This window comes from Peromyscus californicus, unplaced genomic scaffold (assembly GCF_007827085.1).
Source record: "Peromyscus californicus insignis strain IS unplaced genomic scaffold, ASM782708v3 Scaffold_8__1_contigs__length_139910024, whole genome shotgun sequence".
In the NCBI taxonomy this organism is placed as follows: Eukaryota; Metazoa; Chordata; class Mammalia; order Rodentia; family Cricetidae; genus Peromyscus; species Peromyscus californicus.
Window position 1 is genome coordinate 94,018,749 of NW_026294606.1, and position 288,358 is coordinate 94,307,106.

At 43.9% G+C, this 288,358-nt stretch overlaps 2 protein-coding genes across 2 annotated transcripts; one reads left to right on the forward strand and one right to left on the reverse strand.

Moving 5' to 3' along the window:
* Nucleotides 1-26,174: 26,174 nt before the first annotated feature.
* Nucleotides 26,175-223,200, forward strand: Cdyl2 (chromodomain Y like 2). The gene is made up of 7 exons (XM_052727883.1): nucleotides 26,175-26,599; nucleotides 162,334-162,925; nucleotides 196,214-196,431; nucleotides 201,605-201,777; nucleotides 209,528-209,738; nucleotides 213,486-213,629; nucleotides 216,667-223,200. Exons 1-7 carry the CDS (start codon nucleotides 26,576-26,578, stop codon nucleotides 216,823-216,825), a joined length of 1,521 nt encoding a protein of 506 aa, XP_052583843.1. The 5' UTR covers nucleotides 26,175-26,575; the 3' UTR covers nucleotides 216,826-223,200.
* Nucleotides 223,201-274,255: 51,055 nt separating this feature from the next.
* Nucleotides 274,256-285,710, reverse strand: Dynlrb2 (dynein light chain roadblock-type 2). Its single transcript, XM_052728114.1, has 4 exons — nucleotides 285,403-285,710; nucleotides 283,240-283,315; nucleotides 275,615-275,782; nucleotides 274,256-274,498 (listed from the first exon to the last, which is right to left on the reverse strand). The coding sequence occupies exons 1-4, from the start codon at nucleotides 285,403-285,405 to the stop codon at nucleotides 274,455-274,457; spliced, it is 291 nt and encodes a 96-aa protein (XP_052584074.1). The 5' UTR covers nucleotides 285,406-285,710; the 3' UTR covers nucleotides 274,256-274,454.
* Between the last annotated feature and the right edge of the window lie 2,648 nt (nucleotides 285,711-288,358).

Here is a 288,358-nt window from a genome sequence, read left to right on the forward strand (position 1 = left end):
ATAATGTCTCTTCACAGTAATAGAAACTCTAACAAAGACAGCAGTTTCCACCCCAAATGTCCTACCACCAACTACAAAGTTACAAGGATTAACAAAACTTTCTCAGTAAAATCCTAGATGTAAATGGTCTTTACTTTCCAAAATTAAAGACACAAATTTACTAATTAGTAAATCTAAGTGTTTTTTTTTGTCTCTAAGAAACATGCCTCACTGACAAAGGCATTCATAAACAGAGAGTGACAGGATATAAGTCAGTCAATTTATGAAGCAAATAGAAGCCAAATATTAGTTAGTAGAGATAACCTGATAAAGTGACTTCAAACCAAAATTAGAAGAGATAAAGAATGCTGCTACATATTAATGGATTACTACAACCCATCAAGAATATGTAACATGTATTTGCATGCACTGAACACTGAGGCTCCCAACTTCATGAAACTAATTGAAAAAAAAGGACAGCTAGGTCATGAAATAATAATAACAAGTGGCTTTAATACCTCACTTTTATAGGCCATTCAGACTAAAAGATCAATAATGAAAGTTCTAAATAAAATCTTCTCCACAGATCAAGTGAAATTTTTATATAAATCTATAGAATTTTGTATTATTTTGTTCAATTGATGCAGACTACACATTCTTCCCAACAAACTATGGAATCTTTTGCTGAAATAAGTCCCATTTTGGGCATGAAATAAATCTTAAAAACAAAAGAAGTGTAATAATTTCTTGTACCTTATAAGCTTGCAGTGGAATAAAACCAGAACAACATAGACTCCAAACCACAGAAATGATACAAGTGCTTGGAGATTGGACAGTGTACTCTTGAATGACTTTCAGGCATTGAATGAATCAGGAGAAGGAACTTTGAAAACTTACAGATACAAATGAAAATGAACATGCAACTTTTCAGATCCTTTGGGATACACTAGAGACCATGGGATTGAAGTAGTAATTGAATCTTAAAAAAAATAAAGCCAAGAGTAACTGCTGAATTCTACCAAACCTTTAAAGATGAGCTGACATCAATATTCTTCCAACTCTTTCATAAACTAGGAAGAGGAGGACAGGTACCAAACTCATTCTAAAAAACCAGTATCACCTGAGAGCAAACCCTGATAAGAACACAAGAAAAGCAAGCCATACATCACTTTCCTTGCATGAGCATACACACAAACATTTTCAGTAAAATATACTTGCAAACAAGATACAAGAGCACACTAAGATCATACACCATGATCAAGTTGGCTTTCTGCCAGGGATGTAAGGATGGTTTAACATATACAAATCAATACATGCAATACAGCAAAATAAATTGATTTGAGGAGAGAAATTACATGATAAAGTTCAACATCACTTCATGATGAAAGCTCTGAAGAAACTAGGAGCAGAAAAAACTTATTATATTATACCATGAAAACACTTTCTCTAAATTAGTAATGAGACAGAGGTGCCTGTTCAATAGATGCAGACTATACTCTCTGTTCAATATAATGGCTTGAAATCATAACTACAGCAAAAAACAACACAAAAAACAAGAGAAAGAAATAAAAAAAGATACAATCAGGAACTCAAATTATCCATATTTATAGACATCATGGTCCTATATTGAAAGGGAGTTGGGGGGTAGAAATGATGTAAATGCAGTACTCATGTGTGTTCAATGGCCCTCTCCTCTGCATTGACCTTGAAGACTGATTTTAGAGGGAGGGGTTCAAAGGGAGGAACAAGAGAGGGTGCTAATGCAAAGGAGACAAAATGTCATGTTTATGTGGATTGTAGTTTTAAGCACCCACATCCACATTCACACATTGTCTATGGTATTTATGTCTTATATATGATATGAAAGAAAAGGGGACTATTTGGGAGAGAAAGAGCATCAGGGAGATATGGGAAGGAGGGTGGGGGAAAGTAATGAGGAAGAGGATGTGAGCAAAGAACAATGCTTTATCTGTCTATCTATCTATCTATCTATCTATCTATCTATCAATCATCTATCTATCTATCTATCTATCTATCTATCTATCTATCTATGCATTCATTTATCCACACACATGAAAATGCCATAATGAAGCCCGTTGTTTACCATGCCAACTAACATCAATTAAAAAGTCATGCCTGTTCTCATAGATAAATATGGTTGTATAGTCATCCTTAATGGCTGTGTAGTACTCAACAATATAACTATATAATACAACAATATAACTATCTTTGGATATTTTGTTCAACTTGCTTTGATGAAGCATTAAAATGAATATATTTCACACATATGTACAATGCATTTGATTACATTCATCTCATGTTTAAACACGACAAAGGCCTGAGGATGGTAGCATTTGCCTGAGATCCCAGCACACAGGAATCAGAGGCAAGGGTACTGCAAGTTCAAGGCCAGCCTGAGCTAATCAACAAACCAAACCAATTCCTGCAACAAAGATAGGCACTCTCGAAGTTGGCTTGAAAACTTGTACTGATTCTCCAAAGGGAGCTCTGCTGAGATGTGCATTCTGATTACACCACACCCACCTGCTCATTCAGAGGAGAACTGATTCATCTTCATCCATGAACATAGTATGTCATGCCACTTGCTCGGGAATATTTAATTTTCTGTTTAGTTTTTCAAATTTTGAAACGTGGTTTTGAAATTTGTTGTTTCAGAGACTATAGTTTTTTGATACTTTTGTGTAATTATTTCTTCCTATGACACATATATGTTTAATTTTTTAAATTATTATTACCATGTGTGCATATGAGGTGTGTGTGTGTGTGTGTGTGTGTGTGTGTGTGTGTGTGTGTGCATTTACACATGTCACAGGACTTGTGTGGAGCTCAGAGGACTATTTCAAAGTATTGAATTTCTTTTTCAGCTTTTATGTGGGATTTGGAGATTGAACTCAGGTCTCGAGGTTTGCCTGGCAAGCACCGTTACCTACTGAGCCATCTCGTTGAGCTTCCTAAGATATTTTATAAGTGGTTGTGTCTGGTATGTGGGAAAGCTGTTATCTGGTTCCTCGTTGTTTGTTGGCTACATTTCTGAGCTAGCTTACCTATGTTAAGTTTGGTTGATTCCACTTTGTTGATGAAATCAGGGAGTTACACAAGTCATTTGACTTTGCTGATTACTATTTTCTCAATGTATTGTATTGACCACAAATCCCAAGACTGTGGTGATATTGTGTTCCCCAAAATATTGTGTACCCTAATAAACTTATCTGGGGTCAGAGAACAGAACAGCCACTAGATATAGAGGTCAGAAAATGGTGGCACACACGCCTTTAATCCTAGCATTCCAGAGGCAGAAATTCGTCTGAATCTCTGTGAGTTTAAAGCCACACTGGAAACAGCCAGGCATGGTGACTCATGCCTTTAATCCCAGGAAGTGAGGGCAGAAAGCAGAAAGGTATATAAGGTGTGAAAACCATGAACTAGGCTGGTTAAGTTTTTAGGCTTTTGAGCAGCATAGTTCAGCTGAGATCCATTTGGATAAGGACTCAGAAGCTTCCAGTCTGAGGAAACAGGATCAGCTGAGGAATTGGCAAGGTGAGGTGGCTGTGGCTTGTTCTGCTTCTCTGATCTTCCAGCATTCACCCCAATAACTGGCCTCAGGTTTGATCTTATTAATAAGACCTGTTAAGATTCATGCTACACAAGACAAAACTGAAAAAAACCACTGGTGATCTTATGTGTCCTTTCTCCTGATTTTAGAAGAAGAGGGAGCCTCACTGGTGCCCATGAACTTCCTTCCAAGTACAGTGGGATTGTGCAGTCAGGAATGCTTTTGAGTCTCCTTTCCATCTTTCAGGAGAGTGTCCTCGCCTCATTGACCTATCACTTGATCATATGAATGACTTTAGAGCATTAAATTACCTTTTCACATCCGAAAGTAGCTCAGATGCCCAATGTGATGTTTTTATTGAAGTTAGAATTCTAGAAATATTCTTGTCAAATCATTTTTTTTGGTATATATGTGTAGTATACATGTCTGCATATATTTGTGTGTGTGTGTGTGTGTGTGTGTGTGTGTGTGTGTGTGTGTGTGTGTGTGTAGGGCAGAGGTCAGTGTGAGAGCCTTCCTCTAACAGTTTCCACTTTATTATTATTTTTTAAAATTTTGTTTAGTTTTTGTTTTTTTCTAGACAGGTTTTCTCTGTGTAGCCCTGGCTGTTCTGGAACTCGCTCCATAGACCAGGCTGGCCTTGAACTCAGAGATCTGCCTGCCTCTGCCTCCTGAGTGCTGGGATTAAAGGCCTTCATCACCAGACCCAGCTTCTACCTTATTTTTTTTTGAAATAGGGTCTCTCACTGAATCAGTTTGACGAGACTAGCTGGCTATGGACCTCCAAATCTTTCCCTCTCCAGCAGTGGGATTGCAGGTGTGCGCCATTGTGCCCTTTTCTTGTAGGGTCTGGGGTAGCAACTCAGGTCCTCAATGTGTGCATGGCAGTCACCTTTTCCCCTGGGGCCTCTTCTTATCCCATGCCAGTCTGTAAATGTTAGCATTTGTACCAGTTTTATGAAATTAATTTTGAGAATCTCTTTTTCTACCTTCTGGAGAAGTATTAAGATACATTTAAAAAATTTCACTCAGAGTCCTGTCTAGCCCTAAAAAAAAATTTGAGCAACTTAAAGCAAACAACAAACAAAACACTTCTTGTCACCTCCTTGTGTTTCTGACTTTTCTACCTCTTCTTGAGTCAGTTCTAAACTATTTTAAATTTCCAGCATAGTTTAAAATATTTCAGAAGCTGTAAAATTTAAAACAACCGTGAAGTTTCATTTTGTAAATGTTTAATCTGAAAAAAAGCCGGAGTAAAGATGTCAACTCAGCCTGCGGCCAACAGGTGGCGATAGCGGTCACCTTATGCTATTTTACTATTTTTCCCCCTATGCTCAATTGTTTTACTTTTTTCTCTTTTTCCCTTTATCTAAAATCTATTTTTTTCCTCACATAAAACATCCTGATTATGGTTTTCCCCTCCCTCTACTACTTTCAACTCCTCCCCACCTGCCCTCCCAGCCGAATCCACCCCCTTTCTGTCTCTCATCAGAAAACAAACTTCTATGGGATGATAATAAAATAAAATAAGATAAAACAAAAACTAACACATAGGGATTGGACAAAACAAAGAAACAGAAGGAAAAGAGCCTAAGATAAGGCACAGGATACAGAGACCCACTCATTCAAAAACAAATGGTCATGGGTTGGGGATGCTGCTCAGGGCTAAAGCTCCTGAGAGAGCTTGGATGTGGTTCCCAGTGCTTCAAATAAGTAAACATGTAAGTAAGGAAGGGCAGGAACAGAAGGATAGATCCAGATCTTTTCAGAACAAAACCTTTCATCTTTCCTAATGTTATCCCTCCTTCTTCCTTTCTCCTCTCTATGGATTTCCTTTCTCTTATTTTTCCTCTCTTCCCTTGTCTTCTCCCTCTCTCCTACTCCCCTCCCCCCTCCCTCCCTCTCTTTTTTTCTTTTCCTTTTTTATCTTCCCTGATTGGAATGTGTTGGGACTTTTCAAAGAATCAGAGCTTGAATTTATTTTCTTGACCGATACTTCTATCTTATTAATTCTTACCTTAAATTTTTCGTGTCCTTTTCCAGTTTTCGGATGAAAGTGAAGAGATTCTTTCAACATCAAGGCTGAGACCTTTTCATCCTATAAGCTCACCATTCATTAGCATCTTGACTGTACTCCATGAATTTTCATTGTGATTAACCTCCAGATGATCTGTCATTGCTGTTTCCCCGTCTCCTCATGTGTGCTCATGTAGGACAGATTTGTTTTTTTCCATCTCTCAGAGGGGCACTCTTCAGTGTCTGACTCTCGAGAGCAGTGAAGTTTGGAGTGTGGCGGAGTTCTTCTGAAAGTACAAAATGTTCCCTGATATAACCATTTATGAAGTGCCTCTTTTTTAAATGTAGTATCTTTAGTCAGTCTTGGAGAGTTCCACACAGTGTATTTCGATCATATTCACTCCCAGTCCTCTCCCAACCTCCTCCAGGATCTACTCCTACCTTCCCACCCCACCCCAATTTTCATGTGTGATTGAGTCTACTTAGTGCTGCTCACGTACTCCCGCGTGGTGTGGCCATCCACCGGAGTGCTGTTGACCTCCTAGCAGCTACACCCTTAAAGAAAACTGGCTCTCTTTTCCTGAAGCCATAAACTGTCAATAGCTGGAGGCGAGGAGGGAGCTCATGAGCTCCCCCCATGCTAGACTACTGACTGGCTTGATCTTGTGCATGTTTTTGTGTGGGTTACCACACTCTCTGTGAGTTCATAAGAGTAGTGGTCCTACCACATCCAGAAGACATGGTTCTGTGGTGATCCTTCAAAACCTCTGACTCTTACTTACAATCCTGTTCGCTTTTCCTTGATGGTCTATGAGTCAGTCTCTCTCTCTCTCTCTCTCTCTCTCCTCTCTCTCTCTCTCTCTCTCTCTCTCTCTCTCTCTCTCCCCTCTTCCTCTCCCTCTCCCTCCCTCCCTCCCTCTCTCTCTGTCTCTTTCTCTCTGTCTCTCTCTCTGTCTCTCTCTCTGTCTCTCTCTGTCTCTGTCTCTGTCTCTCTCTCTCTCTCTCTCTCTCTCTCTCTCTCTCTCTCCTCTCTCTCTCCTCTCTCTCTCTCTCATAGATGTCCCATTTGTGGCTGAGCACTCCTCAGATCTCTTATTTTCTACATTTTTTGACCATTTCTGAGTTTCTGCATTAGCTACCACCCCACTGCACTAAGAAACTTCTCTGATAAGGTCTGAGAGCTGAATTAATCTACAGGTAGAGAGATGGGGAATTTAGAGTACAGTTTGATAGTCTGTCCATTGAGCAGAATAATGATAGTAGGCTATGGCATTGGAGAGATGTCTCAGTGGTTAAGAACATTTGTTTTTGCAGAGGATCCAGGTTCAGTTTCCAGCAGCACCTATATGGTGACTCATAAATATCGCATAACTCAAGTTCTAGGACCCCCCACTTCCACCTCTGTGGGGGCATATATAGACATATATGCAGGCAAAAAACCACTCATACATATAAAATAAATTAAAATTTAAAAAGTAGTAGAACATGAAATGGGTTTTATCTTAAAGATCCTACCTCCTTCTGTTTCTCCAAGATCTCTTGATGTAGCCTTGGCTGTCCTGGACCTTGCTGTGTAGACCAAGGTGTCCTGGGACTCAGAGAGTTCCTTCACTTGCCTCTGCCTCCTGAGTGCTGGGATTAAAGGAATGAGTCACAACACCCACCCAGCAAGATCTTTTTATTGACAAAACCAGGGTCCATTCCAGTCTCTCAGGGTCAAAGTCCTTTGCCTAGTAACTTCTAGCTGATAATCCTGTATTTCTCTGGAACCACATTAGGTTTGGTTAAAAGGAAAATCCTATGGGAGTCTATGAAGTTGATGAGTCAGAAGCCACTTGGTATTTTTTTGGATTATTTTGACAAATGAGAACCTGGAGGAATGCACCCTAGCCTGCAAAGATCTATAGGAAGATACAGGAGAGCTGCTAAGAACTATGTCAAGAGAAAGTCCTGGGAGGAACCTCTGGGATATGACAAAGGCTTTAGAGTAAAAATAGAAAGATGCTTTTATTCAAACATGAAGGGGGCTGTATTGTGTAACCCCAAATTTTGTCAGAACAAGGTTTGCCGGAAATTAATATTGTCTTTTAATTTAATTAAACATGCAATAAACAGACTTCCTTTGATAATTTTTCATTTCACTCTTTGAGATGAAGTTGTATTCCAACAAGGGGACTGAGCTTAAGTGGCTTATTCTGGGATCCATCTTCCTCAGGAAAAGGCTCTTACTAATTTACACCATTGCATTTGTGCTCACACGTTTTCCATAATCACCAGGGGGGGGAAATGTTCAGTCTACTCCTCCATTTCAAAAACTAAAATTTAAAAGGTTTATGGTCCATATCCCTTATAGCTTTATTTTTTGTCTAATCAATCTATTCTGAACAATAATGGTTTGCTTATATTTCTCAAAATTATAGCAGTTATGGCAACTGTTTGTATTGCTAGCATTTAAAACTTTTAGATCTCTGTGTGTATAACGTATGTTTGAGTATGTATTCATGCATGTGATTGTGGGCATGCAGGTGCCATGACATGTGCAGAGGTCAGAGGACGACCTTGGGTGTCAGTCCACACTTCTACCTCCCTTGAGACCCAGGGTCTCCTGTTGTTCACTGCTGCATTTGCAGACTGTCCGGCCCACAAGCTTCTGGGGATTTTCCGTCTTCCTATCCCATTTCTCCAAAGATTACAGATAGTTGCTATTGCTCTCCCAGCTTTAAGTAGGTTCTGGGGATCCAAACTCAGGCCCTACACTTTCACAGGTTCAGCAGATACTTTATCTACCCAACCATCTCCCCATTCCAAGCCTTTAAAATATGTGTTTAAATATGGTGAGGAACAGAACAACTCAAAAAAGTTATCCACCTTACTCCTGGGCGGTGGTGGCGCACGCCTTTAATCCCAGCACTCGGGAGGCAGAGGCAGGCAGATCTCTGTGAGTTCAAGGCTAGCCTGATCTACAGAGTGAGATCCAGGACAGGCACCAAAACTACACAGAGAAACCCTGTCTCGAAAAACCAATACAAACAAACAAACAAAAAAGTTATACACCCTACTTTAAATTTTAGTAATAGTTATGAAGAAAATATCCTAATGATTTCCCCTCTAAGCCATAAGCACTAATCAATGTTTGCTGGATAATGTGGCTCATTATTTTGTTCTATGTTCTTTATTACTGCAAAAGCTCCTATTTCTCCCATTCTTGTTTTTTGTTAAGATTTCCTCTTTATCTGATACTCATTTGTCCAGCTCTCTTAGATCCTTTCGTTGTTAGTTTGGTTTGGTTTGGTTTTGGTTTTTCAAGACAGAGTCTCATGTGACCTAGGTTGGCTTTGGCCTGACTCTGTAACAGAGGACACCCTTGGACTTCCAATCCTTCTGCCTCCACATCTTCCAACGACCAGATTACAGGTGTACACCAGTTTACCTAGCTTTTCACACACCTCTTTTTAAACATGCTTATGTCGCTTTGGGACCTGGCATAGTTTGAGGGCCATTTAAGAGTCTTTGCCTTTCTGTGGTCACTTAGTCCCCATGATAGGTCTTCCTGTCATGGCAGCCCAGGTTTCTCTTTGCACTCCATTTCCTGACTGATGCCATATGTGTTCATGTGTTACAGGCTCATATAACACTAATAAAGATTCTGTAATGAGGACTGTTGGTGTTTTATGTTCATTCCCTAGTTTTCTTCTTTCTCTAATTGTAGAGCCAGCAGAAAAGCAGTTTGGGGGAGTGCCTAAGCTGTCCTCCGTCTGAGGAAAAGTCTTAGTGTGATTTGCTTCCCTCTTGCTACAAGTTTTGGTACCAGCTTGTTTCTATGGTGACTGTTACTTTTACTGTCCCTTTCAGCAAAACTAGATTTCAAACAGTATTTTAGACTTCAGTGTTTTGACCAGTTTTAGGGTTTATTGCTGTTTCATTCCTGATTTAAATCTTGATTGGAGTATATAATTGAGTTTTTTTTTTCAAGAAAGGCACATGAGAAGTCCATTTCTGAGTTGTTGTTATTATGAGAATTTGCTTGACACAGTGTTTGGTTCATCACTGTTTTCTTCCACTACATCTTTCTGTTTTACTTCTGTTCCTGTTGGAGGTTCTTCCTTGGAGCTACTTAAACCACGTCTTCAGTGTCCATGCTCCCTCTTCTGTGGTTACCATATCTTCTTTCCTCATGGAATTGTCTTTGTCCTTCCATTCTAAATTGCAGGGGATATTTTTTTTGTCCATATTACACACTGCAATTTCTGTCTACCGTGTGCATTTTAATTTTGCCACATTTTCTGATTAAGAAGAAATCTTTGTGTCACTCATCAGTCTTTCTTTATTTCCCTCTGTTTTTCATTTTAAAAGCCTAGGAACTTTTGCTTTTTTTTTTGAGAACCCTAACTTGGTTTTGTTTTAAGCTTTTTAAATATCACACATATTTATCTGTGTGTGTGTGTGTGTGTGTGTGTGTGTGTGTGTGTGTTTGCACATGCATGCACGTACCTATGCACTTGCCACAATGTATGTGGAGGTCAGAGGACATTTGTGTAAGTCATTTCTGTCCTTCCACCACGTGGGGTTCAGGAATTGAACACAGGTCCTTAGGCTTGGAGGTGGGTGTCTTTATCCATGGAGCCATCTTGCTAGTCCCCATAAGTAGGTTTTAAAATGTTTCTTGTAGATTTTGGATTGGCTTATCTTAATGCAAGCTCTTTATTTTTCCTCTTCCTGTGTCTCACGTTCTTCAGTCTGTCTGTCTTCTTAGATAAATTCATATCTTCCCGCTTGTGAAAAAGAATACTGAAATCAAAGCCTTGTAAATATCTATATACTCAGAAAAACCTAGCAGTTGACTCATAAAGAAGAAAGAGTACTCTTTCTCAATGTGTATTCTTCCTCCAGGAATCACTCTGCATTTAATGGCCTCTTCCCTGTCTTGGAGGGAAAAAAATCATGAAAATGCTTTTGCTGCATTTTGGTATACAATCTTGCTTTCAAAGGAAATGAACTATATTTCTGAGAATGCTTTAAAATTTGATGATAGATTGAGCAGGGCTCGGTGGTGCATGGCTTTAATTCCAGCACTTAGGAGCAAAGGCAGGTAGATCTCTATGAGTTTGAGGCCAGCCTGGTCCACACAGCAAATTCCAGTACAGACAGGGCTACACAGTGACGACTGTCTCAAAATTTACTGACAAATTTCAAAAACAACATAGAGGTATCCCATGGACTCCCCTCCCCTTAGTGCTAGCTCACATGAGTGTGGCACACTTGATGCTCTATCATTGACTAATGCCCAGACTTCATTCATGCCGTCTTAACTCTGCCCCTATCACTTCCCTTCCTCCAGGATCCCATCCAAGACTCCACATTCCACCCATTCACCAAGCCTCCCAATGCTCCCTTAGTGGTGACCGTTTCTCAGACTTTATTTTCTTTTGATGACATCGATGGTTTGAAGAGTACTGTTGGGTTTTTTTGATGCTGTTGTTGAGACTTTGCCGATGGAGTCTCACATAGCCCAGGCAGGCCTCCAGCCTGCTGAGTATTATCTTTGAAATCCTGGTCCTCAGGCCTCCTCCTTTCAAGATCTGGGATTGCCGATGTGCACTGTCACCTTGGCTCCCGACTGGATGCTTTGTAGAATGTAGACTGCTGCTTCCCTTATGATTTTATTTGGGTTGTGGGTTTTGTGGAGGAAGACCACCGTTTTAATCCTGTCATGCCAAGGGCGCATGCTGTCATCAAGACTTGACATCAAGACTTGTCACTGTCACCAATGCTGACCACCCAGGTGTGGTAATGAGGGTCAGGTTTCTCTTGTGTGAAGTTCCTCTTCACCTGCCTTTCCTCACTGTACCCTTGAGAAGGAAGTGACCACTGGCAGATTTATGCTGTATCTTTGAGGTTCGATGATTTATTCTAATTATTTGGAATTCTTCTGCATAGTATAATATTGTCTTTTTACCTGTTTATTCACTCAGCCATTCTTTGATATAGCATTAGTAACTCATGAATATTTATTTTGTGCTTTGAATATATTCCATACCACTTGATTTGTTTTGGTTTTGGCCAATGAGAACTTTATAAGTTGGCTGTGCTGACACACTCCATCCCTGTGGATTGATTGTTGAGTACGTTCTTATTTTCTGGCACCATGAGATATTCCAGAATCATCTTGCTGATTTCCTAGCCTAGTCCTAGAATTAGCCATTGTTCTAATTATCCTTGGTTCTGTTTATTGGAGAATGGTGTTAGAAGTCAAGATCTAGGTACTCGGTGTGCTACTGGAGTGCTTATCATTGTTGTTATTATTATTAAAACTCTTAGCTGGCAGACAAAGGAAACACATGAGCATGGGTTCATGTGTGAGTTCACATATCTACAACCATTATGACACATAACTATCTGTATCCATGTTTAACTAGCTATGGTCATTCTAATGTTTTCTCTCTAACGTACAGACATGCACATCGTTGCAGTTCTCTCCCCTTGCCTCTCTGTAGATTCCCACTTCAGAAATTTGCTTCTGAAAAACATTTTCTTGAAAATAAATACTTCTAGATCAGGGTGGTGGTACAACCTGTAAATCCAGCACTTTGGAGAAAAAGGCAGAAGGATCAGGAGTTCAAGGTCATCTTTCACTACATAGAAAGTTTAAGACCAGACTGGGCTGTGTGAGACCCTATCTCAAAGAAATAGACAAAGAAACAAATGAATACTTGCTAACATTTCCCAATTCTGCAGATGTGTCCATGATTATTCACTCTATGTTTGTGGCAAAACATCTGGAAAATCTGATGATGTCTATGGAATAAACCAACACATTCTAGATTCAATAATGTTTTTTGAGATGGGACTTCAGTATGTAGCTCAGGTTGACCTTGAACTTCCTGTTTCACCTAGGTAACCTTGAACTGTCAGTCTTCTTGCCTTAGCCTTTGTGGTGCTGGATTACAGGCATGTGCCTGATTTTTAATAACTTCACACACACACACACACACACACACACACACACACACACACACACACACTTTTACAAATAAAACTGTGACCCCACTAAATTGTGTGTAGTCTGCATTTCCTTCTCAGTGATCTATAACAAGCTGTCTCCACATTATTAACTATTCTTTTTAAAGGTCATGATTTTAATTTCCTGAAGAATCTTCATCTCTAATTATGGAAATTAAATATTAGTAATTTTTGGTTTTATAAATAACTATAGCACATACTTCTAAGCATAAGACATCATGGATACATGTGATCCTTTCATTTAGACTATTTTGAGGAAGCTAAATTGCCAGGCCCTAAGTCACAAATATTTTGAGTCATATGGCAAGCAATGTCAAACTTCTAGAAAAGGTATGAATTAAGTTTCTACCCAAATTATCTATGAGCTAATTTCTGTATGTTATCAGGAATACTGAGTATTAGAATAAAAATTTTAAACAATCCATTGGTTAATTAAAATGACATCTCCCAGTTGTCTCATTGTATTTTTTTATTATAAGAGCATTTGCATAGCTTATTTTCTAAGTTAATTGTCTGTTACTATTTCATTATTTCCATATTGCCTGGTAGTGCCTTTCCTAATTTTTTCTGAGTTGAGTGGTTTTTATTTTTTCCAAGTAATAGTCTCATTTCAAAACAAATACATACTCAATATAGAAAACTAAGAAATACCAAAAATGCAAATAAATAATTACTCATGACCTTATACCTATTCTTCGACTGTTGTTCTCATTTTTTGTCATGATAGATGCTGTGATCTGAATGCTTGATCCCCCTAAAATGAATGTATTGGAATAGGAAAATGGTTTCTTCATGAGGGTGAGACCCTTGTGAATGGATTAGTGGCCTTCTACCACACAGGGACACAGTGACAAGGCACCATGCATGGACCAGGAAGCCAACAGTTCCCTCCAACTCAATGTGCATCTCCCAGAACTGGGAGAAATAAAGTGTTTCTTGTTTATCATTGACCTAGACTATGCTGTTTTGTCATACGAGCCCACAGGAACAAAGACAGCGAGTCTTTTCACACAGTAAATATTATTTATACATGGTTAATTAGAAAAATGGCCCATTGTATTGCTTGTTTTAGAGCTTGCTTATGATTTGTTTAATGTTACACTGGCACTGTCTCCTAAGCATCTATATAATGGACTTATCTGGGTTTAAAGGAAAGGCTTCTTGGGAAGGTGTCTAGGCATCTTTGGGGAGGTTTCTGCTCATTAGGAAGTCTGACTCCACTCTACCAGACCCCAGTCTAATGACCTGTAGTTCCACAGCACCATTCTCCATGCCTCAGCATCCCCACCTCCTGGAAGTGTAGTTGGTTATGGCCACTCTCTTAGCAAGGGGTCATGGGTAGAAGGCATGGGTACTCAGCGTTATTACCACATCCTGTCTGCATACACAGTCTGTCTTTAAAATTTCAACAGTATAGTGGAAGCAATGCTGGAGCCTGTATAAAGATCTTGAGCTAGAACCAGAGAAACTGGTTGCAGAGAAAGTGCATTCACTTGCCCAGTGACTGGGTTAATCTCTAGGTCCACAGATCCAGGTTCCTGTACCCAGGTCTCTCTAGTTAGAACTGGAGGCTGGAGCTACTTCCTAGACAGGGTGGCTCCTGGAGAGATCCTTGCCAGTGGCTTTTTACTCTTTTTTTTCTGGTTTTCTTTTTATTGCTGTGATAAAATACTCCCAGCACCTGGGAAATAGAGGCTGGAGTATTAGGAGATCAGGGCTACCCTCTGCTACACTGTGAGTTTGGGTCTAACCTGTACTACATGACACCCTTAAAAACAACCAAGAGAAATTAGTGTTAAATAGGTGTGGTGGAGGAGTTATTGCTACATTTAAGAAAATGATTCTGGCATACTTTCATGAGATGATGTGATATCTTGGGCTTGCTTCAAAAGAGCCTAGGGATGGTATGGGACAATAGAGATGAAATCAGTGTTGTTGACCTGGGACTTCTCTCCTGTGTAGTGGTTACAGATAGAGTCACTGTGGTGTCCTATTTACTTTTGCATGGCTTTAGAATTTTTCACTGTTAAAAAAGCAAACAAGAAAGAAAAAAGAAAGAAGAAGAAAAAGAAGAGATTGGGAACAAGAAAGAAAAAAGAATAGGAAGGAAAAGCCCTTTGTAGTGCTTCCCCAATGCTTGCTGCTCAGGGTTCAGCCAACAGCTCACGATGAATGCTGCTCTCATGTCCCTCCTGAGCGGAGGCTCCCAGGGCCAAGAATAGGAATGCTCACCTTCTACGACTTGGAACAAAGCAGCCTGAGTCTGCTAAGAAAATAAACATTTTCCTATCCCCTCCAAAGATGCAACCACACCCTCCACATAGACAGCCTTCAAGATTCTGTTGACTGTAGTTCATTGAGAGTGGTCCAGGCATCCTTGGGGCCCTGGAATTCTCCCAAGAATCCCTGTATGTTCCTAACAGTTCTGCTGTGCTCTGGCGTTTCACTCCTGAGGTCCCAGTAATGAACAGAGGGGTTTTCTAGAAGCATGTGGCTCTAGAGAACAATTTTGCTCTGATAATTAATGGTGTGTGTTCCTCTCCCCCTTATCTCTCCTCAATTCTGATTCCAATACATTAAATATCAATGTATACGACGCGCCATAGCAACAGCTCTTTGGAGTTCACAATCATAAGTGGAACTTTTGAGGAACCCAGATGCAGGTGGCATTCATTCTAGCTACTTAGGGAACAGTCCAGTTTCACAATGATGCAGCTGATGCAATGTGTACCCACAGAAATTACATTTTGATCTTTCTAGACACAGGGACATTGAGTTTGCACACTTAACCCCAGGTTCCTTCTAACCACACACATACACACACACACACACACACACACACACACACACACACACACACACAACTAAGAATTTGATATTCTTGGCTTCCACATTCACCCACCTCCCGTCCTAAGGTTTCAAGGCCACAGGGCCAATTCTTAGTCAAGGAGCCAAACATTGGGTTTTTTTTCTCTCCAGCTGCCTTTGCCAGGGGGATGTTTTCCATAAGAATAGAGCAATAGAGAGTCTGGACTGTGTGTGTGTGTGTGTGTGTGTGTGCTGGTTTCTCTGTGTGTGGCGATGGTGGGATGAGGGTGGGGGTGGTGTGATGTGTAGTGTGGTGTACATGTGTGAGTGCAAATGCACTCATGTGTGCATATGTATGTGGATACCAGAGGTTCACATAGTGTGTCTTCCTTTAGAGTTCTCTACCTTATTTTTAAAGATGGTCTATCACCAGAACTAGAGTTGACCATTTCATTCAGACTAATTGGTCTATAGGCACAAGATCATTGTCTCTTCCTGTTTCAGCCCTGGAGTGTTAGGACTATACTACCACACCCAACATTTATATGGGTTTAGAGATCCAAACTCAGGTTCTCGGGATTGTGCAGCAAGCACTTTACCCAGGAGCTGCCGCCCTGTCCTACTTGGACCTTCTTAAGGCACTGGAAGTCCACCTATCTCTTCCACAGCATGTCCTAGCTTTCCTTCTTGCATTTGTAACACAGGACCCACAGGAAATGGTGCAGCAACGCAACATGCCTAAACCTTTGAGTCCCGCCTAAGATGCTCACAAGGAATGACCAGTTCACCTCATGACTGAAAATCTCTGGAGTCCAGAGTTAAGGTGGAAGACTGTCTTGACTGATTTTCTGTCAGGCCCTAACTTTTTGTTCTTCTTCCCTTCATTCTCAGCCCATCTACTACTCCCAAAGTCCATGGTGGTTTCTACCTCCATCTTCACCCCACACCATCTTCTATCTTCAAGGTCTTTAAGGCCCTAAAGGTTAACCTTGTGTGGGGTAGCAGGGGTCGTTCCAGTGAGAGCATGAGGGAGAGAAGCAGGAAAGGCGAGGGAAGCAGAAGAGTGTCACACATAGATGACATGCAGCTGCTGATGAGCAGCAGGTGTCGTGACTGATGGAAGGGGAGGACCATTTCAGGCATCCCACTCCAACCATCCTTTCATGCTTCTTCTACCTCTGGCATGGCGTCCCCCAATCACATTTCTTGTTATCTAACTTAGCTTCTCTCAGTTATCATCACTTCATACCTATGCTCAACTCTCCCATGATCCTCTCCTTGTATGAAACCCCTACTGCAAATCCTAGCCTTGGTTGAACCCAACATCACCACCTTGTCCAGGCTGCCCCTGCGCCACAGAATCTGGCTGGGAAAGTTACAAGCATGATTACTGCTTGAAATGCTCAGACTTTGGACTTACAATTGCAAGTATCCAGTGGGCCCTCAGCTCCTCCCAGCCATGCTCTTACGCTTTCCTAGCCAACCTGCTCTTCTCTTAGAGTTGACTTTCCACGTCCTTTAGTTTGTCCTCAGATAGACAGCACTGGAAAAGCCACTTATTTATAAGTTGTCTAAATCTGGACGCCTTTGGGAGTGAAGAGCATCACTATTGAGGTTTTATGGGGGAGCACAGCAGACTAAGTCAGTGTCGTTCCAGGCAAATTGCGTCTGCTTTCCTCTTCTTCTTTCTCCCTTCCATCAGATGATTTTATGCCTTATTTCGTGGAGAATATCGAAATAATAAGAGACAGTGCTAACCTATCAGCCGACTTTCTCTGCAGCCTGCCGCAGACCTCCTTTGCCCCCCCTCCCCCCGGGTGATGGTGTGCTAGCTGCCTATGGCAGCAATAACAAATGGCCACAAATGTGATGGCTGAAGCCACTAAATGCTTATTCTTTGAGTTCTGGAGACCAGGAGGCTGAAATCAAGGTGGTGGGCCATACTCTATCCCATAGCTTTGGGGAAGAGCTCTTCTTTGCCTCTGCCGAGCATCTGGTGGCTGCTGGCATTCCTTGCTTGCAGATGTATCACTTCAATCTCTGCCTCTGTTGCCACATATCTTCTGTTTATGTGTCTCTATATAGGACATAAGATACCTGTGTTTTCTTATCAGAAGGCTGTTATGAAGGATAGCAAGACAGCTCAGTGGATAAAGGTATTTGTTGCCAAACCTGACAACCTGAGTTCAAGACCCAACATCCATACGGTGTAAGAAAAAAAAAAAAAAAACGACAACAAACCAACTTCTAGAAGCTGTCCTCTGACATCCACACATACTCTATGGCACAGGTACATCCTGCTCCCAACAAATAAATATAATAAATATAATAATAATAATGATAATAATAATAATAAAACACTAATTATTGGGTTAGTTACCATCCTAAGCCTTACGACCCATCTGTCTTAGTCACTGATCATTGCTGTGAAACGACACCATGACCAAGTCAACTCTTACGAAAGAAAACATTTAATTGGGGCCTGCTTATAGTTTCAGAGGTTTAGTCCATTATCATTATAGCAGGGAGCATGGCAGCATGCAGGTACGTGCTGGATCAGTAGCTGAGAGCGACATCCTGATCCATAGGCAGAGAGAGGAGGTGTGGGAGGGAGCACCTAGGCCTGGCATTGGATTTTGAACCATTAAAGCCCACCCCCAGTGACATGCTTCCTCCAATAAGGTCATACCTCCTAATCCTTCTAATCCTTTCAAAGAGTTTTACTCCCTGGTGACTAAGCAAGCATTCAAATATATGAGCCTGTGGGAGCCATACTTACTCAAATCACCACACTCTACTCCCTGGCCCCATAGGCTTATAGCCGCATCATGATGTAGAGATGCATTTAATCCAACTTCAGAAGTTCCCGTAGTTTCCAGTCTCACCACTGTTTAAAAGTCCAAATTTCAAAGTCTCTTCTGAGACTCTTGGAATTCTCTTAACTATAACCCCTTGTAAAATCAGAATCAGAAGGCAGATTACATACTTCTGGTACACAATGACACAGGTTATACATTACCACTCCAAAAAGGAGGAAAGGGACATAGTGAAGAAACACTAGACTAAAGTCAGACTGAAAACCATCAGAGCAAACTCCAAATTGTGTATCTCCATGTCCGATGTTGAAGTACGCTTCAGCTCTCCAACTCCTCTTAGCTTTTTTGACTGCAACACACTTCTCTCTTTTGGGCTGGTTCTGTTAGCAGCTCTCCTCAGCAGGCATCCCACGACCCTGGCATCTCCAACATCTTGGGGTCTCCAACCTTCACCTCCATAGCTTCACCTCCATAGCTTCACATAATGGCCTCTCCAGGCCTCCATGCAGGAACATCCATAACATATTCCTGACCTTGATGACTTTCCTTAGGTGTGGAGGGATATTCCACACCCCCTTCTTGTATTCTTGATTCTGAAACTGCCAAGCTCGGCTGCTTGCTGAGACTGGAACATGGACCCCTTATTCAATTACATTCACCTCAGCTTTGTGTTGTTGGTGGTTTCCTTCAATGCTTAAGCTGTTCTTTAATTCTGTTTCACAAGTTGGAAGCTTAGCTGGGTGGAGCATTGCCCTAAGGCCACCACTCTCTTTATTCCATTTAACATCAGGCTTTTCTTTAAACATTTTTTTTTTCTCCTTGAGCACTGAACTTAGCTCCATTCCACTTCCTAGTGCTCATTTTCTCCTCAAACTCTACATTTTGTATTTTTCCTTGCTCAGCTTACTCCTTTTCATTATAGATCTGCACAAGACTAGCCACTAATAACTACAAGACACAGTCAATACTAAACTATCTTGAAATCTCTGCTAACATCATTAGTCAAAACTCTTTAATTTAGCCTCAGGTAGATTTTCAGGAAAAGCACAAAAAGCAGCCATTTTTTTTTTTTTTTTTTTGCCAAAATATCATAAGAATGGTCTCTAGGCCACTTACTAACATTCTTGAGCCAGGCTGTCATAATTTACATTACTCTCAGGACCACTGTCTTCTGTGTTCCTACTGGTATGGCCCATTAAGCCCCATTTAAAGCCTTAACTTCTTTCCTAATCCAAAGTCCCAAAGTCCACATTCTACCAACAAGCAGCATGGCCAGGCCTGTCACAGCAATACCCTGCTCCCTGGTGCCAACTTCCGTCTTAGTCACTGTTCTATCGCTGTGAAGAGACACTATGATCAAGGCAGCTATTACGAAGAAAACATTTAATTGGGGCTGGCTTACAGTTTCAGAGGTTTCATACATTATCATCATGGCAGGGAGCACGGTTGCGTACAGGCAGGTGTGTGCTGGAGCAGTAGCTGAGAGCTACATTCTGATCTGTAGGTGGAGAGAGAGAGAGAGAGAGAGAGAGAGAGAGAGAGAGAGAGAGAGAGAGAGACTAGACCTGGCATGGACTTTTGAAACCTCAAAGCCCACCCCCAGTGATGCATTTCCTTCAACAAGGCCCTCCTTCCTCATCCTTACAATCCTTTCAGAGTTTCACTTCCTGGTGACCAAGCATTCAAATATAGGAGCCTGTGGGAGCCATTCTTTTCCAAACCACCACACTCTCTTAACTGATTTTATCTGACAACAAGGTTGTGCTCTGAGGTTCTAGGTGGATGTGAATTCTTGTAGGACATAGTTCAACCCCATGCAGATGGACTGTGGGCTCCTCAGTCTGCCCATATCGGCCTTCTGAGCCTGATCTTGATTGAAAAATTCAAAAACCTTGTTCCTGTATTTCTCCCTTCTATTGTGTGATCATTTCCTCACACTTGTTACGTCATTTGCACTGTTGTACAAACAGCCTGTGATAACTTCTGTGTTAAGCACCTTCCCCACATTCAATGCACCCACCACCTGCTGACCCACTTCCCTGCTTGTTGTCACTAAAGGACTTGAACGACTCACCTATGCTCACCACCTGCATGTCCTCATTGCCAAGGCTTTCTTTCTCAACCCATTCCACTCTAGCTTCCAACTTACCCATGCTGTGTTGTCAGGTCCCACGGACTTCTTACACAACCTCTCACCAACATGTCGCCATTAGCCCTACTCTCTCTCTCTCTCTCTCTCTCTCTCTCTCTCTGTGTCTCTGTCTCTGTCTCTCCCTCTCACTTGGATCAGAGATAAGCAGTCCATTGGTGAGCTGCTCCCTCTGTCATTCCTTCTTAGGTCCCGTTATTGCCTCCTCTTTCTCTTCCTGTCATCTAATGCTCAAGAGATTGGGGATTCATCCCAGGCCCCATTCTCCTCCAGGCCCATGCTCAATTTCTCAGTTATGGAGCTGTCTGCTCTCCTCACATCCTTACTACTCCCACAGACGTTCCCACACATATCAGATGCTTTCTCCTCCTCCCTGCTCAGAAGTCTACTGCTCCTCTCCACACTGCTGAGGCAGAGAGGTGTTGCTTCCTTCCAACCTGGTCCTATCGCCACCTACAAATGATGTCCCAGGTTTCCTCATCTCAGTAAACACCACTTCTATTTACCCAGGGGCTCAGATCAAAGTTTTAGGACTTCCCTCCTTTCTTCAGGCACGGCGTCCACCATATTTCTTCATTGTTGACAGCGTCTTCCACGGTTCCCATCCGTAGGACCTCACACATGTCCAGCATCACTCTTGTTATTTGGAGCCAACAGACCAGGTCATGTGACTTTGTTTGCTCACCTCCCGCCATCGCTCTCCTCCCCCATGACATTTCTTGTCCTTCTATTTGATCTGTTTCCTCTCTCCACATGGTTTGGCTTTCTGCTCACATGCCAGCATATTAGTGAGGTCTTATCTGTGCACCTTATGAAAATTGGTGACATCTTGTCCCTGCACACCCATCTTGGCTCCTCTCTTCCTCTTTACCCGGTTTCATTGGTCTCCTAGTTCTCATCCCTACTTGAAGCAAGAGCGCATTAGCTGCATTTTTGGCTTATTGTATTTTAATTGGTTTGTTATTGCCTGTTGTTTTCATTGTTTGCTAAGTACCACAAGGGCAGGGCATTTTGTTTAGCATTAATAATGCCTAGCACAGTGTAGCTATGGAATAAGACTGAATTCACTTCAACTATCATTATCATTGTGGAGATAAAACCTTTTAAAGTTAATACTGAAAATCAAGTTTAATTAGTAGTAAGGACTTCTTCATGTCTTGAAAACAATATTCATTTTGAAGGTCTTATTGGATTTACTACCCCCTTTTTAGAAATCTTGAACCTTTAAGGACATTACTTAGACATATCTCAAGCTTGAAATTAGTTAATAGTAGTTGTCACAGTAATATAACAGGCACTGTTAGTCAGCCCTTATTAGTGGCAGGTACTTTGTTAATACTAGCACATTTAATTCACAAAACACATCACTGGGCCGTCAACTTCAGATGGGTGTGACAATTTTAAAATCTGGAAGTTTTTTTTGATAGTTCCCCTTTAAAAGAACTAGCTTGCTCTCGTTCTCTTGTGTTTGACTTGACTTGGGGACTACGTTCCAAAGAGCATGATACAGTGGAAGTGGATGTGTTTGGTGATCATGGTGAGGTCTTCAGAGCTTTGGATCACCCTCCCTGTACTCCAGCATCGGCCAGCAGGACTCTTAGTTTCCTCATCTTTGAGGTAGAAACTGGCCATGTCTCTGACGATGTGTCCAGTTGCTCAGTCAGCCCATGCCAGTCATTTCAGTGGCAACATCAGGCAGGCTTGCTAGCACTGAGTGGCAGGGGATGTTGGATGGGTCACTGTCCCCATGCTCTGAATGTTGTGCGGAATTTTGGACTTTGTTTCTTTTCTGGTTGCTGTGATAAAATAGTCTAGCTACATCAGGTTAAGGGGGAGGAAAGGTTTCGTTTCATCTCCTAGTTCAAGGAACAGTCCATCATGGAAGGGGAAGTTAAGGCAACAGGAGCTTGAAGCAGATGATTTATTATATTCCTAGTCAGAATAGACAAATGGATGTGTGAATGTTAGTGCTTAGCTCACTCTCTGCATTTTATACATTCCAGGATCCCTTGCCCAGGGAATGGGCCTGTCCACAATTAAAATGGGTCTTTCCGTATTAGTGAACATAGTCAAGACTATTCCCATAGACATACCCAGAGGCCCATCCTTCAGGTGGTTCTAGATTGTGGTCAAGTTGACAACTGACACTAATTCTCATGGGGACAAAGATGAGAATGATGTCAGGGCAGTCAGACAGGGAGGGACTCCTGATCCAAAAGGCCTCAGCGTCCTGCCAGCAGCCATGTGGGGGAGCATCTTGGAGGCAGGTGCTCCAGCCCCAGTCAAGCATTCATGATGCAGAACTACTGAACGTTTTGACTGGCCATCTCCTAGATCTGAGCAAGAACCACCAATTCATGCCACAAAACTATGAATTCACAAATGGCATCTTGTGTTGAACCATTAGAGTTGGGGATTATTTAGTACGTTGGAATACATTTACATACAGGGTACATCTAGATATGGAAGGACCCAGAGGGTGATGAGCTTGCATCAGAAACCTAGTAGATAGTGATGATAGAAGAGTCAAAAAGCCAGTGTGCAGAAGAGTCCCCATGCTCAACCCATAGACAGGCATCAGAGGGCAACAGGATGTTTCACACTAGAAAGACAGTGTTGCTTCTGTCAGGGCAGGGGGGCTAATCTGTCCTTGACTAGTAAACTGGCTGATTTTGCTTTATTGTAAGGTCATGCTGGGCAGCTACCTCCTTCCCTTTCATCTTCCCATTTTGTCCCAGATTTGTTCCAGCATAGACTGAGCATCACTCTCTCCATCCATCTTCCCCTTGTATCTCTGCCATTTCTTTGCACTCATCCCCACTTTCAATCATGTAATTTTGATTAAACTGCCAATCATCATATCCCTCTACCTCCCAGACGGTCTTGTGACTTATGTCTGGCCAATCATAGTGTGCTGTCAGTGACTGACTACAGTGATTGGGCCAAACAAAGTGTGAATGGAGTTATGGGCCAATCAGAGACATTCCTTGGGATTTATAAATATACCCTGTGAGGTGAGGGGAGCTGCCAGGTGGCAAGCAGAAAGCTTATTTTCAACAGGTGAAACAGCAGCCTGCAGAAAGTAGCGGAGAGTGGTAGAAGCCACCTCCTATCCCTTGAGACCTTAATACCAGCCAGTCTTGAAAGTGATTCCATCCTTTCTGAATCTGCACGGGTCAAGTCACGAGGCTCTTCCTGTAGGTGGGTTTCACTGAGTTTTCTGTCCCTTGTCCTTGAGCAGTGTACGGTTAGTTGGAAGGGTCTAACCTAGTTTATGTGAGATGGTGGCACCCTCTCCCTTTCCATGTTGTCATCTGAAGAATTTGGAACGGCACTGTCCAAAGGGTGAAGACCCTTCCCTCTTTCAGCCTCAGGAAGCATCTCTCTTTCCTGGAAGCCAGCGTGGGCTGGGGAAATAAACTTGAAATAAAATAGTATAGTGATGGGTGGGTGGTTCACCCACAGTTCCAAACCTTAGTCATCTGTGTATCCTTTCTTTCCCTAGTTGCTCGCCCCTCCCCCAGTCCTTGACTTGCACACATCCTGTTAGTCACCAGGTCCTGTTGATCTGGATCGAATGCTTGGTGGAAGTAGGTGGAGCAGCCATAATGCAAGTTAGATGACTTCTTTCTTGGGGTCATCTGGCAAGTCCAGTTTTACATCCTTATTTTATTGCTGCCGGGGAGGACCACCACAGCTGGTCTCCCTGTCTCTCACCCCAATCACATGGTGGATCTTTCATATTTCTTGTAGACTTTCCTCTCCTTGCCACATGCTTTGACTGATGCAACTTTCTCTTGGCTCACCGTCCTGTTACATGGCAGACTTCTTGGCTTAGGGTTCAAGACCCTCCATGAGCTAACCTGGCATCCACCATCCAAGGTCACTTTGGAATCTTGCATTTCTCCTACTGCAGAACAGCCTGCCATCTCCTTCCCTCCTCCCCAAGCAGAAGCCCAGTCCTTCCTCTGTGAGTTCTCAAGATTCTTGTCCTTATCTTAATGAAATATCCCGAGCATGCTGCTCCTCAGTGAGAACTCACTTCCTGAAACCCTGAAAACCAGTCTAAACTAGCGATCTTCAAATCTCGTTCCCAGGGAGAATTTGAGCATAATAGTCAAGTTTTGGGTATGTGTTCCCCCACCCCAAAGTACTGATTATGTTTTTGAATCTGACTTAGTATATTATGTCAAATTCAGTTTCTTTCTTGCTATCATCCCCTTTCCAAATGACATTCTCAGATGATGGCGGCATACCAATTTTTACCCAACAGTTGAGACTCATTCAGGTTTCTTTTGCTACCTATTGACTGAGAGGTAGTTATTATTAATTATATTATTTAAAACGGTGGCCCCTGGGGAGATACCATTTAAGAAGAGGGAATGAACCTAAGGTGATGCCAATTCCCGCAGTTTCTAACCAAATGTACGTTTGTATTTATTCCCCACCTTCACCATTTCCTCCTCTCTACTTCAATACTGAGTTTTCACTTGAAATTGGAACACAGTTTGCTATTTTGACATACTCTGCGACAAGCATTGGTTCTGGATCACTCTCCACCAGCAATTGTGATCCAAGTTTGTGATACTCGACAAGCTCTTGTCCTGCCCCTCTTCAGGAGGAGAGGCTAGGGTTCAGATTAAGACATAAGTCAGCTTTCCTGAGTTCCCTGGGGGGATGGACAGGCCATAACACCACAGGTACATGGATCTTCCATGGTGTTTGTCCACCAGCACCCATTTAGAAAGGGCAACAGGTGATTTCACCACCGTGCGGCAAACAGCAAATGACTGAAGGAGCATATAGCTTATATCCATCATATATTTGGATCAGAAAAAGACAAGGTGGACATTGGAGCTTATGTGAAGCTCTTGTGTCCCCGTCCAATTTCAGAACACTCTGTCCAGGTTCCGAGACAGCCATGTTAGTACACAAGGAGAAGCCTTTCAGCACAAGGGTGACCATATATATGTAAAGGATGTTTTTTAGAAAGAGATAACTTCCCGTATCCCTCCCTCTGCCTCCCTCTGCAGCCTGGCAGTAGTTGCAGCTCCCGTTGAGACACACAAGGAACCCTTCTTCCCTTCCCTGAGCTGCCTCTTCTCTTCCCTCTGGCATTCAAAGTCCATTGTGGGCAGGGTCTCACTGGTGGCCGCAGACACTTGTGGTCGGGTGGACTTTGGGAAATGTTTGCTGATTAACTGATGAGTGACTGGATAGTGGGGCGGGAGGGCTGCCGAGGGAAGGCCACACCTGGCCCTAAACTCTTCGCAGGGTTTAGTGGAAATGAATGGCCACTATGTCCTGGCTCTCCATGGAGCCTGTGGATGGACCACTTCATCTTTTTCTCTTCTTGAAAACCCATCCTGGAAGCAAGGGCCCCTTTAGCTCCCAGGGGCCAGGTCTCCAAAGACTGTGCCCAGTTCCTTCCCCGGGAAGGAGAAGAGTGGGGTACCCCTGAAGCAAGAAGCAGGACTGAAGAGGGGCTCCCTTCCATGTGAACTGCAGGTAGAGACCTGCCTCCAAGCTTCCCTTTCGCAGCCCAAGCAGGTCATGCGGGGTGGGCACCTGGCCGGGCACTTTGGGGGCCCTCGTGGCTGCGCGCGCGCGGTCGGGCTCGGGAACGGTCCCCGGGCTCGGCCCGCGGTGGCCGCCGCCCCCTCCGCCCCGGGGGCCGGGCTGGGCTCCCGGGAGGCGGGGACTCGCCCAGTGGTAGCAGCGTCCGGGCGGGCGGCGGGCGCGGGGCGGCTTCCTGCAGGCGGCGCCGGGGCGAGCCGAGCGCTGCAGTCACCGGCCTTGGGACGCGGGGGGCCCGGGAGCTCGGGGGGCCGCGTCCGAGGCTTGGGGCGCGCTGCGCAGCCGTCGGTCGCCGCTGCCCGCGCTCGTGTGTCGCTGCAATCGCCGCGGCCGCCGCCGGTTACGCCAGCCCCGCCGCCGCCCGCTCCGATTCTGCGCACAGGCGGCCCCCAAGCCTGTCATTCTGCAAAAACACAGTTTACTCAACACGCCGCACACACTCGCGCGCGCTCACACACACACATACACACACACACATACACACACACTCGCGCGCGCGCGCACACACACATACACACACGCACGCATACACGCGCTCACGCGCGCGCGCAGCCCGGGCCCCCCGCGCGCACACGCACGGGAGCGCGCGAGCGAGCAAGACGCGCACACCCGGCGAGCCAAGTTCCGCAGCCTGGCATGGCTTCTGGGGACCTTTACGAGGTACGGGGACGCCGGGGCGCGGGCGGCGCCGGGGAACCGGGCCGGGCCGAACCGGGTGCGAGCGGAGTCCTGAGCCCTCGGGTGGCGGCGCCGGGGATCAGAGGGCGGCGGGGGGACCCGAGGGTGTCGGCGGACCCGAGGGTGGCGGCGGGGACCGGAGGGTGGCGGGGGCCCGGCGCGCCTCCCGCCGCCGCCTCCCGCGGCGCCCGCTCCCTCTTTCTCTTTCTCTCGCGCACACACTCTCTTACTCCATCTACTTTGCGGCCTTGGAGAGGGGAAGGAGGAAGCCGGGCGGAGCCGGGGCGGAGGGAGGGAAGGTAGCGGTCCCGGGGAGGTGCTTGCTCAGCCTCGACGAGCCGCCCCAAGTGTGCAGAAAAGTACAGGTAAAAAAAAAGAAAAAAGAAAAAAAAGTCGCCGCCGGACGTGCGAGGGAATGCAGGGGGCCACGCTGCGGACTGTCCAATTTAGGGGTGCCGAGCCCCCGGGGGTGCTCGAGTCTGGACTGGGAGGGGAGGTGAAGGTGGGTGATTGTGTGGAGCCAGGCTCTGGGGAGGGGGAATGCAAAGGAGACGAGTGCTGGGGCGGAGGGGGGTGCTCAGAGGACACCTCCCTTGCCGTTCCACAGGGGCCACTGAGTGCCTGCCCCCTCCCCCCACCTGCTGCCTAGTTCCCCCCTTCTCTGGGCTCTGAAGCTCTCCTTGCAGGGTCTTGGGGGCGGTCTCTGCTGGTGTCATGCCTCTCAGGGTGAAAGGGGAACTGCAGAGGGACCCCCTAGGTGGACCGTGGAAGTTGTGTGTGGGTGGTCAGACTTGTCAGGAGGCATGGGTGTGAATCCTGTCCCCAGAACTCTCTAGCACATTCAGGGGCTAATTCTTGTCTCCAAGGCCACACAGGTAGTAGTGGGCACTGGATATTTTGAAATCGGTCCAAAATGTTGAAAGAAGACATCCATCTGTCATCTTTTGAACAATAGAGAAATACCTATGGTCTCTGGGGGGAAAGGGCTTAGCCACAACCGTTCTTGCGTGGGATTTGGACCATTGGACAAACAAGAAGCCACCACCAACCCCAGGGGAGGGTGCCCTCAGAGGTGTTCCTTCTCAAGAGGAGGTTCTGAATAAAGAAGCCAAAGGGACTGGCCACCCTCTACCAGCAGGCCTGCAGATCCTGAAAGGAACCAGTGTCAAGGGTCACTTTGGGCTTCCTACCCCCACCCTCCAGTTCGAATCAGTCACAATAGCTGTCATTCTTAAGGTGTGTCTAAATTTCCATGCAGGTTGAGTTAACCTTTTGGGTAAGAGACTGACTGCAGTGTCAATCCGCTGCAAGCTTGTTCCCTGGGCCCTCCTGGAACCCCAAGCTTCCCCGGTGGTAGATTTGTTGACTGGTGTGAGAGGAGAATGGAAGGCAGGCCAGTAGGCATCTTGGCTTCCTGTGTATCCAGAGCCTTTGGGATGATTCTGGGCTTGGTGAGGTTCAGCGATGGATTACTAGCCATTCGGCTCAGGTGGGACCCATGTAAAAAAATAAGTTGGCCTCTCCTCTACCCCATGGCCTTTCTTGTGCTTGTGCTGATAGAGAAGCCAAGGTTGGATAGAAACCTGATGAGAAACTGACAGATGTAGCCAGTGAGCCACCCAAATTCATCGATCCTTTTCAAGATGGTAGGGCAGTTCCTGAAACCAAAAGTCAAACCCACCGAAATGAAAGCATTTGACCAAGCTCCCCGAAGTGTGACCAGTCCTACCAGAACACTGGCAGAAAGCGGATGCCATTTAGGGACAAAACTGACCTTGTGGGGGTCATGGAATTTTCTCATGGATGGTGAGTTGTCTCAGAGCTGCTGACTTTGCCTGGGTGACAGGTGGCCTTGTGAAGACAGGAAGTGGACGTCATAGGAGACATCGGTGCTTCCCATTTAAAGTCTGAAGCTTACAAACCTTCTGGGGATAATTTCTTGCTTAATGTTCATCTGAAACTGCCATTCTTAACCTTGCTAATTATAGTCATCAGATGAGTCTGTGAAGATGGGAGTTTCCACAATGGCCTTGAACTGTCTCAGCAACTCAAGGGTGCTTATTGTAGTTCAATAAGCAGGACAATAATAACAATTACTTCTGTGGTGGTAGGTAATTGTATGAGATATAAAATGGTTTTCCTGTGGCTGATTATTTGCACAGCCATTACTAGAAGGGCTAAATTGCATTATGAGACGATAACCAATGTCAACGTTTTTATAGCCTGTGCCTCCATTACATAATATGGACTGAGGGATTTAATTGGTTGTTCAAATTTAACTTAAAAATAAGAAGTGCCAAGTATACTTCAGTACGTATATTTCTAGCTGTAAAATTGTTGTGAGCCTTAAAAATAGTCTGTTGAATAAGAAAAATAATCTGGGCATATTCAGTGCAGTTACTGACCTTAATGGAAATAAAAAAGACATCTCATTCTATATGATGGTATTTCCTTAATTAAATATTATACTTGAGTGTATGCAAAATGGCTTATCATAACCTTTAACCAATAAACCATATTTTGAATGGTCTAGGAGTGATGAACTTTGTAACATATATTCCACCTGTGTGTCTGCTGATGTTGTTACCTTTGACCCTTTATGGTGAGGATGATGTTCAGATAGCAGAGATTCACCTTCTCTTTGGTGATTTTAGACACCTTGGTTATAAAGAGCAAGCCTTCCCCAGAGAGCTCTGTTAGGGACTTGGGTGCTGATTTTAAAGACACCAGAAAAATGAGTTTTGTTTATATGATGATGCTCTTCAGTCTTGGTGAGGAAACCTGGAGCAGCAGAAGGTTCTGAAATTTGGATTTTAGATGGATTGCTCTGTTTTATTTCTCTGATACCAGAGCTCTCACCCTCTTCTGATACATTCTAGCTATCATGTATAGGAAGGTTATTTCAAATATTGATTGATGTCTTGGAGTAGTGGTTCTCAACTTTCCTAATGCTCTGACCCTTTAATACAGTTCCTCATGGTGTGGTGACCCCCAACCATAAAATTATTTTCGTTGCTGCTTCATAACTGTAATTTTGCTACTGTTATGAATCATAATGTAAATATCTGTGTTTTCTGATGGTCTTAGGTGACCCCTGGGAAAGGATTGTTTGACTCCCAAAGGGGTTGTGACCCACAGGTTAAAAACTACTGTCTTAGAGCCAGATATGGCTGGATATAAAATGTAATTCCCCCCAGATGTGCTAGTAAACATATGAGATATCAGAAATAGTCTGTGAGACAGTTCTAGGCTCTGTGTGTGTGTGTGTGTGTGTGTGTGTGTGTGTGTGTGTGTGTGTGCGTGCCTTGCCTCATTGCTAGATATGAAAAGTATCATTGAATACCTTCAGATGGAGCAGAAGATTTTTAGTTTGTCATTTTCCACAATGCCTCTTATACAAAAGCACTCATTTCCCCCCATGTTTATTCTATAAACCTGGATCTAGAAGACATTAGAGTTTTCCATCCCTGGAGTAGTTAATCATTTGCCAAGATGGTTGGGTATCAAGAACTCATCATCTGTGGCACAAGAAAACCAATTATCTTGTCTTTTTTCTTGTTCCCTAACTCCTCACACATTCACATACTCATACTCATGACTCTTATCAGTGAACAGAAAACTGGGTTCAGTAACCAGAGAGCACATTGAACGACCTTTGACATTCTTATGTTGAGAGTTACCTACTTTTCTTCCCCAGCTCATGATCTCTTGGTAGTGGTAATACCGTGTCCTAGTTATGTTTCTGTGCTGAGATAAATCCACTGACCAAATCAGCTTGAGTGAGGAAAGATACACTTCCATATTACACAGTCCATCATCATGAGAAAAGTCAGTGTAGGATCTCAAAGCAGGAACCGCAAGGCAGGAACTGAAGCAGGGACATGGAGGAATGCTGCTTACTGGCTTGCTCCCTATGGCTTGATCAGCATTAGCTTTCTTTATTTTTTAGTACAGTTACTGACTGTAAAAGAAATGAAAAAGACATCTCTTCGTACATGATAGTGTTTCCTTAATTAAATATTATAATCGAGTATACATAAAATGGCTTATCATAACCTTTAACCAATAAACCCTATTTCGTGTGGGTTAGGCATGATGACCTGCTTTCTTATACAACCCAAGACTATGATCTGTCCAGGGGTGGAACAACCCACACTGGGCTGGGCCCTTCCACATCAATAAAATGCCTCACAGACATGCCCACAAGCCAGTCTGAGGTAGGCAATCCCTCAATTGAGATTGCCTTTTCCCAGGTGACTTTAGTTTGTGTTGAGGCTGACGGAATCTACACAGCACACACCATGAATAGGGTGGCTCAGTTCTTTCTCTAGAAAGGTGTCTTCCTTTAGAGAAGCTGGCTATCTTCCCTTGGAAGGGGGGATTGCATTTAAACCTCCACCATGTGGCTTTCCTTGCTGTTCCGTGGTGTCTCACATCCTTTGCCCTTGATTAGTTGACATGAAGGACAAGGTACTTGCCTTTCTGGCAAAAACGTTCAAAGAGGATGCTTTCTGTGTGTGTAGAGTGACTGACGATTACTGAGTTGGACCTGATGGCATCTCTGTGCCAGCCTCTGTTTGTTGATGCTTCCTGAATCTCTATCTCCAAAAAAAAAATGGCTGTATCTTTTTTTGGGGTGTGTGTCACATACATCTCTCCCTCCTTATGTTCAGAGCTATATATGTGCAATTTTCTGTGTGTTTGCACAGTTATATAATGTCCTTTATTACAAATAAAAATAACAGAATACTTTCCCTTTGTTAAAAGACATTGACTTTAGTTGCAAATGAACCCTACAGTAATGAACACAGGTCTCTCTCTACCTGTGGCAGGGCGTGTGCAACCTGTGTTCTACAGAGTCGCCCATTACAAGTAGTAGAGCTTGCGGAGGGAGACGGCTCTGAAGCAGGTCATGAAAAATGTATGCAACCTTGTGCCCACAACATTGACTAAGCTCCAAACAAATCTAGTAGAAGTACATCGACTGGTGGGTCCCTCATTAAGTCCAGTGGTCCTTTACAGTGTTCTGGTAGAGCTGACAATTCCTTGTTTCTCTGTAGATTGCCCAGAGCACTCACTTCTAATAAACATGTTTTCTGACAAAGTTAAGTCTGGTCCATTACTTTATTCATTCACTCACATGGAGAGCAATGTTGTCGGACCCTTTCATGTGTTCTTTTGGCTTCACTCTGCAGCTCAACATGGTGGTGGTGCCACTGTATTAGCTACCACTCATTTTCAAGATGGTGACTGAGAACATTTTCAGCTTTGCTTGTGCTAATGTTTCTATTCATTGTTGAGAGTCTTTCCTTGTGAGAGTGCTTGCCTATAACTGCTGCAAGTATTAATATTAACAAGTTGAAGAAATGGCATCTCAACCTACATGACTTTCTTGTGATGCTGATGTCATTTGCCTAATTAATCAACCACATCTAAGGACCTTTCTGTCAAAGACATGACTTCTTAAATCTCTGCACACATGTCTTTCAAGGACGATATACCAGTTGAGTTGGAATCTTGGGATCATAGTACTATCTAAGGAATAGGACTAGGTATTTGATTCTCCAGTGAAGATCCATTGGCTTATTTTTAAGCTGTTCTTTATTGTATAAGGTGATTTCTTCAAGGCCTAAAGCTATCCTTGAAGGGAGATAAAAAAGGGCTCTTGTAACCTGACCAATTTTTAAGAACAGTTCAGGCTGGGTGATTATAGACAGTCTTAGTATCAGAGACATGCAATTATATTTAACACCTCTATTGGACAGTGAAAGGTGGTCTAGGCTGGCTGAGTTTGTAGCACCATCATTCATTTATTTTTTTGTATTTACAGACCAGTAAATACATGCCTCCAACCAGGGAAATGATGGTGGTGTCCCCTAAAAGCCTGTGGTCTATTGGGAGATAATGTAAGAGAACAAAAGTTCATAGTCAGTGGGGAAAGTATTCGATGGAGAGGATGAGGCATTCAGGAGGATGCTGAGGGAGGGATGCATGCTATCCAGGCTGGGGAAGTGAGAGAAGGCTTCCAAGAGGAGACTCAGCTAGGAAATGAATGTGGCCAGATCTGCAGGACCTCAGCTAGTACCCTGTCAGGACTTTTAATGAAAGGCCAATTTTCTCCTGAATGTATTTGCTTTTTTGATAACCAGTCCCTGTTATTGAGCATCTAGATTTGTAAGCCATTATGTACTGGTGTTATGACCATCCAGAAACATCATTTTGATGACATATTGAACTGTTTTTCCCAGATTAGATTCTAAGAAGTAATAGTTTGAAGAATGTGGATATTTTTACTACTCTTGATTCATGTGTTGGTTTGAAAGAAAATTGCCCCTAAAGGGAGTGGCACTATTAGGAGGTGTGGCCCTGTGGAATAGGTGCAGTCTTGTTGCAGGAAGTGTGCCACTGTGGAGGCAGGCTTTGAGGTCTCTTATATGCTCAAGATACCACCCAGTGAGACAGTTCACTTCCTGTTGCCTGCAAGATGTAGAACTCTCAGCTACCACTCCAACACTATGTCTGCTTGCAAGTTTACATGCCCCACCATGATGATAATGGACTGAACCTCTGAACTGTAAGCTGCCCCAACTAAATGTTTTCCTTTATAAAAATTGCTGTGGTCATGGTGTCTCTTTGTAGCAATAGAAAAACTAAGACAGAAGTTGGTACCAGGGACTGGGATATTGCTGTGATAGGCTTGACCATGTTTCTGTTTGGAGGAATTTGGACTTTGGTACTTTGGGTTAGGAAAGCAGTGGGGTATTTTAAACACTGCTTAATTGGCCATACTGGTAGGAACATGGAAAAACAGTGGTGCTGTATGAATTGAACTCTGGGGGCCTGGCTTAAGAGGTTTCACAGAAGAATGTGTGGCCTAGAGATGGATCTTGTGATATTTTGGTGAAAGATGTGGCTCCTTTTTGCCCTTATCTGAAGAGTCTGCCCGAGGCTAAAGTGAAGAGTTTTGGATTCTGTTGGCAGAAGAAATCTCAAAACAGCCTAGTATAGACTCTGTCACGTGGTTACTAGTGGTAACTCTAATGAAAATTTATAATGAAAAGGAGCAAGAAAATGTAAAATTTGATGAGAAGAGGAATGGAGTTAAGTGGAATGGAATTAAGTCCTGTGCTCAAGGAAATAAACATATTAGATGGAATAAAGGGAGTGGTGATCTCAGGGCAAGATCCCACCCAGCTAAGTTTCCAACTTGTGAAAAGGAATTAAAGAAAAGCTTAGAGCCGAGTGTGGTGGTGCACACCTTTAATCACAGCATTGAGAAGGCAGAGGCTGGCAGGTCTCTGAGTTTGAGGCCAGCCTGGTCTAAAGAACAAGTTCCAGAATGGTCAAGCTTAGGCACTGAAGGTAACCATCAAATACAAAAAACTGGTAAAGATGTAACTGAACAAGGGGGCCATGTTCCAGCCCAGCAAGCAGCCAAACTTGGCAGCTTTGGCCAGATGGTTCTGGTTTTAGAGTCAAAGATAGAAGAAAAGCATTATGGAACCTTCCTTTGTGACTAAGGAAAAACCATTGAGGGCAGGCATGTGTCAGGGTTGTCCCTGAATGGAGGCCCAGAGAGGCCATTGTGTGAAGCTGTGAAGGAGAAGCCTGGATTGCTTTGGAGACCCAAAGATGTTAGAGATGCCAGAGTCATGAGATACATGCCTGGGAGTGCTGCTAATGGAATGGAACCAGCCCAAGAAAAAGTGTTTTGCAGTCAACAAAGCTGAAAGGAGTTGGAGATCTGACGAGCACTTTGACATCAGACATGGAGATGCAGAGTTTGGAGTTTGCCCAGCTAGTTTTCAGTCTTGCTTTGGTCCAGTATTTCCTCACTATGCTCCATTCCCTACATTTTGGAATGGTAATGTATATCCTGTGCCATTGTGTGTTGGAAGTATGTGATCTGCTTTTTGATTTTGTGTAGGTTGAGTTTTCCTGCCTGGCCCACAGTCAGGACAAATCTCTGACACCCGCCAGTCCCACAGTCATTCAGACCCAACCAAATAAACACAGAGACTTATATTGGTTACAAAGTGTATGGCCGTGGCAGGCTTCTTGCTAACTGTTCTTACAGCTTAAAATAATCCGTTTCTATTAATCTATACCTTGCTACGTGGCTTGTGGCTTACCGGTACTTTACATCTTCCTTGTCCTGATGGCGGCTGGCAGTGTCTCTCTCACCCAGCTTCCTGTTCTCTCAATTCTCCTCTCTGTTAGTCCTGCCTATACTTCCTGCCTGGCCACTGACCAATCAGTGATTTATTCATTGACCAATCAGTAACACATTTGACATACAGACCATCCCACAGCAATTTTGATTTTACAGGCGATTACCATTAAGAGATTGCATGAATCTCAAAAGAGACTTTAAACTTTAGACTTTTAAATAAGTTTGGGACTGTCATAGACTATGGGGACTTTTGAAGTTGAACTGAATGCATTTTTCGTTATGATATGATTATAAGCCCCTGGGGGCCAGGTAGTGGAATGTAGTAGTTTGAAAGAAAATGGGCCACAAAGGGAGTGGAACTATAAGGAAGTATGACCTTGTGGAATAGGTGTGATCTGAGGAGGTGGACTTTGAGGTCTCACATATGCTCAAGATACTGCCCAGTGAGACAGTTCACTTTATGTTGCCTGAAAGATGTAGAATTCTCAGCTGCCTCTCCAGCACCATATCTGCCTGCAAGTTGCCATGTCCCAGCATGATGATAATGGACTGAACCTCTGAACTGTAAGCAAGCCACCCCAATGAAATGTTTTCCTTTGTAAGAGTTGCTGTGGTCATGGTGTTTCTTCACAGCAATAGAAGCCTTAAGTAAGACAGTTCATAACATGAGATTTCACTTCCAAAATGGACAGTTGATTAAATTAGAGGAAGAATGGGAGCAGGTTGACCTGCCAACAGTGCTGCGTGCTCTTTTAGTAACTGGAAGGAGAGACGATGAATGGGAGTGGTGTTGGGGATGGAGAGAAATGGGCAAGTTTGGAAGATTTAAAAGGGATCAGCACAGTTTGGTTTATCAGGATTATATGTAGCAGGTGTAATATACAATATACAATGACAACCTACCTTTAACACGATGCATTCTTTTATGTGAAGGGAAGCTTGGATTGGAATTCAGGTTTGGTATGCCACTCTGCCAAGTGCTCAAGGTGTCAGGTTCTTTTTACCTCTACCCCGTTATCCTCAGTTGTGGCTTCTGTCCTCAAGGTCATTTTCATGTTCCAACTTAGCCTTAGAACTCTAACCATCTTTTTCAGAAGAGAAAAAAAAATGGAAGGCTGAATGGAATCGCCTTTCCATGACCAATTGTGATTCTGCTGTCATCTCATTGGCCTGAACATCTAGCTGCAAAGGAAGCTGTGTAGGAAGCATGGTTTTCAGTGGTAGTCTCCCTTGACCTGACAAAATAAAACTGCTTACCAGTGCATAGGAAGAAAGGAAAGCAGGAGTTGGGGGGTAATCCCTACGTTTCTGTTAGCCCATTGGGCTCATGTTGGAACCTGGGGAGAAGTTTTGTTTGAAGGAGGTATGGAGGCAGTGGAAAGGGCAGTGAGTCAGGGACCATGAAACACCCAAGTATAGGTTCCCATAGCAACAGGTACTCAAACTCAGAGCTCAGGAGTAGTATCTAATATGGAGACAGGTTGAGTATTAGTGTATGTACACAGATTGAGTGCTCTTAGTACACAGATTATAGTTAAAAACCAAAGAACAGTGTGTAAGCCTGAGTAGTAGCTCCTTGATGGGGAAAGTGGACATTTTAGAGGGATGAAAAGGAGAGTGGCTTTATAAGCAGGAGAAGTAAGTGAAGGGAAAACAAGGGGCTTTGCTGTGGTGGAAGTCAATGGAAAATTGAATTTTGAGAGAGAGAGAGAGAGAGAGAGAGAGAGAGAGAGAGAGAGAGAGAGAGAGACAGAGAGAGAGACAGAGAGAGAGACAGAGAGAGAGACAGAGAGAGAGAGAGAGAAACTAGTAGTGTCCATGGACTGAGCAATCAATAGGTTATTGCAACTGTGGGATGTAGCTGTCCCATTGAGTGTGCTGGGGCTGAGGAGGGCTTGATTGCAGCTTGATGTTGTTGTGGGTAATGTCGATGTAGAGATCTTTCACAGGCAGTTCTTTAGAGAATCTGGTGCAATGTGGAGGACAGAGTGATACCTGTGTGAAATGGGAGGAAGGACCAGCCATCTCCATCTCTCTAGTTCTACATCTGCTTGAATGATTTGCTTACCAAATGGTTGTGTTTTTAACTTCTTTGATCCCTTGCATTCTTAGACATGACTTTCCATAAGTCTTATGAGCCCCTTGATATTGTATCTGATGTCTTCAGTAATTAAAAAAATATGTATGTGTGTGTATGTGTGCACAAGTGTGCATGTGCATGCAATTGCACACATGAATACAGGTGCCCACAGAGGGCAGAAGAGTGCATTAGAGTCCCTGGAGTTGGAGTTACAGGCATTTGTGAGCTTCCTGATGTAGGTGCTGGGAACCAAACTCAGGTCCCCCGAAAGAAAAGCAAGTGCTCCTAACCACTGAGAAATCTTTCCAGTCTCATCTTCAGTAATTTTAATAGGAGAAAAAGTAGAATATGTATAATATCGTCACAAAGAACCTTTCCAATAAGTAAAATTGGCTCAAGGAAAAGGTTCAAGTCGAGGATTTGGAGATGAAACTCTTCAGTGAGGGCTTTACTGCAACAGCATTTGTCTGAGAAGTAAGGGACAGAACAGCCCATACTGCTGGCAGATTGGCCTGATGCTCTGTTATGGGATAATCTTTTTGTTCACTGTGAAGATGTGTCTTTGCCAAGGTGCCTTCTGATTGGTTTAATAAAGAGCTGAATGGTCAATAGCTAGGCAGGAAGAGGTTGGGTGGGACTTCTGGGCAGAGAGAGAAGGAGAGGAGATGAATCTTGGTGTGGGAGAGACCCCAGAGGACACAGAGAGGAAACAGAAGGTGCAAGATGGAAGATAAAAAGCCACGAGGCAAAATGTGTATTAATATAGATGGTTTAATTTAAGTTATAAGAACTAGTGGGACAAGCCTAAGCTATAGGCCAAACTTTCATAATTAATAATAAGTCTCTGTGTCGTTTTTTTGTGAGCTGGTGGCCCAAAGAAAAATCCATCTACAGTGCTTGGTTTTGGTTGCTAGCTTGCTTGGCTTAAGTTCCCAGTTTTGGGGTCAAATACCAATCTAGGTTTTGTAGTGAAGGTCTTTTGTGGATATGGTTAAAAGTTCCTAATCAGTTGACTTTAAGGGAGGTTCTTGCAGCCAAAGCTGATAGGCTTGAATCAATCAGCTGACATGCCTTAAGACTAAAACAGGCTTCTTGAAGAAGTGGAAAGCCTACCTGTGGCCATCAGTTTAGCCTGTGTCCTAGAGTTCCAGTTGCCCTTCCTGATGACCTCCTGCCCATGGATTGTTTTGTAATTGTCTCACCAGCTCCACACTGGGCAAGCCAGTTCTTTCCAATAACCCTCTTTGTGTGTGCCCAAGTAGCTCCGCTTCCTCTCACTCTGCCCCCGACAATGGTAGGCAGCTAGATGAGCCTTTTCACCTCTGATCCTTGGTGACCACCATTATAAATGGAGATAGGTCACTTATATTTTTGATAATACTCCTTCTGTTTGAGTTGATGGTTCCTCGAATGCCTTGTTCAGTGTGTGTGTGTGTGTGTGTGTGTGTGTGTGTGTGTGTGTGTGTGTGTGTAAGGGCAAGCCATGAGCCTAGGAGCTCAGGGTGGAGTGGACTTGGTAACTCTGAGAACCCCCCAGGAAGGCACTCCATACCACCACCATTGCTTGTGGTGTGTTCCACGACAGCCAGGGGAGGTACTGCACTTCAGCACAGGTAGGTCTCGGGTCTGAGGATCAGAGATGCCTCAGCCAGTCCTTGTCCTGAGAAGCTGTTGAAGGTGGAGATTGTCCACTAGTTCTTCCCACCCTTATCCACCTGTTCTTGTTTCTTGAGCTTACTGTCAGCCTCCTACATTGTCCCACTATCCTTAGCCAGTGAGTGGATGCCTGTATCTCCAGTGGTCACCACTCCAGTGAAAGGCCCATCTGTTGACTATGCCTGTGGAAAGCAATGGGCCCCTGAGAAGGGTTGTCATCTTCTAAATGGGTCCTGCTTGACTCCAGTTACCACACCTTTCCTAGAATCTCAGTTGCTTGATGAGCAACTCAGGGAACTATCAGCATGGGTACTTTAGGGGCACACCTATGGGACTGAGGCGCTGGATTACTCACTGCCGTATCAGGAATTCCCCCGACTGAGGAGCCACCGTCCCATTCTTGGAGTCTTCACCAGGGAATTCTCCTCCTTGACTTTAGTTTCCTTGTCCTTTAGCCCAGTACTTTAAAAACTGTCTCAAACCATAGAGATTATGCAAATGCTAGAGTTGGGTTTAGTTTTAAAAATAGTCATTGAGAGCTGGAGAGATGGCTCAGTGGTTAAGGGTTCTGGACGAGAACTCAGGTAGGATTCCCAGTACCCCCATGGTGCCTCACAATCAGATAGAACTCCAGTTTCAGGGGATCTGATGCCCGCTTCTGACCTTCACGGCACCGGGTATGCATGTGGCACGCAGACATGCAGGCAAAATACCCATATGCATAAAAATATAGTTACTTGTTGAATAATCAATAATAAATAGTATGTTAGTTATGTATGTGCCTATAACTATGCTGGGTACAGATTCTGTGGCCACGAGTGTATTTTAAATTCTTTTTGGGAATGTAGTAATTAAAATCCCAATGTTCAAATTAATCATTATGCATTTTTTGAGAGCTTGTATTTATTTGCATTATTTTAATATTTTAAATATGAGAAGCAACAGGTCATCACTATACAAGTCATACTTACACCGTTGGTCAAATCATTAAGAAAAAACTGTTAGCAGTTAGGAATGTTAGGAAACACAACAGACAACCCAACACCCGTATATGGTTGTGATCTGCCCTTACTCAGGAGTTTTCTATATTGAAAGATGGTGTTTCCTCTCCCTCCCTCCCTCCCTCCCTCCTCCCTCCCTCCCTCCCTCCTCCCTCCCTCCCTCCTCCTTCCCTCCCTCCTTCATTTCCTTCCTATTTTTTTCCTTTGTGAGCAGACCTCAGAATATTGTGTTTATTTTTACTGTCTTTGGGAATATATTCAAATTTTTGGTAAATGTATGTCTTAGTTTGGTTTTTTATTGCTGTGAGGAGACAGCATGACCAGAAAGCGCTTATAAAGAAAACATTTAATTGAGGGGCTCACTTACAGTTTCAGAAATTCAGTCAATTATCATCATGGCAGATAACATGGTGGCATGCCGGCAGAGGTGGTGCTGGAGCTGAGACTGCTACATCTTGCAGTCAACAGGAAATCAACTGACACACTGGGTGGTATCCTGAGTATGTGAAACCTCAAAGCCCGCCCCCACAGTGACATACTTCCTCCAACAAGGCCATACCCACTCCAACAAAGCCACACCTCCTAATAGTGCCACTCCCTATGAGATCATGGGATTAAGGGGGCCAATTACATTCAAACTAACACAATGTGCTTTCTTTTAAAAGCAACATTATAGATATGCATTGTTCTCAAAACAGTTCCTATCCATGTCTTCTCATGTGAAGTAGTACAGGGAAATACACTCTTTTTAGCACACATCTACCACTCAGATGCCACTCAAGGCTGAGGTGGTAGTGGTTGATGTATGTTCTAGTATGTAATAAGTGTGTGATAACAATTGGATATATTAAACTTTTGTTCGGTATTGTTGGGGCTTATTGATACATCTAGGTCCTCTGCCTTGATTATTTGAGAGAAGGAAGGGATGAGAACCATGGTTAGGTGTTAGAAGTCCATCCTTGAAACAGACAGACATACAAACAAATTTCCATTCTCAAAGATTTGGGGTTCAATGAAAATGAACCATACCTTGAGATTGCAAGACCACACGGTCAAAGCAACCCAAAGTAAACCTAGCCTGATACTGCTCACAGGCACTTTTAATAGAAAGTTCAAGGTCATTTTCTTATGCACCAGCAAATCAAACACAGGAGCAAGTTGATGGATCACAGACTGCTTGCAGGAAGGCAGGTGGTATTTTGAGGTTTCATGGAAAGCATTTGCTATTAAACTAGAATTTGCTGCTTGCCTCAGTTAATCTAGTCAGTTAAATTAGAAAACTAACTAGTCAGTTAAATTAGGAAAAGACATCTACACCAAAACTGCCCACATGTTCATTTTGACTGGGCAAAGTGCTCTATGGTTGAGTTCCACTGTTTCCTGCTGGACACCAGGTTCACTGACAGAGAGACTGTGTCTGGAGATCACTTGTGCTTGTAGTCCCAGGTCTTTGCTGGTGACACAGTAGCCTTAAGTCACCGCTCAGTGAAAGGAATGATTGAAAATATTGAAAGCCTATGCTTTCAGCCCACCTTATGCCAGACTTCCTTTCCCTGTGTGTGGTGTAGTTATCCCTCAGTCCTTCAGATGTTCCTGGAAATTGAAGTTATCACTTTGCCTGCCACTGGATCCTGAATAGACTTAGGTAGCAAAAGTCCCTCAAGGCAAATCAAACCCTCCAAACCACCATTCATCAGTGTGGATGACAACTAGATAGAGTGTAGCAGTCTCTATCTTCTGCATGTGACAGAGCTGCTTCACACTGAGCACACACAAAGGCCACCCAATGGCTTGCTGCCTCTGCCCTTGGTATCTCTGTCTCTACACCGTAGCCTCAGTGGATTGGTCCAATTTGATATACACCATCCATTCAAGATTTGGTTGCCTGGAGACAAACTAACTAACATAGAAACTTGTGTCTAGAGGGAATCTAGAAGACTGTTCTCAGGAGATAGGCCTGGAAGGATGTTGAGGAGGCAGGACTAGACAGATGGTGATGTACAGAAAGATGGCAGTTGAGTTCCCACTGATCTTATGAAAGTTATGGTGGCCTTTCAGAAACATCCCCAGTTAAGGCAAGGGGATGGTGCTCTTGAACCCCTGTATCAGCCATTCAGCACTGAAGGTTGCTCTGTGGGATGGGGAAAGGTACCTCCCCTGAGTGACATCTGTGAGATTTTAATAGCAGAGAGTTTCCTTGCATCTGTTGGATGTCCTTACTCATCTCCAAAGATGACCTGGACTGAGTGTCACATCTTTGTATTGACACCATCTCTTGCCATTTACTGGTGGGCAAGTCTTTCTTCTCTGGATCTCTTTGTATTCACATCTGCCACACTGATGCCTCTCTTGAAGATATCATTTGTCATTTGCTACCTTCTTGGAACTCATACCTGGTTTGGAGTACTGACATATTGGCCACATGTCAAGTTTGTGATAGGATTCCAGCTGCTCACGTGACATGAAACACAGGGAGGCATGTCACAGGGCATCACTTCTCTTGAGCATCCCACCTCATTCTTGGAGCATCTTCAACTGCCTGGTTGCCTCTGTGTCCTCATTTTCTTCTGCCTGTACCTTAAACCTGGCAGCTTACAAAATGGTAGTCTATCCCAGATTTCTTCTGACCTCTTGTACCAAACAGACTGGATTGCTGATTTTGGTGTTTCTGACACTTGCTTGGATTCTTCTTCTGAGCTCAAGAACTATCCATCTAATTCTACTTGGGCCCTTTAAACTCAATATACAAAAAGTCAAAATTAGAATCTTCCTTCTAGCCTTCATCTGTCCATTCTCAAGCCAGAAAGTGGTCTTTTTGTTTTGCTCAGACATGGTGTCTGCTCTGTTGAATCAGCAGCCTATATATTTCTGGCATCCATCTTTTGTCTTTTTTGTTCTTGTCACTGTAGCTCATGGGATACCTTTCATCATTTGAGTCATTCTAGTACCTCTCAGGTATCCATGCCAGCTTTTCTCTGGGGTGTCCTCACCAGGATCTGAAAAAACTCATGTTGTGCCATCTTCTGGTAGAGTATCTTTGGGAGGTGTGTCAGCTCTGTGTGGCTTGTCCTCCTTACCCCCTGCTGTTCCCCTGTGTGCAGGGTGTGTTCTACTCAGAGAGCTGCTTGCCACTCTTGAGTGTCCCATGATCCATGATTGATCTCCTCTAACATACTACTAGACGATGGACCAGCCTTGACTGTCAACTATGCTCCATCTTTGGGAGCATAGTTTCAACTCCTCCTGGTTTCTGCTTAGATGCCACACTTAGTAAAGCCTTGTTGCCTCAAGATTTAACAAAGGGTGCCAGAGAAGCTGAGTACTGCCTTGGCCTTGGTGAATTCTCTTAGTGATGATGAATAAGGCTAGACCTGTACTTTTGGTGACATTACAGCCCTGGACATTATATAGAAGCCTGACACCCAAGGTCTTCCTGGAATTTAAACACATGTTGAAAGTCAATCGATGTAATGGAACTTAAAGCTTTATGCCTCTTCTTTGGGATTCTACAGAATCTCATTCTTTGCATTTTAAAACTTGCTTAGATATACTATCAATGTTTCAACTTATTTTCAAAACCTCTCTTTAGATTGTGAGCTTTGAATCAGTCTAAAGTCTTCCATCTTTAACACTTGGAAAAGGACAGGACTAAAAAAATCTTTTCAAAGGAAGAATTAATATGCTCATGTCCTTCATGTGTGAGAGTTGAAGTTGTCTCAGATATCTCTATAGCCTTGTTGGCATGAGGCTGAAGAGGAACGTCCAACCTTTTGTGCTCCTTAACTCTAAGACTTCTTTTCTGCATCTTTGCTGGTCAGTTAGTGGACAATCATTTTCCTGTAAGTCAAACTCAGTGGGAGCATTGTATTTTCAATTAGACAGCACGGTCCTGTTTTCAGAAGATCACTAAGTCTTGGAGCTGACTTTGGAGTTTCAAAGTCATGCTGACTATTTCATGGACTTCTTTAGCAGGCGATAAAAAGCAAGAGCCCCTTTGACTGTTGAAGGAGGCAAATGTCTGAGATGCAACAACTGGCTGCTTGTGTTGTTGATTTCTGTGTGTGTTGCCCATGAGATAGAAGCAGTGTCTTCCTGTGTTCCTCTGGGGAGTTGCCTTGAAAATATTGATGGCATTCCTGCGTTCTTGTGCAAGACTTAATGAAGGAGTCCAGGGCAGCTTAGCATGGGCTTGGGTCCTGGTAAAGTCTCTTAGTGATGATGAGTGGATCTGAGACCTTCCCCCTCTGACTGACATCACAGGCCTTGACATTATGGAGAACCCTGATAGTTGAATTTTCCTGGAGATACCAATTCACATGTCAACTGTTGGAAGTCAGACCAAGGAATAGAATCCAAAACCCATGCTGTTATAAAGAGAAAAAGGGAGAAGGATTTGATTGTCCTGATATTTACATCATTCTATTTATTTATGTGTGTGTTGAAACCTAAAACCTTATCTGCTTTGAAGAACAAGATACACATGGAGACTGTGAAGCAGACTGTGGTTAATAGACAGTGGAAGGGAGCCATAGAGTTGTCTTTAGAGTGTGCATGGCTTTCTTTAAACAGCAGACCCAGCTTTCTGAGCAGATGTATACTTTGCTGCTGTGTGGCTCATCAGGTCAAGTTCTCATCTTCTGTATCAAACATGGCAGAGATGGAAAAGTCTGGTACCTTGAGGCATTTTTTCATTCTGTTGCCTCCCCTTTTTGTATGACTTCAACACTGACTTTTTGGGGAAGCTGGTGCAAGTCTCCTTTTAATTACTCATGATACCTCCTTTGAAGAAATCTCATCTTGGATCCTATTGACAATTGAATTTGTTTAGAGGACACTTCCTCGTGTATGAAATAGTGCAAACAGTAACAGGCATCTTCAATGAGTGTTTAATGTGTAGCCACTGCAGGAAATTATTTTTTTAATTAATTTATTTATTTTAACATAATTTCTTTATTGATTCTTTGGGAATTTTGCATCATGCACTCCAATTCCGCTCATTTCCCAGTTCCCCCATATCTGCCCTTCACCCTTGCAGCATCCCCACCAAAGAAAATTAAAAAAATTAAAACCAAACCAACCAACCAACCAATGAAACAAACAAACAAAAAAACCTCTTCACTCCTCTGTCTTTCCCACTTCTCCAACACCTCTTCGTTCTTCTTAGTGGCATTGGAGCCATGGTATGTCACACAGTGTACCCTTTGGTTCAATCAGCTTTACTTGCAAATGTTCATAGCAGTGAGTCATTGGTCTGGTTCAAGGCCTCTGGTTTCTGGTACACCATTATCACTGGGCCTTCACCGAACTCCTCTTGGATATCCCACAGCTGCCCTGAATCATGGAGATTCTGCAGGTATAGGTCCATAGGACCTGTCCCTTCACATGCTCCAGCAGATCATAGATGGGGTAGATGTTAGGATAGGCCAACCCAAGTCCTGGCTGTGGGCCTGGTTAGTAGCTGATCTGGTCAGTCTGGGCCACTGGAACTGGCCCCTCAGGCGAGGGGGAGAACCAGCTCTCCCCCCATGCCCATGGTGAGGGGTGGGACTACCTCTCCTGAGCGCAGGGTGCGGAGTGATGGTGGGGGGTGTAGCCCTCCATGAGGGTCAGAGTCAGCTCTCCCAGGGCCAGCAAAGGGTGGGGTGGGCTCAGCATGGCCCTATGATTTCATCATGCATGGTTCCTATGGCTCCCTGTGGTAACATGGGCCACAGACCCCAGCTGCAGCAGGACCATGGAACCAGACATGGCCCTCGGCAGCAGCTTGGGCCCAGATGACTGGGTGGCAGCACAGTCCACTCAGATCAGCATAACTCTGGTGACAGCACAGCCCTTGGACACCAACAAGGCTGGAAATTCTTTTTTTAATACTACTTTTTATTCTTTGAAAGTTTCATACATATATACATTGAATATTGATCATAGCCATTCACCATTGCCTCCTCCCAATCTCTCTAGTGACCTACTCCATATCCCTCCCAACTTCATGTCTTCTTTTTAAAAAAATTGTTATTAATATTCTATGAGTTCAGTGAGTGCTGCTTATATGCACATGGGTGTGTGGCCATCTACTGGGGTATGGGCAACCTACCATCAGCCATGACCCCAAAAAAAAGTCTCTCTCTCTCTCTCTCTCTCTCTCTCTGCCAGCAGTCATAAACTGTCAATAGCTCCTGGGGGGAGGTAGAGCCTCATGAACCCCTTCCCCACTCATGCTGGAACTTGATCTTGTATAGGTCTTGGGCAGATAATGCTATCTTCTGTGAGTTTATGTGTACCTTGTCATGTCCAGAAGTCAACATTTCACAGCTCCACAATGTTTCCCAAGCCTTTGAAGAGGGGCATTGATGTAGGTGACCCATTTATGCCTGAACACTCACAGTCACTTAGTCTCAGCACTTTTAACAGATGTGAGTCATTAACCTCAACCTACTGTAAAAAGAAGCCTCTTTGACCAAGATTGAGAACATCACAAATCACTTAATGCCCCATTTAAAATATATCACCCAGAATAGGGGTAGGTTTTATCAGTGAATGCCACATTTTATTATTTGGACACCAGATTCTGTCTGAATTGGTCTTAGGAGAAGACAGAAGCTGAATTTTCAGAATAAAAAACCATAAACATAAACAAAAACAAGAAAACTGAATGAACAGAAAGCAATGTGTAGGTAAAGCAGGACTCTGAGGAACATTCATAACCTTAAATGTAAGTATTGCAAACAAAAATAGTACACTGAGCATCCATCTCAAAACAAAAAGATAAACACAATAAAAGGAAACCATTAAAGCAAATGCAACTATAAAGGGATGTGTACCACTGCAGCAGGTCCATGTGGGGATCCGAACTCAGGTCCTTTGATTGTGTGCAGCAAGCGCTTTATCCACCAAGTCATCTCTCTAGCTCCACTTGGCTCACTTTCTGAATTGAATATTTTGCTTTTAGTTGCTGAGTAGTAGGAGTTCCTTTAAAAATATTTTTTGGATATTAAACCCTTATTTTGATTTGAAAACATTTTCTCCTATTTTATGTTATATTTTAAATCTCTCGAAAGTATCTTTTTTTTTTTTTTGAGACAAGGTTTCTCTGTGTGGTTTTGTGCCTTTCCTGGAACTTGCTTTGTAGACCAGGCTGGCCTTGAACTCACAGGGATCCGCCTGCCTCTGCCTCCCGAGTGCGAAAGTATCTTTTGATGCACAAAAATAATAATTTTAATGAAGCTCGATATGTTTATTTTTCCTTTCTCTACCCAGGGTTTTGGTGTCATATATAAGGCCAGAACTCCCAATACTGTGTAAGATAGAAGCAGAGGATATTGTTTTTTTTTTATCATTTTTTCATTTTTCTTTATTAAGAAATTTTCTACTCACTCTACATACCACCTACAGATCCTACCTCCTCCCTCCTCCCATTCCCCCAGCCCTCTCTCCCAAGCCACCCTACATCCCCACACCCCCCAAATCAAGGTCTCCAATGGGGAGTCAGCAGAGCCCAGCACACATTGTTTTCTTATAACTGATCATAAAAGAGAAAAGCTATCGATCTTTTAGCATCAAATATGTTAGCTGTGTGTTTTTCAGCTTTTACCATGTTGAGAGAGTTTCATTTTTTTTTTCAGTTTTCATATATATATATATATATATATATATATATATATATATTATGAAAGGGAATTGGTTTTGTCAAAAGCCCTTTTTGTGTGTGTTAGTGCTGCTTTCATTTTTAATGTGGTATGATACATCTACTGATTTTTATTAATGTTCTACCATCCTTGGGATAAATCCCTCATAGTCATGGTGTATACTGTTTGTGATATGCTGCTGAATTCAGTTTGCTAGAATTTCCTTGGGGATTTTTCTCTTTGTCATCTTTGGGATATTGTCCTCTAGGGTTTTTTTTTTCCCTCATCTTTGGTTTCAGGCCAGTGCTAGCCTCACCAAGTGAAATTATAAATATGATGCCTTTTAGTTTTGGGGTAGAGTTTAAGAGCACTGGTGTTATTCTCTGGTGGAATTCACCAGTGAAGCCACCTGGCCCTGACCTTTTCTTTGTTGGGAGGTTTTGATGACTAATTCACCTCCTTTACATGTTAGAAGTTGTGCTGGATAGTTTTATGTCAACTTAACACAAGCTAGAGTCATCCAATAGAGGATCGAGCCTCAGTTGAAGAGATGCTTCCGTAAGATCAGGCTGTCCTCAGTTGAAAAGATATCAGGCTGTATGCAAGCCTATAGGGCAATTTCACAGTTGGTGATTGATGGGGGAGGAGGGTCCAGCCCGTTGAAAGTGGGGCCATCTCTGGGCTGGTGTGCTATAAGAAAGCAGGTTGAACAAGCCATGGGGAGCAAGCAGCACTGTTTTTTGGTTGTTTTTACTCTTTGACTCTTTTGGGGGCCTTCCAACCAGCTCCCAAATAAATCACACATGGAGGCTTACTCTTTCTTATGAATGTCCAGCCTTAGCTTCGCTTGTTTCTAGCCAGTTTATCTTATCTTAAATTATCCCATCTACTTTTTTCCTCTGGGCTTTTTTTTTTTTTTAATTTATTTTAATTTATTTTGCAATACAATTCAGTTCTACATATCGGTCACAGATTCCCTTGTTCTCCCCCCCCCTCCCGTCCCCCTCACCTTCCCCCCAACGCCCCCCCCCCCCCCATTCCCATCTCCTCCAGGGCAAAGCCTTCCCCACAGACTGAGGTCAACCTGGTAGACTCAGTCCAGGTAGGTCTAGTCCCCTCCTCCCAGGCCGAGCCAAACAATCCTGCATAGGCCCCAGGTTTCAAACAGCCAACTCATGCAATGAGCACAAGATCTGGTCCCACTGCCTGGATGCCTCCCAAACAGATCAAGCCAATCAACTGTCTCACCCATTCGGAGGGCCTGATCCAGTGGGGACCCCTCAGGCATTGGTTCATAGTTCATGTGTTTCCATTCCTTTGGCTATTTGTCCCTGTGCTTTATCCAACCTTGGTCTCAACAATTCTCGCTCATATAAACCCTCCTCATTCTCGTTAATTGGACTCCCAGAGATCCACCCAGGGCCTAGTCATGGATCTCTGTATCCAGATCCCTCAGTAGTTGGATGAGGTTTCTAGCACAACAATTAGGGTGTTTGGCCATCCCATCACCAGAGTAGGTCAGTTCGGGCTGTCTCTCGACCATTGCCGGCAGTCTGTTGTGTGGGTATCTTTGTGGATTTCTGTGGGCCTCTCTAGCACTTTGCTTCTTCCTGTTCTCATGTGGTCTTCATTTACCATGGTCTCCTATTCCTTGTTCTCCCTCTCTGTTGTTGATCCAGCTGGGATCTCCCGCTCCCCCAAGCTCTCTTTCCCTCGACCCTCGCCTTTCATTACCCCCACTCATGTCCAGGCTGTTCATGTAGATCTCATTCCATTTCTCTGTCATTGGGCGATCCCTGTGTCTCAAAATGCCCAACAGTCCAATTAAGAAATGGGCTATAGAACTAAACAGAGAATTCTCAACAGAGGAAACTCAAATGGCCGAAAGACATTTAAGGAATTGCTCATCATCCCTAATCATCAGGGAAATGCAAATCAAAACAACTCTGAGATACCACCTTACGCCTGTCAGAATGGCTAAGATCAAAAACACTGAAGACACCTTATGCTGGAGAGGATGTGGAGCTAGGGGAACTCTCCTCCACTGCTGGTGGGAATGCAAGCTTGTACAACCACTTTGGAAATCAATATGGCGCTTTCTTAGAAAATTGGGAATCAATCTCCCCCAAGATCCAGCTATACCACTCTTGGGCATATACCCAAGAAATGCTCAACCACACCATAAGAGCACTTGTTCAGCTATGTTCATATCAGCATTGTTTGTAATAGCCAGAACATGGAAACAACCCAGATGCCCTTCAACTGAAGAATGGATAAACAAAATGTGGTACATATACACAATGGAATACTACTCAGCAGAGAAAAACAATGGCATCATGAGGTTTGCAGACAAATGGATGGATCTAGAAAAAATCATCCTGAGTGAGGTAACCCAGACTCAGAAAGACAAACATGGTATGTACTCACTCATAGCAGGATACTAGACATGAAACAAGGATGAATTGTCTGCTACTCACATCACCAGGGAGGCTACCCGGAAAACAGGACTCCTCTGGGCTTTTACCTGTCATCTTTTCTTTCCTTCTTATTCTGTGTCTGGCTGACTGGCCCCTGATGTCTTTCTTCTTTTCTCGTTCCTGTATCTTTTCCTCCCAGATTTCTCCTCCTCTTCATTCTCTCTGCCTGCCAGCCCCACCTATCCTTGCTCCTGCCTTACTGTTTTCCATTCAGAGCAATCAGATGTTTTGGACAGGCAAAATAACACAGCTTCACAGAGTTAAACAAATGGAACCTATCTTTGCATCATCAAACAAATGTTCTACAGCGTAAACAAATGTAACACATCTTAAAATAATATTCTATAGCATTCTCCCTATTTTTCTAAATAAAATGAAAGGTTTTAACTTTAACATAGTAAAATTATATACAACAGAAACAGTTATCAAGTAAGAATTACATTTTCAGTATTCAGTCCATTTGTATTTAGCAAATTCAGAGAAAACAATTCACCATCCATCCCATCTTAGTGACTCCAAAGTTTTATACCTAATTTACTTTTTATCATAACTAAGCAAAACTAAAACTCTAATTATTTAGTCTTTAACTCCATCAAAGACCCCAGAAGGATATAATATTATCTGAGTAAACAGGAAGTACATTGTAAACAACTTTCAAAACTCTAAATGACAGAGACATCTGACTGCCTGGACAGTCACCCAAAGTTCCTCTGCAATGTTGGGACATCAACATTGGCCTACAGGCCTAGAGTATCTGGCAGACTTTTCAGTGAAGCAGGAAATTTGAAAGACTATCCTCCCTTGTCTTGGCAAAGTTTGTCAGTCACTTTCTTTTGTGTCCTGCAGAATGTCTGGCAGACTCTTCTGTGAAGCGTGAACCCTGAAGGACCAACCCTCCTTGTTTTGGCAAAATTCAGAAGTCTTTCTGTGTGTGCTGCATGTCCAGTTTATACAGCATACTGTCAAGCAGTCAAGGCAAAAGCAGTTTCTTGCCCAAATGGCTAACTTTGCCAGATTGAAAGCAAACTCCATATGGAGTTTCTTCAATGCCCATCATCCTTTTGTGTAGTAGATTGGTGCTGCCAGGAGCAGATATGTCTCATTGTCATGAAAACATTAACAAAACATTTAAATGCCATATTCTATAGGTCTGTGAAGTGTTTGGAGACCATTTATCTATCTAAAATATATCTCTGTATGATCTTGAAAACATGCCTAACATATTTGCAAATTTGATTGTTATAAATGACTAACTACTAACGTGTTTCTTAATCATCCTAAATAGTTTATAATAACAGCTTTCAAAAACTAGAACTTTACCTTATATTTTTAAATGAACTGCATAGGCACAATGCCTTAAACAAGAGTAGAAACAGATATAGTGTAACAAAAATAACCTTAAATTTGTATCAATATACTATACTCCCCTAGATGATAAAAAAAAAACACTCATAGCCCACTAAATAACCAATAGCCATCCACCATTTATTGGAAATGTGGGAATAGTGTTCTTTAGACTGCTTCCTGTTATCTGTGGATGAAGCATCTTTAGGGGTCCCTGAGAAAATTGAGATAATGGCCAAGTCCTGGGAAGACCAGTTATAACCTTTGTTGATAGATATCACCTGTCAAGATTCAGGAGGTTTTCCCCTGTCAAACCAGTCCATACCAACCTGGAATGAATCCACAGCCTATTGTTTCCTGTGGAAACATAAACAAAACCTCTTCCCCAAAGTAACGTATTTTTTTGGCTTTAAAATTTAAGGCATTCCTAAAATATATAGGCTGGTTTAATTTAGCAGTCTAGTTCACAATCCTGTATTTGTCAGCAGCTGTTATTTGCTCATCAACATTCAAAAAATTCAAAATCAACATAATACTATACAGGATCTGGACTCCCTATGTATTTCCCATTGTTATATGGCTTTTTAATTTTATATTACTTTTATTCTCTATTTATGGACTCTATTATTTTTCAACTATTTATTTCTTTCTATGAGTGTCCATACTCTTTTTCTTTCTTTCTTAAGCCTATGCACATTGTAAAACACACTGGAACTTGTTTAGACATTTTTTTTCCATTTGGACCTCTTTTACTGTGTATCTTTTAGCCTTTTTTGACCCTGTGAGCAAACTTTAAACTGCTAAGTTACACTGGGTCCTCTGTGTGGCTCTATCATTGGGCTTTCCCCACTTGTAGGTTTGTGAGCCAAGCCTAAAGCTTGAGGCCCAGACAGAGGTTTGTTTGACTAGGAACTGCATTCAACACCCCCAGAGCTCCAGATGCCAGTGCCCTGCACTGTGGCAGGTGTTTTTTGTTTCTATTTAATGTGAAAAAGGCTGTTTAAGTGCTCTGTTGTTGGCTGAGTTTCTTAAAAGAGCTGTATCCTTTTTTTTCCAGCTTTCTCAGACCCTGCATAGAAATATGGGCCCACATTGGAATGCCAAAATGTTCTTGGTTGTTTTTACTCTTTGGTTCTTTTGGGGGCCTATCATCAGCTCCTAAATAAATCACACATGGAGGCTTATTCTTTCTTATGAATGACCGGCCTTAGTTTGGCTCATTTCTAGCCAGCTTTTTTTTTATCTTAAATTATCCCATCTACCTTTTGCCTCTGGGCTTTTACCTTTCTCTATTTCTGTATATCTTTTCTTTCTTTCTTATTTTGTGTCTGGCCCCTGATGTCTCCCTCCTTTTCTCATTCCTAGATCTTTTCTTCCCTGATTTCTCCTCCTATTTATTCTCTCTGCCTGCCATCCCTGCCTATCCTTTCTCCTGCCTTGCTGTTGGCCATTCAGCTCTTTATTAGAGCAATCAGGTATTTTAGGCAGGCAAAGTAACACAGCTTCACAGAGTGAAACAAATGCAACATGAAAGAATGCAATACATCTTTGCATCATTAAACAACTGTTCCACAGCATAAACAAATGTAACACATCTTAAAATAATATTCTACAATGCAGCAACCCTCCATGGCCTCTCCATCCAGGTTCCTTTCCCATTTGAGTTCCTGTCCTGACTTCCTTCAATGATGAACAGTGATGTGGAGGTATAAGCCAAAATTAACCCTTTCCCCTTCAAGTTGCTTTGGTCACGGTGTGTCATCACAACAACACTAACCCTAACTAGGCCAGAAATTGGTACCAGGAGTGGGGTATTGCTGTGACAGACCTGAGCATGTTTTTTGGAGAACTGTGGAAGGACTTTGGACCTTTGAGCGAGGAAAGCCATTTAGTGTTCAATACTTGGTGAGCAGTTCTGTAGGATCTTGGAAGAAGAGAATGTTGAGAGGAATGTAGATGATGGAGATCTGGTTTGAAAAGTTTCAGAAGAAAGTTTGAGAGACCCTTAATGACTCTATCGTAACTGTTTGCTATTTTGGGGTAAGACTATGTGGTTTTGGTTAGCTGAGGCAAAAGAATCAGCTGTGATTAACAAGATGCCAGAACTACTGAAGTAATGTTTTTGCTTTACTGACCAATTGATGCTGGTTAATGAGAAATCAGTGGTGTTTAAGAAGAGATCAGCATCATTGAGGTGAAATCTTCTAGGAAGTTCCTTAGAGACAGTACTTGCAAGCTGTGTTCAGAGGTGACCAAGGTTGTATCTTTTGCCTGTAGTCGAACTTGGTAGTCTAAGAGTCACCCAGGTAGTACCGGTTTTGAAGGCATGAAGGAGTCATGGAGAGCAGCTGAGACTTGGTGCTGTGTGGCAGGGCTGGAGTCCTCAAAGAGAGTCTAGGATAGGCTATTGGTGAAAGTGAAGACCGGTTGCAGTGAGAGACCCCCGTGTTTTGGAGATGCCAGTACGATAGGGTGGCCACCAAGAATAACAGCAGGTGTGTAGTTGAGCCAGCGTGAGCCTAGAAGACGATCTGTGTGTGCTGCAGAGGGAAGAGCTAGAGAAGTGACTCAAGCCCCTTGGAGGAGCCCAGAAGATCATGAGTGGATCCCAGGTACTGGACATTGAGCTAGTTATACTGTTGGAGTTTGTTTTTCTTTGTTGAGATTGTGACTGTGCCCTGGCTCTCCCCTTTTGAAGTAAGAAAATATTTATTTTTGATTTTGTAGGAACCCACAGTTGAGAGACTGAATTTTTAAAGACATTTTAGATTTAAAAAGAGGTTTTGGCTGGGCGGTGGTGGCGCACGCCTTTAATCCCAGCACTCGGGAGGCAGAGCCAGGCGGATCTCTGTGAGTTCGAGGCCAGCCTGGACTACCAAGTGAGTTCCAGGAAAGGTGCAAAGCTACACAGAGAAACCCTGTCTCGAAAAACCAAAAAAAAAAAAAAAAAAAAAGAGGTTTTGAATTTTTAAATAAACTGAATTTTAAACTGTTTGAATTTGTAAAGACCATGGGACCTTTTAAGTTTATAAAATGTTTTGTGTTGTGATATTTATATTGATGTGTGATCTTGGGGATGAATAAGAAAGGAAAGGTTGTGGTTTAACAGTAATGTATTGGTGTGTCAAGTTGTCAAGGGGTCAGATGTGCTGCCTAGTTTTATGTCAATTTAGCATAAGCTGGAGTCATCAGAGAGGAGGGAGCCTCAATTGAGAATGATTCCATAAGATAGGGCTGCAGACAAGCCTGTAGGGCACTTTCTTAATTAGTGATTGATGAGGGAGGGCCCAGTCCTGTGGTTGGCGCCACCTCTGGGATGGTGGTCCTGGGTTCTATAAGGAAACAGGTTGAGCAAGCCACAGGGAGCAAGCCAGTAAGTAACACCCCTCCATGGCCTCTGCATCAGCTCCTGCTTCCAGGTTCCTGCCCTATTTGAGTTCCTGTCCTGACTTCCTTCAGTGATGAACTATGATGTCGAAGTATAAGCCAAATAAACCCTTTACTCTTCAAGTTGCTTTGGTCATGGTGTTTCATCACAACAATAGTAACCTTAACTCGGGCAGAAGTTTAGTACAAGTTTTCTATTCTTATTCTTTTTAAAATTAGTTTTGATCACTTGTGTATTTCTAGAAATACTTCTAGTTCCTGCAGGTTGTTGGTGTACAGTTGTTCATAGTGTTTTCCTTTAAGAAGATGTATTTCATTTATTATTATCCCTTTTACTTTTGAGATTATAATATAATTACATCATTTCCCTTTACTCCTTCCAAATCCTTCCATATGCACCTCCTTGCTCTCTCAAGTTCATGGCCTCTTTGTTTTCACTAATTGTTGTTACATGCATATATGTATATGTATATACATACATCTTCTTAAATATAGCCTGCTCAGTCTGAATAATGTTACCGGTTTGTAAGTTTTCAGGGCTAACCATTTGGAATTGGATAAGAACTGGTATGTTCCTCCTTGGAGAAGACCGTTTCTCCCATTCCCAGCATTCCTTAGTTACCCATAGTTCCTTGTATAGGACCAGTGGTCTTTCCACGGTCTGCTTTGGCGTGTCTGTTGTTGTCGTAGTGAGTTCATGTTTAGACAGTAATGTCAGGGAGACTTTACAGATGTAGCTTCTGATGCTATGAGAAGAAACAGTCTCACAGCAGACTCCCTGATCCTCAGACTCTTACAGTCTTTCCTCCTTCTCTTCTGCACTGTTTCCTGAGCCTTAGGGCATGATTTGTAGATGTATGCATTGGGACTGGGCTCCAGAGCTCTGAATCTTCATTGGTTGTGGTTTTCTTTAATGGTCTCTATCTGTTGCAAAGAGAAGTTTCCTTGATGAGGGGCGAGGATTACACTTACCTGTAGGCATAAGGACTGTCTTAGTCAGTGTTCTATTGCTGTGAAGAGACACCCTGATCATGACAACTCTTATAAAAGAAAGCATTTAATTTGGGCTCGCTTATAGTTTCAGAGGTTTAGTTCATTATCATCATGGTGGGAAGCATGGCAGCACACAGGCAGACATGGTGCTGGAGAAGTAGCTTCGAGTCCTACATCTGGATCCACAGGCAGCAAGAGGAGACAGAGACACTGAGTCTGGCTTGGGCTTTTGAAACATCAAAGCTAACCCTCAGTGACATACTTCTTCCAACAAGGTTGTGCCTACTCCAAGAAGTCCATACCCCCTAGTCCTTCTCAAGTAGTGCCACTCCTTGATGACTAAGCATTCAAACCATCACAAGTACAAATGTTTAGAATCTAGTTAAGGATTATGCTGGTTTAGTAAAGTGGTGGTTGTAGGTCCTTCTCCAAGATCTGTGACTTCACTAGCCCTGGGTAGTTGGCTAAGTTTCCAGTACCAGGCATGATTTCCCTCTTTTTTGAATAGGTCTTAAGTCCAATTAGAAATCTGTTGGTTAACACCAAGATATGAATGCCTTTACTTCCACGTAAGGGTTATTGTGCCATGCTGGTCATTGTTATAGTTCATAGGTATTATATCTAGGCAGGACTGTTGGTTGCTTCCCTCTTTTAGAAGCTTTCATGGTGCTTCTGGTATCATGGAAGCTAGTCCTCAGGGAGGATACATTCAGGTGTCCCAGCTCAGGGCCCTCTGGGCCCTCTGTCTGAAGTGCATGGTGTCTTCAGCAATAGGGACTTACTATCTTCCTCTGGGGCCAACCATGGGCATATCAATAGCCTGCAATGTTTTGGGAGTCTATTGGACAACACTGACTTACAACTCAGAAGAGGGATCCTTTCGTATGGTCTTGGCATTTTTCTTAGATTGATTGTCTTTGGGTCTTGGAAGGAGCATTGCCAACCCAGATGAGAAAATTTCATTTAAACTATATGTTTATTTATACACAGACTTAGATGTTTTACAGTTTTATTTTTTAGGTAGGTAATGGTATGATTTCTTATGACGTTTTCAGACACCTTTCCTGTTATTTTACCCTCCTCTCTTCTTCTTCTGTATTTATCTCTCTCTCCACCCCTAATTAGAGCCTCATTTCCCCAACCAGATCACTTGTACCCTGCTCTTTCCCTCTCTGTTGTTCCCCCTTCTGCCTGTGCCAGCAATGGTCCATTTTCACTCTCCTGATTTCTAGTTACTCCAGGATATGTACTCATATCTGAAGATTTGAAGCTGAGCTCTTTCATTGAAAGAGAACATACAATGTTTGTCTTTCTGGGTATGGGTTACTTCACTCAGTACGACCTTTTCTAGTTCCGTTCATTTACCTGCGAAGTTCATGGTTTCTTTTTTTCCCCTTACAACTGAATAGCACTCCATATACATGTGGTACACATGTACTGCAAGTTTATTATCCATTTGTGAGTTTTTTTTTTTGAGACAGGGTTTCTCTGTGTAGTTTTGGTGCCTGTCCTGGATCTCGCTCTGTAGACCAGGTTGACCTCGAACTCACAGAGATCTGCCTCCTGAGTGCTGGGATTAAAGGGGTGCGCTACCACCACTTGGCTCTGTTTGTCAGTTTTAAGGATATTTAGGTTGCTTCCATTTCCTGGCTGTTGTAAATAGAGCAGCAATAAACATGGCTGAGCAAGATGTTGAGCCCTTTGGGTGTATGCCAGAGAGTGGTATAGTTGGGTCAGATGGTGGTTTTGTTTTAGCTTTTCTCCACACTGATTTCTGTAAGGAAGGTACCAGCTCACTGTACCACCAGCAGTGAATGAGAATTCCCCTCCCCAACCCTCTCCAGTGTTTGTTGTTGGTTGCTTTGTTGATCCCTGCTCTTCTGACTGGGGTGAGATGAAATCTCAAAGTTGTTTTTATTTGCATTTCCCTAATTTCTAGGGAAGATCTGGATTTTTTTTTTGAGATATTTCTTACTATTTTTTCTTTGTCTTGAGAATTCTTTGTTCAGGTTCCAGGCCCGTTTTTTGAATGGTTCTCTATTTTGTTTTTGAATTCTGTACTTTTTGAGTTCTTTATATATACTGGATATTAATCCTCCATCAGATGCATAGCTGGCAAAAAATTCTTTCCTGTTCTGTGGGCTTCCTCTTCATTTGGTGATTTGTTTTTAGCCGTGCAGTTTTAGTTTTATGAAGTCTCTCTTGTCAATTGTTGGCCTTAATTTTGGGGAAAATGGAGTCCTGTTTAGAAAGTCCTTTCCTACACCTCTGTCATGTAGGGTACTGACTGTGTTTTTTTCTAGCAGTTTCGGGTTTTATGGTTTAATGGCCTTTGATACATTTAGAGTTAGTTTTTTTTGTGCAAAGTGATAGACAGAGGGGTAATTTCATTCTTCTGCATGTGGACATCCAGTTTTCCCTACACTATTTGCTGAAGGTGCTTTATTTTATTTTGCTTATGTTTTTGGCATTTTTGCCAAATATTAAGTGGCTGAAGCTATGTGTACTCATGTTTGGGTCTTTGATTTTGTTCCATTGATCTATATGTCTGTCTTGTGCCCACCACATTGTTTTTATTACTACAGCTCTGGAATATAGCTTATTAAGATCTGGAATTGTGATCCCTCCAGCATTGTTCTTGGTCAGGGTTGTCTTGGCTAGCCAGGATCTTTAGTGGTTTCAAATGAATTGTAGTATAGTTTTTTTTTCTATTTCTGTAAAAAAAAATGAGATGGGGATTTTGATTGGGATTGCATTGAATCTATAGGTAGCTTTTGGCCAAGTGTTCATTTCCATAATATTAATTGTACCAATCCATGATATTGGGATGCTTTTGCATTTTCTAGTGTTCTTCTCTGTTTTTCTTCAGAGGTTTAAAGTTTTCATTGTAGAGATCCTTCACTTCCTTGGTTAGGCTTATTCCTAGATATTTTTTATTTCTTTGAGGCTATTAAGAATGGAAGAATGTCCATGATCTGTTTCTCTGTATGTTTGTTGTTGGTGTGCAGAAAAACTATTGACTCGTACAAGTTGGTTCTGTAACCTGCCACACTTCTGAACTTAGCATTTCTAGAAGTTTTCTGGTAGAATTTATGGGACCTCTAATGTCATCTGCAAATGAATTATTGTTTCCTCTTCTATTTGGAGCACAACTTTGAAAATAAGTGGGCATAGTGGACATCCCTGTCTTACTCTTTACTTTAGTGGTATTGCTTCAAGCTTTTCTTCATTTAGGATAATGTTGGCTGTGGGCTTTTCATATATAGATTTTATTATGTTGAAGTATGTTCTCTCTTCTCCTGCCATCTCTATCAGCTTTATCACAAAGGCGTGTTGGGTTTTGTAAAAGACTTTTTCTCTGTCTATTGAGATGATTGTGTCCTTTTTGCTTTTCATGTTGTTTCTTATATTTATTGACTTGAGTAGGTTAAACCATCCTTGCATTTTAGGGATAAATCCAACTTGGTCATGGTGGGTAATCTTTTCAAAATATGTGTGTATTTTGCTTGCAAGTTGTTTACTGAATATTTTTGGCTATTTTCATCAGGGATATTGGCCTATTGTTTTGTTTTTTTTGTTGTGTCTTTGCCTAGTTTTGATATAAGAGTGATACTGGGCTTTGTAGGAGAGCTTGGGAGAGCTCCTTCTGTTTCTATTTTTTTTTTTTTGGATAATTTAAGAAGGATTGAATGTAGGTCTTCTTTGAAAGTCTGGGAGAATTCTGTTGTTTTTCCATCTGGCCTTGGAATATTTTTTCTTAAGCTGGAAGGCTTTTTATTGCTGTTTCAGTTTTCTCACTTGTTATGGGTCTGTTTAGGTTTTTTACTTCTTGGTTTAATTTTGGTAATTTGTCTGAACCTAGATATTCACCTTTTACTTTAGGTTTTCTATATTAACATTGTATAGTTTTTTAAAAAATCTCTTTGGTGTCTGTTGCAATATTTCCCTGTCCATTTGTGATTCTGTTAATTCAGGTTTTGTCTTTTTTTTTTTCTTGGTTCATTGGGCCAAGGGTCTGTCAATTTTGCCTTCTTGAAGAATCAGCTCTTAGATTCATTGATTCTTTGTATTGTTTTCTTTGTTTCTATTCCATTGATTTCCATCTAATTTTATTATTTCTTGTCATTGACTGAGTTTGGATTTGGTTTGGTCTTGTTTTTCCAACTTTTTGCATTGCATCATTAGGCAATTTATTTGTGCTTTTTCTGCTTAAAAATTGTAGGCAGGTAGAGCTATAAATTTCCATCTTAGCACTGCTTTCAGTCTATCCCAGAGGTTTTGTTGTTGTATTGTATTTTCATTTTCATTTAGTTCTTGGAAACATTTAAACTTACTTTCTTGATTTCTTCTTTGACCCATTCATCATTCAGTAATGGGTTGTTTAATCTCCATGATCTTGTGTATTTACTAGTTGGCTTTTTTTTTTCTGTCAATTTTTAATTGTATTTAATCTTTTAGAATTTGTAAAGATTTGTTTTGAGTCCCAAGATGTGTCCTGTTTAGAAATGCTTCTGTGTGCTGCTGAATAGAATGTGACTTTATTGTATTTGAGTGAAGTATTTTATAGATATCTGTTAAGTCCATTTGATATATGATGTAAATTTATTCTGATATTTCTGTTTATTTTTGTTCAGATGATATGTTTATTGGAAAAAGTGGGGTATTGAAATCATCTACTATTAATGGGTTGATGTTAATCCATGTCTTTAAATCCAGTAGTGCATTTTTTGTGAAATTGGGTACACCAGAGTTTGTTGCATATATGTTTAGAGTAGTAATGTCTTCTTGGTTAACTGTTCCCTTGATTAGAATGAAGTGTCCCTCTTTATCTCTTTTGATTAGTTTTAGTTTAAAGTCTGTTTTGTCAGATATTAGGATAGTGACTCCTGCCTGCTTCCTGGTCCCATTTTTATTGGAGTACTTTTGGCTATTTTTTTAATCTACAGAGGTGCCTATCTTTAAAGCTAAGAAGTGTTTCTTTTAGACAGCACAAAGATGGATTTTATTTCTTAACACATTCAGTCAACCCATATCTTTTGATTGGAGAAGTGAGGCCATTGATGTTTAAAGTTATTATTGAAATGTGTGTGTTAATTGAAGTCCTTGTTTTGTTGATTTTTGGTATTGTGTTCTCAGTGATACTTTTTTGTAATAATTATGGCTTTGTATTTCTTTCCACAGTCTCTCTGATATGCTCATTCTTCTCTTCAGTTAAAAAATATTGGTTACTATGTTTTCTTTAGGTTTGATTTGTTGGGTATAAAATTTTTTAGGCTGATTGTGGTTGATGCAATGTCCTTTGTATGTGACTTGAATATTTTCCCTTGTAGTTCTTAATATACTTTCTTTGTTATGTATATTTAATGTTTTAGCTATAATATGCTGTGGATATTTTCTTTTCTGGTCTTGTCTATTTTCTTTTCTTTGTGTTTATTGTATATGTATTGGTGAGTCTTTCCTTAGTTTGGGGATAAAACATGGAATATTTTATGAGTTTGCATTATTTCATTTTAAAAGTAATATTGTATATATATGTCTATGTATAGACATACACCTGTGTGAGTACAGTGCCTTCAGAGTTCATAAGAGAGTGTAAGATACCTTGGAGCTGGAAGTACACACCATGATGGGCTTCCTGACATGGCTGCTAGGGCCCAAACTTGAGTCCTCTGCAAGAGCAGTATGTGCTCTTAAGAACTGAGCCATCTCTCCAGTCCCCATGGTGTTTTTTAAAGATTACTTTTATTCTTGTTCAGTCTCTAGTAATTTCCCCTTTCAGCAATTTGAATCCTTTAATATCCTCAGGTGGTTTAGCTAAAAGTCTGTTAATTTTGTTCATTTTTTCAAAGAACCAACTTTTCTATTTTTCTTTAATTTTCCCATTCTCTCCTTTATCTCCAGTCCTTATAATTTTCATGCTTCTGCAAGCTTTAGGTTTACTTTTTTTCTGATTATTTACAGTTTACAATTAGTGACTGGTTTGTGACCTTTGTTCTTTCTCAGTGTTTGTATTTATAGCTGTGACCTTTCTCTTTCAACTTGGTGTTACTAATACCATCTAGTACTGTAGTGTAGGTGGAAGTTCCTGTCCTGCCAGCAGCTCCCAAATAAACACACAGAGGCGTATATTAATAACAAATGCTTGGCCAATAGCTCAGCCTTTTTACTAGATAACTCTTACCTTTTCAATTAACCCATATTTTGATCTAAGCTTTGCTACATGGCTTGGTACCTTTTTTCAGTACAGCATGTCCATCTTGTTTTTCTCTGCATTTACTGGTGACTCCAGACTCTGCCCTTCTTCCTCCTAACATTCTTAGTTTGGCTTGCCTGCATAACCTTATCCTGTTTAGCTATTGGCCAGTCAGCTTCTTTATTAAACCAATCAGAGTAAAACATTCACAGTGTACAGAAGGATTACTCCACAGCATTTCCCCCCTTTTTGTCTAATTGAAAAGGAAGGTTTTAACCTTTGCCTATATATAACAAAACAGTTATTAAATAAGAATTACAGTTATAATATCCAGTCCATTTGTATTTGGCAAAATTAGAGAAAATACTCTATTATTTATCTTATCTTTGTGAGTCTAAAGTTTTATACCTAATTTACCTTTGATCATAACTAAGGAAAACTTTAACTATGACTGTCTAGTCTTCGACACCATCAAAGATACCAGAAGGGTGAAATGTTACCTAACAACAGGGACATCTTGCTGCCTGGACAGTCACCCAAAGTTTTCCTTTAATGTTGGGGCATCCAATTTTGACCTATAAGCATAGTATATCTGACAGACTTTTCTGTGAAGCTTGGCAGGCTTTGACAGTCACTTTCTTTTGTGTCCTATTGGTACAGTTTGAACAGTATACTGTTAGCAATTGAGGCAGGGGCAGTTTCTTTGCCCAAATGGCTAGCTTTTGCCATAAAGAAAGCAAACTCCATATGGAGGTTCTCCGATGCCCATCATCTTCTTTGAAGTGGATTGGTGCTGCCAGGAGCAGACATGTCTCACTGCCATGAAAAGCCTTAGATTATTAAACATATTAAATGATATATTCTTTAAATCTTTGAAGTGTTTAAAGGTCATCTATCTAAATATATGTGTATGACCTTGAGACCATACCTAACATGACTATAAGTTTCACTATTGTAGATGGCTATTAATCTGTATTTCTTAATTATGTATTACATTTTAAATGAGCTACATTAACATAATACCCTAAATAAGAGTAGAAATATACATACAGTATAACAAAATTAATTTTAAATTTGTATCAATAAACCAAAATCCATACCGATGTAAAATATTTTGAAATTAATAGTTGTTTTTTGGATTAAAGTAGATTCAATAATCTACCCTTTGATCTCATCATTTCTACATTATATTCCCCTTTTTCTTTTCAGAAAGAGATCCTTGAATCTAATCTTCTTTGTTCAGCTTTTTTCCCCGATCATTAGTAAACAAACCCCCCTTAAATGATAATAAATATCTATAATCCATCTTTTGGGAATGTGGATGTCATTCTTCTGACTACTTCCTGTTGTTTGGGGGTGCTGGTAATCTTTGAGAGGGAACTTTGAGAAAATCATAATTGTTAGGTCTTGGCTGGAATAGTTTGTGAGGTTGGACCATCTCGGCCAGCAGCCTTGAAACTGTTCTGGATACTGGATCACTCAGGCCATCTCTTTTCATTGGTATCTGGTCCCTTTGTTCTGAGAATATATAAACTTTTAAAGGTAACATACATATCTGCATTAATACAAGTATAGACTGTAGCTAGAGTTTTCCTGCCTGGCCCATAGTCAGGACAAATCTCTCTCACCTGTCAGTCCCACAGCCACTCAGACCCAACCAAGTAAACACAGAGACTTATATTGGTTACAAACTGTATGGCCGTGGCAGGCTTTTTGCCAACTGTTCTTACAGCTTAAATTAATCCATTTCCACAAATCTATACCCTGCCATGTGGCTCATGGCTTACCGGAGTCTTCACATGCTGCTTGTCCTGGCGGGGGCTGGCAGTGACTCCTCTGCCTTCCTGTTCTTTCTTTTCTCTTGTCTGTTAGTCCCGCCTATACTTCTTGCCTAGCCACTGGCCAATCAGTGTTTTATTTATTGACCAATCAGAGCAACACATTTGCCATACAGAACATCCCACAGCACAAGTCAGCCAAATATGATTTTTCTTTATGTGTTTGAGCAATTAAAATACACAGCATATGTCTTGTAGTTCTTTTAGATTTATTTCTTTATGTCTGTAGTCAGGATTTCAAAGGGTCTTCCTTGATCAAACCTGATCATCTTTTTTTTTTTTTTTTTTTTTTTTCGAGACAGGGTTTCTCTGTGTAGCTTTGCGCCTCTCCTGGAACTCACTTGGTAGCCCAGGCTGGCCTCGAACTCACAGAGATCCGCCTGGCTCTGCCTCCCGAGTGCTGGGATTAAAGGCGTGCGCCACCACCACCCGGCCCAAACCTGATCATCTTTAACTTTGAACGAATCCATAGCTTTTTATTTTCTGTGGAAATAAAAATTGAATCTCTTTCCCAAAGTAGCATATCTTTTGACTTCCATTTTGAAGTCAAGACATTTTAAAAAATATCTAGGTTGGTTTAATCTAGCAGCATTTACAATCAAATATCTCTTAGCAACTATTGCTCATTCCTCAGCAGTCAAAAAGTTCAAAGACAACACAATAACATACAGTATCCCGACTTTTTGTGTACTTTCCATCTTTCTGTGGCCTTTTTATTTTATATTACTTTATTTTAAGGACTTTATTTTATTATTTTAAAACTATATTTTTTAATCTAAGGCTGTGTATACTCTTTCTCTTCTCTCTCTGAAGCCTCTGTATATTTTTAAATACGCTGTAACCTGTTTAGAGGTTTTTTTTTTAACATTTTTTTTTCTGAAGCTGTCTTCACTGAATGTCCGTAATCTTTTTCTGACCCTATGAGCCTTTAAACTGGTAAGTGGTGTGGCTAGAACCTGTTTTGGTGGCTGGCTCCACCCCTCTTGGTTCCCTGAGACCTGAACTTAATGGTGGAGGGTACCATGGAGAGCCTCATTTACTGCCCCAGCTCTGGGGAGTTTTTGGGTCCATGTTGCCACTGAGTAGTGCACCACCCGCTGCTCATAAACTCCATTTAAGTGTTCGGTAGCAGGACCTCCCAAAAGAGACATGAGTATTTTTGCAGCTAGCACTGAGCCAGGAAGCCATTTCTTAAAGAAGCCATGTCTCTGCTTGTCACTAGCAGAGTCTGCTAGAGAAAAGACAGTTACCAAGAAGCTGTGCTTGACTCCATTTTTGTGTGTTTAGAAGCCCCTTTTAAGCTTTGTCAGGTCTTATGTAGAAATTCTAGCCCCACATTGGACCACCATTTGTTGGCAGAAGTTTCCTTGTCCTGATTGCCTGCAAGTAACCACTCAGAGGCTTATATTAATTACAAATGCTTGGCCAATAGCTCAGGCTTGTTACTAGCTAACTCTTACATTTTCAATTAACCCATATTTTGATCTATGCTTTGCTATGTGGCTTGGTACCTTTTCTCAGTACAGCATGTCCATCTTGTTTCTCTCTGCATCTGCTGGCACTCCAGACTCCTCCTTTCTTCCTCCCAGCATTCTCAGTTTGGCTTGCCTGTTTAACCTTATCCTGTTCAGCTATTGGCCATTAATCTTCTTTATTAAGCCAATCAGAGTAAGGACATATTCACAGTGTACAGAAGGATTATTCTACAGCACTGTAGTTTTTACTTTTCATTCATATCAAAATACTTTTGAATTTCCTTCTTTAACTCCTTGGTTATTTAAGAGAAGGCTGTTTAATTTCTCTGTATTTTTGATCTATAAGGCTCAAAATTTTTCTATCAATAACTTCTAGCTTATTTCATTATGACCAGAAAACGTGCTTTGTGTAATTTTAATTTTTTCAGTTTTAAAATATGAGTAATTTAATTTACTGTTTGAAGACATCAGATATATCTACAATGGTTTTTGGTCTTTTCTACCCCTAACTACTCTCTAGTTCCTCCCAGGACATAACAATATGTCTCCCTTTTGATGTCATATCCTTTTAAAAATCATCATTGTTATTAATAGCTCTCTGATTATAATTAATGCTGACTATGGAAGGGGTGTGGTGCCATCAATTGGGGGTATGTGCAACCTATCAGCAGGTGCATCCCCAAAGAAAAGTATCTCTTTCTCACTAGGCACCAACTGTCAATAGTTCTTCTGCAAGTGTGGTGCCTTATGAGTTCCTCTCCATCTATGCTGTCATTTTGATTGGCTTGATATTATTCGGGTCTTGTACAGGTAACCAGAGCTATTGTGAATTTATGTTTGTCTGCCATGTCATGTCCAGAAGTCAGCATTTCATAGCTTGTGTCTCCATCCCCTCTTTTGCATACTTTCTGTCTACAATATTTCCTAAGCCTTAGAAGAGGGGATATTGATATAGACGACTTACCTATTGCTGAACATTCATGGTTACTTATTCTCAGCACTTTAAACAGTTTCAAGTCATTAGCCACCATTCACGGGCAAAAAAGAAGTCAAGATCCAGAGCACCACAAGTCTATAGGTATAAATATTTATTTGTTTTTCAGTTTAAAAAATTAGTGAAGTTTAGTTTGTGGCTCAGCTTGTGGTTCATCTATCTTGGAGAACATTCCATGTACACTTGAGAAGAACATACATTCTGCATTACTGGGCAGGAGAGTATAGATTTTTTTTTTCGAGACAGGGTTTCTTTGTGTAGCTTTGCGCCTCTCCTGGAACTCACTCTGTAGCCCAGGCTGGCCTCGAACTCACAGAGATCTGCCTGCCTCTGCCTCCCAAGTGCTGGGATTAAAGGCGTGCACCACCACTGCCCGACGAGAGTGTAGATTTATGACATATATTTATGACATCTGTTGGTTTCTAATTGTTCACATCATTTTAATTTGCATATCTGTTCTGTTGCATTATTGGTTATGGGATGGTCAAGTCTCTACTGTAGAACCATTTCTCGTTTATATTTTGTCACAGTTTGCCTTGTGTATTTTGGTGGGTTCTGTTGTTCGGTACACATATATTTATGACTACTGTGTATTCTTGAAGGTTCAAACACAGTCAGCATTTTGATCCTTTGACCATGTGAATCTGGATGTCCGTGAAAGCTTCCCTGGTGATCTACAAACAGTTCCAGCAATGAGTCTTGGGCCTGCTGTGGAACAGCCTTTCCTTTTTGTTTTCTAGCCCAGATGTGTGCTGTACAATGATTCCTGCTGGGCTTCACCTTGCTACTTTTTCTAACTGTATGCTCTGCATATGATATGCTGGTATCTGATTTTTGTGGTTTGACCTAGGTAGCATGGAGGAGGATATCAGACAAGTGAGTGTTCATCATGAAATAGGAACTCAAAACAGCTCATGTTCTTAGTGAAGTTTGGTCATATTTTTTAAATTAGATAAATATATCCAAATTGCTAGCTGAGAGCCTTTGGTTAATTTGTAGGGACTCAGAAAGATTAATGCTAATGCATTTTCAGTATTCTCGTTGCTTCTATGGAGGAGAGACTGGGCAGAAGTCTTCAGTTTGCCATTCTTTCTGAGGTTACTCTTGTGTTAGTGATTCTTCACAGTCTTATTCTAAACAGTATGGAAGCATTTGTCAAGCCTTTCCCTATTATTTTTCTTATGTTCAACCCCTTAGACCAATTATTGGGGGAAATACCATCACTGTGGATGACTCGCTTCTAGTTCCATATTTTAACAGATTCCTTATTCCATACTTTCATAGAAACTGAAAATGATCTTAAAATTCATTTTAGACTAGTTTACATCTGCACCAGTAGTACCTAAGATGTCTTTGTGGGGGGTTTGCTTTGCCCAGACCCTCGTCAGAATTGCTTCCTTGATAGCTGCCTTTCTGAGAGGTGAGATGGGATCGCAACACAGTTTCAATTTGATCTCTCTGATGACTGGTGAGATTGGACTTTTTCCATATGTTTATTGGCCATTTGTATTTAATCTTTCAGAAATGCCTGTTCATCTAATTAGCCTATTTATTGATTTGGTTGTTTGATTTCTTGCTTATTTTTTTGAGTTTTTTTTTATATTCTGTATTTCTAGATATTTATCCTCCACTAGATGGATACTTTTCAAAGATTTTCTCCATTCTGTAAGCTGCATCTTCATTCAGTTGACTTTTTTTTTTTTTTTTTGCTAGGCAGAAGATTTTCATTTGTCAGTTGTTAGCATGATTTTTTGAGCAACTGGAGCTCTGCTCAGTCCTGCTTGCAGCCCTTGCCTGTGCCTGTTTCTTGACGTGTTTCTCTTACTTTTTCTTCTTACAGTTTCAGAGTTTTAGGTCTCATATGAAAGTCTTTGACCCCATTGGAGTTGACTTTTGTACGGGGTGAGATAAAGTAATCTAGTTTCGTTCTTCCCCGTATGGATGTTTAGTTTCCCTAGCACCATTTGTTGAAGAGGCTGTCTTTTCTCCAATGTTTATTTCTGTAAAAAGATCAGTTGGTTGTAGCTCCATGGGTTTATATCTGGATCTTCTATTCTGGTCCACTAATCCAGGTGCCTGTTTTTGTGCCAGCACCATGTTTTCATCGCTATGGCTCTATAGTATAACTTGAAATCAGGTATAGTGATACCTCCGACACCGTTCTTCCCGCTCAGGGTTATTTCAGCTATCCAGAATCATTGTGTCTCCATATGAATTTAGAGACCTTTTATTTTTGCCTCTCAGCGAAGAATTAGAATTCTGGTGGAAATTGAATTGACTCTGTAGATTCCTTTTGGTGGTATAGACATTTCCACAATGTTAATTCTTTCAATACCTAAGTGTGGGAAGCCTTTCTGGTATCCTCTTCAATTTCTTTCTTCCAGCCACTGTAGACATACATGTGGAAATTTCTTAAAACCAAACAAAGCAAACAAACCAACACAAACAGCATCAACAAAAAGCCAAACCCAAGATTTACCATAAGACCCAGCTGTACCACTCCTGGGTGTTTTACTGAAGTCCTCCAAGTCAGTACATCGCCAGAGTCACTCACTCATGAGCATCAATTGCAGCCCTCTTCACAAAGGCTGGGACATGGAACCCACCCAAGCATCCAAACATAGACGAGTAGATAAGGAATGGATAGTCTATATTTACATGGACTCCCCCCCCAGCCATAAATAAGAATAGAGTTAGATCATTTTCAGGAAAATGGATGCTACTGGAAATATTCACATTAAGCAAATTAATCCAATTTCAGAAAGACAAATATTAGAAATTTTCTCTCACTTTTGGCTCCTAGATTTTATGAAGATCCTTGAAATCATTTATGTTTATGAAATGTGAACTTAGAAGTATGCACTAGGGGAACAAAGGGTTCTAAGGGGGACAGGGACTATGTTTAACATGCAGCATAGATTGTATGAAAATGTCCTTGTGCAACAAGGACCACATGTAGTCTGTATACACCAAAAATTAAAAACAAAACAAAAACTATTTTAAGACTTTTATACAGCATTCACAGAAAACTCTTGATTATTAGAAATGAGAAGATAATGCCATGTCTGTCATCTTTCCCCCGGCCCCCACTGCATGCAGTTCTTATTTTCTCAAGGTTAACAAAATGACTGTCACAACCCTGCCTTTTTCCTCGTAAGCTTGTCTTCAAACATTTATAGGTGGTGCTAGGCATGGCTCTGTAGTTTTGAAATCAGCTGTGTTCATGGGAGCTCATGTCTTATCTTCTCAACTATTTTAACCAGTTCCTTCTCTCGGCTCCATGTTTTAAAAGTGAATGAAGTATTTTAGTGATTTAGATTAGAAAGCAAATATATGCTCAATATAAATTAAAAAAAATAGGGTCTGGAGAGAGGGTCAAGTGATTAATGCTCTTGGTATGCAGGTATGAGGACCTGAGTTCAGATCTCCAGAGACTTACATAAATTCTGTATGGGCAGGACGGCCCACTTGTAACTCCAGCCTCTGGTACCTATATGAGTCTCTGTGTGGTATGTGTGTATGTGTACAATGCCTGTGGAGGCCAGAAGAGGGAGTTTGATCCCCTGAAGCTGGACTTATAGGTGGTTGTGGGCCACCCAGTGTTGTTGGTGCTGGGAATTGAACTCAGATCCTCTGCAAGTGAAGTGTGTGCTCTTAACCACTGAGCCATCTCTCCAGTCCTAACAGACTTCTTAGGGGTGACCTTCCATATTTAGAAATAATCATATTTGATGATAATGCTTTTTCATTTTATTATTATGCTAAGTCTAGCCAGTTGCTCTGGTAGAATTTGGGTTTTGGCATTTTTAAATGTGATTGACCTCTGTTTTTATTTTTTTTTCCTTCCTGTGTGTGCCAACTTAGTCAAGGTTTTAATGTCAGTCATGCTGGTTTCTTGAAATTAATTGATTAGCCTTTCATTTTCTCCCTGTTTTCAAGGGTGGTTTAATATGACATGTCAGTTAGATTTTCTTAAAAACCTGCTACAGAAAGAAATTGTTTACATTTTCTGTGTCTGAGATTTTTTTTTGAGATGGCTTTGGCAATATTTGGAAATGAGTTGGTTTTCCATATTTTTATTCATTTATAACTTTTGGTGCTTTACATCAGTGAGAACACTATGTATAGTGTCTTCGTTTTAACAAGTATCCAGAGGCAGAAAGGGTCTCTTCCAACATTTTTGAAGTATCTCTTTCTTAAATTTGTTTGCTCTTTCTGCCTTTCCTAAGATGGTAGGCTTCCTCTTTTTTTTTAATTTTTATCATCACAGTTTGTCTCTTAGACTATTTTTTTAAAATAAAGTAAGTTCTCTGCTTTATTTTCCTATTTTATACACTATGTAGTTTGCAGACTTACCATCATCTACTTAATTTGTTTATTTGTTTGTATTTTAATTGTGAAGTATAATATAGAAATAAAAGTGATAGTTACATTCAATTTAATAATAAAAATGGGCATACTAAACACATAATTTAAGAACTCCTTTTAGCCCTTTGTATGACCTGTGGCAATGTGTATCCTTCCCTTGTTCAAGGAGATAATTATTCTTCTAAATTTCAGGTTAAGTGTCTCCTTGAGTTCTTTTGTGTTTTTACTCCAAATACTTAGGGATTCCTTAAAATAAAAGTCGCTTGGCTTTTTCTCCCCACCTCACCGGGTTCTGCACTTCACAGAATTGGAGTCAAACCCTATGAATTCTGTGTTTTGTTTTCTTCTCAGCATTGTGTTCTTGAGATTCACTCCTACTGACGTAGCTAATTTTTAAAGTAGTAACTTCCTTGTGAGACTACGTGAGTGCATATTCACATATGCAATATGTAAAACTGTTATGATACATAATATATAACATTAAAAAAAGAACATGATGGTTAGTTTTGTCAACATGTCATAATCTAGAATCACTTGGGAAGAGTCTCAGTGAGGGTCGTCTAGATCTAATTGGCCACATATGGAGGTCTGTGGAGAGTTATCTCCATGGATGATGTTAAATGAACTCGGAAGGCCTGCCCACTGTGGGTGGTGCCATTCCCTAGGTAGGAGGTCTGGAACTGTATAAGAGTGAGCAGAACATGCATGTATTAATTCATTGCTGTTTGTTCTTGACTGTGAATGTCATGTGACTAGCTACTTTAACTTCCTGCTGCCTTGATTTTCTCAGTCCATTGGACTGTGAGCGGAATTAGCCCTTTCTCTCTTAGGTCACTTTTGTCGGGGTATTTTTATCATAGCGACAGAGGTGAAACTAAGTTAATACTATATACTGTTACTAAAACAAAATATAGACCTGTATGGGATCTATGTATTCCACTGTCAGTAGGTATTTTAGATTATTTTGGTTTCTTGTTTTATTTTTATGCTTTGCTGGGATAAATAGCAACATTGTAAATATATTTCTGTTTACAATATTCTTCTGGCATAGTCATGCCAAACTCTTTAGTTCCTCAGTCTTAGTGTCTATTCAACTTACCAGATTGTTGTGTATTTCCCAAATAATTTCCAGAGAATTGGTTTTCATTCATCTTGATTTGTTTCTAGTCAGATTGCCTAGCAGGCAATCTGAATTGAATGTTTAACTTATTTATTTTCACATTTGATGCTTAAAAATAATAAGGAAAACACTCAGAGCCATAGGTTCTTTTCAAAGTATGGCTTTAATGATAGGGTTTTACTATATAGTCTTAAAGTATTTGCTGCATGTATGTGTGTGTGCCCCATGCATGCAGTTCCCATGGACACCAGAAGAAGGCATCAGATCCCTTGGAGCTAGAGGTGGTTGTGAGTTGCCATGTGGGTGCTGGGATCCAAACCCTGGGGTTTATAAGAACAGCCAGTGCTGGTAGCTGCTGAGCCATTTTCCAGCCCCTGTATAGTCTTCTAATTGTCATGAAAAAATAGAATGTATTTTCAGTTGCTCTTTGTCCTGTTACTGAATGATTATTTGGGAGGATGTTTATAAATTTTGATATAATCAGATTATACTACTTTTGTTTCCCTTTTTATTATTTATATTTTCAGGTTTTTCCACAGGACTAGATTTATGAATAAGAAATTTAATTCCTTTTTGCAATGTGATTAAATTCCTTTTGAGTTAATGTGAGGTGAATATTTTATTGATACTTGAGCAAAATACCCTCTTGAAATCCCAAAATTCTATACTGGTTTTATGTAAATTATGCACATTGATAACTGAGCTATTAAATAAAGCTTATTATTTGAATCAGACTAACTGCTTAGATCTTGGTAGGTTAGCCTATAACAAGACTTATTTGTAGTCCCAGGTTCTTGTAAAAGACCTGGTAAGCTTCCATATTAATGCATAAAGAAAATTATTATAAATATTGATCTATTTGAATTTTTTATAATAGTTTATAGTTTTGGTTAATCATGATTCCTTTTTCTTTTTTTCTTTCCTTGGGTCTGACTGTTTGTACAATTTCTTATTTCTGCTGGTGTTCTGAATTCAGTAGTTTTTTTTTTGTTTTTTGTTTTTTGGCTGCTAGTGTAAAAGTTTTCTCTCTTAGAACTGACTTTCGTTTCATTTCTTTATGCTTCGGGCATACATTTGCTGTCACAATATGATTTGTATGACCTTGAGGCCACAATTCTGAGTTTTATATAGATCGTGTTTTCATGTTTTTAGCCTTGCTGAGAATCAGGCATTCAAGTTTCTGTTCTGAATAGGGTATGCGTGTTTTTCCTTATAATTTTGCCAGCAATATAATTTTATATTGTTTATTTTACTATAGTTTTGCCAATGTTTACACTATGAAATTTGAGTGTGTGATATTAGGCACATACAAATTTGTAACTTGTCTTTACCCCTTAGTATACTGGTACATTTGGCATTATAAAAAGGTATTCTTTTTAATTCTTTTTAATAATGATTTTACACCTCTCTCTCTCTCTCTCTCTCTCTCTCTCTCTCTCTCTCTCTCTCTCTCTTTTCCTCTCACCTATAAATGGAGGTTTTTTTCTGTCCAACTCTGTTCTGCACTTGCTTCCTAAATTATCTCTCAGAGGCTTATATTAATTATAAATGCTTGGCTGATGGTCAGGCTTATTACTAGCTAGCCCTTATATTTAAATTAACCCATATTTCTCATCTATGCTTTGTCATGTGGTTTGTGGCTTGTTACTTCATTTTCTACATGTCTTGCTTCCTTGGAGGCTGGCTGGTATCTGATGACTCCACCCTTTTCCCAGCATTCTTAGTTTGGTTGCCCTGCCTATACTTCCTGCTTGGCTACTGGCCAATCAGTGTTTTATTAAACCAATTTGAGTGACAAATCTTTGCAGTGTACAAGAGGATTATTCCACAGCATTTCCCCCTTTTGTCTAATTAAAAGGATGGTTTTAACTTTTACACAGTAAGATTATATACAACAAAAACAGTTATTAAGTAAGAATTACAGTAACACTAATCCATTTGCATTTGGAAAAATTAGAGAAAATAATTATCTTGGTGAGTCTTAAGTTTAGTATCTAATTAACTTTTTATTATAACTAAGGAAAACTATAATTATAACTATTTAGTCTTCAACTCTATCAAAGACCCCAGAAGGGTGAAATGTTACCCAATAACAGGGACCTCAAGCTGCTTGAAAAGTCACCCAAGATTCCTCTGCAACATTGGGACATCCATCTTTGTCCTACAAGCCTAGCATATCTAACAGACTTATCTGTGAAGCAGTATTTTTGAAGGACTGTCCCACCTTGTCTTGGCAAAGTTCTGCAGTCACTTTCTTTTGTGTCCTGCTTGTCCAATTTGGACAACATACTATCATCAGTCAAGGCAAGGGCACTTTCTTTGTCCACATGGCTAGCTTTTGCCATAAAGAAAACAAACTCCATATGGAGTTTCTTAAATGCCCATCATCCTCTTTGAAGTGGGTGGTGCTGTCAGGAGCAGATGTGTCTCACTGTTAAGAATAAGTTCTTAAACATTTTAAATGTCATCTTCTGTAGATTTTTGAAGTGTTTGAAGATTGCCTATCTATCTGAAATGTATCTCTGTATGATCCTGAATACATACCTAACATGACTGTAAGTTTGCTATTACAGATGACTATTAATCTGTCTTTCTTAACTATATATTACATTTTTAAATGAGCTGCATAACATAATACTCTAAACACAAGTAAAATATACATACAGTGTAACAAAATTAACTTTAAATCTGTATCAATAAACCAAAATCCATACTAATGTAAAATATATAAGATTAATATTGTTTTTTGGATTAAAGTAGATACAGTAATCTACCATTTTTTCCTATCACCCACCCTCCCTCCCTCCCTTTCTTCCTCTATCTCTCATTTGAGACAGGGTCTTACTATGCAGTCCTGACTTGGAACTGGGAATATAGACTAGAATGGCCTTGAACTCACAAAAATCCTCCTGCTTCTGCCCCCTGAGTACTGAGATTAAAGGTGTACACCACCACACTGGGCAAAATCATGTCTATCTTTTCTGATTAGTCAAACCATATCATGCTTGCTTGATGTTCATTCCTCTCATTTTACACCTACCTTTTCTGTATCCAGATTTTTAGCTGTATTTTTGTAAATTGGGTGTAATTGGACTTTTTACATTCCTGAGAGCCTTTTTATTTTAATTGGAATATTTTGGTCATTTATGCTTAATATAATTGTGTATATATTTGGATTTAAAACAACCATTGTACTGCATACCTTTCCTTCCTTCCTTCCTTCCTTCCTTCCTTCCTTCCTTCCTTCCTTCCTTCCTTCCTTCCTTCCTTTCTTCCTTTAACTCATTCATCATTAAAAAAATACACATTTTATTAATGTAGTATCATAACATGAATAATATGCAAGTATTCTTGGCAGTTTATGCTCAAGTCATGTATTGATTACATGCTGTTTCAGTTGAGTTCCTTGTGTAGCAAGTGTAGACCAGTGAATGGAAACATGATTAATATGAACTGGTTGAGTGTCTTTGCCACTGAGAAACTTGCATTAATGCAGTAGTCTGGAACATTCTTCTGTCTCAGATCTATGCTTCTTCATAATTTTGCTTTAAATAATCTTTCCCATTTCTTATAGCATGTATTCTTTTGCATAACAATCTAGTGATTCTGTCCTAGGTACCTGGGATATTACACAAAAAAGAATCTTCTCTTCTCTTCCTTTCTTGCATTTATGTCAGAAAACTACACTTATTCTTGCTGACATTTTACCCTCTTCTAGTCAATGGAGAGACCTCAGAGCTCTTCTGTTCCTGCAGCACCTTATGTTTCTTTGATTCCCTTCTGTTTCTCATTTTGTGTGTGACTTTTTTTTTTGTTAATTCTCCATCTCCATCCTTGCACCTGAAGTTGTTTTCTGAATATCTTTTGATTTCCTTCAGCGAATTTTCCTTCATCTTGTTTATCTTAAGCGAACTTTCATTATTTATTTATGTATTGTGTGTAAATGTGTGCATATGTGTGATGGCCCAGGTGTGGAAGTCAGAGGACCACTTGCAGGAATTGGTTCCCTTTTACCATGTGGATTCCAGGCATCAGACTCAAGATTGAAGGGCTAGGTAGCAAACACCCTTCTCCACCAAACCATCTCTCCAGTCCCCAATTCATTCTTTTTAAATTTAAATTTTACCTTTTGAGATAGAGTCTCACTATGTAGCTGACCTGGAACTCACTGTGTAGACTCAGCTAGCCTGGAACTCACACAGGTTTTCTTGCCTCTGCCTCCTGAGTGCTAGAATTAAAGGCATGTACAACCATGCCTGGTGCCCACATTTGTTCTTAAAGGGTATTTTTCTTCCCATTGAGTAGAGAGTTATCAGATTGCAAGTATTTCCTTCAATGAACTGAAGATACCGCTCCAGTTTCTTCAGACCTCCATGGCATCTGCTGGTGTTTGCTGGAGTGACTGATTGATGGGACTGGAGTTTTTACGTTAACTCAGGGAGTCTTTTCTTCTTCTTCTTCTTCTTTTTTTTTTTTTTTACTGCATTTTCAAATCCAACTCTTTATACTTTGTTTATTAATTTTTCTATTTCATTCTTTTTCTATTTCACCCACCTTTCAGTTTCCAAATTGCTCAAATATTTGTGTCAATCTTAAGATTTTTCCTCTGTGCAGTTTTTTTAGTGTCTATTTTTAAAAAAATGTTCCTGTTGTCTTTTAGCTCCTTGAACATGTAAAACCTGTATCTGGCATTTCCCCACCAGGAGCCCCTGAGAGTCTCTCCTGTAAAGTATTTCTCCTGACTTTTATTAACACTGTCTTCTTTCCTCATGTGTCTGTGTATCTTTGATTGCGTTCTTGACATTTTGATTTGAAAAATAATTTTTGTATACCTAAACTGAGGGCTGGAATAAGTTTATTTTTTTCTAGATTGATTTTTCATTCTCTTTTATAAGAATCCCTTGAAATATAGGGTTATCTCAAGTCACTTATAGGGATGAGTGACAGGGGAGATTTTCTGGACCTTTCTGATGAATCTGGGGCAGCAGTGGTCTTTGGGAGGCTAGCTTCCTCACCACTTATCCTTACATGCAGTGTTGTCCTTCAGTGGCTGGGGCAGACTCCCATTAGGTTGGCTTTGTCATCGTCTTAGTTGATTCTTCTGGTCTACAAAATATATAATTCTGTATTCCCCTCCTGGCTTTCCATTTTCTGCCAAATCTTTATTGCATAAGTGTACAGTTGCTTTCCACCATGTTTTCACATGTGTGTGTGTGTGTGTGTGTGTGTGTGTGTGTGTGTGTGTGTGTGTGGTGTGCAGGTGTCATCTGAAATTGAGTGTGGGTGCAAGTGCACGCATGGAGGCCTAAGGTTAATATTGGGAATCATTCTCCAGTGATCTTCCTTCCACCTTATCTATTGAAGCAAGGCCCCTCAATCAAACCCAGAGCTTGCCGATATGGCTAGTCTCACTAGCCAGCTTGTTCTGGGGAATTCCCTACCTCTACTCTCTTCCAAGGCTAGAAACATAAGCAGGTGTGATTCCATGCCCACTCAGCATTTACTTGGGTTCTGGGGAGTCTGAACATCCAGTCTTCATGCTTGTGTGACAAGTACTCTAATCACTGACCCATCTCTACACAGCTCTGCAATTGCCTTTTGATTCTCCTGTTTCTCTGTTTTATCTTGTCAGGACTCATTGAGTTTTTTTTTTGTTTGTTTTTTCAAGACACTGTTTCTCTGTGTAGCTTTGCGCCTTTACTGGAATTCACGCTGTAGCCCAAGCTGGCCTCAAACTCACAGAGATCTGCCTGCCTCTGTCTCCCAAGTTCTGGGATTAAAGGTGTATGCCACCACCACCTGGCTAGGATTCATTGAGTTTTTAGACTGGATTGTTATATATGACTTTTGCTCTGATTTTTGTTAACACTTGTAGACTTTCTATTTTGTTACAGATTTTTCAAATAGTCTCTCTTATTTAAAAATATAATAAAATTATCTTTCATATAACCACACTGAGAAGGATTAGATATAAGATCTAAATTTTACTCCTTATCTTTGCTCATCATGAGTTATTTTATGGCATATGTGCCCCATTTCTGAATTTGTAATTTGATTCACTTTCTGTGGGTGTTATGAATTTTTATTTTTATTTATTTATTTTTGTCCAGGAAGAATACATGGGTAATACAGCTTCTGGTCTCTTGAAAATCTGAAATAGAAAAAGAAATGGTGTTTTTGCATCAATTCCCTATCTGGTTGTGATATGTGCTTTTTTCTTTGAAAAGCACAATGTGTTGGGGCTGGAGAAATGGCTCAGCTGTTAAGAGTACTTGCTGCTCTTGCAGAGGACCTGGATTTGGCTCCCAGCATTGACATGGCAGCTCACAAATCTGAAACCCCAGCTCTGGGGGATTTGATGCCTGTAGACGAATTGCTGTGACTTTTCCTGTTCTCTCATCTCTCTCAGGCTTTAACCCCAATTTCTGGCTCTGTGTTTTTTATTTAAGAAGACCATTTAGCAACAACTTCACTCATAAGCAACAGGGAACCTCTGAGAACTTTAAAGTGCTTCTAGCTAGTGTTCAGAGCTATGTATGTGCTAGATTTTGTAATTGATAGGCCAGTATTCATGACAAAAGATAGCATTTATGAATACTTATCTTGTGCCTCTTCTGCTTTTTAAGATCTTTGTATGGATCATCTTTTTAAGAACTTAAGCCTCTTTTATAGATTTGAAAACAGACCTGAGGAGTTAAAAACCCAATGAACAGCGCTGGAGAGATGGCTGAGTGGTAAAGAGCATTGGTTGCTCTTCCAGAGGACCCGGGTTCAAGTCCCATTCCACATAGTAGCTCACCACTCTCTGTAACTTCAGTTCCAGGGGCTTTGACTCCCTCACTGGCCTCTGATAACACCAGGCATGGACACACATGATGCACAGACCATACATGCAGGCAAAAAAAAAAAAAACAACCCATACATATAAAATGAAATAAAAAAAGAAACTAATGTACAGAGCCAGCAGGCAGAGGGAGGATATGAGCTCAGGTGGTCTGATGTCATGCTGTGATGCTGTCTCTGGAAGGAAGCCTTACAAGATTGTGCCACATGTGTGTGTTTGTCTCTCCAAAGCATACACACCAAAGTCTTACTGTGAAGGTGATGGATGGTACTGGGGCAGAGTATGGGCGGTGACTGAGACATAAGGTGGAACTCTCAAAAATGGAATCTTTTGCCCTTCCCAAAAAGCCGGGAGAGCTTGGGTGTTGCCTCTTCTGTCACTTGAGGACTCAACAGGAAGGCACCATATATGAACCAGAGAGTGGGCTCTCGCTAGATGTGGAAGTATGCCAGTGTCTTTTTTTAGTATCTATTTTATAATTAATTTAATTTTACGTATCAGCCACGGATTCCCCTGTCCTTCCTCCTCCCAACCCGGCTCCCCTCTTCCCCCCAATTTCCCCACCTCCTCCAAGGCAAGGTCTCCCCTGGGGATTCAGCCCAGTCTGGTAGATTCAGCTGAGGCTGGTCCAGTCCCCTCCTCCCTACACCAAGGCTGAGCAAAGTGTCCCTGCATAGGCCCCAGGCTCCAAACAGCTAGCTCGTGCACTAAGGACAGGTCCTGGTCCCACTGCCTGGGGGCCTCCCAAACAGTTCAAGCTAATCAACTGTCTCACTTATTCAGAGGGCCTGGTCCAGTTCCATGAGGGCTCCTCAGCTATTGGTTCACAATTCATGTGTTTCCACTAGTTTGGCTGTTTGTCCCTGTGCTTTTTTCAATCATGGTCTCAACAATTTTCGCTCATACAATCCCTCCCCTCTCTTGCCGATTTGACTCCCGGAGCTCCACCTGGGGCCTGGCTGTGGATCTCTGCATCCCTTCCATCAGTCACTGGATGAGCGTTCTATCATGACAGTTAGGGTGTTCGGCCATCCGATCACCAGAGTAGGTCAGCTTGGGCTTTCTCTCGACCATTGCCACTAGTCTATTGTGGAGGTATCTTTGTGAATTTCTGGGGACCTCTCTAGCACTCTGCTTCTTCCTATTCCCATGGGGTCCTCACCTATCATGGAAAGCAAAGGATAACCAGACTACAACTCACAACTCCAGGGAGACTATCTAGTAAAGAGAACCCTAAGAAAGACACATGGATTGCCCAACGACAGAGAAATGGATGAGATCTACATGAGCAAACTGGATGTGAGGGAGGAGGGTAATGGAGGGCAAGGGTCGGGGGAAAGAGAGCTTAGGGGAGCGGGAGGTCCCAGCTGTATCAGGAACAGAGTGGGAGAGCCAGTGTCTTTTTTTAATTAACATTTTTTGTCGATTCTTTGGGACTTTCATATCATGCGCTCCAATCCCACTCATTTCCCAGTCCCTCCATATCTCCCCTGCACCCTTGTAGTGTCCCCCCACAAAGGAAAACTAAAAAAGAAATAACAAAAATAAGATAAAAATAAAAAAAATAAAAAATTCAACTAAAAATGTTAATTAAAAAGACAAAAACTCAAGACAAAACAAAAACAAACAAAAAAGCAAACAAACAAACAAAAAACCCCACTTCATTCCTCTGTCTTTCCTGCCTCCCCATCACCTCTTCACATATCTTGGTGGTACTGGGAGCTACTCTGTATCCCGAAGTATACCATTTGTTCCACACAACTCTACTAGTTGTACCAGCGTCTTGATCCTGGACTTCCCATCCCTTACACCTGTTGTCTGTAATTTACGCAGTCTGGCTTATATTGTTCTAACAATCAGAACTGACTGAGACACATGGGTACAGTTTGTGCAGTAAGAAATACTTGAGGCATTCACATTGGAAGTAGTCGCAAATGGGCCAAGTTCAAGGCCTGATTAGGGGGTGGAGGGGGGTGGAGGTGAAGTGGAAATTCCAGTGATACTGTCCAAGTATCTAGCATACTTTCTATCTCTCTTTGTGGGTACACTGTGGCTGTTTGAATTGGTGGAAGGCCTGAGCTGTGGAATTCAGTCTAGGCAAGACTCAGCTCCTAAGCTCAGGAATCTATGTGGAAGAGGAGGAGCAGAGATCAGAAGAGCCAGAGGTGATGCATGGCTCCAAGAAAACAGTGTCTTCCAGACATAGCTGCATGACATACATAGGAACTCACAGACTGTGGCAGCATGCACCAAGTCTACACAGGTTCATGCCAGACTGGGTCCCGGCATTGAGAGGGGAAGTGGACACGGATCAACGCCCCTAACCAAGACGCTGTCTGCTATTGATACCTACCAACAAAGGAAAAATTAGTTTTTTCCAATGAAATCTCACTGGGCACATTAATCACACTTCAGGCTAGGCCCCATGCCCAGGAATGGTTGGCCAACACTAAACAAATTTCATATTTTTTTTGTGGATGTTTTGTTTCATTTTGTTATTTTTTTAAATCTTACTGGATTTTTTTCTTGTTTGATTTTTGTTTTTATCAATTTTATTTTTTTTTGGTTATGGTTTTGTTTTGTTTTTGTTTTTGAAAAGACATAAAGTTGGGAGGTGGGGAGGATATGGAGGAATTAGAGAAGGGGAAAACATGATAAAAATATATTGTATAGAATGTATATTTAATAATAATAGTAGTAATAGTAGTAGTAGTAATAGTAGTAATAATAATTTTAAAAAGCCCAGCCTGGTTTCCATAGTGACTTTCAGGATAGCCAGATCTGCACAGTGATACTTTTTCTCAAAAAAAAAAAAAACTTAAAAAATTCTTTCAAAGTTTTTTGGTTCATGATGGGGTGAATGGTTTTAGTGCTCTGAGTCCTGGGGTCATGTGTATTTGTTACTTTCCATTTGTTGTGACCAAATTCCTGACAAGAAAAACTTCAAGGCAGAAGGATTTATTTCCTCTCTGTCTGTGGTATCTTTGGGCATCATTTGCTGTGTTTCCTTGGCTTAGCAAGCAGAGTCAGGACAAGAATGAGGGCTGGACTGTGAACTTCCAGGCCTGCCCTGAGCCATGTATGTCCTCCAGCTAGACTCCGTCTCCCAAAGATTCCATGGTCTGCCAAACAGCAGCACTGTCTTCAGACCAGGTTAAATGTCCCCCACACATGACCCTGTGGGGAACATGTTGCATTCCAATTCCAGTACCATAGGAAGAGCAGACATGATCTAACAGGATAGACAGGAAGAGGAACTGGGTAATTGTGTGAAGTGCTTGGTACTCACAGAACCCTGAGTACCCAGAGGACTCCAGAGAAGAGAGCCACTCTTGAATAGCTGCAGTGTGAACAGAAGCCATTGACGCTCCATAGTAAACATGGGGCCAATTGTTGGTGAACCTCCATGGCAGCTCCTTTTCCTCACCATTTTTAGTTGTTGTTAATAGAATATATTTTATTTATTTTTTATTTTTTTTATTTTTTTTTTAAATTTATTTTGCAATACAATTCAGTTCTACATATCAGCCACGGATTCCCTTGTTCCCCCCCTCCCGTCCCCCTCACCTTCCCCCCAACCCCCCCCCCCCCCCATTCCCATCTCCTCCAGGGCAAAGCCTTCCCCACAGACTGAGGTCAACCTGGTAGACTCAGTCCAGGTAGGTCTAGTCCCCTCCTCCCAGGCCGAGCCAAACAATCCTGTATAGGCCCCAGGTTTCAAACAGCCAACTCATGCAATGAGCACAAGATCTGGTCCCACTGCCTGGATGCCTCCCAAACAGATCAAGCCAATCAGCTGTCTCACCCATTCAGAATTTCATGTATGTAAACATGAATCTTGATCGTATATACCCCGTGCCTACTCTACCAGGCAACCCCAACATGTCTCTCTCCCTGCTTTCATTTCCTCTGAGTCCAGTTAGCGCTGCCTGTTGGGAGTGTTGACTGGTTTGGTTGGCATGATCTTGTTCGGGTCTTGTGCAGGTAACCATAGCTTTCGTGGTGAGTTCCTGAGTGCACTGATGGTGCTATCTCCATAAAAGAGCATTCAACAGCGCTCTTCTCAACCTTAGATCTTCCATTCTTCCCACCTTCTCTTCTACATGTCCCCTGAGTCTTGGAGTGTAGAGCATTGACATAATTACCCCATTTAAAGCTGGGCACTCAATGGGCACTTAGTCTCAGCCCTTTGGCCAGTGATGATGTTCTGTACTAATGAAGCTTCCCTGGCCAGGGTTAAGGGCAGCTCTAATCTGTGGGTATAAATATAAGTATTTAGAAGGCAGATTGAAAACATGTCCGTTTAGCAAGACAACGGTAGTATGCCCCCCACCCCAGGTCCTGTGACTTCTGAAGTTACGGACTTTTGACCAGGGTTACAGTATGAGGCATGAATTAGCTCCCATGGAGCAGGCCTCAGATACAATCCAAAAGCAGATGTTTTCCTATATTTCTGAGAAAGGCTAAGGTTGTTTGGGACCTGTTTTGTGGTAGGTACTCTATGAATATTGGTGGCACGAATTCTCTGGAGCCAGCCGGCATTTCTGGCAGGTAGATTTTCTGGCATCCTGGGACTGCACAGACACAGGCTGGTGGTGCTGTGGAGGAATAGTGGGTTCTTCCACTGCCCATGCCTTCTCTATCATGACCATTGCTTTAAAGTGTTTGAGGATGCCTTGGGCACAAAAGGAAAACTAATTATGCACCAAATTATTTTCCATTAGGTGTTCATGTTTTATGGCCACCTGGTGGCCCTTCATTTTGCCAGTTCTGTTTTTCTGTTAATGAAGCTGAATGGAGAGTTGGTATGCAGTGAGAACCCCGTCCTGGGATAAATGGCTGCAGGTATTCTCAGCACTGCATTAAACACCTGTTAAAAGTCATAAATAAAATTAAGCTTTCCTTCCCCGGGACATGCGGCTTAATATAGTTAGTGTCTTCAAAGTAATGTATGCTCAGAGAATTTTTTTTTGAGAGTGATGTGCAAAATGTAGCAGACTGCTCTGTGGTGTGGTTTGATAATTAGGGAAACAGGAAAAGATTCATCAATGTACTTGCTGTGTACTTGGGTGTAAATTCTACTGTCTAGGAACTTGATTCTTTTGCTGTGTTTCTAAGGGAGAAACCATTCTCTCTCTCTCTCTCTCTCTCTCTCTCTCTCTCTCTCTCTCTCTCTCTCTCTCTCTCTCGTGTGTGTGTGTGTGTGTGTGTGTGTGTGTGTGTGTGTGTGTGTGTATGTTATGTAATGTTCATTTCCTGGGGCTGCATCAGAGAGCTCCCTAGACCACCTCTCTCATGAAGTAGCTGAGCAATGGGTGGAAAATTTTCCTTTTACTCTTCCGAGACAGGATCTTACTATGTAGCTCTGGCCGGCCTGGAACTTACTATATAGATCAGGATGGTCTTGGACGCACAGAGCTCTGTATAGTTTTTGTTTTAAAGCTTATTAGCAATCACCATGTGAATCAATAGAACATTTTCAACTTCTCCATTCTCCAGAACCTATGTACTCACTAGCTGTTGTTCTATATTCCATCATGCCCTCCCTAGCCCCTAGCAACCACAATTTGCTTTCCGTCCCTGTGAATTTGCCTATTTTGGACACTTCTTATGAATGCATTATTCATACAATATATTATCATCTATGATTAGCTCCTGCTTTAAGATTTATTTTTATTACTTTTAAACTAGGTGTGTGGATCTGTGTGTGTGTGTGTGTGTGTGTGTGTGTGTATGTGTGTATGTGTGTGTGTGTGTTGGTACATGCATGTGAGTATGGGTGCCTGCTGAATCCAGAATGGGGTGTCAGATCCCACAGAACTGGGATTATAAGTGGCTGTGAGCTGCTGGATGTAGATGCTGGAGACTAGCCTAGATCCTCTGTAGCAGTATGCACTCATAACCACTGAGCCATCTCTCCAGTCCAGCTGCTTCTTAACAATGTTTCCAAAGCAAGCCCATGCTATAGCGTGCATCTACACACCCATCCTCTTGTTGATGGGTATTGCACCTTATGTATAGACTACATTTTGCTAATCATTGATCAGCTAACAGACATTTGGATTGCTCTCAACTTTTGGCTTCTGTGAATAATGCTACCACTGACAGGTGTGTGGTGTGTGCAGACTTTTGTGTGGGTGGATATTTTCTGTTCTCCTTGATATATACCTAGAAATGGCTGAGTTACACAGTAACTCTGTGTTCCACTCTCCAAGGAACACCTAGACTCTTCCCACATGGTGGCAATTGCTTCATTACTGAAGTGTTTTTCTTATGGGCCCACTGGCTTTTTATTGTGGTGGTTTGGGATCTTGTCGGGTTTGTTGAAGACATTCAGTGTCTGCTTCCCATCACTGTTTCATGGTTTTTATGGGGTAGTGTCTGCCGCCTTTGCCTTTTGTCATTCTTCCCGTTACTTGTTAGCTTCCAAGTCTTCTGCCACCCAGAGACTGGTTAAATACTTGTCGTCAGATCTGGGCTAGCTCAGGTTTGAAGGAGTGTTGGTTGCAGACTGGAGTATAGATGAGCTTATTCAGGGACACCTGGTCTACCTCATGGAGAGCTTCTGTACCAGGGTGGGGTTCTTAACCTCAGTCCTCTGACAAGGCTTAAGTGCTACCTTATAGGAATCTATAAAAATGATGTACTAGATAGAGGCATGCAGCTGCTCACTCCCTGGCCTCCCAGTCCTCTCAGCTGGGCCAGGAACTCTCTCAGGATGGACCTGGATATTTTTGCCTTGTTCCTCTTTTTAGTTGCTTGGGGTGTGTGTGTGTGTGTGTGTGTGTGTGTGTGTGTGTGTGTGTGTGTGTGTGTGTATGTGTACGCGTGCACCACAAGTTTTGAGAAGTGGTCTTCTTCCTCCATGTGGGTCCCCAAGAGTGAACTCAGGTTCCCAGTCTTGGTGGCAAGGGCCTTATCTGCTGAGCTATCTTGCTGGCCTCTAACTTTAAAGGCTGCTCTTTCTTCTTTACAGTCAGTCAAGAGGGCTCAGCTCAGGTGCTTTATAGTACAGGAGAGTGACTGTAGCTACCAAGACTATTTTTATTGGCCTTTCTGGTATTTATAATCCTTGTTTCCTTTCTTCCCACAGTGCTTTCCCTAGGTGCCATTTCATTTCCAGCACCAACCTCTCCCCTTCTGCTGTTTACTCGATAGGCGTTTACCTCAGTTCTTTTATGTGCCGTATGTTAACTTGATACATATCTGTGCTCTCCCAGTGGAATAGACTCTCTGGGGAGGGATTGTCATCTATCCTCACCATCAGATCTGTGGAAACAGTATCTAGTGTTGGTCAGTCAGCAGTCTGGGGTCCTTGTGTTCTATCAAGATAGACATCATGGGTTGGTGAAGAACAGCTCTTCCAGTGCTGACAGTCCTGGGCTCTGGAGTGCCCAGCGGCCTTTGCTGACAGACCCAGAAGCCAATGGCTCTTGGCCCCTTGGTCAAAGGTTCAGTGCTTTAGAAGGCAGAGACCTGTGTCTTTGAACTGCCAGTGACTCTGGCACTTGGCAGTGATTAGACGCCAAAACTTCCTGGATCAGTGGGTAGTGTCAGTGACAGCAGCAGGTGGTGCCTTCTAGTTGTGTAGGCTTTAGGGCCTGGGGCCCTCAGCCTATAGCAGCAAGTGTTCTAGATCTTGGGTCTAGAGTGTATTTCAACCCAGGCGTACAGATGGTAACTAACCGAGGCCCCCTCTCCATTTCTTCCTTTTCTGTTTATGTCATCATGTATCTTGATTCTACATTGATTTTTAAAAGGATTTATTTATTTTCATTTTATACATATGAGTGTTTTGCTTACATTTGTGTACATGTACCACATGTGTGTCTCATGCTCACAGAGTCTAGAAGAGGGTGTTGGAACCTCTGAAACTGAGTTATAGATGACTGTGAGCCACCATGTATGTGCTGGGAATCAAACCTGTGTCCTCTAGCCGAGCAACCAGTGTGCTCAACCACTGAGCCCCTTCTTCATTGATTTTGAAGGCCTCATGTGCTGTTCATTGCGCTGTGACTAAGTATAAATTTGCATTCAGTCACATCCATATTCTTTGTGGCCTTCATTCTGTCCTGCACAGTTGACTTCCAGTATGAGAGAATTGTCCTTCTTCCTGAAGCATTCTCTCTACTTCTGCTGGTGGCACATGTATGCCACGGCCAGCCTCTCTCTGAACTCTTTACCTGGTGATGTTATATCGGTCACTTAAAAGCAGCCAGGATGAGGGTATTTATACACAGAGATCAGCAGATCCATTTAAACATCAAGGGTTGTTCTCTTCAGTTCAACACTGACCAGTACACCCCTGGTCATTGCCTGTCCTTGTACTGTGCACCCCAAACTACCTTTATTGTAGTCCATTTCAGAATATTTCCATAAGGACCCCATCGTGCCTTTTATTTTCTTTAAGGAATCATGCTGTCTTTCCTGGGATCTGAGCTGTTCTCTCATTGCTACCCCACTCTCCCTCGGAAGACAATGCAACTTATTCCCTCCCCCTCATCTGGCTACTTTTGAGAATTCTCTTTTATTTAATCTGCTGGAGATCTTTGTGACTTCATAGTCTATTTTTTAGAAGTCCTTGCTAATTATCACTTCATATAATGCTTCTTCATTGTTCTTTCTTTCTTCCTCTTCTGGGGCTCCATATTAGGTGTATGTTTTTTAAAAATCATGTTCCTTGTACCCCTTGCATTCTGGCCATCTGTGGTTTTTTTTTTAACCAAGGGTGCTGATCTGCTGTTACACACTTTTCATCCCATTAGACCGGATTCAGAGTTACCTGGGAAACATATCTCTCAGTGTGCCTGTGAGGGTGTTTCCTGATGAAGGAAAACTCACCCTGAACATGAGTATCACCACTCCATGGGCTGGTGACCCAGACTTCATAAAAAGGGCAAAAGGAGAAAACATGATAAACACCACTGTTCCCCCCCCACCCCCGCAACACCTGCCTGTTCTTCCTAATCCATCCAGATGTGAGTAAGCCACTCACTGCCATTCCTTGCCTGCCATGATAGACTATAGTCCCTTCCACCATGAGTCAAAATTAATCTTTCTTTATTGAAGTTGCTTTGGTTACAGAAATGAGGAATGGAGTCGATAAATTAGTTATTTTATTTAATTGCTTTACACACAAAAAATAGCTGGGTGGTTTCTGGGGTTGGGTATTTACTGTTTCTCATGGAGGAGGGCTGCACACAGTCACGTAAACATTTCAATGCCATTTTAAAGGCTGTGTTTTGTGTTCATTATTGTACAAAGTTGACTAGTACAGACAAACTGCCAGTCCTTTCCCTCATTTCTAATTATTTATATATGTGTTAACAGTTTTAAAAATCATCACCTGTCCTAGCTAAAATACCACTTGGCATTCAGTAGAGTTTGCTTATTTTTTATTCATAAGGTAGGATTTCTAGAGAAAAGATTGAGAATGAAAGTAGAAGTGATAACAAACACAGAACCACCCATCGTTATTTCCTACCCTGAACGGTTTCCACTGTTGTGTTGTCTGTATGTCACTTAGGCACAGTGAGAGCCATGCTGTACATAAGGATTTAATCTACTTTACATCTTAAGTGTCAGTGCCAGACTTGGACTGTATTCGTCTGTTTTAAGTGTTCTTTGCAGTAATATTGTACTGCACACAGAGAGAATGTACAATTCGCCCCTTGCAGGACATCCCCCTCTTTGATGGATGTGTTCATAACAAGGTGAGCTAACTTGGAGCCCTCCCTCAATCTCTTAGTTAGATACCTTTAGCACAGAGTTGAAAGAGTTGAAAGTTAGGGGACTAGGCTCCAGGGTCATTTCAAGGTCAAAGACCAAAAGTTGATATGGGGTTGGCACTCTAGCTCAATGGTAGAGTGCTAGCATGTTCAAGGCCCTGAGCTTTATGTTCAAGGCCCAACATTGCAAAGGAAAAAAAAAAATTGGAGATGAAGATCGGGACAGGTAGGAGTGCTGATAATATGCACTGAGTGATTTTCCTAATGTTATGGTCTTTACCGACCCCTCTCTTTGTACTTTATAATGCTATGTGTGATTTGCATAAACCAAGGCTTTGGAAGTTACATGCACCCAGCTCGGTGTATCTACCTGAGTGTTAAATGGTAGAACCTTTGGTACTATGTCCTACTGACTTTGCTTTATACCTGATCAGCATGCTGGAATATCCAGCTAGCATGAAGGGGCTCCTGGTGGTTGAACTTGACTTCTCTGTGAGCTACCTTCTGCATGCTGTGCTGAGGGCAGGGGTCCTGTGGCTCCCTGGGACCTGCTTTCAAAGGGCTCCTGCTGCAGTAGAGGTGAGTAAACACAGTGTTTGGGTTTGGGCATCTTGCCTAAAGACCCAGGAAAGGCTTGTGGTTCCCCTGGCTGATCAAAGCCTCCAGGTGTAAATTAGGGCTTCCAGATGGGCCAGAGTAGGAAGGTTCCAGTAATAGGGAGCCAGGGAGGCTGGATACCAGGTGTGTGTTCAGGAGGGGACACGACCTGGTAGGAGTGTGTAAGACTTCATGTCTGAGAGATGAACCCTCCTGATTCTATGTTCTGGAAGAGTCTGTGGCAATGGTACTTAGCGCTCTAACCCCTTTCTGTAGTGTGCACTTCTCTGACCTCAGATATTGGGAGGAGAACAGGAAGCAGTCCTGATGCTGGAAGGAATATTCTAGAAGACAAATGACCAAACACCACAGCCACTGCAACTTCTGATGCTGCCAGTAACAATGGCTGCAAGCACCCAGTGAGTGCTTAGTAGGCTCCAGCCGAGTGCCTAGTCTTTTCATGAGGCATGTTTTAAAATCCTTTCCCAGAATTCATGAAGTCCAGGTATTGTTATTCTCTTCTCTGAGATACAGAGAGTTAATTCCATATCTAAGGCTGTGAAACTGAGCTGTGAAGCCTAGATCTGAACCCACATCCCTCTGACACTGAATGTCTCTTTAACAACGGGTCTGGGAGGCAGGGATAGGATGCAGATAAGGAGGATTGTGGACCTCCCCCTAATTTTCTTGACCTTTTTTGTTTGACTACTTTGCTTTTGGGCACAGAGAGATTCTTCTGTGCTTTGGATGGTTTAAATAAATATGGCTCCCATATGCTCATATCTGAATGCTATGGAGTGGCATTAGGAGGTGTGACCTTGTGGGAGTAGGTGTGGTCTTATTGAAGGAAGTGTGTTACTGGGGGTGGGCTTTGAGGTTTCAAATGCCTAAGCCTGGCCTGGTGGTTCTCTCTCTTCCGCTGCCTGTGGATCCAGATGTATAACTCTTGGCTCTTTCTCTAGCACCATGTCTGCCTGTGTGGTGCCATGTCCCATCATGATGATAATGGATTAAACCTCTCAACCTGTAAGCCAGCCCCAATTAGATGTTTTTCTTTGAAAGAGTTGCCATGGTCATGGTGTCTCCTTGTAGCAATAAAAACCCTAAGACAATGCTATATGAAAATTGATAGCATGCATGGGACAGGAAGTGGCTCACAGTCGCAGATTGTAGTGGAGGCATAATGTCCTGCCAGGGCACTTTTTGACACTGCCCCATGTGGTGTACTTTCTTCCCTTGTGTGTCTGGAGGTGTCTCCTGCCTGGACTGCCTGGCCATATGTTGTTCTGTCTTGGTTAGCTTCCTGCCTTACATTCTTGGGGTTCATTTTGATCATCTTTGGTGCTTAGAACAGTTGGAGCATTCTAGAGCTCTTGAGAGTATGGGGTGAAAATTGCATAGACTCCATGCTTATAGTCTAGCTGTGAAGGAGACCAAGAGCCACTAGTGGCCCTGGTGCCACATGGAGAGACCATGGTGAAAGAAGCTGTGTTCATCCCAAACGGCCAATCTCTGTCAAGCCCAAGTGCTTGGGATTATTCAGAAGTGATTTCTCCCCAGGGCAATAAATAGGGTTGGATAATTTTGTGTCTGTTTATTGTGCTCCTGGCTCATGCTTCCACTCAGATGGTACAATGGTGTGATGACTCTTCTTGGTTGTCAACTGCATCTGGAATTCACTGAAACCCAAATGACTGGCACACCTGTGAGGGTTGTTTTTTCTTAATTAAATCATTTGAAGTGGGAAGACCTACTTCTAATCCAGATCTTTGAGGTGGGAATATACACCTTTAATCTGGACCACACCTTCTACTGGCAGCCTATATAAAGGACATGGGAGAAGGAAGCTTGCTCTCTCTTTGCCTTGCTTTCAAGCCATTCTTTCAGGCATTAGAGCCTACTTCTTTGGGATTCCAACATATACTGAAGACTAGCTGAGATATCTAGCCTTCTGGACTGAATGACTACTGGATTCTTGGAATTTCTGTTGGTAGACAGTCATGGTCAGACTAGCTGAACTACAGTCTGTAAACCATTCTAATAAGTCACTTGTCTGTCTGATATCTATCTATCTATCTATCTATCTATCTATCTATCTATCTATCTATCTATCTATCCATCCATCCATCCATCCTTTCATCCATTCATTCAATAAGTTCTGTTCCTCTAGAGAACCTGACTGATACAAATTGGATTCCAGGCTTCATTGTTTGCAGGTGGCAATGAGAATCAGTACTGTTTTTGTTACATCCGTGCAGTGGGCACTGTGGGCTGGCAGCTGTCAGGAAGTTTCACCAGGGAGCTAAGGGGAGACGGAAGGTCTTGGAAACAGATCTCGTCTTGTGAGGCTCGTGCGTTCTGCATTCTTCAACTGCTTACAGCAGGCTTGCCCATCCTTGGACACTAGGTGTGCATCAGCAGGTGATAGTTGTGTGGAACTTGTTTTGCACAGGCAAGTGGGGTCCTGTCGAGACTCCCTGCCCATCCCTCACTTCTGGGTCAGAGGGGCAGTGTGAAGTTACTCTGGTGTGAAATTCGGATCGAGGGTAAGATTGATTCAATTTCTGCTCACAGGGCGATGGCTGCTTCAGCCACGTGTTTTGTTCTGGAAAGCTAAATCTGAGGCCAAGCTCACCTCTTTTAGGTTGTTTGTGGTCCTATCTCCGTTATCCTGAATTCTAGATAGAGGTGGTTGTAGTAACAGTGGCAGCTGACATTTGCTGAGTAACTCTATGCAGACACCATTTGGGGCATTTTATAGCTCTTATCTCATCTAACCCTTATGTCAAATCTATGAAGGGGCTTCTGTTCATATCCTTCCTTTGTAAATTAGGAACTCAAGCGCAGAAAGGTGAGGTAGCTTTCCCCAAGCCACACAGCTGGCTAGCAGGCAGACTGGGTTTCTGTCTCCCCATTTTGTGTTGGGTTTCATTTGACTTCTAGTCATGGGGTCACTGGTTGCTAAAGGAAGTGGGCATTGGGTTTCCAGGTTCTTTCTCGACACAGAAGCCCTGTCTGGTATTGCAGAGGGACCATGGAGAGAATGTTGCCTAAAACCTCCCGGATCCCCACATGCTACCCATGGGAATCCCCAAAAGGGTGCCTTGGGTGCTTCATCTGGGTTACTCTGCTTAGCAGACAGGGTGTGATCTATCGGTGGGTGCCTCCTGGGGGTAACCACACAGTGCTACACTGTGAGGATGCTTGTTAGCTGGGAATTTGGGTTTTGATACAGGGCTTTTTAATATTTCCTTAGTTTCTTCCCCAAAGTCAAGGGTTTTGTATGTTTGTGGCACAAGAGAGACAACTGGGTGTCTGTTTGTGAAGGGCTTCTGCTTGGGTGGTGTGGTGGCCAGTGTCATTAATTCAGGCTACTGGGATTGTGGTTCACAGCAAGAGGGCTGAGCAGGGTGGGGCAGCCCAGTCCCTCTCCCAAGCAGGAAGAAGCATGCTGCTGTCACAAAGATAAAGCTATTATTCCCTTGGTATCTTGTCAACCTGGTAATGGGGAAGACAGCCTGCCAGAACTTGGTAGAGCCAGCCAGCCAGCCAGTCCTTTGCTGTGTTGACCCACAGATGTAATATACCTGATAATGATGTGTGCCTTCTTAGGTCAGAATTTGGAAGTAGGATTTTTGAAGGAAGTGATCATGGTAGTAAGTGTGGTCAAGGACTCAGAATATGATTGGGAGAAAGAGTAACCAACAACTTTGTAGATCCCAGCCAAGGTGGAAAAGTAAAGGCCAGAAAGAGAGGAAGAAACGCAGGTTCCATCCCATGCCTGTTCCTGCCCTGTCTGCCCAGCAGGTGCTGCTCAAGTTTAGGGTGGGTTTTCAAACTTCAAATAACCTGATCAAGAAAATCCCTCACAGGTGTGCCTGATAGCTTATCTCTTAGTTGACTCCAGACCCAGGCAAGTTGACAACTAAGATTAGCCATCACACTTTACAAAAGGGTCAAATGATGCCTAACTCCCAGGGTTTGAAAGTGTAAAATGAGTGAATGAGTCAGGGGATATCGGGGTACACTCAAATGGACTGCTCAGTTTTCCCTTTGGAGTTTCAGCAGAGGTAGTGAGGATAGTATAATCTCATTGCCACGGCAACTGCTAACTGCAATCACTTAACCTCTGACCAGGCACGGAGCCTGTGCTCAGAAACACTGTGTCTTATGGTTGCCAGGATGTGGCCTTCACTCTTAATCAGACTTTCAAAGTTAAAAAAAAGCATGGTGGTGTATGCCTGTAATCCTAGCACTTGGGAGGATTATAGTTTTAAGACCATCCTGGGATATGCGATGAGATTCTGTCTCAAAAATAACTATTTCAAACTAATGTATTATAGAAAATGATTTTACTTGGTTTAAGATGATGTCAGATAACATAGAGCTCACAATGTCAGACAATTTTGGGGTTTGGGGAATGTATGAGACCTGTGGCTAAGGGAAGTTTAGGGAACACATTTCCTGACTCATTCTGAATGTTCCATGCATCTTCTACCCTTCAATACAGGGGTACAACCTTCTATTTCAGTGAGTGCCTCATTTCTACAGTTGGCGGCCTTTTGGTATGTGGTTTCTCAATGCAGAACATACTTTGTGACTTCTTCTGGGTTCTATTTTATGAAGCAAAGAGGTTTTAAGAACCTGAGAAGATAGCAGCTTCTGGTTCAAGGAATGAACTCACAGTGCCTCCGCTTCTCACTTACGGTCCTACTTCTGGGAGGTGAATTGGGCTTTGCGGCTTGTTTCCTTCCAATTTTGTGAGGACTTAAAATAATGCCTAGAACGTGGCCCACTATAAAGTTAATATCTAGAATATGTGAGTGGAAACCAAAATGGAGGCATAATTCAAATGAATGCTTATAATTTGGGTCATTCATCCACCCATCCATTCACTCACCCATCTATATTTCAATCCAGTTACTCATCCATCCATCTATTCATCTACATGTTCAATCATCTGCCCACCCACCCATCCATCCACTCACCCACCCACCCACCTATACATCCATCCATCCACCCACCCACCCACCCATCCACCCACCCACTCACCCACCCATCATCCATCCATCCATCCATATGTCCATCCATCCTTTCACTCATCCATTTGTTCATCCATCCACCTACTAATTCTCCCATCATCCAGGCATCCATCCATCTAATCATCCATCCACCTGCTTACTCACCTATCTATCTACCCATCTATCCATCTATCCAGATTATCTGTACATCCATTCATGCATCCATATATCTGTCCATCTGCACACTCATCCATCCAATCATCTACTTGTCCTCTATTAACTTTATCATGTGCTAGGCCAAAGCTTTTGCTATTGGGATTGGTACTTCCTTAGTGGCATCTTAAAATTTAAGAGTCTAACTTGACAGATATACATCTTGTGTTTAGATACTGTCTCTACCCCATAAATAAATAGTTGTGTGACTTTGGATGATTTTCTTGACCTCTCCATGCCTCACTTTCCTTATCTGCAAAAAATCAAGATATCAGAATCTGTTTTAAAGAGCCGAGTGATATAATCCATTTGAGGCACAGAACTGGGCCAGTTGTGAGTATGTGTAATGTGGTGGTTTGGAGCATTTATGTATAGGCTGTCTTCTGGAAGTGGAATTACTGACCAAAAGATGCCACCACTTCAAAGGTTTTGTCCTGGGCTTTGCCGGATTGCCCTTCATAAATGTTGTAAATGAGCCAGGAGTTGCTATCTTCTTGCATAGATAGAGAGCCAAGCACCTGTCACTGCTGGCCACTTACCTTAATTCTCTCAGATTTGGGGAGAAGTGCTGATTCATTGTTTTAGTTTTCCATACTTTTAATACTGGTGAACTGAAATAGCTTTTGTTTGTCTATTGGTCATTTCATGTTTTGTTTTTTTCTTCCTATGCTTAATACTCCCAAATGTTTCTCTTAGTGTCTTTCTCTGTTTCTAATTGAAGTATAAATTCATTTAAATATTTAAAAGTGTATATTATTTAGGTTGCAAGGATTTTTCTCATTTTTTTTCTAAATCTAGTTTATGATACTTTTGATATCTAGAGATTTGAAATTGGATTTCATAAAAACTTTTGAACTTTTCTGTAAGTCTAAAAAACATCATTTTCTGTTGTGTAGTTTATTTGGTATGTGCATATATTTATCTTTACTTTTAATTCTTGGGTTAAACTGGGCTCATATTTGTAGATGATAACAGATCAGAGTCCCATAATTTCTTTTATTTAACTAATTGTCCACATGCTTTATTGAATATAGAATCTAAAAATGCTATCTTACTATATTTAACTATTATATATACATATGCCTACTGCATAGAATAATGATGTATCTATAGGGATGTCCTTATGCTTTTTATGTGACTCCAGTTTCTACCTGTGCTATGGTAAAGCTACTTTATGGCAGCTGTCTGTTGAAATAAATATTACTATAAGTACTAAATTGAGGGTTTTTTTTTGTTGTTTAAAAATTTTCTGGGCTATTTCTGCTTCTTATTTACTTAAAATATATTTGTCAAGTTTAAAATTTCCAGATGGGATTTTGATTAAAATTGCTTGAAGTTTGAAGTTGAATTTGAGAAAATTAACGTGTTTACAGTAATGAACTTCCTACCCACAAATATAGTAGTGTCTCCATTTAGCATAAATGCTTTTTAAAAACTTGTGTCCCTGTTTTTGATTAGATTTCTTCATTGGATCCTGCACCTTTTTTTTTGTTGTTGTTAAATTTTATTTCCAGGCATTTTATATTTTTGCTGCTTCTCTAAATAGGATAGTTTTTCCTACTATATTTCTAACCAGTTGTTGCTGGTTGTTAATTAGATCTTTATTTGGTAACCAGACAGATTTCTGAAGTTGCTTTTTTAATTTCTATCCTTTCATTTTATTCTCCTGGGCTATGAAGACATGTGATTGTATACGTAAATCCTACCTTTTTGATTCTTTCATAGACATTTGTTGCTATTCCTTTTTTTTTAATCCATTGCATTGCTTAGAAGTTCTAAGACAGTATTAAAATCGATGCCCTGCAGTTATTATGGTGGAACTTCATGCACTGTAGAACCATGTGGGGAAGTGGACCTTGTCCTTATGTATGATGCTTTCAAATGCTTCTCCATTGCCTCTCTCTGTCTGGTTGACTGTTGCTGTGTCTGCTCCTTACTCTGTACCCCTGCAGAAGGGAAAGATACGGGATGGGGATCGACCTCTGTGGGATCATGGGCCATGAGACGGGGTTGTGCAACCTCCTGGCTTTGCTACATCTTCTGGGTAGGGTCCATCTGTGGACCAAAAATAACTAGGATTTCAGCCGGGACTACTTCACTGAGCAGCTTAGCCTTGTGAATGCTGGTGCTGCCTAGTTTAGTCTGTCTTGCCTTTCCTTCCTTCCTTCCTTCCTTCCTTCCTTCCTTCCTTCCTTCCTTCCTTCCTTCCTTCCTTCCCTCCCTCCCTCCCTTCCTCCCTTCCTCCCTCCCTTTCGCCCTCACTTCCTTTCTTCTTTCCTTCTCTCTCTCTCTTTTGAGACAGTGTCTCATATATCCCAGACTGACCTTGAACTTTGAACTCATTATGTAGCCGAGGGTAAACCATGAACTTTTGATCTTCCTGCCTCCACTTCCCCACTGCTGGGATTATGGGTGTGCACCCTCATGCCTGGTTTAGGTGGTACTGGGAATGGAATCTGGGGTTTCCCAGATGCTAGGTGAGCACTCTACCAACTGAGTGATATCCTCAGTCCTAGCTTGTATTTTTTTTCTAGTTTTTCTGAGCACTTCTTGGGCCCTCTCCTCACATGTCTTCTCTACCTCCTACACCCACCACTCCTTGTAGATCCTGAGGGTCACCATGAGGTCCTTGACTGCCTGTACTGCCTTGCTGGTGAGCCTGAATCTGCATTTTTGTTAACTGTGTAGACAGAGGTCGCAGGTGTGGGGCAGGGATGAGGCAGGGCCTGTTCTCTGTCACACACAGAGCTGTGTGACTCAGTGACTCACTCTGCTCCCACCCCCTGAGTTCTGAACTAGTACTGTTTGTTTCAGGGCTGGTGTGGGTGGCGCTGTGGCTGGCAGGGTGTGGGTGAGGCCAGCACACTCCAGAAGGCAGTGATGTGCTGGGTGCTGCCATGAGCCTGCTGGGGCCAAGCTAATCCATGGACCTGTCCCGCAAGGATTTTGGCTCTTGTTCTTTTTTTCTATGAATTATTTTCCAGGTTTCCCTCCCTTTCCATTCGGTTTCTTCTTCAGCTCCTGGATCCTTCCAGTCTCTCTATTTTAACTGTGATAAAGTTCGCATGCAATTTGTCATCTTAAGCATTTTAAGAGCTTAACTAGAGGTATGAAGAGCATTCACAGTGGTGTGCAGTTCTCACCATGGCCCATCCGCATAGCTCTTTTCATGCAAAGTTAAGACCGTCTATTAAACACATGCCCCATTCTCCTCCTCCAGCCCCTGGAATCTATTGTTCCAGTCTCTGTCTAAGAAGTTCACTACTCCAGACACTTCGTGTCAGTAGAATCAGGTAGGAGTTTGGAAACTGGCTTTCTTCCCTCAGTATACTGTCCCCAAGGTTCATTCATGTCACAGCAAGCATCAGTGTTTTCTTTCTTTGAAGGCCGAGTAATCTTCCAGTGTATGCATGTTCAAATTTCATTCTGTTCCTGTGAGGAAAATGCTCTGACCACCCGGGGAGGAAAGGGTTTATTTGGCTACTCTTCTGAGTAACAGTCCATTATTGAGGAAAGTCAGGGCAGGAACTCAAGCAGAAACTAAAGCACAACCCATAGAAAAATGGTCCTCAACCTTCCTAATGCTGTGACCTCATGTCATGATGACCCCAGCCATAAAATTATTTCATTGCTACTTCATAACTGTCCTTTTGCTACTGTCATGAATTGTAAGGTAAAAATATATGCAACACCCAAAGAGATCGTGACCCACAGGTTGAGGACCACTGCCATAGAGGAATGAACACTACTTGTTGCGTTGTTCTTGGGTTTATGCTTACTTAGGTTTCTTAAATAGCCCAGGACCACCTACCCAGGGAATGGTGCTGCCCACAGTGGGCTAGGCCCTCCTGTGTGAGTTAATGATCAACACAACCCTGGACATGCCCACAGAGAGGCCAGTCTGATCTAGGCAATCCCTCAGTTGAGTCTTTCCCCTCGAATGACTCGAGGTTGTGTCAAGTTGATATTGTCAATACTACATTTTGTTTCTGTATTCACCCACTGATAGGAAATGGGGTAGATTTTGTGTTTTGGCTATTGTGAACATTTGGCTAATCTTTTAAAGCTGATACTGATAATAGTCAAAATATCTGGTAGTTTTTATGAGTTATTCTTCTAGATTTTCACAATAATTTAAAACCTGATACTGTTAATCATTTTCATTTTATAGACAAGGAAACAGTTTTAGAATAAATTGAGTAATTTATCCAAGATTGCTCTGTGTCTGTGTGTGTGTGTGTGTGTGTGTGTGTGTGTGTGTGTGTGTGTGTGTGTATGTATACATTTGTGTGTGTATGTGTGTGAGGGAGTGCAGGAGCATATACATTTGTGGGGGTGTTGTTTCCCAGGATGCTGTCTATCTTTTTTTTTTGAAGCAGGATCTCTCACTTGCACTTCTGGACTGGCTGGCTCTTCAGCCTACCAGTACTGAGCTTGAAAATGCCACAAGCTTTATTTTAAATAGTATTTTTTCGAATTTAAAATAATGTTATTTTAAATAATAAACTCAACTTTATTTGTTTTAAGTATGTTCTTGGGATTGAACTCAGGATCTCATGCTTATATGACACCCACTTTAAAAAAAAAACAGAGCTACTTCCCCAGCCTGCCAAATTTGCCTTTTGAATAAACATTATTATTATTCATAAACTTACAATCATGTATTTAAAGATACAAGCCAACATTGTTTTTCTTTTTTAAAGCATTTATTTGTTTTGTGTTTATTTATGTGTTCTGGGCAGTGAGACATATGCCAATGTGGATGTCTGATCACAGTGCTTGAGAATCTGTTATCTCCTTCTACTGTGTGTGTCCTGGGGGTTGAACTCATCACCTAGTTCTTCACTGAGTCATTTGCTGACCAATCACTTTAAAAAAAAAAACTTATGCTTAAATATGTGTAGCCATAGCCACGGTCAATTTTAGGACATTTTCCTCCATCAAAAAGAGCCCTCTGAACTCTTCAGCAATCACCGGCCTCTTCCTGCATTGCCCTACCTGGTCCCCAAGCTGTAGACAACCACTGATATATGTATTTTTTCTTGGATTTTTCTCTTCTGGCCTTTTCATTTTATAGACAAGGAAACAGTTTTGGAGAAGTTGAATAATTTATCCAAGATTGCTCTCTCTCTCTCTCTCTCTCTCTCTCTCTCTCTCTCTCTCTCTCTCTCTGTGTGTGTGTGTGTGTGTGTGTGTGTATGTGTGTGCTGCATGTGCATGCACACGCAGGAGCATATGCATGTGTGTGGAGTGTTGGTCTTATACTTCATGTGGTCATTTGTGACTGGCTGTTTCCACCTAGTCTCATGTTTTTAAGCTGCCAAGACTGTAGCACAGTCAGGCCTCATTTTCTTTTCTCACTCAAAGTTGATTTCTTATCCCATGATGTCTGAATCCAGGGTCCCAGTATTCAGTCACAAGGCTCTCTTGCCTTCCATGTCACATGCTGTATAGATGAGCTTGCTTGCTTTATCTTCTGGCCTCCTCCTCACTTCATGGAGAGTTGGAGATTAGTAGAGTGAACATGAGTGATTTGAGGAGGCTGAAGAGATTTCCCAGTGGTCAAGAGGTAGTGATGCTCATCTAGAGGACCCGACTTTGATTCCAGTCACCTATGTCAGGTATTTTCCTTAGCTCAATGCCTCTGGCCTCTGCAGGCACCTGTTCGCATGTGCACACAGCCATTCATATATATATATATACATACACATACACACACATACATACATACACATATATACATATACATAATAATTAAAAACAAATCTTTTTAAAACTTAGTAGCAATAAATTGTAGAGGAACAGGGAGAAAGCACAGTTGATGAAATGCTTGCCCTGCAACCAGGAGAACATGAGTTGTATGAAAAAAGCCTGATGTAGTAGCTTGTACTTGTAATCTTTGTGTTGGTGAGGTGGAGACAGGAGGATTCCTGAGGCTTGCTGGCCTGACAACTTAGCTTAATCAGTAAACCCCAGGTCCAGTGAGAGACACTGTTTCAAGAAACAAGTTGGAAAAGCAGGAGAGTTGACTCAGCAGTTAAGAGTACTTACTCTTCTTAGAGAGGATCCCAGTCCCATTCCAAGCACCCACATAATAGCTCACAACCATCTGTAATTCCAGTTCCAGGGGATCCAATGCCCTCTTCTGGCCTCTGAGAGCTCCAGGCATACACTTAGTGTATATACATGCATACAGACAAAATACACATACACACAACTAAAATAAATAAACCTTAAATATCCCAGAGTCGATGGCTCCTGAGGGACAACACCTGAGGCTGACCTTTGGCCTCTGCACATGTGTGTGCGCACTTGTACACCCACCTACACCCACACTTACAACCCCCCCCCCCCCCCCACACACAATTGTGGAACAGAATGCTGTTTTGAATGAGGTTTCAAACCACACTCGTGTGAGTGGTTATTTATGTCACTACTCAGTGGATGATGGTTCTGTGTCATGTTTTGTCTAGAAATAAGAATAGACAGATGAGACAGTCTTGGTGAAGGGACTTTGAAGTTCTGTGAGTTGTAAGTGTATTGAGGTGGGGTATACTGCCTTTTGCAGTTGGACTCAGGAGCTGACAAATGGATGCTCATAAGATGGAGGGCTGTACACCTGCACACCCAGGCCCAGGGCCAACAGTGCCGTCTTGTGCAGTCTCAAGGTCATTCCCCATGAAGTAAGGGGCAGGTCACTCAGGCAGAATGGGCAGAGGTGGTGTGTGGACTGTCCATTGACCCATGACCTGGGAAGTACAGGCCCTGGTCACCATGATTCTAAGGCTCTCCTTTTCCCACTTGGCATGGAGAGGCTGTCTGGCCTGGGAGTTCCCAGTGACCTACTTCTTCCGGTGAAGCTCCACCTGTTTTAGATGGAAACCTTTAGGAGCTTCACCAGAGGAAGTAGGTCCCTGGGAGCTGGCCTTAGAGTTTTATAGTCTCCCTCCACTTCCTGTCTGTTCTCGGCTTCCTGTTACACCAAGATATGAGGATATGAGAAGTCCCAGCTGTGCTTTTCCCACTGTGGAGGCGTTTGCCACCATGCCCTTCTCCATGATGGACCATCACCCCCAAAACTGTGAGCCAAAGTAGAAAAAAAGCCCAAACCCTTCCTTCCTTCCTTCCTTCCTTCCTTCCTTCCTTCCTTCCTTCCTTCCTCCCTCCCTCCCTCCCTCCCTCCCTCCCTCCCTTCCTTCCTTCCTTCCTTCAGTTGATTTTGTGCTGACAGCAAGAAAGTTAACCAATGTGTTCTTTTCTTTTTTTGAGTTGGGATTTGACTGTGTAGCCCAGGTTGTATTGGATCTCACTGTGTAGCCCCTGCTGGTTTTAAGCTTGCAATTCTGGTTCAGCTTTCACACATGCTGGGATTACATGTGTGTGCCACACACCCAGTATTTACTTCCTGTTCTTCTGAAGAATTCTTGTCCTGGGTGGTGGATACAGGTGAGTCTTAGAAAGGTCTTCTGCAGACTCTGTGGTAGACAGGGGGGAGTGGCCATATTTGTGTGTGATCTGGTCTTGTCCTGGAGTGTCTAGGACTCTATGTGTTTGGATCACTGGTTTGTGCTACCACACTCAGCTTTTATTTCTTGTTCTTCTGAAGAGTTCTTGTCCAGGATGGTGGACAGAGATGAGCAGATGGCAGGGCTGGAAGAATCAATCAGGTGTCAAGGAAGAGGTTTGAGCTAGATGGCTAATGTTAGTTTTGTGGTGGCTGGAGGCAAAGACACCTTAGTGGACTGGTATGAGAAGCAGAGGAGGAAGCCTTTGCATGGAGGGCCTCAATAATGTTGCAGTCCAGGAGGACTTCTGAGGTTGCCATTAGTTAGACCGGACTTGGTGGCAGGTCTCTCATGACCTTCCAGCTTTTCACTGAAGAAATAGTAACACCAAGTTACAAAATTGGAAACAAGCTCTCAGGGAAAGTGCGCGTGGCACTGATCTCCTCAACACTCCTATTTCTTGAAATACATTCTTAAACTGCAGGGAGGATATCTGTACTCCAGAGCCCAGCTCAGTGCCTTGTAGAGATGGGAGATTATGCAATAAACTTTGTAGAATGGATACACTTAAGACCCCTTGCCATTAACTGCCAAGTGGTCTGACTCCCTAGGAGAAGGGCTCCCTCTTATCTACCACACCAAACCTACTTCATTATTCTGTCTCTCTCTCCACTTGTTTTCTGCCTCTCTGTCCTCTGAATCTGAAGTCTGTTTATCACCCTCAATGTCTCCATCTCTGGCATTCTCTTGTCTTTGTGGGCCACGTTATAACGGAAGTCATTAGAGTCAGAGCCTGGGCCCTGGCACCCCTCACAAATCAGGCCATGTCACTGATGCTGAGGAGGCCAATGAAAGAGACAAGTTAGCGAAAGCAGCAAAAGGAAATTAGTTCAGTTTGGTCACATTGGGAAGAGGATCAAAGAGATGTAGTTGCTCCCCAAGTCCATCATTGGGGTCCAGATGTTCAGTGTAGATGGAAGGCAAGGGGTATGCATATCTAAGCAGTCCTGGGCAAGTGTGTTTCCACTAATCATCGTCTACGCTCCAGACTGTCCTGCGAGATGGCCTGACAAATTGTCAGAACTGTGTGGAATCTCTTTCGGAGAAGCAAGCTCTCCTGGCTGGGACCAGAGCCCGAACCATTTTCTTCTCCCAGTATTCCACTCCTGGGGAAATTTCAAGTCCCTGGAAACCTTTCTATCTACAGTCTGGGGGGTACAGGTGTCACTTTAGCATATCTTCTTTCTTGTCCAGAGGATTACATCCTAACTCTGCCAACCCTAGGCTCATGTAGCATGCACCTCAAAATCAGGGTGGGAAAGGTAGATGTGCTCATGACCATAAGTCCTACTCCATGCTCCATGTAGCCTGGCTGCCACAGTTCTAAGTTGAGCCCTTCTTACCCTATCTAGGCTCACGCATTGGCCAGATCAAGTCTTGAAGTCACACTGCTAAAATTCTGAGCATTGATTGATGGGATTTCCTACTACCATCTATTAGAAGGTTACCTGCTCTGAAGTGTCCTCCCAGCTGTCTAAACAGAATGCAGGGCGTTGGTGTCATTGAGTTCACTAGATAAGTTTTCCGCTATCAATGGACTCATCTCTTACTTTTGCTCCTGGCAAGAATTAGTGAGTGTATTCAGTCTTCCATTTGGAGTGATCCTGGGAAGCTGTGTGTTTTGCCTTTAGGAATAGGCTTAAACCTCTAGGGAAATCATTGCCGAGGATGGTAAATACAATCAGATTATGTCATAGAAATCTCAGCCTGGCTTCTGAGGAGAGATAAGCCTGGGGGAGGAGAATAAGCCGAAAGGTCCTTTGCCGTCACTGTGGCAGGCCTGGCAAAAGGCCATCTTTGTGTGTCATCTGATAGAAGTTTCTGAGACTCTCAGCAATTGGGGGATGCATTGCCTGGTCTTCAGAGCATCGAGGGCAGTTTCCTTTGTGGTGACAACCGCTCTCTCTCCTTGAGTTGTTGGAAAAGCACTGGGTGGTGGTGGGGGGAATGCAGCCTAGCCATTCTATTTCTTATGCATGGACCTTTCTCCATGTTGGTCCAGCATCAATGTCCCCAGACAACAGGGGTTTACGAAATGTCATTTCCTACTGGATCTGAAGTGAGGACACATATGCCTTCAAGGAGGCTGCTGTAAACCTGTCCAGGGAACCTTGGAGAATGTCCAGGCTTTTCAGCATCTATGGAATGTGGAAATAGGGCAGAGCTATTGCACAACCAGATGGCATTATGAAACTCCTTAGCATGCTGCTAGCAGAAATGGAGAACGATGCCCCCTCATTGTACTCCTTTCCATTCTCAGCCAGACCCAGGCCCATCTGAAGGTCTCAGGATGCCTTTATGCACACACCGGAGATGCTGGGCTAATGAGAAGGCCTTTGTATTAGACAACTGATTGCTTGGATCCTTCTTCTGCAGCCTCTTCCTAACCTGTTCTCTCAGGGTACCCATTTTAGAGCTCTTCCTAAAAGAGACACCAGGTACAGAGGAATCTGGAGTCGAAACGATTTTGGGGAGGCTGTTACCAGCAGCACGGTCACAACCTTCACTCTTTCCTGTGTATGCCCCCAAGTTTCCTTTGCCAATGGCTTTGTCAGCCTTTGATATACTGATCATGAAACCTGGGCACAGGTAACACAGTTCAGAAGTGTGTGTGTAATGTATGGTATATGTGTGATGTGTGAACATGTGTGTTTTTGTGTGCGTCTGTGCCTGTTTGTTTCTAGTGTCTTCCTCAATCACTGTCTAGATGACATTTTGAGAGAATGTCTCACTGAACATGGAGCTCACTGATTTGGCTGGACCCGCTGGCCAGAAAGCCCCTAGGAGCTGCCTGTCTTTGCCCTCTAGTCTAGGATTACAGATGTGCACCACTGCACCCACCATTTTTTTTTTTTTTTCGAGACAGGGTTTCTCTGTGTAGCTTTGAAGCCTGTCCTGGAACTCACTCTGTAGACCAGGCTGGCCTCAAACTCACTAGAAATCCGCCTGCCTCTACCTCCCAAGTGCTGGGATTAAAGGCATGTGCTACCATGCCCAACTGCACTCAGCTTTTTATGTGGGTTCTGGAGATCTGGGTTTGGTGTTTCCCTGACCCATGTCCCCAGTCCAATTTAGCTTTCTTTTGAGAACCACTGGGATAAAAGACGGTCTTTACCCCTCCATGGTATCCTCTGTGGTTTTGGGTCTCTGCTGACGCCTAGTCTTAGCTCTCAGTGTAAATGTTTCACTTTAGTTATTTGAAATACTTCAATTTGTGATTCATTTCTTGATAGTGAAAGCATGATCACAGTACGATACTCAGAAGGAGAAAAGGGGTAAGTAAAGGCAGTTATTTCCCCCAATGCCATCAGTTTTGTGAGGTGACCTGTGCATACTCTGGCCTTGTGTTCATCCAGGATCCTTTTCTCTCTGGGAGTCTTCAGCTTGTCTTTGCTTACCAACTCTGGACTGCAGGAAGCTCCCACCACGGTACTGATTCAAATGAGCTCCAAACTTGAGTGTAGCTTCTTGCACAAGGAACAAATATTTCACAGACACTAAGATACTGTCAATGACGGGCCACAGTAGTGGAAGCCCATGAACTGTAGACTAGTGGCTGTGGAGCCCCCATGGGACTGGACTAGGCCCTCTGGATATGGAAGATGGTTGTTTGGCTTGAACTGTTTGGGGGGCACCCAGGCAGGGGGATCGGGATCTGTCCCTGGTGCATGGGCAGGCTTTTGGGAGCCCAGTGCCTGAGATGTGACACCTTGCACAGCCTTGGTGCAGTGGGGAGAGGCTTGGACCTGCCTCGGCTCAGTGTGCTGGGCTCTGCTGACTCCCCATGGGAGACCTTGATTTGGGGGAGGTGGGGATGTGGGGTGGCTTGGGAGGGTGGGCTGGAGGGTGAGAGGAGGGAGGAGGGGGGATCTGTGGGTGGTATGTAGAGTGAGTAGAAAATTTCTTAATAAAGAAGAATGAAAAAAAAGAAAAGTGTAATTATGACACACACGTGCTATAGTTTTCAAAGTATTAGGAAACTTCTTTGTTTGGCTGTTTTACTTTATCATGAATAAATGTATTTCCTTAAGTCCAAAAAAAATTAAGATACTGTCAATGAAAAGTGGCTTTAGCCAGGCAGCGAAGACTATGCTGTCAAAGAAGGGTACTCCTCTGTTATAAAATACTTCCCGATTCCAGAGGTGTGAAAATGAGGAAAGCCCGGTGCTATCATCTGTGAAATTTGGCACGTTTGTGTTCTGATCATCCAGTTCATTCATACACTGTTGTTGCTATGGATGTCACAATACAAGTGATGGGTCTGGTGATTTGCCGTATGCCTGTCTGTTTATTCTGGAGAGTGGATATGAATGTGGAGTCTTGTATCATTCTTGGCCAAGAAAATGTCAAACCTGTGCCAATCCAGGCTGACTTTCTTCAAGGTCTAGGGCATATCTGTTCCTGCGGGATTCCTGCCTCCTACAGCTGTGCCCTGTCCAGAACACAGGGAAATGAATGCGTGCACACTGAGCACCCCACAAGATCTCTCTATTCTTATACAATCCAAGACCAAACCAGGGAATGGTGTTGCCCACAGTGGGCTGGGTCTTCCTACTAAAATCCTCACTGTCCATGTTGATCTAGTCAGTTCCTCATTGAAGTTCTCTTCTCAGGTGAGTCTAGATTGCGGCAAATTGACGGTTAAAACTAACCATTATAGGTATGTAATGTGTGTGTGTGTGTGTGTGTGTGTGTGTGTGTGTGTGTGTGTGTGTGTGAGAGAGAGAGAGAGAGAGAGAGAGAGAGAGAGAGAGAGAGAGAGAGAGAGAGAGAGAGAGAGAGAACATGTGGGCATGTGTGGAAGCTAGAATTTGACATCAGCCATCCTGGTGGCTCTCCACCTTATTTTTGACATAGGCCTCCTCCTTGAATCCAGAGCTCATAGGATTAGGCTAAACTTGATGGCTAATGAGTTCTGTGGATGCATCAGTGCTGAGGTTACGATGTGAACCCTCATGTCCAACTTTTTTTTTTATAAATATTTTTATTTTATAATTATTTTAATTTTACATATCAGCCACGGATTCCCCTGTCTTCCCTCCTCCCAACCCCAAGCTTCCCCCCGAAATCCACCCCCCATTCTCACCTCCTCCAAGGCAAAGTCTCCCCTGGGGAGTCAGCACAGCCTGGTAGATTCAGTTGAGGCAGCTCCAGTCCCCTCCTCCCTGCACCAAGGCTGAGCAAAGTGTCTCAGCATAGGCCCTAGGTTCCAAAAAGCCGGTTCATGTACCAAGGACAGGTCCTGGTCTCACTGCCTGGGGGCCTCCTAAACAGTTCAAGCTAATCAACTGTCTCACTTATCAGAGGGCCTGGTCCAGTTCCATGGGGGCTCCCCAGCTATTGGTTCACAGTTCATGTGTTTCTGCTAGTTTGGCTATGTGTCCCCATGCTTTTTCCAATCATGGTCTCAATATCTCTTGCTCATATAATCCCTCCTCTCTCTCGCCAACTGGACTCCTGGGGTTTGGCTGTGGAGCTCTGCATCTGCTTCCATCAGTCACTGGATGATAGTTCTATCATGACTCTTGGGGTGTTTGGCCATCCGATCACCAGAGTAGGCCATCTCAGGCACTCTTTCGACCATTGCCAGTAGTCTATAGTGGAGGTATCATTGTGGATTTCTGGGGACCTCTCTAGCACTCTGCTTTTTCCTATTCCCATGGGGTCTTCATTTATCATGGTATCTCTTTCCTTGTTCTCCCACTCTGTTCCTGATCCAGCTGGGACCTCCCACTCTCCTAAGCTCTCTTTCCCCTGACCCTTGCCCTCCATTACTCCCCCCTCACCCCCAGTTTGCTCATGTAGATCTCATCCATATCTCTGTCGCTGGGCGATCCCTGTGTCTTTCTTAGGGTCCTCTTTACTAGATAGCCTCCCTGGAGTTGTGAGTTGCAGTCTGGTTATCCTTTGCTTTACATCTAGTATCCACTTATGAGTGAGTACATACTATATTTGTATTTCTGAGTCTGAGTTACCTTACTCAGGATGATATTTTCTAGTTCCATCCATTTGCCTGCAAACCTCATGATGTCATTGTTTTTCTCTGCTGAGTAGTACTCCATTGTGTATATATACCACATTTTATTTATCCATTCTTCAGTTGAAGGGCATCTAGGTTGTTTACAGGTTCTGGCTATTACAAATAATGCTGCTATGAACATAGTTGAGCATGTGTCCTTGTGGTATGATTGAGCATTCCTTGGGTATATATCCATGAGTGATATAACTGGGTCTTGAGTGAGGTTGATTCCCAATTTTCTAAGAAAGTGCCATATTGATTTCCACAGTGGCTGTACAAGTTTGCATTCCCACCAACAGTGGAGGAGTGTTCCTCTTGCTCCACATCCTCTCCAGCATAAGCTGTTTTCAGTGTTTTTGATCTTAGCCATTCTGACGGGTGTAAGATGGTATTTCAGAGTCATTTTGATTTGCATTTCCCTGATGATTAAGGATGTTGAGCAATTCCTTAGATGTCTTTCAGCCATTTGAGCTTCTTCTGTTGAGAATTCTCTGTTTAGCTCTATAGCTCATTTTTTAATTGGACTGTTGGGTATTTTGATGTCTAGTTTCTTGAGTTCTTTATATATTCTGGAGATCAGCCCTCTGTCAGATGTGGGGTTAGTGAAGATCTTTTCCCATTCTGTAGGCTGGTATTTTGTCTTGTTGACCGTGTCCTTTGCCCTACAAAAGCTTCTCAGTTTCAAGAGGTCCCATTTATTAATTGTTTCTCTCAGTGTCTGTGCTACTGGTGTTATATTTAGGAAGTGATCTCCAGTTCCAATGCATTCAAGACTACTTCCTACTTTCCCTTCTATCAGGTTCAGAGTAACTGGATTTATGTTGAGGTCTTTGATCCACTTGAACTTAAGTTTTGTGCACGGTAACAGATATAAATCTATTTGCAATCTTCTGCATGTTGACATCCAGTTATGCCAGCACCATTTGTTGAAGATGCTTTCTTTTTTCCATTGTGCACTTTTGACTTCTTTGTCAAAAATTAGGTGTTCATACATGTGTGGTTTAATGTCAGGGTCTTCATTTCGGTTCCATTGGTCCACATGTCGGTTTTTTATGCCAGTACCAAGCTGTTTTTATTACTGTAGCTCTATAGTAGAGCTTGAAGTCAGGGATGGTGATGCCTCCAGAGGTTGTGTTATTGTACAGGATTCTTTTTGCTATAGTGGGTTTTTTGTTTTTCCATATGAAGTTGAGTATTGTTCTTTCCAGGTCTGTGAAGAATTGTGTTGGGATTTTGATAGGGATTGCATTGAATTTGTAGATTGCCTTTGGTAACATTGCCATTTTTACTATGTTAATCCTACCTATCCATGAGCATGGGAGATCTTTCCATTTTCTGACATCTTCAATTTCTTTCTTCAGGGACTTAAAGTTCATTCATGCCCAACTTTGACCAGGAGGCTGGTGATCCTACCTCAGGTCCTCATTTTTGTAAGGCAGGCACTTTAACAACTGAGCTGTCTCCCTAGCCCCAGTACTTGAGTTTTTGTGGTAGAAAATTTCCAGGGTTATTTGATTGATTTCTTCCCATTTAGTTTCTGTATTTTCACTTTCTTGAACTTCTGGTTTTCATACGTTATATTTCTAAATCCTCAAAATTCCTCAGTTTTTGCACATGTTCTTTCTGATTGTATTATGGTCTTATATTCCTGAAGTTCCACTTATTTCAGTCTTTTTGCTATTCTGTTGTTGCCCTACCATTTTTAATTCCTAAGAATTTTAAAAATTTGGGTCTGGAACTGTTCCATTTTTTTTTATTGCAGCCTATTCTTATGCTGCATGTGTGTTATTTTTATCTTCTCTTGTCTGTTGGGGAATATTTAACTGCTTTATTGAGGTAAAATTAACATAAATGTAATTGTACATGAAGTATAAAGTTTGACAGATTTTAGCATACGTATAACTTGTAAGACCTCACTGTTCTCAGTCTCCACCTATTCCTTCCACGTGTTTCCTTCTGCATCTTGTAATTAATCCATCCTGCCTCCTCCCCATCAGACACTGCCCTGTTTTCTGTCCATCAGCTACCGATCTGTTCCCCCACCCCCCACTATGGATTGCTTGCATTTCCACAATTTTATATAAATGAAACAGAACAGTATTGTGAGGCCACACATGTTTTTGTATTAAAAGTTCATTCACATTTATTTCTAGGTAGTGTCTTATTGCATAGGCAACTTACAATTTAATCTATCAATTTACCTCATTGCTGGTTGTGTGAATTGTTTTTACCTTGTTACTGCAAATGAAGCTACTTGGATGCACTCATACGTAAATCTTGATGGGATGGATATGATCATTTACTTGGGGCAAAAGCATAAATGTGGAGAGGGGGGATTCTGTAGTAGACATTTTTGTTGTTAAATGTGCCTACCATGACTATACCCTTTCACATTCTTACCAGTGAACAAGAACTCCAGTTTCTTTGCATCTAATATTCTGTATGGTGAAGTTACTAATTTTGACAATTTTATAGGTGCACATGACATCTCATTTGGGTTTAATTGGCATATCCTTACTGGCTCATGATGCTGAGGATCATTTTTGTTCTCTCACTCATCATTTGTATACTTTCTTTGGTCAAGTGTCTTCTTGAATCTCTTGCGAATTCAAAAGTTGGGTTGTTTTTCTATTATTGACTTTCGTGAACTCTCTATTCTAGGTAAAAGTCTTTTTATCAAATAAGTTTGACATTTTTCCTCAACCCATGGCTTATATTTTCTTCCTCTTAAACATTTATTTCGGGTAGAAGTTTTAACTTATGTAATCTAATTTATCTTTTGTTTTATTTCTATGAATGTGTTTTTTTTTTCCATAGAAAGCCTTTGTCCAACCCAAAGTCTGAAAGGTTTTCTTTTATCTTCTAGAAATTTTAAAGTTTTAGGTTTCACATCTAGGTCAGTGATCATTTTGAGTAAATGTATGAATGTGGTGTGGGTTATGGCCTGGAGTTCATTGCATGTTTCAGTACCTTTATTGAGAAGAACCATCCTCTGTACTCAACTGCTTTTCCTCTCCTGTGGGCATCAGTTGTTGATAAATATGTGGGGCTATTTCTGAATGCTTCATTTCAGTCTTTTTGTCTTTTTCTTGATTTATTATTATTTTGATTATTATACTTTATAACAAGTCTTAAATGAGGAAGGTTTATTAATATTGCTTTGCTCTGCTTTTTACCATTTCCAACAAGCCTTAACATGCACATGTCAGTTCTTATAGAAAAGTCTGCTAGGATTTTGGTTGGAATTGTATCAACCCTATGGCAGGGTTTGGAGAATTGACATAGTGATACTGAGTCTGTGACTGGTGGGGGCAGTTCTTGTTTATATAGATCTGAAACATTCTTTATTGATGCATTGTGGTTTTCAGTATATAAGCCTTTCATATTTTTTATTCATTTCCATGTATGTGATGTTTGTTGTGTATGTGTATGCATATGAATGTGTGTATGCATGTTTGCATGTGTATGCGCCCATGAGTGTCTGTGTGCACATACATACTGGGTTCACATGTACTTTTGTATATGTGCATTTGGAGGGCTGATGTTGATGTTGAGAATTTTTCTTTGTTGCTCTTCCACCATATTCACTGAAGTCTCTAAGTCCAACCTAGAGCTTGCTGACATGGCTAGTCTCACTAGCCAGCTTGTTGTGGGCAATCTCCTGTTTCTACATTCCAAGGCTGGAATTAGAGGCAGACTCTCTTGCCTACCCTGCATTTATTTGAGTTCTGTGGATTCAAACTCTGATTCTCACACTTGTGAAACAAGTTTTAATGCTTGAGCCATCTTTCCAGCCCCTCTATATATTTTATCAGGTTGATTCTTAAGAATTTTGTATGCTTTGGTGATATTATAGATGGAAATACTTGTCAAATTCATTTCAAGGGAGGGAAGGATTATTTTGGCATGGAGTTTCAGTTCACCATAGCAGGGAGGGTGTGGTAGAACAGGGCATTTATATAATGAAAGACAGGAGCAAAGTGGAGCAGAAAGGAAGGGCCCAGGGTGAGATAGTAGCTCCCAAAGACATATATACCTCTGTAGTTGTTTTTCAGTCTTTACTCTTTTAACTCTTATTCTTTGGGGACCTGAAACCCAGCTCCCAAATAAATACACAGAGGCTTGTTCTTTCTTGTGAATGCCCAGCCTTAGCTTGGCTTGTTTCTAGCCAGCTTTTCTTAACTAATTATCCCATCTACATTTTTGCTTTTTTCTTTCTCTATTCTATATACCTTTCTTTACTTCTTACTCAGTGGCTTGCTGTGTAGCTGGGTGGCTGGCCCCTGGTGTCTTTTCCTTTTCTTTTCTCTTCCATCTTCTCTCCCCAGATTTCTCCCCTTATTTATTTTCTCCACCTGCCAGACCTGCCTATCCTTTCTCCTGCCTGGCTATTAGCCATTTAGCTCTTTATTAGACCAATCAGGTATTTTAGATGGGCAAAGTAACAAAACTTCACAGAGTTAAACAAATGCAACATAAAAGAATGCAACATATCTTTGCATCACTAAACAAATGTCCCACAGCATAAACAAATGTGACCTATCTTCAACTAATATTCCACAACATACTTCCTGTGACTTACTTCCTCCAAGTAGGCTGCTCCTCTTACCCTTAGATGCTGCTCACTAACACTGTTATGGTATGAATCCATCAGAGGATTAATTTATTCATTAGGTTAGAGTCCTGGTTATTTAACTGTCTCTGGAAATGCTATCATAGATACCCCAGAGGCATGCTTTTACTACTCTCTCAGGTATTTCTTAATCCAATTAAATTGACAATCAAGACCAAGAATCAGAAATCTAACATTTGTCAACTTGACACCCAAACATATTTCCTAACCTATAACATTGCACTGTTGGTCCCCCAAAAGCTCAAGTCTATTTCATAATAAAAAACTCATTCCGTCTATTTCTGTGAGTCCCCATAGTCTTCAGAACAACATTACTCCAAAGCCCAAGTTCAAAGTCTCTTCTGAGACTTCAGGCAGTTCTTCACCATGAATGTCTGTGAAAAACAAACACAAACTCCAAACTTCCAGGACACAAAGGTGCTGAGTAAGCATTCATATTCCCAGAGGGAGAACAGAAGAAGAGAAAGAAGGACTGGACCAAAGCAAGACTGAAACCATGGAGGGCAATCATTAAACTCTGTAGCTCCAGCTACATCCATCATCTGGGGCACAAGGTCTTATCATGTGACTGCCAGTGAGTTTGGACAGCCCCACCTAGTAGCTGTGCTGTTTGCAGCCCACATGGTCCTGGGATTGCTCCACTTTTAACTGTGTCTGTCCTCGGCAGATGTTCCACGTTCCTGGTGTCTCCAATATTCAGATGTCTCCATTTCATCATCAGCTTCACCACAGCTTTAAGCATTCCTTTCTCAGGGGCTGCTGTTAGGGCTCCTTATTCTGCCACACATTGCCTCCCTCTCTGCTTTTCTTTCAAATCTGAGTGGAAGTCTAGATGACTCTGCAACTGCCATTAGCATGTCTGAAAAATCAACATCACACAGAAAACTCCAGTGTGTGCTGCAAGCTGAAGCAACAACTAGGTCTGTCTTGAACCATGGCTGTGGTGACCTCTGAATGCCTGGGCTGTTGAACCCAGGAAAACACTCTCAGGGGCACCCACAGTCTCTCTCTTTTCAAGGGAAAGTCAACTGAGTTTACAGTTTTGCACAACAGCCAGTTTCTGAGAGGCCCTTGACCCATCTCTCTTGTTCCAGTACAAAGTGTGTAGCTTCTTTGCTAAGTGGCATGAATCTATTTGACAACCACACCTTTCTTGTTTGAAACTTTCAACTTGATCTTTTCTGCACATTCTTTTTCAATCCTTCTGCTATGCTTTTTGCTCTCAGTGGTCACCGTAAATCTGGATAACTGCAGCTGGGAATAACCATGCCACAGCTTAAATTTTATCCTGTCCTGAAGTCCCCTCCAAGCAACCAGTCATTCCCAAACTCAGCATTATTTAAAGCCTCAGGACCAAGACAAAAATGTATAGATTATTTCTCAGAATATAGCATATTTGGTTTCTAGTCTAAATCCTGACAGAGTCCATGGTTCTACCTAAAATCCCATCCTGAAATTTTGAGGTCCCACCAGAATTACTGTGCTCATAGATTCATTGGTACCTTTAGCCCACATCATCAAACATTTCCAAATTCCTCCCACAAACCATTTCAAAGGCATAAGAACCACATGATCAGATTCAGTTAGGGCCACAACCCCACTCAGTACTTCAGTATTAGTTTTGTGATCACTGTGACCAAAATACCTTCCAGAAACAACTTAAATTAGGTAGAATGTAGTTTAGTCAACAGCTGCAGAAGTTTCAACCCATTCTGTAGAGGGGACTGTCACAGAGTAGAACAGTTTATATTATGGAAAACAGGGAGCAGAGCAGAGCATACAGGAAGAAACCAATGACAAAATAACAGTCTCCAGAACATGCTCCTGGAGTCTAACTTCTTTCAGTTAAGTCCTACTTTTTCCCTGTCACAAATGTCCCATAATGCCACCATGTTAAGAACCATCAAGGGATTATTAATTAATTCATTAGGCCAGAGCCTTCATTATCTAATAATCTCTGCAAATGCCCTCACAGCCACACCCTGATCCACACTTTACTAATCTCTTAAGTATTTCTCAGTCTAATCGAGTTGACAGTCCAGACCAATTACCACATCATTTTTTGAAGTTTCTGATTGTTTGTTATCATCACACGGGGATGTGATTGTTGTTTCTATAACCATAATTCTTGTAGTCTTGCTAAAGTTAATTAGCTCACAGACTTTGTAAGGGAATCAATCTGATCATCTACATTGATAAGCATATCTTCTGGGAACAAAAGCAGTTTGGGTTGCTTGTTTATAACTTGGATGCCAAGCTTTTGCTGCTGCCTGATGTTGCACAGGAGTGGCAAGAGAAGACACCCTGTATTGTTCCTAATGTAAGCGGGAAAGCATTCACATTTTCTAGAGTGAAGTGGTGATGCTAGCTATAGACTTTTTTTTCAAGATTCATTTTTTATCAAATTAAGGGAATGTCCTTCTGATTTTAATTTACTAATATTGTAAAATAAAAATGGTTGTTAGATTTTATACACATTTGAATTGTTTGTATTTTTTAAAAAATTTCTTAAAGAGCAGATTTCATTCTTTTTCTTTTGAATGCTAGAGCAGCTTTGATTCCTGGAGATAAATTCTACTTGGTCGTGAAGTATAGATAATTTCATGTGCTGTTGGATTGGGTCTGCTAATTATAGAGATTTGTATTCATATGTATGATAAACATTGGTTTGCAATTAGTTTTTATTCCTGTTAATGTCTGTATAATTTTGGTGGTAGGATATTACCATTATAGAATAATTTGGGAAATTTTACCTTTGCCCTCAGTTTGCTAGAATATTTTTTATACTTTTTGATAAATATTTATCAATGAAATTTTCTTATGGAAATATTGAAACTGCATATACAACTTATTTAATAGTTACAGGCTGTTCTTATTATCTGCTTATCAAGGCTCTTAGGTGAATTGTGTCTTTCCAAGAATGTATTAATTTCATATATGACGTAAAATTTATTGGCAAGTAAATGTGTGATATTCTCTGAGTACCATCTTGCTGTCTGTAGTATCTGTAGTGATGTCACTTTTTTCATTCTTTGGTTTCATATTTGTTTAAAAACTTCTTCAGGTCAGCCTTATTAAAAGTTTACTAATTTTGATGATTTTTGTCATTGAATCAGCCTTTGGTTAACTGATTCTTTCCCTTTAAAATAATTTTCTTTTTATTAATTTTTCTTCTGATCTTCATTATTTATTTTCTTCTATGTCTTTGGGTTTAATTTTGTTATTAGTTATTTAAGATAGATTCTAAGGTAATTGACTTTTGCTTCTTTGCTACTAGGCAGGTTTTAGTACCATCTTATAGATTTGATACATTGTATTTAATTTCATTCAAATTTGTAGGTGGGGTTTTCAATGGGACCACTGGCTCCCCAATAAACAACACAGAAACTTATTAATAATTATAAATGTTTGACTGATAGCTTAGGCTTATTACTAACTAGCTCTTACAACTTAAATTAACCCATATTTCTTATCTATGTACTACCACATGGCTTGGTTCCTGTTTTCAGCATAGCAAGTTCATCTCCTGCTTCCTCTGCATCTCCTGGTGACTCTGCCCTTCTTCTCCATGCTCTCTTTTTCCCTGTCTGCAAGTCTTGCCTAAACTCTTCCTGTTTGGCTATTGGCCATTAGCTCTTTATTAAACCAATGAGATAAAACATCTTCACAGTATACAAAAACATTATTCCATAACATTTTCTCTTTTTTGTCCAGTTGAAAAGGAAGGACTTTACTTTAAAACTATATACAACATATATACATAGTAAAACTATATACAACAAAAACAATCATCAAATAATTGTAACAAGTACAGTTATAATATTCAGTCCATTTGTATTTGGCAAATTTAGAGAAAATATTCTATTATCCATCTTATCTTTGTGAGTTTAAAGTTTTATACCTAATTTACTTTTTATCATAAGTAAGGAAAGCTATAAGCCTAACTATTTAGTCTTTAACTCCATCAAAGATCCCCAAAGGATGTAATATTACCTAATGACAGGGACATCTGGCTGCCTGGACAGTCACCCAAAGTTCCTCTCAGCATTGGGGCATCCATCTTTGGCCTACAGGCCTAGTATATATTTGATGGACTTTTCTGAGAAGCAAGGAATTTTGAAGAACTGTCCTACATTGTCTTGGCTAAGTTTGGCAGTTGCTTTCTTTTATGTCCTACTGGTCCAGTTTGGACAGCATACTGTCAGCAGTTGAAGGAAGGGTAGTTTCTTGCCCAAATGGCTAGCTTTTGCCATAAAGAAAGCAAACTCCATATGGAGGTTCTTTGGTACCCATCATCTTCTTTTGAAGTAAATTGGTGCTGCCAGGAGCACACATTTCTGTCATGAAAAGCCTCGGGTTATTAAACATCTTAAATGCCATATTCTGTAGGCCTTTAAGTGTTTGAAGACCATTTATCTATCTAAATATACCTGTTTAACCTTGAAAACATACCTAATTTGACTACAAGTTTGATTATTATAGATGACTAATTACTAACTTGTATTTCTTAACTGTACATTACATTTTAAATGAACTGCATAAGTACAATACCTCATTCAAGAGTAGAAACATAATATAGTATAATAAAGAACTTTAAATTTTTATCAGTAAACCAAATCCATACCAATGTAAAATATTTTGAGATAAATAATTGCTTTTTGGATTAAAGTAGATTCAATAATCTATGCTTTTATCTTATCATTTCTATATTATACCCCCTTTTTTCCTTTAGAAAGAGATTTTTGAATTTAACTCCTTTGTGTAGCTTTTACCCTGACCATGACCAATAACAGCTTGTAACCAACTCCCCTTGAATGATGACAAACATCCATAACCCATCTCTTGGGAATGTGGGTGTTTTCTCTAGACTGCTTCCTATTGTCTGGGAGCACTGGTATCTTTGGGAGACCCTTAGAAAATCAGGATAATCATCAAGTTCTGGCTGGAGCAGTCTGTAAGGCTGGATCATCTCAGCCAGAAGCCTTGAAGCTGTTCTGGATATAGAACTCAGAGAAAACTGCAGCAGAGAGGCACTCTGGAATGTTGGATCACCTGGGCCATTTGTTTTTATTGGTATCTGGTCCCTTTTTTTGAAAATATATAAACTTTTACAGGTAACATACATGTCTGTATTAATACAAAGTATAGATTGCATTGTAAATAAGTCAGTCAAAGATGATTTTTTTGTTTAATGTTTGAGCAGGTAAAATATACGTCAGCTGTATGTAGTTTTATTAGGTTTATTCTTTTTTTATGTCTGTAGCCAGGATTTTCAGGGTGTCTTACTTAATCAAGCCTGATCTTTTTCAATCCTGAACAAATCTACAAGCTTTTGCTTTTTGTGGGAAAAAAAAGCATAACCTCTTCCCCAAAGCAACACATCTTTTGACTTCCACTTTGAAGTCAAGATGTTTTTTAAAAATATATAGGTTGATTTAATCTGGCAACCTCCGATTTCCAATGTCTCTCAGCAGCTATTGTTCACTCATCATCAATCAAAGTATTTAAAGTCATGTATGTTGATACATGATCCAGACTCCCCATGTATTTTCCATCTATTTGTGGCCTTTTAAATAATTATTATTTTACTTTTTTTCTTCAAAGACTTTACTTTATTCTCTTTTTTTGTTTTGTTTTGAGACAGGACTTCTCTGTGAAACAGTCTTGCTATCCTGGAACTTATTCTGTAGACCAAGCTGGTCTTAAACTTACAGAGATCCCCCTGCCTCTGCCTCCCAAGTGCTGAGATTAAAGGTGTGCACCACCACTACTTGGCTACTTTATTATTTTTAAAATGTTTTTTTCTATGACTCTCTATATCCTTTCTCTTTTCTCTCCCAAGCACATGTACATTTTAAAACACACTGAAACCTGTTTAGAGCTTTCTTCTGACTGGATATGTCTTTACTGAGCACCTGAAGTATTCTCTGTTCACATGAGACAAATCTTAAACTGTTATTTCAGCTGCTGGTGTGGCCCAGCTTAGCACATGGCACAGCTATATGGTGCTGGCAGCTGGCTCCAGCCCACAGGCAATCTCTGTATGCTGAGCCTATCCAAGAGACCTCGGTCACCAGGAAGCTGCATTTGACTCTGTGTTTCAAACTTGTTTTTAAAGCTTTCTCAGGCCTTATGTGGATGTAGGTGCCAGAAGTTTTGGATGCCATTTGTAAGTGGGGTTTTTCATTGAGATAGCTGGCTCCCCTCCAAATGACACACAGACTTATTACTAGTTATAAATGCTCAGCTGATAGCTTAGACTTGTTACTAACTAGCTCTTATGACTTAAATTAACTCATGATTCTTATGTATGTACTACCACATGGCTCAGTATCTTTTTCAGCACAGCAAGTTCTTCTTCTGCGTCTCTTGGTGACTCTGCCCTCCTTCTTTCCTGTGCTCTCATTTTCTCTGTCCACAAGTCCTGCCTAACCTCTTCCTGGCTAGCTATTGACCATTAGCTCTTTATTAAACCAATGAGAACAACACATCTTCACAGTGTACAAAAAAACTATTCCATAACACAAGCTAAACAACTCTCAAATTTATTTTTTTTTTATTTTTTTTTTTTTTTTTTTTTTTTTTTTTTTTTTTGGTTTTTCGAGACAGGGTGTCTCTGTGTAGCTTTGCGCCTTTCCTGGAACTCAGTTGGTAGTCCAGGCTGGCCTCGAACTCACAGAGATCCACCTGGCTCTGCCTCCCGAGTGCTGGGATTAAAGGCGTGCGCCACCACCGCCCGGCTCAAATTTATTTTTGATCCATTCTGTGTCCTGTGGATTATTTAGAAGTACATGGCTTGATTTCCAAATGTCTAGTGATTTACCAGAGACATTTCCGGTATTTAATATTTTGTTTTGGTTTGAGAAATACTTTGTGTGACTTTGGTCCTCTTAAGCTTGTTGAGACTGGTTTTACTGTCCTGTGTATAGGTTGTATTGACTGATGTTATCTATGCATTAGAGAGGGAAGTTTATTCTGTTGCTATTGTGAGGAGTGTGTCAACTGGATTACTGTGATCAATAGTGGTTTTCAGATTTTCCTATATTCTAGATTTTTAGTACATAAAGATTTTTACCAGTATTTGTTCTCTCAAGTTTTGAGAATGGTATACTTAATGTCTTTGATAAAAATTATGGATTTTTTCTTCCTCCACTTCTTTGAGTTTTTACTCTCTGTGTTTTGCATCTGTGTTGTCAGGCACACAAATGCAATGTTTGTGACTTGCCCAGTTGCTTTTCTTTTTTCCATACTCGGAAACCAACCCAGGGCCTTGTGTGTTCTGCACAGGTGCTCATCACTGAGCCACATCCATGGCCGCATTTGTCTTTAAAAAAAAATTGATCAATTTCTCATTATTGAAAAGACCTTTCTTTTCTCTAGGAATAAACTGTGATGTGAAATCTACTTTTTCTGATATTAAAGTGACCACTCAGCTTTCTTTAAATTGGTGTTAGTGTGGCTTGTCTTTTTCCGTTTGAGTGATTTGTGTCACTTAATTTAAGTGTTTAACTATTTACTATCAATATTTTCAATCTGGGTGTTTAGACCATTTGAATTTGGTTATATTATCTATCTGCCTGGGCTTAATTCTGTGTTTATTTTCCTGTATACACTTTGTTTCTATGCCTCTTAATTTTCTGCTTTATTTCATGTTAACTGAATGTTTAAAAAACTTAAATATGATTTGGAGTATTATCTCTGTATTTTCTTCTAATTTTAGTGATTGTGCTACAACAAATATTTTCTTTTTTGCATATCTGGCAATGTCTTTATTTTGCCTTCAATTTGAGAGGTTACCTTTTAAATATATTATGTTCTTGGTCCGTTGACTTGCTGACAAGTTAGTTCAGGTGTGTATTTTGTAATTGCTTGCTTTTAGGATGAGTTGGATTTTTCTTGCTTCTTGAAGGATTTTGTCTTCATCTTTGGATTTCAACATTTCATTGTGATGTGTCTGGCTATGAATATTTTTGCATTTATTGTACTGGGAATTCTGTGAGCTTTCTGGATGTGTAAATGAGGCCTTTCTTTCTTAAAATTTGACATGTTTTCAGCCATGATTTCTTTTAAAATTTCCTCTTTCTCCTTTCTCTCTCCTCTTCTTCTGGTGCTTTCCATTATGTATGTGTTGGTGTGCTCAACCCTAAAGTCTTGTGCTTCTCAGGTTGTGTAATCACTGTTGACTTACCTCAAAGGTCACCTTTTCCTTCTGACAGTTAAAACCTATGAACCTATTGTTTTGTTCTGCTAGTAATTTTCTCATTTTGTTTATTGTACATCTCAATTCCAAGACCAAACTTAAGTCTTGTATTATATTCCTCAGTCTTCTCTCCAGGGGAGGTATCCTCTCTTATGGGACAAACTCTAATCTTTAGAGCTAGTCTCTTTCATGCAAGATGTGGGTCCAGATTCTTTACAGTGGTTCATAAAGTTCTGAAGTATTTTGTGTCCATCTCAGACACACACACACACACACACACACACACACACACATTCACATACACTAATTATACATGTGCTTTGCCTACAGTGTGTGCACACGCACACACACACACACACACACACACACATTCACATACACTAATTATACATGTGCTTTGCCTACAGTGTGGGGACTGTTTCACAAGGCTTTTGTTGTATGCATATACACACATTTTTCTACTAGACTTATGACACAAAATTTATACTTTTCAGTAGGTCATCATCCAAGAAGCTGAGAGCCACAGCAATCAGTCTATGAACTAGATCTCAAATCTACCCACTTCTCTTTATAACCACATCACAAAACCTCTCACACAGACCTCTGCTGCAGCCTCCCACATGCTCTTCCTGTTTTGTCCTGACCCCTGGCCAGTTTACTCTTCACACACTGACCAGGGGGATCTTTTAGCCTGGAGAGACGACTCTGAAAGGTCCTGTTCTCAAGTCCTTTGGAGGATTCCCATTACACTAAGAAAAATTCAGGCTCTAGATCACAGGGTATCAGCATGATCTGACCTACCCATTTGCCAGCTCCTATACCTACTACAGCCTAACTGCTTTCTCTGGATCCTAGGCCAATGTCAGCTTTTTCCCTGGTCTAAGCTTTGAAGGCATTGCCTCTTGGGTTGGAACATTCTCAACTGCCATATATACACCTATCCCCATATACATGCACATACAACACACCTTGCCTTACTAACTCCTTTAATCCTCTGTATCACAACACTATTTTCTCTTTACTACATGTATAATGAGTGGCCGATGTGGTACATGGGAGCTGCCTGCTTTTGTTCTTGACCTCAGGGCATCCATATGCAGCATACAATAGACTACATGTCTATTTGTCTATGGCCCCAGTAGATGATTAAAAATCCTTCAGTTGGGGCTAGAGATATAGCTCAGCTGTTAAGAGCACTTACTGCTCTTAGAGAGGACCTGGGTTTGGAATTTAATATCCATATGGTGGTTCACAACCATCTGTAACTAGTTCTAGGGGAGCTGACACACTCTTCTGGCCTCCAAAGGTACCACATGCAAGTAGTGCACATACATATATGTAGACAAATACACATATACCTAAAATAAATAAAATATATCTTAAAAAAAATCCCCCATGAATATCTGGATCTTCAGTTCTCAGCTGATCACCTTTCACACATTTCAAATGTCCATTTTGCATCACCCCCAGTTGTGGTTTAACCCAGATGCAGAGGCCTACCAGTCCACAGGAAATATTGGCAGGAGGTGTATAGGACTGACTTGAGAACTTAGCCCAGGTTGAAATGAAAAATATTTAGCATATTTTGCTCCTGAAATCCAGCCAAGCCTAGGGAAAGTAATGTGATTTAGTGACAAGGGCCTTGATCGTCAAGAAGAGTGGAATCCAAATTCCGTGACCCAGATGAGTGGATCCCTAGTTAAAAAAAAAAATCCTTACTTTTTCCAAACACCCTTAGTGTCATTCAACCCAAAGCTTCTTGAACACAAGTACCATGTTCCTCTCATCTTGTTAAGTAGTTGACAATAGGTCATCTTCTCTTAAGGAGACCAATTGTTAAATGTTCTTTAGAATTTATTTGAACTTTATTCATTATGTATGTTTGAGTCACAAAAGATTAGTGACATCTACTTCAAGTTCAAAACTGATTTGCTAATCTAGGGCAAAAAACAAAAAACCAAAAACCAAAAAACCACCAAAAAAAACCAAACAAAAACCAAACAAATGAACCAAAACCCTACTGGGCTTAGATGAAAGAAGATTAGTCATGAAGATAAACTGCTGACTTTACGTAATAGGTTCACAGGAGTTAGATGTAAAAATGCTCTTTGTTGGGACTGCAGAGATGCCTCAGTGCCTAAGCATATGTACTGCTCTTGCAGAGCCCTAAATTCAGTGTCTAAAGCCCTTCCCTTATCAGGTAGCTCACAACGACCTGCAACTCAAGCTCAAGGTGGGATCTGATGCCTCCTTGGGCACCTGTGCACACATGTACATACATACACACATATCCATAACTAAAAATAATAAATGAATCATTAAGGAATAAAAGATGCTTTTTGTTTGATGTTTGTGTGAAATTTTCCTTATAAAAATTGAACATTTATTTGCTTAATATTTAGTGCCTCAAATCAACATTCATCCATATATTTTTCTCAACAATAAGAATTTGCTTCTAAGATTATCAACTGAAAGGGTTTGTAAAAGGATTGAGTTTAGTGAAACAACTGTCTGATCCTAAGCAGTAACTATAACTTTTTATTAAGATAACATTAAATTATGAATGGATTCCTAACTACTGTGAGTTTTAAAAACTGAAATTCTCTTTAGAGTAAATTTTTAATTAGCTCTTTGAGAATATCATACTATTTTGATCATATTCATTTCTTCTTCCAATTCCTCCTAGATCTGTTCCCCAACTTTACCCACCTACCCAACTTTGTGTTCTCATTTTTTTCAAGCAAAATGAAATAACTAAAAAAATGACCACCCTCAAGTATGGAAGTTGGCATTCAATACTTAAGAAAGACCAGCTAGCTCTTCATTTTTCACAAGTACACTACAAGTACTTCTTAGCTCAAGTAATATGTGTGTACATGATTTTGTGTGTTTATATGTATGTATGCATATACATAATCTGTATATCTCTGTGTATATAATATACATACACACATAGCTTGAGTTTACATCTTGGTTCTACTTTCATTCTGCCATTTAAAAAAATATTGGATTCTGAAAAGCATGGCCAGTTCGACCAAGGAATCATTGAATGCACAAAACAAGCCTAAAGCCTATTATAATGCTGGAAACAAGGGAAGTTATCAGAAATACCCAGGAAGGTGGAGCTATGGCAAAGCACCACAGCCAACCTGAAAGAACTCTCAATGACCAGATCTGGAACAGTATGAGTAACAAAACAAATGATGTATTACTGGATTAAAGCCCCAAATATAAAATGAATTTCCTCAAGTCTAATTATGCAAATGATCAACTAACTAATTAAATGAGTTAGGGAGGCTTAGTCTTCCATACTAAAGAATTCTAAGTACATTCTATATCTGTCCACTACCTCCATTCAGGAGAAGGTGGAGTGGGCCTTCCCCTCAAGAGCAAAGGCTAAGGCTTGTGATCCACAGAAAAGGAACAAGGGGGAAGGTTACCGTGGAGATGCAGGACAGGCACCATCTCAGCCAGGTTATCCAGGTTGGCAACATCAGTGATGAGCCATGTCGGTAGTGCATACCCTTGATATGGTGTGATGAAGATGGATGTGACTCCTTGTTGTCTTCTTCTCCAAGCCCACAGCCAAGTCCAACCGTGAGCAGAACATCAGGCATGCCCAAATTCTCCACAGCACCTGCCCAGCCTCAACACCAGGAGACACCAGAAATGGAAGAAATCTGAAAAATTGGCATGGTGACCCAGATAAGGCTAGGGGGTCATGACAACTGGCATGTAGTGTGCTACCCTACACACTATACATAGTGGGTCTTGGGTTATATAACTGAGGCAGCCATGGCCTCTGAGCCATGGCTTCTTCACAGTGGACTGTGAAGTCCAACAGCACTAAACTAAAGTTTCAACCAAAAGGTCTACGGCTGTTAATGAGCCTGTTGCTTCACATGCTCAGTGATGCTTCACCTAACATCTGCAAGGCATAGATAAGATAAACCTTGTAATAATGAAGACTCCCTAAATTGGAACCACCTTGCTCTTACAAATTCCCTGACCCAGAGAGACTTTCCTCTCTCTCTCTCTCTCTCTCTCTCTCTCTCTCTCTCTCTCTCTCTCTCTCTCTCTCTCTCTCTGTCTGAGGAGGACATGGAATACTTCAGAACTTTATGAACCATTGTAAGCAGTCTGCACCTGCATCTTGCATGTAGCAGACTAGCTCTAAAATTTAGAGATTTGTTCCATGAGAGAGAATGCTGCTGACACAGAAAAAGGAAATACATACAAAGACTAACATGAGATAATTACTCTGGATTTTTCTGTCTTCCTTCTCCTGTCTTTTTCTTCTTCTTCTTTCTCTTCTATCCTCTTCAGCAGTAGTTGACTAGCATTTTCTGACAAAGGTCAGAGTCTATCTTTTTCTGTGTATTTTTGACTTCTTCAAGCCATTCAGTATGTCCCTGGCATTCAGTTCTATGGTATAAAGCAGATGTGATATGCACTCTGTTAATAAAAAGGTATGGCTGTGTTATCAATAAAACTTTATTCAAAGAAGCAGCTTGGGGCTGGAATTGGCTTGTAGGTTTGCTGTCCAGTTCTAAAGAGCTGAAGGGGCTAAGTGGTGGGATAAGATTTCTGTGCTCGGCAGGATCATAGCCCCAGACTGTGTTGACCCTTGGGGAAGCCTGCTACTCAGAGGGCTTGCATTTGGGGAGCATGGGATTCCACTGAGATAGACAGAGTAAAGGTCCTTAAGTGAAGTGTCCAATCTTGTAGCCTTAGATGTAACCATGGAATACAAACAGTAAATTGAATGTTTGGCTCAGTTTTTCAGTGCTGCAAGGCCAGCGCTGGACTTGGTGCTTGGCCAGGGATTAATTAATACAACTCCTCTGGGCACAGCTCCCTGCTTGAGGGACCACACACACACAGAGTGCAGCCTTTGTGCCCAAGAGGAGGAGGCAGGGGCTGGCTGGAGATAGCTTCTTGTAGAGCATTCGTCACTCTAGGAATTCCTGGGCCTACATGCACCTGCAGACATTAGGTTGGCCTAAGCAGGTGGCTGGAATGAATATGTGATACCCAGGGGCTACAGAGGAGGGACAGCACACTGGGTGTGATGGTTATGAGGTCTTCATCTTGCAACAGGATAGGCTGGTGGACCCTTGTTTCTCTGCCTGCTCTTATACACAGCTTTTGTTTCTCTGGTGTTGTATGTGGATAATCTCCCCTCCAAGGCTTCTCTTCTAGTGGATCCTCCAGTCTCTCTTGTATGTTTCTTCATCCATCTGGATGTTGGAAGCTTGTTGGGTGATAGGTGTGACCATGAGTAGTGTACTGGTGTGTCTCCTGGGTGCTTTAAAAAAATTTTTTTTTTATAACATTAGAGTGCATGGTCTGTAGTTTATCCATCCTTAGAATCTGGCTCCTCATCCAATTGGAGGGTCAGCTTGCTGTTTGGGGAGGGCACAGGTTTTAGATGTCCATTGATTATTTTTTCTGCAACCTTGAGCGAGTTTTAAACCTCAACCTCCCCGTTTGTATTAGGGGCTAACCAAACTCTCCAGGTGATGCTAATGTTGTACACATAGTTACGATTCATGATAAAAGAGAAATAGGCCCTCTGCATAAGCGAGACAGTTATGTAGCTTGGTCTGCTTAAGGGCCCCCCTGGCAGTGGGTTCAGGATCTATCCATGGTGTATGAGCTGGCTTTCTGGAGCCCATAACCTATGGTGGGACACCTTGCACAGTCTTGATGCAGAGGGAGGGGCTTGGACTTGCCTCCATTGAATGTACCAGGCTCTGCTGACTCCCCTTGGGAGGCTTTACCTTTTTGGAGGAAGGAATGAGGGGTGGGTTGGGGGAGGAAGACTGCGGGAGTGGGACAGGAGGAGGGAAGAAAGGTGGGATCTGCGGTTGGTATGTAAAATGAATAAAAAACTTCTTAATAAAAAAATAAAAAAAAAATTTCCACTATCATGGCTCAATGCTTGCTTATGCCTGGGGACCTTTAGTTCATTTGATTTCTAGAGACCTTTCTCCTTCCTCCTCCTCCTCCTCCTCCTCCTCCTCCTCTTCTTCTTCTTTTTTTTTTTTTTTTTTTTTTTTGAGACAAGGTTTCTCAGTGTAATTTTGGTCCCTGTCCTGGATCTTGCTCTGTAGACCAGTCTGGCCTTGAACTCACAGAGATCCACCTGGCTCTGCCTCCCGAGTGCTGGGATCAAAGGCATGCGCCACCACCGCCTGGTGAGACCTTTTATCTTCTAAATGGTCTCCGCACTCATTTCTTTACTGATGAGGCGTTCACAGACTCCAGAATTGGGTAACACACAGGATTTCTCCCTTTTCCTGCCTGGGGTACCACCCCTGAGTTTGCAGTACTGGTGCCTCTTGGACTCCTCAGATTCAGTGGGTAGGAGGGATGGACAGGGAAGAAGGACTGTGAGGCCTAGATGGCCCCAGCAGGAAGGAGATTTATCTGTGGCCTCTGCTCAGCTGTGATCCTGCAGGGCCACAGGAAGCCTCCCTGAGTTCATCTCTGATTGTGGAGGTGGCAGGGTGGAAACCGCAGGGGAAGAGTGGGCTATGTTGCAGGACAACCTGCACGGAGGGCTGTGGTCAGCAGAGGCTTAGTCAGGCTAGATGTGCAAGAGCTTGTGGTTACTGTCGGGGATGGGGAAGGAACCACATTTCAAGAAGCAGTCACAGCCAATGGGTCTTCAAATAGTCCTGACTTTAAGGTCATTCTCGTGGGTCACGGTAGGGGTGGTTGTCTGTGCCTCACCATTTCCCTGCCCAGCCCTACTTACTCAAACCCTGGGAAAGAGGCCACAGCCTTGAGAATTGCTTTGTGATTTTGAACCCAGACCTCAGTGTGTGTCGGCTACATGGCATTGAGCCCAAAGTTAATATTTCGGAGTCTCAGTGTTCTCCCCTGTCAGCTGGACATGATAAAAGTAGCCACCTCAGGACTCCTCTGAATCAAAGTAACTGCTTGAAGTGTACAGCTTGTTCCCAGTGCCCGGACAGCAGGCAGCTGCTCGCAGCGTTACCTTCTGAGCGCCCCTTGTCTGCTCATGTTTATTGGAATCTGCTCCCTGGTTCAGCCAGCATCCAGGGATCCCAAGAAGGAAGCCCTCAGCCTCTTGGGAAAAGGTGGCATTTTCTTGGGGTCTTAGTAGAAATGTGCTCACTGTGTTGAGGGTCCCTTCAGACGGGCACTTAATTTTCTGCTGGGAGCCATTTCCCTGAAGTGAATGGGCGTGGCCTCTCTCTGGCTATTTTAGTCTGCCCTCTTATTCAAGATGTTACCCCACTTGTGTCTCTAAAGAAAGCCTCTCAGCAGCCACACATGTTCTGTTTCTGAAGCGGCCAGGCTCTCCACATTTATTTTTAAACCAGAACCATTACAAGTGGTAGCCGGGTCCCCAGACCAGGCCGCTGAGGTCCCTGGTCGCTAATTTGATAGATGGATTATACTGATGTGAGCAGCACAGAGCAACTAGCTGCCTAGGAGGACCATCCATCCCCAGGCCCAGGAAGAAATGCCAGGGACATCATTTCCCAGCAGGAAAAGATCTTTCAAAAACCGTGTTGAAGGGTATGGGATAGATTCTCTTGGACCACACACCCTCATTTCTTTCTTTTTAAAAATTTTACTCATTCATTATTTTTCAGTTTTATTTGTGTGTGTATGGTGTCTGTGTGCTGGCTGGCATGTGCCACAGTGCCCGTGTAGAGGTCAGAGGACAACTTGTGGTGTGGGTCTTCTTCTTCCATGTTTAGACACTCTCCTTGTTGCTCACCATTGGGTTGCTGGGTAACTGGCCCCGGGGCTTCTGGAGAGTCTCCTGTCTCTGCTTCATGTCTCACTGAGCCCTTGGGCTGTAGACATGCATGGCCATATCTGGCTGTATATACGTATATATATGTATGTATGTATGTGACTGTATCTAGACCTGAGTTCTGGATACTGAACTCAGGTCTTCCCGCAGCAACTGTTTACCCACGGAGCCACCTCCCTATGCTGGTGACCTTACAACATCAAGGTGTGTGTGAGGGGTCATTGCTGGAGAAGAACATAACTATGGGGATTGTCATGATGCTCTTGAAACTCTGCTTGTGTGAGCAGGGCATGGGAGCACCGGTGCCAGAGGAGGGAGAGAGTGTGGAAGACCTCACGAATGTCTGTTTCCCTTGCTGCTGTCACCTCCACGCCAACAGATAAACTGTAAGCCAGATGCCCCCCCACCCCCAGTATGCATGAAGTTCGGTGGACATGGCCTCCTTGTATCCTGTTGCTGTGTCAGGGGTCCCAGAAGAGACGCTAACACTCAAGGGTTCCCAACTGTGATCTGGGGTGACCTTGTTTCTTCCAGATACTCTAAGGTATGGATACATGCTTGTCTGGAGTTTAAGGTATGGGTTAGTCTCCGTGTTGGAAAATAAGACCTACCCACAGAGCTAAACACAGTCTAGGGATACTCAAGACCCGGGGTCTGAAAAGGTGAAGTCTTGCTTCAAATGAAGCCCTGTTCTCACATGGCAATGCAGAATGTGAAATGAAGATCATGCACTTGTGTTTGCGTCATCTTCTCTGACGATTTTGTCTTTTCTGTGTATGTGTGGTATATACATGTATTGTGGTGTGTGTGTGTGTGTGTGTGTGTGTGTGTGTGTGCGCGCGCGCGCATGCACATTCGTGTTCATGCGGGTGTACATGTGTGTTATGACAGAACTTGGGGGCTCACAGCTTGTGGCCCAGTCAGATCTGGCCACTCATCCTTAATAAACCAATTAAAAGAGCCAAATTAAAAGTGGAAAACAGAAAAAGGAGATTTATTCGATATGGCCACATTGCGAAGAGGGACAAGGGGGTTTGGTGAAACCCTCAAGTCTGTCTTGGTGTCCTGAAGTGAGATTGATGTATAAATAGAGGGGCAAGGATGTACACATCAAAGCGGTCCTGGTCAAGATGTGGTCCTGCCCACAGCTGACTCATCACTGACTGGGCTCAGTCTCATCCTATAAGGTGGTTCGACAAGTTGTTAGAACTCTGAAATCTCTGGAGACAAGTTTCCCATATGACTGGGACCTTTTCCTTCTTTCAGCATGAGATTCCTGGGCAAATTCCCATTTCTTCGAGGTCCGTTGTTTTAATAGTCAGATTGAATGGTGTAAGTGCTTCTAGAACTTCTTCGTTTCTGCCAGGCCAGTTACTTTCCGAGGCCAGAGCGTGTTGCCAGGTATCTTTTCTGTTGCTTCTTTACTGTGTTTTTTGAGTCAGGGTCTCTCACTATACCTAGAACTCACAGATTCATCTAGGTTGACTGTCTTTGCTTCCCCACTACATGGTGTGCTGATGCACACCGCTGCACTCAGCCTTTTATGAGTGCTGTGGATTGGACCTAGGTCTCCCTCCAGCGCTTCACTGACTCAGTGAACTTTCCTTTAAGGCCTCTGTCCTGATCTTTGAGGACAGTGGCTGTGGTGCATTCCTGTTTCTATTCCCAATGATCAGTGGGGAAACTGAGGCTCTGAGAAGTAGCAGGACTGCCCTAAGGTCCAGGCAGACTTCTGCTCTCACCTCCAGGGAGTCCCAGTCTGCAGTGTGTGCTTTGCTGCAGAGGGTGGGGACAATGTCTCTCTTGCTCTGAGTGTTGTGTCTCCAAGGCCCAGTAAGAGTCAGGGTTGTTGCAGGTTCTTGGCGCACACTGACTGCACGAGCTCCATTCTCTGCATAGGGTTCCCTTGGGAACCTCAGCAGTCCTTGCCCAGTTCCCTGGGCACGTTAAGTATTCAGACTAGAACTCACTTTCCTCTTGTCAGCTTTGGTCTTTTTGCCAGGAACAGACCTGTCCAGCTTCTGGTTCTGCCTCAAGGATCTCTGCATTGTCTCCCGCCCTCAAGTCCCTGACTTCTTGGTGGCCTTGCTGTTTCTGTATACTCCAGGCCATCTCTTACTTTCCTCAGCCTTCTTAGGGACTAGAGTTCTATCTCCAACAAAGGTGAGGTTGTTGGCTCCCTCTCATCTGGGCAGACTTTTCCTATGCTGCCCTCTGGCCCGTGGTTCTGGATTCTTCCTCACATGAACTGTGTGTCTTTTGGGACATCACCTATCAATGCTGCTGTAATTGTGGGTGTCTGGTTACACCAGCCAGGTGGGACTTCAAACCTTCTGCTACATTCTTTCCCTTGTGTGGCTAGTGCTGGCTCTTGATCCCTAAGTGCCATATTCAGCAAGTCAGGGAATCTTTTGTTTGTAATGGGGATCTTCCCACCAGTACTCACCCACAGGTGCTGTTGTAGATGGAATTTTCTTTGGGTCACCAGCTCACAAATAATGACTTGGAGACTTACTAATTATGAAAGCTCAGCCTATAGCTTAGGCTTGTTCCTAACTAGCTCTTATAACTTAAATTAACCCATTTCTATTAATCTGCATTTTACCATGTAGCTTTTTACCTTTCTTTCATTCTGTGTGTCCAACTCCCTCTGTGTCTTGTTGGTGTCTTCTGTGTGCCTCAATTATCTCCTATGTCCTCTTTCTGCCCAGAAGTTCTGCCTATACCCCCTGCTTAGCTATTGGCCATTCAGCTCTTTATTAAACCAATCACATCAATATATCTTCACACAGTATACAAATATCCCATAACATTTCCCCCTTTTTGTCTAAATAAAAAGGAAAGATTTTAAGTCTAACATAGTAAAACTATATATAATTAGAACAATTATTAGGTAAGAATTACATTCACAATGTCCAGTCCATTTGTGTTTGGCAAATTCAGAGAAAGTACTTTATTGTCTATTCTATCTTGATGAATCCAATGTTTTATACCTAAACCATTTTTTACTGTAACTTTTATTATCATCTTAAAAATATCCTTTTAGACCTTAAAACATTTATTAGATAAACAACTTAAGCTTTTATGTTTTTCAACTTTATAAACTTTACATCTCTTATGTAAATTTATTTTCTGAATTTGGTAACTAGGAAAACTGTAACTATGACTATCTTGTCTTCAACTACATCAAAGAGTGGAGAAGGATATACTATTACCTGAGTAAACAAGAAGTGTAGAGCAAACAACTTCCAAAACTATAGATATGACAGAAACAGCTGGCTGCTTGGACAATCATTCAAATTTCCTCTGCAGCACTGGGACATCCATCTTTGGTCTACAGGCCTAGAATATCTGGCAGACTTATCTGTGAAGCACTGTCCTACATCGTCTTGGCAAAGTTTGGCAGTCTCTTTCTTTTGTGTCTGCTTGTCCAGTTTGGACAGCATACTGTCAGCAGTTGAGGCAAGGGGAGTTTCTTGCCCAAATGGCTAGTTTTGCCACATTGAAAGAAAACTCCATATGAAGTTTGTTGATGCTCATCTACCTTTTTTGAAGTAAATTGGTACTGCCAGGAGCAGACGTGTCTCACTGTCATGAAAAGTCTTATGTTAGTTACTAAAACATTTTAAATGCCATATTCTGTAGGTCTCTGAAATGTCTGAAGACCATTTGTCTATCTAAAATATATCTCTGCTTGACCTTGAAAGCATACCTAACATGGTCACAAATTTGATTGTTAAATGACTAACTACTAACCTGTATTTCTTAATTATCCTAAATAGTTTTCAAGGACCAAAACTTTATATTACATTTTTTTTTTTTGGTTTTTCGAGACAGGGTTTCTCTGTGTAGCTTTGCGCCTTTCCTGGAACTCACTTGGTAGTCCAGGCTGGCCTTGAACTCACAGAGATCCGCCTGGCTCTGCCTCCTGAGTGCTGGGATTAAAGGCGTGCGCCACCACCGCCCGGCCTTTATATTACATTTTTGAATGAGCTTCATAGGTACAATATCTTAAATAAAAGTAGAAACATATATACAGTATAACAAAGATAATCTCAAATTTGTGTCTATATACAAAAATCCATACCAATGCAGAATACTTGAGACTAGTGATTGTTCAAAAGTAGACTCAACAATCCACCCTTTTATCCCATCATTTCTATACTATATCCCCCCTTTTTCCCTTCATAAAGAGATCTCTGGATCTAGTCTCCTTTGCTTATCTTTTTTTCTGACCATTACCAGTAACTACTTGTAACCAACCCCCCTAAATGACTACAAACATTCATAACCCACTGGATGACCAAAACCACCTACCCACTTCTTGGGAATGTGGGTGTCATGTTCTCTTGACTGCTTCCTGTTGTCTGGAGGTGACAACATCTTTAAGGGACCCCCAGAAATTTGGGATAATGGCCAAGTCCTGGGAGAACTAGCTGTATTATTTTTTTGTTTAGTCTCTGTGTAATGGGAAAGTGCAGGGTTTATCTGAAGTCCTGGATGGAGTACTGTATGAGACTGGAACATCTCAGCTAGCAGCTTTGAAGTTGTTGTGGATGCAGAATTTTGAGGAAACTGCAACAGAGGCATTTTGAGACTGGATCACCTGGGCTATTTATTTTCATTGGTGTCTGGTCCCTTTTTTTTTGTAAAAACACATAACTTTTGAAGGTAATATATAATGTCTGCTTTAACACAAGTAAGGAATGTGTGGTGTGTACAAATCATCTAAAGATGTATTTTTTTGTGTTCTATGTTTGGGAAGGTAAAAGGCATCTGTTAATTTTATTAAGTCTGATTGGACTATATAACCAAACCATATGAAAGGATGGCATGTAATAACAACTCATGATGATTCTGTAGCCAACAAGATTTATCATGTCTCATCCAGTCTCAGGGCTGTTCCCATGTAGAGGAATCAGCATATACATTACCTGTCCTGTAGTCTTTCTTGGTTTCTTTTTTTGTGTCTGTAGCCAAGATTTTCAGGAGGTCTTCCCCAATCAAATCTGATCTTCACTAATTTTAAAGAGAACCATAACTTTTTGTTTCTCGTGGAAACAAAGACATAACCTTTCCCTCAATGCAACACATTTTCTGACTTCCATTCTGAAGCCAAGACCTCTCTAAAGTATATAGTCTGGTTTAATTTAGCAGTCCCTTTCATAATCCAATGTCTCTCAGCAGTTGCCTTTTGCTCATCAGCATTCAAAAAATTCAAAATCAACAAAGCACCATAGGGGATCCATATACCCTGTGTACTTCCCATCCTTACATGACTTATTTTTTTTATTACTTTACTCTTTCTTTAAAGACTTTATTATTACTTATTATTTTTAAACTATTTTTCCCATGACTGTCTATACCTATTTTTTTATTGTACCTGTTTAAAGGTTTTTTCAGTATGTAATGCTTTACTGCATGCCTGCAGCCTTCTCTGACTGTATGAGCCAAGCCTTAAACCTGCCACATGGCTCTGCAGAAGGCACTGGCTGGCTCAAGCCTGCAGGCAGCGGCCAGGAGCTGTATCTCTGTATGCCACAGCCTGCCTGAGAGATTGCATGACTAGGACATTGTGCTTGGCTCTGTGTTTGTGTGTTTGAAACTTTTTAAAAAAGCTTTCTCAGGTTCTGTGTGGAAATACATGCCCCATGTTGGGTGCCCTATGTAGACAGAATTTTCTTTGGGTTGCCAGCTCACAAATAATGGCACAGAGACTTATTATTAATTATGAAAGCTCTGCCTATAGTTTAGGCTTGTTCTTAACTAGCTCTTATAACTTAAATTAACCCATTTCTATTAATCTACATTTTACCGTGTGGCTTTTTACTTTTCTTTCATTCTAAATATTTGACTCCCTCTGTGTTTTGTTGGCATCTCCTGCGAGCCTCAATTATCTCTTCCTACTTCCTCTCTCTGCCAGGAAGTCCCACCTATATCTCCTGTCTAGCTATTGGCCATTCAGCTCTTTATTAAAACAGTCACAGCAATATATCTTCATACAGTGTGCAAATACCCCACAACATGCTGTGCTTTGCACACTTGTAATTAAATATCTGCCTGTTTCTGCCTTTGCCATATTCTAGCTAACAGTACTCATAAGTGTTTCTTGTCTCCTTGACAGTGAAGACCCAAAAAGGCATTTGGTTTTATTTCCAGTTTGCTACTGGGAAATTTTTTTCTCTTCATGGCTCCCAAAGAAGTAAGGAGAAGCCATAGGTACTTCCCTGGCAGGCCCTCAGTCTTTCCTAATCTCTCTTCCCTGTGGCAGTGGCTGAGGTCAGGGTATCATGTGGCTTATCTGGTTCCATGACCAAAAGGGAATCTGGTGCTTTCTGGCCTTGTTGATGTCTTTTTTGTAAGATGGTACTCACCAAAAATAGTGAGGTGAGAAAGAGAACTCATGATACTCAGAGTTGGGCTCTGGGTAGCCCCTGAAGACAAAACTGGCATAAATGGGTCTAAGGTCAGATTGTTAGAGTGGTCTAATACCTATAACATGTGACTGTTGGGCTGTCCACATCTATTGAACTATAGATTGCCTATTTATCCTCCCATTCATATTGCCTTCCTGCCTTCCTTCATTCCTTCCTTCCTGCCTTCCCTTCTTCCTTCCTTCTTTCCTTCCTTCCTCTTTCTTCCTCCCTTCCCTTTCTCTCTCCCTCTCTTTTTTCCTTCCCTCCTTTTATTCATCATCTATCATCCACTCATCTATTCAGCATACTGTGTATCAGGATCCATGTGAGTAATGACGTAAAACCAGCCAAGTGCCTTTCCCCTGTGACAAGTGGGTAAGTCATACACCATTCAACCGGTGATCTAGAATTATGGATCTAGAATTAGGAGGATGCAGTAAATGCTTTAAAAGATTTAAACTGAATGTATTATTACTGCATGTGTATGGTAGATATGTGCATGCCTTGTACACGTGTAGAAGTCAGAGAAGGGCTTTGTGGAGTCAGTTCTTTCTTTCCAACTTTACATGGGTTTCTGGGAATGAACTCATGCCGTCTTGTCAGCTCCCAGTCAGGACAAAGGCGGGAGCATTTTGTGAGGGAATCTTAGTCTAAGAGGGCACAGAGGAAGCTCTCTGGTGAAGTGACATTTGATCTGAGATAGAGCTTAAGGAACTAACAGGTCTGAGCATATTCTGTGTGTTAAGCCTGACCTGATGACTTCACCTGATTTATGTATGTTAATTCTTCTTCCGTGGTGTGACGTCATGAAAGGAGGAGTGTTATCATGCCCATTAGGAAGCAAGACATGGAGAGATCAGACCACCCAGGGTCATAACTGCAAGTGAAGGGGAAAGCTAGAATTGGAGCTCACGAAGTCTCAGGGAATCCACTTATCCCTTGTAATGGTGGCAAGAATTACTTAGAGGAAGGGAGTGGAAGAGGAAGGAGATATCAGGTGGCAGCTTGGATACCCAAATTGTCTGGGGCCCTGCAGGCCAAGTTAAGGATTTTTTGCATTTACTTTGGGGCAGGGGTAATGGGGAGCCACTGAAAAATTTAGGGAGATAGGGTAGGGACACAATTAGATTTTTAGTGACAGAGTGAGAGTGGAGGAAGTGGGCCAGGGAGTGAAGAGCTGCTTTGGGGAGGTGCTGGTGACCTTCACTGGATCTACACTGGAAGGATACTCAGGAGCTGAACTTGTAGGCCTTATATATGGGGAGGAAGGACAAAGACTGTCAAAATACCCTTTGCAGATAGACAGCTTAGCTGCAGGTACCAGGGATGTTGTGCTCTTCCACAACATGAAGTAAAGTCTCTGTTGGTGATGGTGAGATCCTAACTTTGGGTCTTACCAGGTTCCACTGCCTTCTAGCATATGGCAAGGATACAGAACCATGCTGTGTACTCTAGGGTCCTTCTTTGTTCAGAGCCTGTGCTGGAAACATTTCTTTCCTCATGATTCTCTGATCCCCACAGTCATAGTTCAGTCCTGGTTTTGTTAGTCCATCTTACTGCAGTTACACTTAGTAGGTTTCATATCAGGTGTTCTTCCAGATGAATATGATGTGCACACTCATTTTTTCATGAGTAAAACTGCACTTCCAGTACCTATGGGTGCTTCTGGTGATCCATCTCTGAGCCTGTGAAGTCAAGCATGGTTACCTCCCATTTGTGGGCTAGGCTGCATTTTATTGATCCTGGCCCATGAAGTCTATCCTTTCTGTCAAAGGACCCATGTCATGCTCATCTTCCACTGAATCTCTAAACTTGGAGCTTTTAGTCACATGTGTTGATGGCTTACTTTTGGATTACTTTGCTACATTATTGAGTAGCCCCAGGTGAGCCTTGGAATTAATTGGCTTGGGGATTGGGCAGCTGGTTAGCTTTTGTTAACTTGACATACACTAGACACACCTGGGAAGAGGGACCCTCAGTTGAGGAATTTCCTCCACCAGATTGGCCTGTGGGCATGTCTATGGGGGCATTTTCTTGATTGCTAATTGATGCAAGAGGGCCCAGCCCACTGTGGGTGTGCCATCCTCGGCCAGATGGTCCGATGTTGTATAAGAAAGCAAACTGAGCAAACTGCAAAGAATAAGTGAGTAGAAAGCAGTTTCCAGTGGCCTCTGTTTCAGTTCCTGCTTCTAGGTTCCTGCCTTGAGTTCCAGCCCTGACTTCTCTCAGTGATGGTCTGTGACCTGGGAGTTGTAAGATGAAAAAAAAAAAAAACCTTTTCCTTCCTAAGTTGCTTTTGGGGTCATGCTGTTTATTACAGCAAGAGAAAGCAAAGTAGGGCTGTGGGATACAGATATGGCATTTTATCAGAATTTCCAACTTGACCTCTCTGTGTAACACTGGCATTTGATAGACCAGGCCTGTCAGGAAAGTAAAGAGATAGCGAGGGTTCTGAGCAGGGTGGCTGATTCTACAGCTGTGCCTAGAACTTAGCATGAATCATGAGAAGCAGATCAAATGTATGAGGCATAGGAACAAATGTATAAATGGTGCGTCCCAAGCCAGGTGTATGGCACCTTCTGGGTTGATTTTATTGCTGTTTAGTATTATGACCTTATAAAGTCTTCAAGGATGCGGGGCCTATGTGTGGTTTAGGGGATAACAAAATGGTTCAAGCTAAGTGGTCTGGATTCTAGCTAATGTAGCTCTGAAACAAACCACCCAACAATACCTTGCATTGATTTTTTTTTCAATGTATATACTCAGATTTTCGCGGGTCAGGAATTTGGTAGAGTAGGAGTTCTTAGATTCATGTGTTTCTGTTTTGTGGTGTTTGGAGACTTCTGTGGAAAGACACAAAGGTTGGGCTGATGTGAAGCTTGGTGGATGGAACTGAGTTTATGTGCCTGTCTGTTGGCTGATATTGGCTGGTGGCTGGGTCATGAGCAGTTCTGACAGCTGAAATAGTACACGTGATTTCTCTGTGTGGCTTTGTTTGGGCTTCCTCACAACATGGCTTCTGGCTTCCCAGAATGAGCATCCTAGTGGAAATGAGGGCTTCCTTTTTATAATGCTGTGGAAGGCACAGAGGGTCACTTCCACAAACTGCTGTTTAGTCTGTCTTAAAGGTCTGTTTGGTTCAAGGAGAGGGGACAGAGGCACTGCCTCTTGATGTTGTCATCTAGCTGTATAAGGTAGAGATGTTATTGTGAGCACCCTTGTAAAATGCCCATACTTAGTATGTTGGCTAGTTTTATGTCAACTTGATACAACCAAGAGTCATCTGAGAGGAGGGAACCTCAACCGAGAAATTCCCTCCCTAAGATTGTGTAGTGAGAGGCTTTTCTGTGTCCTGCCCTGACCCACAACAGGCTTCCAAATAATCATTCAGAGGCTTATGTTAATTATAAATGCTTGGCCATTAGCTTAGGCTTCTTACTAACCAGCTCTTATGCTTAAATTAACCCACAATTCTTGTCTGTTTAGCCACGTGGCTTGGTACCTTTTCTCAGTCCAACATTCTCATCTTACTTCCTTTGCATCTGGCTGGTGACTCTGTCTCTGCCCTTCCTTTTCCCAGAATTCTCCTAGTCTGGTCACCCTGCCTATATTTCCTGCCTGGCTACAGGCCAATCAGTGTTTTATTAAACCAGTTTGAGTGACAAATCTTTACAGTGTACAAGGAGATTATTCCACAGCAAGATTGTGCTATAAGCAAGCTGATAGGGCAGTGATTCTCAACCTATGGGTTACAACCCCTTTGCCAAACTTTTATCTCCAAAAATATTTACATTATGATTCATAACAGTAACAAAATTACAGTTATGAAGTAGCAACAAAAATAATTTTATGGTGTGTGGGGGTCACCACAACATGAAGAACTGTATTATAGGGTCACAGCATTAGAAAGGTTGAGAATCACTCCTATAGGGCATTTTCTTAAGCAGTGATAAACATGGGAGAGCCCAGCCCATTGTGGGTGGTGTCAGCCCTGGGCTGGTAGTCCTAGGTTCTATAAGAATACAGGCTGAGCAAGGCATGAGGATCAAGCTAGTAAGCAGCACTCTTTCATGGCCTCTGCATCAGCTTCTACCTCTAGGTTCCTTCCCCGTTTGGGTTCCTACCCTGACTTCCCTTTTATGATGAACAGTGGTATGTAAGTAAGTGAAATAAGCCCTTTACTCCTGAAGTTGCTTTTGGTCATGATGTTTCACCACAGCAACAGAATCCTTAACTAAGAGACTTAGCATACAATATTTAAGACTATGACAAGGTCAACTTAACATAGGATGGTAAACACTGCCAAGGTCATGGTCTTTTCACTATGACCCAGACTCATCAAAGCTTCAGTGTCCAAATGGAACCTTCTGAATATCAGCCATGGCCATGGCTACTGGTTCAGCTGAGTGATTGTCTGATTCGGTACCATAAGATGATTTCAGCCTTCTGGAAGTTTGCCTACAAACTGCACATGGCGCTCTCATTGATCCACTGGACTCTGTTGTGCTCACAGCCCCTCACAGTTTGACTCAGAACTTTGTCCATGTATTTTTCTACCCACACATCTAGTGCCCATGCATGGTCTTCTGGGTGCCAGGCATTGCATGGAATGTTACAAGCATGCACAGATGCAGGAGAAGCCATTGAGCTCAGTACATCACAGGCCATACCCACAAAGAACATGATGTCTGAAGAGATATTTTTGTTCAGGCAGATAGGGGGCCAGCGGGTACGCTGAACCTGCCAGTAAACTCTTTTTTTTTTTTTTAAATGAAGTCATGGAGGCTGGGGAGGTAGCTGGGTTAGTAAAGACATAACAACTTGAGTTCAAGCCCCAGAGCCCATGCAGAAAACCCTGTTATCTCAGAGCTAAGGAAGAGGAGACAAGAGGATCCCTGAGGCTTGTTTGCCAGCCTTTCTAGCTGATTGGTGATCTCCACGTTCAGTGAAATATCCTGCCTAAAAGAGTAAAGTGGGGAGTAATTGAGGAAGACACATGGCATCAACCTCTGTTTGGTCTCCACGGACACACACATGTATGTGCACATGCATACACTTGCACATGAAACACATAACATGCACACACACACACACACACACACACACACACACACACACACACACACACACACACACACACACATATACACATCCTGAGTCTGGAATTCACATGGCTTTTGAGACTCACAGGGCTCTCCTGTTGCCCCTGTATTAGCAAAAATTGTTTATTTGCCAACCAGGAAGTCAGCCCTTTGTAATTGGATGCTCCTGTGTTTGTGACAACCAGTGTATAGAAAACTGAGTACCTGTCTGTACCTCTTACCTGATTTGGATGAAGGCAAACAGACATGTCAAGTCTGATGTGGTCCTTTCTGTTGACTATATTTCCCATCCACCCTTGGGCTGTGCATTGTGGCTTAAGGCTGCTGTTACCACATGTACCTTTTACAGACATTGGGGCTTTTCTTTCCTAGCTCCCTGCTCAGACCAGCAGAGTCCTTTTTCTTGCCTGCTTCCAGCCAGCCACCTCCTGTGTGGTAAAGGGAGATATGGCTGCCCAGGGCTGCTGCTGCTTCAGGAGATGGGGTCTTTTGTGCCTCTGGCATGTCTACAAACATTCAGTTTTCTGCCTTAGTGACAAGGCAGCAGAGAACCAGCAGGGGCCAACTGACATGTGCAGGAATCAGGAACCAACACTGTCCAGACACTGACAGATGAGCCAGAGGGACTTGGGAGGGTAAGAGAAGACACAAGGAAGTGACGGTTCACAGCAGTGGTCCAGGCAGTTTCCATGTGATCAAGTGATTGCTTTTGAGGATATTTCTGGATGCTGTTTTGAAACATACATTTTATTGCATTTCATGGATCACAGTGAAAAGTGCTTTGGATATTTTTTGAAAGGTAGAGTGAATGATTGTTACAACTCATTATCCCCATTACCTCCTAATCTCACCATCCTTACACTTATGAATTGGATGAAACTGGTTGTCCTTACTCACTTCTGGTTTCATCATGGCTAATTCAGGATGCTGTAGGAGTCTTTGTCCATCAATGGAATATTGAATATGGTCAGCTAGGACATGTGTCTTTTGGGGACATTTGGCAAGGGGTCCAATTTGACAATATAGGTTGTGACAATTAGTTTTAACTGTCAGCTTGGCACAACTTAGAACAACCCTGGGAAAGAAGTTAATGAGGAATGATGTAGATCGGGTTGGCCTGTGGGGGTTGTAGGAAGACCCAGGCCACTGTGGGTCGCATGATTGCCTGTGCAGAAGGTCTTGGACTGTGTTAAGAGTGGAGAAGGTTGGAGAAATGCAAGCACGTGAATCCATGTGTTTGTTCTCTCTCTGCTCTTGACTGTGGACATGATGCTTTAAGTCCCTGCTGCGACTTCTCCGCACTACCAGACTATGACCTGGAAGTGTAAGCCAAACCAACCCTTTCTCTCTAAATTGCTTTAGTCAGGTGTTTATCACCGCAACAGAGACGACACTGGAACACAGGTGTGTAGTGGCTCGGGAAACTCTCTTAAGATTAATGAATAAGTAGTTGGTTTGCTTCCCCCCTTTGAAACATATTCAATTTTCAGAATAACAATCTGGGAGGTGCTATGGCCTGTACATTCCTGAAGAGGGAAGGGAGGCCCAGAGAGGTACACAAATTTGCCAAGGCGCACATAGCAAGTAGCTTTAATGAAATGGCAGGGCCGACAGGACCCAAAGCTCAAGCCTTCCCTCCCACTCCATCCCCAGTGCTCAGAGGAGGAGAGCACTTTCACATGTGGGAAAACCCAGCGCTTTTATTAACTCGAAGTGTTAATAAAAACAGGGCTTCCAGTTAAGCACTCAAGAATGCCTTCCTTGCCGGCTCCCAGGTGTGTCTGTAGGCATGCCCGCCTACCCCCAGCCCCTGCACGGGCTGTCAATGTCTTCCTCCTCACAGGGGTGTGGAGGCAGTGTCGGGGATTCTGGCAGAATGGTTCAAGATCAGGACTTGCTGCTTCCCGTGAAGATTTCTGGCTGGTTCCTTTGAGTTTGTGTGGAAATTCCCACTTCCGGTCGGCTATCTGGCTTATTCAAGAAGTTGTCCTTTGGGTAGCTGCTCTGCCTAACAACTGCGCTCCTACTAGCTTTGTGCCCATTACCACAGGTGGTGTCCAGCTTGCCAGTTGCTTAACAGAACCATGACTTTCTGTGGCTGTGTTATGCCCTTGCGTTTGCATCTTTTTTATAAAGGGACCATGGTTTCCACATTTACAGCAACGCCGTAGTATTACAAGCGAGCCTTAGTGACAGACTGAAGGTAACCTGCTGCGTGTAGTCAGGCTTCACATTTGTACCGTGACAAAAACATGCACGCATGAGACTAAGATTCCAAATTGCTTCCCTTCATTTCTCAAAATAAAGATCATGCTGGGTATAGGATATATAGTGAGAGATTATTTCTGATTTTTAGCGAAACTGGAAATTAGCATATTCAGAGTCCTCCCTGGTGACTTAGTGCTTTGCAAACTTTGAAACATCAAGGCTGGAGAGCTGACTCAGTGGTTAGGAGTGTGCGTGGCTCTTGCAGAGGCCTGAGTTCAGTTTCCAGCACCCCACAATAGGCAGCTCACAATGGTTATTTCCTTGTTATTAGGCCCTCAGGGTCTCTTTCTAGCATTGGGTTACTTGATCCAAATGTACAGGTATAACTTGGCAGATGTTGCCACACGATAACTGGAGAGTCTATCCTGATTGATAATACTCTATATTCCCTTTATTAATCAAATAAACCATGAAGAATCCAGCAGCTACCTCTCTGTTATAATGTGACTTGGGTGCTCTGAAAACTGACCCAAGTGTCAGAATCATTGAACCAACAATTATAAGACTTAGGAGAAATGATAGGCAGGGCACAGAAAACTTTTTTTGCTAGTAACACTGGAAAAAAGGTGGCATACTTTTGCACATGGTAAACAGATAAAATTTGAAAAGGACTGCATGCTGCCCTGTAGAAGCCGGTGACCATGGCTTCAGCTCTCAGATTATTACAAGGTGGCAAAGATGAGAGGCCATAGCCAGATGTGGTAAGCTGAGGCAGCTTGTAGGTGTGATGAACATATATGAGTGTTTTGTGTGTTCCTGCATGGCTTGGTTCGGCTGCTTGGGACTTTCTACATTTACTTACTGTCTCCCAACAACCAAAGCATACACAAGCAAATGAAAAATTTTCCAGAGCACAAATTGTTCCCTAATCTGTCAATCACATTGGAACAAATTTGTGTTTCAAAACAAGTTTATGTGGTCCTGGTGTACTTTTCTGGTTGGATTTCCTCTTGTTTGGTTGGTGCCTTGCATTTCCATTCAGTTTGCAAACAGGAGCTGGGTTGCCAGAAGGTTCTTATTTTTATTTTAAAAGAGGATTGTAGACAGGTGATTGCCTTATTTTGCTTTGTAGCCAGTGAGTTTTTGTTTGCTAGAATATTTTTATGATGATGGCATCCACTTTATTTTATACTAAAGATTCCATCATTACTAGACGTCCACTCTGTCCTTGTACCATGAACCAAGAACAACTTGAACCACAAGATGAACCTCTCATTCATTCCATACATTAAAAAAGTTCATGCTTTCTATTCAGTCACTCCTTTAAAGGGAAGTCTGGCCACTAGCTAAGAGTCATTGATTGGCTGGTTGGTCCAGTGATGCATTTTGCAATCTGGATAGTTAAACTGAGTGGGATGTCATTGGCCCTCTCCCAACCCAGTAGTGGGACTGTACTAGGACAATAGTGGTGACAATCCTTTTTGTTATCATTAATGTGTGTTCACTGTGCACAGTACTGGGTTTTGTGGAAACATTTCCCATAAAGCTTGTGATAGGGGTTAACCATGTTTTCCCCTCACACTTTTCTTCCCTCTGCTCCCTGTCTTCCTCCCACTACTCCACGTCATTCCTCAAGTTGTTTTGCTTCTGTGATATCATATATGTGTGCATTAGTTATTTGTCTTGTTTGTGTGATGAAATACCCTGGCAAAAGCAACTGAATGGAGAAGGCTGATATTTTGGCTCATAGTTCGAGGGCTGAGTCCACCTTGGCAGGGAAGTTCTGGAGCTTGAGGCAGCTGGTCACATTGTAGCATGGTCAGGAAGCAGAGAGAGATGAATGCTGGTACTCAGCTCACTTCCTTCTTTTTATTCAATGCGAGACTTCAGCCCATGGGAAGGTGTCCCCCACAGTTAAAATAGGTCTTCTCCCATCAGTTATCCTAATATATGTAATCCCCCAGAGACATGCCCAGAGGCACTGTGTGTGTGTGTGTGTGTGTGTGTGTGTGTGTGTGTATGCGTGTGCGAGTGTGTGTGTGAACATTCATGTGTATGTACATGCACCTGTGTGGAGGGCAGAAGTTGACACTGGATGTCTTCCCCAGTCTTCTCCACCTTGTATTTTGAGATAGGGTCTCTCATTGAACATGGAGCTCACTGATTCAGTTAGTCTGGCAGCCAGTGAGCTCCAAGAATCCTTTCTGTCTTCCTTTTTCCAAAGCTGGACTTATAAGCACATGCTTCAGGGCCTCCCCTTTTAAACATGGATTCTGGGACATCAAACTCATGTTCTTATACTTGTATAGCAGACACTTTATAGACTGAGCTCTCTCCAAGCCCTCACCTGGTAAATATTGATAAGACATCTGTGCCCTTGTATGATAGTCCCCTGAAGTATTATTCCTCAGCCTGTGTGAGGGGCCAGAAAAACTATTACCTGAGCTTGCTGGGGCTGCCTCTCTGCCAGCTGGATTTGGCTATTTGTTTACAAATAGGTACTTTCTGTGTGTGCACACAAAAGTTCTGCTAAAAACTAGTAAGAGACTAGGATTTCAGCCTTGAGTCTGTGTACCTTGAATGACACTGTCATCATCCAGAGGTGAGTGAAGGCAACATAAGCCAGCATCCTGTGCTGGGCTATTTGATGCTGCTACCTTGCTCAGGGAATTTAAAATAATCCAACTGGAAGGAGACCTCTGGAAGGACACATGAACAAGGGTCATCTTGTCTAAGATTTTCCACACTTATTTTTATTGTCTAAAAGTGTTTTGTTCTAGCCCTGAGTGCTATTGTTAGGCAGAACCTCCAAGTTCCTACTTAGTCTGTATCAGGTGGCTCCAGGCCATGGAGTTGGTCATGAGGAATTCATTGTCTCCTGTGCACGAAGATGAGTTCCTGCTACATCTCCATCAATTCCTAGGTCTTCTCAGAACACAGCTGAGGCACCATGCTTGCATTTCAGACCTCCCTTTCATGGCTAGGAGAGAAGTCTAGGACTGATTCATCTGAGCCCCTTCGTCTGCTCCTGCTGCTTCACAGGAGGCCTCTCTTCTGCCTCGCTCCATACGACGTCTTGATTGACTGTACTTGAAAGGATGCAGCTCCTAACCCTTTTCTCCCCCACTCTGTTTTCTTGCTGTCTCTCCCATTCCAGGTACTCCCTTGCCGCACCCCCATTCTTTACGTTTTCTACACATGCTGTAGTGCTCACGAACGCTTGCTTAGTACTCATCACACCTGGGATGGTTTCCTCTCGAGCTGTCTATCGTGTCTGGGTAGGTAATGTAACTCAAGTTAAATGGTCCAGGCTCAGTTCTGAGTTCTCTCCAAGCACCGTTTCATCTGATCCCTAAATAAGCAGTAATATGGTCATTATTCCCAGGAGAACTGGGGCTCCAGGGAGGTGAAAATGGATGATCTTGATCTTTTATGTGTCGCAGAGTAGTAGAGACTGGATTCAGACCCAGGTTAATTTGTTCCAAGGCTAGAGCCGTTAATCACCTACTTTGAGAAGATAGATCCAACTTTGCCTCCTAGGTTCTGAGCTCATGAGCTTGTGGTGTGCTTTTTACAGGACATTTGATGTTCTTGGGACAGTTTGTTGATATGCTGTCATGGGAATATGCTAGTGGGAATAATTGATTTGTATTTCTTAAAATAATTTTGTGTGTGTGTGTGTGTGTGTGTGTGTGTGTGTGTGTGTGTGTGTGCATGCATGCGCGCACACGTGGAGGTCAGAATACAACTTTGTGGAGGCAGTTTCTTCTCTTCTTTTCTGTGGGTTCTGGTATGGAACTCAAGGCACCAGGCTTGTACAGCAGACATCTTCACCTGCTGAGCCATTGTGCCAGCCCCATATGCTCTCGGTAGTGTTCAGTCACTCAGTAGTTGGGGTTTATTCCTTAGGGAAAGATACACAGTAGACAAGGATGAGCACTTTCCCATTAGTCTCCCCACTGGACACTAAGTTCTGTAAGGCCAGAGACCATGCCTTGGATGTCCAGTTATCATCCCTCTGAAGTCTTAGCACACTGTCCATCATACAATAGACACTCAATACTTGCCTCACCCACAGCAAATAAATAAGATATATTGAAGGAAGATAGTTTGATGTTTATTGTTGAGAAAAATGGTAGGTTATAACAGAGGTGGCCAAGTATGGACATGGGCTGGGGTCACTGCCTGTTTTTAATGAACAAAGTTTTATTGGAACACATCTATGGCCATTTATTTGTTGCCTACTTCTGGTTGTCTCTTTGCTAAAAGGCTATAGGCAAGTGGTTGCAACAGAGACTTGTGACCCACAAAGTCTGAAATATTGCCACCTGTGCTTTTCCAGAACAGGTTTGCTGAGTTCTGGATTGCTAGACTCAGTCTGATTTAGTGGTTAATAGGGGAAACCTGGGCAGAGATATGGGGGTTGGCAGTAGGGGTCCAGACCTGAGTCTGGGGAAGTAACAAGCTCATCGTTCTCCGTATTCACTCATTCATCGTGTGTCTGTTGTTTCTGTCCTTTGTCGTAGGCATTAGGGTTATCAACTGGAGCCTAGTGTCCTGCTACAGAGGCTCCACCATCTAGTTGGGGAGATAAAACCATTTTTGATGTGCGAGGCTCTATTTGTGTGTCTCTGCGCAAAAGGACACTCTGTAAGTACAGGAGAGTAGAAAACAATTATTACTTATCCTACTCTCAGGAGATAACATTCCTGTAACACCCATGGCTTTCTGTTTTGCCCAGGGGTGTGTGTGTGTGTGTGTGTGTGTGTGTGTGTGTGTGTGTGTGATAATTTTATAAGTAAGTTTTTTTTTTTTTTTTGGTTTTTCGAGACAGGGTTTCTCTGTGTAGCTTTGCGCCTTTCCTGGATCTCGCGCCGTAGACCAGGCTGGCCTCGAACTCACAGAGATCCGCCTGCCTCTGCCTCCCGAGTGCTGGGATTAAAGGCGTGCGCCACCACCGCCCGGCTATAAGTAAGTTTTTATATTCCGGTTAATCTTTCCTTCTTATCTTTTTCTGTAGAGGATGTGTGTTTTTATATTCAACATGACCAACATAATTCTGTATTTAAATTTTATAGTATAGTGTATGGGTGATAGGTTTACTACCTGGAGACAGACAATGGCAGATGCTCGTCCCTCATGATTTGGTATGGGTTGACTGGTTTTTCTTTTGGCCTGATCTGGGCTCACTCAAGTGGGGATGGAAGGTCCAATAGCACGGCATACTGGTTGCTGACTGGGACAGATGTGTCCTCTGGTGTGCTAGAATGGCATCCTTCAATGGTGGCCTTAGGTCAGCAAATGAGGAGTTAAGAACAGAAGCTGCCACAGGGCTAGTTCTGTCCCAGCTTTTTACAGTGTGTGACAGCACTCCCACAACATTCTGTTTGTTAAGGCAAGTCACAAGAGCAGTCTGAATTCAAGGACTGGAAGATACAGTCCATCCTCTGGTGGGAACAGATGTAACGTGGAGTTACCAAGGGGTGGGGGGATCCAAAGGTGTGAAGAACAGTGTTCCATTTGATAGGTTTGCATGTGTGGTGTGAAAGAGAGAGAGATGGAGACAGAGACGTGTGTGTGTGTGTGTGTGTGTGTGTGTGTGTGTGTGTGTGTGTGTGTGTGTGTACGTGTGTGTTTAGGTATTTTGATTCTTGAAATCAGCTGGAATTTAAGTTTTAAAGCCCACACTGCTTCCTCCTTTGTGAAATGAGGGTCTTTCCCCCTACTCCCATTTACTCATCCCAGTACCGCTTACCTTCCATCTGACGGGAGGCCGGATGTTCCTCTTCTATGGATTACATCCCCTAATATTCTCAGGGATGTTCCCAGGCTTGCTTGCTTTCTCAGTTGATTTATTTTTCCTGCCCTGGTGCTACCCTCATGATGCTGGTGGCTTTTTACAATTGTGCTTGATTATGTAATTGGGGAGCTGCTTTGCCGCTATACTTTTTCAAAGACCTCTTGTCTATTTTTGTTTAAGTCTCCCAGTGGTCCCCAAGAATCGTTCTGAAGTGTTCTGGAAATGGACACATTGGGATTCTGACTGTAATTGCATTATATTTATTGATCAATTTGTTGCAAACTGGCAGCATTAATATATTAAGACACTCTACCCAGAAGCACCGTGGGATCACCCCCATTCATGTAAGCTTTGGAAAGATCACTGTGCAGAATTTTGTGGTTTACCCGCTTAGTTTCCCAATATTTCCTGTGAGAGAGGAGAATTGTGCCCCTCTTCCTGGAGGATGGGGAACCAGCCCCTTCCTGGAAGAGACGCTCTAAGGGTCTGTGCGCATCCTGCTTCTCCAGGAGCTTTCTCTGCTTCGGATAACAGTGTTCGCATGGTGACATTGACTTTTCTCTTTTCGTCTTTTAAGAATATTTTAGAATTATTACTGTGTTTGTGAGTATGCACAGTGTGTGAGTGCATGGTGTGTGTGAGAGAGAGGGTGTATGTGTGTAAGATTAGGAGGGTGTATATGTGTGAGTGTGTGAGTGCATGGTGTGTGTGTAAGAGAGTGTATATATGAGTGCATGGTATGTGTGTGAGAGTGTACATAAGGGTGTGAGTGTGTGCAAGTGCATGGTATGTGTATGTAAGAGTGTGAGAGTGTGTATATGTGTGAGTGCATGTGAGAGCATGGTGTGTGTGTGTGTGTAAGAGTGTATGTGTGTATGTGTGTGTAAGCTGGTGCACACATGGAGGGAGGGAACCAGTGTCTCCCTTTATGTGGGTGCTAGAAATCACACTCACATCTCCAGGCTGTGTGACACACTGGCTGAACCATCTCTTTGATCCTCATTTTTTTAAAAAAAAAACAAAAAAAACTTTTATTATTTGGCATTATTTTAAAAGGAATATTTTCCTTCTGTCACTTCACTTGTTCATTCTAGGCCTTTCTATAGTGGGATAGTGAATGCTTTTGGCTCTTCATGCTGTTCAGTCTCTGTCACGGCAGCCCACTTCTGTGCTTGTCGTGTGGACCACAGATATTACATATAGGAAGGGCATGGCTGTGTGCCAGTGAAACCTTATTTCCCCAAACCAGCCTTGAACCGTGTGCAGCCATACTGCCAGCTACACTGTGCTAGACTGTCTGGGGACATCTATTGTGTCTTAAGGTTGTAATGCATCACCTGTGGTCATTGTTCTTGAGAGTGTCCCAGCTCTGGTCATGGGCAGCTCCTTAGTTCACTCCTGTTTCATTCTCCCATCATTGTGGGCATAACAAGGCCCTCCAGATTCATTTGGTGCATATCCTGTCAGAGGGTTCTCTGGGGACCCTGGTTCCTTCTGGTGGAGAATCATGGATATGTTGTGTGTTTACGACTGCTGGGTGTCTCTGCTTCTAGCCAATCTCAGAGTGCAGGTGTAGGAGATGCTATGTGCATACCAATCCATGACACATGTAAGCATATTTATGTATTTATTGGTGTGTGTGTGTGTGTGTGTGTGTGTGTGTGTGTGTGTGTGAAAATAAACAAGAGTTCACGCTAATGTCTTGGACTCTGCTATCAAAGGGTTATCCTAACTTATACATGACTTCATCTCCTGTGGACAACCTGGTTCCAAAGCCTCCAGTTTATTCACTTATTTGTTCAAACTTAGTATGTGTGTACATATGTGCATGTGTGCACACACACATACACACACACATATATTATCTCCTGATTTATTTTGTGTCTGTAGGAGAAGCAGATTTACCCACTAGTGTATCTGGTATTGATGTCAAATCCAATGTGTGGCCGTTCCTGTATTTTATTCAGTTAAAATGCTTTCTTTCCCTGAATTTACATGGGCAGCTCCTTTCCCCTACCCCCTTCATTCATACTACATCACCTCTGTCTGCCACCGTGCAAGTCAGTTGTCACAGGCGTCGATCCATCCTAGGTCCCCCTAGCCTTAAGGCCGATTTGTGTGTGTGGAGGGCAGGGTTCAATGCCAGGTCTTCTCAGTCATATTTCTCCCCCTTTTTTTGGAGACAGGATCTCTCACTGAACCTAGAGCTGACTGACTTTTGGTTAGACCAGCAGGCCAGCAGGCCCTAGGGATCCCTTGTCTCCACCTTCCCAGCTCACCTGTATATGGATTTATGTGGATTCTAGGAATTCAGGGTCAGGTCCTTAAACTTCTGTGGCAAACATTTCAACTAACCTATCTTCACAGCTCACCCCCAGCTAATTTTTTTTCAAAATACACACCTTGAAGGTCACTTTGTGGTCTCTCTCTGTAGTTCTGTCGGCTTTGACACCTGTCTAGTAGTCACATGATCACGGCCACCGTCATGTAAGGCAGTTGCATGACATGAAAATTTCCCCTGGTGTCGCCCTGTGCAGTCATCCCTCCGAAGTGGCTTCTGACACTCACAGGTCTCCCCATCTCCATGGTTTTCGTCTTTTCCAGGGTGGGAACTGTGTAATAGTCAGCCTTCTGAGTCTGTCTTCTGTCACTGTGCAGAAGGAATTTCAGATTCACTCTGGGTGCTGTGCGAATCAGTGGCTTGCTGCCTTTTGTTTCTGAGTGGTAGTCAGTTCTGTGGGTTCTCTTCAGTTTGTTTATCTGCTTCCTTGCTGAAGGATTGCTGTCAATTCGTGATCGGGCAGTTACAAACAATGCCACTGTAAATACGCACACACAGGTTTGGTTGGTTTTGGTGTGTGTTATATATTTAGTCTCATTTCTCCTTTCATCTCTTAGTATTTTTATGGCTTCTATTTCTTTTTTTTATTTAAAAAAAAAGTTTTTTTTTTCATTTTACATACCAATCCCAGTTCCCCCTCCCTCCCCTTCTCCCACTCCCTATCCACTCCTCAGAGAGGGTAAGGCCTCCCTTGGGGAGTCAACAAAGTCTGGCATACTAAGTTGAGACAGGACCAAGCCTCCCCTACACTCCCACCCCACGTCAAGGCTGAGCAAGGTATCCCACCCTAGGGAATGTTCCAAAAAGCCGTTTTGGGGATCAGTCCTGGTCCCAGTGCCAGGGGCTCCTCAAACAGATCTAGCCACATAACTGTCACCTACATTCAGAGGGCCTAGTTTGGTCCCATGCATGCTCCCCAGCTGACAGGCCACAGTCCATGAGCACCCCCCCCCCAGCTTGGGTCTGCATCTCTGTGGTTTTCCCCATCCTGATCTTAATGTTACCTTGTTTTTGAGGTGGCTTTTGTACCATGGACCTTATTTCCATCTTCTCATTTGGTTTTAGATGCCCGTTTCCTCTTTCCACATCTGTGGGTCTTCACCTTCAGTAAACCTGCACATCTGAAGTTAGAGCGACTGACAGATGTCCGTCTCACCACAGTGGTTAGGTTGAAGACTTTCTACATCTCAGGAAATTGTCTGGTGGCTCTTGTCACTGTCTCCAGCATGCTGCTCCACCTGCCCCACTCTGTCCTCAATGAGACTGCTCCTGGGGCTGAGTTTTGCCTGGTGTTCAGTCTCTCAGATGTGCCTCTTGGAATCAGCATGGTGTCTGTACCCATGCTCCTAGACGCTACACTTCTCAATTTTCTGATCTTTGACTAGTGTCTCCCACGTGCATATAATACAGTTTATTCACTTTTGAAAGTATTTCCTTGTTCGGTTTTCTGTCTCTTCCAAAGAAAAATGCTGTGATTGTTCTTGTCGTTTTTGCGGATATATTTGCTTTTCCTGAAGGCAGAGGCCCCCTTTTTCAAAATATGTGCAAACATCCTTCTTAGATGGAACCCCAGGGCCTTGCACAGTCTAGGTGAGCATTCATCCACTGAGATACATTCCCAGTGTGGGGTGTGCTTCACCAGTGACAGGATACAGAAGTTGGACACTGGCTCTTCACTCTTCACGGTGTAAAACTATGTTCTTTGTGTCTATGTACATTGTGTGCAAGTGTGTGTTTGAGTGTGCTTTCATGTGTGTACACATGAGTGTATGTGCATATGTGTGTATGGATGTGTGTGTACATGTATGTGTACACACACACACATATATATGCATGTATATGCACACGGGTGTATGCATGTGTATGCATATGGCAGCTAGACATCACTGTCGGATATGTCTTCCTCAGTTACTTCCCTACCCTAGTTTTTTGAGACAGGATGTCTCAGTGAACCTGGGACATGATGTTTTGGCTAGGCTACCTGGCCTCTGAGTCCCAGGCACGCTCCTGTTTCCACCTCCCCAGGTGGATGAGAGCACAGGAGTGTGCTGCTGTGCCAGGCTTTTTAGTGGATGCTGGTGATTTGAACTCAGATCCTCATGCTTGCATTTTACTGAGAGAGCTGTGTCCCCAGCCTCTTCTAGACTGATTCCTGTGTTTGTTGTCTGACCATGGTTTTGAAATCATGTGCTGTTCTTGAGTTGTATCTGTGCACTGTTGTTGAAGCGGTCCTTTGGGGGTCGCTTTGCCTTTGCTTCTGCTCATCTCATCCTCCAGACAGAACATCTAGTAGTAGACAGAACTCTGGGTCCTCACTGAATCTTCTTTCTCACCACTCCACATATGTGTGTGCATATCTCCTGGGCTGTGTAGTTTTCCTCAGCTTGACACAAACTAGAGTCATTGGGGCAGAGGGATCCTCAGTTGAGGAAATGCCTCCATCAGATTGCCTGTTGGCAAGTGCATGGGGGCATTTCTTTTTTATTTCTTTCTCTTTTTTTTTTTTTTTTGGTTAATGATTGACCTGGATGGGTCCAGCCCACTGTGGGAAATGTCATCCCTGGGCAGGGGGTACTGTAAGCCATGGTGAGCAGCATTTCCCTATGACCTTCAGTTCCTGCCTCCAGGTTCCTGCCTTGAGTTCCTGCCCTGAAGTCCCTCACTGGACTGTGACCTGGGAGTTGTAAGATGAAATAAATACTTTCTTCCTCTAACTTGATTTTGGTCATGGTGTTTATCACAGCAACAGAGAACACAGGAGGGCATCCCCTTCCTGTGCCTTCTTGAGTTTAAATTTACAGTTATTTATTTTTGTGTGTGTGTGTGTGTGTGTGTGTGTGTGTGTGTGTGTGTGTGTGTGTGTGTGTACATGGAGATCAGAGGACAACTTGCAGCAGTCAGTTCGCCCCTTCTGCCATATGGGGTCCAGGGAGTGAACACAAGTCATATGTCTTGGTCTTGCTGCCCCTCCACCCCCATGAAGTTGTAGGGTTTAGGTTGTAAATCAGTTTTTGAAGTATAAGTGTGAGCCATGTTTTTGAAAGTGAGTCATTTACATTTTGCTCCCTAAAACATGAGATAAGATCCTCCTCCTTTGCCTCAGAAGACTACTTAACCAGTAGTTAAGAATATTATAGTTCACAGTGTTTGTCCCCCTCTGTGTACGTGTGTGTGTGTGTGTGTGTGTGTGTGTGTGTGTGTGTGTGTGTGTATGTGTATAAGTGTGTACATATGAGTATGGCTGCCAGAGATCAATGTTGGGTGTCTTTGTATAAGACTCTTCATCTTAGTTTTTGAGACATGGTCTCTCACTGAACCTGAACTTGCCGTTTTGACTAGACAGGTTGTGCTGCAAGCCCTGGGATTCCTCTGCCTCTCCCCCTTTACCTCATAGAACTGGGGTTACAGGTGTGTTCCAGAACACCTGGAAACTGGCTTTATATCAGTGCTGAAGATCCAAAGCCATATCCTTGAATTTGCACAACAAATGTTTTGTCTACTGCACTAGCTCCTGTAAACGGACTTTTTTGGACCACCAGCCCCCAAATCATGACACAGAGACAATTTATTAATTATGAAAATTCAGCCTATAACTTAGGCTTGTTTCTGACTGTCTCTTATAACTTAAATTAACCCATTTCTATTCATCTACATGCTGTCACATGGCTCGTGGCTTTTACCTCTCTTCCCACATGTCTTGCTCCCTCTCAGTCTGGGTGGCGACTCCGCCTTTCTTCTTCCCTGAGACCTCTCTGTTCCCAGAAGTCTCTCGTAACCTCTTCCTGCCTAGCTATTTGCCATTCAGCTCTTTATTAAAGCAATCACAGTGACACATCTTCACACAGTGCAAAGGAATGTTCTGCAACAATCTCCCCAGCTCAGTATTTGTTTCTTCATTGTATATTGTGTTTATCATTCCCTGAAATTGCTCTTCCGGATGGAGGAGGGTTGTCATGTGACAGGACAGGGTTTAGCTTGTTGAAATGAAGATGTTTTGTAAGGTGAGAAACAGTCTTCACATTCCTCCTCCTCCATCTTCCACCACCACCACTGAGTACACTTCTGGACTTGCAGACTCTGGACATAGAGATTTTTTCCCTCCTATGCCTTGATTAGCATTTCTGTCCCATTTTCCTCCACCAATGTTGGTTGGACCTCTGTAAGCTCTTCTGGATGCCTAGCCTTATTTTCATGGATATTTTCTTTAAAATGAGTGACTGTCCCCACTGTAATCCTGGGGAGTTGGGTGAGGCTGCCGTCGATGCCATCAGTTGGTTTACTTCCTGATTTTGGCCCTTCCTGGTTCCTGTGGGATTATCTACCTTCTCTGGCTTTTCCTCTCTCGGTTACCTGACCCCTTTCTTCATGTAAGTGATTCTTCCATCATGTCATCATGTCACTTTCCTTTTCAGTCTGTCAATTTCATTTTTATAATCTGTCCCCTTTGAGTACAGAGGTCTTTTTTTTTTTTTTTACAGTAATGGAAAACACCACCCATGCCCACTGAAAGCATATAGTGGGATGCCTCATTAATGTGGCTTTCTGGAGAGTTTTGGGTTTTGGCCATGTTCATGTTGTAGACATTTCTATGAGTCTGTGTGTTCCTGATGAAAGCCAGGCTTCTGTAGGGTAGGGTTCCCATTAGAAGATTGTGGAGACCCCTCTTGACACCTTTATCACTTGGCTGCCAGGGAACCTCCAGGTCAGATCTCACCTGGACTCAAGTTTGACTTACTTGGGTTTGGGTCAAGTGTCTTGGTCTAGCAGCCATCTTCCCAGGATGGTGTTGCTGGGTAGACCACGTTCTTCCTGCCTTTCTTTCCAACTGGGATACTCTCTAACTGACACACCAAAGTGGGCAGTTGCTTCCAGAAAGAGAAAGATGTCCTTGTGGGATCAAAGGAATGAGTTATATTTTTATTCAGGGATGGCTACTCTGGTAGACTGCCTAAGGGACATCACCCTTTATCTTTGGTTGTCCCTGTTCTTTGCTCTCAGAGGCCAAGGCCAATCCTGTGTGCAGGGAAGCAATGCCTTCAAGAGTCTGGAAAGTCTTTGGTAGGGGATCCTGAGTACTGGAGAGATTATAGTTTTCTCTTTTTCTTTCCCAGTGGGGGGAAGTGGGGGATGGGGGACGGGGTGTGTGTGTCTAGGGTTGAAGGGAAAACCTGGGATAGGGAAAGTGATCGAGGATTAGGGAGAGGGGCCCACAGGGCATGCTGGAAATCCCCAGGAGTGTCAAGACTGGGAAGCTAATCTTTATGATGTAAAGGTGCCACAGGTGTGTGGGTAACCTTGGCATGCACGGAGAGAAAAGCTCTAAGGGTGCAGACAGATGCTCTGTTGACCTTCTCAGGTTGGACCCACCACACACAATGTGGGGTATGTGTAAGGCATCCATTGAAAAGGTGGGGCCTGAAGCCAAAGTACTGTGGACAGTTCTGAGCTTTGTGATGCTTATCAGAGGTAGGGCCTGTGCATGGTCTTTAACTTCCAGGAGCCTCATTTTGTCCTCTATAAAAGAGGAAATAAAATCATCTCACTGGGTCGTTTTGAAGATGAAATGAGTTAATACGTTGGGATCATGTTTGGCAGTGGCTGGCTGAACAAATATCAGCCATTGCTCTTATTGTGTTTGCCTGGTCGTAGGAGGCTGGGAAGTACAATGGGTGGCCCCTCGTGGGTGTCACCTGGATCTAAGTTTTCTCCTTTTTTCAGCTTCTTTTAGCCCCGTCTTGCTTCTTTCTTCCCAGAAATTCATCCGAGGAAGGTTCACCTCTCTGCCTCTGTCTATGTCTGCCCTCTTAACTTCCTCCTCGGCCCTCTTTCCTCATTCCTTCTTACACATCGCCTGGCACTCACTCTCCATGCTCTGTGGTTTTCTGCTGGACAGATGTGTCTCTGTTCACAACGATCCATCCAGTGAGTCACATCTGTGAAGTGCTTGCCTTCTTCATGCCTCTCCCTGAATATCGATGGTCCACAGAGTTGATGTTTGCCCAGTAACTTCCTACTGGTTATGGAGTCCAGTGACCTTGAGTTCAAATCTTGAGTAACAACCTATTGGATATGTGACACAAAGAAGTCACCATCTTCCCTGAGCCTCAGTCTCCCCACTTGTCAAATAGCGAGAATGATAACAAGCTGAAAGAGTGGGCACAGAGATGAGATGAACACTTTATTAGTGATTAATGTAATTCCTGGGACTGCCATCATTATTATTCCTAATGGGACAGTCATCCTGGGGTCACTGGGACACAGGTAATGATTGCATCTGGACTTCCCTACCCCCCAGCTGCAGTAGCATCGTCTCAAGTTATCTGGGATCAGAGAGTGTAAATGTTAATTAACAATTTAGTTGAACCCTAAGGAATAGTTCAGCATCTCATGTTGCTCATCTCAGGAAAAAAGAAGCCTGTGGGGGTGTGAGCATGTCAGCTCTTCTAATACCATTCACATGTTTGTGAATGCATATAAGCACAAGGAGATTGCATTGACAATTCTTCTGTTTGCAAGGAATGAGCTCTAGATGATGCTGATGACCTGTACAGGTAGGTGAAGTGTTAGGAGATGGACTTGCCCAGATAAGGGTCACACCTCTGTTGTCAGAAGGTGTGAGGAGTTCGGAGACAGGACAGAGGGGGGTGGGAGGGGTTCCAGAAAAGTAAGATGTCTCAGGTAGGAAATGTAATCACAGGCAAGGTCAAGTCCAGGTGACTTGAGCCTCAGCCAGCAGAGAAAAAAGCATTAAGGTCAGTGTGAGAGTCTTCCTGGAAGAGGAGCCAACACAGGCAAATAGGGAAGGAGGGTGAGTCACCAGAGGTGACAGCGACCAAAATACAGTGAGATGCTTGGGGTCATCTTTCCCCCGAGTTCCCTGGAGGTATTTTGGTCTTTCAGAAAGAGCAATTTTTCTTCAAAACCCAAAAAGTACCTTTCTTGTTTGTTCTAAACACCAGACAAAGCCATGGAAAGCAATTGTGTCTACTGGCTTAATGCATAGGAGACCAGTCCCTTTTCATTTCCAGGTACTGTGGGCTTCTGAAGATGTTTTTGTGTATTGCAATCTTTCCACTCCTCCTCACAGTCCTATTAGTACTGAGATTGTTAAGTCTGTTTCAGATGGAGAAACTGAGGTCTAGAGTGATTGGACAAGTTTCCAGTCATAGGGATAGAGGTTGGCATTTTTTTTCCCTTTAAACAACAAGCTACTAGGGGTGATACCATTGATTCTGTTTGTAGTTGGTATTGAGGTAGTTTATGTGTCCAGTGGCTTTGTGAGTGGGACAGTGGTGGAAGCAGTGGTCTGTTGAAACCCTCAGTAACTTGAAGAGAACAGAACTAGCTCTCCCTCCAGTGTGGCATCCAGCCGTCTAGACTCTGCACCCTTCCCGACAGCAACTGGATTGTGGAGCAGCACTACTGTGTGCAGCCTCCTTCTGTACTTGAAAGGATTTATTCAAGTAGGTAGACACTCTCTTGTCTTTGGGAAGGAACTGATTGTCACTTGAGGTCATTTTGTGCAAGGTGGGGAAACATTCTGGTCATGGACACCAGCAAGTGTTGTGGTCATAGGAGGCTATACAAGATTAAGTAACTTTTATTGTGGAATGTGAAAACTTCTATTTGTATATTGTCCACAGCCACCCAGTGAAATGGGCCAGTTACTTCCTCCTTGCTCCTTGCTGTATGAGTCACCGTAGGCCCAAAGACATTTATCAATGTGCTTAGGAATACATAATAGGGTTTAATAAGGGATTTAACCAAGATGGTCTTGTTCTAAAGCCTTTGCTCTTAATATTATGCTAACTTCATTTTAATATGACTGCCATCCATCCATCTGATCATCATTTCATGAGCTCAACCCTCTGCCCATTCCTTCACCTGCCAGCTGTCTATTCATCTATCAGTCATCCTTCCATGGATTTACCCATCCATCCATCCATCCATCCATCCATCCATCCATCCATCCATTGTCAATCTACCCAACCAGCCATTGTTCAGCCAGATACTCATCCATTCATTCATCCATCCATCCATCCATCATCCATCCATCCATCCATCCATCCATCATCCATCCATCAATCTACCCAACCAGCCATCGTTCAGCCAGCTACTCATTCATCCATGCATTCATCCATCCATGCATCCACCTATTTGCCCATCTATCCATCATCCATCCATTTAATCATGCTTTCCATTTATCATCTACCCACCTTCTACCCATCCATCCATGCATTCATCTACCCTTGCATTTATCTGTTTATCCATCTATCCATCATCCATCATAATCCACTTATCATCCATCTACCCACCCACCTGTACATCTACCCACTGTGAAACATTGTCTTCTGCCTTATCTGGGGGAGGAATCCCTTCACTGCAGGAGCCAAACCTATACTTTCTAGAGCAGAGACCTCCATTCTATTAAGCACCCCTTAGCTCTCAAGAGCTGTGTATTTTCTGGTGACAGTCCAGGCTGGTGTCCTTGGGCATGTTGCCATTCCAGACACTGCGAGGCTGCTTGTTCCCTCTTCCTATTCTGTCAACTGCACAGAGTCTCTCCCCACAATGTCCTCAAAGGGAGCAAGGCTGCAGGCTCTTTCAGAAACCCTCAGAGCTTTCTGAAGTGTTATTATTAATTGACTATCAGTACCTTTGACCCAACAGGGTGGGTACAGGATGAATTGATCCCAGTTTTATTTTTAAAAAACTGTTGAGTTTGTGTGATTTATGAAATGCATCCAAAACAGAGTCTTGTAAGGAGGGAAATTGTAATAGAAAATGGTGAATTTAAATAAAGGTGACTCAATTAAGGAATCAGTTAAAATTGTCCAAGAGGCAGTGTTATAAGGAGGAGGTGTGACCTAGCTAGATCCATATTTATTAAGGCAGAGCAGTAAAAGCCACCTCGTTATTTCCAAGTGCTTCTGTTACATGTTAATCACCAGGGAGATGATCCCAGTTCACAAAATTTCAATCTGTAAACACGCAGAGTCATTTAGGGGGGCCCTTATATCTATTCCTTTACAACAGCTAGCGCTCTCACTGTGCCTGCCTCTCCCTCCTGTCTTCTCTTCTGTACGTTTCAGGAGTACAGTCTTTACTTGTAGTTCAGTGCAAGTGAATCAGAATTTCATCCTGTAAATGTATTGTGTGGACACTGAAATGTATGGGTGAAAAGTAGGGGCGTTTTTGCATGAGAGAGCACTTACTTAGCATTCACAAGGTCTTGGGTCCTGGGTCCAGTCTCCGGTAGCACCAAAAGAAACAACAACAACAAAAGAAATATGTTTGAATGCAGTGTTTTTAGATTGTTTTTCACGGAAATTGAGCACTTGGGGGTTGTAGGACAGAGCTCTTTCTAGAGACTAAACTCTCCTCAAACTTGCAGAGATCTGCTTATCTCAGCGTCCTCACTGCTGGGACTAAAGGCGTGCACCAACACATTTTAAAACAGGTATATGCTTTTATTAATTCTTGAGAATTTCATACAATCATAATATATATTTTGATCCTGCCCCCCCTACTCCTCACCTCCTTAAGTCCTCCAAGATTCTCCTTATCTTCCATCTTCCCAACTTTGTACTTTCTCACTCTCCGTTTTAGAACTACTGAGTCTAGTTCATGCCACCCATATGTAAATGGGTGTGGACCTTCCATTGGAGTATGGTCACCCTACCAGGGGTCACACCCTTACAGAAAACCAACTCCCTTCCCCAGAATCCATCAACTGTCAGCAGCTCCTTAGCTGGGGAGTCTTGTGAACCCCAACCCCCTCTCCCATGCTGGAACATTGACTGGCTTGATTTTGTGTAGGCAGTCACAGCTGTGTGAGTTTATGAGCACAGTGGGTCTGTCGTGTCCAGAGGATACTGTTTCTCTCAACTTCCCCTCCAACCTCTGTCTCTTAGCTTCTGCCCCCTTGTCTGTGATGATTCTTGAGCCTTAGGGGGAAGAAGTGTGATGCAGATGTCTCCTTTAGAGCTGAGCACTCTGCAGACACTCATTCTTTGCACTTTGACCAGCTGCCACAGGCAAAGCCAAATTCAAATGGATAATGAGGTTGAAAGGGTAGTAAATGAACTCTTAAAGTACCCTTGGCTTATGTCACTCAAGATGACATAAGCCAAGACTCTTGCCACCAAACCTAGTGACTCATGTTTGATCCCTGGATCCCACGTGGTGGAAGAAGAATTAATTCCTGCAAGTTGTCTTCTGACTTCCACATGTACACAGTGGCATATGCACCCCCCAAATAATAAATAAATAAATGTTTAAATTTTTTAATAAAAATGACCCTTTACTTTGATACATCAGCTATTAGCACAGACCCAGTATTACCCTGACTGTGTTTATCTGTGCAATATGAGGGGATGTGTTTCTAGATAGTAGCAGGTAGCTTAGACATGGGCAGTATGTTGAAACCCACCTCTACTATCGCCTGGCTTATGCTCCTGGGCAAGTTACCTCATGTACCGTGTCCTGGTTGGTTTTTGTCAACTTGACACATACCTAGACATATATAGGAAGAAGGCATCTGAATTGAGAAAATGCCCCCTTAAGACTGGAATGTAGGCAAATCTGTAGGGCATGTGCTTAATTAATAATTGAGGTGGGAGGGCCCAGCCCACTGTGGGTGGTGCCACCTCTAGGCAGATGGGTTTGAGTTGTATAGGAAAACAGGCTGGGAGAGCCATAGAGAGCGAAATTGCTGCCAGTAAGCAGCATTCCTCCATGGCCTCTGCTTCAGTTCCTGCCTTGAGTTCCTGCCCTGCCATCCCTCGGTGATGGACTGTGACCCGAGTTGTAATCTGAAAGAAACCATTTCTTTCCCAAGTTGCTTTAGGTTGAGGTGTTTTATCACAGCAACAGAAGCCCTAACCAGTACACCCAGTCTCTTCACCTGCCAGGCGAGAGGATAACAGTGTTTCCCACGGCAGTATGCCTGGCACCCAGTGGTCTCTCAACAAGTGCTGTACTCCTCTCTCTGCCTCCACGTCGCACTCCTGTGTGGCAGCTGGGAAGGTTGCACCGGGAAGAACCCACCTTGGCTGATGCCAATCCATTTTGTTCAATGTGAATGATTCTTGCCGCTGAGAAGGCTAGCCTGCTATAGGGATTGAGAGATAATGTTTGGGGTGAGAGTTGTTCCAACCCCAGTTCTTCCCTGAGCAGCTCCAGGAGTTAAGTGACTTGCCTCTGTGTCCTAGTGTCCTCAACATAAAGTGGAGACAGAGAAGATGCTTACCTTATTGGGATGTCAGGAGAAAACGTGATGGGCAGGTCCTCAGGCCGTCATTCCATACAGTGTCCACCTCAGAAATGCCTAGTGTATGTTAATGAAAGCTGTACATTAGGTTTATTTTACAGGGACCAAAGAGATGGCTCAGCATTTAAGAGCATGTACTGCCCTTGCAGAGGACCTGGGTTTGGTTCTTAACACCCAGATCAGGTTGCTCACTACCACCTGTGATTTCAGCTCCAGCTAGACCCTCTGCTGGCCTCCACACATGCACTATCCCCACCCCCACATACATACATATAAATATAAAAATCTTTTTTAAAAGATTTATTATATAAAATAGCAATGATATCACAAAGATAAACTAGTGTGATGCCATATGTATTATTGCTCAATTAATATTACTTATTTTTATAAGAGCAGAAATCCTTGTCAGATGGGTCTTTCAAACTCCACTTTGCAGCCCTAACAGTAAAAATCTCTAGAGAAAGTCTGTAGTGCGATTTCAACGAGAGTGAATGAGAGTGGGTATGTGGATATTTTCAGTGGGGTATAGCCTGAAGAGGCACCATGGAACATGATCATGATTGTGATGTTTTAGTTTTGAGTGGAAGTAGCAGGACTGCAGAATCAAACCCAGGGCCCAGCTAAACTAAAACCCCAACCCTTCAGCTGTGTTCTGAAACAAGCCAGCTCTCTCCCTAGCACTCCTGGGAATGTTACGTTGCTCTTCCTGCCTAGGATGGACTGGAACAAAGACCCCCACTCAGAATAGCAAGCACTGTAGTCTCAGAGCAGCAAAGGCTTGGCGATTTATGACCTTGTGAAGTTGGCCGCCACCCAGATAAAGTGCAAGAGTTCTGTGGGAGTGCATGGGACAGTCTTTTATAAGCCTGAACACAAGGCTTTCGTTTAAAGCCAAGTCACCAGGGAGGTACAATCTTACATGTCACCTGCCACCTAACGTTTGTCTGTTTCTCAACAAGAACTCCACATGGCTTCATCTCTACATTGCACATCCTTGTCTGTCTTAAAGCTTCTCAAGTGCATGAACTTGACATGTCTGCAGGTCATCAGGCAAGCTTTACTGTTAGTAATTTTCCACTCTAAAATTTCTAGATTGGGTGTTGGGGGCTCTTCTAGCTGATGTTAGCAGGGACTTGGTGTTTGCCTGTCCATCTGTACCTGGACCTAAGATGACCTGAGGCATTTTGGAAAATAGGTTGTTATGTCTTATTTCTCACTCTCCTGTTTTGCATTCCCAGGTTGAAAGGATTGTGGACAAGAGGAAGAACAAGAAGGGGAAATGGGAATATCTTATCCGATGGAAAGGCTATGGCAGCACCGAGGACACGTGGGAGCCAGAGCATCACCTCCTGCACTGTGAGGAGTTTATTGATGAGTTCAATGGGCTGCATGTGTCCAAGGACAAGAGGGTGAAGTCAGGGAAGCAGGCTGGAGCCTCTAAGCTCCTTCGTGACACCCGCAGCCCGCCAGTGGAGAGACTCTCCCACAGGCCTCTGGAGCCCGGGAAGAGCAAATCAACTTCCCACAAGCGGAAGCGTATCAACTCTCCCCTGTCCAGGCCCAAGAAGGGGTCTTCAGGAAAGGCCCCTGGGGCTGGAGACAGGGCTGCTAAGACTGTGTCTTATAGGACTACACCCAGTGGCTTGCAAATCATGCCCCTGAAGAAGACTCAGAACGGCTTGGAGAATGGAGACGCTGGCTCCGAGAAGGACGAATCCCACTTTGGAAATGGGTCCCATCAACCAGATTTGGATTTGAATGACCAGGTTGGAGAGCAGGATGCCAGTGATTGTGATGGGACCCACTCTGCGCTGGTGGAGAACGGAGTTGGTTTGTGGCTTTTCTTTCTCTCGGGGTTGGTTTTGGCTGTGGCCAGCAATTTTGTTGTTGTTGCTTGAAATAGGATCTTAGGTTAGCCCAGGCTAGCCTCAGACTCACTAAGTATTCTAGAAAGGCCTTGACCTACCTATCTCCTGCCTCTACCTCCTGAGTATTGGGATTATAGGCAGGCACTGTTATATCCTGGCTTAGGTAAAGGTGGAACACCTATGCATTATACATGTCAGGCAAGCACTCTACCAACCAATCTACTTGTCTTGTTCCTTGGTATGATTTTTTCTTTCAACCTAGGGAGACACGTAGTGCCTCCCACCTCCTGCCTTTGACTCTTAGCTACTTGTTAATACTGCCTTTGTTTTCCACGTCAGGGCTGTGTAAACTCGACCCCATGCCTATGTTGGTTATTATATACCTTTGCATATGGGAATGCCAGGCCACAGATGTGCGGATGGGGCCTGTGATGGTTACAAAGTGACAGGCCTAACTACCTCCAGGCCTGTGGTCCTAGCTACCTGGGAGGCTGAGGCAGGAGGATTGTAAATTTAAGGTCACTCTGGGCTACAGGTTGAGTTCGTGGCCAGCCTGAGCCACTTAGTGAGATCCTGTAATGCCAAGACGGCTAGGGGCATCCAATCCCCCATGCGGTTAATTACAGAAAAAGAAAAAAGAAAGATTCCCTACTAGGCTGCAGGACACCCACAGCCATGGTCGCCACACCAGATCCACATCCCTGAAGGCAGCTTAAGGACACCTCAGGACAAAGGAGTCATCCCCAGAGGACCAGCACCTCCCCTGGGTCTCACTCACAGCCTTTGCTTGGGGTCTGAGAGTGCCCAGAGAGGGGGTAGGTGGAGTTTGCCACACCAGCATATGATGGGAGATGCCTTCCCCTCTGGGGTCACAGCATAGGTGATGGGCTTCATGTCTGTATTATGTCCTGCTTCAATGTAGTCAGGATGCTGTCACAAAATGCCTGAGACTGGGTCACCATGGAAACTTAATTCTCACAGTTCTGGGAACTGGGAAGTCCAAGACGGAGGGGACAACAGAGTCAGGGCTGATGAGGGATGGTCCTCATAGACGGAACATGATTTCTAGCTGTGTGCTTACTTGGTGGCTAGGACAGCATAACTCCTTTCATGTTTCCTTACTTAATTTCTTTATAAAGTCTCTTAGACCAGGCTGGCCTGGAGCTTCCTTTACAAAATCACTAATCCCATTCAGGATGGTAGAGTTCTTATGACCTCATCACCTCCTGCAGGTTCTGCCTCTTGATACTGCTACATGGGGAATTAAGTTTCCAGCTATGACTTTCAGGGGAGTCGGGGGGATCCCAACACCCAGACCATCATGGGTCCTAAATGTAGTTACAACCCCACCCTGTGCCGGCTCTCTTGCCTGCTCCTTTCTTCCCTGGGAAGCAATGCAGACTCTGTATGGCTCACATCAGATCATGGGCTTCCTCCCTCCTACAGTCTCCGGAAGCAGAATTAAAGGAGGAGGCCATGACCTGGGTGACTTCAGCTTCCCATGCTGAGACTTCCTCAGTGGCCAGACTGCTCCTCAGCAGAGACCTTAGTGGCCTGTGTCTTTGGACAAGCTGTGTGTTCCCGTTTCATGCCGCCTCCTTTCTCAAACACCTTTGTATATCCCCACAGGCAGCATCTTCATCTTTGAGGATCAGAGCCCCAAGCCTCAGGGGCTTTAGAAAATACTTAATGGGCACACAAGAATCCATACCCAATGTGCGGGGTCCTCAGATGTCCCTGATGGAATGAGAGTATGTGTGAACAGGGATGCTGGGACACAGTTGGTGCAGCTGGCTGGGTCATGAGGCAAGTGCGTGTCAGTGATGATGCTGAGGGGTCTGGACCGTTCTGAGAACGCTCCTTTCGGGGAGAGCTTGCCATCTTTGGAGGGACCTGAGCCATCGCTTAGAGGTTCCTCCTGCTCCAGAGAGGAATTTCACCCTAACACGATTTATTTAGGTGTCTGCCCCAGCCTGACTTATGTTTCCGTCTGGGGATCCCCAGTGCTGATGTACTGTGCCTCTAGCATATGGAAGTGCTGTTTGTTTTAAAAATTCATCTCTTGGGGGAGAAGTAGCTTGTGTAAATGAGGCTTGGCATAAACATCCACGTTTGATGTTCCCGTGACAGCTGCCAGCAGTTGCAGAATCCCCTGTTGATGCAGGAAGGGTGGCAACGGGAAGCCTCTTAGCCTCTCAGGGTACAGGCACAGGAGCCTGGGCAGGATCCCACCAGCTGAGCCACTGACACGCCCCTGCCAGACCTGCCGCTGAGTAAGGAGGCGCATCAGGGAAGATGGTTTGCTGCCCGACTGCCAGACAGCAGTGTGTGGCACAGAGGGAGGGTCTCTCCCCCTGTGCTTCTTCTTTCTACAGTGGAGTAGAACCACTAGCTGTTTGCTCTCCGTTGAGCTACCCTGAATGATGACCCGATGGTGCTGATGGGGCCCAGTACTCCTCCATCATCTGGGAAACTAGCATGTCCCACCTTCTGAAGTCTCTGAGTGTTTGCAGCTATTCTGGACCATCCTCCTCCTTGGTCTCTTGTCTTCCCACCTTCCTCAGATAATATGTATTCACATATCCAAGGGCCCCAGCTGGGATGGAGAGGAAGAAGCCGCCCACCTCTATTGTGTTTGTGGCTGTTCCAAACTTTTTGCTTAATTACATCCTTTCGTGTTAGTGCCCACAAGCTCCCATGAGGATAAGGCTGTTGGTCTTATATTTCATGTGTGTAATATTCCCTGGGTACCTGTGACAAATGTAGGCAGATCCCACAGCATCTGATGTACTGAGTCTTGGATGGAGTCCAGAAGACTAGATCTTAACAGGTGCCTCAGTGACTTCTGTGTTTCAGTCTTTGTACCAGGATGAGAGGGTGATGTCGTTTCCCATTAGGCACTGGCGCTCTTTAATTCAGTTCTCATTCTTGGAGCATCTCTCTTCAGGACCACTGCCCTTCTAGGTGCCAGAGTAGAGAGATGCAATGAGGAATAAGGGGTTCATCCTTCATAACTTACAATCTACTGTCTGCTAAGCTAGTGGCCTCTGGCTGTTAGTTGAGTAAGGTACCTAAAGCTGACTTCATAAACTAAGTCATGTGTAGGACATGGACTGGCTTTACCATATTTATATACAAGTCTTCTGTAGTCACTAGTGTAAAAAATGCCCCTAGACACAATCATTGCTTAACACTTCTGTTACAACTAGCTTATTATCCAGATCTGTCAAGAACTCAGGAAAGGGGAGGCAGAATTCTTGCCAAAGAGAGCAGTCTGAGATTCATAGACAAGACCCAATACAGGAAGTGTTGTAGTTCTGGGACTTTCCAGAGAAGAGTTAGAGGTGTGCTGAGACCAAACCTTTCTCTATTCATGTTTCTGGCCAGAGGGAAGCTTTGATGTAGGTTGGGCATTGGATATTTCTCTTCTATACCTTCCCTGACCAAAACCCAAGGGTCGAGTGCCCTATAGCCAGTGGGTTGCAGCACCAGGGGCTCCCCCTCTTTGCCCTGCAGATGGGGTCAGAGGGCTCCTGGCTGTACCTCATGGCAGTGCTTTGGGATGGGGTGTTGCTTTTTATATGGCTCTTACTTCCCTTGGTGACAAGTTCTGCTTAGAGAAAAGTAACTTATATAATCTGTTTCCCATTGACTGCTGACTTCCTTATGTTATAGGAACAAACCAAAACCAGGGCTTCAGTGGGTGGCACATTTTGGTTTCACACCACGCCTCTCGCTACTGAAGCTTGTGATGTGTATGCTGTGGCTCGGTGCCCATCTCTATTCTGATTCTTCTCCTGTAGTGACACATGACTCTGTGGTCCAGGGACCATCTGCCTCAGTATCCCTTCGGGAGCTTGTTAGAATGAGCTCCGCCCCATCCGATGAATGGGGACTGGGGGCAGGTGTGAGTCACTCCTGTCAAAGATGAGTTTTAATAGCTGAGTGTGGAAGGCCGCCCCCGCGGACGTGTGTGGTTGTGAGCGATGGCTCATAGATCCCTCGCTGCTAGATCTGGAGCTGTTCTTCGCATTTTAAACTTGTAAGAGCGTGGTTTTAAAAAGGTCTCTTCCTTGCCTGTGCACTTCCGACAAGGATCCTCTCTCTCTCTCTCTCTCTCTCTCTCTCTCTCTCTCTCTCTCTCTCTCTCTCTCTCCCTCTCTGTCTCTGTCTCTCTTCCTCCCTCCGTCCCCCCCCCCCCCCCCTCTCTCTTAAGAAAGACAGGCTTCAGTTGTGCCGAGAAGCTGTCCACTTAGAGAGCCTTGCTCTCCTGTTATGCCCAGGAGAACTCCTTTGTCTGGACTATCCACAGAGGCCACAGCCTGGTTCTTTAACAGACCCACCTGTGCTTTAACCTGTGGGAACATCCCCAGGCAGGTCTCCTCATTCCCTTTGAGCCCCAGAGCAAAGCATAGCTGCTCAGTGCTCTCCAAGTGCTCATGGACCCTCAATTCCTATGCCCACAGTTCTTTGATTTCCACGGATCATTTCCCCCATGTCTTGATGACTGTCTGTCACCCAAATCTTGCAAGATTCACTATTCCCGACATCGTTCCTGCCCTGGCATGTCCTCCCCCACAGATGGGCATCATTTGCCATTTTCTCTTCATTGATCTTTTGAAAGGATCCTAGCCTTCTCGTCTAGAACGTTCATTTCAACCTACACGTTCTCCAGTGTGGTTATTGCTTTCCTTTTCTGTGGATCAGAACTGAGATGCACAAAAAAATTTCCAAAGCAACTCACACTGAGTGTCAGGCGTGGGGAGAACTTGGGACATTTCAAAGGCAGAGCCAGACTTAGCACCCTGGAGGATGGGTCAGATCCTGGTGTGGGCTGGAGCCAGAATATAGACATTTCCAACAAGTTCCAGGTGGTACTGTTGGCCCGGGAACCCCACTCTGGGAACCAACACCACTGACTAATCAGCTGTGGGTGGTCAGATGAAAATGTAGATGGCTGTGAAGGCCAGGGGCCTCACTGGAGGCCATCCTTACACTCGGGACCTTCCCTTTTGCCTTTGGGAAACTTTGAAGTGTGAGCTGAGAACTTGGGATGGGAGGTATAGGGTAAGGGGACTGTCTTGAGACTCAGTCTTGCAATTTACAAAGGATGCTCTGTGATCCTCATGGCAGCCCTGAGAGGCGCCTGGTATACCCATATTATTGAAGTGCAGATGGAGGTTATAAGCGCACAGGTTGGGATCAGGAGACAGACCCAGGCAATGTGACCCCAGAGCTGACCTCTGAAGTACTCCCCACCTGACTTCAGGGCAGTGGAAAGCATTTTGTAAACCCTGGTTAACCATAAACATGCTCTGACCAAGGTTGGGGGTGGGATCTATTTCTCTGAGTCACATTTGCAAACCTTGAAAAAGCGATCAGTTTCATTAAAAAATACAACTTAGCCGGGCGGTGGTGGCGCACGCCTTTAATCCCAGCACTCAGGAGGCAGAGCCAGGCGGATCTCTGTGAGTTCGAGGCCAGCCTGGTCTCCAAAGCGAGTTCCAGGAAAGGCACAAAGCTACACAGAGAAACCCTGTCTCGAAAAAAACCAAAAAAAAACAACTTAATGACATTTCTTGGAGTGCTTGCTGGCGTGCATGAAGTCTGGAGTTAGAGCCTCAGCACATGTGGTGGTGTGTGTCTGTAATTGTAACGCTCTGAAGGTGGAGGCAGGTGCGTCAGAAATTCAAGATCATCCTTGGCAACCTAACAAGCCTGAGATACATGAGTCTCTCTGTCCCTCCCTCCCTCCCTCCCTGCCTCCCTTTGTCCCCCCTTTCCTCCCTCCCTCATTCTGTCCCTCCCTTCCTCCCTCCCCCTCCCCCCTCTCTCTCTCAAACACACACACACACACACACACACACACACACACACACACACACACACACACACTAAAATAAATACAACGTAAGAAGACAGAACTCACTCTAAGAAAGCACTGAGAAGAATCCAGCAGGAGCACAAGGACAATGCAGTTGTGTATTCTGTATTTCTAGAATGAATAATCTAAGTGAGGATTCTAGAGTGGGCTGCCCCTCACTCATGCAGACTTTGCAGAGAATTGGAGAAGAGAACACACTCCAGGCTTCTCTGATGAGTCTCAGACAGTGTGGATTTCCAAACTAGACAGGGAGACGAGAAGGGAAAATTATAAGTTGGTCTCACTTGGAGCACAGTAGTTAGCATCCTGAATAACCCTTTTGGCTTCTCTCAGTTCCTTCAATACTTCCTCAAAACTGTTCTAGACACTTCTCTTTGTTCTGATCTTGAACCCCAGTTCTCTCAGCCACTGTTGCTTCCCAGAGCGTTGGGCTTGTCCTGAGAGAGGCACAAGGGCATCTGATGCAGGATGGCTCCAAGCGTCTCGAGTCCTCAACTCCCCTGTGAAACCTGGACCACAGCTGCTCTTTTTACGTTTGTCCGGTACCAGCTACCCATGTGAAACCAGCCTGACGAATGCTTTTGGTGTTCAGAGGTGGGGAATTTTCAATCCTAGTACCACAAAAGCCTTAGGGGTTTATGCTTTATCCTTCAGTGCGTGGCAAGTAGCTGTTGCTAATGGATGAATTTAAGCCCTTTATGTGGTGAAGCTAAATCCTGGTCCAAGTTGGCCACTACTCCCCACAGAGGATGCCAGGCTGAGATGGAAAAAAATCTAAAGCTCCAACTAGGAGCAACCTAACCACGGCAAGCCCAGGAAGGAACTTGACTTTCTTTAGTCAGGTCTTGACCTAGATATCTATCTATCTATCTATCTATCTATCTATCTATCTATCTATCGTGTGTGTGTGTGTGTGTGTGTGTGTGTGTGTGTGTGTGTGTGTGTGTGTACTTGGGTGTGCCATGACATACTTCTGGAGGTCAGAGGACAACTTCAGGAGGGCCCTGGTTCTTTGCTTCCATAATGTGAGTCCTGAGGATTGAACTCAGGCCGTAGACTTGGCAGCACAGTAAGCACCTTTACCTTCTGAGCCGTCTCACTGGCCTGTGTTTCTGTTTTTTTTTTTTTTTTAATAATCTTTTACTGTACTTTTAGAGTAATGATAACTCCAAGTGAGGGAAGAAATGAATGTTCCAATGTGGCACAGTTAAGTCCTTGAAGTGTGTTTCTTTCTTTCTTTCCTTTTTTCCATCCTTTTTTTAAAGTTACAAAAATAATGCGTGTATGTTATAAAACATTCAAAGTCCACATCTTCCTCTTATTTCCCTCAAACTGTATTCAGGGGTAGTTGCTATCAATGTTCTTTTATGATTGTTTCTGGACTATTCTCTAGGTTTATTATTCATTATTTTATGTGGTTTATTACACACACATATGTAATAGTTACTAAGTAGCTACTCAGATGTTGGTTGCCTGAGTCATGAAAATAGATGATAACATTTTTTAGTTATCACCTATAGATTGGTAGTCCATGAATTGTATCTATCATCATCCATCCACCATCCATCCACTTTCTATCTAGCTAGAATCTGTCAATCTATATTTCTCTCTTTCATTACTTTGCATCTACCTATCATCTATGTATCTGTCTATATACCATCTATCTATCCTCCCTCCCTCCCTTCTTTCTTTCCTTCCTGGCTATTATCTACTCACCATCTGTCATAGTTACCTTCAGCTGCCAGCTAGACACAAACCTAGAACCATCTGAGAAGAGGGAACCCAAACTGAAGTATTGCCTAGATCAGATGAGTCCCTAGCTATGTCTGTGGGGCATTTTCTTGCTTGCTAATGGATGTAGGCCCAGCCCACTGTGGGTAGTACCATTCCTTGGTAGGTGGGCCTGGACTGTATAGGAAAGTTAGTTTAGGAACCAAGCCAGTAAGTGGCAGTCCTCCATGGTTTCTGCTTCAGTTCCTATCTCCAGGTTCCTCCTTGAATTCCTGTCTCGACTTCCTTTGATGATTGACTCTGACTTGTAAGCCAAATAAACCCTTTCTTCCCAAGTTGTTGTTGGTCAGCATTTTATCACAGCAACTAGGAAGCAAACCAGGACTCCCTCCCTCCCTCCCTCCCTCCATCCATCCATCCATCCATCCATCCATCCATCTCCTCCTCCTCCTCCTCCTCCTCCTCCTCCTCCTCATCATCATCATCATCATCATCATCATCTTCAAGACCTTCCTGAGGTGACATCTGAGTAGTGACTGGAGGTGGCATATGTACCTTGTTCTATCACACACTGCCTCCTAAACATTGAGCCAGTCCTGTCTGCCTTTATGAGAAAGGACATGTAGATCTACTCTCTTCCTTTTAGCCACGGAGGGTTTTGTTTTTACAGTATGCAGGGACTTAACTGTCCCTGTCTTCGGTGACACTCATGCTGCTGCAGAGGTACACACAATTGCCAACCCTGGCCACTGCCAGTCTCTATAATGCTCTTCCAATCTTGGTTGTTTAATTTTAGTTTGTTAGACCGAGAGTGTATTTTTCATGCTTCCATGTCTCTGGCCCCAGGAGCTGTCCAGGCACGGGCATACGCCAGCACACAGAATGCTGGGCAGTCAGCCATCCACTTGCGGCCTCAGATAGATTGCCTTGCTTCTCTGGGCCCACTGATGAAATGAAGTCATGCTTCATAAGTTGGGGCAAAAAAATTAATTGGATTAATTTATAGAAAACTGTTAGAATATCACCTGCCATGTGATAGATGTTTGATGACGGCTTTATTTCAATGTCCTATTTTTTTCTAATTTGATCTTTACATTTTCCTCTGTTTTAGAATTATTTTATATATTGTGTATACTAACTCATTAATGCATGTATTGAGCTAACAAATATATACTAAGTGCTTACTATCTAACAGGTTAGACACATAGTGGTGGTACCTTCCTCCTTAAAGGGAACATGTGGAGGAAACTGTGGGAATTGTGAGAAGGAACATCAAACCCAGCTTAGCGGACGAAACTTCTTGGAGGATGTTATAGGAGATGCTTGAATGAGCAAGGGAGAAGGCCAGGGTGGCTGGAATCCTGACAGTGTGATGAGGGCTCAGACCAAGAGACAGGGTGTGGTCGAATGAGAGAGTCTCTGCAGTCAGCTCTGACTTAAGAACCGTATTTGTCTTTGTGCTCTGCATGTGTGGTCCGTCCATGCTTCCTCTGAGCCAGTCCTCGTTTACATAGCACCTGCCACTCATCCTGCATGTCTCCCTCAGGGAGGGACTCCCGTGGGAACCTTCCCTGACTGCCAGTCCATTCAGTTCTCATTCATCTGTGCACAGAAACCTCAGTTTCTTCATCGACAACATGTACCTCATTTTGTGATGCCCATAGCTTGATTACTTGTGTGTTAATTACTTTTATGCCAGTGAGCCTAAATGCATGAGAACAGCACATTAATGCAGGAAGGATGTGTTCTTGGCTCATGATTTCAGAGAGTTCAGTCTGTGGATGAGTGGCCCTATATGCTTAGGCAGAAACATCATCCTTGCCACAGGAGCATGGGGGCAGAGAGGGAGTCTTCACCTTGTGATGGACCGGAAGCTGCAAGCATAAGGAAGGGACTGGGGGGGACCAGGTGTAACCTTGAAAGATAGGCCCTCAGTGACCCACTTCTTTCAATTAGTCTTCACCTCCTAAAGTTTCAGGAACCTCCCCGCATAGTGGCACCAGCTTGGCGCCGCTCAACATAGGAGACCGTTGGGGAAATTTCATAGTCAAACCAAAACTGTTTGTGGGATTGTGTAATAACCTCCATTAGGTCAGAGTGATCTACCATTTGGCTTATGGTTGGATCTTCAACACCTAGCAGTGCTCCTCACTTAGCAGGTGTTTAAGAAACACCACAGACACTGAATGGGACCGGGAAGGAGCTAGCGGATGAAAGAAACTCTGAAGTCCTCCTGCTCAACATGTGGGTCTGGGGGGTCCTGTCTCTACAGTAAGCCATGCTAGCATCTGTCAAAACTTTCCTGCCCTTGTCCCCACATCCTCCTCTATCCTTGAGTGTCCTGCATGCTCATGTGGTGCTTCCTGTCTATGGTATCATGTCACAGAGAGCTGATGTTTTGTCGTGAGTCTTACGGCAACTAAAAGTTCCCTTTCCTTTGTCTACAGGTATTTATGCCATCTTCCACACCCACCTTCCTCCCCCATAGTCACACAGTCACAGCTGACTTTTCAGGAAGCGTCAGGCTTCCTCCCCACAGAGGGGATGGTGTGAATTCCCAGCAGAGTGAATTTCTTTTGTGTTGCGATCTCCGATGTTCTATAGCCCTTTGCTTTAGAAGAAATAAAAGCCTAAACCATAATTTATGACTTGTCTTGATGGTAATGTATAATGGGAGATCAATGGACTTTTAAATCAGAAGTCCCAGGTGCAGAAGAGTCTGCAACTTCTATAAAATGGCTAGAAACTTTGGAGACAGCATGAGTGAGAAGCTGGGAAAGTCAAGTCAGAGATTGGAACACAGGGACCATAAGATGGGAAATAGGCTGTTTCCCTTAGTCAACCATTCTTCCTCATCATTGTCCTCCTCTTCCTGCTCCTCCTCCTTCCCCCTCCTCTTCTTCTTTTGAGACATAGTCTAATGTATCCCAGTTGGGCCTCAGACTTACTATGTAGTTGAAGATGACCTTGAATTCCTGATCCTCCTGCCTCCACTTCCCAAGTGGTGAAATAATAGATGTACTGTATCATACCTTGTTTATGTAGAGCCAGGAAGTCAAGCCCAAGGCTTTGAGCATGCTAGTAGAGAATACTCTACTCACTGGGCCATATTCCCAGCCTATAGGCAATGCTTCTGAGCTAAAAATCCTGCCTAGGAAAATGAAGACATGGGACCTGGCATCCCATCAGTACCTGCTGATACTCAACTCCCTCCCATTTGTTAGAGGGATTGTCATGCTTCAGGGAAAGCTCTGCTTCTTGCCCTACCCTAAATGCCCTGTTAACATAGACTATTAACTTCACTCTGTTAATGTCACTGAGCATGGAGGAATCAAAAACCCTACTTGTGTGTAGTGGGCGTCTGTCACTTTTATGACTTCCCTATAGAAAATCAGTCTTGCACACACCCCCTCCTGCCACCTTGGTGACAATGTCATTGCGCTTGGGGTCCTGTCTACAAGTTTGCTCTCTGTTCTTCTGTCCTATAGAGCACTGGTAGTTTGCTTCACCATGAGCCTTGTTTATTCTTTCCTTATTCTCATTCTGTGCACCGACAGGGAGAGGTCTGAGCTGAGCTCTTAGAGTTCAGGTAAATGTCCCTGCTGCTGGCCTAGCTTCCACCAGAGATGTCTTGTGTACCCTGGAGATGGTAGGAGAGAAACCGCTAGTCCTGTTGTTCATGGAGCACTGGTGTGTGACGTGTAGAGTGCACCCGTTCAGCTTGAGTTCACCCATGCAACTGGAGTGTACCCATGCAGCTGGAGTGCACCCATGCAGCTAGAGTGTACTTATGCAACTGGAGTGTACCCATGCAGCTGGAGTGCACCCATGCAGCTGCAGTGCACCCATGCAGCTAGAGTGTACTTATGCAACTGGAGTGTACCCATGCAGCTGGGGTACACCCATGCAGCTGGAGTGCACCCATGCAGCTGGAGTGCACCCATGCAGCTGGAGTCCACCCTTGCAGCTGGAGTCCTCTCATGCAGCTGGAAGCCTCTGGGTAGGGGGGTTCTAGGAGTGACTTCTAAGTGAACATGGTAGCCCACCTGATCTCTGAAGGTTTGCCAGAGCTCTGATAGGAAAGACAAGAGGGAAGATGGCACTGGATGGTGGAAATGGTGTTTTACTAAGATTTGTAGAAAGTAAGTAACATGGACTTCAAACATTATCAATAAATTCCACTTAATCTTTCTTCCTCGGGAATTCTTTAAGTGACTGCTCTGGGCCAAGCACTGTGTAGCTGGTTGCTGTGTGTCTCCTGCTGAGACTGTGGTGGTGGATGAGGCAGGGGTTTCCAAGTTCAGGGATGAAAGCAAACAATAAAGAAACAGCAAGTCGCGCGCGCGCTGCGCGCGCGGGGGGGGGGGGGGGGGGGGCAGTCTCCAGGTCCAGATAGTCAGTGCTACTGAACCCAGCCTGAGAGCCCAGCAGATGTACAGGCAGTACCCATCATTCTCCCGGTTTACAACACCGGGAGACTGAGGCCAATGCACGTGGACACAGAAGGCTTTCCTGGCCAAGGGGACACCTGAAGCAATGTCTGAGGGTCAGGGAAATGCATCTGGTCTGAGAACCTCTAATAGTCCTGAGAGTTAGGCCACTTAAGGGGCAGGAGTGGAAGGTGAAGCTAGAGAGCAGCCTGTGAGTTGTTTTTGATAGAGCAGCAGGGCAGGGGAATCCAGTGGGCTTCAAGGGGTCGTCATAAATGTTGAACACTTTAGGACCATTTTACCATGGGCCCAGCTTCTGGTAGAGCGATGCTTATGGGGTTTGATACGGGAGACATGATTTGACCTGGAGATGTAGCTCCTTTGCAGAGGGGAGGGGAGGAGCTGGAGCTGGAAAACCCCTCTAGTGACTCCACCCACCACACCGCACTATGGTATCTGGCTTTTTAATCGTGCTGTTTGCATTTTCAATTCATGCTTTGCTGGCTGGTTAAGGTCTTTAGACATCTGACAGTAAACATTGCACGGTGTGTATAATCATCACTCCTGGCAGCTCTAAATGATCTTGCGCCTCAACTTCCTCAAAACCCACTGCAGATTTCTTCAGGCCTCGTTCCAGTGTGTCAGGTGATGGCTGGGGCGAGGAGAGGTTTTTAATATACCTGTGGATTTGAGGTCTGTTGTTCTTCAGCCCCTGAGATCAGAGAGTCTGTACATGGGAACCGTTAGGAGCAGGGGAGCTGGAGCTGTGGTGAACAGCAGTGAGATCAGGGTACAAGTACAGGGCTGTGGGCACACACAGAGCTCTCCAGCTCTGCATCGGAACTCCCATGTTATGGTGGGTGGAGCCATCAGAGGTGTTTTCCATCTCCATCTCCTCCCTTCCCCTTCCTTCTACTCCCTTCCCCTCCTCTCCCCTGCCTTCTGCAATGACCTGATGGCCCCTACCCTACTGAAGAAACTGCTAAGCCTGCTTTGTGTCGTGATGTGTTTTCAGAACAAGATCTGGACCCTCTGACTTCACTCCATTGCCCTTCTTTTCACAGCACCTCAGCACAGCCCACTGCACACAGCAGCAGGTCTCCTGAGGGTCAGCCAGAGACCTGGAAGTACTCTCCCCTGTAACTGGCACTTGATTTTTTCTAAGAACTGAAGCTGAAAAAAATCTCTGGCCACCTCCATCTCCAAGGTGGTGGCCTTAGTTGGCTGTGGTCCCACATGGGTCTCTTGCTTTTCCAACTGTCCCCTCTCCATTCCACACTGCCCCAGTTCATCATCAGAGATGCTCAGGTTGTAGCTCCCCTTGGTGTGGTGCGGTCTCCTCTCTCTGAACTGCTTCGGTTTCCTGAGGTGACGATGGAGGAGGAGCGATAGGAAGGAACAAGCCTGGTGCTGGCATCTTTATATGTGACCACAGGAGACATATTACAAGTAGTTGCAGTCTCTCACTCAGGCTCTTGTGGTCTCTGTTTCCTTCATATGGGTGCATATGCCTGTAGAGACCAGAGGTTGACACCAGGGATTTCCTCAGTCATTCTCTTTTTTTTTTGAGACAAGGCCTTTCACTGAATGTGGAACTCACCAACTCAGCTAGACTCGCTGGCCACCAGGCTCCAGGGACCCTCCTGTCTCTGCAGCCCCAGTGCTGGGATAGCAGGCATGTACCACCATGCCCAACTTTTTAAGTGGGTGCTGCGGATCTGAACTCAGGTCCTCATGCATGCTAGGTAAACACTTTTTTTTTTTTTGGTTTTTCGAGACAGGGTTTCTCTGTGTAGCTTTGCGCCTTTCCTAGAACTCACTTTGTAGCCCAGGCTGGCCTCGAACTCACAGAGATCTGCCTGGTTCTGCCTCCCGAGTGCTGGGATTAAAGGCGTGTGCCACCACCACCTGGTGCTAGGCAAGCACTTTACCAGTTAGCCATCTCCTTGAAATATCTCTCTCTCTCTCTCTCTCTCTCTCTCTCTCTCTCTCTCTCTCGATAGGCGCTTCTGAGGCCCTCCATTGAACTCCAGCATTAGTTTATTTGCCAGACAAATATCTGTGCCCTTCTCTGTTCTTGGCTCTGCTGGTTCTGAAAACATGGGTCAACCATGATAGCTCTTGCATTTAGGACATCACCTGGGGGACAAGTGGGCAGCCAGACCTTCAAAATAGCTATGTCAAGATATGGTCGGTGTGTATGACCATTATCCCTGGGTATTACTCTTGCTCTGTCCAGTGCGGTCTCTACCAGACACAGGTGTCTTCAGTTTAGTTTCAATTAATTAGAATTAGCGAATGTAAGGGTTTTTTTTCTTCAGTGAACTGCTGGCCAGCAGCTGCCTATTACGTTGATCAGCTTGGGTGGTTCCATCATTGCAGGGTGCCCTGTTGGACAGAGCTGAATCTGGCTGCAGGCTCCAGAGGGCAGTTTCTCATCTGCCCCTGTCTATCAGCACACCCCAGGTGCCGAGCGTACTGTCGGTTCTTACTGTGTGTGCGCTGAATAGACAGAGGACAGTGTAGCACAAGCTGTAGAGCAGGGTGGATAAACTGCTGAGAGAAGAAGGAGATGTCACGGGGAACTCCATAAAAATGAGACTGCTAACAAGGGCAGGAGGGAGGCACGCATTCCACCTGGGGGATTTCTGGCTTCATTTTTGTGGCAGTGGCTGAAGCCCCACAATGTACTACTATCATCTTCATGAGGGAAGGAAGATGTAGCATCCATACCACACCTTGCTGTCTCTTCAGATATCTAGGAGGGGTGAGATCTCACTTGGCTTGTGGGAGGCAGAGAGCCAGGTGTAGCTTAAGTAGAAGTGAGTGATCAGGGTGAGGAATCTACCTGATGGTGGAAAACACATTTCCATTTCAACATTTGGAAATGAGCATCGTGTTTCATGAGACTGGGCTTTGTGATCAGCGAGGGAGGCAGATGCGTTATGTAGCCATCAGGAATAATGTTGCTTTATGAATTTGGCCCGTGGTGGTATTTTGGGAATTGCTTGAGTTGGTTTTCTGGACTTGCTGGCTTGCTCAGTTGTGAATGTGGTGAACACTGCTGAACATGTGTTGTCTTCTGGGCCCTACACTCAGCGCTGCAGTCAAAGCTGAATAAAGCTCTGGTTGTCCCCAAAGATCCCACAGTGGAGAGGAGTAACAGCATGATAGAACATATGGAACAAAGCCTGAGCAATTGGGCAGAAGAGTAGATCCCTTGGAGCCCACCCCAGCAGGAGCATTCAGGACAGGTTTCAAAGCCTTGATACTTGAATCTGTCTTCCATTCAGCTTGGATCTTGATGCTTGACACCTTGCAGTGGTCTAGCCTTGGTGTGATAGCTAGTTTCGCCAACTTGACACAACCTATAACTACCTGTGAAGAGGGCTTCAGTGAGGGATTGTCTACACTGGCCAGTTGGTATGTCTGTTGGTGATTGTCTTAATTAACTTAATTAACTCTGATATGGAAAGACCCAGCCCACTGTGGGTAGCACCATTCCCTAGTTAGGCGGTTCTGAACCGTATAAGGGTAGAGATATCTAGTTCAGCGCAGGAAGCAAGTGAGCACACATGCATTTACATCTCTCTGCTTGTGATTGTGAATGTGGTGTGACTGGCCCTTGGAAGTTCCTGCCTTGACTTCCTTATAGTGATGGACTGGAACCTGGAATTGTAATATGACATACACTTTCTCCATATGGTTGCTTTTTGTCTAAGAATTTTATCACATTAGCAGAAACAAAATTGGGATGCTTGGCTGTTGCTTTCTCTTCTATAAATTGAAGGTGAGAACAGTATCTTCCAGGGTTGCAGTGAGGCTTGAATGGGGCAAGTTATATAGATCACATGGTAAATACTCATAATCTCAGGAGCATTCTATTTTAGTGAAAAGCTGAGCAAAGACACAAAATGACATGAGTCTCTATTTTGGATTATCCTGGAGTGAGAATAAATTGCTCCTGGTCCAGCTACCATAACCATCAAAGTACTGTCCTAGAACCTAAGAGTGTCTGTGTTGGCAATGGGGCTGGCATTGCCCATTCATCCATTTCTTGGAAGCAGAACCTCTCAGTGATGTTTAAATTTCTCCTTCCTCCCTGTCCAGAGGGATGTCCTCCCTGTCCAGAGGTATGATGGTACTCCCCTGTACCTGGAACTTGGCAGGCTCTTGGTGGAGCACTTGAGCCCAGTTCCCGAGCCTTACCAGGGGTGGCCATATTCCTGAGAATTGATGTTGCATGTAAGAAGCTCTCTGTGGTTCATTCCTAGCTTGTTTTATCCTCTTCCCCTGCCAATGCCCTCAACCCATTATCTTCTACCCTCCCTGACAGTTTGTCCCTAGACCTAGGGGAGATGTTTCCTTGTCTATCATATGGCAAGTTTCCGTGTGTTTTTGTGAGTGTTACCTGCACACTGACAGCATGGCCTGGCTTCTTTTAGCATTCTCCATCCATTGAGCATCACAGCTTCCCTGTTAGGAGCTGAGCTGAGGTTCCTTTTTGTGTCTTTCCAAGTTTTTCCTTGGATAATGGTCAATAGACAACTCTGTTGTTCTTTTGTTCCATCTGATGATCTCTGACTTAATATGAGTTAATGTATTCACAGATTTGTGTAATTATTTCTATATTGGGTTGTTTTTCTTATTTTATTTTGCACTTAATTTTGAAATAATTTTATATGCTCTCTCTCCCACTCTTATCCCCCAATTAATGATTTTTATTGCACAGATACATTTTCCACTGTAATTCCTACTTTGGGGATGATTTGGAAAGTAGCTATGAATTGTATTTAGTGCATGTACTTCACTACAACCTTTTCTCCACTGTGACTTAGTATAGCAAGGCACCTCTATTTATCTTTAAGTTGTCATTGAATTTACCCTTCCCATATTTTGTTATTGCTTTGTATACTCAATGTTGTTAAACACCAAGGTTTACTTTTATAGCCAATAATTACATTTAATAGAAACATTTTTATCTTGTTTTCTTTTATTTCCATGTCTTCTTCTCAACTGACCTTTTGATTTTTATGAAGCCTTCCTAAATATTTCTTATAGAGTCTATGTTAGACAATGTCTCTTAGTAGGGGGATATCTGAAAATGCTCATGTACTTGGTACTTTAAGTGCTATTTTAGCTGGGTATAAAATTCCAGAGTGGTATTTAGTCCTAGCATTTTGATAATAGCAGATTATTTCCTTCAACCCTCTGTTATTGTTGCTATTAGTTTATTAGTCCACTTTGACAATGTTATTTTTAATAAGCTATATTTTAGGAACTTTTCTTTACCTATTACATTCTTCAGTTTCTCACTCTTGTTTGTTTATTTTTCTTGACACTCAGAGTGCTTTGTCAAAGTAAGGTATCTTTCTAGAAAATAGGACTCTTAGGACTATTCCTTTCTTAGAGTCATTCCTTGTATAAAGTTTTAATTTGTTCTTATATATAGGGTAGTTATGTTTAAAAAACACATGTAACTTTATTTTGAGGTGATTTCAAACTTGAGAAAATTTTAAGGACCCTTTTCAGATTCACCATTTCTAGTAGTTTGACATGGTTACTTTCCTTCTGTGCACATGCGTACATTCATATATATCTTCCATGTACCACCCTCTATCTGTCAGTCATCCCCATGTTCACTTACAGACTCATTATTTTGTGCTGAGGATTAGTTTGATGTTCACATTGTGCCAAATTTGGACTCCTTTCAAATATCCTCTTAGGACCTTTTGATATGTCTGGTTATTTAATTATTTAACTTTTTAGTACTTCTTTCCTTGCCAGTATGGTAAGATATTCTAGCCCATTTATATTTATATATCTCATCTGACCAACCCTCCAAAACAGTCCTATATCCAGATACTCTGGACATATCTTAGTGGGAATTATTACTTAGGAATCATCATGTCAGACCTGGCTAGGCATGCTCACTGATATGTTTTGATTTCATTTGCTTTAAGCCCTTGCAGCTGCCAGAGTTAGGAAGAACATGTAATCTTTTTAAAGCGAACTTAAAAAATTATGTATTTATTTGTTTTATGTGTGTGGGTGCTTTGACTGCATGTATGTGTGCACCACATGCCTGCCTGGTAACCCTCAGAGGTCAGAAGAGGACATCAGATTTCCTGAAACTGAAATTATGGACAGTTGTGCACTGTCATGTGGATGCTGGCAACTGAACCCCGGTCCTTTGCAAATACAAGTGCTCTTAAGTGCCATTTTTCTGGCCCTCAAGCACATATCATTTTAAAAGTTGTTTTGTGCAGAGTCCTCCAGTTCCATGCTCACTTAGTCATGTTCTTCCTTGTCTTGCTCCCATTCTGTGGTGGTATTGTGTTCCCCAAAATATTGTGCACCCTAATAAACTTATCTGGAGTCAAAGAATGGAACAGCCACAATATTAAACATAGAACATAGGCAGTGGTAGCACACACCTTTAATCCTAGCATTCCAGAGGCAGAAATCCCTCTGGATCTTTGTGAGTTCAAGGCCACATTGGAAACAGCCAGGCATGGTGACTCATGCCTTTAATCCGAAAAAGTGAGCCTTTAATCCCAGGGAGTGATGGCAGAAGGCAGAAAGATACATAAGGCGTGAGGACCAGAAACTAGAAGCATTTGGCTGGTTAAGCTTTCAGGCTTTCAAGCAGCACAGTTCAGCTGAGATTCATTCAGGATGAGGACTCAGAGGCTTCCAGTCTGAGGAAACAGGATCAGCTGAGGAACTGGCAAGGTGAGGTAGCTGTGGCTTGTTCTGCTTCTCTGATCTTCCAGCATTCACCCCAATAACCGGCCTCAGGTTTGATTTTGTTAATAAAACCTTCTAAGATTCCTGCTACACACTCCATAGCGGCCTGCCCCTGCTTCTGTTCCCATACAACATCATGCATTGTCTTTTTCTCAGCCTGAAGATTCATGTAAGGGGTGATCTATCCTGATCACTATGCAAAGGAAACCCACAAAGATGTACCGAAGGGGGTGGAGTCGGTGTTGGGTCCAAACCCCGTTTCTGTTTGTGCTCTCATTCCTCCTTCAAGGAGTGTGATTCATTTGAAATACCACGCAGCTCCCTTCCTTCTGTTTGCACTTAGTTTATTCGTCTTATTATCAGTAGATTTCATTTTGTATCCTAATGTGCTTTAGCATGCATCCAAAAGTTAAACAGAAGGACTCGGAGCAGTACCACTCCTTCCCATCCCTTTTTGCTGCCAACTGCGCATGGGTCGCTGATTCTTTTGTCCTCTGGTTTATACTTTATGTTTCCTTTTGCAGAAACGAGCAAATTTATCTATTATTTATTTATTTATTTATTTATTTATTTATTTATTTATTTATAGTTATGACTTTATTTTTGAGATTTTCATACAGGTATATAATGAAATATGATTATATCTACCCCTCCATTTCTAACTCCCCTCATATTCCTCCTCCGCCATGTGCCTCTCCGAATTTCATGTTTTTTTTCTTTTCTTTTGATAACTCACCAAGTCAAGTTAGTGCTGCTCAGATGTACACGGGTGAGGGGCCATCTATTAGAGAGTGGAAAACCTACCAGTGGGAACGCCCTCGTAAAAGAATGACTCTCCCGCCCCAGCCACCGTCAATTGCTGATCGCTCCTAGTAGGGGGTGTGATGAACTGACCTGTGTTTTTTCATCTTTCTCATACTAAAGTTGACTTTTGAGACTTTTCTTTGTTCAGTTGAAATGTTATTTTTTTAGTCACTATATATATTTATACAGACTATACTCTTCTTTCTTATAGCTGCTGTATGATATTTCACCATGTAGTTGTGCTTTATTTAGTGTCTCCCACTGTGGATATCAGAGAAAAAGGGAGAGAAGGAGAGAGAGAGACACAGAGACAGAGAGAGACAGAGAGACAGAGAGAGAGACAGAAACAGAGACAGAGAGACAGAGAGAGACAGAGACAGAGAGACAGAGAGAGACAGAGACAGAGAGAGACAGAGAGCTTCTCTTTTACAGCTGTATGATGTTACGATATTCCATCATGTGAATGCCCTTCTCTTTATTCCACTCACACATGTGTCACTTAGGTAGTTTTTATAATGTCCAAGAATAGATACTGTGTAAAGAACACCCTTACACCTGTATATTTTGTTTTGTTGAAGGTACAGTTCCAAGTCAAATTTCTAGAAGTAGAACTGAGAGTGGGTACAGAATCAGCTTTGTCAGAGAGCACAAAATTCCCTTTCATGATGATGAGTCCTCTTTTACTCCCCCGCTACAGTGAAGAGAAATCCCAACTCCCATCATTCTCTGCGGCAGAGTATACCATCCATATGGTGAGCTTTCAGCAAGCTAAGGGGGGCAAAGTGAACGGTATTTGAATGCAGTTTTAATTTTCACATCTCATTTTATGAATTTCAATTTGTATTATTCTTTGGGGTGAAGTTGAAGTCTTTTCTTACTTAAAAGCTGCTCTGGTGTAATATTTGTAGATTGTGTGTGTTTTGTTCATTTTGTTCCAGAGACTGTTTTATTTTCTTTATCCTCGGTGTTTCAAAGCTCTTTACAACTTGGAGGTATTAATCCTTTATCTGGGATACACAAATATTTGACACTCGCTTTTTAATTAGCTCATTATTCTGCTTATTGCACTTGTCCTTGTTTCTTCTGCTTTTGTCTGAAGTTTTCTAAATTATCTCAAATGTGTATTTCTCTTGTATATCTCACTCAGAGCCTTTGAAATATTACTCTCTTAAAGTCCTTGTCAGATTGTCTCATGATAATGATTTTATATTTGGCGTAACTCATGTTTCCAGCCTGCACTCTTTGGAATTTTGGTGTGCTGGCTCATTTGGACAGGGAAGGTTGCATTTGCTTTTTCTTTACTTTTTCTCCGATTCACCCATCTCTCCATATCATTTTGTGTTTGCCCCCAACTCACCCAGAGTTCTCGAGCACAGCCTATCTTTTTGTTACTATCCTTTGGCCCGCATGAAGTGGGGGAGGGAGCCTCACGTCATCCCTGTCTGATGACCCTGACACTGAGGTCTCTTCTCCCATCTTGCAGAGAAGACTTTGAGTCCAGGGGCCTGAAAGAAGGTCCTTCCTGAGGCTCCCTTCAACCTACGTGCTGCTCTTGCTTCTCTTACTCAGAGAAGATCACCATGTGTGTGAGCCCAGCTTCATCTTACCAAATTCTCCTTGTGTGGTTTCTCTGTCACGTCTCTGTGTTTGGTGCAAGGATACTGTCCCAGTTTACCTAGCCATCCTTTGTACTTCAAAAGAAGGCTTGGTGGGACCAGATAGAAGCTAGAGTGATGATGGTTCCCTCCATTCAATACATGGAGTGGGCATGATTTCCGTATCCACAGTCCTATGAGGCAGGGAGAGTGTTTCCCATTTCCTGTGTGTGACAGTGAAGGTGCAAAGCAGGCGAGCAAGCTCTCCAGCCTTGCGATCAGGAGAGGTAGGGTGGAGTTTAGAAGCCAGTGGTAGCCATCTTTGAGCCATGAGATGTAGGGTGGGGCTTAAAAGCAAGTGGTGGCTTCCCTTGCTTTCTGGGCTCAGCAGGATGGTTCCTCCCCTCTGAACCTGGAATGCCCCCAGCTTTGGCCTGGGTGTAGAGTGGAGGGTGGAGGGGGGGACTTAGCTTCTCCTTCCTTTGAGCAGCTTGGTTTATCTGAAGGTTAATTTCGATTATCCGTTTGGTTGGATTAAGTGTCTGGATCATCACTGAGGCTCACCTTTGGGTGTCTCTGTGAGAATATGTCCAAAGAGGTCTCACTGGGGAGGATGCCAACATCACTTGAGCTTGTGGCCTAGAATGGATAAAAAGGGGTAAAGGAGGAAGCCAGCTGAGTACTGCCATGTTCCTTCCCCCCATTTCCTGATCTACCAAGATGTGAGCAGACTGGAGCTGGCTCCACTGTAGGAGACCTGGCCTACTACAATGGACTATATACTTTGTATCATGGACCACAATAAAAATTTCTTCCTTTAAGTTGCTTTTGTACATAGGGATTGGGGTGCACATGAATGTTGCTCATGTCCCTATGGAGAACAGAGGGCACCCTTAGGTGTCATCTTCAGGAACTATTTACCTTGTTTCATGAGACAAGGTCTCCTACTGGGGACCTGGAGCTTGCTGAGTAAAATAATGCGCCCTCCTGGGATTGAACTCAGATTCTTGTGCTCATAGGAGAAGCAGGCATTTTGGGCATAGGAAAGAGAAAGATAATGAGTATGGTGTCCTACGGTTCATGTGAGGGAAGAGCTTAGATGGAGCTGGGCACTTTGGTGTATGCTCCTTAATGTATGTTGAGAACAACCCTAGAAAATATGTCCTGTTACACTCATCTGAAGAGCAGGAGCCAGATGCTCCTGTAGGATTCCTCCCAATTAGCAGACTGAGGGTTGACAATTCCCTGCCATCTAACATCATAGCCCTGTGCTTTTCCTGTATCCCAAGGCTCTTTCTCTGCCAGATTGTTGCCATCTCTCTGGAGGGTGTTGAGATGCTCAGAGGAAGAGAGCCCTGAAAACAGCTCCTTGAGATGCAAAGCGAAAGGCTGGAGTGAGGAAGCAGCTTCTGACAGATTCTCCTGAGGTGGGGGAGACTTGGAAAGAATGATGCAGGCACAGTGATATATACCAGGTCTCACAGAGGCGCCTGTCCTTTCTTGGTTCAACCGTGCTGTGTCTTCCCAAGTCAGCATCAGCCACGGGCACCCAGCATCAGGCTAGACTGGTCAGAGCTGTCTCTCTCTGGGCTCCAACAGGGAGGCATGGCCTTGGAGCCCAGAGATGTCTGCCTTGGCCCTTTATCACGTTTTCTGTTACCTTCTGATCTGCAGTCACTTCGGGTGTTCGTTATCATGGTTCCATTGCCGCCATCGTAGCACAAAAGCAGGAACCCTGTTCCTCTCTTTTGGAACCCTGTCACCTCCTTGGACAGCTTACCCATCGTTAGATTCAGAAGGTAATAGAATAGATGAAATAAGATGAGAGACAGCTGGATCCAGTCCTGCTTCTATTATGTAAAATACACGTGACATCTGACAAGTTACACACTTAACCTTATCCGGAGGATGGACCCTCCAGTCCCGCTCCACAGAACTGTTAGAGCTGCTCAGAACAGGGCCACTGGTTTCTGGGAAAAGGGAGTGTGCCATACCACCCTTGCTGTCTTGAAAGTGTAGAAACACTCCCACTCCCAATGTCTACCTTATCTCCGGGTGGAAGCTAGAGCCCGCTGGATGCAGCACCCGTACCTGAACCCTTTGTTACTAGCCTGGTGCACGATGAATGGGTATATTCTGCAGAAAGTGTCACCATCTCAGTCGTCAAGTGTTCAGGGTTAACCCTGGAGACACAGCTCTGTCAGCACCAGCCTTTTAATTAAATACCTGTGTATACTTTCTGAAGTTCATTAAGTGATCCTGCTGGGTGGCAGGAGCTGCATCTTGATATCAGACAAAACTGGGTTGCTTTTGAGTAATAGATAATTATCAAATGAGGTGGCTTTACAGAAGTTGTGGGATGATATGGGCACTGTGCCCGGCAGAGCTGATACCCACAGCATCCTGTGTGTCCACGGCCCACCTCCTGGGGACCCACAAGAGCACTTCCTGGTCCCTACCTTGGCTTCCAGCTTGAGATTCCTAAACTTACGGTTTTGATGAAGGGTCTGAACCATGTTGCTTCTCAGTCTTTTGGCTGGAGTCCAATGGAAGTCTGATATCATCCAGACATGGACCTGGAGTTCTGGGTGCTGATGAACAGGTCCTGGATGCTTTGGGGCATGGCCTGTATTACATTAGATTAGGCAGGATTCTGAGCCTGCCTTGCTGTCCTCAGAGAGTCAAGATTCAGTGCCAATATTGCCAGAAAATTTTAGTGTGCTGAACTGGGCTGTGATGATTTATTATTTTGAATTGCATGTATTTGTGTATGTCTGTATGTGAGTATGTGCATGTTGAGTGCAGGTGCTCATGGAGCCCAAAAGAGGGCACCAGATCCCCTGCAGCTAGAGTTACAGGCAGCTGTGGGTGGCCCGACACAGGAGGTGACAGCTGACTCCGGGTCTTCTACAAGAACAGTTTATGTTCTTAACTCTTGGGCCATCTCTCCAGACTAACATAGACTCTTTAAAATGAGCCCCACTTTTAATAATAGTTTTAGAGTTACAAGAAAATTGGAACACTAACACAGACAGTCCTTACATGCCCACGTAGTTTCACCTATTCACATCTTGTTACCTTAGTATGGTAGAACTAAAGCCCATACTTTACTCAGGTTTCCTTCATTTTTTACTGAGTGACATTCCAGAGTCTCATCAAAGATACTCTGTTTAGTCATCACGTGTCTCTTGGCTGTGGCAGTTCACAGACTTTCTTTTTAGTGACCTTCTGAGGTAAGAGGGGGCAAGATGTTCTCCACTGGATTTGTCTAATGGTTTTTTCATGGAAAACAATTGAACTGGGGTTGTAAGTTTTTGGAGGTAGACCCCAGAGGACAGGTCCCCATCTCATCATATCATAACAAAGGGCCATACTGTGGGTTTGATATACCCTGCTGATGGTGACTATCCAAGGCTTATTGTTGGGATTATCCATTGTATGGTTATAACTCCCTTCTCTTTGCCACACTGCCTGTGCCTCACAAAAGAAGTCACTATGCATACATACCTTACATCTAAGAAATAAAGTTATATTCCATTTCTTTGAGGTTGGAGTATTTTTAAATGTTGTTTTCTGAAATACAATGACATCACTTCCCCCCTTCCTTTTCTACCTCCAGCCCCTTCCAGCTACCCTCTCTCAGACCCCTCCCATGCTCCCCCGACTCTCAAGTTGATAGCCTATTTTCTTTGTTTATATTTATTATACAAACACACACACACACACACACACACACACACACACACACACACACACACACACGACTTGCGGAGTCTGTTTTTGTTTGTGTGTATGTGGTTTCAAGGATGACCACTCTGCATTGGACAGCCGGTAAGAGGGCTCATCCCTGGGGAAGGCTAATTCTTCTGCCAGCAGTCAATAGTTGCCCGTAGTTCTTTGTCTAGAGATGGAAACTCCATGAACATTTTCCCTTTCATGCTAACATGTCCATTAATATTACCATTGTTCCTGTCTTGTTTATGCAGCCATTTCTAGGAGAGACTGTTTTACAGAGGCTTCCTTATACTCCAGCTCTTTCTTACAATCTTCCTTCCCCCTCTTCTGAGATGTTCCTTGAACCATAGATACAAGAGCCATGATGTAGGTATAGGAATAGGAATAGGGTTCCCCATAATCCATTGATATCTCCTTTGTGTCCTTTTGGTTTTTCTGTGATGGTCTCAATTTTCTATAAAGAGAGGTGTCTTTGATGAGGGTGGTAGCTTCACTTACCTGTAATGATGTGGAGGTTTGAATGAAAGTGGTGCCCATGGACTCGTAGGGAGTGGCATTATTGGAGGTGTGGCCTTGTTGGAGGAATTGTGTCGCAGGGAGTGGGCTGTGAAGTTTCAGAAGCTCAAGCCATGCACAGGGTCATTCTCTCTTCCTGCTGTCTGATGATCTGGATGCAGAACTGTCAGGTACTTCTCTAGAACCATGTCTACCTGCATGCTGCCATACTTCCCACCGTGCTGATAATAAACTAAACCTCTGAACTGTAAGCCAGCCCCAAATGAAATGTTGCCGTAGAAGAGTTGCCATGGTCATGGTGTCTCTTCACAGCAATAGAAACCATAACTAAGACAAAGGATAAGATGTAGAATGTAGTAAGGAATTATGCTGGTCTTGCAAAGTGACAGTAGTAGAATCTTTTCTAAGGAAGGCCAATGGCAGACTATTTTTTTTAGGCTTTATTTTTTAATTGTGTGTGTATGTGTGTGTAGGTGTGTGCATGTGAATGTAGTTCTCATGGAAGCCAGAAGAGGGCGTCAGATCCCATGGAATGGGAGTTATAGGCAGTGGTGAGCCACCCTGTGGGTGCTGGGAATTTGGTCTTCTGCAAGAGCAACTATTGCTCTTAACCACTGAGCCACCTCTGCAGCCCTGGTAGGCTGGAGCATTTACACTAAATATTTGGAATTCTACGTGGGAGGTGTGTCTGTTCTACTTTTATCTATTCCTTCTGTCATTTATCTACACCCATATCTACTCATAGAGAGTTAATTTTTTTCTATTGTTATAACCCCAAACTATTTGTTGCTCATTTTGTTGCAGCTCTGGTCAGGGGAGACTTCCATTTGGTTCATGTATCCTCTAGACAAGCCCTGTCATGGTTGGGGTCCTGTTTTATGTGAGCGCTTCACCCTATTCTGGCCCTGTAAGCTTGCTTGGGTGATTCTGGCTGCAGTGCTGGAGTCAGCCCTAGGGTTCTTGGAAATCAAGATTTGGGCTTCAGGGGTGCTCCTCGCAGTTAGGACGCCATTCATTCCTGCTTTCCTCAGTCCCAGTGAAAGAAACACAGCTTACACACATTTACACTAACCTATGTGTGCAGCCTAGGCACAGACTCTTCTGTAGGCAGGATCAGTGTTTGCTGGTGATGTCTTCAAACTGAGCTGCCACCCTTGGGGGTTGCTAGTCTGTAAATTCCCCCTCTTACCCCTCCCACCTGCCACCTCATTGCCAAGTCACTCAGTTCTGGTTGTGTGTGTACAGCAGCAGCAGAATTTCGGGGACTTCCCTGGGTGGGAGCCAGTTGTTTCTGAGGGTACGTGTAGCCCGTGTGCTCTTCCTTCCTTCAGTTTTCAGCTTCCTCACATTTCCGAGGTTGCTGGGGTCTCTTCTACCTTCTGGGAGGCGATGTCATCCATATTTAACACCTTTAGGTCCCCTCTGACATTCTGCATTTCATCCTGCGATCCCAGGACCTCTTCACGAGGCTCCTAATTTTGCACATTTAAGCTCCTCTGTGCTGTGGAGTTCTTTTGGTTTGCGCAAGTGCTTAATGTCTTCTCTCCTCCTCCACTGTAGTGCCGCACAGAGTCACTCGAAAGCCAGTGTCGGCTGCTTCACCTTTGCCACCTTCCCCCTCTTCGGGTTCCCTGGCAACCGCTGATCTTTTTACCGCTGTTATCACTTCCTCTTCTCTAGAATGTCACTGAATTGGAATCATAGAATACACCAGTCTCCCACAGTTGCTTCTTCCACTAAGTGACATGCCTTTAAACCCCCCTCGTGTGGCTCAGTAGCTGGTTAGTTTCACTTATAAACTTGACTCAGCCTAGAATTACCCATAAAGAAATCTTCAGTCAGGGTATTGTCCAGCTCAGGTTGCTCCATGTCTGTTGGGGATTCTCTTGATTGTTAATGGACGGAGGGAGATCTAGTCCACTGTGGGCAGCACCATTCCCTGGCTTGGGACCCCAAACTGTGTGTAAGAGTAGAAAGGCAAGCCAGCAAGGACCCCTTCATTTATTGCCTTACTGCTCTTGACTGTGGACATGATGCTTTAAGTTCCTGCCTTGACTTCCCTGTAATAATGGACTACATCCTGGAACTATAAACCAAATAAACCCTTTCTTCTCTCAGTTGCTTTTGGTCAGGGTTATTTGTTGTAGCAACAGAATTAAAATGAGAGCAGCAGCTAATTTATCTTTATCACTGGGTAATATTCCATCCTGTGGATGTGTCATTTTGTTGATCCATTTGCCCATGAAAGGACATAGTGGTTGCTTCTGGGGGCGTTAGAGAAAAAAGCCACAGTGTTTTGTTCTTTTCATATTATTTGCAGCTGTAAGATTTCCAGATAGACTTGGCTTATAAATACCTAGAGGTGGCGAATCTTTATATGCTATGTTTAGCTTTTTAAGAAAAGATGATAGATGAGGGAGATGCTCTCCAGGGTCCCCTCCTTATTGAGGAGCTATTGATGGATGCTAAGGAGCTATTGGCAGGTGCTAGCTGTCAGGAGAGGGAGAATTTTGCTCCTCCTCTCCCCTCCCTTCCCCTCCTCTCCCTTCCCCTCCCCCCTTCCCCTCCCATCTTCTCTTTCCCCTCCTCTTCCTCCCTCCCCCATCTCTGTCTTTTGTATCACAATGAGATTTTAATAGAAACTTGAGGAAGAGAGCATATATGGGAACTCTTTCTGAATTACCACACTGAAGCTGCTCATCAAATCTATGAAAACAAATGGTAACAAAACAATTCCATTACAGCAAAATCATTCCCTAGATAGCTAAATATTTAACAAGTCCAACTCAAGATGTCAGTAGACACTAAAGACAGTTAAGATTCAGGATACTCTTAGTAGATGTCTGTAGAGGCTCCGGTGTTTGTCCTGGTAGAGGCAGGAGGAAGGACTTCTGGAAATTGATGTGTCTAGGTTTTTCTTTTTTAAGTCATTAAAGAAATATAGAAAGTTTCTCTTTGCTTCTCAATTCAGATCAGGATAAAACCTTGACATTGTCTCAGGGGGCATATGGTGGGTAACTTCTGTAGTGTTTCTCCTGTGACAGTTAATTCTTTCATGATCTTATTATTCCTTTGAACACATCAGGACATAGCATACTATCTTCTATTCCTGGGCATGCTGGGAAAATACAGAGTGGTAACAGATAGAATGAAATCATCCTCTAGGGAAAGTCTAGGACCCAGGTCTAACCCCTGTGAAACTTCAGGCGAACCAAGCCTGTCATTTCTGCAGAGGTCAGTCTGCTACCACCTGATTCCAGAGGCCTGTAACAAAAAGGGCTCCCCTGAAATAGAAAGAGGACAGCAGTTCACAGCCCCAGGCTAAAGGGCTCTTGCAGTAATTCTTCCCCAAGATGCCTGAGCTGAAGTTACAACTTCAATATTAGTTTCCGCTCTCATACACCTGTTGCTGCTCTCTTTAGACTTTGGTCCCTTGTTCATTGCCTTGCATTGCCTGGAACCCGGCTTGACCTCGTGTGATGTGTTATGAATAGCATATTTGTCAAGGGCACACATGTCTCTTGAGTCTCTGATACACCTCTGTTTTCTTGTCCACACAGCATCCCCACAGAGTGTTCCAGGACACATTATTAATAGGAGGCAGGCTGGCCAGCAGGGGAGGGGTTGTTCCCTTATGACTAGGTTTTTGAGGGTTGCTTAGCTCGCAGTTGGCATAAAGAGGACTGGATATTTATTGTATCCTGTTGAAGAAATGTTTGAATCTGTTAGATGTCCTGTGACAGGCTCCTCTATAGTTGCCACCAGTGTTCAAATCACATTTCCCTCATCAGATTCCCTGTTAAGGTAATTCTCTGTGTAGTGTGTGCAGCCTGCCATTTTTTCAGCCTCACCAGTGAGAACACAAAGGCAGCAGAGATGAGGGTGTCTTCAGGTCACCATGGAATCTTTTTCTTTTGAGGGTGCGGCTGTTGGTAGGTGTTCTGTGCTCTAGTGGGTGGATGTACATTCTGGCAGTACTGAGTGGACTCAGTGGGCATTTAAAAACCACAGGGAAGGAGAAAGTGGTAAGGAATATAAGTGAGCAATTAGAGGGGAGGGGAGGGGAGTGGAGCCTATCAAAACACATTGTGTGCAGGCACAAAACTCTCAAACAATAAAAAAGCAAAAATAACCTTAAACGTGAGAAAAGTTGGGAGGGGGAGTGTGGCAGGGTCGTGGGAGGAGATGGAGGGGTGTAATGGGTGATGGATGTGACTATATTTCATTGCATCTCTGTATGGCATTCTCAAGAATAAAGATGTTCGAGAAAAATGAAGAGATTTGTTTAGAGGAGAAAGAAGGGGCAAGCCCAAACCTTTTATAATGGTTTCACAAAGCTGTGTGTGGCCATCAACAGTGAGCTTGGCCATGTACACTGTCTTTACCAGCCATCCCCCAGTCTCGTCGCTGCCTTGTGCGTTAATGGATCCACCCCGTATGCCTGGCGTCTCCAGGATTTTCCCTCTGCAGTGAAAAGGCACGCTTTGGCTCTTTAGATCTCCTGCCCACTTTTAAGTTGGGTTGTTTGTTTTCTTACTGCAGCTCTGTGTATTTTGAATACAAAAAGAATCTTTCAGATAAATAGTTGGCAAACTGTTTTCATGCAGAGTGTAGCTTGTCTCCCAATTCTCTCAAGGATGCCCTCCAGGGAACAGAAATTTCTAATTTTTATAATGTTCAGCTTGCCCATTTTTTTTATATCATGGAACTTGATTTTTTGATGCTGAATATAGAAATTTATTGTTAAGCCCAGGGTCCCTAGAGCTTTATCTGGTTGCCTTTTAGACATATTGCCATTTCGTCTATGATCAATTCTGAGAGAAATTGCATGTGCGCGTGTGTGTGTGTGTGTGTGTGTGTGTGTGTGTGTGTGTGTGTGTGTGTGTGTGAAAGGTGTCTTAGTTTGGTCTCTTGCTGTAATAAACACCATGACTGGAACTCTGAGAAAAGAGGGTTTATATTTCTTACTGGTTACAGCCTGCTGTTGAGGGATATCATGGCAGGAAAACGAAGCAGAAACTCTTGAAGACTACCACTTACTGGCTTACCTAGCTAGCTTTCTTATACAGCCAAGTTCCATAGTTCCATCTGCCTAAGGATGGTACTGCCCACAGTGGACTGGGACTCCCACATCAGTTATCAACCAGAAAAATGTCTTACAGGCTTGGCCACAGTCTGTCCTGGGCAATTCTTCAGTTGAGATTCCCTCTTCCCAGGTAGCTATAGCTGTACATCAAGTTGACAGCTAGCCATGACAGATGTGATTGATATGTCCAGGCTCACTTTTTTTCCTTCTGCCAATGGACTCCTGTTTGTTTCAGTAGCACTTCTTGGGATAGGATGTCCTTTTCCCCCACTGAATTGTCCTGACACTGTGTATGTGAGCCTCTGCTTATGTGTTCTCTGTTGTGACTCATTGGTCTATGCATGTACGTTGGATCACTGTAGCTTTTTATTAAGGTTTGAGTCTGGGAGAGAACCAACTCTTCTCATCTTGAAGTGTTGTTTTTGTATGTTATATATCTTTTCCTTCCTAAATACAAGTTCAGAATTAGTTTGACACTAGGCACAAAATGCTTGCTGGGATTTTGCCTGGGATTACATTGAACTCATAGATCAATTGGGAAGAGTTGACATCTTACTTATGTAAGTGGTCTGATACATGTACACAGCATACTTCTTGTATTAGTTACTTTTTGTCCCTGAGATGGAACTCCATGACCAAAGCCTGCTTACAGAGAGAAGAGTTTATTTGGGCTTAAGGTTCCAGAGAGAGGAGTTAGTAAGGAAGGCATGGCAACAGGCACTGGAGCAGGCAGCTGCCTGATCACATGTATCATTACAAGAGGCTGAGATAGTCAACTCAAAGTGGTATGAGGTTATACACCCTCCAAGGCCACCCTGAGTGGTCCTCCAGCAAGGCCCCATCTCCTAACAGTTCCCCCTGCCCAAACAGCGCCACCAACTGGGGACCAAGTGTTCAAACACATGAGTCTATGAAGGATGTGTCTCACTGAAGCCACAATACTTCTCCATTTTAGTTAGAAATGCTTCAACATCTTTCATCAGAGTTTCGCAGTTTTCTATATATAGATCCCATAACATATTTTATTAGAACTATATATAGTTTGTATTTTGGGTACTGTTTTTTAAATGTCAAATTCCATTTGTTCATTATTGGTACCTTGGACAGTAACTAACAGGTGTATTAATCTTGTATCTTGCAACCTTGCTGAATTTGCTCATTAATTCCAGGAATGGTTGATTTTTTTTTGGCCTTCAGTTCTTTGGTGACTTCTATGTAAACAACCCTGCCATCTGTAAATAGTCATTTTTCCTCTTCCCTCTCTCTTTTTCATGATTTATTTATTTTTATTTTATGTGCGTTGACATTTTACCTGCTTGAATGTCTGTGTGAGGGTGTCAGATCACTTGGAACTGGAGATACAGACAGTTGTGAACTGCTGTGGTTGCTGGGAATTGAACCTGGGTCCTCTGGACAAGCAGTCAGTGCTCTTAACCGCTGAGCCATCTCTCCAGCTCCTCTCTTCCCTCTCAATGTCTATAATTTGTATTGCCTTTTCTTGTCTTCATACACTAGCTAGGTCTTCTAGGATCAAGTTGAGCAGGAAAAAGAGTACCCTTTAGTGACTTTGGGTGTTATGAGGGAGAAGTCCAGTTTTTCCCAATTAGGGATGATGTAAGTGGTAGATGTTTTGTTGATGTTCCCCTTCAAAGGGAACATGCAACCCTCTGTGAGATTTTGTGAGATTGTTCTTATGTGTTGATGGATGTGATTTTTCATCTTTACACTCCATGTGTAGTTGACTACACCAATTGATTTTCAGATATTGAACCAGCTCCCCACACCTGTTCAGAGCATAGAATTCTCTCTGTATTGTAGGAAGTGATTAGCTAGTATTTCATCAAAGCCTTCATTTGTGTATTTTTTGACAGGGTCTCACTATGAAGTCCTGGCTGGTCTGGAACTCACAGATCCTGCTCTGCCTCCCAAGTGCTGGGAATAAAGGCATGTGCCACTATGCCTGACCGTTGTTAAAGACTTTGGTGTCCACATTAATGCAGTATGACCAGAGCTGTAAACTGAAGTAAATACTTTCCTCCACAAATTGCTTTGGTCATGGTGTCCTTATTAAAGCAATAGAAAGAAAATTAAAAAAAAAATATCTTTTTAGTGAAGGTACTCTATGGTCATTTGTGAATACTAATATCTAAGATACAAAAATGATCATTTGGGAGAGGGGAGGTGGGAACATGAGGTCTCTGCTTGTTTGGGCCTCACCATCAGAAGTTAAGCTTTGGGCACTCAAAGCCCTACTTCTAGCTTTCACATTGAATGGCATAATGCACCTATAGTTTTGGAGCATTATGCTTATTAGCACATGGTGCAGGTTGGTACTGGTTGGATCCAGGCCAGTGGCTAGCAGTGCTGTTAGTAAGGATTCTCTGTCATTCATGTATGTCCACCAATGGACAGGACTGCCTCCCCAGGGGTCAGTGGGTTCTTGGTTGTTAAGGATCCTAATATAAGCAGACTGCTCACTGACAGATGTGTTCCACAGTGGGATCAGGCCCTCACATCAGTTCTTTGCTAAAAGCCCCCAGATTATTTTCTGAATTTGAAGATGTCATTTATGTCCCGGACTCTTTACTCTCCCAGAGCAGAGCACAGGGGGCCCTGGGCACTCCGGGCTTTTCCACTGCAAATCCAGGCTTTCTCTAGTTGAGTCATGTGGTAGTGCAATGCAAGCCAGTTTCTCACTCAGCTTTTCTGGTTTTGGAAGGTCCTGCTCTGACCAATGGAGGCCTGAACCTGCACAGTCCCGTGAAGAGGAAGCTGGAGACAGAGAAGGACTATGTCTTTGACAAGAGGCTCAGGTACAGCGTCCGCCAGAATGAAAGCAACTGTCGGTTTCGTGACATCGTGGTGCGGAAGGAAGAGGGCTTCACACACATTCTTCTCTCCAGCCAGACTTCAGATAACAACGCGCTGACGCCCGAGGTAAAGAGCTTCTGGGCCGCCTCCTCCTGGCCTTGGAACACCCTCTACTCACTTGTCCATAATGTCTACGGGAGCATGGGGAGTTAACAACACATCTGGGTTTGGGCACTCTCTTGAGCAGTGGTTCTCAACCTTCTTATGCCGTGACCCTTTAATACAGTTCCTCGTGTTGTGGTGACCCCCAACCATAAGATTATTTTCATTGCTATTTCATAATTTTGCTACTGTTATGAATCGTAATATAAATATGTGTTTTCAGGTGGTCTTAGGCAACACCTGTGAAAGGGTCGTTCAGCCCCCAAAGGGGTCTCAGCCCATGGGTCGAGAACTGCTGCTCTAGAGGAACTAACTGCTCATCCAGGCTGGCCTTGGTGGGATTGTCTGGTATTCCCTGGTGCATCTGACAACCTCAGGAATGCCCATGAAGTGGTGGTGGGGGGGGAGGTGCCATGTCCTTGGACTTGTGACCACGTGGCTTATAGGAGTTATGTAGATAATGGCTCTTTTATGGGGTTGTGGGTCTGACAGCCCAGAATGATTGACAGATTGTGAGAGCAGAGCTGGCAGGTGCCTTTGGGGTTTATGAGGCAGGTGGCTGCTGTTGCCCTTCCTCTAAGCATGGAGTTTTGGGGGACTGTCCTCGCCTACCTTTAGCAGAAGCACCCAAGGGCTCTCTGTAGGATTTAGAGTGTGGGCTCCTCCATGGGCAACTCCTCATATGCACATACACCTGGAACCCATGTTATTTTAAGCTCATTATGACACATTCACATGAGACCGATTCTTCCTACATTTTTTCTACTTCACTACCTTTTAAAAGCTTTTAAAAAGGCACATCATTTCCCTTCCATAAATTGAATCAATGGCACCTCTTAGTTCATTCTGCCTCTAAGGAACAACTTTGTGTGGTAATGGGTGCCCACTCATTCTGGATGCCACACTGTGCTCTACCGATTTGAGTTACTCGGGGGCTCTACCTACTGAACTGTGGGCTTGGTTTATGATGGCCTGCATTCCTGATCTACCTCAGTCAGTTATAAGAATGAGTTATGGGTCCACTGATTTCAGTGGCTTGACGAGTCAGGTGAGCTGGCGCCCTGGGTACGGTAGTCCCTAAAGAAAGATCCCACTGAATCCAAGAGGAGGGGTTGGAGGAGGAATGTATATTTGGGAGTCTAGCAACCTGGGTTCCAATCCCACCCCCACTTCTGTTGCCATTTCTGTTACCAGGGGAAATGACCATACCTGTGCACCACCTGTTTACAGAAAAGGCACCGAGTCTTGCTTGTGAGATTAGAGACAGCATATGCAGGTGCTCAGGAGAGTCTGGTGCCCAGGGCTGGCCTAGGCAGGCTCTTGCTGTTACTAAGATGAAACCGAGGCTACTCAGAGTCCCCAGCAGGCCCACCTTACTTGTCAGTGAACAGACTGAGAGGGACCCTTTCACAGTGACAATTGAATTTCTTCTCATAGAAGAAGATGTGTCCATGTGTCATTGGGTGGGTTGACAATACAAGTGAAAAGTCCATTCATGGCTAGATGCACTGACTCAATTCTGAGATCAGAAGTTGTGTTGTGATGTTTTTTTTGTCAGCACAGGAGTGGGTACCAGGCCCGCTGGACGAGCCAGTAAACAAGGCTTCACAATTCAAAGCTTGTCCACTTTCCTGCTCGGAGAGGGGTCCAGTGCCTGCCCCCAGCCTCTCATTCTTCCAGTGCTCATGGTCTCAGCCAGCAACACCACCAACATCCACAGTGTTTGAGGCTCCCTTTCTGTTGCCGTGACAAAATACTTAAACCCAAAGCAATATAGTAGAAGAAAAGGGATTATTTCATCTTACACTTCTGGATCTGTCATTGAGAAAAATCAGGGCTGGAACTCAAGGCAGGAGCCTGAAAGCAGAAACCATGGGAGAATGCTGCTTTCTGACTTGCTTTCTGGCTCATGTTTGGCTAGCTTTCTTACACAACCCAGAACCACTTACCTTAGGAATGGTGCCACCCACAGTGGGCTGTGCCCTCCTACGTCATGACGATTCCCCCACCAGACATGCCCGCAGCTGATTTAGACAATTCGTCAACTGAGCCTTCTCCTCTCAGATGACTCTGTTCTGGGTCAGGTTGACAGCTGAAGCTAACAGGGACACACAGGAACAGGCTAGCCATCCAGGTGTGTCTACCATGCCTGGTTTGTCACACCTGGCCATTCAGACTTTCCTCAAAGCCTGTCTCCGTTCATTCTTTCTGCTGGGCATCTGTCTCTCTCACATTGAATTTCTTCTAGTTTATCTATAAGTTTTTCTTTCTGAATAACACTTTTCCTCTGCTTGAAATCCATGCCTTTGTATTTATATTCTTTGAGAGTCTTTGAGTGATAAACTCTCCTGGGCTGAAAATATCTAATTTTTACCATTGCCTTTGAGTGGCCAGTCAGATTGGTGAAGGATTTGTCCTATAGATGTTTCTCTCAGTGTATTGAACACTATATTCCATTACCTCCATCTAGTGTTTGCTAGTCTTCTTTAGAACTATCCTCTGGCCAAAGGTTCACATTTGAGTTAAGCTTTCTTTTACCTCTGGATACTTCAAGATTTATCTTTGCTCCATATTGGTTTTCGTGATGTTCAAAATTCAGGCATGTATTAAGCAGACTTAAACCATTTTCCCCAAGATGCTCCTGTCCTCATCTCAGAACCTAAGATGATGTTAAATTGCATGCCTGGGCATTAAGGTTTCCGAAGGAATGAAGGTTGATCCTCAGCTGACTTTGAGATGAAGAGGTTATTTTAGAAGGGAAGGTCTCTGTGGTCTCAGTGTCAATCACAGGGTCCTTAGTGCAGAAGAGGAAGACAGAAGAATTAGTGTCAGAGAGAGACAGAGTGAGCATCAAGTAGAGTTGGCTGGCCATTGCTGGCTTGGAAGATGGAAAGTGAGGCCAGGAGCTAGTGAACGTGCTGGAAATGTGTTCTCCCTTATGGTGTCCAGGTTGGAATGCAGTCCACCTACATACATTCTCCGCCTCAGACATGGCTCTGCCTGTTCTCCTTGACACCTGAAGGCTTATACTTGTTACCTTCTTATTTGTGTTTTCTGCCTTTTTCTCTGATCTGGGCTCAGGGAGACTTCTTCAGATCTTCCAGTTTGATTATTCTCTCTCCAGCTCTGTTTAGTCTGATGTTAATCTAGGCAGTGATTCATGACTTTGCTGTCCATGTGATAGGTTTCCTTCCCTTAAATGCTTTCATTTAATTCTCTGTTAGTCGTTATTGTTTACCCCCCATTTGGCTATTTTAAATGGTTAGAGTCTCTTAGATCAATATTACTTAAAGTTGTTGTGTCCTTCCCATTTATGTGTCAGTTCATATTTCTCAAATGCTTTGTCATTTTCTTGTGAGCTCATTTGCAGTGGGGATTATTGCCTGTGAAGTTCTCATGTGGCTTAGCTTCAGTCTCTCTCAAAAGCACTTCTGTGTTCATTTTTATGAAATGACTCAGGGATATCACTAGCTTGTATCCAATTTCCATATCAATCAATTCATTAATTTTTAAAAGATATTGCTTTCTATTTTCACACACGCACGCACGTGCTTGAGCGTGCACGAGCACACACACACACACACACACACACACACACACACACACACACACACACACACGTCTAGGTGTGGTTTTGTGCACATGAGTGCAATGTTCTCAGAAGCCGTACTCCTGGAGCTGGATTTTAAGCAGTTGCGAGCCTCCTGACCTGGCCCCAGGAACCCAACTTGGGTCCTTTGCAAGAACAGTATGTGCTCTTAACCACTGAGCTATCTCTACAGCTCACTCCCCCCTTTAATTTGAAGATTTCTCTTTCATGTGGTATTCTACCTCAGAACTTTGTGTTGGGGTTTTAAGTTCTCATGGAAGATTTTACCTACAGAAAAAGTTCAAGCAGCTTGTTCTGACTGTGATGTGGAGGACAGAGGCTGAAGAAAGGGCTAGACTAGTTAGTTTTAGATTACAAGTTTCCTGACCAGGAAGCCTACATTTTGCATCCTGGCCACACTGCTGTGGGTCATCCTGAATGCCCAGACTCGCAAGAGAAATCGTGTAGGCAGCATGGACAGTACTCACAACAGAGCTGTGACTGAAACGAGTCAGAGTGTGGAGTCCACACGTGTGGTTTCATCCAGTGCCAACCTTTGAGGTCCTCCTGTATGCGGCTTCTGCTTCTGTGCCCAGAGTGTGTGGCAGGCCAGCAGCTGTAGCCCCTGGTTCTTTAATGACCTCAGTAGCCTGGGAAAGGAGAGGGGCTGTTTTCTCCTGTGCACTGAGCAGCTCCCTCACTGCCCCTCAGCCAAACAACTGTTTCACAGGAGGTTCAGCTATCAGAGCCACCGTGCTTCGAGAGGCAGCCTCACCTTCAGTGAGGCTTCTAAGCATGGAAACACAGTACTTTTCTCTTTAAGGTTGGAGGTGAAAGCTGTGAGAGTTACCAACTTGCAGTGGGCTACTTTTGGATGTCTATACCGGGCACTGTGGTAGTCTCAAGAATACAGCAGGGGCTAAGAAAGACACCATTCTGATCATTATTCCAACAATGGTCTAGCTGGGGACAGCAAGTGAAATGTCCCCTGTGGTGGTATGAAGGGGATAGCAGATGTTTTTAATACAGAATTTACCGTCCCTCCCAGGCTGTGAACTTCCAGGTGACCTGTCATTTATTCCTTACCTGGAAAGAATTCTAGATGTTAAGACCAGCAAATCCCCAGTCTCGTGGATAATACATGGCAGACCATGAGCTTGGTCATGTTGCAGTACTAAAGCCTGCTAAGCATGGCTACCTATAGCCCCTGCAAGGGTCTAGGGAGAAAATTTTAACTGAACCATCTAGAGGCTTGGGTAGCTCACCACAGCTGTACACAGGACAAGTTCCCCACACTTTGTAAGGACTTCAAACCAGCAAATACCAGAAGCGGGTCTGCAGAGGTTCATCGAGACTGACCAAATCCACGCCAGGCTCCCAGGTCTGGACTAGTGACCTATGACTTCGAAGTTCATCCTTCTGCTTGCACTGGGGGTGGGGCTGGAAGGCTTTGGCCCGGTAGCATTTCCTTCCGGGGTCTGGCCTGTGCTTTCGTTCAGTGGAGGCTCTCAGAAAGTCGGAGCTCTGCAAACCTCCCTCTGCCTGCAGATCATGAAGGAAGTGCGACGAGCGCTGTGCAACGCGGCCACGGACGACAGCAAGCTGCTGCTGCTCAGTGCGGTGGGCAGCGTGTTCTGCAGTGGCCTGGACTATTCCTACCTGATCGGCCGGCTCTCCAGTGACCGGAGGAAGGAGAGCACACGGATCGCAGAAGCCATCAGGTGAGCCCAGCTTCTCTTTGAATGGGCGCTTTGGGCGCCTGCCAGTGAGGACCAGATTTAGCAAAGGCAAGGACAGGCTGCTTAGTTAAACTTAACTTTCAAACAATGTGGGATTTTATTTTTAGGGTAAGTACATCCTTGGCAACATTTAGGACACCAGGACATACCTATGTTTTAAAATTATTTTTGATTTATCTGAAATTTGATTCTTTTTCAATGTCAGGGATCAAACTCAGGGCCTTGTTCATGCTAGACAAATGCTCTATCATCCAGCTCTGTTTCTGTCTTTGAACTGTGGAGCTGAGCTGGGCAGCCCACATTTTGTCTATGGCCCCAATGGCATGCTTTGCTCTCTGGGTTGTATTGCACTCCCCACCCTCACCCCCCTTTTTTTTATTTTTTTTTTTTTAGTTTTTCGAGACAGGGTTTCTCTGTGTAGCTTTGCGCCTCTCTTGGAACTCACTTGGTAGCCCAGGCTGGCCTCGAACTCACAGAGATCCACCTGGCTCTGCCTCCCGAGTGCTGGGATTAAAGGCGTGCGCCACCACCGCCCGGCAACCCCCTTTTTTATTAAAAAAAAAAAAAGACACACCTATTTTTTCTCATTAAGGCCTACATTGGCGATGCCCGTAATGTGTTCTGCTCCCGCCTTCTGTCTGATGGTGGGGGTCTTGGGTTGTGTAGACATTTCTGTGTCCTGGACCTGATGTGACTCAAGCACTAGGAAGAGGGTGGAGAACCTGGGGCTATTGTGCGTTGGTAGACATTGTGGGTGGGAGTATTGCCCCCTCAAAGTCTGAGGGGGGTTCTTGATGCTGACACCCAGGGACAACTAACTATTCAGGACACAGGATCATTATCTCCCCATTTATTTATATGTTGTTGATTATGTGTGTGTGTGTGTGTGCATATGAATGTGTGTGTAGGTGTATGTGTATATGTGTGGGTACATGGGCGTGCATGTGGAGGCCGGAGGTTAATCTTTGCTGTTATTCCTCAGGCCATGTCCACCTTGTTGTTTAAGACAGGGTCTCTCACTGGCCTGGTACTTGCCAAGCAGGCTAAGCTGGCTAACCAGTGAGCCCCTGGGCTACTTGTCACCAGCGCCCCAGCTCTGGGATTACAAGTGCATGCCATCAAGCTCTACTTTAACACATGGGTTCTGAGGCGCAAGCTCAGGTCCTCATGCTTGCAAAGCTGGCACTTTACCCGCTGAGATGCTTGCCTAGCGCCCCCCCCCCCCCCCCTGCAATTATCTATAACAAAAGCAAATGAACGAACTCTCCGGCCTGGTCACTCAATTACTTGACAGCTGTCAGTCAGTGAACCACTCCAGGAAAGACTTACCTGCTCTTGTGCCTTGCTCAAGGAATCAGAGAAGAGCCACAGCCCCTTGGTCTCAAGGCCAGGGACATTTACTTCATGTGGGGCCTTAGACCTCAGGATGCACACTGGAGATTCTTCGGGGTCTCCAGTCTCACTGTCCTGTGGTTGAATCATACCAGAGGAGTCTCATGTCATCACTAGGGACTTGGGAGGATACAGGGAATAACATGAAGGTACTCCTTTGTGTGAATGCCGGGTCCAAGTTTGAGTGAAGTGTTGCTCAGGGATGCCTGTGTGCTTCCGCATGCAGAATTCTCCCCAGGAAGGGACTAGAAAGCCTGGACCCAGTTCCTGAGAAGGAATCGGGGTGTTGATGTCACTCCCCATTTCCGGGGTGCAGTCGAGACCTGGCAGTTTGTGTTCTACTTGACCTTGGCTGCATCTTCTCAGTGCTGACTTTGCATGAGTTGAGGGATCAGCACAGTCACTAGAGTGATTCCCTCTGCATGAATGGGGCCACCAGAGCACACCCCAGAGACCAAAGAGCCTGTCTGTGACCGTAGAAAGCCTGGTTTACTAATCTCAGTGGAGGTGCTTCTGGGATTTACAGCCCAGGAAACCCTTTAAGATATGGCCCAGGATTCTCCTTCATGGAGACATAACGACTTAGCACTTAGGCCTCTTGTCTCTCCCCCACACCGCTGCAAATACAGGCACTTCCTAATCTATTCACTCTAATAGTTTGGAAAAAGAATTTTAATGTAGTGAAGTTCACAGTCCTGAGATCCTAGATTAGAATGGACTTTAAACATCATGAGAGCTGCCCTTGAGATTGAGAAAGGTGATGGCATGGGGCTTAGGCATGACAACAGAGAAAAGAGATGTGACATAAGGACAAGAGGCTGGAGTGAGGCAGAGCACCCAAGAAGGCTGACATAATCAGCAGGGGAAAGGAGGCCTTGGGAAGCTCCTGCCTCAGTGACCCACAGGCGACCAGCACCTGGACTTTGGATTCCTTGTCTCCAGGACGCTACAGAATAAATTTCTGTTGTATTGAGCCATGGTTCAGTACAGTCTTAGGCTTAGTGGAATGGAGTCAGTGCCCAGTCACTAGAATAAAGGATTTGTAGCCAAGTCACCATGTATGTGTGTGGGGGGGACCTGAACAGGGAACCCCTGCCTCATAGTACATTCTGCTTTTCACAAGTGACCTCCCAAATGAGAGAAGCATCTCTCCAGCCAGCCCTCTCTTTGTGGCTCAGATCTATTAAAGCTGCTCATCCTCTGCCTATCCCCCCTGGCCTTTTGGGGTCATAAGAGTGACAGCCCATGCTCTCTAGAGTCTTGAAGACCAAGTCAGGAGAGAGATTTTAGGTCAGATGGGGATGAAGACATTGACCATAACGAAGCTGGAGCTGGAATCAGGGGCCTTTCACTTCTTATTTTCCTGGCAAGTAAAACTAAAGAACCCAAAGTGGGGTTGAGGGGATGAGAGATGATGAAAGAGTCAGGGCCACCTCTGGAGAAATGCAAATGAGACCTGTGCCTTGTCAGTGGGCTGGCATGCTCAAGCAGGACAGACGGACTTCCCTAAGATGCCATGGAGGGAAGAGAATTTGCTAGTTTGTGGGCTGGGAGAGGCAGACCTAGGAGTGGGGAAAGAGGTATCCTTTGCACCACTGATTCTCAGATCTGACAGCATGGAGAGTCAGGAGGGAGGGAGCGTATCCCAAGCTCAGATGCCCCAGGAAGTCCTGAGAACTCTCTGTAGTGGGGCAGCATCTCCCCAGGCACGAAGTCACTCATGGTTCCTTCATATAGCCAGAGAACACCTAACTTGGGTCAAGCAGGAAGTTTCTCCCTGGTATAGACTGAGAAAGCCAGAGAACTCTATTATTACCCATGAGGGAAGAGGTGGTTGGAAGAGAGTGGGGAAAGGATCAAGATGGCACAAGGCTGAGAGCTCAAAGGAGGGTGGAGAGTGACGCAGACGGCATGCTACACAGAGATGAGTGCCCTTGGGTCAGAGAGAGACCCGGGCTCAATCGTCACACCTTGAGGACCCTCCTGCTCCCTCAACTTTGGACTGCTTCCTTGGAACCCACTGTTCAGATGCATGACCAGGCAGCAATGCATTGTTCGGAGAGTCTTCTGTGGTCCTCCAGAGAGGCATCTGAGCAAACTGCACTGTTGGGTGTTTGGTTCATGCCCGAGCCCCATCTCTACTCCTGCGGACTCCTCAGGTGCATTAATAAATTCACGAGCACAACAGTCTCTTATGAAAGTACCTTATTCATAATCCACCAGAGATGAGCTATGGACCCAGAACCATCCCTGATCTTCGTGTCCCCTACAGATATCCCTTGCTGTGGTTTCCTAGGTGACCACCTAGTCTAGGCAGTACTCCCCCACCCCTCTCTACTTTTGTAAAGAACACACACATAGGAATGGTGCTCATTTCCTTCATGCAGATGTTGGGGGAGGGGATAGCAGATGTGGGGAGAACTCAGGGTGCTCATCAGCCTGTATTAGGACCACCCTGAGAGATAGGCAGCCTCACCTGTGCTGTATACAGGTGACACAACGTCATGTGCAGCATGGTATCCAGAAGGAGTCACACCTTCCTCTGCCTTGGCTAATGGTGCCGCTTTAGACACACAGTTCCTCTCACCAAGCCTATAGATGCATCTAAAAAATGGGAGTTATCTGCATTCTAGTTCTAGCCTTTCTGATGAGTTGCTAGGATGGAAGGTGCTCACATACAACCCTGTGCAGGCTGCTCATGGGACACATTAAATGCTCAGAATAGATGTAAAAAATGCTACCTTTGTGGGCTAGAGATATAGCTCAGTTGGTAAAGTGTTTGCCATGGACTCAAAACCCATATTAAAAAAAAAAAAACAGGGTGTGATGATGTTTGTGTATTTGTGGTAGGGGTGGGCAGAGACGGATATTTCTCTAGAGCTTGCTGGCCAGCTAGCCTAGCCTACTTGGTTGATTCCAGACCAGTGTGACTGTAGGGTAGACTACTGGGGATTCCTTTGGGGCCTTAGATGACAGTTGCCATGTGTGCTTGGTGCTCACAGACCCTGGAATGCCTGACATGGCTCTGGCTGTCCTGACTCTGGTTAAAGGGAATGGGCACCTGGGTCTCAGGGGAATGGTAGTTGCTCCAGGTGAAACAGAGATGTCTCCAGGGGCAGCATTTTGCTTGAGTCTCCTAATGGCTAGGAGAATGGACCACAAACCACCATAAATCAGATGAGAGCTCTATACGGAAACATAGGTCTGATCACAGCAGTCTAATTCAATATTCCTCGTGTGTTGGGGATGTTCTACTCTTGTTAATTCTCATTTAGCTCTATGGGTATCTGGCATTGGCCTTACCATTTTATAGAGGGGAAAGTCCGACTGTTAGTGAGGGATAGAGTTGAGATTTGACCCCAAAACTGTCTCTTTTGATGTTCCATGCCATGTCAGACATCCCATTTCCTTGGTCAGGCTCTAGGCACAGGGCTTGGGCTGAGCACAGGAATCTGCAAAAGGTCAGAGTCACTCTCAGGGTCTTGGACACTGAAGAAAATAGAGAGCAGTCCTCTGAGCCCAGCCCTGCCACTGAAGTGGGATCAGATATCTGAGCATCGGGTCTGTAATGCAATATCCTGTTTGCTGTTTAGCTTCTGCATCCTTGGGGCCCCTTCGATAGCGATCTTATGCCAGAGGTGAGAGAAGAAGGATGGGAGAGTCCCATAAAGCACATTTCTATCAGAGAAATGAAATGGAAGCAGCTGGTGGTAAAAGGCCAGGGCTGTATGCGTTTCAAACCCATCACTTTCTCCAGATTTCCTACTAGTCTTGCACAGAGCAAAAGTCTCTGGGTCCTGAGATGGAAACCTCTGGAAGAGGTGAAGGGTTCAGTAGGTTCCTGAATTGTCATCATGTGAGGTATGAGAGCATCAGCAAGGCCTACCTAAAGCCCACAGCATGGAGGCTAATTTAATAGTCATGGTCTCTGTGTAGCTGAGAACATCTAACAAATGCATGGTAGTGTACAGGAGGGCTGTGCTGATGTCTTCAGTATCCTCAGAGGGAGTGTGTACTGAGAGGAAGGTGTGGCTTGAGGGGTCTGAAAGTCTTCCCATGTCTCATATACTAGATTTTGGAATTGTACAAAAGTTCTTAGAAATGGGATATTTGATAAAAAAAAAAATTACCCAACCCTTGGCTTCCTTAGACTGTCCATCAAAGTCTCATATCCTTAATAGACTCAGGTTGCATTAATAGAAATAAACCAGTGATGTAACCTAAAACCCAACCATGAGGGTAGGATGGGAACCCAGGAGGATGGCCATTGCAAACCCAGTCATCAGAGCGTGGTGGTACGGGGATTTTTCTCTTTGAAGCAGGGCTAATAGTGACCACGGCGAGTCTGTCATGTCAGACAATGTGATGTGCAATCTTTGGTCAAAGCTGAGTACTCCCTAATGATTTACATAGACATTAAGGTCTCCCCACCTTAGCAGAATATAAAACAATCTTTCTTACAGAAGAATCAAATTCCAATGTATTGCTGTTGTACTCGCATCTTTTGATAAGTGTTAGGAAGGGAAAATATTGTCAACAGAAGATATTGACTCAGCTCCATGGGTGTATTAGTTCAGCATTAGCTGATATAACAAATAAACTCCCATTGTATAATGGCTCAGCAGAAGCAGAAATTTACTTCTTGTTCACAGAAAAGTAAGTAACTGTGCCATCCATTTAAAGGCTGTTCTCCAAGCATGAATTCAGACCCTTCCATTTGGTGTTAGCCCTGCCTATCATGTCCACTTAGATGGCTGGGCTTGGAGATATTCATGGTGGGAGGCTTTGTTCACTTGGAAGAGGTATATGGAGTCTACACTCATGGCCACAGCCAGCTACAAGTCTTTGTGCCCCTTCTGGGAGACAGTGTATTTCTTCAGTGGCTGTTCATGGGTTCTAATTTCAACACTGATGGAAGCCAGACATTATCCAAGGCAGGTCTGTGAGTGTCCTTGGGGGCTAAAGGGGAAGAAGGATTCAAAAAAGCAATTGCACTCTATCAGTAGGGTAATTGCAAATTATGATGTGGCCGGTGGACATGCACAGGGTCAAGAGTGGCAAGAGAGAAGCCCAGCGAAGTAAGCCAGGGCAGACCAAGGTCGTGGGTGTTTGGATTCTGTTCTTGTGACTTTTTGGTAGTTCCCAGTCTTCCATCTAAGAATGATGAATGCTAGCTTAACTAGACATCTCGTAACTTCCCTCCATGCACAGATGAACTTTAACATTTTGTAGATCTTTCACACCAACTAGAGGAAAGGCAAAAAAACATTCCCAGGCAAAATAAGTCATTTCTAGGGCCTGAGAGATGATTTAGCAATAAGGAGTGCTTTCAGCTCCCCTAGAAGATCTGAGTTCCATTCCCCACTGCCATATGAGGCAACTCATGACCATTGTTAACTACAGTTCCATGGGATCTGATGCCGTCTTCTGGCCTCCATAGGTACCTGCACCCACATCACACACACACACACACACACACACACACACACACACACACACACACACACACACACGAACTAATTCTGGTGGCCCTGTTTGATAGGTAAAGACACATACTGTAATCTTGATGAATGCAGAATGATGTCAGGCAGCATAAACATCACCATATTTTCTAGCTTTGAGTCTAGAAGCTTCCTGATGGAAGCCTAGCATTCTATCCCAGTTTCAATTAAAGCCATCCTAACACTAGACTCTCATAAGTACTGTAGAACCAACCTTGATGACTCTGGCATCCCTGCAGGTAATTCAGAACTAGAACATCCCAGGATTGAAAGAAATCTTTGGTGTCCCTAGGCCCTGCCCGTGCCTACCATCTGAAGCTTGATTTCTATCTTCAGCATCACTCAAAGTGATCATCAAGTTAAAAAGACAATTCCTCTAATGAAGCTATTCCCCACAAGCCATCACATCTTGGTCAGTGATGTTAGAACATTTACTCTCCCTTTGAGATGGAATTGCCCTTGAGGGATACTCCTGAAAGAAACCTCCCTTTTGGTTCTTTTGTGGCATTCTGCTTATCTTCCTTTAAATATACAATCTTGTCAATATTTAGGGTGCCCATAGAATGTACTGCCCAGGTCATGGTTTTTGAGAGTAGAGGGGAGGTGAAGAGAAATGAGAGCATACCAGGCGTAGACTAGGCCACCAGTGTGCTTAGCCACACCATTCATCTGTTCTGAGAATCTGGCAGCCCTGTGGTTCTACATGTATGTTGTGTGGCTTCTGGCTGGGCCCCACTTGGTTCTGATGACCAGGATTTGTGCCACAGCACCTGAATTGGGCATATCCAGAGGCCAGCAAATGCAAGCCATTAGTTAAAGAGGCTGTTCTCTTTCTCCAGAGACTTCGTGAAGGCCTTTATCCAGTTTAAGAAGCCCATCGTGGTGGCCATCAATGGGCCAGCATTGGGCCTGGGAGCATCCATTCTACCCCTCTGTGACATCGTATGGGCCAGTGAGAAGGCCTGGTTTCAGACACCATATGCTACTATCCGCCTCACACCTGCTGGCTGTTCCTCCTACACCTTCCCCCAGATCCTGGGTGTGGCGCTGGTAAGCCTCCTGTTTCCTGCATAAATCCTCAATGTGAGATGCATGTGCCTGGGTCTCAGCAGGACCCTTTTCCTGGCGTTAGAATATGGCAATGTCCTATGAGTGAAACCCAGGTATCCATTAGGCCTGAGGAATCTGCTCTGGCATCCTCTGCTATGACTGAATTGCTATGACTGAAGCCAGGCTGGTCTCAAGCCAGACCAATAGGTCTCCGTGCTATTGGTGTCTGATGGAGTAGCTGAGCTGAGACGACAATGATAGTGTCTATTGTTTACCTACTGTGTGCCGGACACCATGCCCACAGTGTCCCCTTTCTTCCTTACCACACTCTGGTAATGCTGTGTCTTTGGGAGAGCTGAGTGCTGTAGCCAATAGCCAGAATTCTCAGAGTGTAAGCAACAGCTGCCCTCTGACTCTAGAACAGTCCAGAAAATGTGCAAGAACTGTCCACATTGACCAGACAACTTCTGTCCAGTAGATCTATCACCCTTTCCAGTGATGTAGGGTCATCACCCCAGAGGGTCTTCTAGGCCAGGCTCATTAGCGTATCCTCTGTTCATTCACACATCATGTGGCCACACCCCCGTGCAAGGGAGGCAGGAAGTGCAGTTCAGCCATGCATCCATGCAAGAAGACTGAAAGACTGAGTAGTGGTGAAACTGTCTCCACCCCTGTAAAAATGTGGAGATTTCCATAATGTAGATGCAGCAGTGAGATCAGAGAAGCAAAGGGATGGTCACGTGACTAGGTTGGGCAGCTGGCAGCGCTGGTCCAGGGACGCCATGGAGTCCACCATAGGTGGTAGCAGGACAAGTCTAGACTGGACACACAGCAGTGGCAACAAGACATAGAAAGCATTCCCTGTTGGAGCCATACACAGGGCCATGAGGAGGACAGTTTGTTGTTACCAGTGAACATGTGTGGCAGTCCAAGGCTCTGATGGGAGCTGTCTAAAGCTGTGCAGTGGGCTGTGGGATTTGCTCTGTCAGTCAAGGGCTTGCCACACAAACCTGAGGACCCGAGTTGTTCAGTTCCCAGAACCCACATAAAAAAATCTGGGCACGGTGGCCAATGCTTGTCATCTCAGCACAGGGAAGACAGACATGGGTGGATCCCTGTGGTTTGCTGGTCAAGCTAGCCTAGACTGCCTGGTGTGTTCTCAGCCAGTGTGACACCCATCTCAGAAAGCAAGGTGGATGGCACCTGAGGAATGATACCTGAGGTTATCCTCTGACCTACAGACATACACACACACACACACACACACACACACACACACACACACACACACACAAATAAATAAACCATGTGGTACAATGGTGGTCCTAGGGTTTGGATTCCCAGGACTTACTGCATGCTTTGTGCTTTCAGCCCAGCATGTCACAAAGCAGAACTACAAAGGAATGAGTCTCAGGTGAGCACAGTCAGGACCAGGGCTGGGGGTTCAGAGAGTGCAGCTGGCCCAGACAGGTGACCTCCACATGCAAGGTGGTAGGAAGAAGGTGGCATAGGTGGGCAGGCTGACCAGGACCATGCGCTGCACCCATCATGGACAATGCCAGGACTTCAGCTGTTACGTAGGTTTCAAAAAGACCTGCTTAATGACTACAGGGGGTACCCCACTAGCAGGTGGTGTAGGCCATGGGAGGACCCATGGCCTGAGTGACAAGGATAGCCCTGTAGCTCTAGAGCTGAGAGTACACTGTCTAGTGCTCTATCACTTGGATCTCTTGCTAACCGTTTTAGTTTGGAAACAGATTCCAGGGAACTTCTTGAATACATTTATTAAATAGTCACCTTGAAGCAAGCCCCGGTTTTCCCAAGGCAGCCTGCACACTAGAGAACTCCCATGGCTCCCAACCATCCAGGTGCTCTGGAATCCCTGGGAAGAGGGCAGAGCAAAGAACTTTACAATTTCCCAATTTCTTCCATTTTTCTCTTTTTGTGCCCTGTCTCCTGTCAGTTCCACAGTGTGGAGGTGTCCCGGCCTGCTTTAGTCTCCTTGAAAGGCTGCCTTGGTCACCACAGTGAGATCCTGACTGACAGAGTCTCTTCGGGGTCCTTTGTGTTCTTCCTTGCTCCTTTCAAAATCGATCGCACCAGCAGTAATGAAAATAGTGTCTCTTCGTCACCTCTGCACCATATGCCAGGTGCCGTTGCAGCTCCGTCTCCATTAATCCAGCCATGGCTGGGAGCCTAGAGCCGTAGAGGAGAGCCTGTGAGGTTAAGTGACTTACCCAGAGTCTGAGTAGGGACCAAACATTATGTTGATATTTTCAAAGGTCTAGCATGTGTCATCTGTCCTTTGTCAGTGGCTCCCTGGCCTCGCCAGCTGCCTTGGGCTTCTGGATAACACCCATGTTTCTTTTCAAAGAGCACTGGAAGAAAGCTGTTGGAGGTGACTGAGAGACTCCCATGCATTCAGAAGCCCACATGCCTCACATCTACCATGGGTTAGGTACAGGCATGTGTGCATCCATGTTCACTTCGAGGACATGGAAGATGTCCATTCTGTTCCCGGTGAGCTCCTATTTCTCAGCCTGGCCTGACTGAGGCATCACTTTTGTGTGGAGTAGTCCAACAGGTGGGACCTGGAAGCTGTGTGGACTCGAACACTGTAGGATGTGTCAGGTGGCTCTCAGCCTCACTGGCTGTGGCATGGAGCTGAGAGGTCACTTTACTACTGGCATCAGCCACATGCTCCCACTCATGTCAGTTTCTGTCCAGTCGGTTCCTCCTCGATTTAATGGCCATCAACATGAAGCCATGTTGGCCTCATCTCTTCCTTCCCACCTCCAGTCTTTTCTGTGACTCTAAACATGGGCTGAAGGCCACGTGTTCTCAGCCGAGTTCTGTGTGGTTCCTTTTGTTCTTTCCTGGAGGAGAGTGAGACAGTCGCACCAGGGTCCCGTAGACCCCTTCAAGGGTGCACTTTGCCTCCAGTGACTGAATCCATGTGCCAAGCACCCCATTTCTTAAAGGTTCACCACTTCCCCCAAAGAGTCAAGCCAAGGACCAATCCTTACACTTGGGGAACACTTCAGCCCCTATAGTACTGTGTATGGTAGCCACCAATTTCAAAGCAGAGGGAAATCTTCTGAGGAGTGGGGTACAGAGGTAGCCCAGCCAAGGAGGGTGTGTTCCACCCCTCATAACTACATAGTGCCTGTGCCCCAAGCCACTGGATGATGTTTCTCCACCTTGGTGTTCCCATCTTTGGGTTCCTAATGCTGCTGATACTTTTAATTGACTTATTATTTTTAGAACTTAATGGTTCTTCTAAGACTTCTACTCTCCCTCATTCCATCTCTTTCCCCTCCTGCTCTGTCTCCATCCCTTCCTTCTTCTCTCGTAAACTAATTTCTCTCCTGAGAAGAACTTGTCTTGCTGTCTTAGCTGGAAAGTGTTAACATGTAGGTAGGTCACCCCCTCCTTCCTAGACCATGTCATGGCCAGGCTATTAGCATTGAAATGAACCTCAAAGGCTGTGCATACCCACCCAAGGGTCAGCTACTGCAGGCAAGTACTGCTGGGTTCATGGAGCTTCAGTAAATCCATTGGCTTCTTTTGACACTTTAATGAAAGCTGTGACAGATGTTTGTATGCATTTCACACAGTGTATCTGACCCTAGGTTGTGAATCCTGCCTCAGAGAGCAGAGGTGCTCTTGCTCAGCTGTTCCAGGGCTTCCTAAGGGACATAAGCAGAGCTCGGTGCCCTCAGCTCTCTCCTGCCTTTGTTCTTTCAGGCCAATGAAATGCTGTTCTGTGGGCGGAAACTCACTGCCCAGGAGGCATGCAGCCGGGGTCTTGTGTCCCAGGTCTTCTGGCCCACGACATTCAGTCAGGAGGTCATGCTGCGGGTGAAGGAGATGGCATCCTGCAGTGCTGTGGTGAGTCCCTGTTGTGTATGTACTGTCCTTATAAATAGACCTGTGTGTGCATGTGTGTGTGTGTGTGTGTGTGTGTGTGTGTGTGTGTGTGTGTGTGTGTGTGTGTGTGTGAATTCAGGTGGAGTCCTGAGGCCAATTTGGAGTCCTTTTCTAAGTCATCTCTTCCTTTTTTGAGACAGGGTCTCTCACAAATCCCAAAGCTTGCTAGTCTGGCTAGACTGTCTGGCCAGTGAGCCCCAGGGAATCCTCCTGCCTCCACACCCCCACTGCTGGGATTGTAAGTGTGCACCACTTAGACCCAGCATTTTCCGTGAGTTCTGGGGAATCACACTCAGGTCCTCATGCTTACATGACGACTTGAGGCATCCTTGCAGTCTCCCAGGGGACCTGCAGAGTCAGCGAGAGGTTTTCTGCAGTGCGGGATCTGCTGCCTCTTGGTACCAAGAGTCCAACTTATTAGAGGAAGATGCCGGGATATTGTATATTCTTATCCATGCTCAGTGGGAAGAGGCTCATGGGGGAGACTTATTACTGAGAAGCAAGCATTGTGTTAAGAGAAAGCAGCCCTGAGCGCTCATAGAAGCACCAAGCTAAAGCCTCTGAAGAAAGGGAAAGCCCAGGGCAGTACAGGCCAAGGGATGGACCCAGCCCAGGGTGAGAGAACAGAGCACACTGTGTTTTATGTCTTCTGTCCAGCCGAGTGCTTGACACATCTAAATGTCACTCCTTGACTCCAGAGATGTGCTAAGAAGGGATGGACCACACCTCCACGGAGGTGCCAGGTTTAAATTAAATGTGGATGTTAATTTCATGACAGAGACTCTGAGCATAAGAGGAGACTGAGCCTCAGGGCCAGTTCCTGAGTGAGACGTGACACTCAAGGCTGAGGTCCTATACTCTGTCCTTAAGAAATGGAGTGCAGGGCTGGGTCTGTGGGCCACATCCCTGCATCACATGCCTTCTGCCTCCCCAAATATCCCACCTAGATGTCCAGATTCTGTTGACATGGGCATCTACTCAGCCTCTTCTCCTCAGCCATTTATTGGACACCTACTGTGTGTGTGTGTGTGTGTGTGTGTGTGTGTGTGTGTGTGTGTGTGTGTGTGTGTTTGTGTGCGCACCCTAACAGTAGTGCAGCTCATGATGGTAACCATGATCTCCATTGGAATATGGACCATGTGCCTTATTGATTTGAACTAATGACTGGGGTTATTTACTTATCCCCTTTCCCTGAGATTCTCCCACTTTCAGCTCTGAAAATCTTGCCAGGAAGCCAGCCATATACTCCCAAGTAAACAGGCATTCTTAACCACCTGAGGGCCAGCTTCACAGAGAGGTAGGGGGAGAGCTCCAACAGAGGAAACAGCAAGGGTATGGGAGGCAGGAGGCAGGAAGTCCAGAAGTCCGTATGCATCTAAGCATTCACTGTGGCCAGTTTGCCCAGGGGATGCAGGAGGCAGGCCTGAGCTGCAGTGGGGTATGATCTGCACTCTGGGCAAGGGGAGGCTCCCAGATGAAGCTGCTATTGAAAGGACACCTGAGGGGACCAGTGGGAGAGGCCCACACAGTAGAAAACCCCTGCAGCTGCACTGTAGACCCAGGAACTTTAGGTGCCTTCCTGAGAAAGGACTCTGCAGCAAAGTGAAGCCTGCAGCCTCTTAGGAGGAAAAGATTCCAGGAGGAGAGGTGCTCGGGGTCTCCACTCTACTCCTACCTCCATGCTGGAGTGTAAGGTCCTTCCAGACAGCTGGCACCTGGGAGTGTGCCCCTTGCTTTGTCTGTTTTAAAGTACTTAGAACAAGGAGAATCTGAACCTTGACCCTTGCGAAGACAATATCATGGTCTGATGATCGAGACTCCTTGTGTACCACTGTTGTTGAATGATCCAGGACCTTCATCTACAATGGAGGTAAAGATGTGAACTACCTTCAATTAAGAGACATGAAAGAGATGGGGGGGAATACTTCATGGAGCCTAATCATCATGGTTTGGTTATTAATAATATGATTATTATTGCTTAGTACTGTGATTACTACCCTTCATTACTCTAGTATCAGTGTGCTTGTTGGCATTACTCCTTATTCCCATCTTACTATATCATTGCTGGTTGGTAGTATAGGTATTATGTTGGTTGCTATGATTATTATTGCTCATTACCACAACTAATACAGTGCTTGCTGAAAATCATTTCTACAATTTATGCAGTTATTATTCACTGCCATAATTATTATGAATTACAACCATTATTATAGAGATGACTGCTGTAGTTCTTGTTGCCCAATACCACAATGTTACCCAATACTACTGTTGTTACTGCTAAGCCTCACAGAGGTATGACTGTACTTGCATCCTGTTCACAGTGACCATTGGGTTGGGTGTTCTTTTTCCTGACAGGTCATACAAATGACTCCATTCATGTTATGGGGTGGGGTCGAAACAACATTTTGCAAACTTTGTCATGAAACCCATAGAAAAATAGCATGAAGAGATTGTGGACACAGCTCCATGAGTTGTGCAAGCATGGAGATCTGTGATTGATACTCCAGAAACTATATGTATATGTACTGTATGTATATGTAGTATGTGTAAGTATCTACAGATGCACCAATGCTGAGGAGGCAAGGACAGGCAGATTCATGAGCTCACCAGCTATCCAGTCTACAAGTACTAGATTCAGTGAGAGACCCTGTCTCTTAAAATAAATGAAGAACGGTTGAAGAAGATGTTGTTGATCTTAGCCTTTTACACATATGCACACTATACCCCCCCCACACATGGAAATGGTACTGATTATATGTCACCTTTGGATAAAAGGCAAGGCTCCTGTGGCCTGAGTACCATACCTCTCTCCCCAAGTCATCCTGTGGGTAGAGAGCTCAACACCTTGACCACTGGAGGCCATTGAGGACAGTGTTAGTAAACAGACCCGATGACCCAAGCTCAAGATGAATCCCCTCCCTGGCTGTTGACACCACAAGGCTATAGACACAGACCTCAGCCCTAGGCTGGCAGACCCAACATGTGTGTTTCCTTGCAGGTTTTAGAGGAGTCCAAATGCCTGGTCCGAAGCTTCCTCAAGTCAGTGCTGGAAGACGTTAATGAGAAGGAATGCCTCATGCTGAAGCAGCTCTGGAGCTCATCCAAAGGCCTGGACTCCCTCTTCAGCTACCTGCAGGACAAAATCTATGAAGTCTGAAGGCCCCAGCCTCGGAGTCCCATTGCTCCAGGGTACCCAACTTCCAGCTGGGCCCTGTGTTTCTGCCATCGGAGCCCAGGGTCCACAAACCTGACAAGCGTTTGTCAGGGTGTGTCTTTACACCCAGGGTTGTGTCCATTCCTCGTGTCCTTTGGTTGTCTCTCATTGGTTTGATTTTGTGTAATGGTGGGAAATGCAGTACCCTTGGCCTCCCCATGTCCCTATCCCAGCCAGCCCTAGAGCTTTCCAGGGTTACAGCTTCCCAGGGCTCTGCCGGGCACTGCTGACCTTCCCCACCAACTGAAACGCTCCACCACCATGGTCCAGAAGGGGAAGACCAACCTCCCCCATCCTCCTGACTCAGGCTGTGTCTACACAGTGCCTCCAACTTGAGATGAGGCCATCACGGTTCTCTGATGAAATGATCTGGGACCAGGGGATAATCATCTTAGGGAATCACAGACCAACAAGCACGCGACCAACACGTGACTATGTAGGCCCCGTAGGCCCGGCTTCAGTCTCCTCTCCAATGCAACGCAATGCGGTGTGACTCTTAGGGCTTGGTCTTAAAACCCAGCTGAGTGATTTACAAACCCAGATATTGTACATTTAGAAATGTTTTGTTAAATATATATTTTTAAAACAATGTAAGTGGAAATTCTGATAATTTATGTGTATTATATGTAAAGCTAGTTTTGCAAAAACATGAATTACTAGGAAATTTTTTTCTGTATTGGGATTTATTTTATTTATTTATTTTTGTTTATATATTATGAAGTCTATTGTTCACACAGATCTTATTTTCATACTACCCTGGACCAAATACTATTCAAGGTTCACGCTGTTTGGTGCACTCCCGCAATGAGCCATGTGGAAAGTTCAGAGATGAGAATGGAAGACGTTTTGTGGATTTAAAAGGAACAACGCTGTGTCAGATTCTCTCCGTGCCACTCTTAGAACATGATGCCAGTTCTCCAGTCTTGTTTTTAGGACAAGTCATGGTGGCTTTTTCTCTGTCACTCACTGTCGTTAAGGAGAATTGAGGACTCTTGTCACCCCAAATGGTCTCAAAGCAGGACCCCGTCCTTAAATGTGTGATATTAAGAAAGGATGGGGTGCAGTCCTATTTCAGGATGAAATATTGCCTAGGGTGAGATATTTCACTCTGGGATAGAGGAATGGGCTTGGATTTCCGAGATCTTTCTTCAATATGGATTTAATGTCTTGGTTAGCCTTCTGGGAGTGTTGAGAAAGAAAACTCAGTCTCAGGAGTTTCTGCAGGGTCCAAACCATTTTACTTCCAGAAGCCTGAACAATGAATCATTTTTTTTCCAGCTGGGAGAATACAAGGGAGCAGTATCCAGCATGGAGGTCTCCTTGCCTCAATGGCCCTGGGCTACTGGAGGCCTCCAGTAGCTGTGTTTGTGTGATCCAACTCAAGTCCCTGGGTCTGCATGGGTGGAGTTTGGGTTTGAGTTGATGAAAAGTCAGGAAATGGAAGGGACCCGTTGTGCCTGGCGCCTCAAACCTATTTGAGATTATGTGCCCAGAGAAAATTAGGGTGCCTGGATAGTTCTAGATGTGTTCCAACCTTGACCTCTGTTCTTTCTCTTCATTCCCTCTGAATTCCCAGTCTTTCTTGAAAAGCCCTACCTTGGGGACGATGGGAGGCAGCGCTGAGTTGGCTCAGCTTGTGGAGGGGAGGTGGGCTGCAAAGAGGAAAACCTGGTTCTCTGGCTGCACTTGATGGGAATGGCTACCCCAGTCACAAGTGGAAGGAGTGTGTGGCCTTGAGCTTTGAATGACACTGGTAGCTGAATATTTGTATGTGAACTGGTAAGGTGGCCCTCTAAACAGTGGCTCCCACATGGACTTGGCCTTGTGAGCCTTAGTATGGCCTTTCACACTATAGAAAGCATTAGAGGTCAGAAGGGTTCAGGAAGAAAGAAATTTCACTTCTGCATTCTTCCTCAGCCTGTGCCACCTTGGCCATGAGGAGCCTGGAGGTACAGCCACCTTGGCTGTGTTCAGTCATGGGAAAATGGAACTGAAGCCTGTGGCTCCCTGGTGTCCCGGTGGAGCACTGTAGGAGCTGTAGACTTGGGTGTAGAGAGTTCATACAGGAGAACACCTGACTCCACCCGGCGCCTGTTGTTGAAACATCCCCGTTAGTTGAGTTCCATGTGCACTTCCTCCAAACCCCTAAGGTAGCCCTTGTTCTTGTACATGTCTCCAAGACTCTTCACTATTGCTGCCTCCTCTATAGGACCTGCCCCCTGTGCTTTCTCATCAAGCCGGCTTTGTCCATAGGGAGGCAATGGGTCAGGATTCTTCCTGGAAATGGAAGGGGGTGTTTAGAAATTCCTGTTAATCAGCGTCCATCTCTGAGCCCTGTTGATACAATCAGAATTGCTTCAGCGTTGGATCTTTGATGAGCACCAAACCTCTGAATGTGTCAAGAACCTGTGATGACTGAGGTAGACATGGGACTGTTTCCAAGGTGGAATTCACACTGCTAGTTTTAAAAGACTGTGTTTTGTCTGTTTGCAAAAAGTCCTTTCAATAAGGTAGTTCTGCTACCTGGGCACACATCATTTAGTCAGTCTGCTGCAGGGCTGGCTGAACCACTGGAATGGCTGTTTTCAGGGTAGCTGTTGGGGTAGTGTATAGTTGAAATGCAGCTGACCTCCAGCATATGGAGCTGGGGTGGAAGGGACCAGCCCCGTGGTTGTATTCCGATTACCCTAAAAGCTTTATAGAGGGAGGGTGCTGGCTTCCATCTTCTTTCTTGTACCCCAGTGTCCTCTCTCTGCCCATGAGGTCCTCCTACTTGTCCCTTTACCTCCCTTGTTCTTTTCCCATGCTGTCCTTTCCTAGGGCCTGAGTAAGTCTTTAAGGAATTGTAGATGGTCTAGGAAGGCCCAACTCAGAGTTCCTTTCAATTTGGAATGACAGCTGTGGGTGAGAAGTAGAGAGTGCCGCTTCTGAGTCAAGGTCCCTTCTAGCAAGCCACTCAGGACTCCCCGTGTGTGCCATAATGTTGGTGATGGCAACTTCTGGCACGATGATATGACACTGCTGGAGTTAGATGCTTTGATCCTGGGGGACTTCTGAAGATTGTGGTTGAGATGGCCAGACCACCAGAGCATGTGGAAGCCACCTTGTAGTGTGGATACTCTTCTATTTAGGTGACCCTTTCCTGCTTAGAAATAAAGTATGAGGGGAAACACGTATATGCCGAGAATGAAGTAACTACATGAAGGAAGTTTAGAAATGACTTAAAATATTATTCTTGGGCATAGATCAAACTTGGAATTGTCCTCTCAGAAGCGTGAAAAGATGAGTTGCCCATGTGATATTCGATATGAGGATGGGAAAATAATCACAGTAGACTTTGAACAATGCAGTTTTATCTCTGAATCCCTCTTTTACAAATAGCCTCACTGAATGCTGAATTGTATCCCCCCACTACTAACTGCTGATTTCAAAAATCTCTTTAGAAGTTTGTAATTTCTTTTAAATTTGGAATTTAGTCCAATTCACACACTTTTTCAATCTAGTTTCTATAGAAGTCTTTTTTTTTTTTTAATAGAAACATCCTCAAATCTTCCTATGGAACATTTAGAAGGAAGGCTTGCTTCTCTCCTGTGTTTCTGTATTAAGATACTTAGATTTGTTGTATATATGAGTCAAGATGCCCTCACTAATATACACAGTATTTAAGACTCCAAATGAGATTTCTTAAGTATATTATTTTATTCTCTGTAAATGGTTTTGTAAACTCTTGGAAATCTACACTTTTTGCCTTTGCAGATACATCCTTGGGGGCTTGTCTTGCATGTGTGTTTTTTGTTGTTATTGTAGCTAAGTGCCGCTTAGTTCTTTCTGCGGGTTTTTGTTGAAATGCTTAGACTTTAATACAGTATATATATTTTCAGAATATAAACTTTTATATTTCTGTGGTAAATTAGGACATGCGTTTTAGGCAATCTTTTCCATTAATATCACTTCTTCCTTCAAAACAATATATCACATACTGGTTTGGTGCCAATTTTTTTTTAATCAAATAGTCTTACATCATTAAGAAATCCAGTCAATTTTCTTTTTTCTAGAAGTCATCGCATTTGAAATCTAATTTGAAAATGTATTGAATTTGTGGAATAAGCCTTACCATTAGGTTCAATAATCCTTCTGACCTTCAAAAATATGTGAGTAGTTCAAGTCCTTCCTCCCCCATAAATTCTCACTGTGTGGCAGTTGACGGAGTTGTGAACAGAGCCTTAAGGTTGTTGCAAAAAAATAAATAAGTAAGTAAAAGGATAATACGGGTTGTTTCCTCAATGTAAGCCATGTTGGTGGGCTCAGTGCAGTCTGTCAGTAGCTCGTGGCTGATCTGAAGAGAGTGGTGGAGCTGATGGCGGCAGGGACCAGGTGGATTCCCTGGTGAATGTCTTTGGCTGGTAAGACTGGACCCAGGACAGGTTCTCTGAACCACTTTCATTCTAGTCACATGGTTCAGAGATAGTGACAAGGAGGGCTGCTGATTCATCGTTTGTTCTAAACAAATGACCTTTCCTGCTTCTGACCCTGGTGGGGACCCCAGGTTCCTTGTGAGTGACCTGAAAAATGTCCAGGGTAGCTGAAGTCAGTACTCTCTGAGAGATGTTAACCAAGTTTACATAAGAGTCTTACTGTGTAGACAATCTGGAGTCAGTTTTTGTTCCATCATTGGTATTGCCATGTGTCCTTGGTGTTTCTGTGAGGAATTGTGTGTCAAGCCATACTAGACTGGAGTTCAGCAGGAGGGACGTACTGAAGATGCAGAGCATGTGCAGCAGGCCAGCTGGTCTATCCAGGCCTGATTCATTGGCACAGAAATCACAGCTTTTATCAGCAGTGGGCCCTGTGTATCTTGGAATCTAATAGAGTTAATTCTCAAAAATTAAATTACATTGTTTTGGTAGGTGATACTCCAGCCATCACCAGCTGATTCTCCATATCAACCTTTGAAATAGGATCTTGAGTTCAGAGCTGTGTGGCTAAGCATGTGATCCTTCTCTAGGAAGTGTCCAAAGTCACCTTCTTAGCTATTAGGATTGAGATTGGCATGTGCACATGTGTCAGTCAGAAGACCTGACATCTAGGGTTAAGATTCAGCCTTGTATCTCTGGGTTGGCCTCACCTCTTTGTCCCAACATCTAGTCTGATGCTAGAGCTTGTTAAGTTGACTCTGGGAAGTTCAGAGGCTGTAGAGTTTTCCATCTCGTATTTAATTTGCCATTGTGCCATTAGTTCCAGCTTGAAGTTATTTTCTAATGTCTATATTAACAAGATTGTAAAAATAATTGCCTTTCATAAAACCAAGGACCAAAGAATTCCATTATTCCAACCAAGCATGGGTTTCATATACTGTAGGCACATCTGGGTCCAGATGTGTGAGCTTCATGGCACAAAGGAACCCTTGGTTCCCCCAAACTCATGCTCCCCCTGACTGGCCATGCAGAGAAGTTGAATATCTTGTTGAAAAGGCTCTGAAGGAGAGTTTCTGAGATTGGAACTTAGTATCTCTGGTGGGTGTTTCTGCTGTATAGTCTCAAGTTTTTATTTATCCCATTACAAAGAGGAGCTCCGGGTTCCCACCAGGTGTCTGACCACTGTAGACTCTTCCATTTGCTTGTGGGCCTCCAGCTGAAGTTTTGCTGCCAGGTCTCCAGGGATACATCCTGTGACTGCCAGATGTCCATCTCTTTAGTTCCTCATCAAGCCATTCCACTTCCTGCTTTGTAGAGCAGGAATTTTCCTCAGTGCCCCCACCAGGGGATGCCCCATTCTCATTCATGATGATGTCATTGACTTCTTAACTAATCCAGAGATGACCGATGTTAAAGAAGTGCTATTCTATTGGTAAGGCTTATTACCAAACTTCTGATAATGATAATGAAGCAGGCTACCAAAAATGTATCCAGCTCACCCTAGGAGTGTTTGGGTTTAATCATGGATGTAGCATACACACCAAAATCCATGGATACCTTTGCAGGCTAGGTTACTAGTATTCTTTTGCCAGATTTTCACAGGAGAGTCTTTAGTTCTGGATACTTGTAAGTATGAGTCCTTCATAGAGTTATATGCAGGTATAGCTGGCCCATTCTCCATGTTGTAAATATTTTCCCCAAACTGGGTGCAGTACTGAGGGTAATAATCTTCTGATTTATCAAATGCTGACTGTCTGGAGCAAATCGTCCACTCTTTGTGAATGGTCCTGTAACGTATATGAACATATTTCTGGGTGCCTTAGAAGTTGTATTTTTCATGTGTGCTAATATGCAGTATTTATACATTGTGAGAAGCTGCTTTGAATAAAAAGATTGAAACTTCGTCTCCATTTGTTTGTGTCCCTCCCACCCACTCCTACCCCTTTGGTGATCCATCTGTAAAAGTCACAAATGGGTTATATGGTTTCCAAGTAGAGAAGTTTCTGAAGGCTTGGAGTTTGTTCCAGAGTACCTGTGAGCCCTGGCTCCTCCATCTGGGTATGGCCTGAAGTTCCTAGTGTTTAGAGGCAGTGAATTGGGTAGAGGGGCAACAGCTGTATGCCAGAGGACTTTAGAATGGAGGGAGCAGTTTTTCAAGGAGCTTATGTGGCATTTATCACTTCCTTGACATTCCCACCATACTCTCTAATATCATGGCCCCTATCCTTAGTAGACAAACCTCCACAGAGATCAATCTTGTACAGCAGTGATGTCTGTCACTATAGATAGTCTTTCCATACCCATAATATTGTTGCTTTGTCTATCACAGCATGAAGAGACAAATGGAGAAGGATCCTCCAGAACATGGCCTCACACATTGGAGAAGGGTGCAGAAAAGAGATAGTATCAGAAGTCTTCAAAAGTTTTGGGATAATGAATTCCAGGAAAGGGATTTATATAAGACCATCTACCTGTCCATTCATCCATGCACCCACTCTTCCAGCTGTTCACCCATTCATCCATCCACCTACTATTCATTTGTACATCTACCTGTCAATCCATTCATGTATCCATCCATGAATCTATCCATGTATCCATCCATCCATCCATCCATCCATCCATCCATCTATCCATCCATCCATCCATCCATCCATCCTATCTGCCTATCTGTCTTTCTATCCATGTACCCACCCTTCCATCTGTCTACCTATCCACTCACCCACTCTTCCATCTGTCTATCCCTCCACTTCCCCACCTGTTCATTCTATTGTCCACCTGTCTGTCATGCATTAATCTTTCATTAGCTGTCATTTCAGCTCCCTAGAAAGAGCCCTCACCCCCTGTGTGTCTGGAGAGCTATACAGGCATTATGATACATAGATCACTCATCTCTGTTCTAAAGAAACTTGGAGTCTAAGGATATGAGAAAGGCAAGAAGTCCTTCCCCTGTCCTGATATGTCAGCACGGTGTTAGAGAAGGCCCATTCTTACAGCATCACAAACATACTCAGAGCTGAGAGGTAGATGTAGTGTCTATTACTTAGACTCCATGATGTTGCCTCTCAGTGTGGGTAATCAGCCAGCCTGGGGGTCTTAAGCCACTTTCCCCACCCCTTTGGTTTGGTGTCACCTCTTCCTGGCAGTTACTATTGCTTTGTGTGCCTCTTTTCTCTCAAGTCCTGACACTATCCAAGATATGGAAGAAGTCAAGACCAAACCTGGACAGTCCTGTGCTTTCAGATTTCTGTTTCTTTTGGGAGACAGGGAGAGACCTCATGGAAGTTTTGTAAGAAACCTTGGCCACTCAGACTGTCTCTTTGATATGACATTTTATGGAAAGAGCTACTTGCCCTAACAGGACAAAAGAATAATGCAGCTCTACCTCCCTCTACAGCCACAAATAGCAGCTAGAAGATGGCCAGCACACAAATAAGCAGAAATGAGACACAACTCTCAAAGCCCCTTTCTTCTTTTGAGATAAGGTCTCATGTATTCCAGGCAGACTTCATACTTGCTATGTAGGCAATGATGACCTTGTCCTACCTCCCTAGTGTTGGCATTATAGGTCTGCACCACCACGCCTGATTATGCAGTGCTGGGGATAGAACCCAGGGCTTCCGGCATACAAAGCAAACAGTCTACCGACTGAGCTATATCTTCTACCCCTATAAAGCAACTTTTATTACCTCTTGGGGTTCCTTTAGGTCTGCTTAATGAGGGGGCAGTCCTCTGATCCTTGATGAAATCCTGATGGGTTTCAGCACCTTCATGTCTCATGGGCATTAGTTCTCATAGTCACAAACACAAACTCAGTTGTCACCAGAGATAACCATGATGCATTTCATGTGCATTGTTCCCAACTCATTCAAGATTAAGACTTTTCTCACCATCACTGACTGACTGGTCCCTGATTTGTCTAGTTGAGTGGGAAGAACAGGAAAGATTGTACGTGCTAAGGTGGCAATGTGATTGGATAGGGTTTTTTATTCTCTGAGCCTTAGAGATGTTTATGTCTTATTCTCTCAGGGAATTATATGGATTTTTATACTGGACAGTCCCCTGGAATTTCCAGGTGGATTGTTTTACCAACCCCTGTTCTTCATCACCCCTTGTTGGGAGTCTGTCCACTACAAACTTTCCAAATTGGGTCATGTTCTAGAGGTGATGTTTAATCTCCTTCACAAGATGAGAGGGAAGGATTTTCATTTATTCTCTATTCTCTGTCTCTCAGTCTCTTTCCCTCCCTCCCTCCCTCCCTCCCTCCCTCCCCCCACTCTGTGTGTGTGTGTGTCCTGTAGTTCTTGTTAGAGAAATCCTCTTAATTCCTCTTCTACAGATACTGGTTACACAGATCACAGCTAGAATTCATCAGACTCTTGGAGCAGCGATTTCTATGTGCAGGCAGGTCTCCAATGAGAGGCACCTTGGAGGGTTTTGGAGATTAATGAGGACTTGAACTTTCCCTTCAAGAGTGAGTCAGAAGCCCAGGAGAGCTCAGGAAGGCTTGGCCTGGGCTGGCTTGTGGTTTCACAGATTTTCTCCTTTACAAAAGCAGAAATCCAGAAGGGCAGAAGCAAGGACAGCATCAGAAGGGTTGGGGCAGCCTTCCTGCACCCCTGAGAGAGTTTTGCCTCGGGGATTCATGGGCAGATTGGTTGTGGAGTCAGAGAGAGAAGTCAAGGTCAGGGGTGTCAGGGGCTTTAGCTTGAGTAGTGACCAGCTAGAACAGCCCTGATGACATAGGGAAGGCTCTAGGACTTGTGATCAGGGAGGGCTGTAGGTAGACCTGTGTGGGACTTGTGGTGGGGGAGGGCTGTAGGTAGACCTGTGTGGGACTTGTGGGGAAGGGCTGCAGGTAGACCTGAGTGGGACTTGTGGTGGGGGAGGGCTGTAGGTAGACTTGAGTGGGACTTGTGATCAGGGAGGGCTGCAGGAAGACCTGAGTGGGACTTGGGATCAGGGAGGGCTGTAGGTAGACTTGAGTGGGACTTGTGATCAGGGAGGGCTGCAGGTAGACTTGAGTGGGACTTGTGATCAGGGAGGGCTGCAGGTAGACTTGAGTGGGACTTTTGGTGGGGGAGGGCTGCAGGTAGACCTGAGTGGGACTTGTGGTGGGGGAGGGCTGCAGGTAGACCTGCGAGGGACTTGTGGTGGGAGAGGACTGCAGGTAGACCTGAGAGGGACTTGTGATCAGGGAGGGCTGCAAGAAGACCTGAGTGGGACTTGTGGTGGGGGAGGACTGCAGGTAGACCTGAGAGGGACTTGTGGTGGGGGAGGGCTGCAGGTAGACCTGAGTGGGATTGCCAGGAGCTCCGTTAAGCCTGGCTTCACATGCACCAGGTAGGTGGTCCTGTTTAGCCCAAGGGTAGCAATGCTGCTGCTGCTAGGAAGTTAAGGGACAGAAAGACAGACAGATTGACACACAGACACACACACACACAAAGACACATACCCACAGACATACACAGGTATGCCTGTCTGTGTCTGTGGTATGTATGTATTTAAATATATGTGACATTAACATTTGAAACTGGATTATTTATAATATATGAAACAGCTGTTGGCATAGAGTCATTTTAAATAATTAAATGCAATTTAAATAGGAAAGTCATATATAAATGACTATAAATATATTCTGAACAGTTGCTAACATTTAGTTACTATTTAATGATTTAATGGGGTTTTTTACATATATGTATTTATTTGAAAGCTTATCTATGTTCCACATGTAAATTTGGTTATATATGTCATTATATGTAGTTTTATAGCAGTTATTAGTATAGTCACTATGTAATGACTTAATGAGACTTACATATATATGTGTATATGTGAGGGCTTATGTATATGAAATTTATACAAATTTATGCAAGATCTATTTAAATGAGCTACGTGCATATAAACATGAGATTTCATCTATATATAAAACACTTGTTGGCACATGGTCACTCTTTGGAGATTAAGTGAGCTTTACATATATGCCTATATTAGATTATTTAAAACAAAATAGCAGTGGGTTAAACACACACACACACACACACACACACACACACACACGTGCATATACATGCATTTGGACAGTTGGTACTGTGCTTACAATTAATTATCAACGATGGCAAGTGTCCGGAGCAGGGTTTGGGCTCATAGTTTGGAACTTTGCAAAAATGTTTTGGTGGGCCATAGGTAGGTCTTGGGCATAGCTTGGAGAGCCCAGGAGCAAGCCTGGACATTGGTAAAGTCTTTCTGACTTCCCAGAGAAGGCTCTGCTTGCATCCACTGAGCATGCCCCCCAGACAAGCTCCCTATCTATGCAGCTGGAACCATCTTGCCTCATTTTTGGGTCTCCAGGTCTCCCTCATCTGTATGCAGGGCTCCCAGTCTATTTCTCAGGATGCTTTCCTATTGGTGAGTGTATATGTCCTAGTGTATCTTCCCTAAGAGTTTCCAGAAAGTATCTTGGCTAGAATATTTCTGATGCTGAGGTTCCAAACAGATTTGATTTTTCTTCACTGTTCAAAACACTTCCTAGAAGCACTGGGCAAGGGATGGTCTAGGTATGCTCTTGAACTGGACCTGGGGCTGTGTCCAGAAGTGAGGATCAGATAGTCTGATCTGAAGCAGTTATCCAAGAAGCAGAATCCAGGAACCAAGTGGACAGGGAGCAAAGGCCACCTTGGGATCAACAGCCCAGAGAGTAGGAGGCTGAGTCCCAACACTAGAATGGGCCACTGCCATCGTGCCCAAGGGTGGGCATGGGAGACCCTTAGGACCAGGTTTGCAGAAGAACCTTTGTATACATAAATCAATGATGCTTTAACCCACAGAGCTGTTGACTTGCAGCAACTGTGGGGAGATGTGGCTAAGACAAGCAGCCAGAGAGAGCAGAGCCCAGAGTGTTAGAGTCTTGGGTTTTACTGGAAAGGGCATCTCTTGGTATAAGACAATCTTGCATTTAAGATCTCTAATCTGGTTTTGTCCAATGTTGCTAGTGAGGCTGGAAAGATGACTCAGAGGATAAGAACCTGTACTGCCCTTGCAGAGGATCTAAGTTCAGTTCCCAACACTGACATTGCATGGCTCACTTAAACTCCAGCTCTAGCCAATGGCCTCCAAGGGCATCCACACTCATGTATGCATACCTACACACAGATACACATGCTTATGCATAATTAAAAATAAAAAAGCAACACCATCTAGAATATATCATTTAACTTTAGTAATCTGCATCATGGGCATCAGCTTCCTGGCAACACAGCTAAGACCAGGCCCCTGCTATATCTATCAGGGGTAATTACAAAGCTCATTTGAACCAATGCAGAAAATGCTTAGGAGGGTCTGACTCATAGAAAATGTCCCCTATGTCTTAACTCCCTGACATCCACCGTTACTTCTTTTTCTTAAAAGCAGTGGAAATGTGGCTGAGGAACGGGGACGTGAGAGCTGGGGGAGAGCTGAGAGCCAGTGAGTTTCTGCAGCTGTGTCTTCAGGGACTGACATCCAAGCTTGTGTAATTTCAGAGTGTCAGGAGACCCAAACCCCAGGGAAATCCCCCAGACAGATGGTGACTTGTGTGAGGTGTAACTTAATAGCCTCCCAGATTAAGGAGCAAATCATTAGAGCTGATTTGTGGTGGTAAAATAAATAGCTGGAGTCTGTATATACAGAGAAACACACATATATGTGCCACTAACAGAGCACTGACCACTGGGCGAGAGAACAGCCTGGTGCTTGCTTCTATGCTGCTGTTGTGGGACATAGAGCCTCAGGCTTTGCCTGGACAGATGGCAAGTACACTGTGTCAAGGTGACAGGGGACCTGATGAGTTCTAGCTTCATGGTATGTATGGTGTCCCAGGTGCCACCTGTGCAGACACACTTGTTTACACTCCCATTTGCAAAGACACAAGGGCTGGCTGCTCTCTGAGCCATTTTGGTGGTAACAAGCAAAGCTTGCAAAGAGGTGAAATTCAGACAGGATGCTTAATTTATAATTCCTTCCTTCCTTCTTTTTCTTCTTCCTCCTCCTCTTTCTTCCTCCATCTCTCTGTCTCTGTCTCTGTCTCTCTCCATGATTGTGGCTTCTAAACTTCTTTCTTTCCTCCTCCTGGTCCCTCACATCCTTCATCATGTTATCACCATGGCAAAAATCCTAGTATATTCTGGGAAGAGCATGACATTTAGAATCAAATAGACCTGGGTTCAAATTCCATCTCCACTACTGTCAGCATATTGTGCTGACATGGTTCTTTTGGAATGCATTGATTTCAGGCTAGCTCTTCAGTGAGAAGGTAAATTTGTGCCCAATCTCTCTTTTTAAAAGATCTACTTTTATTTTTAATTATGAATGAATGCATGTTAGTTATTTGCACATAAGTGCAGGTAACCTTGGCAACCAGCAGAGGGCATCACATCCCCTGGAGCTAAATAATAGGTGGTTGTAAGCCATCTAATGTCAGTATTGGGAAGCAAACTTGGATCCTCTGCAATAGAAATACACACTCTAAACCACAGAGCCATCTCTCTAGCCCCTGCCCAGGCTCTCTTAATGACTTCATTTAATAGGGAAAAAAGCAGGGTGCAGAGAAAAGTCAATTGACTTACCCGAAGATATACAGAGATAAGCAACAGAGCAGGAATTCCAGTACTTATTTATCTGTGATTTTGAATGAAACAAAAGTTTTCATTCTAAGGGGCTGGAGAGATGGTTCAATGACTAAGACCACTTTGTTGCTCTTGCAGAAGACTGAGATTTAGCTCCCAGAACACCCAGTGGCTCACAGTTCCACAGAATCTGATGCCTTATTCTGACTTCCATCATGCACAGACATACATACAAGCAAAACACTCATATACATAAAAGCAAAATCTTTAAAAAAAAAAGACCCAACGCTTACACACACACACACACACACACACACACACACACACACACACACACACACACTCTGGAAAATAGTGCCACATTCTCCTAATTCTACATACACTGTCTTAGTTAATGTTCTATTGCTGTGAAGAGACACTATGACCACAGCAACTCTTATAAAAGAAATCATTTAATTGGTGCTGGCTTACAGTTTCAGAGGTTTAGTGCATTATCGTCATGGCAGGGAACATGGCAGCACACAGGCAGACATAGTGCTGGAGAGGTGCTGAGAGTTCCACATTCACATTTGCGAGCAACAGGAAGGGAGAGAGTCACTGGGCCCTGGCTTGGGCTTTTGAAAACCTCAAAGCCCACCCCCCAGTGACATACTTCCTCTAACAAGCTCACGCCTCATCCAACAAATAGTGCCACTCCCTTAGCATTCAAATATATGATCCTATGGGGGCCATCTTTATTCAAACCACCACATTACACTTTACCCAAGCCAATTTTGTAAGCACGATCCATGGTATGGGAGCTCAAGCTGTTTCACTTGGATACCCATTCAACACAACAAGGAAAGAGGATTAAGTGGCAGAGCCTTGGCCTACAGACTTAGCAGACCCTGGTAAGGCCCAAGTCCTTGAGGGCTGGTGGTGAGTTCTCTTCTGAGTGAGCAAACCTTATCACCAGAGCTAGAAGGGTGAAGACAACAGAGGACTGGTGCTCAGCATGGCTGTTCTCCCTCAGCACACTAGAGCCCACTGAAAGAACTTAGGAATGAGGGGTTCCAGTTCATGGAAACTGTCTTAGTCAGAGTTTCTACTGCTGTGAAGAGACACCATGACCATGGCAACTCTTATAAAGGAAAGCATTTAATTGGGGTGGCTTACAGTTCAGAGGTTTAGTCCATTGTCATCATGTCAGTAAGTATGGCAGCATGCAGGCAGATGTGGTGCTGGAGAGGTAGCTGAGAGTTCCACAGCCAGATTGGCAGGCAGCAGGAAGAGAGAGAGTGCCCCACTGCATTTGGCTTGAGCTTCTGAAACGTCACAGCTCAACCCCAGCAACACTTCTTCCAAAGAGGCCACACCTACTCCATCAAGGCCGCACCTTATTGGTGAAACTATTAAGGCCACTCCATGTAGTTAAAAGGGAGGTTTATTTTGTGGGGTAACTTACAAATGAATGGATAGTTTACAGGGTCTGGGAAAGGTGTAGCGCAGTCTGCCGGTGTTCTCTGGAGAACTCTCCTCGGTCTACCTCCAGCGTCCAGGGTCCAGGAACCAAGAGAGCCGGCGCATCTGGATCTCAGGTCTTCAGGGTCCTCCCTTGACCCTGCCTTGTAGGTGTGACAGTTGCCGAAGCCTCAATGGGAGTTGGAACTTCCAGATCAAAGCTGGAATGGCTACCCACTACATCACCTCCTAATAGTGCCACTCCCTATGAGCCTATGAGGGGGTCATTTTTAGTTAGGCCACCACGAAAACTCTTCTTCCACAGCTTTTCAGGGACCAGGATTCTGAACCTGGCTAGAATTGTTGAGACTGAACTCTGGGATTCATCTCTCTGGCCCAGAAAGCTTCAGGCCATAGACTCTGTTGTTATCTTAGAACATGTCCAAAGTTATGGTCAAGGTAAGAGGACAGTACAAGGTTCTTTGCCACCACCTTCTCCCCACCTCCCCCCCATAACACCATGCAATAGTGTGGTTAACATTATTCACTAATGCCCATGGTTTTCTATAGGGTTCACTCTTGGTGTGTTTTATGTTCTATGGATTTTGGTGAACATGTGATGTCATGTACCCACTTTTATCATTTCTCCTAGAAGGTGTTCTTCTGGACTCCCCCTGTGATGTCTCCATTCTCCCTCTCCTCCTTGTGTGTGATCTATGGATGGTTTTTACTGTACCTCCAGTTTTGATGTTTCCAGAATGGCACATCGTTGGATGAAACAGTATCAGGTGTTTCAGTTGGGCTTTTTTCATCGAACAGTATGCATCTGAGTTTCCTCTGAGAATCCTGTGTTTTTTTTAACTAATTTATTCCTACTGCTGAACAATAGTCACTGCCTAGATATACTAGAGTTCATTTTAGATCCAGGTCCCTAGTGAAGAACATCCTGGTTGCTTTTGTCATCACCAGGTTTTAGTAGTTCTAAAAGGTGCTAGTAAAACACTCATGTGCAGCTTTTTGTGTAGATGTAAGTGTTTAGCTCATTTGAGTGAAGCCCCAGGAGTTGCTGACGTAGCAGCAAGATGCAGGATACACCGAAGCAGGAAGGTGCAGAGGATACTCTGAAATATTTATTATTGCAGGGGGTAACTTGTCTTCCCCACCATAGTCCTGCTTGGTTTCTGCTGTGAGAAACCCATCAATAGCTCAGAGGTGCTGAGGAGACTGTGCTTCCTTGATCTACTCCTTGGTCAAGTGTCTTTTGGGAGACAATAGTGCTCCTCTGGACTGTGAGAATCCAATATGCTCTGGACGTTCTCGACCATTTCCCATAGGGGGAAAACCATGAAACACCCTGCCTGTGGGTTGAGTAGCTACTTTGGGGAAGGATGCCACACTTTTGTTTCTCTACCTGAATCAAGGCAGGAACACAAGAGAAGGAAGACTTGTCCCTAGAAACACCAGCAAAGAGGTGTTTTCTCACTGTGCTCTGCTGGGGAGCTCAGCGTCGAGAGCTGCAATCCTTTAGATCTCAATCTTACTTCATTCTTTGTGTTTCTCATCTGAGGATTAAAAAGAGGTTAGCTTTTCTAAATCCTCAGAAGTAGCCATGACACTCAGAGCAATCACAAGAGTGGTTGTTTGTCATGGCATTATATTAACGTTATGTAAACTATTACCATTATTGCCTATAAATATCGGAGCCTCAGTCACATCATGAATCTGCCCAATGGCCCGAGAACTTTATAGTACTACTTGACTCTTGGCTTCAGGAGGTCACACAGCCAGATGATGATGGCATTCCTGCTTGGACCTCTGCTCTGAGTCCTAAGCTCACTCCCATTCTGTAGTTCCCATGTTTAGGTTGTGCTCACCATGAACTTCACTAAGAAGAAACACAATTGGAGGCAATGTGCTTTTGTTTTGGTAGAACACACCCCCATCTAGAAGATATACTCAAAGGCTTCACCAACCTGAGATGGCTGTGCCTCTAAGTAGAGCTTCCAGTATCTAGGAAATAGAGAAGTATATGCTACACAGAACCTCCCCTAAAGAAATTCATCACATCCAGGATGTGAAAGTATTTCAACACTGTATTCCTTTATAAAATGAATTTTAAAGAGAAAAACCAATGGGATGAGAGAACTAAGGAACATATCTGTCATTAGTTGTTATAGGCAGTCTACTTCACATCCTATTTCAAACAAATAATGTGTTGGGATGGTCTAAAATATTGGACCATTGATTGCTGCATGGTATTAATGAACTGGAAATTCTTAGGTAGAATGGTATTGTGGTTATACCTTTTAAAATTATCAGGGTTTTAGAATTATGCAATTAAATATTTATGAAAAGAATGGTTAATGATTCCAAAGTGATCATGTATATATGCATATGGTGCCCACTAACATTTAACACATTAGAAATTAGATTGAGATATTATGATAGTCAGTCATTTAAAATAACAATAAGCCTATTATGCATTATTGTGAATAATGTTTTATGAACACTAATCTGGTTTACTAAGATAAAAAATAAGAGTGCCATCCTTTTCTATTTTATTTAAATCTCTCTAATGTCTAATCTATTTTTGTCTGTTTCTATATTCAATGTAGTTGCTGGAATATTCTATGAGATATACAGGAATGTTAAAATGAGAAAAGATAGTGCCTTAACATTATTGATGTGTCAATGGTTCTGAGTAGCAGGACCCTTGGGAGGGCCTTGGGACCCCTGGGGATTCTTAGACCACAGTTTTGAACTGCTGCTCCACATCACAGGACATCTACGCAAGGAAGGAGGGTGAGGATGAACATACTTCTTTGGGGATTGCAATGGTTAGTGTCTATTCTGGAGTCCTTTCTTTTGCTGTGATAAAACACTCAGAACAAATGAAAACTTAGAGAAGGAAAGGGCTTTTGATGTCTATTTCTAGATCACAATCTGTCATTGAGAGACATAAGGACAGGAACTCAAGCAGGAGCTTGAAGCAGAAACCATGGAGAACCCTGCTTCTGGCTCACTCTTCCAGCTCATGCTTAGCCCTGGATCACCTGCCCAGGGAGTGGTGGCACCCACAGTGGGCTGGGCCCTCCTACACCAATTATCAAGGTAATCTTTCACCCTTACAGACTAGTCTGATCTAGGCAATTCCTCTCTCAGATGACTCAAGGTTGTGCAAAGTTGACAATCAAAGCTAACTAGGACAGCACTTCAATCCTGGGTTGGCAGGTAGGTAGAGTGGTGTTGGGACCAGACATTTGAACTCAAAGGAAAGCAGTTCACTGATCTGGTTGGTCCTGGTATGAGATACATTTATAAGGAGTAGGAACTGGAAAGGAGAGCCTATGATGAGAGTCAAAGCATGTGTGTCTCAGACTGATGCTCATGACCAAGACAAGCAGAAGTCACCAAGTCCTTCCTGATTGGTATCTCCTATGGTTTATGACAGAACTAGAGAACCCCAGAGAACTGATTTGCCCATGTCATCCCTGGTACACACACAGCAGGGCTGGGCTTGGAAGAGAGGGAAACTTCTAGTGGCTACAGCTCACCTCCTTGCTTGCCTGGCTCCTGGCCTGGTCTTTCTTTCTTTTGTTAGTTTTGCTTTTAGTTTTTATTTGACCTAGTCTTTCTTGGTGTGGATATTCACCAAACCACAAGTGAAATGTGCAAGTTGTGAGATTTTTAAGCTGTGGTTTTAGCCTGATCCAGGGTGAGGACTTTTCAATGGCATTCCCTATAGACACTTTAAATAAAAATTCAAGAAACAGCTCTGTGCCAGGAAAGAAAATACTAGAGCCGGTCTGATTAAGACCGAAACTGTAGAGGTCACCAAATTTCCAGACACGTGCTATTTCCTGGTGAGTAACAGTGCTAGCCAGGGCTGCTGACTCACCCTGCTGGGAGCCAAGCAGCCTGAGTTGTTTCTTACAAGACCATCTCATCTGCCCACTGCCATCTTGGCACTGTTGGGTGGCCCTTTGCAAAGCCAGGCTGTCTTCACAGTTCATCATGCTGGCTACAACTAAGAATATGCTGTTGCTGAAGGGTGTGCAGAGCTCAAGCACCTCTGGTTTTCATGTCCTGTATGGTGTCTCAAAACCTTATCCTCAGGCTAGAAGTTAGACTCGCTGTCCAACCAAGTCGGGAGATCTTGCTGGTCTCTTTCTCCAAGTCCTGGGGTTACAGATGAACACCACCGGACTGGGCTTTTACATGAATACTGACAGAGGATACAAAGTTAGGTCCTTGCACTTGCATGGCAGGGGCTTTATCAACTGAGCCATTTCCCTAGCCGAACACCATTCTGTTGTTTTAATTTTTCTACGTCACTGGGGACCAAACTCAGGTCTCAGGCTTTCGAGGTGTTCTGGTTATCTTTTGCCAACTTGACAAAAGAGTCATCTGTGAAGTGGGAACCTCAGCTGAGGAACTGCCTACATCAGATTGGTCGGTAAGCATGTCTATTGGACATTTTTTTTTAAATTAACTGATGTGGAAAGGATCAACCCACTGTGGGAAGTGACATTCTTGGACAGGTGGTTCTGGGTGGCATAGTCTAAGGAGAAAAAGAGCACCAGGAGGTGTAACAGAGCTAAGTCTCGTGCTCATGGATATTTTTAAAAAGTGTAAAGAAAAGCTTGATGCCAAGTGGACTAAGGCTTCCAACTTGTGAAAAGGAATTAAAGAGAAGCTTAAGCAGTGAAGGAAACCATTGAAAACATAAAGTTGATGAAAATGTATTTGAACAAGGGGTCAAGTTCCAGTCCTGTAAAGCAGTAGAACTTGGCAGCTTCAGTCACATGGTCCTGGCTACAGAGTCAAGGATGCAAGAAAGGAGTTGTATCCTTGTATTCCACAGCTACAGAGAGCCACTGAGTCCAGGTGTATGGCAGGGGAACCCTTGCATGGAGGCCTGGAGAGGCCATTATGTGGAGCTGTGAAGTTGAAGCCTGGATTGCCTTAGAAATCCCAAGATGTTGGAGATGCCAGCATTGTGGAATACCTGTCAAGGAAAACTGCAGACCAAGTGTGGAACCAGACTTAGAGACTGTGTTGTAGTCAACAAAGCTCAAAAGAGATGGAGAACTGGAGTGCTTTGACATCAGACATGGAGATGCAGAATTTGGAGTTTACCCTACTGGTTTTTGGTATTGCTTTAGTCCAGTATATCCTCACTATTTCCCCTTTCCTCCCTTTTGGAATGATAATATATATTATGTGCCATTGTATGTTGGAAGTGTGTGATCTTGATTTGACAGGGGCTTACAGTTAAGAGAATGCCTTGAGTCTCAGGGTCTTCTGAGGCTTTGAACTTTGGACTTTTAAACAGTGTTGAGACTGTAGTAGACTGAAGACAGAATAAAGAGATGAGTGAAGCTGGACTGAATGCATATTTTGCATTGTGATATGGCTATAAGCCTATGGGGGGTGGGGATGGTGTGTAGTGGTTCAGATAAGAATAGGTTCATATATGTGAATGCTTAGTCACCAGGGAGTGGAACTGTTTGGAAGGATTAGGAGGTGTGGTCCTGTTGGAGGAAGTGTGTCACTGGGGATGGACTTTGGGATTTCAAAAGCCATGGCAAATCTCAGTCATTCTCTCTCTCTCTCTTCGTCTGTGGATCATCAGGATGTAGCACTCAGCTACTGTTCTGCACCATGAATGCTGCCACCCTGCTCTCTGCCATGCTGATAATGGGATAAGCATCTGAAACTGTAAGCCAGCCCTCAATTAAATGCTTTCTTTTATGAGTTGCCATGATCATGGTGTCTCTTCACAGCAATAGAACAGGACCTAAGACACTCTAAATGTCTATGCAATATATACACATATAGTTTTAAAAGCATAGCTATTATAATACACCTGTATTTGACATGAAATACTCTCAACAATCTCTATGGTGCATGTACCATGCATTGTGAAGCACTGAACCCACTCTTGTCTCTGCAGCAGGACTGGTCTTCAAACATGTGTATTTGAACCTGGCTGTCCCTTCATATCCATTGCACTAGACCCAACTCATGCCTGTTCCTGGGTCTGAGAACTGGCTTTGCTTTCTGACCGGGACATTCCTAAGTAACACCGTGTGCTGTGGCTCTAGTTTCTCACCAAACTGCTGCTGCCCGAGGCTGCTGGAAACCACAATTGCTGAGAGGCACACTCTGACAGCATTCCCCCTGCCTTGAGACTGTGTGGTCTGCCTTCTTCTGTTTGGTAGTTTCCTTTTGACTGTAGGTCCAAGGCACTGTGGTCCACCAGCTGCCTATGCTTGTTGGATGCCTTCAAGGCAGATAGCAGAAGCTAATACCCCATGGACTGAATGTGGACCAGTGAGTGACAATAGTGTTTGGACAGAAGTCTCAGAAGTGTGACCCAGCACATTTCCTCTGCAGGGATGCCTGGAGGACACTGAGCAGGACACCTTGTCTTTAAGTGTGTCAGTGGTGCAAGGACTTCTTCTCTGTAACCATCTTTCTTCTCCACACAAGACTGATCTTTCCTCTCTTTGTCCAGCTGTTCTAACAGAACACACTGAGTTCTCCTTTTGGTAAGCGTGAAGCCAATAAACAGGGTCAGAAGACAAAAGTCTAGAGAAAGATATGTTACCTGTAGCAGGTAAAGACCGCACTGGAATTACCCAGAGCAGTGCCATTGTTGAACAAAAGAAGCAGGGATTTTCATTAAGGGTCCACATACTCACCTAGGAAAGCACTTTGTGGGTCAGTAATTCCTGATCATGTTCAGCTGAGATGCATGTAACTGAGTACTCCCAGTTTAAAGTAACAGTTCAGGAAGGAAAGATGACTGACATATCCCTGGCCATGCTCAGCTCAAAGTCATGGTGCGCCTTCCTGAAAAGTTAGCACGGGAGTGAGAACATTCCTAGGTATGCTAAGCCTCTGCATCGAGGTGGCAGGAAGGGGGACTTCTGAACATAGTGACCTGCTTTCCACTAAAAGGCTTTAGCTGAAACCAAGGAAGTGACACTATGAAAATCACATGCAGAGGGCCTAGTCCAGTCCCATGGAGGCTCCACAGCTGTTGGTCTAAATTTCATGAATTCTCACTAGTTTGGTTTGGTTGTCTCTGTATGTTTCCCCATCATGATCTTGATACCCCTTGGTCATAGAATCCCTCTTCCCTCCCTCTGATTGGACTCCTGGAGCTCGGCCTGGTGCTTGGCTGTGGATCTCTGCATCAGCTTCCATCAGTTACTAGGTGAGGGCTTTATGATGACAGTTAGGGTAGTCACCAATCTGATTACTGGGGTAGGCCAGCTCAGGTACCCTCTCTCCACTATTGCTGGTAGTCTAAGCTGGGGTCAAACTTATGGATTCCTGGGAACTTCCCTAGTACCAGGTTTTCTCCCTATCTCCATAATGTCTCCCTCTATCAAGGTATCTCTTTCATTGCTCTTCTAGTTGTGTAGCTTGATCTGCTTAAAGGAGCCTCCTGACAGTAGGATCAGGATGCATCCCGGGTGCATGAGCATGGCTTTTTGGAGCCCATTACCTATGGTAGGATCCCTTGCACAGCCTTGATGCAGTAGGAGGGGCTTTGACTTGCCTCAGCTGAATGTACCAGGCTCTGCTGATTCCCCATGGGAGCCTTACCTTTTTGGAGGAGAAAATGGGGGGTGGCTGGGGAAGAAGGCTGGGGGGTGTGGCAGGAGGAGGGAAGAGAGGGGGATCTGTGGTTGGTATATAAAATGAATAAAAATTTTCTTAATAAAAAAAAGAAAATCACATGGAGAATATATAGTGGAGGGCATCTGCTTCATCTTTCCTAAAACATTGCCTCCTCTCACACTTTTTCAATAGCCCCATGCTAGACTGGCATGTGCCTTTACCATATTTCTTCTTCAGATATAAGTTCTACGTGTTTGGTCTATTCTTATACCTGTTGTTTGAATGAATGGATCTCCGAGCCATTGTCTACCTATCCTGGGCTGTGTCTTGCTCTTCCTAATGCTCTACCCTACCCCCACCTCCAGAAGCCATCACCAGAGCCATCCTGGAGGGAGTATGGAGCAGAAGCAGTGTGTGTGTGTGTGTGTGTGTGTGTGTGTGTGTGTGTGTGTGTATGCACGCATCCCCGCACGCGCATGTGTGACAAACACATTGCTATGTGGATGAGATTTCATCTATACCTTTAAGCAAAAGATAATCATCCCGAGGTGAGAGGTGCTCCTAAGTTTCACAGTGGGCAGCACTTCTCACAAGAACAGCAAGAAAAAGCTATGCAGGAGCCATAGAAGGTCCCCAGTCCTAAGAAGACAGCTGGGAACTGGAGTCTTGCCTGGCTAGTCAGCAGTTCCTTCCTGGCAGTGGAGGTGTGGCTGGGGGTGGCCACACACTGTGGAGTCATCTAGAGTCAGATATGACTGGGCAAGTCTAGAGGACAGCAAGAGCCCTGTGGAAGTTACTTCTAAAGGCCTCCTCAATGAAATAGAGTGGAGGGGGAAGAGAGAGAGAGAGAGAGAGAGAGAGAGAGAGAGAGAGAGAGAGAGAGAGTGTCCAGGCCAGGAAGTTAGTTCAAGAAGAAAGGTTGTTTCATCGACAGAAGACACTGAGTCCACTGGACTCCTTGAGGGCAAGGTAGCAAGACACACCTGAGCAAAAACATCAGCTCTTTGTATCCAGACTTGGTGAGGCAGCAAGAGCCCCATGTTCAGTAACCAGGAAAATAGGATGCAGTGAGTAGGGACTGGTTCTTCCTCAGCTGGCATGGCTCTTGAGCAGAGAATGGCACCAGTTTGAGGTCACAATACAGGTGATGGGATTTGGCACAACTGCGGACCCTCCTGTGGAGAGAAAGGATCAGGGCTCTCAGCCTGATGGAAGGCTCCATCAAGCACCTAAGATGGCTGTGTCATAGTTAGTTTTTTGTCAACTTGACAGAAACCTGGACATTCTTGAGGATAAGGAATCGCCATTGAGGAATTGCCTCCATCAGATTGGCCTGTGACTGTGGGGCGTTTTCTTCATTGCCAGTCAATGTGGGAGGGCCCAGCTCACTGTGGGTGGGCCATATCTGGGCAGGTAATTCTGAATTACCTAAGAAAGATAGCTGAGCCAGCCAGGGGAAGCAAGTCAATAAGTGGCATTCCTCCGTAGTCTCTGCTTCAGTTCTGGCCTCCAGGTTCCTGCCTTGAGTTATTATCTTGGTTTTCTTCAATGTTACACTGTAACATGTAAGCCAAATGAATCCTTTCCTCCTCCAGGTTTGTTTTTGATCCTGGAGCTTACGGCAGCAACAGAATGATAGCTAGAACAGTGTGCGTTCTTGAGTGTGTGCACAATACCTTCTGTGGCTTGTCATAGGACCGCAGCATTGGTATTGATACCCGTTGCTTTATATTTTTTTCTTAGGTCAGTTCTGATCATATCACTCAATAATCAGGTTAAATTACGTAGTTCACATAAAGTCTTCAACCAAATGTCTACACATTAGTAAGTGCTCAACAGAGCTTAGCTAATATTACGGTTTCTTGAAGGGGGGGGGATAGACTATAGGGATGAGTGTTTATGTATGTGTGGGTATGTGTGCAGGGTATGTACATGTTCATGTGGACATGTGCATGTGTGTGTGTTCTAGTGCATGTATGGACCAGTGTATGTGAGGCCAGGGATCAATAACAGACGTCTTCCTGGACCACTCCCCGCTTTATATTTTGAGGCAGAGTCTCTTGACGATGGTTCAGTGATAATAGCAGGAGGAGTTCAGGGGTCTACTCGAGACTTGGTTGTAGTGAGTGTCTTAGTCTGCCTTGCTGTCACGACCAAATATCCTAAACTCAGTAATCTACACGTCACCAAGACTCTTTTCTCACAATTCTGTAGGCTGGAAAGTTCATGGTCATGGTAGACAGATTTGGTATTTATTGAGCAACTACCTTCCGGTAGGTGTGGTCCCTTCTCTCAGGATCTTTCCAGAAGAAGGGGCGACTTGGAGATTTGCCTTTATGACATCATCACCTCCCCCAAAGCCTTACCTCCTAATAATGACTTGATTAGGTTTTCACACACACTTTGGAGGGGAACAGAAATGTTTAGACCACAGCAGCAGAAATCAGAGGCTCATAAACTGCTGTGGTCTTTTTAAGAGATGATGAGATGAAGCTTCTTCCATATTCTACAGATGAATTGACCCAGATGTGGCAAGCTTAAGACAGTAGTGTGAGATCTCAGGTTGATGAGAGCCCACGGGCAGTGTCAGCATTTGCACGGCAGACTTGCTCACACGTGCGTGTGTACTGTCTCAGACAGGAGAGGGACCCCTGAAGATGGGATGGGAATGAAAACAGAGACAGAGCAGACTGGAGTCTGGACTTCATTGTGTCCCTGGCTCTCAACAAATGCCCCCAAGTCTAGCCAAGAGGAGAGATGCCTGCAGGGTGAACCGGAGAACTGGTTTGGCTGAATGCTCTAAATTTAGACAGCACTTGGACGCACCCTGCCTGGGTTTTGACTCCAGCCCAAGGCTGAAGCATGTTGGTGTTTTTCTCTTGGCTTTCCTGCAGGGCAAGAAAGCTGCTGCCCTCTTGGGTTCCTGAGGGCCCCAGCATCGGCGCCAGGTTTATAAATACCCAATCCTGTCCCTGGTACCTCCCACACTAGCTGATCACCAGTTAGTTCTGGATTTCTCATGGAGCTTCTGTCCCTGTCCTCACCTGGGTGATAATGAAGAATGGTGTGTCCCTCTACCTGGGGGGCATCTGTAGCAGAGTGTGGCATGACCCTGAAGACACAGCTCCCAGAGCTTCCTCTGACTTATAGGGGCCCTCTTGAGCAGTCAAAAGCCACATAGGGAGATGATGTACTTCTCAGTCCTACTCAGGTAGAGAAATTAGAGGTTAGAACTATATGTCATGGGGCGGGGGGGGGGGGGGGGGTGACAGAACAGAGAAAACGTCACATGCAAAGTGTTTATTGAGTACTGGTTTACTAGGCCTGTGCTGAATGACTGTGCACGCCAGCTGGTGATGTAAGCCAATAGTGAGAGTTCACGGTGAAACAGCATCCTGTCAGGATTCCCATGGAGGTGTGTTTCCTGATCCACAATATCTCATGTAATTGGTACAATGATCTAGGGACAGTCGTGCTCCTAATTTATGGAGAGGCACTGGGGGCTCCGAGCAGAGAAATGACATGTCTGAACTGCATGGCAGACCAAAATGTTCTTTTCTCACAATGCCATGTTGGAGCATTTGCCTCCGACTTGTGGCTGATGAGGCAAGGGAAGAAAGAGAAGAGATGTGAAGCTTTGACGACAGGGTTCAAGTCACAGCAGAACTGCCACTTGCTTTGAGTCACCTCCTCAAGGCCAAACCTCAGGCTTCTGGTCTATCAAATAGGGATGAGAATTGTGTCAGTATGCAGAATAATCTAGATCAGGTGTGAGACATGAACTTGGTAGGTATGCCTAATTAAATAGTAGAAAGGATAAGAATGAAAGTTAGAAAGCATTTATATAATCCTTTCTGCATGCCAGCTTATGTTATGCACATTGCATATTTTTTTTTTTGTTGTTTTTTTCGAGACAGGGTTTCTCTGTGTAGCTTTGCGCCTTTTCCTGGAACTCATTTGGTAGCCCAGGCTGGCCTCGAACTCACAGAGATCCGCCTGGCTCTGCCTCCCGAGTGCTGGGATTAAAGGCGTGCGCCACCACCGCCCGACTTGCACATTGCATATTTTATTGAACACTCCCAGCTGCCTTAAGAGACATGCTTCTGTTACTTAATTTTGAAAGAGAAGTCTGATGGTCAAAAGGCTAAGTGACATGCGCATGGTCTCATTTACTATGGGGTGGGATACTGGTCGGACAGAGTTCAAGACTACGGTATTATGTCATGTATACTGCCTTTGTCAACCCATCATCACCATCATTACTATCACCATTATTCTGATCCCATTATTAGAATCATCAATACAGTCACAATCACCATTGCTATCACCATCATCACTATCGCCCCCACCATCTCTATCACCACTGTCATGTATCATCATCACCATCACCACCACCACCATCACCATAACTGTCATACACCATCATCACTATCATTAACATCACCACCACCACTGCCATCACAACTATAATCACTATCATATCACCATCGTCATTACCACCACACATATTATTTAAGTTTACCCGAGTTCACATGAAGTTTGGACCGATAGCTGTAGAGCCTGCATGGGACTGGACTGGGCCCTCTGCATGGGCCAGACAGTTGTGTAGCTTGGTCTGTTTGACAGACCTCTAACGGGGAATAGGATCTATCTCTGGTGCATGCACTGGCTTTTTGGAGCCCAGTGCCTCTGGTGGAACACCTCGCACAGCCTTAATGCAGGGGGAGGGGCTTGGACCTGCCTCAGCTGAATGTGCCAGGCTTTGCTGACTCCCCATGGGAGGCCATACCTTTTTGGAGGAGGGGATGGGGGAGTGGGCTGGAGGGGAAGGCTGCCGGGAGGGAGGGGGAGGAGTGATGAGGAGGGGATCTGTGGTTAGTATGTGGAATGAATAAAAAAAAATTCTTAATAAAAAAGATTTACCAGAGTTCAGATCCTTAGCATCCACATAAAAAAGCCTGACATGATGGCATGAATCTGTAACTAAGGCACTGGGGAGGAGGTGGCAGAGACAGGCCAGCCAGTTTAGCTAGTTAGAAAACTCCAGGTTCAGGGTTCTGTGAGAGACCCTGTCTCAAAATGTAAGGTGACTGAGGAAGCTACCAGACATCACTTTTTGGCCTCCATGCGCAAATGGAACATGTGAACATGCACACATAATACAGCCCAAGACAGAAAAATGAAATAAAAAGTCAGTTCTGAAGTCCTATCAGCTCCATTTCCTATACAATGTCACCTGTGGCTAGTGGCTGCCATATTGGAAAGCATAGACACAGAACATTTATATCATCAGGGAGTTCTGTTGTTCGGGGCTGTTCTAGAATGTTCTAATTGTCAGTTTCTTTGTGCACAACTGTGCTGTGGAATAGTCTTCTGGTACACTGTCAGTGTGTCTTACTTTCATTGGTTAATAAAGAGCTGGCTGGCCAATAGCTGGGCATGAGAAGGTGAGGCAGGACTTGCAGACAACAAAAAAGCATGGGGATGAAGAATGGTGGAGTTGCCAGGAGACACAGAAGCAACATGAACATGCTGAGCTGAAAAAAGTTACCACTGCATGGTAGAGCATAGTTAAGAAATACAGGTTAATCTAAGATGTAAGAGCTAGTTAACAACAAGCCTAAGCATTTATAATTAATAAGTCTCTGTGTGGTTATTTGGGAGGCTGGTGGTCCTGATGAAAAACTCTGCTTACACAACTGAATACATTCTACATATACATTAGGACAGGAAGTTAGTCTGGGCTTGGGACATATGATCATGGTGCCCAAAACAAACAAACAAAAAACCACACCAAACCAAACAACAGCAACAAAAACCTGGAGTAATGGAAAGGGACAGAGAGACATTCCCAGCTGTGCACCACTTTCTTCCAGTGGCCTGCTGGGTAGTGGTGTGGTGGTTAAAGACTTCTGTAGTGGAGTCCAGGCTCAGCATTGTCATTTCTCAGATGCATATCTGTGGGCAAACTGGGCAAACATAATAAAACATCCCCAGGTCTCAGTTCTCCAAGTATGAGATGGATGCCCTATGACTTCAGGGAAAATTAGACAAACTGCATCAGAAGTGCCCGAATGTGGACAGAGAAGGTGACTCAGGCAGTGAAGTGCTTGCCCTGCACACAGAAGGACCTGAATGTGACCTTCATCAGGACCCACAATAAAAAAAAAAATGCTGGGTGTGAGTCACTTTAAAAAGAAAAAGTATTGAGGGGGCAGAGAAAGATGGATTCTTGGGGCTCACTGGCCAGCCAGTGTAGAATACTTAGAAAGTTCCAGGCCAGTGAGAGACCATATCTCAGAAAATAAGGTGGACAGGCTCCTAAGGGATGATAATGCAGGTTTTCCTCTGGTATACACATATGCATGCTCATGTGCCCCCACACACTGTGTACACGTTTGCAAACACACAGATACACACATGCACATGCACATGCACACATGCACAAATGCACCTACACACACACACACACACACACACACACACACACACACACACACACACCTGCAGAGCAGGTGGTGAAGACACTTGAATTCTCTTCCCCCACAGTGGTATATGTATATGTTGTGGGGAGGGTGACCCCAGCTTTTACTCACACCTCTAATAGGCTCAGGACCAAAGAAACCATGAGCTCTTCACCCTTCCTCAGCCTACAGCTGCAGACACAGCTCAAACCTGTTTGGAAATTAATTTCTTTTTTAAATTGGAAATAGATTCTTCTCTCACACCATACACCCTGACCACAGTTTCCACTTCTCTTCTCCCCCAGATCCACTCCCTCTCCATTTCCCTTCAGAAAAGAGCAGGCCTACGAGAAACAACAACCAAACACAACAGAACAAGACACAATAAGACAAAGCAAAAGCTCTCATATGGAGGCTGGACAAGGCAACCCAACAGGAGGAAAAGAGTCTCAAGAGCAGGCAAAAGAGTCCAAGACCTAATTGCTCCCACTTTTAGGAGTCCCACAAAAAATACCAAGCTAACAGCTGTAACATATATGCTGAGGACCTAGTGCAGACCCCTGCAGGCCCTGTGTTTACCACGTCAGTCTCTGTGAGCCCATATAAGCCATGGGCCATGTTTGCTTAGTATCCTCCATCACCTCTGACTCCTACAATCTTTCCTCTCTCTCTCTTCATTGGGGTTCTCTGATTTCCAAGGGGAGGAACCCTGTGGAGGCGTCCACTTTAGACTCTCTCTCTGCATAATGTCTGGCTGTGGGTCTCTGCACCCATTCCTATCTGCTGTGGAAGGGAGCCTTTCTGATGATGACTTGACAAGGCACTGATTTATGAGTATAGAAGAATATCATTAGGAATCATTTCATTGATTTTTTTTTTTGCCAGTTGTGTTTGGTTCTACCCTAGGTCATTGGGCTATCCAGTCTCTAGTTCCTGGCCATCCAGGCATAGGCCACCTCTCCTGACCTGGTCCTCATGTTAAACCAGACATTGGTTGGCCACTCCTTCAAGTACTGCACCATCAATGCCCCAGCACATCTTCCAGGCAGGACAGATTGTAGGCCGAGGGTTTTGTGGCTGGGTTAGTGTCCAGGTTTCTCTTTCATAGCCTGCAGAGTACCTTCCCATACCAAAGAGACAAAAATCTAGGGGTGAAGGCTCCCTGAAGGCACCAGCTAGACCTTTCCACATGCAGTGAGCAGTGAGGATTTCGTTCTTGACAATGGGGCCCCACGGTCAGTTAGTGGAGAGCGATCTGACCTAGCACCAGCTTGAGTTGTTTGTAGATTTGGTTGTTTGAGTCAGACAGAGTCATGGGTTTTTCCCAGTAAACAAAGCACGCAAAGCTTTCCCTAAACAAGAGAGAGGGTTAAGTAGGGCTGAATGCAAAGGTCTGGCAGTCACAGGAATAAGCGCCCCTGCCCGCTCCATCTACTTCCCTTTCTCTCCCTCCACCCTATGTTCCTGGTTCCTCTCCTCTGCTTCTATACCATCCTGCTTCTTTGTTGAAATCAGCTCCTGAGTTTTGGACTCAGAAGTAGAGATCACAGTCATAGAGCCATGGTTCCTTGAGGCCCTGGATATGCTGCTAGTCCCCATTTAAAGGAGTTCGTGTACAATTTCACATCTATCCTCTGGTGGGCTACACTGGGAGCCCAGATGAAAAAAATCAAGGAACCTTCACTAACATGCCCCAGGTTTTGTGGCAGGTAAAAATGGCAGAGCAGGATATTGAATTCAGGTCTACAGGAAGTCAAAGCCTATGTTTCCCCCACCTTTCCACATTCCTGTTGGGTCTAGAGATGTTCTATGTGGCTTTACCATGGTAGGTAAACAACCCAGCTCTGGGTGATGACATTGTCATCAGTTCAGATTTGAAAGTGGCTCTCAGTCATACAGCAGCAGTGGGATCTTGGGCAAGTTTCTTAAAACTGTTCAAAAACTGATTTGCGGACAACAATTAGACTCACAGTGAGGAGATTCCAGGGACTCACAGATAGGGCTCATGTTTGTCAAAGCATCAGGTCCACGGAGGGTCAGTAGGAGCTAGGATTTATCCTTCCAGGTTGATCCTCAGAGGGCTCTGGGCTCTTGGAACCATGGCTCTGTCCATGCTTGGTGCTGGGTAGGTTCTCTGTTCTGGGTGTTGCAGGGGTTACCAGCATCCCTGGCTCCTTCCCACTAAATACCAGCTAGAACAGGCAAAAATATCTATAGAATTGCCAAACACCCCACCCCTGTCCCTGCTGCTGCCACTGGATGGGTTGAGTTGCCCCAGTCAAAAATTCCCTCTTAGATGCACCAAAAATGGTGCACAGGCCATTTGCCATCTCTGCTCCTTCCCCAAGCAGCAAAGCCTGGGAGGCCTTCAGGGTAGGTAGGGCTGCTGACTGACAGGGTGGCTGGCTCCCTATGCAGATTGGCACCCAGCTCTCCACAGCTTCAGCTGGCAATTATCTGAACAGACGTGCTATAATTGCCCGAGGATCGGGTTTCCTCTAGGGGTCATTTTGTTCAAGGTTCCTGTTCCTGTTTATTTATATTCATCCCAATACAAAGCATGTGCTCAGCTGAATGGCGAATTAATGAAGGTAGGGTTGCTCCAGACGGCATCCTGGGAGTTGCCTGTAAAGTCACCCTCTAGAGCTCCCTCATGAGCTTAGCTGCCTGGCAGGGCTCTTGGGTATGTGTGTGTGGGGGGGGGATTTTTTTCTTTTTGTGTGTGTGTGTGTGGCTCTGCAAGGGAAGTAGGCACTTGTTGCCTGTCTGGTTTGTGCTTGGAATAATCCACACAGATGAAGAGATATTTCAGTCCTGGTGTCTGGCCATGAGACATGGCTCGAGCAACTCAGACTTCCTGTATGCATCCCAGTGGCTTCCAGTGTGACATCTGGGGGGTGCTGAGCCCCAAAGGAATATGAGCTGACTCCATCACCCCTAGAGGGGAGCTAATGAAATTAATGAGGATGTACACATGTGCAGAACTTTGCTTGCGGACTGTATGTTTTCTCATACAGAATGATGTGATGGGCCCAATAAGGGTAATATTAAATAAATAGCCATTATTGGCCACTGAGTGAGCTAGGCACCACATTGTCTGTCCATTCGTCTGTCCATCCATCCGTCCATCCATCCATCCATCCATCCATCCATCCATCCATCCATCCATTCATCCATCCATCCAAGTAAAAAACATTTAAATACCAAGGGCTATTTTAGCCCAGCCACCACTAGAATCTGGCCCAGAGCAACAGTCAGCAGGTGCCGTGGAGCCCCATGGAGGGGAGCCCACAAACACCCTCCCCATCAACCACCATCCACACACTTGAAGGAAAACAAAACTATGAAGATCAATTCAGTTACTGATAATGGATAGGAATCAAACAGGGGACTGGGTAAGATCTGCCATGGAGAGGGGAACTTCTTTAACTTGAGGTGGGGGCAGGGTTGAGGTGGGGGCAGGGATGGAAGCTCAGGCCAAGTCCTCAGTGGCCAATGACAGCAGAGTTCCAGAGAAACAAACAACAGGAAGGATGCCTAGAGGTATCAGCATGTTCCTAGGGAACACAAAGACACCCATGGTGGCCACAGCCGTAGGAGAAGGGCCCAGAGGGGACATGTACAGAGGGACCAGCAGCCTAGAACTAAAGGTCTTTTCAGATCACGTTGTTATTCCCAGGACAGTGGGTGTGGCTGGGAGGTTTTACACGCCAAAGCCATGTGATGTGATATGACACTTAATAAGGGTCATGCTGTCTGATGGACTGAGAAAGGATCCTGGGACTAAGAGGTAACCTGGGGAGACCACAGCCTGCGTGAGAGGCAAAGGCAGTGAGAGAGCTACAGAGTTTCTGTCACTACAGTCACAAGCTTATCTTACACATTCTGTGGCTTTAAAAACACACATATTGTTTAGCCTATGGCTTTGTAGGGTAGAAGTCTAATGAAGATCTTGGGGAGGCAGGGAGAAATCGAAGTATGGTAGTGTCCCTTCAGGAGGCTGGGTTGGGGGATGCTCATGCCCTTACTTTTTCAGGTTCTGGGGTCATTTGCATCTGTTGGCTTATGGTCTCCTGCTCATCTTGACAACAGCGCCCCCCCTCTCAGCCACAGTCCTCCTGGTCCCATGACATCATCTAGATGACTAGGATGATCCCCTGACCCAGGTTCCTCATCTTCATCACATCTGTAGTGCCCCTTTGCTTTACGAGTGCACAATCCTGGGAGCCACAGACCAAGTTTCAACAGCTGGTGACTGGTGGCCATTGGTTATTACTTCTCTATTCCTCTGACTACAGAAGCTGGTGGGAGGTTCTGCTGTGTTGGGCAATGGGGCCTTGCTGATGGAGGAGGCTGTGGGTTCAGGGGAAGAACCTTGAATCTAGAGGGGGCCCTCATTGAGATGAGGAATGTAGGTTTGTGGTGAGTGTCTGGGATGGAGTTGAGGTGGTTATGTTCACTTTAAAATGCCCCCTAGATAGCTAAAGGGGTCCAGGGAGCAGGCAGGTGAGTGGATAATTCTAGAATTAGGGCAAAGACCAGGATTGGAGATACTAACTTGGAGTCAAAGGTCTAGGGAGAAAATTGAACCATGAAACGAAGTAAAATCATTGTTGGGAATGTCCGATAGAGGGGAAGACTTTTGAAGGCAGAGGAGGGGGAGAAGAACTAGCAAACTGATTCCACTACTGGAACTCAACTCTGACCAGGTGGCCCAGTCAAGATATCTGCACATGGGAACACAGATGGTCCCTAAGGCCACCCAGTGACCATTCATGTCAGATGAGTGCTGAGGGCCTTATGCACAGTATCCTGCTTCAGGCTCCTCCCTCTCTTCCTCTCTCCCTTCTTCCCCTTCCTCCTCTTCCTTCCTCGTTCTTTTCCTCCTTCCTTCTTGCTTTTCTTCTCTCCCTCTTCCCTCTTCTTTCCTCTCCTCCCTCCATCTCTCCCTTTCTCCTTCAAACTTTTTCTTCTCCTCCTCTTCTTTCTTCCCATCCTCTCTCCCTCCCTTGAAAAATTCTAGAATCTGCAAACTCCTCGCCCCACCCCCACCTCCCACCCCCGGTTGCATGAATGCAGACCTGCAGCTAGAGCTGTGGAATGTCAGCACACAGACTGAGACAACTGAACTGAGATTGAACTCACTGCTGTGTGATGCCAGACAAGTCGCTTTATCCTGGGCGTGGGGCCATCTTTCTTAACCACTAACACCAAGATCCCCATTCCTGACCTCCTTCTCAGACTTCCTGATCGTCTTCGCTAACCTGAACCCAGGAACCCCTGTACAGGCATTCCACCTGCAGCCTGTGGCATGCGTAGGAATGTAGGCCTGCCAGTTCTTGCTTAATGCACCTCTGTGCTTTCTCTTTGATCTCAGGATAAAGGTGGAGCTGCTCTTGCTGGCAAAGACCCTGCTCCTGCCCACCAGTCCTACCCTACCCCATTTACCCATTCTCCCTCACTAACCAGGTCTCTTGGCTCCAGCCACCAGTTCCTTCTGAGAACCTAGTCCCTGTCCTCAACAAGCTTAGCCTTACCCCCATTGAGGGAGAAAGAGAGGGAGGGAGGGAGGGATGGAAAGACGAAGGTTGAAATAAAATTTTAGCTCACTGCATGAAAGTGAAGGTTGCTTATCTATGGATGAAGGCTCGAGGTTGTGGTATCACCTTCTGGGACTGCATGGTTGCTGTGAGGGGTTCTTGCTGTCCCCCTGTGTCCCTCTCATCCACTGATTCTGAGTCCTTTGTCGTGAGTCACTTCCCTCCATTCTGCTGTGCACCTCCCGGTTTCTGATAGCACAATGCTGCAGCTGGGGGAGGCTGGCCAAGGGGTCTGGCTGTGACCTCAGCAGCTCCGGTGAGGGTTTGGGGAGAATGAGAAGGAAGTGTGAGTCCCTGTAAGCGCTGACTGCCTCAGGCCACTCCTGCAACATTCAGAGTACAACCCCAGCTTGGCCAGCCTCACCGCCATCCCTGACTGCAAGACAGAAGTGGAACCTCTGAGCAAAGGCTTTTAGTTACTTGATGCAAGCCTTTGCTACCACAGACAGTCAGTCACCAGCCAGGCTTTTCTTGGTCCCCGAGGAAGAACATACTCTGCTCTCTAGGGAAGAAACTGGACACCCTAAGAACAAAGAGGGAGGGCCTGCTCAGGTTGCCTCCATGACCCCTTCCTGGTCCCCTAGAACGTCATGGCCTGCCTCAATATCTGTCAGCTTTCCATTGTTGTGTGACAAAATAACCAAGAAAATCAGCTTGTAAGGAGAAAGGTCTTATTTAACTCATGGTTTTGATGGTTTTCAGTCCTTGTTTTTGACTTGTGGTGGGGCAGAAAATCATGGTGGAGAGCATGTGGGAAGCAAAGATGCCCACTTCATGGTAATCAGGTCAGGGGTGGGAAGCAAGAGGGAGAATGGAAAGGAGAGGGAGAGTAAATTAAATATTCCCCTCAAAGACACACCCCAATGATCTAACTTCCTCCCATTAGGACCCACTTCCTAAAACTCCCAGGACCTTCTGATTGTACCACAGTCCTTCAACCTGTGGCCTTTGTATGACAGGTCCAAACACAGCATGGGAGAAGCAGAGATGTGGAATTGGGCCAACTCTGCCCTCTGGAATTGGTATTGAGTCCACTGAAGTCTTGTTTTACCGTCCAAGTCAGCTTCTTCATTCTTATGCCCCTGTTGTATTTGTTTCTTTTTTTTTTTTTCATTGATGTAATAAGATGCCAAAAAGAAGCCATGGAAGGATTTATTTGGCTCATAGGTTGAGAAGATATGGTCCCTCATGGCAGAGTTCATAGCTGCTCATGGGTGTGATGGTGGGAGCATATGGCTGCTTGCTTACATCTTGTTGGATCAGTAAACAGATCAGGATAGAAGTGAGACTGTGATAGAATTCATAAGATACACCCCCACCAGTGCTCTTCTTCCTCCAGCTAAGCCCCATCTACTAAATGTTCTATAACTTCCTGAAACAGCTCCCCCTACTGGGGAGCAAATGTTCAAACACAGGACTCTGAGTGTGTGTGTGTGTGTGTGTGTGTGTGTGTGTGTGTGTGTGTGTGTGTGTGTGTGTGTGTGTGTATTTCACATTCAAAATCACAATATGGGGGCTGGAGAGATGGCTCAGCGGTTAAGAACACTGGTTGTTCTTCCAAAGGTCCTGAGTTCAATTCCCAGCAACCATATGGTGGCTCACAGCCATCTGTAATGAGATCTGGTGCCCTCTTCTGGTGGGCAGGCAGACATGCAGGTAGAACATTGTATACATAACAAAATAAATCTTCAAAATCACAATAACCTACCATGGAGGTATTCTTTGAGATGGGGTCTTATTATGTAGCTCAGTCCAGTTGTTTTTTTTTTTTTTTTTTTTTTTTTGGTTTTTCGAGACAGGGTTTCTCTGTGTAGCTTTGCGCCTTTCCTGGAACTCACTTGGTAGTCCAGGCTGGCCTCGAACTCACAGAGATCCGCCTGGCTCTGCCTCCCGAGTGCTGGGATTAAAGGCATGCTCCACCACCGCCCGGCTCAGTCCAGTTTTAAACTAAAAGTGATCCCCCTGTCTCAGCTTTCTGATCACAGGTGTGCATCATTACACCCAACTTAAAAGTCACTTTAAAAAAAAGAATTATTTATTTTTAAAATTATGTGCATTTGTGTGTGTGTCTGTGTGTGGGTACGTACGAGTGAGACTGGTATCCAAGGAGGCCAGGGGCATCGAATCACCCTGGAGCTAGAGTTACATGTCTGGAGGTAAGAGGATAACTTGTGGGAGTTGGTTGTCTCCTTCCACGGAGTAGGTTCCAGGAATCAAATGTGGACTGTGAAGCTTGTGGGCACATGCATTTACCTGCTAAGCCAGCACTTGTCCCACCCCTTCCCCAGCCATCTCTCTCTCTCTCTCTCTCTCCATCCATCCGTGTGAGTGTGGGTGTGTGGGTGTTTGTGTGTGCACATGTGTAGTGTCCAGAGGAAGACACTGGGTATGTCTCTGTCCTCTTTAATTTTCAAGACAGGGTCTTTCTTTTTTCTTAAGAAATTTTCTATTCATTTTACATACCAACCACAGAACCCCCTCTCCTCCCTCCTCCCACCCTCCCAGCCTTCCCCCCAACCTACCCCCATTCCCACTTCCTCCAAGGCAAGGTCTCCCTGGTACATTCAGCTGAGGCAAGACCGAGGCCCTCCTCCCTGCACCAAGGCTGTGCAGGGTGTCCCACCATAGGCACTGGGCTCCAAAAAGCCTGCTCATGCACCAGGGACGGATCCCGATCCCACTGCCTGGGGGACCTGTAGTGGGTAGCCATTCCAGCTTTGATCTGGAAGTTCCAACCCCCATTGAGACTTCGGCAACTGTCACGCCTACAAGGCGGGGCCAAGGGAGGCGCCGGGGGACCCGAGATCTGGATCGGCGGGCGCTCGCTCTGTGGCGGGACCCTGGACTGGAGAGGTGGACTGAGCAGAGCTCCAGAGAACACCGCTGGACTGTGATACACCTTCCCCAGACTCCGCGACCTACCTATTCCTTAATTTGTAAGTTACGCCATTAAATAAATCTCCTTTTAACTACGTGGAGTGGCCTTAATAATTTCACCAATAGGGACCCCTAAACAGTTCAAGCTAAACAACTCTTTTGCCTATCCAGAGGGCCTAGTCCAGTACAGTACGATGGGGTCTCCACAGTTATTGGTCTACAGTTCTTTGCGTTTCCACTAGTTTGGCTGGCCGTCTTAAGACAGGGTCTTTCATTGAGCCTGGAGCTTACTGATTTGACAAGACTTGCCGGCCATTGAGCCCCATGCTTTTGTGCTCACCTTCCTAGCTCTGGGGTTACAGGTGCAGGCCACCACAGGTGGCTTTTTACATGGGTGCTGGGATCTGTACTCAGATCCAAACAGATTCCCGTGTTTGCACAGTAAGCATTTTTTAACTGAGCCATCATCTCCTCGGCCCCCCAAGAGGATTTTCAACCTCAATGTCACATTTAGAGCTGACCTCTGTTAGGAAGTCCCCTCTCTAAATCTGATCTCTGTGCTTTCATTCCTGCCAGCATGACTCCAGATAGAAAACTTACCTTCTTTTATCAGCCTCTCAACTGCCTTCTGCCAAAAAAGGCAATAACAATCTTACATACCCAAGGCCTTTGTACGGCAGTTGGCTAAATGCTTGAGAGGGCAATGTCCCAAAGTTAAAAATTAGAAATGAATTGCCCTTGTCCTTAGAAGTCACTTGTCACAATGAATCCATTATTTAATACAGTTAATATGTGCTAATCAAAAAGTCACTTGGACTCTTCTATAGTTACTCCCCTATGTCCCGTGACCTGTGCTTTCCCAAATCCCGCCCACAACCACCTCAGCTACTCTAGGGATAACAAGCGCAGAGGAGCACGGTGGTGAAGATCAGGATTAGGAAGCCACTCTGCCTACATGTCAATCACAGTTCTTTCATGATCACTTTTCTGATTTGTGAGAGGGAATTAAATCAGATCCAGGGGGATGGAGGAGATAGATGGCTTAGCTTAATAGGTAAGAGCACTTGCTGTACAAGCTCAAGGAGCTCAGGTTGAATCCCCAGTACTCACATAAAAATCTGGGCATGGCAGAAATCCTAAGCACCATGGTGGAGGCCACAGAGACAGGAGGACTGATGGAACTTGGTGGCTGCCAGCCTAGCTCTAGGTTGTGAGAGACTCTGCCTCAAGAGAGAGAGAGTTATATATAGTGTTCTATCTGCATGTATCCCTGCAGGCCAGAAGAGGGGGCACCAGATTTCATTACAGATGGTTGTGAGCCACCATGTGGTTGCTGGGAATTGAACTCAGGACCTCTGGAAGAACAGGCAGTGCTCTTAACCTCTGAACCATATCTCCAGCCCCCGAGGAAGAGTTATAGAGCAGGGCACTTGACATCTGTCTCTGGGTCACTCCTACTTGTGTGCACAGGTATATGACCTGTACCCATGTGTGTGTATGTGTGTAAACCACACACATATATCATATATATATCCTTCTCTTTCTCTGTTTCTGTCTCCCGGCTCCTTCTCCATCTCTCCCTCTCCAACCCCCCTACACTAACAATAAAAACAAAGAAAAACCAAACAAATACCAACAAACAGAAGCATGAGTGGGATGCACAGGGGCTGCTCTTTGTAGGATAATCCATGTTCTCAATTGCTCCCTGGCTCTGTGTCCCCTACCTGCACCTCCTGTCACCTGCAAAGAAGTTCACTCTGTTTGAAAGTCTATAATTAGGTAGAAGACCACTAACTCTGTGGCTTCAACTACTCTTAACAGAAGTAGCAGGGGCATTTATCTTCACTGTGGCCCAATGAGCACAGAGATGGGGGAGTCTTAAAGCAAATGGGATGCTTGGGGTCACTGGCAGGAGTGGTTCGCTGGGTGCCATCTCCTCCACCCCGGCAATACATATTCATCAAATTGTGTTATGATTGCAAGGTAGTGGTGGGGGGTGTGTCCTGACCCTGTAGGCCATACCCCAGTGTCCATCTCACTACTCGATAACAAAAGACTCCCTCTCTTTCTCCTGCAGAGTTCAGAGGTGTGAATTTCCCTCTGGGATCTCTTACCTTTTTTCTTTCTTGTTGAAGCATAATTCTAACTTGACATCTAGAGTAACATAAGAGATGAACCTCTAGGCATTTCTGGATTGAGTTAATCAAGAAGACCCAGGATGAGTGCGGGTGACACCATCCCATGGTCCCAGGACTCCAGATGAATAATAAGAAGGAGAAAGTGAGTTGAACACCAGCATTCATCTCTCCCTGTTTCTTGGACAGCAGACACAATGTGACCAGCTGCCTCAAGCTCCTTGTTGCCATGACTTCCCCATCATGATGGAATATACTCTCAAATTATGAGCCAAAATAAACCCTTTCTTCCTTAAACATAAACCGAGATGTAATTAACATATCATAAGATGCACTTTTTAAGGTACCACACAGTGTGTTTAGTATAGTCACAAAGCTATGTAACCATAACCACTAATTTCAGAAGAAATTCATCTCTTAAAAAAAATAAAAGCCCTGGACTGTGAGCTACAAATCCCTATTCTCCCATCTGCAGCCTGTGGTGACACCTAATTTGAATGTCTTTATAGCTCCTTGGGAAGTTCTGGAGTCAGTATCTCCAGTCTGAAAGCCACCAACTCTTTCTAAATTGTTTTGACCTTCTCACACACACGTGAAGGTACTTCTGCATCTTTCTTTTACTTCCTGCATGAACAGACTGTATCTCCCTGAGAGGCCTTTTGCATTGTTTCTCCTATTGTTCAACTTCCTTCCTTAGTGTGTGGCTTCTGGTAGGAGGCAGTGGCCATCTCTCTCTCTATGAAAGCTAAACCACCTAGACCTGCTTTCCTAGCTCCTTTGCAGCTGGGTCTTAGATAGTGATCTGGACTAAGTTCAGTCAGTGACTTTGAATCTGGAGTCTGTAGGCTGAAAGTCAGGGATAGTGTCTCAGCTAGAGTCACGGGTGACAGTCTTAGTCATGTCCAAGGCCTGTGGGTCAGCCATGGTGCAAGGACTAAGTCTACATGGGGCTTGTTTTGATAATCTGCCTGTCTATGGTCCTGTCCACTGCACACACACCAGTCTGTCAGCTGCTGTTTCAGACCACTCCAGCCTTCATGGCTACTGAAAGAGATGGAGTCTATATCCAAAAGAGATTCTGTTGTAACTAGAATCACCTGGAGTCAGTTCCCGTGCTTGTCACCAAGAGTTCTCCCTGGAAGAGTTGCCGAGAAGCTTTGTTTGTTTGTTTTTGTTTTTATAAGAACTAATCTTAACCGTGGCAGGCTCGAAGGGGCTTTCCCCCAACGCACTGTGGGCACCCCCTCCTCTTGGTCTGCCTTTGTTCCTGTTGTAGTGCGGCAGTGAGTTGGCATCGTCTTCTGGGACCAGCCCTTAACAGCAGATGAACAAAGATGGAGATGCCGACACAGAATCAGAAACATCCCATCCGGGGATCCCTCAGTGGGAATGGGAAACCTCCCTTCCTCATCTCTCTGAATGTCCTTGTTTAGAAGCTATGGTGCTTGTGTCCCCCAACACATAGCCTCCAGTACCTGAGAATGTGACTTTATTTGGAAATAGGTTCACTGCAGATGTAAGATGATGTCATAGTGGCACAGGATGTCCATCCAGACTGACTGCTCTCCTTATGGGAAGAGTCGGGTGTGTTGTGAAGACACACACAGGGTAGAGGTGCTGTAAGAACAGAGAAGTCCACTGTAGGGATCAGCTACTAGTCAAGGTGTCTCAGGAATGCAGAGACTAGGAAAATAAAGGCAAGGTTTTAGCCTCCAGGATAGTTGATGACTGTTGTCATTTTAAGCCACCCAGTTTATGGTTAAACTAGAGGAACCCGGCATATCCACTCTACCCAGAGTCCCAGCCACGACTCTACTTAAGCAAACAACATTAGAAGAAGACAACCAGGCTTGAGTCTAGGCTCTGTTGCTACCAGCTGCTGGGGTAAGGCCAGCTCTTTCCTAGCCCCTTCAGTTTCTCAGATTTAAATGACAGGTGGACACACCCCCTTCAAGGCTGTTTTAACATTTAGGGCAGTGCCTTTCATGACAATAACTATTAACTTTAGATGGCTGATCCCAGCCTTTATCTGGATGTCAAAGCAGGGACCAGGGTCCTTCCTGAGGGCACCCACTGGAATGTTCAGGTTCTTGTGACCTGGAACAAAGAACTGGACAGGGGACACATGGCTAGTGGTAGAGGACAGTTCAGTAAGAGAACACACCTAAGACTGAAGCAGCTTGGGAGAAGTTAGAAGCTCAATGGTCCCAAGGCCATGAGTTATGACCCTTCCTGGATCATTTATACAGCACCTGCCTTCTTCCAGATTTAGGAGGCAGACCTGTTTCTGTGGGTCTGTCCATCATGTGTAGCTCTGATGGGGATGGGTTTCCATCTTTCTTGTTACTGCCTTCTTTTATGTGCTAATCTTGATGCCTATCTTTTCAGAATCCTATCCTCCTGCCCCAGGATCCAGTCTTGTCAATCTTTCTGTCAATCAAATAAATCTACAGTATTCTCTTAGAATCCCATCAACATCTTGATTGCCCAAAAACAATGGATTGTGTAGTATTGTTTTCAGAAGGAAGGGTCATTCCATGTCTGCTGCAGTATCCTATTTTAATATTTCTCTGTACATTCTAGTCTTTAGGCCTGTGAGACCAGCGGCTACTCATTACATCAGACAAGGTTGCCTACCACTGCCCAAGGACAGTGGCAGCCCTGGTGGGGGGATGGGGCATAGGAAGAGTAAGGCCAGACAGAGCCCTCTGAATCTGGGGAAACTCAGGGCTGCTGGTGCCTTTAATATCCGCTCTCTACAGGCTCATCTCTACTGGAGATGGCTGGGCTGATTGTAGCTCAATAAAGCTGGTGCTACAGGCATGGGTGGGGGGTGGGGGAAGATCTGTAGCCCTTCTTATTTTGTTTAGGAGCCATGTGATGTTCTTCAGGGAGAGAGAGGAGCTGGCAGGTAATTCAGTGTGCTAGGAGTCCAGGACGTTTATGGTCTCTTTTGACCCTAGGGAGTTTATGATTTCAGGCATGTGACACTCAACAAGGCTGGCCAACTGTTCACATGAGAGAGAGAGACTTAATAGGTGTGAGCCTTGCCATACTCATGCCTGGTGATTTACACACAGCCATCCAGGCAAGCCTCACCACCTTTAGAGCAGACAAGACAAGGCTCCCTAGAACTCCATTGCTGGGCATGTGATTTGTCAAGGAAGGGCCTGCAGGAAACAGGTGAAGGAGAGGAGAAGGGAGAGGGCATAGAGAAGGGGAGATAGGTGGCCAGGAAGAGTGTCATTTCAGGCCAAGGCCCATGGAAGGCAGCTTTCATCTGCCCTTGCAGGGGAACATTGTAGGATATCTTTGATTAGATTCTCACTCCCCTGTGTCTGCTCGATGAATAAACGTCCCAATCCCACACTTCCCCAAGTGTGTTACAGGTTAGCTTAGGACATTCAAAGATGGGAGAGACAAAAGCCCCCAAAGTCAGCCGAACAGAGAGAGAAATGAGTTATAGGATCGGAGGAGAATGAGATAGACTCTATTCATGTCCGCTTCAGGGAGTTAGGAAGACTTTCATTTTAAAAAGCGAGGCTCTCTGGCAGAAGACTCCTGTAGCTGGAGTTTTCTCTCCGGGTTCCGCCAAGTCCCGCCAGTCCCAGAGCCCACTTATAAAATAAACATACAGACACTTATACTATTTAAACTGCTTGGCCATTAGCTCAGGCCTATCGTTGTCTAGCTCTTACTCTTATATTCAGCCCATTTCTATTAATCTATATTTTGCCACGTGGCTCGTGGCTTATGGGTACCTTACATCTTCCTTGTCCTGGTGGCGGCTCCAGCAGTCTCCTCCTCTGCCTTCCTGTTCCCTCAATTCTCCTCTCTGTTAGTCCCACCTATACTTCCTGTCTGGCTACTGGCCAATCAGTGTTTATTTATATAGTGCAATATCCACAGCAGACTCCTGCTTTACAAGAGGCCGAAACAGTAATAGGACCCCTGACTCCCAATACCATCCCCTGCCCAGCTTCATATCCTAGCCCACAACTCTGACAGAAGATTCCTGCTCTACAGGAGGCCATGTCAGTACTAGGAACCCCAGACACCTGGAACCCCAGAGGCCACACTGGTATCCAGAACCCCAGGGGCAACCGAGCACCCAAAAGCCCAGAGGTCTTGTAGGCCACCAAAACCTCAGCAGAGACACACTACTGGACCTGAAGATTTGCTGGTCACCAGAACCACTGAAGCCAGGAGACCAGAGAGGAAACAGAAAGCAAGAGAAAAGACATCCAAAAAAATTCATCCAACAAAGAAAAACTCAGAAACTGGCACCTAAACCTCAAAGCGGGAGGCGGAGAAGCTGAAGGCCGAGAAGCTGAAGGCCGACCACACTCAGGGCAGCGGTGACTGCAGAGTCAGATTCCTGAGCAGGAGTCTACAGTTCTAGGACTGCTGGGTTGTTGCTGTCTGAGGACCAACAGCCCAAACCACTGATTTCTCTCAGTTCTTTTTTCCATTAAGTTGTTTGTGTTTGTAATCCCAGCAATCTGTCTGCAAGGCCATCAGGGACAATCCCAGGCCAGCTTGGATATTCTACGTAGCAAGTTCCAGACCGATCAGAGTTAGAGATAGAGACCCTGCCTCAAAAAAATTGTATTCCCCTTGCTTTATAAAGTAACAAACGTCTTTAAGAATGAGCAATCTACTCTTTACATACAATATGGGTAGACAAGGATGACTGAAAGAAGCTGGATTCCATTAATGCCAAGTGTGGGGTGTGGTGGTGTATGCCTGTAACTATGGAGGTGGAGGTATGAGGATCAGATACTCAAGGTCAGGGCTGGACAAGACAGCACAGCGGTTGAAAGCACTTGCTGTTCTTACAGAGGACCAGGGTTCAGTTTCCAGTACTGGTACAAGACAGCTCACAGCTGCCTGTAAATTCCAGTTCCAGGGGATCTGATGCTCTCTTTTGGCTTCCATGAGCAACAAGAAAACACCAGATCCACAAATGCATATGTAGGCAAAACACATTATATACATTAAATAACAAAACACATATACATTAAATCTTTTTTAAAGGGAAAAGAAGAAATTTAAGGTTATTCTTGACTATATAAACAGTTCAAAATTAGCCTAAAATCTTATGGGATCCTCTCTCTCTCTCTCTCTCTCTCTCTCTCTCTCTCTCTCTCTCTCTCTCTCACACACACACACACACACACACACACACACACACAGAGTTATGAAAACACACACAGAGGAAAAACAGTTCCTAATCTCTGATGATGAAAGTCAGGCACAGGCTCTTGCTGACTCTTGGGGTGGTCACTAGGGACCCTAAGAGCCCAAAGGCAACTTCTTAGAGCTGGCTATTGTCAGTGTCATGCTTTGGGGCATGTTCAGCTTGTGAAAACACCTTCAGTTGTCTTTGCTTTTCATATGTCTGTCACACTCCAATAAAAATTGGAAGAAAAGAAGTAAAAACTTAAACTAGAAAATACAGGAGGACTGGAGGAGAAGAGAGAAGAAAGGAGAGAGAGAGAGAGAGAGAGAGAGAGAGAGAGAGAGAGTCAAGCAAGAACAAACTCACTTAAACTACTGTGGTTTATGTCTTTGTGTTTATCTTTCAGACTCTTTCTGTCACACACACACACTTACACTCCACCTGGTTTCTGGCTGTGTTGGGGGCCACAATCCCATGGAGATGACAGCCCCTAGTAGCCCTAACAGCATCAAAAAGAACGCTGAATTGGATGGGCATGAGCGAGTAAATCTAAAGGACCTGGATGTCCTGAGGCTCTGGGCCCTGGAGGGTCTCCACAGGTAAGCCTGTTATTATTCAAGGCATGTCCTTATTTACCTACAAACTGGTGACATGGCCTATGTCCACATTTAGTTGGTTTATTTTATGTCTGATGGCATTTTTTGGGCACAGGCCTACTGTTGAGGTTGAACAATGCACAGGAAGGGGTCTCTGAGTCAACAGCAGGCCTCAGGGCAATAAGACAGCACCCTTCTGGAAACCAACTCCCTCATCAGGCAAGTGGCAACAAGGAGAACTGCCTGACAAGGCTATTTTGAGGTCAAATTAGTACGTGGCCTAGAATGCATCCTGGGCTCTCTGACCCCATGTAGCATTGAATAGATGCTGTAGAGTCCTGCTGTGAGTATGTGTTGTATCCCACACTAGGACACAGGCCTGTCCAGCTGGTGTGTAGAAAATTGTTTGCACAGGTGTCTAGGAGCTGGCTGAGAGTAAGCTTGCCTTGTGTGAGGAGGCAGCCATGTTGAGCAGCCCAATCAAGGCACGCCACACTTGTCTGAGCAGAAGTGCCCTACTAGTGACTAGTGATGTCTACCCAGAAGACTTTCTGAACGTGGACATGGAAAGGGTAGGCTGCACAGACACATGGCAGAAGGATGTCCTCTCACCAACTTCTGTTGGACCTCACAGTTGGAAGCTGTGGTCCCCAGAAGAGGGGCCCCTAGGGGGTGATACATGGGGGAGATGGTGGTAGCAGGTGAGGTGGACGGTGTAGTCTGATTCCAAGTCTCTTAGAGGAAGTGTCTGTGATGTTCAGAGCCCAGTAGTTCTGGTAGGAACAGCACGGGAAGGAAGAGCAAAGATCCATCCCTTCTGTTGTGGTGGCAGATTTGACACTGTGTAGTCGAAGTGAGACAATAGCTGGCACAGGCCAAGATGACTGAATGACTGAATGACTGCTCCTCCCACTAGAATGTCAGGCTGGGATGACAGGTCTATGTTCTAGCACCCAGGTTTAGGGGGTGCTAAAGAATCTCACCCAGGATGTTCAGTGTGCTGGGCCAGCACAGTACTCACGGAGCAGTGGCATGGAAGAGGGTTAGAGCAGATCAAAGTCAGAGCTACAGAGACGCAATGCAGAAACTGACTCACTTGAGGTCAGAGACACCCCAGGGACTCCCCACCTCACCAAATGCTTGGGGACACAAACTTGGCCGGGAGCTATGGGTCTGACTCAGTAGTAGTTCAAGGTAGGTGAGGTCTAGTTTCTTCATTTCTGTAGTTAAAATTTTTTATTTTATTTTATCTGTGTGTGTGTGTATGTAGGTAGGTATACATATGTGTGTATATAGGCATGTATGCACATATATGTAGGTATATATTCACATATACATGAGTAGGTGTACATGCATGTGTCTGTACATGTACATATGGAGGCATAGGACAACCTTAAGGGTCATCCTCAGATTTGGCACCCACTCCCTTGAAACAAGGCCTCTCATTGGTTGAGAGCTCACTAATCAGGTTAGGCCAATAAGACCCAGGATCTTCTCGTCTCCAGCTGTACAGCTGTTTACTTCCATGCTCTGCATTTTACAAGGGAGCTCGGTGTTGGACTCAGGTCCTTGTACTTGCAGTCAGTATAGGTTGTTAACTGAGTCACGTCCCCAGCCCAAAGATTCTGCCCTTTTTGACAAGCTTCCAAGTGACATGGATGCTGCTGGCTCAAGGACCACACTTAACATTGAAAGACACAAGAGCCAATGGTCAATGGTTATAATTCTGGGTACCTGGATCTTTTTTTTTTTTTTAAAGGAAGCACCCTAGCTTATTGCTATAGATAGACAACACTGAAAACCACGGGAGTGGACTGGTTTGAGCAACAGATTTAAGCTGGAACTTGGAAGGGGAAGATTATATTAAATTTGTCAAGCATGGGTCGAGCATCTACCTTGTGTGTCAGATCTGTGGGAGACTCAGGCTTGGCCCAGTGTCACACAGCAGACAGACGATACAATCTTGTTTGACAGATCCCTGCAGACATGAAGAGAAATGGAAACCACACAACTACTGACTTCACAGGAGGTACCTCAGAAACTTCTGAAGAAAGAATGAGGCCATCCAACTTGACCATGGCAATGAAAGCTTCTGAGGCTATTCCATCACAGTTCTGGAGTCAGGATTGCTCGGCTCAGTGGCACCCTAAACCTACTTGGCTAGTCCTAGGATTCCATGGGACACCCCTTTAAGGACCACTGTGTGTACACATGTGGTGTCAAGAATTAGAAGAGGCTGATGGAACAAGGCAGGACCCCGTCATGCTTCCTGGAGCAGCCTACTGGGTGCTCGACCGAGGTTCTCTGTGAGCCAGTGCTATTACCTTTGAAACAAGGTCTCGAACGTGTTGGCCTAGCTTTGCAGTTCCTATTGACAGGGTTGCTCTTCATGCATCCTATACTAACTGCTATTCAGCCTTGACTTATCCAGCTCAGGTATGTCTGCTGTCTGCTGGATGTGGCCCTTCTTAACACCATGTGAGGAGTGAATCTGTCGGCCACACATGTGCTCCCATGCTATCTTGCCCACACCCCAGCATCTTCAGCTGCTATCACTTCACCATTTCGGAAATGTAGGTCACTGACTGCCTATCCCTATTGTTACCCCAGGAACTCTTTGGGGGTAGGGATGATGTCACCTGTCTCTGCTCCTGGGCACGGACTATGTCTGGCATAAAGTAACTTCTGGTTACATGCTTGCAGAATGTGGTGCCCCCTGGCTCCTGATCCTCTAATTACAAAGCACATCTCTTTGCCTTTGAATCCTCAGCCAGAGCCAGCTCCTTTTATTAATTCAAGATTTCATAAATGCCTAATAATCTCTGTTTGCCTTTCCCGGAAATTGCTGGGCTTGGCAGGAGCAGGTAAACACGTTCAGATAACATCTCCTCTCACACCCTCCTGCCCTTGCTGGTGCCTTTTACTATTCATTTTCTTCCTGGAGACACTAGACACCAACTTTCCCCCACTCCCCTTGAGAAATGATGACATCCTCAAGCAAAAGATTCAGAGTTGGCCAACAATTTAGAGTTCACACTGGGTAAAGAACCTGGCGGATGGCACTATTACTATTTGGGGCACTACAAAGCGATGATACTGGCGCCAGTCCATTCCCTAGAGGTCTGGATGTGCTGGTACAAGCCTTGCATGCACCCTCTGCACAGGGTGCAGTTGAGCCTCCTGTGAAGAACTGGGTCTTTCATTTACTTAGCATTGGTCAGGAGGCCCCCAGGAACTGCAGACCCAGCTGCACAAGAAGGCCTGTGGGAGTCGGTGTGGCTTTCATTCATTTTTCAATTTAAATGCAGAGCTCTAAGTTTGGAAGGTAAAAATCCAGTCTTACGTATGTTTCAAGGGTTTAGCTGACAAGGCTTACTTAAAGGGTACTCATTAACTTGGTGGACCCCATTCCAACCACCCCTGTGATCCAGAGATCAGTGCATCTGCAACAAATTGGGAAGGAGATGTTGACCTCTTTAGAGAGGTCCTCTACTAGGCTCTCCTCCCAAGTGTTGAAGTGTGAACCAGACATGCGTGGAATGCTGACTGACAGCTTATTCATCATGTGGAGTGTTGCTGGGACTGTGAGGCTTTGGTGAAAAGATCAAGAGTAATGACCATAGAGAGTAAGCCTCGCGGAATGTTGTCAGACTTAAAAATGATGACACTTGTCTCATTTATGGTGATAACTCACAATCCACCACTTGCCTGGTTCTCCAGGTGATAGTAATGATGGCAGCATGGCAGTATCAATACCAACTGTCAAACATCTACCACCTGCCAGGTGCTTAGTAGACTTCCATATCATCTCCTAACCACCAAGCATGTGAGAATTATGGAATTAGAGGCCGGGATTCTGAGGATACAGGGGAGTAAACTCCTTGCCATGTATCTGGTGAATGAGCGGGGTAAAGGTGATTGGGGGAGGTGCTAGAGTCATGTAGCAGCATTTGGATGCCTCCTCTGATTTGAAAAGGCTCGGTTGACCTTTAGACTTCTCCAAGCCCTATTCTCCTCTGTATAGCGAGACTGTTCTAAGAATCCAATATTACCGCCCCGCAGTCGATGATAATTAATGTCAGGCGCTGTGTCTCTTCTTCCTGTTTCTTCATCTCATTTTTATTATTGATGAGAAGGCTGGGAGACAAAGGTAGACTTCTTTGGCTACCCAACAGTATCCTTTTGTCTACACTATATTGCCTTGTGAGGACCAGGGGACAGGAGGAAGCCAAGTCTGTCTTATATTTCTCTACCTGTTTGTTCTCCATGTGGCTCTCCACCATTCCAGGTGCCCTTGACAATGACCTGCTGTGTCCAGGCCAAATACTTTCAAATGACCTTTGTGTTTGCCAAGAGTGTTCGGAGTCTGTGGCATCTAATGAGCAAATCTTAAAGTTGGATGTGCTGAAGGGAAAAAAGAACAGATGTTTCCCGGAGGTACAAAGCTGAAGAGAGGCTGGTTGATTTAGTCTTCTTTTCTTTGGGTTCACATGGACGCTTTCCCTATGTCCAATCTTTCTAGTCAATGACGGAGGCAAAGACACCTTCGTAAGTAAAAATAAAGCCTGTTTCCCAGTGAGAGCCACGTATCAGTCCCTCCCTATCTCTAGAGTTCTGTCTCCTGAGGGTCCATCAGCACCCTACTCCTGTCTAGCAAAGCCACAGGGTATGTTCTGGAGCAAGGGAGAAGGTGAGCACACTCCATCTGTTCAGGTCTCTGATTACCGCATACATCCTGGGGAGCCGCTAGGCCTTGCCCTGCTTCCTTGGCTGCGTGTGAATAAAGCAGCTGGAGGTGACCCAGATATAGCACCAGTCTGTTAGTTAAGGTCCTTCTGGTTTCAGGTCACAGAAATCTACTCCAGAAATGTACTTCACCTGGGGAGGACTTCTTACAGAAAGCTTTAGGGCCACCTCATAACATCAAAGGGTCCAAGGGCATCTGAGAAGCTAGAAAATGGGGAGCCCCAGGATGAGTCCTCCACCTTTCTGCTTTGCTCTGTGGTCTCTGCTGCACCTGGTGGAAATACAGCTGCTCCTAACATGTGCACACAGGGCAGCTCAGTCATGAAGAACTTCCTCTCTGACTCTTCCAAATCTAAATACCAGGGATACATCCATCCTCTCATTGGCCTCATCTGGGCAGGGTCTGTACTCCTGATCATATGAAAGAAATTACATTTAGATATTTTAAAAATCAGTATAACTGCTAGGTAAGCATGTGGAAACATATATTAAACCACAGGCAAAGGAGCTGTACAAAACCATATACTTAACAGGATTAGAGCCCTATATTTATGCATACGGCTAAAGGTGAGTAGAGAGGTTGTAGTGTATGACTTTATTATGGTAAATATGTTTTAAATTTCTGATAATAATAATTAATAATAAAATAGACATCTGTACTATATCAGAAATCAGGACCACTATGGGTATATTTTCTTCATGTTAATAATTGGCATCTATACCATATCAGAATTCAAGGCCACTGTAGTGGACATTCTCCCATTTTGGGGGACAAGAAGCCGAGATAAAAGGAGCTGTTGTTTCTTCTAGTGTGTAGTAGAGTAAGACTTTCAGCCCACACTGTGTCAACTCTGGCATGTCCTATGTTGTAAAGGTGACCAAAGAAGGAGAATTTTAAAATTCTGCATATGGTCAGTGTTCAGGACTCAGGACATCTCAGAGGTCCATAGCTAGGCATGGGGCTGAGCACCTGGAATCCAGTTGAAGAGAGGGAGGAGGGATTGTACAATCAGGGAGGAGGGATGGGGAGGGGTAGTCAAGATCAAGATGGGGAAACCCACAGAGACAGCTGACCTGAGCTAGGGGGAGCTCACAGACTTTGGATGGACAGCTGGGGAACCTGCAGGGAACCAAACAAGCCCTGTGAATGTGGGTGACAGTTGGGTGGCTTGCTCTGCTTGTGGGGCTCCTGGCAGTGGGACTTGGATTTATCCCTGGTGCATGAGCTGGCTATTTGGAGCCCACTCCCTATGGTAGGATACCTTGTTCAGCTTTGATGCAGAGGGGTGGGAAGGGACTTGGTCCTGCCTCAACTTGATGTGCTAGACATTGTTGACTCCCTGTGGGAGGCCTTACCCTCTCTGAAGAGTGGATGGGGGGTGGGGGTAGGGGTGAGATTAGGAGGGAGTGGGAGGAGAGGAGGGAAGGAGAACTGTGGTTGGAATACAAAATGAAAAAAATCTAAAATAAAATAGTATATAATAAAAAAAAAGAAATCTCACTTTGTATTTCAGGGACAATTTGTTACTATTAAACTTCAGTCCCTTAAAACTTATCATCTGATTTTCTGATTCTAGTTATTAATAACATTTGCTTCTTTCTTAATAGTAATACATTTTAAAAATTGTTCATTTGAAGCATATGTGCTATGATCAACTTGAACTTAAAATAATGTTTGTTATTAAATTTAACGTTAACCTTTAAAATTACATAAATGATTAAAGTATACATACTAGACAACATCAATATTTTCATCATTGGATCAAACACAAGTGAAGTTTAAAATCTTCACTGGCATATACTTCAATAGCACACATTTAGATGAGGTTTGTAAGAAAATTAAAATTTAAGAAAAAAAAAAAGATTCAGGACATCTGTCAAGAGACCTCTGAAGCCATGTATTCTGAAAGAAACAAGGACCCAGTACCTTCCCTAGGGTCTGACCCAGAAGGAAGTGAGAGGGCTTCATCCTCTTTCCTCTGAGTTCAAGGAATGGTTGGGTGCAGCTGTTGTAGAATGCGTTCCTCCAAACATAACAGCTGCCACCATCTCCATTGGAGCTTCATGAGTACCGGCCAGAGACCCCAAAAGCATACCTGTTGACTGTCAAAGTTCCCTCATAGACAGCAGTGTCTGGCAGTATCATTTAGACTTCCCTGTGAGATTCCATCCACTCCCTTTTGTGTCTCCCTGCCAGCTGTGTGTTATTCTGCCCAAGCAGCGCTTGGCTTCACGTTCTCAGGAGCTGCTAGATACGGAGTGTGGAAGACTGAGGGAGAGAGTCAATCTAAGCAGCTATGAGGAGTGTCATCCATACTGGGGTGAGATATTTTTGGTGATGTGGCTGATTTGGGACCCACCCACATGACTATTAAGTAACCCTCACCCCTGCTCTGTAAGTAACCCTCACCCCTGCTCTGTAAGTAACCCTCACCCCTGCTCTGTAAGTAACCCTCACCCCTGCTCTGTAAGTAACCCTCACCCCTGCTCTGTAAGTAACCCTCACCCCTGCTCTGTAAGTAGCCCTCGCCCCTGCTCTGTAAGTAACCCTCGCCCCTGCTCTGTAAGTAACCCTCACCCCTGCTCTGTAAGTAACCCTCACCCCTGCTCTGTAAGTAACCCTCACCCCTGCTCTGTAAGTAGCCCTCACCCCTGCTCTGTAAGTAACCCTCACCCCTGCTCTGTAAGTAACCCTCACCCCTGCTCTGTAAGTAGCCCTCACCCCTGCTCTATAAGTAACCCCTACAAACGCCTTGGTCTCCTATGTTGGACTTTGGTAGACCTGCACTCTGCTCTCTCAGCGTTACCCCATCTGGGTGAAGCCAGTGTTTGTCTTTATCTCCTCAGGGAGAAGGTCATGAAACATGGGTCAACTCTTCATGTCAAGTCTTACAGAATGAATGCACTAGAGAATGTCACCAGCCTCGAATGTCTCAAACTGTCCAGAGACCTCTGAGCTTCCGTTAGCAGAGGTGACTATGTTAAGGGAAGGCTGGAGACCCCTCCCAGTCTCTCAGGACATGAGCTACTGCTTTATTCTTGTTAAATCCTTACTTGGAGATTTGCTCACCAACTGGAAACTCTTCTGGTCCCAAACATCATCCATTTTTCCTCAATACCAATATGAGCAAATATTATTGGGTGAATATGGTCAGTTCATCTCCACATGCTCTAGTTCCCATTTCAGGGACATTGTATGACTTTCTAACAAGAGGAAGAGATTATTTTGCTTTGTGCCAAACACGTATTTGAGATAATTATAATTTTTTGAAAGCCACGAAAAGAGGATGAAGAGAGAGTTCAGGGGTTAAGGGTTCATAGTGCTTTAGCAGAGGACCCGAGTTTAGTTTCCAGTACCTACACAGAGTAGCTAACAACCACCACTAACTAACTCCAGCTCTAGGGGATCTGATGCACTCTGCTGGCCTCCACAGTCATCTGCACTCATGTGCACACACACACCCTATGGTAGTTTTGGCTTTAGAAGAAGATAGGCAGTCTCATATTAGAGCTCTGAAAAGATCCCCCAAAGCCTCCAATGGAACAGTCCTGCTCTTCAGAGATGAAGATGGGTAGTTCATGGTGCTAATGATGTGTAAATGTGCGCTCAGCTGGTTTTTAAGCTTGACTTTGAGGCTTATTTTTGTTAATATTTATGGTTAGGAATCTGTCCCCCTGGAGACACTCACTGCAAACAGCTCTCCTGTTGTTCAGGTAAAATTTACAACTAGCTGGATTAAAAGGAGACACAGCATGAGGCCAGGCTTGCATTTCTTAGTAGGCAAGGAAAATCCACCAATGGCTTTGGATGAGTCTGGATCATTAGTCTTTATGTGCAGTCATCTTTGAAATATAGCTCATGACCTAGGTGCTATGAATCCAAGAGGGAATAGGGGGTCCATGTGCTGGAACAGAGACATGGTACAAACTCCACAAGACAAGATCTGCTTCAAGTGCTATTTATTGGCTCTGTAATTCTACCTTTCACTGCCACAGTCTCTGTCCCCATCAGAGTTAACTCTTGGTGCAAATCTAAGGAGACTTCGGTGAGTTCCCAGCCCAGTGGAATAGAGGGGCCTTCCTCCCCAAAGGAGCATGCATGAGCCCTGGCATTTGCAGTGGTGCCATCTGCACTTGCCAGAGATTTCACACCACTCTATCTCAAATGGGCCTTGAAATTTTTGACTTGGCCCAGCAGAAGGAAGTGGCTTTACTGTTCAGCCATGCATCTGCTCATCAGCTCAGGGTAGGCTTGGAAACTAAGGGGAGATGACAGATTTAGGATCCAAATATTTCTTCTGTATATTTTAAAATAACACGCAATTCTGTATCCTCTGAAAGCAATTTTCAAAGGTGTGGAGGGATCTCACATGAGCCCCTAATACAGGCATGTATGCCAATTCCACAGGCATAGCCAGACCACTTCATGCTCACATACTTGATGTTTTAAAGACACCTAGACCCAGCTCAGGTGAAATACTTACCTGTCAAACCAAGGGCTTGGACAAGTGAGCTTTCTAGTTCTTTCCAGCTCTGAAATTTTGAAAATTGTAAGTGAAACAGTACTTCCCTTCTCATTAATGCATTTCTTTGCTTTTTGAATTCTAACAAGATCTCATGTATGCTGAATTATCAGATACTGAAGCTGTCCAGGAATGGACTGCATGATTATATCCCATCTTTATTGAGATGAGAGAAGAGGAAAACCCTGCACCCATGACAAAGATCTCAGCTGAGTAACCTGTAATTATGAAGTGCATCAAAATAGGATGTGTGGGTCTGAGAAGCCGAGTTAGTAAGTAAAGAGCACTTTCAGCACAAGCCAGGCACAACTCTGTGCATCTGTAACCTCAGCACTGTGATATGTGGGTAGGGAAAAGGAGGATGGCTGGGATTTGCTGGATCACCATCTAGCCCCAGATTCAAGGGACTGACATGGGGAGTGATAGAGCAGGTCACTGGCATCTTCCTCTACACACACACACACAGAGAGAGAGAGAGAGAGAGAGAGAGAGAGAGAGAGAGAGAGAGAGAGAGAGAGAGAGAATGGGGCAATGGCTTTTCTGTCAGACTTGACAATTCATTTTTGCTGTGAATGCTCATTCCCAGGGCTGAGTACCAGATCCTGATATACCACAGGCTCTTCTCATGGGGACCTGTGTGTGCTGTGAGGACTGTAGGGCACTCACTGGAGCTTGCTCCTGTGTCTTGTCTACTCCTTTCGGTCACTCCACTGAGGGCCACTGTTGAGAAGCAGCCAAGCAATCGACATGAGCCCAGTTCCTGTTCATCTGCACTGGCTCGGTTGGTTCCCAGAAACAGAACAACTGGGCTTTCTAATCATCCCATTTTACAGATGAAGCTCTGAGGCTCACGCTGATCTCAAATAAAAGAAATGGAAAGAATCCTTTTGAACCAGTGGCTCCCAAACTTTGGGTCCTGACCACTGCGAAGTGGGTCTCAGTTTGTTACATGGAGAGCATTTAAAAAATATTCACAGACAGTCTACATTCTCAGGAGTGCTGAGTTATGCTGTAGGGCTCAAGCATCATTGGGTGATCTTGTCTATTAGGCTGCATAGCCCACTGTTATCATGGCACTGGGTACGGTCCATTTTGGACCTGTCTCTTTTTCTAAGATCACTTGAGACTAAGCCAGTTTAACCTTAGGGATCTACCTCTGTCCCCCTCTCTCTGCATGCGCCTCCATCAACATTAACCTCCCAGGATGCAAATAGGGGTCATGGATGTGGGTGAGCTAACAAACTTACTGTGTGACATCCTTCACTCTTAGCCTGATTTGGAAGACTGCCAGAAACATACGTGAGGTACTTGTGGGCTCCTGAGGAAGCCAAACTGGGACATCTGACAAGAGGCTGTCTGTAGGTCTGCCTTGTGATGTTTTGTTGATTTTTATTGCATGAATCTCCAAAGTAAAAAGTAGATCCTGAAAGCTTACCTTCAGTATTGCTCCACATATATCATTTATTTGATTGAATAAAATTCTCAAAGTGGGGGTTAGATTCATATTGCCCTGGATCAGGGGCTGAGGCAGGGCACAGTAGATAGCTTTGGAATCAAGACCAGTATGGAAATATTTTCTTTCTTGACTGGGTCATGCCAACTTTCTGGTTGTGCCACTGTCTTAGAGTTCTAGAAGATGTTGCCGCAGGGAGAAACTGGAGAAAGGAGCATTCACCATCTGTTTTTTTTTTTTTTTTTTTTTTTACTATCTCACATGAATTTTCAGTTATCTCAAAACTAAAAGCTTAACAAAAATGGAGGGTATAAAACACATAATGCAATGTAACTATTTACTCAGTGTGAGTTTGAAGGTGCACAGGAACCTATTGCATTTATTACATTTTCTGAATGCTATAAGTATTTAGTAAAGGCAAAATTCTCTGGAGTTATCCTCAGTCTTTTGTGTACACAACTTCACCCAAGATCTACTCTTGGTCCCCTTAGCCAGTTGTGACGGAGGCAGCAGCCTGAGGGATTTTATGAAGGACAACAGTGTTGTGGAATATTATTTTAACTAGGCAAAGATGTTTTACATTTGTTTGTCCTGTGGAATATTACTTTAACTGTGTAAAGGTGTGTTACATCTGTTCATGCTGCATTTGTTTAACCATGTAAGGATATGTGTTTAGTTATGTAAGGATGTGTTGCATTGTTTCACCTTGCCTGCCTAAGGTACCTGATAGGTCTAATAAAGAGCTGACTGTCCAATGGCTAGACAGAGAAAGGACAGGCAGGGCTTGTGCACAGAGAGAATAAATAGGAGGAAGAATGAGAGGAATGAGAGAAGAAGAAAGGGGAGGCAGAGGAGAAAGAAAGGGATATATCTGGGGCAAGAAGTCAGGCAGCTGCCAGCCAGCCAGATAGCAGCAGTGGAATTAAGATATACAGAAAGAAAAGCAAAAGGCCCTGAGGCAAAAGGCAGATAAAGAGAAACAGGTTAATTTAAGCTAAAAGACCTAGCCAGAAATGACCCTAAGTTAGCTGAGCATTCCAAACTAGTAAGTCTCCGTGTCATTATTTGGGAGCTGGCTGGCAGGAGAGAAAAATCCTCGCTACACAAAGGTTTTGAGCTGCAGTGATGACCTCACTTGAAAACCACTCTGTTTCTCCCTGTTCTTTTCAACCTGGGAGCACCCAAAGCTGTGAGCATGGGAATTCCTTGTCTTTCTGTAGCTTCTTTAGTGCTCCTCTGAAAATTTGTGGTATGTCATAGAAACAGGCAAAACGAGAGTTCTAGCTTTAGTGACAGCAATTTCTAGACTGAAGGAATGACCTTTAGTGTGGTGTTTTGAATGAGAACACATGGTCCCTGTTGGTGGCACTGTTTGGGAACCTTTAGGATGTGGAGCCTTGTTGGAGGAAGTAGGGCACTGGAGGTGAGTTTGGGGCATTTCCAGTCTCATCTTGCTTTTGGTTCACTCTGCTTTGTGGGTGTGATTGAAAATGCTCTCTCAGCTACTCTGGCCTCCTCAGCTGCCATACCTCTGCTGCCATTATGGATTCTCCTTTAGTTTTTTTTTTTTTTTAGTGTGTGTGTGTGTGTGTGTGTGTGTGTGTGAGAGAGAGAGAGAGAGAGAGAGAGAGAGAGAGAGACAGAGAGAGAGAGAGAGAGAGAGAGAGAGAGAGAGAGAGAGAGAGAGAGAGAGATTTAAAAACAGGGTCATAAATGGCAGAATTTGTTTATTATACAGCAAAAGTACAAGACCACAATACAGTCAAAAGGGACTAAGGGAGACATGTAGAGCATTTCGTTGTCAAAATAGGAGAGCATGTCTATAGACTCAATTAGGGTCAATATTATGGACTAGAGGAGTGAAGGGCTTCCAGGTAACATCAAGAAGATGGAGTTGGCTGCAGCAGGTCTACTCACATGGGTTCTGGATGACAATCAGAAGATATTCCTTATCTAGGGAGAAACATGAATGAAGTTAATTCATATCTAATCCATGAACATTTCAGCGAGCCTGCCTTCTTCCAAACACCACATGGATGTTGGGTAGACAATGGCTACACATCAGAATTACCATGGCACACTGGAGAAGATGGAAGCACACAGACTTGGCACAGCATTTATAATTTCATTTGTCCATTGTCCCCGGCATGACTAATTATGATAAATATTCTACAAGTAGTATTTATGTGCAGTAGCAGATAAAACTTTATCTACTTATCTGATGAGATCATGTGCTATATGCTAGGTTTGTGGCCATAACACAATTATTCAGAAACACAGTGAGCATAATTCCTTCAAGGACGTGACTCTGTGGCCATGTCTTCCAGCAGACCAGCTGGTCACACTGACCTCACAGGGAGGCAACACACAACTAGCCTTGGATACACTTCCTATTTCATTTCCAGGATGGGTCACTTCTGCCACTATTCAGAGTCCCTGTGCCATTCTGCCATTTCTGTCCCTGTTTTTAAGTAACACACACACATAAAGCACTTGCTCTCTTCCATGCGTGTGTGTGTGTGTGTGTGTGTGTGTGTGTGTGTGTGTGTGCGTGCATGCATACACACACACACACACACACACACACACACACACACACACACACACACACACACACACTTGAAAACTGAAAACTAAAAGAGAGTCCATAATGAGAGTGGAGACATAGCAGCTGAGTGGGCCAGAGCGGCTCAGAGAGCGTTTTCAACCACACCCAGAAAGCAGAGTGAACCAAAAGCAAGATGAGCCTGGAAATCCTCCAAACCCATCTCCAGTGATGTCCTAGTCCCTGTCCTAGTCCCTGTACCAGTTATTTTGATAACTAGTAAGTGTAAATGGGAAAATTCAGCTTGTTTAAAGGTCAGATTATTCGCTAATGTCATACAATGTTTGAGTTTGGCTTTTCGGAATGAAACGTATTTGTTTTTGTGATCAAAGAGCTTTATGCCTTGCATTACATATTGACATCTATACCCTTGACAAGACTCTATATCCCTCCGTCTTTGAAACAAGGTTTTAAATCAGTAAGGTAGAAAAGCATTTTAAGTATGAAATGACATGTTCAGTTACCTGGGGCTACCATGATTTCATGTTTCTTCGATCTGATCCTGAGGAAAGTCAGGTCGTTCTGGGGGTCAATGTCCCGGACCGTGCTCTTAGCCTTCATGGTCAGCTGGTGGAGAAGACCCGCATATTGAACTGTTGTGGAGTTGTCCAGGGTTGTTCGGATTGGAATGCCTGTGAGGAGATTTAATTTGGAGTTATTTTCACCCTGATTATAAGAGAGATATGTGCGCTGTAAAAACTGCTGGAAATCACTCATCCTTGTAATGGCAGAAAAACTGACGGTGGATATCACTAACTGGCATCAATTTTAGCTTATGGTTTGTTTTTATCATCTTTTTGTGTCTATATAGAGTTTTAAGTAGAGTTGAGTCAAGTGGTGTTTACAGATTCGACTGTGACTTTCTCATTATTTAAGTCAGAACACACAAGCTTCCCTTGCCAGTAATGTCATTGCCATTACTGTTTATCTCTGCATGCTTTTATTGTATGGATATGTTGTAATAGGATCAATATATTGTTTGGATATTTGGTATTTTACATATTTAATAGTAAATTTGTGGTGAATATTTTTGTGCATAAATCATCTATAAGCTGTTAATTGGTCATTTTAATCCTAATCGTATATATATATGATTTAATCCCGATTGCACATATATTTATATATATGCATTATCAAGACATCCCACTTTTGAAATCTGTGGTCTATAATGTGGCATTTGTCTGCTTCCCTGAAACATGAGCCACAAAGGGACAGCACTGCCTAATTTCTAACTCTGTCCACAGTGTTTTGCAAACAAATTTTATGTTAGAAAAATATGGTAACAAGGAGACTGACTTTTTCTGGGTGGGTGTCCCTGTTTTGTGCTTATTTTCTGTTTAAGCATTATTAAATTTGGCCTCTTGTTCACTCTGTTGCTGTATTATGTGAGATTAGAACAGATTAAATCTACTGATTTAATTAAAAAATTCTAGCCAGACAAATATGCAAGTCTGAGTTAATACAGTTCAAAGCCGTCAAGCCCCGGCTGGGCCCCCAGCACCCAGTGTGTGTTATGCAGCAGCCAGCAAGTTAGATGCTTCACACACATTGTATCTGATCGTGCTGATTATGTTGAGATTATGATTATGTTGAGAACTGTCAGACAGGAAGAAACTCTAGGGATTTCATTTTGAAATGTGCCTTCACTTCAGGGGGACACATAGCAAGAGTCTGTCTGGGATCGTTATCCAATTCCTTAAGCATCTGAATTAAGGCCAGTCAACAAAAGTCCAAAGCAGCTCTTAGGTTTTCCTTCAGAAAACATAGCTCCAGAAACTAATACCAAAGATGAGCATTTTTCAAAGACAAAGGATTACTATCTTAGAATTTTATCAAGGCTTCACAACACTGTGGGAGACTGTCAGTTTTGACTTTGAAGCAGACTTGACTTTCTTTGCGATATCATCTCCAGAACAGTAACAAAGGGTTGTCCAGCTTTCACAGCATGACCTATTCTGTAGAGAAAACCATTCATTTCTCTAATATTATTTCTTGTCCACTTTCTCCCCAAGGGAAGTCTGTTGTCTTTCATAGCCAAGAAGTCACAAAGCATGGACCTGCAGCCAGTGGGAAGTAGTAGTATAGCAGGTACCCAGATTCCAGAGAGACTTTTGGACAGACAGTTTTGTTTCATATCTTAAACACTGACAACCATTGAAGCCTGAATTGCTCAGTGTCAGGATAAGAAATAGAACCAGAATAAATTCTTCAAAGCACAGATGACAAGACCATGAAGCAGAGGCTTGGACTGTTGAGTCTGTCTGTTCGTAATCCAGGCCAGTAAATAAAAGAGGCCACCTTTCTGAAGAACACATGCACAACTATAGAAATGGGATGTTTTCACTCTCAGATCCTTGAAAGCAGACAATCAGGAGGTCAGGGTTGGGGATTTAGCTCAGTGGCAAAGTGCTTGCCCAACAAATGCAAGGCCCTGGGTTTTGTCTCCAATCTCCCAGACCAACCAACTAACCAACCAACCAACCAACCAACCAACCAACCAACCAACCAACCAACCAACCAACAAGACAAAACAACCAGTTAAGAAGTATTTAATGAGCTTTTGCTTTGTACCAGTTAAATTAATCTATTAAAAGTATTTTTAAGCTGGGCTGGTAGTGCACGCCTTTAATCCCAGCACTCAGGAATGCAGAGGCAGGCGGATCTCTGCTTGAGGCCAGCCTGGTCTACAGAATGAGTTCCAGGACAGCTAGAGATACACAAAGAAACCCTGTCTCAAAAACAAACAAACAAATGCATTTTTAGGCTGGGTGTGGTGGTGAATGTTTTTAACCCCAGTGCTTTAGAAACCCAGACAGGAAGATGGTTGTGAGTTTTAGGCCAGCTCTTTTATAAAAACAGATCCAAAAGTAATCTCAGTACGTGGCATAAAGTTCACTCACTTGCTTTGGTGTGTGTGTGTGTGTGTGTGTGTGTGTGTGTGTGTGTTGTGGAGGCCAAAGGACAACCATGGGTGTCAGGTGTCATGTTCAGGGAAGCTGTACATCTCCTGTGGGGCAGAGTATTTCATTGGCCTGGAGCTTACCAGTTAGGATATATCAGCTGGCCAATGAACCCAGCAATCCTCCTATCTATACCTCTCTGGTGCTGGGATTATAAACAAGAACCACCACACCCACTGGGAATCAAACTCAGGTCTTTGTGCTTTCAAGGAGAGCACTTTACTGACTGAGCTGTCTCTCCAGCCTCACTCACCTCCTTTCTGAGAAACAATCATCGGTCCTAGTTTTTTACATCTCCATCCAGGAATACACTAAAAGTGACTGAAAAATCACTTTGAATTATCACTTATGTGATCGCTGTAATCTGTGCCTAATCCTGTTCCTCTCTCCATTCCCCTTCTTTCCCTCCTTCCCTCCCTCCCTCTCCCTTCCCTCCTTCCCTCCTCTCTCCCTCCCTCCCTCCCTCCCTCCCTCCCTCCCTCCTTCCTCCTTCCTTCCCTCCCTCCCTCCCTCCCTCCCTCCCTCCCTCCCTCCCTCCCTTCCTTCCTTCCTTCCTTCCTTCCTTCCTTCCTTCCTTCCTTCCTTCCTTCCTTCTTCCCCTCCCCTTCTTTCTGTGGTGCTGGGGATCAGAACTCACAGCCTCATGTTTGCAAGGTAAGCTCTCTACCAGTTGGGCTGTACCCCTTGCCTCACCCTCTGTCATTCTTCCATACTTAAGTGTATACATGTACCTGACTGTGTAAACAAAGAGGAAATACTGACAACTGCTTTGTATTCTAGTTTTTCATATAAAGATAAGTGGTTCACTACCTTTCTTCAAGAATATGTGTTTGTGTGTATAGTTTCTATTTTAATAGCGCCCTAATATTTTTATTTAATACCTTTAGGAAATTGTTTGGTAGAACATACAGGGCTAAACTGTTTAACAGGCAGTTGAATGTCTACTTTGTAATACATGTAACTTACATGACCTCCTGACAGGCATTTAGGCTGTGCTCAGTCTATGACTTCTAGCAACAAGGCTACATAACCTGTCATTGCACATTCATTTGTTTGGGTAGGCGACATTTCCAAAACAGAGCTCCCTGAACAAAACATATGAACATTTTAGAATTTGATATTGTTGAATTTATGGCACCACTCTAGGATATGACTGCCTGTGATCCTGAGAAGCTGGGAGTCATTATTTCAGTTTGCCACTGCAACTGTGCCTTTGTGCTTTGCTGGGTAGATTGTATTTCCGTAGCAAAAGAACCAACGGGCTGAATGACTGATAAAATCTAATGATATTCAAATGATGAATTGTTGGACGCGTCAAGAATATTTAAAGTCAAAAGCCGATAGAAACTGGGCTTAAACATAAAAGACTATATGACAGCTTTGAGTACTTGGGAGGTGGATATTTACATATTGGTGTTACAATGATGGTTCTTATAAATGGGAAACTAAAATGAATAAAGAATCCACTGTCGTCTGTCATTGAAACCTAGATCACTCAGAAACAACAATGGAGTCTTCTTTTTTTGTCTTAAATAGGAAGCCTGTGTCTTGGAAACAAAGCAAAGGCTCAGTACACAACCTGGCGTGTGATGCCATCTAAATGGATAAACACAGTAGACCTACTTAATTAACTACAAGGCAAGCTGACAATGATGTTAACACGTTGTCTACGAGGCTTTTCAACCACAGTCACCAGCAGAGAACAAGAGGGTGGCAATAGTGTCCCGGGGACCTGCTTTTAGTACTAAATTGCCCAGGACTTCTGAAGGCTGTGAAGCTGAACTGTAATAAGAGACGCCTCCAGCAACACTTGAGAAGGCTATTAAGACTGTTTTGTTACATTGAGGTCACACAACTTATACCACATGCCATTAGTAAACAGCCCTGACACCCTCGGATCATTGACCATCTCACCACAAAAATAAGCTGGGGAGCGGGTTAATTTGATGTCAGGTAGAAATCAAGTTTCCACAACCCTTGAAAAGTGCCCTCATTCTTGACATAATATTATTCTAGTGGCAGTTAGAGAAAGCTAGGCGGTTAGGTATTAAAAATAACACTTCTGTTGCTCTCATCAAGAAATTGAAATTTTCACTGAGAAGTGCAGGAAAGCAAACTTTACTTCTAATGTCACTACTTGGGGAGAATCACTCCGACATCTGAACTTTTCCTTCTTCACTCTTTTTTGGTTTTTTTTTTTGTTTTATTTTTGTTGTTGTTGTTATTTTTGTTTCTTTGAGATGGGGCACCATGAAGCTTAGGCTGGCCTCAACCTAGCTGAAGATGGCCTTGAACTCCTGCTTCATCACCCCAGTTCTGGGATTCTAGGTATGTTCCACCACGCTGTATTTATTCAATAGAACCCAAGGCTTTATGCATGCTAGGCAGGCACCCCACCACTTGAGCCACACCCTAGCTCCCCATGTTTACTTGGAGTGTATGCATGCACCTGACTGCATAAACTATCCAAAAATGTGTCCTGTTGCTTCATTTCTTGCTTTTGTTCCTAGGTCCAAATCTTTTCCCCATCACTCTTTGTTGTGGTGTTCTTCAGACATCTAATGCACCTCACCAACTTTGGGTGCTTTAGATTAAGGCATTCCAAGGAAACTCATTAGAGGCATTGGCCTGTGCCTGTACTGGGTTAAAGTGTTCTCCCAAACTTAAGTCCACCCTAAACTTCAGAAGACAGCCTTGTTTGGAAAAAGGTTCTCTGTAGAAGCAATCAGTTCAAATGAAGCCATACTGGGTTAGGGTGGGTTTTCATAGATATAGACTAGCGTAATCTGTCTGTAAGCCAAGCAACACCGATGATTGACTACCACGAGAAATGCGCAAGAGGTCAGGAGCCTCCAGCCACAGATTCCTCAGAAAGACCATGGCCCAGTGAAGCTTCAATTTCAACCTTCCAAGTAGAGATGTAATAATTTTTTGCTGAGTTTTTTGTGGTGTGTGTGTGTGTGTGTGTGTGTGTGTGTGTGTGTGTGTGTGTGTGTATACATGGGTGCATGCACAGGTCAGATGCTGACATTGGGAGTCTTTCTCATCAGTTTTACTTTAATTTTACTGAAATAGTGTCTCTCACAGAACTTGGAACTTAACTGGTTCATTAGGCTCCCTGGCCAGGGAGCCCTAGGGATACCCTGTCTCTTCTTCCCCAGATGCTTGTATTCCAGGAGCACAGATGTTGTACCTACCTTTTCACACAGGTGCTGGGGATCTGAATTCAGGTCCTCACACTTGTGCAGCAAACACCTAACCGACAGATCTCTCTCCCCAGGCCCCGTTTCTACTATTCAAAGCCAACGAAGGTGTGTGTGGTATTTGCTGTCATAGCCGAAGCAAACTCACAAGGCCTCCCCTGTGACGTCACACAGGTAGCTCCTGTAAGTCAGGGTGGGGGATTCTGTAGCAGATACTAGGAAGCAGAGTCCGTTTAACCAGGGCCACCCCAAGAGTTGACCACTTCCTGGAAATACACAGCCCAGCTTTTGACTTCTTGTACAGACAATCCTAACTCCTTCTTCCTCATTCCTCAGGCTCAGTGAATTTATCGTAGTGCCCATCACTACATGCATTTAACAGAATTATTATTTTTTTATTTTCTAAAACAAGCCAAATGTTTCCTCTGCAAATCTCAAGCAAGTAAATCAAAGTTCTCAGAAATTCTTTAATTAGAATCCTATTAACTGTTGGCAACTAAACTGGGCACTCGATGGTCCTCTCCTCTAACTGCCGCAGCCACCAGGACTCGGGTTATTTTCCATCCTTGATGACACGGAGACAGAGTGCAGAATTTCATCAGTCTCTTAGCTGGTGGTTGCACAATAACCATTTACTGGTGGATTGCACCAGAACACTGAGCTGGGGACCAGCCAAGTCTACGACTGTACCCACTGTGAATTATTACAAGCGGCTACTCTTATTTCAAAGAATTCTCTGGAAATGTTGGTACCTTTCACTCTTTTTTTTTTTTTTTTTTTTTTTTTTTGGTTTTTCGAGACAGGGTTTCTCTGTGTAGCTTTGCGCCTTTCCTGGATCTTGCACTGTAGACCAGGCTGGCCTCGAACTCACAGAGATCCGCCTGGCTCTGCCTCCCCAGTGCTGGGATTAAAGGCGTGCGCCACCACCGCCCGGCAACTTTCACTCTTAACAAATGCCCGACTTAGCAGAAGGATAAGCAGGGACCTTTGAGAGGCAGAACATGGAGCAATGAGCCAGGGAACATGCTATGCAGAGTCTTCCTATAGGGGGCGGATACTTCTGTGCACACCTGCACCTGCACACATGCATAAGTGGAAGTCAGAGGACAAGTTGTTGGAGTCAGTTATCTCTTTCCACCACATGGTTGCTGGGGGTAGAACTCAGGTCTTCAGGCTTGTCCGCAAGCACACTTTGCCCACTGAGCCACTGGGTAGACTCACTATGCAGATTCTGGATGATGGTTCAGAGACAGTGAGTCCCAGGTGAGTATCCACATCTCATAGTTGGGAATGAATTATTCCTTCCTGCCTGTTATTTACAGGACTATTCCAGAAATGCTATGAAATGAATTCTTGTGTTGGAGGGGTCCCAGGGAGACTTGGAGGGGGCTGTAGGGGAGAGAGTTGCCTAAGATATATTATATACACATATGAAAGATATCTGCATGAAATGTTCAAACAACAAATTAAAATTGCTATTAAAAGGAATAAAAATGAATTGTAAATGTTTTTTTACCTAATATGATAACAGAAAATTTTAATTTTAAATGAAGATTGAAGCTCTGTACTGTAGCCTTTATAACATTAAGCTGAAATCAAACTGCCAATCATATAATTTCCCCCTGCCTTTCAACAAGAGAGTTTTGCTGGCCCTCTTGAAGTGATGTGAATTGCCAGAGTTTTTGAAGAAGACACTGTGTAGTATTTCTTAGGGATACATAGGCATTGTAGGCAGTGTGTCTTAGATGAGTGATTGGTATACAGTAGGTATCCTATAGATGTCTGATGAATAACTGCTAGGGCTGGGACAGACAAAACATGCTTTTAAGTTTATAATCTAACATAAGTGTCTTCATTTTTAACATAATAAATGGGTCTCCAGTGAGCCTCTGTTTTGGGACCCAGTCAGCTTATGGCAAGAGTTACCTTCTGCGTTGACCACCATGGTTCCAATGACCCCTTTGTGGCTCTGGATTCTCTTGAGGGTTTCCTCCACCTCTGTCTGCAAGAGATTAGGGCCACCATTAGCTAGAAAGGTCTCTGTGGTGACATCAACTCTACAGAGAACATCTAGGAAGATACCTAGTCCCCTATTTCTCTAACTGAGAGCTGGATGCTATATGCTCGGCTGTTTAAGAGGTAAGCTTAAAACTGTTAGATCTCACATAGAAACTGTGTAAGAAGCCTTCACTTGCAGAGAACCTAGACAGATTTCCAGGTTTCAGCCCCAGTGGAGACAGAGATCCTCATAAGGGCTCCCTAGAAGCTTAAGTATCCTCATTTGCTAGAGAAGTAGTGCTTGCTTTGTTTGTTTTTATATTGGCCAGAAATCTACCTTAGGTTATCTTTTAGTAGCTCCCATTTCTGTACTTAGGAAAATTTCTTTTGTGTGTCATAGTCCTTTAATACTTATCCATCAACACTATATCCTCTGAGTGTCCAAAAGCTGCCCTCAGAGAGACATCTTAGTTTCATCTGTCACCTCCATTGGGCATTCATTCTGGTCATTCAATGTACAAAAGGTATTCTATGCAAGTAGCATATTGCAGGATGCTGGGGTCTCCTGATTGCAGTGGCTTGTGTCTTGGTTTAAGCTGAATGTTCAGCTGTGAATGACTGGGACCCCGTGGCTGGGTTTTACGTTCCCCTGTATGAGCTGACTGTGCATAAACCACTGTGCTCCCTGTGCTGTCTTTTTTTCCTACAGCACATTGAAAATCTTTACATTTCTTTTTAAAATATATTTTATTTTATATTTATATAAATATATTTATATTTCAGTCAGAGGCCGGTTTTCTTTTGCACCCAAGGTATATGTGAGTGAGCACTTACATGTCTTCCCCATCACCAGAGCAGGTATGAATTTGAGGAAATGCCATGCTAGCTAGATTCATGGCTTTCCCCACTATGGATACTATTAACATTGAATTAGCATGTTCTTTAAATTATACCATGGCCCAAAGCTTAAAGAAATGCATCTGCAGAGGAGACTATTCATTGCTACCACAGGTTAAAAACTGACTCCCTGTCACAAATTGAAACAACAGTAAAAACAAGGAAGAAAGCATATTTTATATTTCACTACCATGAAAGTCCTGAGCCTGAGGTGTTCTCTGAAAGTGAAAATGGGACAGTAATATCAAGGACCTGATAGTGCCAGGCACTTGTTTTGTCCCATACACAGTCTTGGACAAAAACAAAACAAAAAACCAAAACCAAAACCAAAAAAAAAAAAAAACCAAACAAAAAACCCCAAACAAACAAACAAACAAACAAAACAACCAGAATGAAAGAAAGAAAAGGAGACGTTTTTCATGGGGTGAAACTTGGCATTTCTTAATCTTCTTCTGTCTGGCCTGGAAGATCCAAAAACCACCACAGTTCTGACCATCTCTGGAGAGTGTCTACAGCTCTCCAGAGCCACCCAGCCCTCTCTCTCCCTCCATCGCTCCTCTCCACTCCTTGCTCCTCCCTACTGTTCCCTCTCCTCCAGGGTGCTTCTCTCCTGACTTCCAGAGGCCCCAGTGCAACCTCTGGAGAGTCCCTAAGCCCATCTCCTTCCCTCCTCTCCTCTCCCCTTCCCTTCTCTCCCTTTGCTTCCTCTCTCCCTCCCTCCCTCCTTCCCTCCTCCCTCCCTCCCTCCCTTCCTTTCTTCCTTCCTTCCTTTTTTCCTCTTCCTCCTTTTTCTTCTCCTCCTCCTCCTCCCCGTCCTCCTCTCCCTCCCCTCCTCCCCATTCTTCTTCTTCCCCCTCCTTTTCTCTCTCCTTTCCTCCCCTTCTTCCTCTCTCCATTCCTCCTCCCTCCCTCCCTCTCGATTTTCCTTTCTTTCCTCTTTGTCTCTTGCTCCCCTCCTTTCCCATTCTCTTGCTCTCCCGGTCCAGTTTTCTCAGCCCGGGACCTTTCTCCTCCATCTCTATTGTTCTTTGCAAACTTTCCTGGCTCCCAGATTCATCTCAGCATCTCCCCTTTCTCAATAGCGCCCCTTCCAGCTGTCATCCCGTAAATAATGAGACCCTCCCAGGACAGCTGTGCCCATGCCCACGGTGCCTTCCCCTCAGCCCTTCCCGACATAGACCCAGCCAGATTTACCATCGTGCCGGTGGGACAGCTCCACTCTCAAGCCTGAGCTGCAGTTTCTGTGGTTGTCAACAACGCTTCCCCGTTGCTAGGAAACCAGGCAGGAAGTGGCTTCCAGAAAGCTGTGGGGCTGCGCCTGCGCAACCGTCAGGCTGTAGCTGAACCCGGGTTTTTCTCCCTGCCGCTGGCAGGCTGCCTCCTAGTCTTGCGAAAGGTTCTAGAAGGCAGGCAGAGGGCGTTCCTTCCCGATGTAGCTCAAGGCAATGGGTCGTGGTGGGGAACTCTTGTGTCTTGCGTGAGTCCTATGTCTTCCCCTTTCCATGTTTTCTGGAGATGTGGCGACCACTTGTCCCTGGAAGCAGGCAAGTGCAGCCAGCCATTCTACTGCCCCGAGGTGAGATATATGATACCCACGTGGATGCCTTATAATACCCACGTGAGATGCAGTACTATCTACATGAGAAACCATAGTACACTATGGCTGTGATAGCACCCAGGAAGGGTGCTCATGTCAAAACCAACTGATTTCACTTATCACTGAGTATTTGAGACTGAAGCTGAGGCGATCTAGAAAGGGTTGTAGGGTAGTCTAGTGTCATTTCTGTAGCTGTGATAAAACACCGTGACAAAGAGCAACTAGGAGAAAGGGTTCAGTTTAGTTCACATTTCCAGCTTGCAATCATCATTGTGGGGAAATCAAGGCAGGAGCTTGAAGCAGCTAGGTAGATCCATACTCAACAGAGAAAGAAAGACGGGGAGAGGGAGAAGGAGGAGGAGGTGGAGAAGGAGGAGGAGGAAGAGGAGGAAGAGGAGGAGAAGGAGGAGGAGGCAGAGAGAGAGAGAGAGAGAGAGAGAGAGAGAGAGAGAGAGAGAGAGAGAGAGAGAGAGAGAGAGAGAGAGAGAGAGAGAGAGAGGATGCCTAAGCTTGGTTCGTTTTTCACTAGTCCTTATGCAATTCAGTTCTTAGCTTAGGGAATGGTGCCTCTACGTTTAGGCTGGGCCTTCCCACATCAATTAACATAAGATAATCCCCATAGACATTTCCACAAACCAACCTATCTAGATAATCCCTCAGGGAGACTCTCTTCCCCAGTGATGATTCTACATTGTGTCTTGTTTACAATTAAAACTAACAATCACATAGTAGAAGAGTGGATCTGAGGTGTATGTGTGTGTACATTGTCTCAAGTGATTGCATTGTTTTGCAGGAATAAAATTGTGGGTCTTTGCAGCACCTCTGGTTGAATAGCATAAAGTCTTGACTCTTCATCGCCCTGCTTCCTCGTGTTTCTTCTAATCGAGGAGATTTCCACTTGAATTTACACATAGCCATTTGTTTTTCTTATAAAACTCTGGCTATGCACCGGATCTGTTATGTCAATCAACCTTAATGAAGGAAGGGGCTGCGTAAGCATGGGGGTGAGTTCCCTCATTTCTGGAGTCAGGGTGTCAAACTTGTTCAGGAGCTGACAGCTGTGATTAGAGGCAAGCAGGACTCCAGCATGAAAGGCCCTGGCAGCAGAGGCCAACAGCACAGGAAGAAATGAGAGGTGGCCAAACTGACTTCCACCAGCAGTCAAGTTGGACTCTGTGCATAGGAAATCAATGAGGAGAATATGAGCCATTTTCTCCTCATCGACTTTTCACTCTAATTATTCCTTGGAGGTAGTTTGGTTTAATTTTTATGCCTTCCCTTTGGGGGTGGGAATATAATGAATATCCAAGGTTGTGCTGTATAAAATGCCTTGGAGGAATCTGACATGCTCTCTCCCCCATCCTAGGTACTGGGCATCCTTCCACCCTCTCTGCTGCCTCCCATCTCTGCCCCTTTCTCTTAACTGACAGTGAGTTCTAAATAACCTTCAACTCCAGTGGAAGTGTGTTAGTGACGAAAACTTGCAAGCACTCGGAAAAACAAAAGTGCGGGCATATTTCATTCTTCCTCGTGCTTAAGCGTCAAGATGAGAGGCTTGTTTTTCTGAGCATGAGGGGCCTCTCTTGTTCTTGGCTGTCTCCCGTTTCTGGTTAGCCTGATGGGATAGGGGTAATGTCATGCCCTTGAATTTCCCCTTGGAATTTTCTCTACCATTCTATGTAACTTTGGCACTCAGTTTGCGATCACTGAGTTGGGCTGCACTCTCTATATCTTCTGTTCATTTTCCTCATGAGATTTCTGCATCATTTGTCAACTTAAACAGAATTTATAGTGCTCTACTGCTGGGCATCTTAAGCTTTATCCAGTTACAACCTCCTTTTCCTTGACAAGTTTTTTTTTTTATTTATTATCTATTTTATGCATATGGGTACTTGGCCTGCATGTATGTCTGTGCACTAAGTGTGTGTATAGAGACCACAGAGGCCAGAAGAGGATGACAGATCCTCTGGAATTTGAGTTACAGACAGTTATGAACTGCCATTTGGGTGCTGGGAATTGAACCCAGGACCTCTGCAAGAGCAACCAGTGCTCTTAACCTCTGAGCCATCGATCCAGCCTTCCATGACAATATTCTATGTGGCCTTGTGTGTAAAAAAGTAGGTCTAGAAATCAAGCATTTATTGATAAATCACAGAGAAATTTATTTGAATACAATTCTTTGGTCTACAGATAATCTTACCATTCATTAAAAGAGGAAAACAGTTTGCATGCTAATGAATAGGAGGTGCTTGTCTATCTAACACAAGCCAATTCGAAGATACTGTGATACTTACATGTTGAGGAATGGTGGTAGGAAAAATCCTTGTTTTCTGTAATTGAACATTAGTTTCTATATGGATGGAAAATTCCTGTTAAAATATAGATATTTTAACATAATATAATCACCACTGCAACTCTTAGCATTAGTCTTAAATTTGAGCGAGGTTTGTTTCAGACACTATTTGTTGGCTTTGCATGGTATGAGGGCATGCGCAATGCAGAGTGTACTTGATGTATGCTCAGAGCCAAAGCTGCTGTGTTTGAAATGCAACT

Bases quoted from the DNA above. Each gene is read 5' to 3' on its own strand.
- Dynlrb2 (XM_052728114.1), bottom strand. The intron at 275,783-283,239 runs GTAACTCTTGCC...ATCTCCTCACAG, and splicing joins CATGGTGGTCAACGCAGAAG to GCATTCCAATCCGAACAACC. The intron at 274,499-275,614 runs GTAACTGAACAT...GTTTCTCCCTAG, and splicing joins TGAAATCATGGTAGCCCCAG to ATAAGGAATATCTTCTGATT.
- Cdyl2 (XM_052727883.1), top strand. From the start codon at position 26,576: ATGGCTTCTGGGGACCTTTACGAG. The intron at 162,926-196,213 runs GTTTGTGGCTTT...TGGTTTTGGAAG, and splicing joins GCTGGTGGAGAACGGAGTTG to GTCCTGCTCTGACCAATGGA. The intron at 209,739-213,485 runs GTAAGCCTCCTG...TTGTTCTTTCAG, and splicing joins AGATCCTGGGTGTGGCGCTG to GCCAATGAAATGCTGTTCTG.